The 288,358-nt window shown below is 35.6% G+C and overlaps 1 protein-coding gene, 1 long non-coding RNA gene, 2 other non-coding genes and 2 pseudogenes across 8 annotated transcripts; 3 read left to right on the plus strand and 3 right to left on the minus strand.

Annotated features, from left to right (window-relative positions):
* Window positions 1-13,933: 13,933 nt before the first annotated feature.
* LOC140497883 (U6 spliceosomal RNA) lies at window positions 13,934-14,040 on the minus strand. The gene has a single exon (XR_011964892.1). It is a non-coding gene; the product is annotated as a U6 spliceosomal RNA (small nuclear RNA).
* Window positions 14,041-15,526: 1,486 nt separating this feature from the next.
* LOC140533895 (uncharacterized) lies at window positions 15,527-164,737 on the minus strand. Its single transcript, XR_011977094.1, has 4 exons — window positions 164,535-164,737; window positions 109,487-109,684; window positions 16,357-17,189; window positions 15,527-15,822 (listed from the first exon to the last, which is right to left on the minus strand). It is a non-coding gene; the product is annotated as an uncharacterized lncRNA (long non-coding RNA).
* Window positions 109,620-242,387, plus strand: SLC38A4 (solute carrier family 38 member 4). Of its 5 annotated transcripts, none has more exons than XM_072654241.1 (17): window positions 190,834-190,854; window positions 191,744-191,801; window positions 206,046-206,236; window positions 207,817-207,907; window positions 208,502-208,617; window positions 210,709-210,782; window positions 212,060-212,152; window positions 214,771-214,852; window positions 214,945-215,027; window positions 215,141-215,199; window positions 216,177-216,443; window positions 216,583-216,662; window positions 218,207-218,307; window positions 232,236-232,360; window positions 236,807-236,951; window positions 239,008-239,105; window positions 239,878-242,387. In XM_072654241.1, the coding sequence occupies exons 3-17, from the start codon at window positions 206,187-206,189 to the stop codon at window positions 239,977-239,979; spliced, it is 1,566 nt and encodes a 521-aa protein (XP_072510342.1). In that variant the 5' UTR covers window positions 190,834-190,854; window positions 191,744-191,801; window positions 206,046-206,186; the 3' UTR covers window positions 239,980-242,387. The 5 variants fall into 5 exon arrangements, with proteins under 5 accessions (XP_072510339.1, XP_072510341.1, XP_072510340.1 ...); XM_072654237.1 differs by having other exon boundaries at window positions 190,835-190,854; window positions 206,046-206,265; XM_072654238.1 differs by lacking the exons at window positions 190,834-190,854; window positions 191,744-191,801 and adding an exon at window positions 109,620-109,708 and having other exon boundaries at window positions 206,046-206,265.
* LOC140531062 (kynurenine formamidase pseudogene) lies at window positions 110,510-158,944 on the plus strand (annotated as a pseudogene).
* LOC140497871 (U6 spliceosomal RNA) lies at window positions 118,714-118,820 on the minus strand. Its single transcript, XR_011964882.1, has one exon. It is a non-coding gene; the product is annotated as a U6 spliceosomal RNA (small nuclear RNA).
* A 9,858-nt stretch (window positions 242,388-252,245) lies between the features above and the next one.
* LOC140533894 (complex III assembly factor LYRM7 pseudogene) lies at window positions 252,246-253,176 on the plus strand (annotated as a pseudogene).
* Window positions 253,177-288,358: the final 35,182 nt, after the last annotated feature.

Raw genomic sequence — 288,358 nt, forward strand, 5'->3', positions numbered from 1 at the left:
AGTCATTAGTTTCCATCTGCTCCATTCTAATTTTTAAAGAATTATTTTCTTCAGTGAAATTTTGGACCTCTTTTTCCATCTGATCCTTTCTGTTTTTTAGGCCATTCTGCTCCTCATTGGTTTTTTTGGATCTCTTTTGTCATTTGGGTTGGTCTGTTTTTTAAGTGTTATTTTATTCAACATTTTTTTGGGTCTCCTTTAGCAAGCAGTTGACTCATTTTTCATAGTTTGCTTGCATCACTCTCGTTTCTCTTCCCAGTTTTTGCTCTGTTTCTCTTACTTGATTTTCAAAATCCTTTTTTGAGTTCTTCCATGGCCTGAGACTAATTCATATTTTTCTTGGAGGCTTTGGATGGAGGAGCTTTGACTTTATTTTCTTCTGTTTTCATGTTTTAGTCTTCCTTGTCACCAAAGTAAGATTCTATAGTCTGATTCTTTTTTTTGGGGGGAGGGGGGTTTGCTCATTTCCCCAGTCATTTACTTGACTTTTGAATGCTTTGTCAACAGAAACCTCTGCTTTCAGTGGGGGTTTGGGGGGGTGTACTGTCAGCCTCTTGATCCTCCCATAATCTGTGGGCCTAGAGCTCAAGAAACAGTCCTTGTCTCTGCCCCTGCTGCTACTGTGGCTTTTGTGGGTTCTTTTGCCCCCTTCCCCCTCTGCTGCCCTGGAGCTGGGGCCAGATCACTCCACTCACCCACACTGGTCCCACAGGCTTTTTCCACTGACCTTCCAATTTTTCCTTGGAGTTTTGGTGTCCTGATGTCTGGAAACTGCCACAGGTGTAAGAAATTCAGTTTCCCTAAGGCCTACTCATGTCCTGTCTATGCCAGCATGGGTCCATGCTGGATTGTCCCCTGTGCCGCCTGATAGATACTTCTTGGAGATCTTCCAGACTCTCTTGGGCAGGAGATTTGCTTCACCCCATTATTCTGTAGCTCCAGAATTTGTTTAGAGTCATTTTTACAGGTATTTGGCTGGACTTGGGGGCAATGCTCTCTAATTTTTATTTTTTAATAAGAAAACGATTTAGAGCATTTTTTCATATGACTATATATAACTTTCCTCTAAAAACTGCCTATTCCCATTCTTTGGCCATTTATCAAATGGGAATGGCTCATATTCTTATAAATTTGACAATGTTCTTTATATATTTGAGATATGTGGCCTTTATCCAAGAAATTCTCTATAAAAATTTCCCCTCATTTTCTGCTTTCCTTCTAATCTTGACTACATTGGTTTGTTTGTACTAAAGCTTTTCAATTTGATTTAATCAAAAATCATCAATTTATATCTCACAATGCTCTTTATCTCTTGCTTGTTCATAAATTCTTCTCCTATCCATAAATCTGATAGATATTCCATATTCTTCTTACTTACTTCTGATATCTCCCTTTATAGGTAGGCCATGTATCCATTTTATAAATTGTGTAAGATGTTGGCCTATATTTAGTTTTTGCCAAACTGCTTTCCAGTTTTGACAACAATTTTTATCAAATAGTGATTTCTTATCCAAAAAGTTTAGATCTTTACATTTATCAAACACAAGGTTACTATAATTTCTCTCTTCCACTGATCTACCTTTCTTTTCCTTACTCAGTGCCACATAATACAGTTTAAAATTTGGTACAGCTAGACCTCCTTCCTTTACCTTTTTTCCCCCATTCCTTTGATATTCCTTATTTTGTTCTTCCACATGAATTTTGTTATTATTTTTTTGGCTCAATAAAATTTTTTTTTGACAATTTAATTGGGATGGCACTGAATAAGTAGATTAATTTAGGCAGAATTGTCATTTTTATTATATTGGCTCTGCCTGCCCATGAACAATTAATATTTTTCCTATTATTTCTATCTGACTTTATTTGTATAAAAAGCATTATATAATTACATTTATATAGTTCCTGGATTTGTCTTGGCAAGTATACTTCCAGGTATTTAATGTCTTCTATGGTTATTTTAAGTGAACCAAACCTTACTATCTCTTCTTGCAGGGCTAGTTGGTAAGACATAGAAATGCTGATGATTTATGTGGGTTTACTTTATATCCTGTTACTTTGTTAAAAAATATTGTTTCAATTAACTTTTTAGTTGAGTCTCTAGGAAGATTTTCCAAGTATGTCATCATATTGTCTGCAAAAAGAGATAGTTTTATTACTGTCATCATATTGTCTGCAAAAAGAAATAGTTTTATTACTTCATTTTCCATTGTCCATTCTTCAATTTATTTTCTCCTCTTACTGCTATTGCTAGCATTTCTAGTACAATATTGAATAATATTGGTGAGAATGGATATCCTTGTTTCCTTCCTGATCCTATTGGCAAGGGTTCTGGCTTATCCTCTTTACACATTATGCTTGTTGATGATTTTAGGTACATTTCTTAACATTTAAAGGAAAAATCCCTTTATATCCTGTTTTCATATGCTTTTAATAGGAATGAGTGCTGTATTTTGTTGAAAGCCTTTTCTATATTTATTGATGTAATCATGTGATTTTTGTTTCTTTTGCTGTTGATATAATCAATTACAGTAGTAGTTTCCTTAAGCTGAATCATCCCTGTATTCCTACTATAAATTCTACTTTGTCACAATGTATAAGCTTTGCATCAATTATCATTAGTGCAATTGGTCTATAATTTCCTTTTTGCTCTTCCTGGTTTAGGTATCAACACCATATTTGTCTCAAAAAAGGTTTTTAGTAGAATACCTTTTTTGCCTATTATTCCAAACAGTTTACTTAATGTTGAAATTAGTTGATCTTTAAATGTTTGGTAGAATTCACTTATAAATCCATCTGGTCCTGATGTTTTTTCCTTAGGTAGCTCATTTATGGCCTGTTCAATTTCTTTTTCTAAAATATGTTTATTTAGATAGTCCATTCCCTCTTCTGTGTATCTGGGGAGTTTATATATTTGTAAGTATTCTTCCATTTCACTTAAATTGTTAAATTTATTTCATATAATTGGGCAAACAACTGACTAAATAAATTTCTTTACATTGATCTTCATTAGTGCTCTATTCGCCCTTTGCATTTTTGATACTAGCAATTGGTTTCCTTTTCTCTTTTAAAAAGTCATATTAACCAATGGTTTATTTATTTTATTATTTTTTCCCCAAAAAGCTAACTCCTAGTTTTGTTTATTAATTCAATGGCTTTCTTACATTTACTTTTATTTGTTTCACTTTTGATTTTTATGATTTCCAATTTTATGATTTCTTATTTTTAAAAAATTTATTTTAGACTGAAAATCCTGAACACAAATACAGAATAGAAAAAAGTACCAAGAGCTTATCATAAACTTAAATGTTGGAACTTAAATGCAAAGTTAAGAAGAAAAAAAGCATGTTATGTACATAGCAGAACATGAGAGGATTCAAACTGTGTAACAGTAAATTTTCATTTCAAGAAGACCTGTATGATAAATAATACTTGTGATGAAAATTGCCCATCTTTTCTTTGCTTTCTTGTCAGTTCTTTTGCTCTCTGCTGTGCATTTTAAAACTTTGTTCTTTTTCCCCTCCCCCCTCGAGAATGCTACAATAAAGTTTAGATGTTTCTCTATAGCTATAGATATACATACACATATACATATATAGACATATACATTCCCAAACATATTCTACTCCTGATCTTTGTTTTTTATGTTTGAGCATATCTCTTGTTTCCTCTCCCTCCTGCCTCCTTTACTAAACTTCTACCCACTACCTTGCCCTCCTATTACTTGCCTACCCTCCTCCAGGGATCCCGCTACTATACTCCCATTCCCATAAACCTAAACACCCTCTATACCCTGTTTTTACCTATTCCCTACCCCTCCCCTTTAAAGATTCCTCCCTTGTCCTCTCTCCCCTCACTATGATGCTACTGTTTTATTTCTTCTGAATTTAGAAGACTTTTATACTCTTCTAAATATATATGTATTGTTCCCTCTTAAACCCGTTCCCAATGAAAGTAGGTTAGCAGAGCTACCAGCTCTCCTCCCTCATCTAATTCCTCTGTATAGATTCTTCCTCTTGCACCTCATTTGTATAAAATAATGTCTCCTTTTAGCTCTTCCTAAATGGTTTTACTTTTAAGATTCATATCCTACTTGGGTTTTCCCCAATCTTATTTATGAAATACCCAAATATTAATAAAAATCTTAGATATATATTATACATTATATATGTGTGTGTATATATCTATATATATACATATAATAAAAAGTAAACAGTCTGTCCTTAATCCCTTATAATCAGTCTTTGATATGTATCTTATATTTCTCTTGGTTCTTGTATGTCAAATCTATTAAGTTCAGAATTTTTTTAAACTAAGTCTTGAAGGTCTGAGAATTTATCAAATGTGTATTTCTTTCTCATTCAGGATAATACTTAACTTGGTAGGATACAATAACCCCAGCTCCTTTGCTCTTTGATATATTATGTTCCAAGACCTGCAGTACTTTAATATCTCTGCTGCTAGGTCTTGTGTGAGTCTAATTTTGGCACCACCATATTTAAATTGTTTTCATCTTGATGCTTTTAATATTTTATCTTAAGTTGGGAGTTTTGGAATTTGATTATGATATTCCTATGAGTTTTCCTCACAGGATCACTTTTAAATGGTGATTGATGGATTTTTTTCTATTTCTATTTCCCCCCTTGTTCCAATGCTTCAGGACAATTTTCTTTAATTATTTCTTGATTATTGTGTCAAAATTTTTTTTATAATAACTTTCATTTAGTCTGATTATTTTTACATTTTTTCTTCTTGATCTGTCCTCCAAATCTGTTGTTTTTCTTATAAGATGTTTCACTTTCTCTTCTATTTTTTCAATTATTCGTATTTTGGTCAATTATTTCTTGATCTCTTATAATTTTATTGACTTCACTTTGCCCAATTCTAATTTTTAAGGTTTTACTTTCTTCCTTAAGATTCTGCATTTCCTTTTCTAATTGTTTGACTTTCCTTTCATAACTTTCTTTTTCTCTTGGATTATTCTTATTTTGTTCTTTAGTTTTTCCTCCATCTCTGTCATTTAGTTTTTAAACTCTTTTTAAAGATCTTCTATGAATTCTTTTTGAACCAGGGACCATTTGACATTATTCTTTGGGGGTTTCTTTACTTCAGTATCCTCCTCTGAAGATGAACCCCATTCTTCTCTATTCCCATAACAGCTTTCTATGGTTGGATTCTTTCTCCTTTGCTTGTGCATTTTTTTTTTTGTGGTAATAGCTTAATTTCTATAATTACCTCTTGCCCTGGGGTTTGGCAAATGGTGCCTCTTGCCTCAGATCTTCAGTTCTCCCCTCCTGCCTGGAACCAATGTCAAATCTCCAACTTCTTATAAATGCCCACAGCAAGGGGCTTTCTGCCTCACTGCTTCTGCATTCACCTGGTGTATGCTGATTCCTTCTGGCCTGCCCCTCTTCATAGCACAGTTGGGTCTGGCTTTCCTTATCAGCAGAGATTCTCTCAGACTTCTGGGGCTCAAACTCCTGACTCCCTTCATTACGGGGTGTGTGTGAAAGTTCCTGTGACCCAGGCACCCTCACAAACCAACTAACCCCAGGGCTTACTGCTTGTTGTTTGTTAAAATGGACCCAAGTCTGGAGGTGTAAGCTCTTCACAGGGATCAAAGCTTATGCTGGGATTTCTCTTCTGATCTTCTCAAATTGTCTCAGGAAGACCTGGTTGTGTCCCTATTCTTATTTATCTCCACCCACACTTTGTTTGCCCTACCTTGCTATTTTAAATCTTGAGAGTTTGGAATTTTTTGACCTGCTGTGCCATCTTCCCAGAATTCTCACTTCTAGGATTTCCTGTTGAGGATTTTTAATTTGTTCTTTTTCTAGTTTTTGCAGATGGAATACTCAGTTCATTGGTCTGCCCTTTCTCTATTTTAGTGATGTAAAAATTTAGGGACAGAAATTTTCTTCTGATTATTGCTTTTGCTGTCTCATTATTATTGTTTTCTTTAATAAAATTATTTAATCCTTTATAACTTATTCTTTAACCCATTCATTCCTTAAGATAAGATAATTTAGTTTTAATCTCCTTTTCCATGGTGTCTTATTAAACATAATTTGTATTGCATTGTGTTCTGAAAAGGATGCATTCAATATTTTTGCATTTAACTCTAAAGTTGTCATAGCCTAAAATATAGTCAGTTTTTGTACAGGTGCCATGTACCCATTCAATTTACTCCAGATGTGTATCACATTTAGCTTATGTAAGATTCTATTCATCTCCTTGATTCCTTTTTTATTTATTTTTTGGTTAGATTTATCCAGTTCCAAGAGAGGAAAATAGAAGTCCCCCACTATTATATTTTTGCTATTTATTTCCACCTGTAATTCATTTATCTTTTCCTTTAAAAATTTGAATACTATAGCATTTGGTGCATATATGTGTAGTATTGACATTACTTCATTATCTATGCTGCCTTTTAACATAATGTAGTTTCTCTGCTTATCATTTTTAATGAAATCTATTTTAGTTTTAACTTTGTATAAGATCATGATTGCTACCCCTACTTTTTTTTGTATCACCTGAAGCATAATAATTCTTTATTATCTCCAACCCTTTATGAGTATCTTTCATTTTCAAATGTGTTTCTTCTAAATAACACATCGTCAGGTTCTGGTTTTCTGATCCTTTCTGCTAGCTATGTCTGTTTTATGGGTGAGTTCATCCCATTCACATTCAAAGTTATAACTACTAGTTGTATATTTTCCTCCATCCTGTTTTTACTCATTGCTTCTTCTCATTCTCTCTCTCATTCTCTCTCTCTCTCTGTCTCTCTCTCCTTCCCTCCCTACCCCTTATCCCTCCTGAGAAATCTAATTTACTTCTGACCACTGCCTCCCTAATTTGCACAGCCTTCTAAAAGTCCTTCCCTTATTCTATCTGCTTGCCCTTCTGTTTCTTAATCCATATACCCTTCTAAGACTTCCTCCCTTATCCTATCCCATTGCCTTTCTATTTCTCTGTAGAAGAAAACTTCTATACCTTATAAGATGTATAGGTTATTCCCTCTTTAACTCAGTACAGATGAGAATAATTTCCTGCACTACTTGCACTATTCCACTCTCCTGTAACAGTTCTTCCATTGATGCCTTCTTTGTATGAGATTATTTCCTCCATCTTACCTTTCCCTACTCAATTATATTTATTTAGAATCATCCCATCATAATTCACTCAATCTCAAGTCTTCTATCTATGTATACTTTTTCAGCCTACCCTAGTAATGATATTTGTAAGAGTTACAAATAACATATAAAATGTAAACAGTTTAAGCTCATTAAATTCCTTATAATTAGTCTTTCATGTTTACCTTTTTATGTTTTTCCTGATTTTTATAAGTCAAGTTTTCCTTTCATTTCTGGTCTTTTCTTCAAGAATACCTGAAATTTTTTAATTAATTAAATTTCCATTTTTTTTTCCTTGCAGGATTGCACTCACTTTTGCTGGGAAATTAACTAGTTAAATGGCATTTGAGATTATGTGTATATTTTAGTTGCTCTTGTTACTATATTCCTTATTATCATGACATTTAAGAATTATCTGATTTCAGGGAATGTATCTAAAGTCCCACTGAGAAGGGGCTTGCTTTTCTTCAGCTCTGAGGGGAGCCTAGTAGGCCTAAGAATAAAGTCATGCTTTCTAGGTGATGTGGGGCAAATTATTATATTATATAGTTGTGTGTTATATACTATGTTACACATTATTGCATTCTGTAATTTGTTTTCAGGGTTCACTTAGAATGTTTGGGTTGATGGGTAAGTATGAACCCCTCAAAAAAGTAGAATGACAAAGATAAGCTGTGCTATAATCCCGAGGTCAAAATCCAAAGAGATTGTTTTGCATTAAAATCTTCAGATTTCTTGAAGGTTTTAATAATACAGGTTGCTTACCCTAGGCCTTGGTGGATGGTAATTTTAAATCTTAGATCTGGAATAGTTTCCATTTACACCCTCTTTTCACTGTTCATTTTGCCTTTCTAAACAACTGTCAACATGCTAAAAATCGGTGAGTATACTGAACTGAATAATTCTCTGAAAATATAATGCCAAATTTCTTATGAAATTTCTGCTGATGTTAAGACTCTGTCCTGGTTGTGGCTGAATTAGCTATTGTATGTCATTATGTTTCTTTCCCTTTAAACCATTTTCTGTTTTTTTTTTAAACTATGAAGTATAGGATTATCTACAAATAAAAACATTTTCATATACAAATAAAGTTGGAAAAATGACAATTGTATTTGATCAATTACATACAGCTTATTTTAAAATATGTATTAAATTTAAATGATAGTACCAACACAATCAATAAGTCAATTAACATTTACCCTACTGGTCTGTGGAGCCTTGTTTTTGTTTTTGTTATTGTTAGATTCTTTTTTTTGACAGAACCAAAACCTTTATTCAGACATCAGAAAGCCAAATTCATCATAGTAACAAAGAAATTTATACGCAATAACAATACAGAGAACTACACCATCCCCAACCCTTCACCCTGATGGGCTTCCCACAAACCAGCTCCATTAAACAAATCACAAACAAGCTCTCTCACTCATACTAGCCAGCTGCCTGCTTTTCTCTCTCTCCCTCAGTTCTAACCACTTTGACCAATTTCCTTTCAGCTCTGCTCTACCTGCCTCTTCCTGTTCCACCCCTTCCTATTCTATGTGACTTAGACTCATGTGACTCAGGCTTCCATGTGACTTAAGCAGGTCATATAGGGCTATTAATGGATGGGAAAGATCTTCCCAATAAGAAGCAAAATTACATTAACAATAAGCAAAAATGCATTATCAACACAGCTCCTTGAGGACAGGGCTTATGTTGCTTGCTTGTATTTGTATACCCAGCATTTAGAACAGTGTCTGGCCTGCAATGAATACTTAATAAATGTCTTATCTATTTATCTGTATGACTTCCTTAATAAGCTCTTTATACTTGGATTTTTTTTTTAATGAGCAAAGATCTATTTTCTCTTTCTCCTCTCCCATTGGGAAAAAAGAGAGAAAAGCAAAACTCTTATAAATATATGCATGGTCAAGCAAAATAAATTACACTGTTGGCCATGTCCAAAAAATATGTCTCAGTCTGTACCCTGAGTCCATCATCTCTCTCTCAGGAGGTAAGTACCATGCTTCATCATGAGTTCCTTGGAAAAATGATTGGTCCTTGTGTGGTTCAGAATTCTTAAATCTTTCAAAGTTGCTTCTCTTTATAATATTGTCATTACCCCAGAAGGACACCTGATTCTTTGCAATTGCAGTTGATCAATTCTCAGGGTCCTAGCTCCCTTGAGACCTGAAGTTTTACTGGTCCCTTTTGACCAAAAGTGCTCCTCTCTATCCTTGAACTGTAACACAGAAGTGGGTATAGTCAATGGAGTTGCCAAACAGTGTCTGGTTCTGCGACCAGTGCTAGCACAGAAGTCCCCTGTAATGTCTTTCTGACCAGTTACCAGGTCTCCTTACTGTCTCTTGATTGAGAGCTCCTGAAACTGCTGCTGTTTTTGTTACCAACTACTCTCACCACTGGTGCTGCAACCATGTAGGCACCAGGTTAAACTATACTTCCACGTCACAGAACTCTTCTTCCAGTCTCCTAAACTCTTTTTTTTTTTTTGTAATTTAAAAAATTATTTTAAACTTAAATGAAAACAAGAAAAGAAAAAAATCACCACACACACAGCATAACCCAAGAGAGAATTCAATATAAAACATTAACTTTCCATTTCAAGAAAACCTATATAATAAATACTACACATTGTTTTCAAAGCTGCCCAACTTTGCTTCCGTGCAAGTTTTCTTTTGTTCTCTGCTGTGCACTTTTTACTTTATTTTTTCCCTTCCCCCCAAAAGAAGGCAACAATTAAGTGCAGATATACCTATATACATAAATATCTATAAATATACACATATACACTCAGACTGACACTCATCTGTAAGAGCATACTATGCTTATTTTCATTTGTCATCTGTTTCTCTGAAGGAGGATAGCATCTTCCTTCGTAAGTCCAAGTCTTTCCATGTTTTTTTAAATCAGCCAGCGCCTCCTTTCCTACACCACAGCAACATTCCAATCCAATCGCAACCTATATGAGATTGTCTATGTAAGTTTTCCCTCTGCATTCTTTCATTTCTTGGCTGCATAGATTTTATTTATGCAAGAAAATTTTAGCTTAAAATAATCAAAATAATCAATTTTACACTTTAACAATGCTCTCACTTTATAATATGGTTTATGGTCTGATACTGATGAATCTTCTACCATTACATCTTTCCCCCCTGGTTTCTTTGAAGTTCTTGACCTTTTGTTCTTCCAAACAAATTTTGTAATTATTTTTTCTAACTCAGTAAGATAATTTTTTAATAATTTAATTGGGATGATATTGACTAGATTAGTTTTAGGTAAAATTGTCATTTTTAAATATATTGACTTTACCTACTCATGAAAAATAAACATTACTTCAATTATTTAGAACTGACTTTATTTGTATAAAAACTGTTTTATGTTTATGTTCATACAGTTCCTGTGTCAGTTTTCGCAGTTATACTTGAGAATTTTATATTGTCTAGTAATTTTAAATGGTTTAAAACAATATTGAATAATATTGCTGACACATAGTTTAGTTTCCCTATTTTTCTCTTTTGATGAAATCTTTTTTAGCTTTAACTTTGTCTGAGATCATGATCACTACCCCTGCTTTTTTTTACATAATAAATTCTACTACTGACTTTTATTTTGTCTTTGTGTGTATCTCTCATTTTATAGCATTGTCTCAAAGCAATTTGTTTTTCGATTCAAATATTTAATCAGCTGTCAGGTTCATTTTATGGGTAATTTCATCTCATTCACATTCTAAGTTATAATTACTTGTTGTCCTTCCTATTTTTCCTCATTAGCCTTCTCACCCTATTCCTATCCCTCCTTTTTCCTCTGCTTTAATTCTACTGCTACCTTGCCCTCCTATTCCTTAACCTCTCCATCCCTCCAAGAATTGCTCCCTTATCCTCTCCCCCCCACTCCTGTTGCCCTTTTTATCCTTTCTGAATTTAGAAGTCTTTTATGCCCTTTTAGATATGTATATTTTTCCTTCTTTAACCCATTCATTCCCAATGAGAGTAAAGTTTTAGCACTACCTGCACTCTCCAATACTAGCTTCTTCTGAATCAATTTTTTCCTTTTACGCTTCATTTGTATGAGATAACTGCTGCTTTTTCTCTCTCCCTATACACTTTTACTTTTTTTAGAATCACTCCATCTCACTCAGCTTAACCCAAGTCTTTTTTTCAAACTACCCAAATAACAATGACAGCCATAAAAGAACTGATAACATTTTCACATACAAGAAGTAAACAATTTGACCTTATTGGGTCTCTTATAATTGGTCCTTAATGTTTACCTTATACTTCTGCTGGATGTTATATGTTGAATTTTCCTATAAGTTCTGCTGTTTTTGTCACAAATACCTGAAAATATTTCAGTTTGTTAAATGTCCATTGTTTTTTTTTTTCACATTCCAGATTATACTTAACTTTACTGTGTAAGTTACTCTTGATAGTAAGCCCAGCTCTTTTGCTCTATGAAATATAGTATTTTAAAACCTATGGTGTTTCAGCGTAATAGCTGCTAGGTCTTGTGTGATCCTTGTCATAGTGCCACATTATTTAAATTGCTTTTTCCTTTGTGCTTCTGACATTTTCTCCTTAACCTGAGAACTTTGAAACTTGGCTTTGATATTGTTGTAAATCTTCTTCCTAGGATGTCTTTCAGTTGGTGATCAGTGGATTTTTTTCTACTTCTGTTTTGCCTTCTTGTTCTTGAACTTCAGGGTAGGTTTTCTTGAGAATTTCTTGTAATATGCTTTCAAGATTCTTTTTTGACATAATTTTCAAGTAGTCCTTCTATTCTTACATTATTTTTCCTTGATCTGTTCTCCAGATCAGTTGCTTTTCTGATGAGATGTTTCACATTCTCTCTTTTTTTATCCTTTTGATTTTGGTTTATTATTTCTTGGTGTCTTAGAATGTCATTAGATTTCCTTTGTGCAATTCTAGTTTTCAAGGAATTATTTTCTTCGTTAAGTTTTTGATTTTCAATTTCAAGTTGGTTGACTTCCTTTTCATGATTTTCTTAGATTGTTCTTATTTTATTCTTCTAATTTTTCCTCTATTTCTCTTATATGATTTTTAAAGTCCTTTTAAAGTTCTCCCAAGAACTCATTTTGTGCTTGGGACTATTTGATATTTCTCATTGAAAAAAAGAGTGGCTTTTTTTTTTAAAGCTCCATTGTCTTTCTTTGAATAGGAACCCAGATCTTCTCTCTCACCATAGTAGGAGAACTTGGCTGAGTCTTTCTTCTCTGTCATCTTGATTCATCCCTGGAAGTCTCTTCCTTTCTAATTTTAGCCACACTGGTTTTACTTGTACAAACACTTTTCAGTGTCATACAATTGGAATTGTTCTTTTTATTGTCTGTCATCTTTTCTGTCTTTTGTTTTGTCATGATCCCTTAATTTTTCTTCTAATTTATTGATTGCTTATGATTTATGATTCAGTGTCTTTGCCAAGAAACCCCAAATGAGGTCACAAAGGATCAATTATAACTGAATGAATTTATTTGGAACTTATTTAGATATATGGAGAGTCATTTAGTCAATTAGCATTTATTAAATGCCTACTATTTGCCTGGAATTGCACTAAGCAAAAAAAAAAAAAAAAAGGCAAAAACAGTCCCTGCTTTTAAGCTGCTCACAGTCTCATGGAGGAAACAACATGCAAGCGACTATAAAGAAATAAGATGAACTCAGGATAAATTGGAGATTTTCTCAGAGGGAAGACACACAGATTAAAGTGGGAAAGGCTTCTTGTAGAAGGTGTGACTTTAAATGAAGCTTGAAGAAAACAGGAAGCTAAGAGGCAGGAACAAAGAAGGAGAACATTTTAGTCATGGGGGATAGGCAGTGAAAATGATTAGTCAGGAGATGGAATATTGTGTTTTAAAAAGAGAAAGCAGATCAGTGTCACTGGATATCAGACTACCCAAAATGGAGTAAGGTATAAGAAGACTGGAAAGCTAGAAAGGGATCAGGTTATGAACTGGAAGAAGCAGGGAGCCACTGAAGCTTATTCAATGTGGTCAGACTTGTGTATTAGGAGGATCAGTTGGACAGTTGAGGGGAGAGACTTGAGGTTGGGAGACTGACTAGCAGAATACTGCAACAGTCCAAGGGAGAAGTGATGAAGGCCTGCACTAGGGTGGTTGCAATGTGAGATGAGGGAAAGGGGAATATATTAGAGATGGTATGAAATCATAAATGACAGGACTTGTGAACTAATTGGATATCGGGGAGGGGATAAGAGAATGAAGAGACAAGGATAACACCTCTATTGCAAACCTGAGAGACTGGGATGATGGTCGTACCCTTGAGAGTACAAAGGAGGTTTTGAGATAGTATTCTATCTATAGTTTCAACATTTCAGCAATTTTTGGCAAGTTAGAGTTTTTACTGCAGTAGTTGGAGTCTTTGGTTAAAAATTAGGTTATTCTGCTCATTTGCTTCTGTATATCTTGTACCTAATCTGTTTCACTGATCTACTGCTCTATTTTTAAACCAGTACTAAATTTTAAAAATGCCTACTGCTTTATAATACAGCTTGAGATCTGATACTGATAGACCCCTTTCCTCCCCCCACCTTTTCTTTTTCCATTACTTCCCTTGAGATTCTTGACCTTTTTTTCCCTCCAGATGAGTTTTGCCTTTTAAAAAATCTTTATAAAGTCATCTTTTGGCAGTATATTATTTTTGGTAGTATTGTTAATTTATTGTGATGGCTTGGTCTATCCATGAGCAATTAATATTTCTTAAATTATTTAGGTCAGTCTTTTTTATGTGTGTAAAGAGTGTTTTGTAGTATAATGTATTCCTATAATTAAAAATATGGAATGATTTACAAATTTGCAGGTCATCCTTGCTGAGGGACCATACTAATCTTCTCTATAGTGTTGCAATTTTAGGGAATATGTTGCTGAATTGAATAGTCCTTATTTTTTTTACATCTGAGCAATTATGTTTCTGATCTTTATTGGTCAATAAGAACTCTCTGCGATTTCTTCTCATCGGTTAGCAGCCTGACATTTTGTGCGTCAGGCAGTCTTTTCTCATTTTTGAAAGTTCTGAAAGAATGTTAGGCTGTGCTTCAGTATGCAGTGTGTCATGTACCCTGGGGATACTCCTAACGGTTCAGATAATATGAATCTGCTGTTACCTATTTCTATGAAATCTGCAGGTGCATCCTGTTATTGTACTGTTGACTTGTATTTCTACATTTTTCTCATTACAATCAGTTCTCACTGTTTATAATAATGGGGGTTGGGGGAATGAGTACTAACTACCATGGCAAATTGCTTTAACTAGCAAAGCAGATTGAGTGCTGGATCTGGGCTCAAAGAACTGGTTTCAAATCCTGCCTTTGATAGTGGTTTGCTACATTGGCTAGTGACTATCTTCCTAAGACTTAGTGTCTTTACCTATAAAACAGGCATAACAACATCTATTGTATCTCCCTTACAGGTATGTTTAGATGATCAAATAGTATAATGTATATAGTGTTTTGCAAACTTTATAGTACTCCATAAATATCCATTATTATAATGATAAATAAGTTGAAATAAACTATTAACCTAATCACCTTTTAAAAATTTAAACTTCTTTCCTATCACAAACATTTTGCTCATAAGTTTTAATTGGACTCGTTTAAAAATTGCTTTCTCTTTTTGTTCCTCAATACTTCAGGTAAAGAATAATGATTCAATGGTAAAATGTTTGGGGTTGAGATGGAGTAGGGTGGAGAACAACATTGAACTTGGGACACAAACCATATTTGAGAGCTGTCTTGTCATTTTAGCAATGGTTTTCCAACCTCCCCCTAAGGAACCTGAGAAATAGTCATGTAGAAATTTACAGTTGAGGTCAGGGAGCAAACTTTTGCTTATCATACTGAGTTCATACTTTTAAATGCTGTTATTTTTGATAACATTAAGGCCAGGTTAATTTTTAAGACTACAAGTTATAGAAGAGTTGATGATCTATGTTTAGTGTATGAGCTTTCTATGCTGGGTGTTATCTTCACTGAAGAAATCTTAGATCTGGATGACTCTCCCCACCAATGCCAGCCCTATGGGGTTATTGTGCTATTGACTACGTGTTGTCATGACCTTGAATTGTTATGGAATTGCTATAATTCAATTCAAATAATCAAACATTTAAAAAATTCTTACTTTGTGCAAGATACTAAACTAGTTAGAAATAATTAAAAAATAAAATTTACCTTTTCATAGTGGAAAAAAAGATGAATATAAAATGTTTGAGAAGACACGTTTTGACATATATATCTGAATGTATGAGTTGAGGTTCAGGGTGCTGCGGACCCCAAAATTCCAACCCGCTGGATCCTGCTCAAATGAATTTGACACGTCTTCTTAAAACCAAAGAAAAACAAAGTTTATTAAGGATTCACCATACTGGTTTGACTCTTAAGGAGCCTAAGCATTTGTAATGCTGGTATTAACAAGAGGGCCAGATAGAATCTCAGCTTGACAGAGTCAGAGCTGGATTGAATCTGAGAGCCTTCATGGAGGTGAGATGAAGCTTAAATACAGAAAAAGACTGAAGTGAAGAATCCAGGTGTCACCAAGTGGTCTGGAGCCCCAGGAATGGTCTTGATAGGGAAGTTCAAGCCTGGAATGTAGATCAAATCCAGGAAGGATCTTGATGGAAGTGGCCAGTAGTACAGACAATCGAGGATCAAGGGTTGGAAACAACTGGAGGCAATTAAGAGATAATGGAGGGTTTGAGTGGGAAGCAGGTGGGGCAGTCCAGAGCTATGGGACTATTGAGAACCAGACTAGGTTAAGTGTAAGGTTAAGTGTAACAGATTTGAGTATGAAAGGTCAGATTACATGTGAAGATTTAAGGGGAGTTCAAGGAGGTTCCCAGAGTTTGTACCCCATCATATGCAATAATGACATGTATTATAGCAGGTTATAATTTAAGTGATTTAGTTTTCCAAAGTGTCCAGTGGTTGAGGAGATTCTAGAGATTTTTTTGAGATCAAGTTAAATGTAATTAAATGGACAAAATAAATGAAGTGCAATGGACTACATTCCTTCTTTTTCTCTCTCTGTAATGTGTTTACTAGTCAGCCAGAGATCACAATTAGTTTAAAGCAAAGGCATTTGCACAATTAATGAAGGACGAAAAATATAAACAGAACATTTCCCCATAAATCTGAGGCATAAATGCACATTGGAGAGCATGGATTTACTTAGGACATGCATATGGAGGGACACACATACCTCTGTTGCAGCAGGGCTGTAAATATCTTTTGATGATGGCATTGCATGGTTCCCACTGGGTTTCCTTCCTGCTGCTCTCACATGGCCTCCTGAGGTTTGGAGTGCTTGAGACCCCAAAATACCAACACCCCAGGTCCTGACTGAATGAATTTAACCCATGCCTTCTTTCAGTCAAAGAAAAAAGTTTATTAAAAGATTCATCATATTGGGTTGACTCTTAAGAAGCCTCATCATTTGTCACACTTGCACTGACAAGCAGGCCAGATAGAATCTGAGCTAGACTGAATCTGAGCCAGATTGAATCTGAGCACCTTCATGGAGACAAGAAGGATCTTACACATAGAAAGACTGTGGGAGGGATCTGGGGATGGTCTAGTAGTCTGGGGTTTAGGGAGGTCTTGAGGAAGAGTCTAAGGAGGATCTTGATGGATCTGGGGTGATTAGAAGTCAGAACCAAGAGACTGGGATTTTGATGTGATCAAGGGTGGGAAACAGCTGGATGCAACTGACAATGGAGGGCTAGGGTGAAAAGCAGGTGGGGCAATCCAGAAGCAACAGACCAATGGAGGATTATAGGATCAAGGATGGGAAGCAGCCAAAGGCAAATGAATAGAGCAATAATGAAAGGCTTATGACCTCAGTCAAATGTCAGCTTAAATGGCAAAATTCATGGAGAGTTCAAGGGGGTTCCCACATACCTTTGTTGCAGCAGGGTGGTAAATATCTTTTGGTGATGGCGTTGCATGGCTCCCACTGGGTTTCCTTCCTTCTACTCTCATATGGCCTACTGTCTCTGCCCACCATACAGACTCTGCTAGGCATCTGGGTATATCCTGAAATTTTTGCTTGGCATTATACCTTGTCAGCTGGTCTTGCGTGTTTTTGTTGTAAATTTAATTTTATTTTATTTCCAGTTTCAAATTGTCTCCCTCCCCACACCTCTTCCCTACTCATTGTAAAGACAAGAAAAATAATAATCATTAAAAATATGTACAGACATGCAAAACAAATGTCTGCATTAGCCATGTTCCCAGAAACAGAAAAAGAAATAGAAGAAGATATGCATCAGTCTGAACTCTGAATTCTCTACCTTGAAATAGATACGTGTTTCATCATGGAGTCCTTTGGAATTGTGACTCATCATTGTATTGATCAGAGTTGCTAGTTCTTTAATTCTCTTTAATTGCTAGGTCTTTAATCATTATCTTTATAATTTTGCTGTTACTGTACAAATTATTTTCTTGGTTCTACTTATCTCATTTTGCATCAGTTCATTCAAATCTTCTCAGGTTTCTCCAAAACCATCTAATCATTTGAATCTAATCATCTGAAATCCTCTGTCATTTCTTACAGCACAATAGTATTTCATCACATTCATGTACCACAGCTTACTCACCCATTCCCCAATTATTTTGCATTTCCTTAGTTTCCAATTCTTTGCCTCCCCAAAAACTACTATAGATATTTTTGTACATATGGATGCTTTTCCCTTTTCTTTTATCTTGTGGTATAGATTTAGTAGTACTTTTGATGGGTCAAAAATTATGCCAAATTTCAAAACTTTTTGGGGTGTAGTTCTAGATTGCCTTCTAGAATGGTTGAACTAATTCACAGTTCCATTATCAGTGCATTAATTGTGTGAAAAATTCTTTCTAGAAAGCAAAGAGTGTTCTGACGTAGAAACTGAGTTTCTTTTCTCAAGTCCTAAAGCTAAAAGTTACAATTCAAAGATCTGACAGATAATTTCTTCCATGCTCCAACACAAGGGGTATTGTGACCTTACCTGAGGGCGTTCTACCCAAAGGAAGGTAAATTTTGAAGCCTAAAACCTACCTAGATATCTTGAGATTTACTGTCCTGGTTTCTTTCTGGAAGACCATGCCTTAAACCCAATTTATTCTGGTTCTCACGGATTGGCCTACAATAGGTCCTTACCTAGACACCACTTAATGGTTACTATTTGGGTCCTGATGGCTCATAGTGAATATAGATAATAATTGTTTCTATTTTGGCCAGAAATACTGAGGGTCTTTCCCTCTCAGTCTAATTTTTTTTTTTTTGGATTAAAAGGGCTATCCCTTGGCTCACTTATTAAATAGCCCTGATCACTGAATAGACATTGTCAAAGTGAGAATTTAGCTTTAAAAGACCTTGACTTAAAAAAGAACACTGCGTTGTGGGCCATCTCCAATTGTCCTGACCTATATCTGGCCACTGCACCCAGAAGGCTCCGGAAGAGAAAGTGAAACTGGTGCTTTGCACATCCCTCCCTCACTTAAATCCAATTCAGTTGCAAGTCATGGCATCATCTTCCTGATGTCATGGTCCTCTTTGAGAACAAAAGACAAATCAGAATGACTATGTCCCCAAACTCTTAGCCTTATTTATAAGTACTTCTATGACTTGAGAATTTTACGGAAATTCAGTCATGATAAGCTGTCCTCCCAAACCCCTCCAAATACCTCTAAAAAGCAGTAGAAGCCACAAAATGACAGACTGAAGCAAATTTCTAGCCCAAGACAATCTGGAAGTTCAACAGTAAAGGTCTATTACATTGGGGTGGTTGCAGAGTACAGTCCAGCATGGATGGTGTAGGCATAGATAGGGTTGGAGCAGGCCTGGGGGCTTTCCATACTTCTCAACCCACAAACACCAAAACCAGTTTCGAAGGTCTCTCACCTGGGTGAGATAGGAATGTGGTCTGTCCCCAGACCCAGGCCCCACACCAGGGCAGCAGCTACTTCTGGAGCTCTTGGCCTACAGATGTGGGAGAATCAAGTGGCTGATCTGGGACACAGACCTGGGTGGTGGTCCTGGGGTGGGGAGGAACACTGGTGTGGTGGAGCTTGTGGTAGCAGTGGAGAGGGAGGAATCCTCTTCACAATTTCAAGGCATAAAAGAACGCTTGTGGTCCCTCACAGACCAGAGCACAGGCCATGAGAAGAATAACAACTCTCCTTTGATCATATCACTTTGGAAGAACTGAAAATTTGCAGGTCCCTAGAAATATCTCTGAAAACAGCTACACAAAACCCCTGAAGCTTGGAGCAGTACACCATCCACTTAACAAAGATATCAAAAGTCCAGTAATTGGCCGGGAAAATGAGTGAAAGGGGGAAAAAATCAGACTATAGAATTTTACTTTCTTGGTGAAAAGGTATTGACTTGCATCCTTCATGACAAGAAGCTCAAAACATACAACCAGAAGACAACAAAATCAAAGTTCTTGCATCCAAAGCCTCCAAGAAAAATATGAATTGGTCTCAGGTCAAGGAAGAGCTCATAAAGGATTTTGAAAGTCAAGTAAGCAAAGTAGAGGAAAAATTGGAAAGAGAAATGAGGTTGATGAAAAAAGTCACAAAAATGAGTCAACAGCTTGCTAACAGAGACCCCAAAAATGCTGAAGAAAATAGTACCCTTAAAATTAAACTAACCCAAATGGCAAAAGAGGTCCAAAAAGTCAATGAAGAGAAGAATGCCTTAAAAAGCAGAACAAGCTTTCCATTCCTCCAGAATCAGGTGATTTCCATATAAGGCTATGTATTGCTTTAGGATCAATGATTGGATGTGACTCACTAACTCCTCAATATCTAATTTGCATATGTGCACGCAGTCTGCAGTCCTCTCACAGGTCCACCTAATTTGCATAAGTTCTCAATGCCCAATTTGCATGAGTCTTCAATGCTTCATTTGCATATATTTTCAGTGCCTAATTTGCATATAATGACATATATTTTCGCGGGCTTTGTGGGGGAAGTGGAAAATTTGAACCGGGTTTCAAAAGGGATTGGTTAGATTTCCCGCCTAGAATGTAAGACCTTGCTTCTCAGCCAATGAGAATAAAGGTCAGTGGTAGGAGGGGGATTTTCGTGTCAGGGTCTATATAAATTACCATTCTGCTTCTGTAAGGTACCTCCCTACTCCAGCTTTACTGGTGAAGGGACTGCCTGGTTTCTTGGGAGAACCAAATAAAGGAGATTTTCTGTTTTTACCTTGACAAAAAAAAAAAAAGAAAAAAAGCAGAACAGGCCAAATGGAAAAGGAGGTCCAAAAGCTCACTGAAGAAAATAATTCCTTGAAAATTAAAATGGAGCAAATGCAAACCAATGACTTTATGGGAAATCAAGAAATTATAAAACAAAACGAAAAGAATGAAAAAAATAGAAGGCAATGTGAAATATCTCATTGGAAAAACAACTGACCTGGAAAATAGATGCAGGAGAGATAGTTTAAAAATTACTGGACTACCCAAAAGCTGTGATTAAAAAAGGGAGCTTAAATATCATCTTTCAACAAATTTTGAAGGAAAACTGCCCTGATATTCTAGAACCAGAGGGCAAAATAAAAATGGAAAGAATCCACTGATCACCTCCTGAAAGAGATCCCAAAAGCCAAATTTCTGAGTTCTCAGGTTAAGGAGAAACTATTACATATACCCAGAAAGAAACAATTTGAGTACTGTGGAAACACAATCAGGATAACACAAGATTTAGCAGCTTCTACATTAAGGGTTTGGAGGACTTGGAATATGATATTCCAGAGGTCAAAGGAGGTAGGATTGAAATCAAGTCTTGCCTACTCAGCAAAAGTGAGTATAATACTTCAGGGAAAAAAATGGAATTTCAATGAAACAGAAGACTTCCAAGCATTCTTGTTGAAAAGACCAGAGTGGAATAGAAAATTTGACTTTCAGATACAAGAATCAAGAGAGCCATGAAAAGGTAAACAGGAAACAGAAACCATAAGACACATTTTATATATATATACACACATATATATGTATATATATACATATACATACACATATCTACACACACATATATATGTATATACAAACACTTACATGTATGTGTGTGTGTACATATATATATAGACAGAGGGCACAAAGTGAGCTGAATATGAAGGGATGATATCTAAAAAGTAAAATTAAGTGTTGAGAGGAATGTACTGAGAGAAAGAGAAAGGGAGAGGTAGAATGCAATAAATCAACTCCCCTAAAGGGGACAAGAAAGAGCTTTTACAATGAAGGGGAAGAAAACGAAGATGACAGGGAATAAGTGAGCCTTACTCATCATATTTGACTTGATGAGTGAATAACATACATACTCAAATGGGTATGGAAATCTATTTACCCTACAGAAAAGCAGGGGGACAGAGGTAAGATGGGGGAAGGATAATAGAAGGGATGGCAGATTGAGGGAGGGCGTGATCAGAAGCAAACACTTTTGTGGAGGGACAAGGGTAGAGGGGAATACAGTTAAGTCTTTCACAACATGACTATTATGAAAGTGTTTTGCATGACTACACATGTACAACCTATATCAAATTGCTTGTCTCCTCAATGAGGGTGGAAGGGGACAGGGGAAGGGAGAGAATGTGGAACTCAAAGCTTGAAAAATGAATGTTGAAATTCTTCTTTCATGCAACTGGGAAATAAGATATATAGGCTATAGCATATATTTTCCTGTCCTACAGGAAAATATAAGGGAAGGGGATAAATAGAAAGGAGGGCAGACTGGAAGAAGGGGTAATCAGAATGCATGCTGGAGGGAGAGATGGAGAGAAAATTTGAAATTCAAAATCTTGTCGAAGTGAACGTTGAAAAATAAAAATAAATAAATTTAATTACAAAAAGAATCGAATCTTGGCAGAATATTTGATACTACATGATGTAGAAGCATCTTCAACATTTTTCAGAGTTGATTGCTGTTTTGTTTTTATAATTGTCAATGCTGAAAATGCTGCTTTGCATAAATGCATAGTACAAAATGGCAGAAGTATGTTTAGAACCATTTTAGAAATTGTTGAAAATTCTGTCCTAATTCCAAGCCAAAATTCATTCATTTTTAGGAAGTTCAAGTTTTAAATCTGTGTTACTCAATAACTCAGCAAATTCTTCTGGAATTTTTAATGGCAGATGACTGGCAATTTTGGTTTCAATTGGATATGATTTTTGGATCAAAATTTTAAGGGAAATATTTCTGAAACTGTCTCCAGATGCTTCAAATGATCAATTAAAACTCTTGCAATTAAATCTTTGGGAAGTCTGTTTTCGATTATAAATTATAAAATCATTTGTAGCTGTAAACCTTTTCCACTCTATTCTTCCATATGTTAGCACTTTTGAGTAAAACTAAATTTTATCTTTTAATATAAATGTTATAATTTTTTCCTTGAAACAACATGTTCAAATCATCAAGTTTTTGAAAATATCTGACAAATGACAGTTTTGAAAGCTGTTAGTCTGAAAAAATTTTAAAAAATCAAATTTCTACTCACTAAAAAATATAACAGCTTCATTATTCAATTTCAATAATCTGTTTAAACTTTGCTCTCTTGAGAGCCACCTTACCTCTGTATGTAGTAATAAACTTTTGTAACTAGAGTCCATGTCTTTCCAAAGGTTTGGAAACACACAACTATTAAGGGCATAGCTTTTAATGAAGTTAATGATTTTGATAGTATTGTGAAGCACAACATCTAACTCTGCTGATATTTTTTTTATTTTTATTTTTTAATGTTTAACAATCACTGCCATACGATTGCGATTTTATCCCCCGCCACCTAACCCCCACTACCCCCCTCCCTCCCCACGACTGCATACAATTCTGTATAGATTCTACATATGCTTTCCTATTGAGTATATTTTCACTATAGTCATACTATGTAGTCAGACTAAGATAAATGAAAGAAATCGTATAACAAATCAGAACATGATACACAAACACATACACATACACAAACATGATCTGCTACATTATGTGAGTGACTTCCATATTTCTCTCTCTGAGTGTGGAAGGCATTTTGCCTTGAGATCCACCATTGGGATTTTTTTTTTGTGTAAGAAGTTCTTGTGTTATTACAAAAATCTAAGTCTACCAGAAAAAACTCTCACACACTGTGGTTGTTGCTGTGCATAAAGTTCTCCTGGTTCTGCTCCTTTCACTCAGCATCAGGTCATATAAGTCCTTCCAGGCCTCTCTGAAGTCTTCTTGTTCATCATTTCTTATGGCACAATAGTACTCCATTACATTCATATACCATAATTTATTCAGCCATTCCCCAATTGATGGACATCCCCTTGACTTTCAGTTTTTGGCAACTACATAGAGTGCTGCTATAAATATTTTTGTACATGTGGGACCCTTTCCCATTTTTATGATCTCTTGGGGATATAGTCCTAGTAGCGATATTGCTGGGTCAAAGGGTATGCACATTTTTGTAGCCCTTTGGGCATAGTTCCAAATTGCTCTCCAGAATGGTTGGATGCACTCGCAGCTCCACCAACAATGAATTAGTGTTCCAACTCTCCCACATCCTCTCCAGCATTTATCATTTTCTTGTTCTGTCATGTTTGCCAATCTTATAGGTGTGATGTGGTACCTCAGAGTTGTTTTGATTTGCATCTCTCTAACCAATAGTGATTTAGAGCATTTTTTCATATGATTATAGATAGCTTTAATTTCTTCCTCTGAAAATTGCCTGTTCATATCCTTTGACCATTTATCAATTGGGGAATGACTTGTATGATTATACATTTGGGTCAGTTCTCTATATATTCTAGAAATGAGGCCTTTATCCCCGAGCTTAGCTGTAAAAATTCTTTCCCAATTTACTACATCCCTCCGGATTTTGGTTGCATTGGGTTTGGTTGTGCAAAAACTTCTCAGTTTAATGTAATCAAAGTTATCCATTTTGCATTTCATAATGCTTTCTATCTCTCCTTTAGTAAAGAATTCTTCCCTTCTCCATAGATCTGATAAATACACTATTCCTTGCTTCTCCAGTTTATTCATGGTATCAATCTTTATACCTAAATCATGTACCCATTTGGACTTTATTCTTGTGTACGGTGTCAGGTATGGGTCTATGCCTAATTTCTCTGCTGATATTTTTTTTGGCTATGAGAGACTCCTGATGGATCATACAGTGAGTAAAAGTGATATGTTCATTGCCACCAGGTTTAACCTTTATTACTAATCCAACATTCTCACCCATCATTGCTCCAACTCTGTCTGTACAGACTCCAGTACATTTTTTCCACTGTGAATCTTCATTTGTGAAAAATTCATTTTTAAGATATATATATATATATCTCCCCCTCTTATGTGTCCTTCCAAAGAGCAACAAAACAATAATTCCTCATGTATGCTTCCTTCATAAACATATCTTACATAAAGTAACTACTGTGTCACGTTAAAAATATCAGTTGTTTCATCTAACTGAATTGCAAACTTTGGGTTGACTTTAAGCCTGGTAATAAATTGCTGCAATTGGTCATTACTAATTTCAGAAATTCTTTTGTAAACAGTATTATTTGGTAAAAGAATTTTATGAATTTCAACCCCATACTTTTTCCCATGAAGTATTTTTGACATTTTAATAGCAGCAGGTATCATGAAATCTCCTATCCTGTAGGGTTTTTTAGTTTTTGCAATTAAATAAAAGGTGTCATAAGATGAAAATGAATACTTTTTTGGACAGTAATAAATTTCTCAAAACTTTGCTTTTCTTAATTTGAAGATTTTAAAAGTCATTCAAAATATTCTTTTCATTTATTGCAGCATGCTGTATCCTTGGTATCAAGATGTCCTTTTAGTTTGGCTTGGTTTTGTGTTCTCTACAGTCAAAAGTCATTACAAATTGAGTAAAGGTTTTTCTACACCATCATCATTAGTAGAAATAAACTCAGATTGCAAAAATGATTCAACATATATGTTTTTTCTTGTTAATTTAGGTGTACTACAACCTGGTGGCTAAGACTGCCATATTGTCATCAGTAATTTTACCTCTTTTGTCTAAATTTAGCCAGTTATCCATAACCAAAATTTTTTTGTCCTAAAATACCAATATTGCTAATAATTTCTCAAATAAATATTAGTTTTAGTTTATGAAATTATATTTGTTTATGCTTCATTTAAAAATTGATGTTCACACATACACACAGTGGTAATAGTGGAGAAATATTAGTAAAGGCTTTTGTTTTTACTTGCTGTGATTAAACATTTGTGTTTTGGTAAAAGAAGGAGATAACAGCAATTTAAAAAATCACACATTCTAGCACAATACAATCCAAAGACATACTAATTTGATACTTACATGTTAAGGAATTGATTGTAGGAAAATACTAAAAGTCTTTATTTCCTGTAATTAAACTTATGTTTCTGTAAAAGCAGAAAATTTTGTACATACAGCAGAAACACTGCAATTCATAACACACAATAGTCTCAAATCTGAACTGAGGTGTTTCTGGCAGTGTTCATTGACATTGCATGGCATGATGGCATGCACAGTGCAAAGTGCACATATTATGTGTTTAGAACCAAGGCTGTAGTGAAAGTTATGCAATCCAACATGAGCAAGCATTGCCAGAAATGCCTTGTATTCATTATTGGATTTAATTTGGATTGGATTTGGATTTGGATTTAATTTTTGGTCGTTGTACATTCAGAAAACTTTTACTGTTGCCAAATTTTTCACAACCACCACCTTCAGTTATGTAGTCCCATATGGGGTTGCAACCCGCAGTTTAAGAAGTGCTGGACTAGAAAGTAGTTCATACTCCTGGGCAATGAAAAAGGTAGCTGGAAGATATCAGTTATGTACACATTCCAAAGGTGAGGATCATATGGGAAGGAATAAGAATCCTACCCCTCACTTTCTGTAGTTCTACAACATAAGCTTTTTTTCCTCATACAAATACACTCATAAGATGTTGGACTAGATGACCTCTGAGATCCCTTTTAACTTTAAATTTATGATTCATATCTGTGATCTAAATCTATCACCTTATGAACCTGTGGCCTAGAATGAAACAACCAAGAAAGCAGAATTATATGCTGTGAGCTTCCTAGTCTTCATAAACTAGAAAATATCCTTGAAAATTAGCAAATAAATTTTTGGAAATAGAACATCATAACTCTTGCAGGCCTGGCTCCTGTTAATCAATGATAAGCTTAAGCTTAACCACATCTGGTTCTAGTTAGAACCAGCTTCTGAAACTCTGATAAGCTTGTTGATATGCCACAATTATAATTTCACCTTCCCTATTGTGAGTTGGCCTTCCCATATTTGGAGAATTCTTTTTACAATAGGTCTGTATTCATTAACCCCATAGCCCTACCAGTGATGTGGCAGCTGACATGTAAGGTCTTTTGTATGAAAATTCTATGTAACTTCCAGAATACACATTCTGCTGATTTTCTGGCCACCATCCTACATACTGCCCTATGGAATAGTGAGAGCAAGGGAAATCACATGGGACTTTATACTTGACTGAACTGATGTCCATCTGCCTGTACCTTCTTATATCGTGCTTGACTGTCACTATCGATAAACTAGTTTGACCCTCCTAGTGTTCCTGTGTTCCAATCAACTAAACTCTACTCCCAACTTCCATGACACCAGTGAAGAGCTTGTGGGTCAGGTAAAGAAAGTGAGAGGTGTCATTAAACTAGCTGTTACAGTTTAGTTCTGTTTCTTAACTGTCTTGTGAGTAAAGAATCTGTGTTTGTTTTTGCTCCAGGAAGAGGTCTTAGCAATGAAGGAACTAAAAAAAAGAAAGAAAGAAAAAAGTACCTGTGAAATAACAAGAAAATCATTAGTACTTCTTGTTCTCTTTCTTTGAAGGTCACCATCATAGATATTTTGATAAAGACATCCTTTTACGTGTATGTGGTCTCTTTAAATGACGTGGTAGGTAGAGTTAGTACAGTTCAGCTTCCAAGGGCAGCTCCCTAACCTAGAGGGGGAGGGGAAAAGAGGCAGAAGAAGCTTTATGTTTTCCTTGAAGTTCTTTACTTCTTCCTGCCTTTTCTGCTACCCACTCTGTAACCTGAGCAACTCACTTAACCTCTCTGGGTCTCAGTTGCCTTATAGGTAAAATGAGGAGATTGGACTAGAAAATATTTCAGGTCCCTTTCAGCTCTGAATCTGTGGACCTCTTTTACTCTGTATGCTAAAAAATTACTTCAGGTATTTCAGGAAAGAGAAAAGTGTCCAGGATTTGAAATAATAACACTGAGACAAAATCATGGAGAAGGAAACTTAAAGATAATTTATTCCATCTCTCTCATTTTATAGTTGAGGAAACTGAATCTCAGAGAAGTGACATGACTTACTTAAAATCACAGATTTAGATAGTTGCAAAATTTGATAGATCATCTTGTTCATCTTGTCTTAGGAAAGACTAAAACTAAACCAGTTAGGAGCAATAACAAATCTAGAGAAGACAATTCTATGCGACTTAAAAAAAATTATAAAAGACATATCATATACATCTATGTAATTGTCTTGCCATTAATGTTATTACAATAAATTTAAATTTTCCATTCTTTTCTCTTTCTCCCTTTGTTTTTTCCATAATGAAATTTAATTTTCAAAATCACTTTTCTATTTTTATATTCTTCTGCATTTCTAAAATGAATGCCTCGTCATATTTAATTTTTTTCCTTTTGCTCATTTCCTTTTATCTAGGTTCCATAAATTTATAATCTCCTTTGTTAAGGTTGGTCTAGTGTCCAAAAATCATTACGTTGGAGGAAATTCTTCTTAGAGCTCATTTCCACGTAAGTATCATTTCCCCCCATTATTTCATTATTTAGCAGTGATATTGAAGAGGTTGGTCATGTCGCTTATGTGAAAGACCTTCCAATAGTTTCGTAAATGCTGTCCTGATAATTAATGAAGAGAATAGGGTAAAATCTTCACACTCTATCCTGGTGATCTTGTCTTCAGTACCTGGCAAAAATTTAGTATCTTATTATTAAAGGAATAGTTTGTTAGCCTGAGAAAAGGAAGCCAAGTTTACTAAAAGCCATTATGTCTTTTATCAAGAAAAGGTTATGTTCAACAGACAATATGTTATAGTGAAGAAGCCTTGGAGTCAGAAAGATCTGGTCAAAAGTCTTAAGTCTGACACAAGTCATTGTGATACCCTGGAGCAAGTACCTCAGGCAGCTTTCTAAGTAAAGATATTTTCCAGTTCCCCATACCAAAACAATTTAAAAGAACACTATGCCAGATCAACCATATTTCCATTTTGATAAGGTTACTAAATTCAGTGAAGGGAAAAGCAGATGATTTTTCTCTGTCTTCCCCAACTTTGCCATTCCTTTTATCTCATATTTTCCCCTTTTTTCTCTTCTTTCATTTCTTTTCTGGAGAGTTCTGACTCAGACTAGTCTTCTGGTAGTTTAGGTTTGATATTGGAAGTAAGTAACACACTACTAGATTGTTTAGCAGTTAAATCCAACAGTTTAGAAAGATTACTTAGCCATATCAGAAGAAGAATTTTCAACAAGGATAAATATTAAGGACACCTCAAGTTGATTCAGCTGAAAAAAGATTCCATGCTTGAATTGCCCAGTCATCAGAGAGACACTTGTAACTCTTCATAACTGCTTTGTAGTTGGGTGATCATGAGCGGATGACAACCTGAGTCTCTAATACCCTGAACCAACCAAAACTTGAGGATGGTCTCAATACTTTAGAAGGAAAAACTAGCCTAAGGTGCATGGGAAAGGGTTAGGATGTTGTTCCTACAATGATCCCCATCTCCATTGCTGTGCCTTAAGTCTAAGAATGGCACTCATGGTTTTCTTCAAATCTTTGGCCTTCTGTTTCTTTCATCTATATGTGCATTCCATTGAGCTGATCACTCACTCTCATAGTTCAGCTCTCTTTTGCCATTTGTGCAAACAAAGAAGTTACTAACACCTAGTCTTTCAAGTCATACTGCCAACCCTCTTTCGTGCTGTTTCCCCTCCCCAGGTGTTTGGGGATAGATAGGCCACCCAGAAACTTCTCTTTATGTATGTCTTTTATCTATGGTCCCACTGGAAAGGGCCTGAACAAATGTGGAACCAGAAGGGGCCAAATTTCACTATAGCACATGTGGTATTTGTAGGAGCTCAGTTGCAATTATGTTTCCCTGAACAAAAGGTGACTTTTACTCAAGTTCCTTTGTTAAACTTTTGTTGTAAGTGGGCTATTGATTGAACCTTGGAATTTCTTTGTTTTGAGTGCTGAGATATTTCCTCCCTCTGCCCTTTCTGTTCTAGTATAACTGGAAAACTAAATGTGCCAACCCTAAGATAAGTATGGCAATACCTAAGAGTGGAAATTGGGTGAAACTAATTAAGAGAAAGAGGAAGGAAGAGTGTGTGTGTGTGTGTGTGTGTGTGTGTGTGTGTGTGTGTGTGTGTGTGTGTGTGTGTGTGTGTGTGAATGAGACACACATAGAGACAGACAGAGATTTGGGGTAGAGAGACGAAGAGAGAGAGACAGAGGGGAGGGGGAGAGAGAAACAGAGAAAGAAATACAGAAAGGGGGAGAGATGCAGAGAGGAGGGGGAGAGATAGAAAGGCAGAGAATGAGATAGAAAGGGGAGAGAGAAAGGAAGAGAGAGACATAGAGAAGAGGAAGAGGGAGAGAAAGAGGAGAGGAGAGGAGAGAGGAAGACAATAAGATAGCTTGGGGAGAGAGGAGAAGAAATACAGAGAGACACAGGGGATGGGGACAGAGATGGGAAGACTGACAGCGAGATAGAGATATTGGTGCAGCTGGGAAGAAGAGAGGGATTCTGCAGTTTTGCTCACTTCATGCATAGAGGAGAAAGCATGGGGAAAAGAGTCTTGCTAGCCTGAGAAACCAGTGTCTAGCAGTGTGCTAGTGTACTTAGGGAGTACCCTAAGCAGCAGCCATGATTTGGAAAGAAAAAAACAACTCTCCTCTTCTCCTTTAACTGACAAGTAGCAATGGGGCAAGACAGGAAGATGCGGAGAAGGACTCTTCTGACAGAGGAATTCTTCCTATTTGGGACTGTTATTCTGGAGATTTATATACTTTTTCTTTGGACTAAAAGTTGCTCATTTTAGGACTTCCAACTTTTTTTTTTTTTAACACTTTTTAATAAAACTTTCTTTTCTCTTGTCTCCCCTGAATTCTTGATCAGGTTTCAGAACACTGGGAGGAACTGTCTTTATTTATCTCTGGGTTTCATTGCTAGTTTCTAATCTTTCTTTCCAACCCCTTCATTCCGTTATATTTCATTGGTGATCTTTGCCTTTCTTTGTATCCCTAGTGTTTATCCCAGTGACTGGGATAATAGGCATTTAAAGCTTGCAGCTATTGGTGGTGGCGGCTATGATCCATGAGTGTGAGGAAAATCCTCAGAAGGATCCCTGGGCCCTTTGTGTTGGGAGGAAGTCTCTAACAAAAGGATTGAGTTGGTATACTGAGATTTGCTGTCACCCTGAGATTTAAACCTATCTCAGTGTTGGTCAAAGTGAAGACAGACAATATTACATGAAGATCCTAGGAATGAAGCTGGAAATCTTTAAAAAAGATGCTTTCTGGGTAAAATTAAGAACAGAACCTCCTTTTCCTCTTTCCATATTATCACTCCAATGCATTATGAGTCTTTTGTGTGCACTGCACTGTACTTTCTATAACCATGCAAAATTTGGGTTAGATATGATCACTGCACCTATGGAACTTACTGTTTAGCAGGAGAGGCAAAAGAGAGAGTGCTGTACTTGGAGTTTGGGAGAACTGTGTTCTTGTCTCAGATGCTTAGTACCTGTATGATTCTGAGTACCCAACCTAACTTCTCTGAGTTTTATTTTCCTAATTTTAAAAACAGGTTTAGTAAGAGCATTTTCTTCACATGGTCATTGTGAGAATCAAATGAGATAACGTGCTTTGCAGACCTTTAAAGTTCTATGTTAATGCTAGCTATTATTATATGACACAACAACAAAGAACTATCTTCTCCTCCTCCTTCTGTTTTTCCTCCTCCTCCTCCTCCTCCTCCTCCTCCTCCTCCTCCTCCTCCTCCTCCTCCTCCTCCTCCTCCTCCTCCTCCTCCTCCTCCTCCTCCTCCTCCTCCTCCTCCTCCTCCTCCTCCTCCTCCTCCTCCTCCTCCTCCTCCTCCTTCTTCTTCTTCTTCTTCTTCTTCTTCTTCTTCTTCTTCTTTTCTTCCTCTTCCTCCTCTTCTTTCTCCCTGTCCTTCCACTTCTCCTCCTCCTCCTCCTCCTCTTCCTCCTCCCCCTTCTTGTCTAGACCTGTGATCTTATTCATGTGGGAAATTCCCCTTGAGGAAACTCCCTCTACTAATGCAGATCAGCAACTGTTTTGACACTTAATGCTCAGTCTGGGACTTTGAGAGGTTAACTGACTTACTCAGGGTCCTATAGCCAGTCTGTGTGAGGGGCAATTTTTGAACCCAGGTTGTTTTTTTATTTCTAGGGCAGCTATCTATCCCTTGTGCCCCACTGACTTGCCCTTATCCATGGTTAGTCCACAGTATTTATTTACTATTTACCATAATACCTATTGAATCAATTAGTCAATAAACTCTGGGGATGTAAAGAAAGACAAAAGACAATCCTTGCTCTCAAGGACACATAGTACTCAGGGGAGATTCATTAACTAAAATAAAATATAAAAGACTTAAAAGGATGGTGGAAGGATCTAGAATTAGTGGGGAGTGTTGCCAATAGGTCTCCTCTTTTCAAGACCATGGAAATACCTGTTATACTCTGTATTTCCTCTCTTTGGTACAGTATTGATGTAAGTAATGGTGGGTGTGGAATGGGGATTGGGTTTCAGTAAGAAAAATTTTGAGAACCACTGACCTATAGTTCATGAACTTTGACAGACTTCAAGTGACAGTGGAGGATAAAAGGACCTGGTGTGCTATGGTCCACAGATCATGAAAAGTTGGACGTGACTGAACAACAGTGACCTGTCATCATATATTCTCTCATCTTCCCATGTTCCCATGATGTGCCACCTCAGTAGTGCCCAAGCTCTTTTCAGTGTCCTTACTTCATAGAGATAAGGGCTGTATTTTGAAAGGCTGATGGGTTGTTTAATCCCCAAAACCCTTTGATCACAGATAAACCCATTTCCTGATTGTATGTAAGTCAATTTTCTGGATTTGATGACTAGGTCTCATATCAAAGACTATATCAATGTAGCCATTCAAAACTAAAACCAGAATCAAATTCTCATAAGACAGTTTGCTTTCTAGTCACTTACTTAGGAGTCCCATAGTATGGGAACTTATGGAAAAGATAATACCCCACCCCAAGGTTTTATTACTCACTAATACTATTAAGTTATAGATGTTGGAAACCTGTAATTCAAATTCAATTCCACAAACATTTGTCAAATGCCTACAAGTATATAAGGCACTCTGCTAAGCTCCGGGATACTGAGATAGACAAGAAACAATCTTTGAGCTGTAGGAGCTTATGGCTTTACAGGGAGAGAAAGATCCCTTAACTATGATGCTGAAGGCACAAAGAGGAGGTCCAGACAAAGCATTATGAGAAAATAGAGGAAGGAGAAATTTCACCTGTGAGATTCCTTTCCCTTCCCTTCCCTTCCCTTCCCTTCCCTTCCCTTCCCTTCCCTTCCGTTCCCTTCCCTTCCTTTCCCTTCCTAATTAAATGTTAGTGCCTCCAGTTTCTTAGCACACATACATACATTCTCTCTCTCTCTCTCTCTCACTCACTCATATCTATATACATCCATACTCATATATACCTCCTCCAATCTGTCCTTCATACCACTGACAGATTGATTGGATCATGTGGCTCAATCACTCAAAATTTTCTTGTGACGCCATTTTCTTTTCTAAAAATTAAGTTGACTAATTTTAAACATTCATATTTTTAAATTATTGAGTTCTGAATTCTCTCCCTCCCCATGCCATCCCTTGAAAAGGCAAGAAATGGGGTATTAATTATACATGTGAAATCATGCAAAACATGGTTCCATATGTCATGTTGCAAAAAGAACAGCAAGAAAAATAAAGAAAATGACAAAATTCTGCTTCAATCTGTTTTCAGATTTCATCAGTTCTTTCTCTGTATGTGGATAGCATTTTTCATCACGAGTCCTTTGGAACTATCTTGGATCATTGTACTAATCAGAGTAGCTAACTTTTTCACAGTTAATCATCATAGCAATATTGCTGTTTTTTGTACAATGCTGTTTTAGTTATGTTCACTTCACTTCTGAAACCATTCTGCTCATCATTAATAACATTCATCACAATTATATACCATGATTTCTTCAGTTATTCCCTAGTTGATGGATATGCCCTCAATTTCCAGTTCTTTGCCACCACAAAAAGAGCTGCTATAAATATATTTGTACATGTAAGTCCTTTCCCCTTTTCTCTTTTGGACACAGATCTAGTAGTGGCATTGGCGAGTCAAAGTATACAGTTTCATAGTCCTTTGGGTCAAATTGCTTCTCCCTAATGGTCAGATAAGTTTCTGCCAAACTGCTTTCCCAGTTTTCCCAGCAATTTTTGTCAAATAGTGAGTTCTTGTTTGAAAATATTGGATCTTTGTGTTTATCAAACACTAGATATCTATGGCCATTTACTACTGTGTGTTGTGCTCCTCATCTATTCCAGCTCTCTATTTTCTTTCAAATAAACTTAATTCTTTAACCTACATTCAAGGACTAACTTGCCTTTCTAGATATCTGACTACTTCCCCTCACCTGTTCTACCTTCTAGCCAAGTTGGACTCCTGAGGTTGTTTCACAAAGAGGCAAAGCCAGGCTAACTCTCCTGGAAGCTCTGTCTTCTCTTACTGGCATATACTAACTAACTAAACCTTGTGCTTTTTCTGACTCTACCTCTGATATTTCTAGTATGACTTCAGATTTCCTGAACAAGGAAGAAACATGAATGTTTCTAACTGTTCTGACCTACTTCTCTCATTTCCCTAAACTGTTTCTCTCAGTTTTGCCCTACTTTCTCTCTATCCTCTTTCCACATCTTCATGTGGTGTGTTGACTTCAGCTTCCTTTTCTGAATAATGTACCATTTTCTGGCTAATAGGAACAAGCAGTAGAACTGAATTTTCTACTGATTTGATTGTGGTAACTTTATTTTTGTACCATCTCAGTTCTGACAGTTGGCTTCTGAGTTCTAGTCTACATGTGTTCTCAACTGTCCCTCCAATGACTACTGTAGTTTTATATCATCTGGAACTCTTCTTCTAGAACTCTTAAATAGGATGTTACTCAAGCTTCTATTCTTGGTCCCCTTTTTCACTCTCTATACATTTGCCGTTGAAAATCTCATCTACTCTTATAGCTTCAATTATCATCTCACTTGACTCCCCAATTTTTGTCTCCTGTTCCAGACTCTCTTACCTTCATTCCTAGATCTTGAAATGTCTTCTCCAGGTTCCAGTCATCCTCTAAACTTAACATATCTGAAAGACAACTTATCATTCCATTCAGCTAAACTGACTCTTCTGGCTTTTTTATTTCTATCTGACACTGTGGTGTTCCCAGATAAGACCTGCTATGGATTAGACCTGAGGGTCTCCCATGTTACAGGCTAAGCCTTCTTAGTTTTCAGTTGAGTAGCTGAATTTCTAAAGTTCTAGATAATTTTCTGCTTATAGTTAAATGACCTATTTTAAGCTTAATGTTAAGCATTAATAGTCAATTACATTTGCTTTCCAATAACCATTTCCTTCTCCAGTTAAGGGACTCTTCGCAGCTTGGGACCCGCACATGCTGACTAGTTTCAGTCATGGAAGAGCTTTCCCATAAAGAGAGGAACAAAGCTTTTTTCTTTAACTTTTTGGGTCTTTATATCCCTAGCCAAAGCCCTGAGGTAAGTTTCTAACCTCTGTGAGCCTAACAGTAGTTTAGGGTTGTTTTAATGAAAAAGGGCAAAGTGAAAAAAAAGCAAAACAAAAGAACAGAACACATGCTTAAATACAACCATTTAAGAGAAAAACTGAATTATAAAGGACAAAGAATTCTGAGGAAGATTTAGGAGAGAGTGACTGAAACATAGTTATTACAATAGTTTATTTGGATTTAAATTATTGGAAAGTAAATATTGTTAAGTTATTTTTCAGTCATATTCAACTCTCCATGACCTCATTTAGGGTTTTCTTGGCAGAGATACTAGAGTGGTTTGCCATTTCCTTCTCCAGCTCATTTCGTAGATGGGGAACTGAGGCAAACAGGGTTAAGTGACTTGTGTAGGGTCACACAGCTGCTAAGTGTTTGAGGCCAGATTTGAACTCAGGAAGATGAATCTTCCTGATTCCAGGCCCAACACTATTTTACCTAGCTGCTCATGAATCATAATTCCTCTAATATCAATAATAGTCACATAGGGCTAGGAATACTCATGCCTTAAGTATTGTTAATCTGTTAAAGTTTCCTACTCCTGTAAAGGTTCCCTGTTCTTGTCAGGGATATTTGCGCAAGGTAAATTTCCATGATGATAATGGAAACTCTTGTACCCCAACCAATCAGAAAGCATAAATGTCGATGTTAATCAATATCATGTTTTTCAATTTATTATCAGTGTTACTTTTCTGATGTCCCCCATTTATGCCCATAAAAAGGCTTTGTCTAGCTCACAACAAGGTCCTTGTAGTAACTGAAGTGGTGTTGGATCCATTTCATTGGCAAATTGCTAGCTATTGCTAATAAACTGATCATGCTCAGACCTCTTTGCCTCAGTTCTCTTATTTGCAGATTTCAGTTGCGACAGAAATTATGTAAAAGGTTCTGTAATTATCTCTCTTTTTGTTTTAAAATTCCAAGTCCCTAGTTAAAAACAACACTGAAAAAATACTTCACTATTGGATGTATTTCTTTCTTCTCTGGAAATTTTAATCCCTCCATTGTCTCCTCTTAACTTCATTTCCAGTAAGTAGATCCAGGCTATCAAAGACCAGTAGTTAACTTATAAAGACAAGTTACTTATAAAGTTACTTATAAAGATAAAGCAAATATTTAAATCTAGGAAAAGCAAGCAGACTTTCCTTGTGCTCAGAGGGAAAGGTTTTAGGTTTCTATGAGAGACACAAAGGAGAGAAAAGAAATTATATGAATTTTCTTTTTCTTACTTTTTCATGGGTATGCGAAGTAGGAGGTAGAAGGGAAAAAAAACTTAAAAATTGAATTAAAAAAAGAAAGAAAACAGATTTCAGGATAGTTCCTTGAAGTCCATAGTTCAGTGAGAAACTTTTCAATAACATATCTATCCCAGTGTGCCTTGGGCCTGATAAATCCAAATTCCCTCATTTGAAGTATCCCAGTCCTTTTCTTTGTGGTGCTTACCTCTGCCCATGTTTGCACTCTCCTAGTTCCTCAAAACTTGTTGTAATTTTTCTTTCAGCTCCATGCATTTTCTAGGTTGTTTGTTAGGAGCTAAGTTCCTTTTCACGTGTAACTTCTACCTGCCCTCCCTTAAACTGAGTTTTAAAGATCAGCTGGAAGGGGTGGGATCGTCAATCATTGTCCTTCCTTTGATTTGGTTCACTTTCTAAGTCATTAAAATAGTTTTTCAAGTTGAAAGAAAGGATTGCTTGTGTTCCCATTACAAGAATATAATTTATCCAATCCCTTTAGATTTTCACCTTTGAAAAATCAACTCATTTATATAGGTATTAATTTTTCCTTGAATTTCTGGTTGAATTCTTCTATGAATTCAGGTGTTTTATCTTTAGTAGTTTCTTCTGTGATATTTAAAAACATTCGAGAGACATAATTTCTGAGTAATTTAACCAGCATTTTAATAAAAGGACGATCATTTCGCCATTTCTCTCTTAGACCATAGACAATCATAGTGGCAACCTGCTTTTTGGAGGAAGAAAACTACAGAAAGGGATATATATTGGAAATGGAAATTTTCCATGTAGTATAGTATAGTGGTCAGGAACCTGGAAGAATTAGGTTACAAGCATATTCAATGCTCAAAGAAACTTTTCCTACAAATAACTCCTTATGTTCTAGAATTTCAAGTAATGGATCACTTGCAAACAAGAAATTAACTAAGGGAGCCAAGGATGCTGTCCCTAACTTCTCATAGTAATAGAAGTTCTCATTTGTGAGGGAGAAGGAGCAGTAGTGCAGACTCATGAACAGCTAGAATCTTTCCACTAATATAATAATCACTACCTATTTACAGAATGGTCAGCTTTGAGTAGAAGTGCTCATGTATAGTGAGAGGGAGTGTGCTCACATTTGAAATAGGAACAGGCTAAACCCCAGGGCATCTTTAGAAGTGTGTATAGTTTGTATTATTGATAGAAGCACTAGAATTATCCCCATTGTGGAAGAAGAATGGATAGCTCTGGGATTTGTTTATCTGTTGACTCCCTCTTGCTTAACACAGCAGCTACCCAATGGTGGAAAACATGTCCTTTTAGACTGGTGTTTTGCTGTTACCAAAGAACCATATCCAACTGGGATCAATTTCTGACTCATTCCAGATGGGTGGAGATCCACCCTCACAGAAGCAATTTCAATTCTGAGACAAGAAGCATTCATTTTGCAGCTTTTTATTAATCTAAATGGATATCCTTTCTCCAATGACATATTTATAATATGGTACATAGTAAATGTCTTAATAGCTATAGGATTGCCTAAAAACAATTTCTCTTGTGCTTGTTTCACACCCTGAAACAACAGCCAGCAGAGAATTTTATCATGGGAAGTTTTGTCCCCTGAATGACCCAGGGAGCAGGAGAGTACAAAGACCAGACAAGAGACCAACGGGGCTAATTTTGTGAGTGGGAAGTCAGGAAATCTGAGGCAGTAACTTCTCTCAGAAGCTTCTATTTGAAAGGTCATGTGGTGGTGGCAGATAGATCATGATGTGCCCCTTGGGGAAAAGGCATACATCAAGCTCTTAACTCCATCCTGTGACAGAAATATAGAAATATATGTGTGGCCCCTTGAGGCAGTCCCTATACACTGAAAAAGATGATCCACCTGGTTAATCAGGAAACGTGAGTTAAAATGCAAGATTGGGATGAGGAGGACTCAGGGTAAAGAAAGTAAATCACCTTTAAAATATCACAGGGGAATCCAGAGCATCTCACAAGAAGGGGAGGAAGACAAAAATGATAATGATGACAAAAACAAGCATGATGAGTAGTTAGCTTACAAGGTCTGTGCTCTGCTAGAGTGAAATCTCCAATCCTGCAGCTCTGCCATCTCTGTCTCTTTCTGAGGTAGGGGAAGAAAACATATCCTAAATTTCTGCCCTTGAAATCAGTCAAATAGGAACAAAGATGGGGCATGATCCCAAGCTAACTTTTCCCCTCAGGAACCAGGGGAAGCCATATGCCCTACTGACTATTCAATGACCAAAAATGGGAATTAAGCAATTTCTGGATCTCTTATGTACTTGGACCCAAATGATTGTAGTACTAAGAGACATGTTAGGGGCAAGAGAATTCCCTTCAGTGGAATTGGCTTAGCTCCCACCTTGTGAGGGCACCCAAATGACTTCCAAGATTATAGTAGGACTGTTCCAACTCCTCAAAAGGAGTGTCAAGCTCCCCTGAAGAGTGTAACGTTGACATAGACTTGGTTGTAGAGTGACATGCTGATTGGTCATAACCCACTAATATTTCCCATCTTCTCCCATTCACTGTAGAACAAACAAAAGTTTATAACCTCACCCCATTGCCTTCTCTCAACAAGGGGGTTTATTTCATGTAATACAACATTCCAGGTAGGGGGAGGGAAAGAACACTGTCATAATGCAAGTGCTATCAGATGCTGAAGTCAGATGCTGAATCTCAGTTCAACAGCCTGGTGTGAGCAGTGAGGAAGGCCAGCAGTAAGCTCTAACCTGTTGGGGACTAAGTCAAGTTGTGGACATGGTTTCACTAAAATTATGACTAAAACTCTCTTGGCCATGACCTGTAAATGGTATGATGTAGCAGACCTGTCTAATGCTTTCCAGTCTACCCCCCACTTCCCTAAGGGAAGAAGACTAAGCCTGAATTGATTTTATTTGGCAGGAAATGTAGTATAACTTTACTGTCTTGCCCTAAAGTTATCTTATTAGCCCTGCCATTTATCACCAATGGGTGATTTGGCAGCAGCTAGGCTCCAACTTGACCCTGACCTTGACTCCAAAAAATTGATAAGATATTGCAAAAAATGGAGGTAAAAGTGGGTTACTCCCCTGGTTGCTATTGAGAACAAAATAGGTGGGACAGTTAACCCAGACAAGATACAAGGACATTCCCAATAGGTCAAATTCCTGGGATAGCAATAGACAGGAGTCCAGAGAGACATACCTGAGAGAATCTTAAGTGCCCAGCACCCAATAAAGAAGACTACACTTTGAATATATTACTGGACAATTAGTAAATCCTACATTTAGGAATCATTATGGGGTCCCACTGCACTGTTAAGTGACATGCTGTATAGCTGGAGTAGTGATGGCAGCCAGTCTAGTCATCTCTGCTACTTGCATTCCTATCCCCCACTGATACCACTATATCACCTACTCAAGGGGTATTAGACTGGACCCCATGTCAGAAGGACACAGCCAGGACCCAGAGACTTCTGAGATTCTGAAAGTGAGCATTTAAAGAAGCAATGGTCAATTAACCTCTTTTGAGAAGCAATTATTAGTCAGCTATTGGACCTTGATAGAGATAAAGTCTGACTGGGAACCTGGGATCCCCATACACAAATGGTTCTTAACCAAGACCAAATTTCATAATGCTGGGTGAGACAGGAGGCATCAATTGCCAAATAGAAACACTATGTATAAAGATTAGTGAAGCCCAGAGCTAGAGGGATGAGTAAACTTCATGAGTTAGTGGCCAAAGGAGATATATCTAAAGCTAATCTATTTCCAACATCCCTAGCTATTTGGGGCCCTCATTGATTAAACCCCTTGAAGAACATAGTGACCTGGTTTACTTACAGAAACTCTGGCATTTAAAGTGGTCAAGTCCAGAAACCATCAAGTACTTCAAGATGAGGCAATTTATAGAGGCAATGACCAATCAATGCAATGGGCAGAGCTATGATTGCTGCTCATCACTCTCAAAGTGACAACTCAAAAGGATATATTAATCCATATTGATGATAGACTGCTGGACTAACCTCTTGGTTTTATTGGTTTTCCAGTAAGCAAACTGTTTGGAAAATTAAGTCTGAACATTTTGCCTGGAATCCTGACTCCAAGGTTTCCATGGCTTGGACTCCAGGTCTAGTTGGGATCACTGGTGGCACCTGAATCTGAGAAGGACAAATTTATCAGAACAAGACAAAGACCTTAGCTATGGCATCTAAAAGAAGGTGGTGGTGGTAGTGTCTGAGCTGTTATTGACCTGTGATCTTCACCCTCTGGACATAGCCAGAAAACGTTACACAGAAAAAAGAGAGGTTATGCCAGTCTGGATAGTTCCAAAGATAGAGCATGTTCTGTCTATGAAACCAATCAAAAGAAGCTACTCCTACCCCTGTGGTAGAGAAATTTAGGAAAACATAGTGCCTCCATGTTAGGCAATGTGTGTAGATCAGGCCTACTTACAGGTGGTATGAATATTTGTAAGTCTTTTTCCTTGATCTTTTTGGAGGATAGGCCTAAGTAGTGGTATCTTTTGGTCAAATGGTATGCACAGTTTGGCAACTTTGGAGTAAAGGTTCTGAATTGCTTTTCAGACTAGCCAGAACAATTTCCAGCTCCATCATCAATTATTTAATGTATCTATTTCCCCACAATCCTTTCAATATTTGTCATTTTCATTTTTTTCAAGTGATGGTTATAAGATAATCTTCAGAGACACTTCAACTTGACTTTCCTGAATTATTAGTGTTTTGGAATACATACTTATATGTATATGCATATGTATATAAAAATACATATATAATATATACACATATGTGTGTATGTATTTGTATATACATACATGCATATATACACACATATATTATAGATAGATATAGAGATATATACATACATGCATGTATATACAAACATATACATATATGTATATGTATTTTTATATGGCTATTGTTAACTTGAATTTCTTCCTTTGAAACTTCCTGTTCCTATTCTTTGACAATTTAGGAGAGGCTCTTAGTCTTATAAATCTGAATTGGTTCCCTATATATCTTGAAAATGAGACCTCTATCAAAGAAATTGGCTGAAAAGATTTTTTTCCCCGGTTAACTTTCTCTTCAAATTTAACTACATTTGTTTTGTTTGTGTAAAACTCTCCAATTTTATACAATCAAAATCATCTATTTTATCTTCTGTGATCATTTTCATCCCTTGTTTAGTTATAGATTCAAAAAGTAATTTTTTCTTGCTTTTCTAATTTGTTTTTGATGTGGATTTTTTTAGGTATGTCATTCATACCCATTTGGAGCTTATTTTGTCTAATCATGTGGCATCCTTTAACCCTAATTTCATTAGACTTTTTTTCAGTTTTCCTAGCAGTTTTTCTGGGATAGTGAGTTTTTGACACCAGAAACTGTAATCTTTGGTTTTAACGCGTACCAGGTTAGTAAGTCCCTTTGTTTCTTTCTTGTGTACTTAATCTGTTCCACTGATTTTTTTTCTGTATTTTTTTAATGAGTACCAAACTGTTTTGATTGTACTACTTTGTAGTATACTTTGAGAAATGGTATTGTTATGCTCTCTTCCTATTTTTTTTCACAATTTTTGTTGAGATTATTGGTGATCTTTGTTATGATTTTTCTAGGTAGGGTTATAAAATAATCTTTTGGTAGTTTTATTGGTATGTCACAGACTAAATACATTAACTTATTATTCTCATTTTTATTTTGCTGGTATTTCCTACCCATCTGTAAAGAGTATTTTGTAGTTTTATTTACAGAATTCCTCATTAAGTCTTGGTAGATAGACTCAAATACACTCTGTAGTTGTTTTATTATTTTATTTTTCAAGTAACAAGACTGTGCAAATATATCCTTTATCTTATAAAGAACTGCTAATTAGAAAGAGGAGGTGGCTAAGCGGCACAGAGGATAGTGTGGGGCCTGGAATCAGGAAAACCTGAGTTCAAATCCAGCCTCAGACACTTACTAGCTGTGTGATCTTGGGCCAATCATTTAACCCTGTTTGCCTCAGTTTCCTCATCTGTAAAACAAACTGGAGAAGGAAATGACAAGCCACTCCAGTATCTTTCCCAAGAAAACCCCAGAAAGGGTCATGAAGTGTTGCACACAACTGAAAATGACTAAACAGCAAACATTTCAAATACTATGTTAAATACTGATGATAAATGTCTTTGCTTAATCCTGATCCTGTTGGAAAGATTTTGAATGTTTCTGCATTACATATAACACTTCTCTTTGGTTTTAAATATTTACTATTTATTATGTTAAGAAAAAGTTAATTTTTTTTTATGCTTTCTATTTTTTTAAGCATAAGGGAGTTTTAGATTTTATCAAAAGCCTTTTCAAGATTGTTTGATATAATTATAGTCATTAATATGGTTTTTATCATTTTGTAGTCTTCCTTATATTAAACTAGCGCTGCATTATTAGTATAAATATGATCTGAACCTATGTATATATATATATACATCTATGCATAGATGTATATATATAAAACCTATGTATACATATAATAATGTATATATTTTTAATATGCTGTCGTATTATCTAATTAAAATAACATTTTTGCATTAATGTGCATTAAGGATATTGTCTTTCCTTACTTTGTTTTTCTTTGCTTTGCCTTTCCTTGATTTATGCTTCAAAACTATACTAAAAAGATTAGATTAGAAAGATATTGAGAGGGTCCCTGCTTTTGCTATTTTGCAAGTAGTATATGTAAAGTTGCATGTTTGACAGAATAAACTTTTAAATTTGTGTGGTCCTGGATTTTTTTCCCATTTGGGAGTTCATTAATATTTTGTTCAATTTATTTTTCTGACAATGGATGATTTGTACAACCTCTTTTTCTGTCTCTGTCTCTGTCCCTCTCTTTCTATTGTATAATTGCATAATAATTCATCTATTTCTTCTAACTTATCAGTTTTGGTTGCCTAATTGTATATAATTAGACAAAAGGTCCCTGATTATTTCCTTTATTTCCCCTTCAATTCTTATGAATTCTGCCTTTCTTATTTTGATGAGAACAACTTGGTTTTCCTCCCCCTCTTTTGAAATCAAATTATTTAACTGAATACTTTGCTAGTTCCCCCCCTCAAAAATCCCCTAGCTTTATTGATTCATTGATTTTTTTTCTTACTTTAAATTTTGTTGTTAGTACTTTCTAATTGTATTTTTTTATTAGGAGTTTTTAATGTGTTTTTCTGGTTTTCTTTTAGTTCTTCAAAGTTCACTAATTTAGTCGTTGTTTTGTTTCTTTAGCGAGGTCATCTAAAGATATTGATTTCCCTCTAAGTACTGCTTTAGTGCCATTCCACAAATTTTTATATGTTATGTCTTTGTTGTCATTTTACTTGACATTTTCTATTGTTCTGAGACCAAATAATTCTTTATAAATTTAGTCTTCAATCAATTTTAATCCTTTTAAAAAGGCTCTTTATTGAATATCATTTTTATTGCAGTAATGACAGCAGCAGATATGTTAGTATTTCTGTTTCTGCATTTTTGGGGGGCAATGTATCTATGCCTCAATGCAGGGTCAATTTTCATAAAGATGTGATGTGTGAATAAAGGTATTTAAACTACTTTCTCTTCCCAATTAATAGTTATCAGAGCTGTCATCTATATTTTTTTCTGAAGTTCTAACCAAGTCTTTTATTTCATTCTTGTTTACCTTTTGGTTAAATTTGTCTAGATACGGAAGAAGTACATAGAAGTTTCTTACTATTAAAGTTTTACTGTTTCCCCCTACAATTTGATTAAATTTTCTTTTCAGTATTTCGATACTTATATGTTGAATATTGATGTTAATTCATTATCTGAGGTGTTCTTAAGTACAATATAACTATCCTACTTATTTCTTTTTCTTGTCTATATTTACTGTACCCTTATCTGAAATTATGATGGCTAGTCTTATATTTGTAGTACATCTGATTCACAAGTTCTCAGAAATCTATATTAAAATTTATTTCAACAGTGTTTCTTATAAATAATAAATTACTGGATTCATCTTTCTCATATATTCCTCTCATTCATGCCATTTGCTTTCACAGTTATAATTGTTCTTTAGGAATTTCCCTCTAGCCTGTTCTCTTGTACTTTCATACTCTGTGTCCTTCTCCCTCTTTTAAAATTAGATGGTGATAAAAGAGTAGGAGTTTGAATAACACTATTCGTTGTAAAAGAAGTGAGCTCTTTCTGTACCATTATAACAGGAGTTTCATACCAAAGGGTTCAATTGCCTTGAACCTGCAGAGACTTCCAAAAGGCTTAGTCAATGACTGATAATCAGTAGTATTATGCTGAAACTCTCAATCAAGAATAAATGATAGATCCAAACCTGGGTTAGGAACCTGTAGAACTCAGACCAGGAGGACAGCGAACAGAACTCACTCTGTGTCACATTACTGTGAGAACACTAAAAGCTTGTAGGCTCATAGTCTGAGTTGTGAAAGCAGTGGAAGAACATAAAGGCAAAAGTTCAGGCCAGACATCTCCCCCATAAGTATGTGGAAACCAGAATCGACATGAAATCCAAAGTCAAGCAGTAGGCTGGAAAGATGAGAAAATACAAGAACCCCATCATAAATAGCTGAAGATGAAGAGTAAAAGTCAAGACAAAAACAAAGGAAGGAAAGAATTAAAAACATCTACAAAACATCTACTCATAGAAAAAAAGAATGCAGCATGGTCACAAGTCCAATAGGAAATTCTTAGAAGAGTTAAATAAAGTTACAAAAGGGCTAAAAAATGATGTTAAAAACCAATTGAGAATAGAGAAAAAAATAGGAAAAGGAATGAGAACCATCTGAAAAGAGAACTATCAGCTTTGAAAAAAGTGTAAAACTCTATGGAAGAAAATAACTCCTTGCAAATTAGGATAGGTCAAATGGAAGCTAATGATTCCATTCTATACACACGTGCACACACACCCACATATGTATGTGTGTATATATACATATATGTATATATGTATATATACACACATATAAATAAAATAAAACAAAGTTAAAAGTCTAAAAAATAAACAAAAATGTAAGATATCTCATAGGAAAAACAACTCTCCTGGAAAACAGATCAAGAAGAGACAATTTAAGAATTATTAATTCTTATTTTAATTAAATTCTAATATTTTATAATTTATATATACTATCTTATAATTTAATTCTTATAATTATTAATTTAAATTAATAACTATTGTTGTTTATTTGTTTTGATCATGTCTGACTCTTTGTGACACCATTTGGTGTTTTCTTAGCAAAGATACTGAAATGGTTTGCTATTTGCTTCTCCAGTTCATTTTACAAATGAGGAACTGAGGCAAATATGGTTAAGTGACTTGCCTAGGATTACAAATTAGTAATTGTCTGACAGCTAGATTTGAACTCAGGAAGATAAGTCTTCCTGATTCTCAGCTCAGTGCTCTATCCATTATGCCACCTGCCTATCCAAAAAGAACTGTCAGGAGTAGAATTTGAACCATGCTTTCAGGGGAGACTGTCATCTGACTGAAGTGCCTTTAATCAGAGGGTAAAGAAATAGAAAGAATTCTCTAGTTACTTCCTGAAAGAAACATCAAAATGAAAACCTAAAATCCAGAGCTCCCAGATCAAGAAAAAATAATATTATAAGGTGGCCAAAAAAAAAATCAGCTATCAAGGAGTAACAGTCAGGATCATACAGGATTTAGTAACTAACATTATAAAGGAGTAGGAAGACTTGGAATATCATATTCTAGAAGGCAAAAGATCTGGAATTACAACCAAGAATAACCTACCCAGCAAGAGTAAATATAATCCTACAGAGGAAAAAAATGAACCTTTAGCAAAATAGAAGACTTCCAAATATTCTTGATAAAAAGTTCATAACTGAGTAGAAAATTTGACATGTAAATACAGGAGTGCAGAGAAACATAAAAGGTATATATGAGTAAACAGTTTTAAGGGACCAAACCAAATTAAACTGTTAACATTCTTCTATCAAGAGATGATACATATAGCCCATTAGACCTTATTATCACCAGAGATCACAGAGACAGTCAAATTAGACACACAGCCTAGGAATGCCCATTATGTTTTGAAGATTTCAAAAGAAGCAAAGAGGAGGTAAATGAAGATGGTAGAGTGGTAGGAAGCAGTGCAGTGATTCTGCTCCACAAACTTCACTAAACAGAACTAGGGAATGCACCAGAGAGAATCCTTATTGGAAAAATCCAGAAAAAGCCACAGTGAGTCACTTGTCCAGTCCAGCTCAGTATAGGGAGTTAGATAGGTGTGTAGACACCGTGAATGGGGTCAAACATGAACACAATACATGAAAAGCACTTCAGAGCTCAGTAAGAGGCTACACCTCATAGCAATAGGGCGTCCCAGAATTTTGCCAGGTCAGTACAGTGGAGACAAGTACCAACTGGGAGGTTTTGCCCACTACTTAGTTATAAGACATAGAAACAGAATGGAATCAGAAGGGAACCTGCACCAGGAAGTGGTATTCCCAGGCAGGGAGGACCTTTGCTGTGTCTGGAGAAAGGAGGAAGTTCAGAGGTTAGCAAAATCAACAGCAGGGACTGGTTTAACTCAAACACCAAGAGCAGAGCAGTCTCATTTAATTAGTCCAGCTTTCTAGGAATAACCAAATTAAGAACCCCATACTAAAGGGAAGCCTACAAAATTCTGCTCTTCTGGACAGACTATGGAGATGGCTCTTGCGCAGACCCAAACTTAGGCCAGGAAGGAACTTGCAGAGCTTTTACTAGGGAGACAGTAATTAGACATTTCACCCTTTTGGACTACTGAAAGTTTTTAGGTTCCCAGCTTGTCCCTAAGATCTAAGAATAGCACAATGCTCAATATTTCAGGAAAATAGCAATAGGACCAGCCCTTATCTTTCTTCCAGAAACGTTGCAGAGTCCTAATGGAAGGCACTGGAGTTAAGAGGGGTTAGGCAAGGTTCCTATAGAAGGAGGAATTTAAGTTAGGATTTAAAGAAAGCCAGGGAGGCCAGTAGTCAGAGCAGAATAGGGACAGCATTCCAGGCATGTGGATGGTCAGATAAAAAGCCTGAAGCTGAGAGATGGAATGTCTATTGGTGGAAAAGACAGGACACCAGTGTCACTAGATTGAAGAGTATATCCTGGAGAGTAAGATGTAAAGACTGGAAAGGTAGGAGGGGGCTAGGTTATAAAGGGCTTTGAATGCCAAATAGAGCATTTTATATTTGGTTCTGAAGGTACTAGAAACCACCACAGTTTTTTGAGTAGAGGAGGTGAGATGATCAGACTTGTATTTTAGGAAAATCACTTTAGTAGCTGAATAGGGGATGGTTTGGAATGGGGAGAGACTTGAGGCAGGCAGACTTACCATTAGGTTATTACAATAATCAAGGTGTGAGGTGATGAGGACCTTCACCAAGGTGCTGGCAATATCAGAGAAGAGAAAAGGGCACATTTGAGAGATATTGCAAAGGTAAAATCAACAGACCTTGGCAACAGCTTGGATAATAGGGGTAAAACTTAGTCAAGAATCAAGGATAATTCCTAGATTGCAGGCCTGAAGGACTGGGAGAATGATGTGGCCCTCCAGTGACCAGATATACATCAGGATGACTGGAGATGACCCAGGATGAGGCAATTGGGGTTGTGACTTGCCCAAGGTCACACAACCAGTGAGTGTCAAGTGTCTGAGGTGAGATTTGAGCTCAGATCCTCCTGACTCCTGCATTGATGCTCTATCCACTGCACCACCTAGCTGCCCCTTGTGGCCTTCTACAGGGAATATATATATATATATATATATATATATATATATATATATATATATATATATATATATATATATATATATATATATATATATAACAGAATCCAAGAAGCAATAGTACAAAAAAAAAAGACATATAGATTCAGTTTCAAAGGGTTCTTTAAAGAAATAAAGAACAACTTAAATAGCTAGAATAATAGTGCTCATGTCTGGGATATGCTAATCTAATAAAAATGACAATACTGCCAAAGTCAATTTATGTTTTTAATGCTAAACCAATTAAATTACCAAAGTATACTTTTATTGAACTTGGTAAAATAGTGGTAACATTTATTTGAAAAAAATATAGAATTTTGAGGAAAATGTTGAAAAGAGGTAGGAGCAATGGGGAAATTGCATTTCCAGATTGTTTGTGTTCTTCCTTTGTTGCTGAAGAAGACCATGCCATCAGAGAAATGATGACATGACTTGCATTTGACTTTGTTTTGAGTGAGTGAGGGCTGTGCAGGTCACCAGGTTCACTTCTCCTCCAAAGCCATCTGAATCCAGTGACTAGATATTCTTCAGGATGACTGGAGATGACCCAGGATGCACTGGGAGACCTTGGGCCCTTTAGACCAAGGTCTTTTACTTACTTAGGGTGAGGTAACCCCCATTCATTAAGTAGGACTGTTTAAGCAGTAGCCAGGGCATGGCCCCTTTAATGAGGCCAAGAAGGTAAATTTGGATGGTCAAAAGATGTGCAGTTGACTTGAGCTTTACTGGCTAGTTCCCTTCCCTTCCCTTCCCTTCCCTTCCCTTCCCTTCCCTTCCCTTCCCTTCCCTTCCCTTCCCTTCCCTTCCCTTCCCTTCCCTTCCCTTCCCTTCCCTTCCCCTCCCCTCCCCTCCCCTTCCCTTCCCTTCCCTTCCCTTCCCTTCCCTTCCCTTCCCTTCCCTTCCCTTCCCTTCCCTTCACTTCCCTTCCCTTCCCTTCCCTTCCCTTCCCTTCCCTTCCCTTCCCTTCCCCTTCCCTTCCCTTCCCTTCCCCTTCCCCTCCCCTCCCCTCCCCTCCCCTCCCCTTCCCTTCCCTTCCCTTCCCTTCCCTTCCCTTCCCTTCCCTTCCCTTCCCTTCCCTTCCCTTCTCTTTCCTTCCCTTCCCTGTCCTTTCCGAAAACCCTGAAACTGGGAGGCCAATGGATCCCTGCTTAAGGGCTCTTCTGGACCCTCCTAGCTTTAGAGTGACTATCAATAGTAACTGCTGATGTTTCCCTCCCAGCCTGATGTCTTTCTTTTCTTAGCATTTCCAGAACTGTATTATAAAAGATACAGTTTTATAGAATTGTAGAAAAAACTCTATTAAAAAACAACAATCATCAAAACCTTCTGGTACTGTTTAAATAATAGAGAGGTAGATCAGTGGAACAGACTAGTCAAAGAAGAATCAGAAGCAATGGCCATCTTTGATACCGCAGAAAATATATTATTTAGGAAAAAATTCCTTATTTGATAAAAACTTCTGGGAAAACTAATAAATAGTCTGGCAGAAATTAGACTTAGACTATCATTTATGCCATATTCCACAATACCTTCTAAACGTATATGTGACATTAATATTAAAGATCATGCTATTAAAAAATGGAAGGGAAGCAGATCATATATGTCTCATATCAATGAGTGGGAGATTTATTCTTAACTAAAGAACAGAGATAATTACAAAAGATAAAATAGATGTCTTAACCTTCTCTGTAGAGAAAATTAAATCAACTAGAAGAAATGAAGTGGTGAAATGAGAAAAAAAAAATTTGTATCAATTTTCTCTGATAAGTGCTTGCTATCCAAAATATAAACCAGTTAATAGATGCATGACCAATAGACATTCTTCAATATCAATGTGATCAAAAGATATGAACAAACAATTCTCAAAAGCATAATTGAAAAGTGTTTACAACCACATGAAAGAGTGCTCCAAATCACTAATAGTAAGAGAAATGCAAATTAAAATAACCCAGAGAAGGGTTGTGGGTAGAGATGAGAGATAGACTCTGGGAAGAAGCTTGCATGAGAGGAGCTCGCAATTTCTAGCATGTCCCTAACCACCACTTATTACACTAGAGACTTAAGGGTTTGATTTGAGACTCTCTTGTTTGAACTAAGACGTTTCATTCCTAAAGGCAGAGCTCTATATTGTCTGTTATATCAGAGGTGTTTTGATTAGCACTTCTCTAATCAATAATGATTTAGAGCATTTTTTTATGTGACTATAGAAAACTTAAATTTCTTAATTTGAAAATTGCCTGTTCATATTTTTGATCATTTTATCTATGGAAGAATGACTTGTATTCTTATAAATTGGATTCAGTTCTTTATGTATTTTAGAAATGAGACCTTTATCAGAGACACTGGCTGTAAAAATTCTTTCTCAGTTTTCTGCTTCCCTTTTAATCTTGGTTGCATTGGCTTTGACTGTGGAAAACCTTTTCAATTTAATGTAATCAAAATTAACCATTTTGCATTTGAATTCTTCTGTTCTCCATAGATCTGACAGGTAAACTATTCCTTGCTCTCCTAATTTGCTTATGGTATCACCCTTATGTCTAGATCATGTACCCAATTTTGATCTTATCTTGGTATATGGTGTAAGATGTTGGTCTATGCCTAGTTTCTGCCATGCTATTTTCCAGTTGGGAAGATCACTTTGACAGCTGAGTGTAGGATGACCTGAAGTGGGGAGAGACTTTTGGCAGGGAGATCAACTAGCAGGCTATTGCAATAAATTCAACTGTGAAGTGATGAGGGGCTATACCAGGGTGATAGCCATATGAGAGGTGAGAAAGGAGTGTGTGCGAGAGATGTTATGAAAATAAATGGAGATTTTGGCAAAAGATTGGATATTGTGAGGAGTAAGAGAGAGTGATGAGTCAAGTATGAAGTCCATACTTGGGGGAAAAATAATGAGCTGAGTTCTGAACATGAGTTTAAGATGTTCATAGAACTAACCATTTCAAGATGTCCACTACACAGCTGGAGATGTCAGATTGGAGGTAAGCAGAGAGTTTAGGGCTAGATAAATAGATTTAAGAATCATCAGTATGGGGATGAAAATTGAATCCATAGGAGCTTATGTAAGATATTATGAAACATAACTCCTGCTATGCTATTTTCCAGTTTACCTAGCAATTTTTATAAAATAGGCAGTTCTTTCCTAGACAATTTATGTTTTGGGGCTTATTGAATAATTGTTTATTGCATTCAATTATTTCTATTTTTTTCCTTGTTAGTCCATATCACTGATTTGGTTTTCTATTTTTAATGTTTTTATTATTACTATTTTATTCTATGGTTTAAGTTCTGTAAGTGTTATTTTTCTTTTTATTCCTACTTTCCTTCCTTTCCACCCCATTGCTTCCCTTGGTATTCTTGATCTCCAAATGAAATTCCTCCAAATGAATTTTTCTATTATTTTGCTGCCACTGTAAAGTATTATCTTTGAAATTTTATTGCATTTATAAATTAATGTTGGTAATATCTTCATTTTTATTACATTGTTAAGTCCTAGTCATGAGAGTTGACTACAGTTACTTAAATTGTTCTTTATTTCTTTAGAAATTTTCTTATAATTATGTATGTGCTGGTAGATTGAGATATCCTGTTTGCATTTCGTATTAATTTTGGATTTCTGTTTCATCTTTTTCACTTTTCTCATCGTTGTGTAAAAATTCTGTTGATTTTTGTGGGTTTATCTGCTAATTAGCAACTTTGTTAAAGCTATTGTTTCAGTTAATTCTTTTGTTGAATAGGATTTTCTAAGTCATCATGTCATCAGTAAAAAAAAAGATCATGTATTTTTCTTTATGCATTTAATTTCTTTCTCTTGGTTTTTTTTTTTTTTTTTGCTATCACAAATATTTCTAGAACTAAGTCAAGTAGGAAAAGAGGATATCCTTTCTGTACTCTAGAAGTTATTATGAAAGTTTCTTTTATTTCCCCATTTCATGTAATACTAGTTTTTAGTTTTAGGTAGACACTTTTTTATCTTAGGAAAGTATCCTATGTCTATGTCTTAGAGGATTTTTTAATGCAAAGATGAGTATACTGCATGTATTAACCACGTGATTTGGGATAGTATTGCTTTTAATTCTATTGATTATGTTCACCACTGTCATTGTATTGAATTATTCTTGTGTTTTTGGTATAAATCTAGATTGAGAGAGAATATTTTGGATTAAATTTATATAATGCTGAATTTGTCATGTGAATTTAATGGAATATTATTTTGCTATATGAAATGAAAGATAATTTCAGAGAAATCTTAGAGTTACATAAACGGTTGAAGAGCAAAGTGAGCAAAGCTAGTAAAACAGTATATATTATGACTAATTTTGTAAAAATGAATAATTTTGGAAGGCTTAAGAACTCTAACCCACTCAGTGATCAACTCTGATACCAGAAGACCAATAATGAAGAATGCTACCTGACAGAGAGATGATGAACTAAATATGTGAAATAAGACATTTTTATAATGGTTTCTTCTTCCTCTTCCCTCACTGATGAGGATGGGAGGAAAAAGTAGATGTTTGATTATTACAGAAAATTAAATTTAATTACAAATAGGAAAGATTCCTATAGCTTTTTTTGCTGAGATTTTATTTCAAATTTTAAAATTAATATTCATTAGTGAAATCTATAGGTCCTCAGTCTCTGCTTTATCCTGCCCTGGTACAAACATTTAGACTACATTTAGTTCATAAAAGATGTTTGGTAGAGAGTTTACCCTCACTTTTCTTTCTCAGTTTTTGAAAATGAATTGTGCAGTATAGACATTAGTTATTCTTTTAATACATGATAGTATTTTCTTAGAAATATATCTGGAGTAGTTTTTTCTTTATAGCTAGTTCAATTTTGTTTGCTAAAATTGGATCACTAAAGATCTTTTTGATGCTCTATTATTTTGGGTATTTTATAATTTTTTTTTGAAAATCTTTTTTTGAATTCTTAGTCTTATTGTTATAAAGCTAAACAGTGTATTTTCTAATTATTTGTTATTTCTTATGCTTATTAGGATTTTACATTGATTATTTTATTGTGTTAATTTGCATTTATTTTAATCAAGTAGACAAAATTTTTTAAAGCATTTTCAAAGAATCAGATTTTAGTTTTTAAAATCAGCTTGAATATTTTTATTTTTCAATTTATTTGTCTTCCAATTTTCAATATTTCCTCTGTGTACCTTTTGCAGTTGCTTGTTTTCTAATTTTTGATTGCATATTTGACACATTAATCCTCTCCTGGTTTGTTAATCTTTCCAGATATACAATTTTTCTTTTCAGGACTACTGTAGCTGTATCCTAAGAATTTTGGTATGTTGCCTTGTCATCATTGTAATTAATGATATGGATACAAACTAGGGGTTAAACAGAATATTAAGGATTACTTTTCCAGTATTTTGTGAGACTCCTCCTGAACTTGAGGGCATCCTAATGTCCTTTACCCCTTATCCTGAAATACCATAAGACTTATCCTGAAATACCAGAAGATGTCTCCTTATCTTGTAAGACCAAAAGAATTATCTTTTCTTCCTTATCCTGTGTCCCTCTGTCCTTTATATCCTGTCAACCATTTTCCTCATCCTGTGTCATAAGAGTCTTCCTTATCTTGTAAACAACCTTCATCCTGTTCATCTTTTCTTAGTCTTTAACTCCCATAAGAAACCCTAAAATGATACCATCATCCTGAACATCTACAGGCTGTATAGCTTTCTGTCTATACAATCCTGGTCCTCCCAAATATCAGCACCTTTTTACTCAGCCCCATGCCTATAGTAAAAGATCTGTGTGCTTACACATAAATAAAGCCCTTGAATGCCTAAAAGAGAAGTCTAAGTGAATTCTTTCACACCCAACTGCTCTCCCAAATCTGACTTCAACATTAACAATATTATTAATTGCATCTAGAATTTTTCTTTGACCCACATACTGTTCAATACTTTGCTAAGTATCCATCTCTGTATTTATTACCTAGTTTATTGTTGTGATATATTAAAAATGTGTTAAGTACATCTGTTTTTCAAAAATTTACTTACAATTTCTCTGTCCTCTAGCATATTGTCTTTTATTTTTTATAACTATATCATGTGGTGAAGAGAAACATGAATATTCTGTATTATTCCCATTCATAAGATTTCACAAATATTTTACTACTAAATTCTCTAATTGTTTGTTCAGTTTTATATTTTCCCTTTTATCTTTCAGGTAGTTTTGCCCCAAAAATAATAGAAGAAAGATATTCAGAACTTCTGAGTACAAAAAAAGCACTAATCAAAAGAATATACAGTTTTCCTCCAAAACCAAAAACAAGATCCTGGAATGTACTTGCAATAATCTAACTATTTTGTAGTCTTGAGCAGTTGTAATTAATTGCTGGTCCCTATGCAAATAGTAACCTATGGGAACACCCTTGGGAGAGGTATTAAAGTGAGGGATACTACCATAGCTCTACTATTCCTCTTCCTTTTACTGACTAAAATACATCCCTTGAACCAAACATCTACCTTTTCCCTGAGAACCCAGAAAAAGAGACAGAATGAAAGGACTAGGGAAAAAACAGACAGAAAACAGCCGTCAGAAGATTTAACAAAGACACTAGAGTCATTTGCATGTTCTCTGAAATGAAGTGTAAATTAGGAATTACAACTTTGCCATTATTTCTAGATAATTAACTGTCTTTTTTTGTAGTTGTTGTTGGTGTGAAAAATATAAAACTGTTATCTCATTTCCTTTTTCAAGTCAAGGAATAATGTTTATTACCCCCCTGTTCCCTTTTCTTTGACCAATTCTGATCATCTTTATGCAAAGAGAGCTTTTAATAAAGTAAGGAAACAACATGAATCTTACATATAAATAGAATATACTTGACCATATTTAACAGTAGATGTCAGTATAAACCAGTCTGTTATAGTTTACTGTTCTAGCATGCAGGAAAAATAGAATCTGAATGATATAATTTCTCTTTGTTTGAAAGCCAGATTCTTAAGAGTTACGTTTTTCAAATTTGTTCGGAAGTCTTAAAAAAAATACTGAGGATGTTGGTGGGATATCTTCTTATCTTCAATGCCATAGAATATGTTCTCCTGAATAATTCCAAATCTCTCATTTGTGAAAAGAGTTGGGAAATTTACAGAAAAACTCTCTTCTCTTCAATACTATCTCTTCTTGCCATACCAATCAAGCTATCAGATAATTATTTTCTAGAACTGGAAAAAATAATATCAAAATTCATCTGGAAGAACAAAAGTTCCAAAATGCCAAGGGAACTAATGAAAAGAAATTCTAGGGAAGGTGGTCTAGCTCTACCAGATCTCAAATAGTGTTATAAAGCAGCAATTATCAAAACTACTTGGTACTGGCTAAGAAACAGAAGGGTAAACCAGTGGAATATGCTAGGTACTCAAGACATGGTAGTCAATAAATATAGCAATCTACTGTTTGATAAACCCAAGGACCCCAACTTCTGAGATAAGAACTCACTTCAACAAAAATTGCTTGGGAAACTGGATAACAATATGGTGGTAACTAGGCATAGACCAATGCCTGACACCATACATAAAAATAAAGTCCAAATGGGTACATGACCTAGGTATAAAGATTGAGACTGTAAACAAATTAGTGTAGCAAGAAATAGTATATTTATCAGATTTATGGAGAAGGGAAGAATTTTTGACTAAACGAGATAGAGAGCATTATGAAGTGCAAAATGGATAATTTGGATTACATTAAACTGAAAAGTTTTTGCACAACCAAACCCAATAAAATCAAGATTAGGAGGGAAGCAGAAAACTGGGAAAGAATTTTTGCAACTAGTGTCTGTGATAAAAGCATCATTTCTCCCATATATAGAGAACTGAGTCAAATGTACAAGAATACAAGTCATTCCCCAATTGATAAATGGTCAAAGGATATGAACAGACAGTTCTCAGAGGAAGAAATTAAAGATATCTATGGTCATATGAAAAAATGCTCTAAATCACTATTAGTTAGAGAGATGCAAATCAAGACAACTCTGAGATACCACATCACACCTATCAGATTAGCTAACATGACAAAACAGGAAGATGATAAATGTTGGAGAAGATGTGGGAGAATTGGGACATTAATTCACTGTTGGTGGAGCTGTGAGCTGATCCAAACATTCTGGAGAGCAATTTGGAACTATGCCCAAAGGGCTACAAAAATGAGCACACCCAGCAATAGCATTTCTAAGACTGTATCCCCAAAAGGTTGTAAAAATGGGAAAGGGTCCCACATGTACAAAAATATTTGTAGCAGCACTCTTTGTGGTAGCCAAAAACTGGAGATCAAGGGGATGCCATCAATTGGGGAATGGCTGAATAAATGGTGGTATTTGAATGTAAAGGAATACTATTGTGCTATAAGAAATTATGAACAGGAAGACTTCAGAGAGGCCTGGAAAGACTTATATGATCTGATGCTGAGTGAAAGGAGTAGAAGCAGAACTTTGTACACAGCAACAGCCACAGTGTGTGAGGATTTTTTTTGGTAGACTTAGAACTTCATTGCAATGCAAGAACTTAAAAAATTCCCAATGGTCTTTTAAGGCAAAATGTCTTCCACATCCAGAGAAAGAACTATGGAATTCAGTTGAAGAATGGAGAAGATCATTTCCTTTTGTATTATGTTTTGGTTTGTTTTATGATTTCTCCCATTCATTTTAATTCTTCTATGCAACATGACTATGGTGAAAATTTTTTTAGTAGGAATGTATGTGTAGAACCTATATAAAATTGTATGCAGTCTCAGGGAGGGAGCAGGGAGGCATGGGAAAGGAGGGGGAGGGAGGGAAAAAACATCTAAATTATATGGTAGTGATTGTAGAACATTGAAAATAAAAAAAAAAGCTAGCCAAAGCTAGCAAACATGTACTTACATGGAGTCAGAATGTGAATTCTGGCTGTCTGATAAAAAAACAAATGAACAACCTTAAATATGTTTTAGAACAATCCCAACTCAGGTTCTCAATGTTACTCAAATTTATGATCTTCATATATGTTTAACCATAATAGGAGAAAGTAATTTTCTTAATTGAATTGGTAGTAAATAAAATAAGAGAGTTGACAAAGTGTCAATTGAAATTATGACCCAGGATATCTATGTTTTCTTTACCATTAACATGCCATACCATAGTATATGTCCATAGAATATTAAGGTAAGTGTTAGGTTAAAGATTTCATCTTTAATGGCCATAAACAAAGGTTTTTAAGTCAGCTTTATCTGACCTTGTTGAAATAAGATGTATTCTCTGAGTTAACTTGTAGAACAAAGGGGTATCTGTTAGGTTGAAGCTCTTCTGGTTGTGTAGTTCAGACTCTGACCCTTATTGAGGTTCAAATGATATTAAATGATTATCAATTGCAAACAGCCAAAAAGAAGGAAGGCTGTGGAGTCATCAGTCTCACTCTCTGTTCCAGAGCCATTGGTGTGAAGTGATCAGATATAGATCAAGACAGCTGGAGGTGACACAGGATAAAGTGGGGCCCTTGGCATTTTGAAGTTAATATCTTTGATATGTTTCAGTTTGATTGGCACAGGCTATTCAATGATTAAGGCTTAATAAGAAAAGAGGCAGAGAATGGCCTCTTTACCTAGTCTAATGGTAATTTAAATAGAAAGATCTTTCCCATTCATTAATAGGCCCATGTGACCTATTTAAAACCCTGTGTCACATGTGGGGTTTGCTGAATGGGTGGAACAGGAAGGGTGGAGCAGAATGGGGAGGAAGTTGGTCAGAGTAGTTTAGGAGGAGGAGAGAGAAGACACAGGCAGGAACAGCTAGTCTTGTGAGTGTTTGTAGGAAGGGGGTTGGGGTAGGGAGAAAAGTTTGGGAATGGCTTTGTCCCCTGCAGTGATAATGTGTATTGACTTCTCAGTTATTATGACAGATTTGGCTTTCTGGTGCTGTAATTTGGTTCTTTGGTGTCTTAATAAATGTTTTCCTCCTGCCTTCTAAAAAAAATAAAATAAAAAAAATACTGTCTCTTTATTTGTTTTTGATGCTACTTTGTCTTGGTCTCCTCTTACCTGCCTCCCAGTCCTTTGCTTGTTCATCATTCATATCATATCTCTTAACTGTGAATGTGCCTCAGTGTTTTGCTTTGAGATCTCTTCTATTCTCTTTATGCTTTCTAATTTGATTAATTCATTATCTCATAAGTTTAATGATGAAAGTGATAAGTCAGTGAGGACTTCTCAGGGACCTAAGTCTGAAGGAAAGCAGACATAAGGCCCGAGTTTCAATTTATCAAAATCATATGATATGGGAAAACTTGAAGTTGTGAAACCACTTGTTGCCCCTCTCCCCAGTTTCACTGACTCCCATTTCTTATTTCTGAAAACAAGACTGCTCACTCAGGCTCTTGACCAAAAGGGTAAGGGAGGTTTTGTGGTTTTCTGCTATATAATCTTGCATGTGCGTCTGTAAAATGCTTCCCCTCCTCCAATCTGCTTGGAGGAGAGTAAAGTCCGGTCCTTGCAAGAATAGAATAAAGGACTTTCTGTTTATACTTTGAGATGCCTCTGAGTGGTCAATTTGAGTAGGGGTCTTGCCACCCCACACAATGATCACTACTGCAAATATGTAAAGCTCCCAGAGCTCATGAGATCAAAAGTACCCAAGAGGCTAACAAGGAATACAGTTGTTCTTATCTTAATTTCTTCCAGTTCTCTATGGCTTGGGAGAGAGATGAATCTCCATGGAAGTGAGATAGAACAGAAAAAAGGAAACCAGTGTGGACATGCTATATCAGCCTCTACTTTACTTAAGATAAATGGTGACTATGACTCTTTCCTCCTGGGATTTTTTTTTCTGACTATTGTAAACCAAGTAACTGATAAGATGTGAGTCAGAAGGCTTTGGAAATCGTCTCCCTTTTCCTTATTGCTCCTTTGACTACTCCTTACATTTTATTCTCTAACAACACAAGAAGGATAAAGTGTGGAGGAAAGAAAAGAAAGAAAGCTTACTCCCTCAGCAGTGGTGTCACTTACTTCTACTTGCAATTGTAAACCTTATCTTTTAAATTCTTATTCTTGTCTATATGCTAATTTATACTTCAAGTAATTCATAGTTCCCTGCTATGCTTTTCATTTGATTTAATGAAAACAAAGAGTGTGGAGGTATCTTAGGAAAGAGTCAGGGAAATTGTTCAAGGCTTAGATAGTAAAATGGCATACATAATTGACCTAATACTATCAAGGGTAAAGAAAAGTAGGCTTAGTTAATTTGTAAGTATACAATTATCAAGCACAGAGCTAATATGCATATTAACAATCCTGAAGAATACTTTGTCTTCTTTGTTTTCTATCTTCTTAGAGACAACACCCTAAAAGTGGCACTTTCCTCCTTCCTAGAGTAGAGAATCAGTTAAGCTAGGTCTAAGGAGATGAGGACTCACCTCTTCTTTTTGCTCATGGGGATGCAAAAGGTCATGGCATCAATGTAGAGCCCTCTGTTACATATGAGGCAAAGAAATCTTTGTACTCTAGTTGTCCACATGGCAAGAGCTATTGGGCTATATTCCCAAATCCCCATGCAGCCTAGCCTAGGGACAGAATATTTGAAATTTAAATTTTTGAATAGAATAGAATCTTTGAAATCCTGTGTGCATCACATCACTTGCTTCCACCTTTATGTTTGGAGGCCTGGCCATGCCTGATCCTTTTCAGTCTTCAATTTGTAATTAATTTACACTGATTAAACTTTTGGATAAAATAATTGTAGTCAATGTTCATCAAATTTCTGTTGTGCATTTCACATTCTTGATATTCAATATCTTATTTAATTCAATGTTAATTTTTATTGTATATATTGCATATTTCTCATTTTTATTTATCTTTTATCTATTTATTTACAATTATTCCCTCCATATTGTGAGGGGTTAGGAACATGCCCATCCTCATTTGGAAAATCTTGATAAATTTTTTTAGCTCTCCTGTTTTTTTCTTTATCTCTTATGGGGTGTTTACAGAATCTTATTGTAAAATTTGGGTTTGCACAAAAAACTTGAAGCTTGAGATAGAGGCCTACTTTAACAAAGACTTAAAAGTCAACTAATAGCCTGGGAAAATGAGAAAAAAATGCAAAAAAGATCCTGATTATAGAAAATTACCATGGTGATGGGGAAACTCAAAACACATGCTCAGAAGAAGACATCAGAGACAAAACTCGTTATATCCAAAGCCTCAGAGAAAAATATGAATTGGTCTCAGGTCATGGAAGATCTCAAAAAACTTTTTGAAAATTAAGTAAAAGAAGTAGAGAAAAAATTGGGAAGAGAAATGAGAATGATGTAAGAAAATCCCAAAAAGAGTAAACAACTTGGTAAAGGGACACAAAAATACTGAATACATCTAAAAGCACCATAAAGAATAGTCTTGGTCAAATGGTAAAAAGATTCAAAAAGCCAATGAGGAGAGGAATGCCTTAGAAAGCAGAACTGGCCAAATAGAAAAAGATATATGAAAATTCACTGAAGAGAAAAACTCCTTAAAAAGCAGAATTGCCTGAATGGAAAAAGAGGTACAAAAAAAGCTCATGGAAGAAAATAATCTCTTAAAAATTAGAATTAGGCAAGTGGAAGCTAATGATTTTTTGAGATATCAAGAAATGATTAATGATTAAATCAAAAGAATAAAAAGAGATAAGAAAATGTGAAATATCCCACTGTAAAAAATAACTGACCTGGAAAATACATCAAAGAGAGACAATTTAAAAGTTATTGGACTACCTGAAAGCCATTATCAAAAAAGAGTGTGGACATAATCTTTCAAGAAATGATCAAAGAAAACTGCCCTGATATCCTAGAAGCAGAAGACAATATAGAAATTGAAAGAATCCATTTATCACCTCCTGAAAGAGATACTCAAATAAAAACTCATAGGAATATTATAGCCAAATTCCAGAGCTCCCAGGTCTAAGAGAAACAATTGCAGGCAGACAGAAAGAAACAATTCATGTATCATGGAGCCACAATGAGGATAACACAAGATTTAGCAACTTCTACATTAAAGGATTAGAGGGCTTGGGATATGATATTCTGGAAGGCAAAGGAGCTAGGATTACAACCAAGAATCACCTACCTAAAAAAAAAAACAACAAGAATATAATGCTTTGTGGGAAAAATTGACATTCAATTAAATAGAAGACTTTCAAGTATTCCCGATGAAAAGATGAGAGCTGAATAGACAATTTGACTTTCAAATATAAAGCACAAGAGAAGCATAAGCAGGTAAACAGGAAAGAGAAATCATAAGGGATTCAATAGGGTTAAACTGTTTACATTCCTACTTGGTAAAATAATCCTTGTAACTCCTACAGACTCTCATTTTTAGACAGTTAGAAGGAGTATACATAGACAGTATAGATGTGAATTGAATGTGATGGGCTGTTTATCTAAAAAGTAGAATTAAGGGGTGAGGAAGAGGAATGCCCTGGGAGAAGGGAAAGGGAAAGTCAGAATGGGATAAATTATCTCACATAAAAGAGTTGTAAAAGAGCTTTTACAGTGGTGGGAAAGATGGGGAAAATGGGGAGGAGCCTCTGAACCTTAGTCTCATCAGAACTGGCTCAAAGAGAGAACAATATACACACTCAGTTGGGTCTAAAAATCTATATTACCCTACAGGGAAACAAGAAGGAAAGGGGATGAAGAAAGGAAAAGGGAGGATTGGTAGAAGGGAGGGCATATTGGAGGTAAAAATCAGAAGTAAAACACTTTTCCTCCAGTTATATGTAAAAACAATACCATCATTTCAGTTCCAAATCCTCCCCATTCTTCCCTCCCCACCCCCCTCATTGAGAAGGCAAGCAATTCAATATAGGTTATACATATGTAGTTGTATAAAACATATCCATAATAGTCATATTATGAAAGAAAACACTAACCAAAAAAAAAAACCTCAAGAAAAATAAAGTAAAAAAAGTATGCTTCAACCTGTATTCAGACACTAAAAGTTCTTTCTCTTGGGATGGATAACATTTTTCATTCTAAGTCCTTTGGAATTGTCTTGAATCATTGTACTGCTGAGAATAGCTAAGTCATTCACAGCTGATCATCTTATAATATTCCTGTATTTTGTACCTAGTACATTTCACTTTGCATCAGCCCATGCAAGTCTTTCCAGGTTTATCTGAGAGAATCCTGCTCATCATTTTTTTTTTTTTTATAGTACAATAGTATTCCATTATAATCACACACTTACTTGTTAAGCTATTCCCCAATTGATGTGCATCCCCTCAATTTCTAATTCTTTGCACTTAAAAAAGAACTGCTATAAATATTTTTGTATGTATAGATCCTTTTCCTTTTTGCTTTCTTTTTAATGTCTTTTGCGATACAGACCTGGTAGTGGTATTGCTAAGTCAAAGGGTATGCATGGTTTTATAGCCCTTTAGTTAGTGTTCCACTCTACAGAATGATTGAATCAGTTTACAACTCCACCAACAGGGCATTAATGTCACATTTTTCCTACATTCCCTCCAACATTTGTCATTTACCATTTTTGTCCTTAGCAATCTAATAGGTATGAGGTAGTACCTCAGACTTGTTTTAATTTGCATTTCTCAAACCAATAGGGCTATAGATAGCTTTGATTACTTAGTCTGAAAACTGATCATAGCTTTTGATCATTTATCAATTGGGGAAGGATTATTATTTTTATAAATTTGACTCAGTTCTTTATATGTATACATAGTTCTCTCCCTTTATATATCTATACAGATATGTATATATAGTCCTCTCTATATATATCTAACTGAGAACTTTATCAGAGAAACTTGCTTCAAAATTTTTTTCACAGTTACTATTGCTAACTGTATTTCCCTCCATCCTATTCCTCACCCCCATTTATTCTATTCTCTCTCTCCTTTCACACCCAGTAATACCACTACTAGGTCTGTATCACAAAACAAAAAGGAAAAGGACCTATGTGTACAAAAATATTTATAGCTCTTTTAGTAGCAGCAAGTAAGTGGAAATTGGAGGGATGTCCCTCAATTGGGGAATGACTGAACAAGTTGTTGTACATGATTGTGACATAATACTACTGTGCTAAAACAAATAATGAGCAAAATGCTCTTAAAAAACCTGGAAACAATTACATGAACTGATACAAAGTGAGATGAGCAGAACAAGAACACTTTATACAGGAACAGCAATATTGTACAATGATCAGCTGTGAATGATTTAGCTGTTTTCATCAATACAATGATCCAAGACAGTTCTGAAGGATTTATGAAGAAAAATGCTCTCCATCTCCAGACAAAGAACTGATAGAGTCTGAATGCAGACAGATCATACTTTTCTTTACTTTCTTTATTTTTCTTGTTTTTATCCCTCCTCTTTGTTCTGTGCTTTCTTTCACAACATGACTAACACGGAAATGTTTTGCATGACTTCACATGTATAAACTATATCAAATTGTTTGTCCTATCAATGAGTGGGAAGGAGAGGGAGCAAGATAAAAAATTTGGAATTCAAAAATTTTTAAATAAATGTTAAAACTTGTTTTTACATGTAATTGGGGAAAAATAAAATATTAAGTTTAGAAAAGATATTGCTCAAAATGATGTACCTTGAAATCAGCTTAATATATAGTAGTTGGATCTAGAGTAGTGATCCAAGTCCTGTATTACTAATAATGATTGGAATCATGAGCTAACTTGACACTCATTATTCCAAACATGTGACTTGTCAAATGGAGAAAGATGGTTACCTAAGGGAACACTGGGTTAGAATTCAAACTTATCAGTAAAATCTTATGAAAAAGAATGATGAATGATTATAAATATTATCATTTCATAAAGCAGAGAGAAGCAGTATAACTTGTTTAAGGAAAGCTTGCTAAGATATCCAACAAAGTAAAGTCATCCCAAGGGCATTTAAGGAAAATATAGGAAAGATTACAAACAGCAGAAGAAATGGAAAAATATTTGAAAAAAAAAAACACACCACTTCAACAAATTGTTTCTGCATCAAGGATAGCATAGCATATGTGATGCATATGGGGACCCTAGCATTATAGTCTCTCAGGTGCTTATAGAGGATGGAGAATTGGCCCTAAACAGAACAAGAATTTTTTTAAAGTAACTAGATTGGACCAGATCTGTGAGTTGGAGGAGTCTGGTTGAAGACAATGAGTGACATATAAAACATGTCTAAAAGCGAAGATGGTAAAAGCATGAGACATATAATGGACTTTATTAATATTAGAGAAAAGTGACTGAAAGAACATCAAGAACTGCTGATGTATGTGCCTACTCTAACAAAATTTTTCTGAGAGTTATCTATTGATGAATTCAGGGTCTTCTCTATGAAGGAATAACAGGGAAAAACCAATCTTTTATGAGTGATAGTGATCCACATCTTTTACCTTTACACAATTAACTGGAAAAAAATGTAGAGACTGTAATATCCCATTGTGCTTATTGTTTATTAGAGAAAAGAATATATTCAAGAGAAAAAAATGATCAATAGTGTTGAATGCTTCAGAAGATCAGCAAGGCTTGAGGACTGAGAAAAGGTCATTAGATGTGGCAATTAAGAGATTATTTGTATATTTAGAAAGAGGAGTTTCAGTTGAACGACGAAGTTCAGTCAGTTTGCAGAGGACTGAGAAATGAGTAGATAAGGATCAGGGTTATGGGCCTATTATTCACAGGGGCAAGTTTTGGGGAAGGCACTTAAGGTATACCTATCAGGTACTGCTAGAACCAGGTAACAAATCCATGTGTTGCTGAAGTTAGCTGCTCTTGGTTAAGTCAGGTGCAGGCAGGAATTCAGTCCTGTTGATTCTCCAACCACATACTTTGGAGGAAAATACAAAACAAGAGAATCCCTATGAAAATCAGGGGCACTTTCATCTTGCCACCTGGATATGCCTACCTTCACCATATATGAATCATTACATCACTATAGGGGATGACTAGGCTTGAAAATCAAATAGAATATCATACAGGTCAACAGGGACAATGAGAATGGAGTTAGAGAGTCTATTGTTTCCCATCCAGCATTTAACGTTATTTTTAGAAATAAAGAAAAGAAAGATGAAGGCCAGAGTCTCTTCCATACCAGCCTAGGTCCCTCTTAGGTCTACTCATTTTCTTAGTGAGTGCCAGAAAATGTGAGCAATGAAAAAAGAAATGGATCAAGGTGAAAGTAAATTTGTTAATTACAGAGAACTCAGTGGAAGGGACAGGTAGTTCTCAAGAGAGACATTTGGTAAAAGTAAATTAGAGTGTCAATCAATTAATCAATAACAGCTATTTATTGTTGCCACAATGCTATTATTAGGACAACTACTATGTGCCAGACACTGTTCTAAGTGCATACAAATAGGAAAAAAAGACAGAACTCACAATCTGATGAGGAGGGAACAACACACAAAAGAAAGTTGAAAAGAGATGGGGTAGGGGAAATGCATCAAGACATGGCAGAGAAATCAGTCAGAGAAGTCAGAAAGTAGTGCAGTCAAGTGAAAAATGAGAAGATAATCTGAGCTGAGTTCGGTCTTTTAAATGGAGATTTGGAGTTCATGATCCCACAATCAGAGAGACAGAGGGTAGTGATGAGGTGGAGTACCTAGGCTGATGAGATCTTACAATATAATACAGTCACCTCAATAATGAGCTTCCTGGTTCATGGAGGAGAAGTCAGTCAGAGAAATTCCAAATTAGTACAGCCAAGCAAGAAATGGGGTGATGGGAGTAAGTGAGTGAGTTTAGGGATGAGGAATTATAACAGAAGGAAAGTAGGATCTTTGCTATTTTTCTGGATTGAGTTTTAACCAATCAGATATGTGCATGTGGGGTCTAGACAATCAGATACTGAGTAGAACTATATATAGAGAGCAGTGTTGAGAAAGAAGATGTGAAGAGAACCAGCATTTGAAGGGGTGAGCCAGTGTTGAGAAGAGGAGAGCTGAGAGCTGGGAGGAGACCTCTGAGCAGGGAGAAGACCTCTGGGCTGAGGAGACCTTTGATGGCAGAGACTTTCTGAAGGAGCCTTCAAACTTTGAAAGTGAATAGAGCTGTAAGGCAGAAACAGGTCCATGAGGTTAAGCCCCTTTTGAGAGCTATTAACACAGAGCCTCTGGACTTTGGAGGTGAATTGAGATGATTGCGCTGGTGATGTGTATCAGTATTGTTGCTGGATTGTTGCTTTGTTTTCCCAAAGGCAGAAGCTGTGGAGTGGAGCAGTCCCCTTGAGCTCAGACATGGAGCAGGAGCAGAGAGCTGCCTATGTGTGAATCTAGGCGAGAGTGAGGAGTAGTCAGCCCACAGGGAAGGGTCATGGGACTTGGAAGTCAACCTCGAGTTAAGATGAAAGAGGACTTTACTTGGACACTTGGTATTAAGGAGATTGTTCTCACTGTGACTTAGGGGCGGAAAGCGTATTATTTTGAAAGAGGACTTTACTTGTATACTTAGTATTGATTAAGGATGTTGCTGTTGTTATAATATATATATATGTATATATATATATACATATATATATATACACACACATACATATATATGTTTCACTTAAGGATGTTGGATGAATGTTGTGCTTTACTTTATTGGACAATGTTTAATTTGTTGCTGAATAAATAGAGAGTTCATTATACTACATGATTAGACCCTTGAAATCATTCACAAGCAGCAGTCCTTAGGTGTGCTGCCATGATTAGCTTTACAGGAATGGGATTTTTATATTTATAGTAAAGGATTCAGAATCACTAGCTGTGATGAGCGCAGAATCAATCAGTCAACATTTATTAAGCACTTACTACTTGGTAGGCACTCTACAGTGCCTGGGGATAAAAAGAATCATTAAAGATAGTCCCTGCCCTCAACGAGCTAACAATCTAATAGAGGAGACAAAGGACAAATGGATATGTACAAATCAAGCTATATATAGGATAGTTAAGAAATAATTAATAGAGGGAAAGTACTATTGATAGGGATTAAGAAATGTTTCTCTAGAAGTTTATTTAAAAAACCATTATTTATTTTCAGCATTCATTTAAAATTTTTTGAGTTCCACATTCTCAATCTTCCCTCCCTCCCTCCATACACTGAGAAGACAAGAAATGTAACATTAATTATACATGTGAAATTATTGAACATTTTGCAAAAAAAGAGTAAGAAAAATAAAAAAAAATTATGCTTCATTCTGCATCCAGACTTTATCACTTCTCTCTCTGGAGATGGATAGCATTTTTCACCATAAATCCTTCAAAACATTCTTGGATCATTGCATTGATCAGAATAGCCAAGTGACTCATAGCTAATTATTGTACAAAATTGCTGTTACTGTGTACAGTGTTCTCCTGATTCTGCTCACTTCACTCTGCATCAGTTCAGATAAGTCTTCCCAGGTTTTCTGAAACCATTCTGCTCACCACTCCTTATAGCACAATAGCATTCCATCACAATCATATACCACAACTCTTCAGCCATTCTCCAGCTGATGGGCATCTCCTCCATTTCCATTCCTTTGCCACCACAAAAAGAGCTGCTATAATTATTTTCACACACAGAGGTCCTTTTGCTTTGATATCTTTGGAATACAAACCTAGAAGTGATGTAGTTGGGTCAAAGGGTATGCACAGTTTTATAGTTCTTTGCGGAGTTTCAAATTGTCCTCCAGAATGATGAGATCAGTTCACAACGCCGCCAACAGTGCACTATGTCCTAATTTTTCCACATCCTCACTAACATTTATCATTTTCTTTTTCTGTCGTGTTAGCCAGTCTGACAGATACGAGGTGATACTTCAGCTTTATTTCAATTTGCATTTCCCTAATCAATAGTGCTTTAGAGCATTTTTCATTTGACTATAGATAACTTGGATTTCTTTGTCTGAAAACTTTGTATTCTCTGACCATTTATCAGTTGGGGAATGGTTCTTATTTTTTACACATTTGACTCAGTTCCCTAAATGTTTGAGAAATGAGGCAGAAAAACTTGCTATAAAATTTCTCCCATCTCTTCTCCACTTGAGTTTTCTGCTTTCATTCTAATCTTGGCTGCACTGGTTTTGTTTGTGCAAAATCTTTTTAATTTAATGTAATTAAAATTATCTATCTTACTTCCCATCTCTTATTTGGTCACAAGTTCTTCCCTTAGCCATAGAAATGCCAGGTAAAATTAGTAAATATAAAATTATAGTTTCTTATAAAAGATGGGATTTTATTTGGGACTTAAATAAGCCAGAGAAGTCAATAGGTAGAGTTGAACAGGGAGAGCATTCCAGGCACAGGAGGATAGTCAAAGTCTGGAGTCTAGAGATGGAGTGTTTTTAAAACAGCTAGGAGGCCAATATCACTGGATTGAAGGATACATGTAGGAGAGTAAGGTGTAAGAAGATTGGAAAGGTAGGAGAGGGCTAGGTTGTGAAGGGTTTAGTTATCAGGGGGTGGTTGTATGTTAATCACTAAGGAATGAGTGTATGCAGACTATTGTTGTTTGGAGGGAGAACATTTGAGATAGGTGGTAATTAGACTGTTCAGGGTTCAGAAGATTAATAATACTTTGAGTATTTACTGCATTGATTCTACAATGTAATTTATTTTGTGCTGTATTGATTTTTATAAATAAGTTGCATCTATCTACAGCTACCTTCCTATATCCTTGAGTTGAGCTTAGGAATTTAGCTCTTCCCTCTGAGTTAAAGTTATAATTAAAAGAAAAATTGTTATCTCTCATACTGGTACAAACATACATACCTATATGTGCACACACACCTCTTTGTGTCGAATAATAGCCATCTCTAGAGAAGGGTGGGGGGAGAATAGAAAAAAGAAATTTATATGATGACTTTGTTGTATATTTGAAAGGAATAACAAGTTATGTTTATTAGATGTGCAGTTTTATGTACAACCATTTTTTTTGTTGTACTGTGTTATGGAAATGTTTCTTTTATTCCATAAAGATATATTAATGTAAAAAAATAAAAGGGAAAAGTAATTATATACTTTAAAATGAAAGCTAATAGAAATTCACAGCTACACGTATAACTCTCTCTACTGAAAAACAGAGCTGTTTTCTATTTTGTGTAGTAGGTGGCCATCTAGTGCCAAGTACATTCAAGAGAATAACTGCTGATTATTTCACAGGAAGCTAATGCCCACGTAATCAGTGTTTAAAAAATGATATTACGAAGGCTGATTTATTAAGAATTGAATCAAGATGGCAAGGATTTGTTTAAAAACTTTGATGTTCATATTAGAGAATCTTGATAAACAGATAGAAAAGCATAAATGTGAAATATATCAGCTGAAGATGAAATTGGAAAGTGAGGAAGAACAAAGGTCTACATTTAAAAGAAATAAAAAAATTTCAGGTCATAGATATAAAGAAAATACCGAAGATAAACAATCCATCATCATGCTATTAAAGATGCAGCAAGGTAATTATGAAACAGAAACACAAGAATGTTAAAGCATGGCCCCGCCCAGAAGGCTCCAGGTAAATGTGTTGCTTTGAGTAAAAGCAGATGCATCTGGAAACCTGATAATTTTGCCTAGCACTAGAGAAAGATCCCAGTTCAAACAAGGGAGAGAGTTGAATTCAGAGATAGCACCTTTTTTTGCCTAGAAACTCAATGGCAGAAACTCCCTAGACTGAGACTGGTCACAGATTATAGAAATACTGATTATGCCATTAACTGCTTTGGGTGCAGATATGGCAAAATTAATAGTCACAAAAAATGAGAATCATCCAATTCACATATTGCATAAATTATGATACCGTTAGCGAATGAGCTACATACAATTCATTGTTGAATTATGTATACTGCTTTATACTTTTTAATATGCATAAAGTGTTATGTATGTATATTGTTTACGTATTTGCAATACCTTCTGAGCTATTTGTCTCAATACTTGTGGATGGGGGCCTCAAAGGATGGCCGCTACCTTGTGTTCCCGGGGAAACTGTGGGTTTATACTCCTAACAAAACAAGCAAGCCACTCAACAGTACTCTACCCATTAGTAATCAGTAGGTGGAAATAATTTGCTCTTAACTCAGGTATTTACTATGATGTCACAGTAAAACAAGTCAAAGCATTCTCCACCCTGATGTATTCTCTCTCTCTCTCTCTCTCTTTCTTTCTCTCTCTCTCTCTCTCTCTCTCTCTCACACACACACACACACACACATTCACACACACACGCACACAAATACACCTAGCATCCATGAGAACAATGGTCTCACACTTCAGATAAAATGATAGTGAGGTATGCATGTGGGATAGGCATATCAGTGGATAGTTCTGGGCCTGGAGTCAGGAATACCTGAGTTCAAATCTGTCCTCAGACACTTATCAGCAGTGTGACCCTAGTCTAGTCACTTAAGTTCTCTTTGTCTTGATCTGCTAGAGAAAGAAATGGCAAACAACTCTAATATCTTTGTCAAGAAATTCCTAGGGACAGTATTGATGTGCTATTGTCCATGGGGTCATGAAGAGTTGGGCAGGACTGAACGACAGAACATGCGTGTGGGATGCACTTAATGTCATTTCATGTTTTATAGCAGCATCTTGAAGCTCCCTGCCCTGCGTAGTATCTGCAATGGACCAGTTGCTTACTTGAACTTGTTTCAGCGATCACATTGATGGAATCAATTACTGACAGAACTTTGATAGTACAAATATCACTGCTGGGATTTAAAATATCTCATTTCCATCTCAGGGCATGTTGTTATTATATTTTTCTCCCTTGAAATCAGATAATTATGAATAATGGAGTTTTTCTGGTCTGTGGATAAATAAATTGAAATGAAAAAGACCATACATAATGGGATAAATGAGGGCTAGATACTTACCTAAGTTGACTCTTGTACTTTTCCATCTCTTTAAAAAAATTCACTTCAACTTAGCTTAATTTTTTTCCCTTAGAAACTTGACCAAACAACAAGATAGTATTAGAATAAAATGAATACAAAGATACATACAGTTGTGAACTTTTGTTACTATGGTTTGGTTTTTTAAAGTGTTTGAAAATGCAATATGGCAGTCACCAAATTGCCCTATTTGTTTGTGCCACCTTCTGACTTTTTTTTTTCCTCTTCAAAGAACTTTCATTATAAAAACTAATGAGTTTGCCCGTTACCAACAGAAAAAGATCATGATCATATTTAACAGGCTCAGATAGGGGAAAATGCATCTCTTAGGATTTGGATGGCATAAGACAACTCTCACCACTTTGTCCACTTGTGCTAAACAAGAAAGGGTCACTACCAGATCCATCAAGTTCAAGGGGTCACTTAGGAAACCTCTGAGGGGAAGCCTTTTTTCTATTTAATCATCTTCTGTGCTCTTATCAGTTTTTTCATTTGCAAACACTTTCCAGTTCTTCCACTTGATTGTCTTCTCTTGTACCTCACTTTTTCTCTTTGTTGGGCTTATGTGACTATATGGTGGGAATAAGAGCCTCAGAATGGAGTCTTGGAGACAGAGCTTAGAATCCTTCTTCCCTAACCAATAACGGAACTGCCATCAGAAATTGGCTTGAACCTATAACTGATATTACCCAGATTAACTATACTTAAAGGAGCAGTACTTCTCTGTGAAGAGAGCAGAGTGGTGTCCTCTTGCCCCCGTCCTCCCTTTTGCTTCCCCTCCTGGAAGGAATTAAAGATTCCCTTGCAGAAGGGTTGGGGAGAAGATGCTAGGAATGTCTATTCTGCCTCCATTCAAGCCACACAATGACACGTCCATGCTACATGTACAGATAGCCCATTCAGTATGTGAGACCTCATTTGTTTCCAGCTAGCCAATTTATCTCAACACTGAAGGACTTAGTCCTTTTGAGAATGACAAAGCAATCTCCTCTTTTGGTAATAACTCAAGGGAGTAACTCAGTTTCTTCTTCTTAGCTGCAGGTTGTGTAAGGACTATGTGAAACTGTCCCTGGGAGTGTTGGGGAAGAAAGCTGTCACACCTAGTTTTCTTTTTACTACATTTTTACTGTTTCCATAGTTACTTCAAGTACAGAGTCTCAACAAGGTGAGCTTGAGCATGGGTGTCTGGATTTATCTTTTGCCTTTTTTCTTTTTTTGTATGATGTTAGGTGACAGAACACTGATTTAAAGATGGCTATATCTAGGCTTAGTGGTGATCTTATGAATTTAGAAGGTCCAGAGATCCTCAGTTCTAAGTTAACACAGATACACTTTGGGAGGAATCCCCAGCAGCTACTTCGTTGTTTCTTGGAAAAGATGCCAATTGTTCAGAGTCACTCCAAACCCTCATCTGGCTTGCTAGAAGAAGACGAAGAAATTGTTTGAATGGTGCAGAAGTGAAATAAAGTATGAAAATATCTATTCAGCAGTTGGTCTAAATACTGCCACTTGTTTAGCTTGTTTTAGTTAGTCTGTTGATGAGGGCTTTTCTGAGCCTTGGTGTTAAATATTTATTTTGTGTGGAAAAAATAATCTGTCCCATAACTGGTTTACTTTGTATGTTGAGTAATGTTTTACTCCCTCCTTTTTGTGAAACCCTAGATATGAGTCTTTTTTCACTCCCTTAGGCACTGATGTGTGTGTGTGTGTGTGTGTGTGTGTTGAACCAAAGAGTATAAGAAAAGGATTCTGACCTCTTTTTATGTAATCAGGTTTCCCCAGTACTGAACTGAGTTTGGAATTCCTGTATGGGTCCAGAACATTAGGTCATAGTGCCCTAGGCTTTTGGACCTAGCAATTAATTCTAATTAGGTTTCTATTTTCTTATTCGTGTATACCTTGTTTGCCACTGGGATAATTTAAGCTCTTTGAGAGCGAAGACCATTTTAGCTTTTTTTTCCTTTGTATTCCTAGGACTTTGAAGAGAACTTTGCACATAGTAGGATGTTATTAAATACTTGTGGCATGAATGACCAGAATCAATTTATTAGTCAATCAATAAACATCCATTCATACTACTAAGTGCTAGGTACTGCCAGTTGCTGGAGATATAAAGAAAGGCAAAAGACATTATCTGCTCTCAAGAAACTCAGTCTAATGGGGGACAACATATAACTATGTACTAAGAAACTATATGCAAAATAATTTGGAAATAAGTCAACAGATGGAAGGCACTATAATTGTGGATGAGTTGAACTTTTAACAAAATATTCTTGACTAGAAATTTATATTATTATTCCACTCTATCCAAGTGCTTTTGGTCGTCCTGATGTGAGAAATCAATTTTCACCAATGGGAAAATTTTCTTGGGACATTTTATTGGGTACATGAAAACAGTTTTGGAGTTATATATAAGGATATAATAGGTTGCTTTTTGGAGAACTGTCAGGCACATAAGCAGGGGGATCACTGCTACTTGAATTATATCCAGATAGGAATATCACCTTTCAGATTATGAAAGGAACATAAAGGGGCTTGGTAAATGTACCAGAACTGGTTAAACCCTGGACTTTTTACTAACCAAGATTGTAGAAAATGCATGGGAAAAGTAGAAGAAAGAAGTAAATACCTGAGAAGGTTTAATTCCCAGTTTAGCCATTGCCTGGTTGGCACTTTACTTTCCATTTATATTTATTTGTATAGGGGGCCTTTCAAGGAAAACTACTGCATGTGTCAAAATGCTCAGTGAACAAAACCCATGGAAAAACCAAATAATTCTTTTCATTCTACACCTAGATTGACTCTAAGTGATTTTATGAAAGAAACTATAGGAAACACCATAAAGACCAAAGACTATGAAGCAGCAATTGAAGAAGACAAAGTTAATGAACATTCAAGGTATTTGGGAAGAAAGTTTGTAGACTATTCTCTGTTTAAAATGTATGACAAATCCCAAGAAATACAGCTTCCCATTTTTATTTGCTGTATGTGGAGTTATTTATATTGTAAAATGTAATTTGGAATAGCTTCCTTTTAGATTACTACCAAACAATGTTGGGAATTGAAAATGCTTAATTTCATAAATAATTATGATATAATAATACATATGTTTGTATAGGGAGTTTAAAAGAACCCTACCCCCATCTGTAGACTTTACTGACCTATGTCCTCACTGAATGCTGACAGTGATATTTAAAATCTCGGCTAGGAATAGATAGGGAATTTGAAACCAGATACTTGTTCTTTTGCTGCCAAAACTTTTATTATAGCATAATGGAAAACCAGCATGCACCCTCAACAGGCAGATGAGAAACTAGGTTGGCAGAGGAATAGATTCCAGCCTCAGCCCAAGCAAAGAAGCAGAGAACATCTATCTTAAGGCAGTGCTAGCCATCAGGGTCTGTCATTGGCAAGACTGTGAAGAGGAAGATATCTCTTTAGCTATATCCTCCTTTTTGTGCCTTTCCTTCTTTCATAATCACTGTCCAGTTTTTGGTGCTCAAAGTTTTGATGCTACTCAATATTTACAAAGAGTTTCCTACTTCTAGTATCACTCCAAATCACCCATGCTCCGGCTTCAGCAGTTCTTGGCTATGTTAGTCTCTGAGAAATGTAGGAATTAAGAACAACATAGTTTTTCTCTAGACCTGAAAAGATGGACAGGGCACATTGAGTGCATACTGTGGTTTGGAATGTGGATCACTATACTGAGGGAGAATGGAGGTTGAGGTACGGAGACAGTGCAGTGGTTGAGCGGCACCCTTGCTGGAGCTCTGTGCATTATAACACCTATATAACCTTTAGCAGCCAAGGTATAAGTCACCAAAGAAGCATGGATAACTTTCTATTTGGGAGATGATAAACACCAGATGGCTCCTACTTCACTGTCTAAGAGAGTGTATATTAAATATTATATTGTACTATTCTTTGAAGTTTGTTCATATTTTCTGTTTAATTAATATTAGTTTAGATAAAGAGTTGATTGATTGATTTGCCTTATGTGTCTCATTATTTTTGAATTTGTTGTTATTCAGTTGTTTTTCAGTTGTGTCTGACTCTGTGTGACTCCATTTGGGGTGTTCTTGGCAAAGATACTGGAGTGGTTTATTTCCCTGTCCAGCATATTTTACAGATGAGAAAAGTGAGGCTAACAAGGTTAAATGACTTGCCCAGAGTCACACAGCTAATAAGTATCCGAGGCCAGATTTGTTGATAATAAGCAGAAATATTGATCATTAGTGTGGATTTATTTTATAGCCTCAAAATATGCTGAAATAAAAAATTCTGTCAGTTAACTTTTAGTTGACTTTCAACGTTCTCTAAGTAGATTATTAGGTCATCTTCAAAAGTGATTATTTTGTTTTTATTCTTTGCCTATTCTGATTATCTCTATTTTTCTTGTTATTGCTATGACTATCATTTTTATCACTACACAAAATAGTAGTGGTGAAAATAGACATACTTGCTTTACCCCTCTTCTGGGCTAAGCCTGACAGGTAAATCCCCTGGTCCTTTAGGTTAAATTATAGAGAAAAAATGAGACATTCCAGGTCTTTCAAGAGTTAGCAAGAGAAGATTTACTTAGCTATAGTAGGAGAAGGGCATTCAATAAGGGTAGCCATGGAGGAGCTTTGAGCAAAGTTCCTCACCTGGGTTGCCAATCATTTTCTACCAAGCAAGACTTGGAGAGGGCTCCTGAAGCTCCTCATGGCTCAGGTAAGAAGGAAGTAATGTCAACATCTGGAGCTTATAGTCTTCTGAGTCACCAAGTTTTAAATATGGCTTTAATACTTCTTAAGGAAAAGTAATCTAATAACTTCTGCGGGGGTAGGCGTTATGATATTGCTTGTATCATGTCCCTTACTTAGTCCTGTTGTAAAGGCTTCTAATTTATTTATGTAATAAAGCTGGCTTTTGGTTTCATATATGTATATATGTATACATATATATGCCAACTCTGACATTAAGATCCATTTGTTACTAGATTTTTAATATTTTTTTAAAAAGAGAAATGACTGTTGAGTTTTGTCAAAGATTTTTCTGCACCTATTGATGTAATTATGCGATTTGGGGGGTATTATTATTATGAACTATTATACTTACTGTTTTTCTCATATTTCTGATATTCCTGGTATACATTATACCTAGTCATAATGTATAATCTTTTTCATATATTGCTATTGCTTCTTTCTAATATTTTACTTTAAAACTTTGTGTTGATAACCATTAAAGATATCCTTGCAATTTCCAGTTCTTTGTCATTACAAAGAGAGCTGCTATAAATATTTTAGAACACATAGGTGCTTTTCCTTTTCCCCTAATTATCCCTAATTTTCTCTAATTATTTTTGGAAATAGAAAAAGTAGTGGCATTGCTGGGTCAAATGTAGTTTAATAACTCTTTGGGCATAATTACAGATTACTCTCCCAAATGGTTGGATCAATTCACAATTCCACCAACTTTTCCACATCCGCTCTAACATTGGTCGCTTTCCCCTTCAGCCTTTTTAGCCAATCAGCTGTAAAATTATATTTCAAGGTTGTTTTAATTTGCATTTCTCTAATCAATAATGATTTAGAATATTTTATATGACTATTGTTTTGATTTCTTCATTGGAAAATTCTGTTCATATTTTTGACCAATTATCAATTTGGGAATTACTTGTATTCTTATAGATTTGACAAAGTTATTTATGTATTTTCGATATGAGACCTTTGTCTAATAAACTGTCTATAAAATTTTCCCTCAAATTTTCTGCTTTCCTTCAATCTTGGTTATATTTGTGCAAATGCTTTTTAATTTATTAAAATCACTTTCAGTCCCTTTGACTTATTAATTGCTTTCTATGATCTTTGAATATAATAGGTTTCTGATGGGACATATTTCTTCTCTCCCTATTATAATACAAATGCTTCTTCCTCATATAGTCCCTACATTTACTCAAATGCATTTATATTTTTATGTTTCTTTTGACTCCCATGTTTGCATTTCAGTTTCTACTAAAGCTCTAGTCTTTTAATCAGGAACGTTCAGAATTCCTCTATTTAACACTATTTTTCCTCTGTAGAATTATACTGAAGAAGTAGAGCTAAGGCAGTGGAGTGTCAGGAAGCAGTGCAGTAAGCTCCCATCCCTTTGAGGTAGGGAACTTCTACAAAAAGATCTAGAAAATGCACTAGGTGGAATTCTGATAGGGGAATACAGAAAAAGTCACAGTAAGTCATTGGTCCAGCTTGGGTCTGCATAGAGAGACAGAGAGGATTGAAGTCACAGGGTTAAGCTAAGAGCATGCTGTTCTTTGAGCATTTCAGGAGAGAGAGAGAGAGAGAGAGAGAGAGAGAGAGAGAGAGAGAGAGAGAGAGAGAGAGAGAGAGAGAGAGAGAGAGAGAGAGAGAAAGAGAGAGAGAGAGAGAGAGAGAGAGAGAGAGAGAGAGAGAGAGAGAGAGAGAGAGAGAGAGAGAGATTGAATTAGAATAAAAGGAGTTCCAGACCTATACCAGGGTATTGAGATGGCAATAAGTGCAAATTTGCCTATTACACAATTGTGAGTCATAGATCCCCAGTGGACTGAGAAGGGGACCAGTAAACAGGGATAGAGTTCCTGAGTAGGGAGGTCATACTTAGTGTAAAGGAGGAAGTTCAGAAGCAAGCAGTGGCAGTGTGGTTCAGACTCCAAGAGAAGAGCAGGGTTTCATTTATAGCTTCTAGTGCCACCTGAAGTCTGCAAATAACTGGGACAGGAATGCCTGACCAAAGGGGAACCTACAATTCAATCACTCTGAACCAACAGAACTTTCCAGTTGGCTGATAGTAGCTGAATCCAGAGGCATTTTATTGTTGCTCAGACCCAGACCAGGGGGGCAGCAAGCAAACTTTGCCTGGATCAGGAACCTTGGGATCAGACCACTTTGGGAGCATTGAAAGCTTGAAGGTTCTCACCCTTTTCCTGAAGTGCCGGAATAACATAACACCCAAAATTCCAGTAAGTGGAAGCAGGACCCAAACAAGCAAAAATAAAAAAAAAAAATCCGTTATGAAAAGTTATTATGGTGCCAGGGAAGCTCAGGATACAACACAGAAGGAGAGAATAACTCCAAAACATGTACAAGCAAAACCACAGAGAAAAATACAGTTTGGGTACAAGCACAACTGAAATTCCTGGAAGAAATAAAGAAAGAGTTTTACAAAGAGCTAATTAAAAAATAGCTGAAATGAGAGTGCTGGAGGAAAAAACAGGGGGAAAAAGCAGCTATGGAAGAAAGAATTAAAAATGGAATTAATAGCCTGGAACATGAGGTACAAAATCTAGTACAAGAGAAAAAAACTCTATAATATTAGTGACTAAAGAGAAAAGAATGACTCCATGATATAGTAAGAACTATTACAGCAAAGTAAAAAAAAAATGAAAAAAAATCCAGCATCTAGTAAAAAGCTTGGAAAAATAGAAAAAAAAAGTTATTTCAGAGCAAAAACATCTGATCTGGGAAAGAGAGAAGAAAAAAATCATTGGACTCTATGAACACTGTAACAACAATAAAAACAAAACCTGGGCATCATATTTCAATAAATCTTTTTTTTTTTTTGAAGTGCTCAGATCTCTTAGAACCAAAGAGCCAAGTGGAAATAAAAAAAGAATCCGCCAATCATATCCTGGAAGATACTCTTAAATGAAAACTCCCAGAAATATCATAGTCAAAGCCCAGAGCTTCCAGGTCAAATAAAAACAATACTGTAAGGATTAAACTGAATTTTTCTATTCTTGACTGTATGCTTTATCTTTTGGAATTCAGGTGTCCCAAATGTCTTTGTGAAGTTTTAAGCTATTAGAGTGAAAACCAAGACTCTTTGGAAACACAGCATTGTATTCTAGGTTCTCTTCTTCATAGTTTTAACCATCAAATCTTGTTTATTTCTATCTGTGGCTCCTCAGTACTTGAACTTTTCCTTTCTGGCTACTTACACTATGTTTTCTTTGACTTGGAAATTTGGATTTGAATTTTCTGTGAGTGAGGTTTCTTTTAGGAGGCAAATCAAGGAATCTTTTCTCCTCCATTCTTTAGTTCTAATAGAACTATGTGGTATTATTTTGTGATTCCTTGAAATACAGTATGCAGGATTTGTTTTGTCTTGTTTTTGTTATGGTTTTATGGTAGTCTAGTTATTCTCAGATTTTTCTTTCTTTGTTTTCCAGGTCAGTTGTTTTTGAGAGTGAGTCTAGTAGGTGGCACAGTGGACAATACTATGGATGGCATTAGAAAGAACTGAGTTTATATGCAATCTCAGACATTTTCTAAATATATAACTGAGTAGGTCACTATTGCCCATTAACAGTTTCCTCACCTGTAAAATGGGAATAATAATAGCACTTACCTCTCAGTGATATTGTGAGAATAAAATTAGATAGCATTTGTAAAGTGCTTTGCAAAACTAAAGTGTTATACAAATGCTAGTTATATTATCAGTCCTATTGTTGATGATGTTGCAGGAGATACCTTATATTTACATTTTTTCAATATTTTGATTTTTTTGTGTTTTGTTGTTACTATTTCTTATTTTCTCATGGAGGCATTGACTTCTCTTTGATCTATTCTAATTTCTAGGGAGTCAGTTACTTAAGTAAGGTTTTGAACTTTTGTACTATAAATTCTAAGTCTTTTCTCTAGGGTTCTCATTTCTTTTCCATTTCTCCCTCTATAGCTCTAATTTTATTTTAAATATCATTTTGAAAATTCTTGCTTAATATCTCCTAGAATTCTAGTTGATCTTGTAGCCATGTTTTGTTTTTCTTTGAGACTTGTTGCAGAAAATCTGGAGTTGTTTTCTTCCGGATTTGTGTTACGATTTTTAAAATATTTGTCTTTTTTGACTTAGTCATTCTTTAGCCTTACTTCTTTTATTGAAATGTTGCATTATGGCTAGGCTATATGAACTTCTGGAGGAAATATTGGGCCTTTCTTTGGTCTTGATCTTTAGTATTTGTGGTCCTGCTACTGTTTTCTTTTGATCTTATGTTCTTTAAGGATTTCCGAACAACCTCAGGCCAGATTGCTACAAATTTTTAATAGTCTGATCTTAGGTTTGCTCTAATGACTTCTCTCCTCTTCTGAACTTGGTAAGACCTGGATCTTAGTCAATTGTCTTAGCAAGACAACTGTAGACTTGTCCCTCAGTGGATGTTGTAAAGGCAACTGCACTGGCATACCCAAGATAACTTAGTACAGGTCCTTGGATCTGCTTTTCTTAAAGGAAAGCTACTTTTAAGTGGTCAATAATCTTCTTTAATTACTTTCACTAGTTCAGAGAAAAAGTCAGCACCCTGAACTTCAGAGAAAATATAAGCAGAGAAATAAAGACCAACAGACAGGGTTCTACTGCCTGAATCAAACCAGTATTGTCATACACTTTACATACATCCCTGAATCTAGAGAGTCTTTACAACTGAGCAGTTGGGGGTCTGAATGTATGGCCATTCAGTCTCAATCAGGAAATCATAAGGTTCTTCTCATAAGCGAACCCTCCAAAGCAAAATACCAACTCAGAGTAGAGGTACACTTCTCAGAGCCAGAAGGCATCACAACCCTCCTGACTCAGTGCCTAATTAGAAATTAGCAAAAGGTGTGAAAGCCTTCTTACAAGCAAGCCTTCCCCAAGTGAGCTTCCCTTAATGGACTCCACATGAGATCTGTTAATGGGGAAGATCATAAATCCCATCAACATTACAGATATCTAGTAGACAATTGCTGGCCCAGCTTCTGTAAGTTTGTTGGAGGTTCTCTAAGTTCCAAATGACAAATACTGCAAGCTTGTCCATAATCTCAACTCCTTTCATGTTTATTCAGCTACAGGTCCTAGCCTCAGACTGTGGGGTGAATAAAAGTTTCTGTTCTGGGGCTCAGAGGAAAAGAAGAGTAAGACTGCCCTTGGTCTGAGCTTCCTAGCCTCTTCACTGAATTGCAGGCCCCAGTCTAGGTCTGTGATCAGGATACGAGATTCAACTCTGGTGCCAGAATTACAGGGCTACCAGCTCACACTTTTTCTTCCTCCCTGTTCAATAGGGAAAAACATGAATCTTGTGCTTTGTTACAAAAAAAAAATCATCTTTGGAAGAGTGAGATAGGGGAGACATGAATAAATAATTGTCCTGAAAAAGTTTTAGACTTTTTTGGTGGAATTCAAACTTAGTATGAATTACCAGTGTGATGCAGCATTCAAAAAGTTATTGGCTACATTAAAGGGACATAGTTTTCAAGAACTGGGAAGAGATAGTCCCACTATACTCTGTCCTTTTCAGAGCTCAGTGACAGCATTATGCTCAGTCTGGGGCACCATGGTTTAGGAAGAGCACTGATAAGTGGGAGAGAAGAAGAGGGCAGATAAGAAGATAGAAGATCTTGCCATACTTCACAACTTTATTGTTCTAGTAATTAGCACAGTGACTGACACATATGTGCCTAATAAATGTTTATTGATTAATTGATTGTTAATTAGGGAACATTACTCTCACTGAATAGTAGACTCATCTTCCAAGGGTACAGAATTAGGTTTTATAATCTTTCAGTCCTACTTAGAATACATAAGCTAATTAGTAGCATTCTATGGTAACTTGGGGTAGATAAGTAAAACCTTTTACAGGAAAAGGAGGAATAAAGAAAAAGGAGCATCAACCAAGGTAGGAAAAGGTAGTATTTAGAATGCAACTAGTAGGATTTTATTAATTTTGGAATGAGAAAGCTCCGTATTCTAGAAAAGGAGACAAGGGAAGTGACCAAGAGTTTATGATTGTGAAAAAAGCCCCTTTAGACAAAATTGCAGGATATCTTACTTGAATCTGTTCCCCATCTTAGAAATGAGATATTTAGCAAAGAAACGTGCTCCAAATCCCACTTACACATTTGCCAGTTTCTTTTATAATTTTCACTGCAATAGTTTTGTTTGTGTAAATTTTTTCTTTAAATTTCATGCAATCAAAGCTGTCCATTTTGCCTTCTCTGATCCCCAACTGTTGTTCGGTCATGAAATCTTATCCTAGTCCATAGATCTGACAGTTAATTTTTCATTGCTCTTCTAATTTGTTTATGCTGACACTTTTTACATCTAAGTTATGTACTTATTTGAACCTATGTTATGAGATGTTTTTCTAGACCTAGATTCTATCAGACTGCTTTCCATTTTCCTCAACATTTTTAGCTGAATAGTGATTTCTTTCTCCAATAGTGGTGATCTTCAGGTACACAAAATACTAAGCTCCTGTGCTCATTTGCTTCTCTATATTGTTTAACAGTCTGTTCCAATGGTCAACCTCTTTTCAATAGTTATCTAATTGGTTTTTAAATTAAAAATTTTCTTTCTGATAGGTCTTCCTGCCTTAAATAGCTTCCTACTCCAATTCATTCTCCATTCAATTACTGAAGCAATTTTTCTAAAGTATAGGTCTGATCAAGTTACCCCCTCCCCCAACTCAATAAACTTCAGTGGCTTCTTATTATCTATAGGAACAAATACAAAATACTCTGTTTGGTATTCCGAGTCCTTCATAGCCAAACTCCATCCTTCCTTTCCCATCTACACCTTATTCCCCAACATTTACTCTTTGATTCGGTGACACTGGCCTCCTTTTCCATTAATAAGATATTCCATCTCTTAACTCAGGGCTATTTCCTGGCTGTTCCCCATGCTTGGGATGCTCTCTCTCTTCTGCTCCAACTACTGACATCTCTGTCTTCCTTTAAGCCCCAACTAAAACCCCACTTTCTCCAGAAAGCCTCCCTGATTCCTCTTAATTCCAATGTTTTCCCTCTATTATGATTTCCTATTTGTCCTGTACATAGTTTGCCTTGTATATATTTGTTTGCATGTTGTCTCCCCCATTATATTGTAAGCACCTTGAGGACAGGACATTGTCTTGCCTGTCTTTGTATTCCCCAGAACTTAGCATGGTGTCTGGCACATAGTAAACAGTAATAATTGTTTATCGATTGATTGATGTCAATATTGGCAACCCCGAGTTAGGAAATCTACATTCAACTGATTCAAAGCTGTATCCTTGTCAGATATGTTTTCCAGGCTATTGTAAAATAAACTACCTGTTGTTAACTATTTCATAGCTGATGAATGTTTGCTTTCATTCTCATCCTGAACCTGAACCAGCAGGCTGACTTAAATCAGACATGGCTTACAATAGGGTTTTTTTGTGGCAGGAAAACCTTGTGATCATATTAGAAAAGCCTGTGCCTTTAAAGCTGTACATTAAGAAAAGACTTTAGTTCAACCACCAAAACATAGAACTGAGTCAGTTCTTCAAAAGGCATTTACAACTGGCTATTTCATACACATCTCAAACTCAATAGGTCCAAAACATTATATTTCTTCCCCCAAACCTACGCTTTCTACAACATCCCTATCTCTGCTGAGTTCATCAACATTGTTCCAATCATCCAGGTTCACACTCTTGTAGTCATTATTATATGTGAAATCATCTTCACACCTACAATCCCAGAAGTTGCCAAGTCTTGTCAATCATACTTCTACAAACCATTTTTCATCTATTATCTAGTCTCCACTCACAGAGACACATCCCTAGTATCACTCTTGATCTAGATTGTTGTGATATTTTCCTTTTTGATTTTCCTACCTCAAGATAGGTGATTTTCCCACCCCAATGCATCCTTTACACAGTTGCCAAAATCATTTTCCTAAACATGGTGCTGACCATTTCACTCTTTTGTTTAATGAACTCCAGAAGTTCCCTTTTATAATTAGAATAAAATAAAAATTCCTACCTCACATTTAAAACTGCACAAACTGATTAACAGCATACCCTTCCAGATTTGCCAAGTGTTACTTCCCTTTATATATTCTGTTAACGTATACAAATCAGGTTGGCAAACCTGCCAACGCAACATTTGACCTCTTATTTCCATTTTTTTTTTTTTGTAAAACCTATTCCCTCTACCTGGAAGACTCGCCCTACATCTAACAATCCCTAGCTTCTTCAAAGCTCAGTTCTAGTGATATCGCCTACATTCAACCTTTTTAAAATCACTTTGCCAACTAGTGTCCTGAAATGACTTTGTATTTACTTTGCATATATTTTTGTAAACCTGGGTGCACATTATTTCTTTTAGTAGAATGTAAGCTCCTTAGAGATGGAGATAATTCCATTTTTTTTCTTTGTATGCCTACTGCTTACTGTGAAAAGGATTTTTTTTACTGAGTCAGTCTAACTTGAGAATGACAAAACAGCAGGTCAGAGATAAAGTGCTGGTAATTTGGTAGTCATTTAATTAATTAGTTTCATTATGAGGAAGAGATTTGCAAATCAAGAATTCTCCTGATCAGAATTCCACCTGGCTGATGTGAAGACAGAGATTGTATACATAAATTACAAGTGGGAAGGGAGTGGGGAGGTGGATTACAAACAATGGTTACCAGGGCCAAAGTAGTTTCTCACAGTTTCCCACAAATGGAAGACAATACAACAATTCTGGAGGTCCATCTTTGGAAGTTGTGAGTTGGTGGGACACAGGACCAGAGTTCTGTGAAGGGAACAGGTTCTACAATCTTTTATTTGCTTCACTTCAGGTGCACAGGCACAAGAGTGCCAGTGATTGTGAGCATTGTCCAAGTTTGGTTGATCATCTTAAGCTGCATTGTGAGCTCTGACTCATAAGCTGGAAAAGCCAGCTTTTGAGAATATTAAATTATTAGTATATTCATCACACATATCATATAGATTAACATAAAAATCATAATTCCATATTAATCATAGTAGTTGATTAATGCTTGTCAGTTGATTGATTGGAATGTATTTTCTTGTCACTTTGGCCTCATTAAACCCCTAAGTTCCTTCAAAGTACAGCTTAGGCAGCACTGTCTACAAAATGCCTTTCCTGAGACCTTCATCTTGAAATTATTTTGCATTGCTTTGTGTATACTTTTATTTACTTATTTGTGTACATGTTTTATCTCCCCAGAATAATGTAAATATCTTCATGTTTTTCTCCCTTTTATATCTCCCCAAACCTAATACATAGTAAGTGATTAAAAATGGTTGAATTAAACTTTCATTATTATTTTTCTGATTCATTTTTGGCAATGTATTTTTTTCATTTAATGGTGATGTAACCGTACTAAAATGACTTATTTATCCTAAATATATTATACTTACTATTCTTACTAAAAATATAAGTTGTATTTAGATTTGTAATACAAATAGAATGTTTTGATTTTTTTCTGGATTCAGTTTAGTTTTATATGAAATCAGGTAATATCATGAGTCACATTTGTTGTTGAATCTTTAGTATTGGATTTCCTAAACTAGGAAGAGATATTAGAGTAGGTGACCACCTTCTCAGTTTCATATATGATGAAATAAGTAGAGGAACAAGGTATAAGTATTTTTAAAAAATTTTCTAAATTAGAGCTAATATTTTAGAAAAGCTGACCCCAGTGCTAAGAATTCAATTGGTCCCAGTTTTTATCTGGTTTTTCTAATAGCAGAGTCTTCACTGTAAATCAAATCATTACCCCATGCCAATACTCCATAATCTCTGTCTTTCAAAGGATTTGGTGATGATTTAGTGAAATAATTATCAGAGTAAAGGAAATGAGTATAATGGTTGTTTTTTAAAAAGTCAACTAAATTGATAAAGACACTTCAGATTTTCTTTCCTTGTTGTAAAATGGAATAGAAATATTTTTCAACAATAAATTTCTATACTTGTCAAGAGAATAACAGATTTATTAACTTTTTTTAAAAAAATCTTTTTACAAATTGGAGTATTTAGAGACCTTTACCATAAATAAAAAATATTTCTGTTTTAGATTGTACTCTGGGAAATACTTTAGGTGATCCTATGTCTACACTTTAAAGTTTTACTTTGTTTTAATACTCAGTAGAGCACTGAAAAAAGTTGTTTCCATGATTGTATCTATCATAGAATCTTGTATTAATTTGACATATATAGGGGACACTTATTTTGAAGAGAATCTTGAAAGCTGCATTTAGTTCTATCATGATAAACAATGTTTTTGGAACAAAAGAATATATAATGGGAGCTTATATTTTCATCAAGAATACCTTTGATGTGTGTATAGACTATTCCTACAACATTTTCAGAAATGAGAAAGAAGACATAAAGATTAGTAATGGCCCTGTATGCAAATTTTGTTATTGTGGAGTTGTTTCCATCATGTCTGACTCTGTGACCCAATTTTGGGGTTTTCTTGAAGATACTGGAGTGATTTGTCATTCCTTTCTCCAATTCATTGTACAGATGAGCTGAGATAAACAGAGTAATGTGACTTGTCCAGAGTCACAAGTGACTGAGACTGGAATTGAGATCATGAAGATGAGTTTTCCTGATACCAAGCTTGGTACTTTATCCACTGTGCCATGTAGCTGCCCAGTATTTGCAAATAGCATTAAACTGAGACATGCCCTTTAATGCTATAAAGCATCTTGAGCAAAATCTCTAAAAATAATAAGTTTTACAATATTGTACCAAAGTAAATGAAAAACGTATATTGTCCAGAGAATGCTATGCAAACAATTATGTGTTCCATTGATACAGTTAAAATATATACATATCACATATTATCATATCAAATACATGTATACACACATATTACATATGTATATGTCTATATATATTATACACATACATATATATTTGTATGTATTTCCCCCCTTTGAGCCAGTTATGTCTCAGGGACAATTTAAATACTTTAAACAAAAGAATTAACACTCTGCACACATGGCAGGAGGGAATTAAAAACTAACATCATAAGCAGTCAGTCTCACTAAGGAGAGGAACCATACTATACCAGTGATATTAACAAAAGGTCAAAATATCTTTTGACTACTGCTAATACCAGGGAACTTCTCATCAAGATTGCAACATATGAAGGGTCATACAGCAACCCAGCTTTCCTATACAAATCCAGAAATTACCTGAAAAGAAAGGGCTATACTAAAGAAAACCAAAGAGAAATAGTTTGTAAGGAGAATGAATAGCTTAGAATGGACAATAGGATAGGGCAATCAGAACTCAATAACTACATGAAGCAACAGGAAATACTAGAATAAAGAAAAATAATTTTTTCTTAAATAGAAGAAACTGTAAGCTGACCTGAAAAATACATTGTGGAGAGATAACTAAGAAACATTGAACTTCTCAAAAATCATGACCAAATTAAAAAAAAAGTACTCATCTATTAGAACTAGAGGGAAAGAAAAAATAGAAAGAATATAATGATCATCTCCTGATAGGAACATCAAGGAAAGATAAAGCCCAAATCTAAAGCTTTCAAGTTAAATGAAAAAAATAGTCAGAAAGAAGGAATTCAGGTAATGAGAATTGTAGTTATGATCACATAAAACATTGCAGCAAGTCATTAAAAGAGAATATCATGGAATATGATATTTCAAGATGCAAAAGATGAAAGATTAAAAATAAGATAGCTTACCCTGAAAACAGTGCAACTTTATAGGAGAAAATGAAGCTTTCATAGAAGATTAAACATTCCTGATGAAAATATCTGAACTAAGCAGAAATTTTGAAATGCAAACATAAGAGTTGAGAAATTTAAGAAGACAAATATTTTTGACCAATTAGAAGGGGACAAATTAAGATGAAATGCTTATATTATAAAAGGGAGGGAAGACAAAAGTGTCTTTTTAGAATCCTACTGTTTTCAAGAAACAGGTTCTGAAAGGGGATGGGAGTGGGTTCTGGTAAAGGAAGTAAAGTAGAATGCACTAGGGATAACATGAGAAAGAAGGGAGAATAAGCTACTATTTCATGCAAATTAGGTGCATGTGAACAATATACAATATGAAGGAAGAGGTGAGAGAAATAGGTATCTCTTGAACTTCATTTTTATGTGAACCCGATAAAGGAAGGTTAAGCACAGACACACACACACACACACACACACACACACACACGCACACACACGCACATACAGAGCTTGGTTTAGAGGTACATGAAAATTAACTGGGAAAAATTAGGAAAAAGGCAAGGGGAAAGTGGGATGTAAGAGGAAAAGTAAGTTTAGGGAGGGAATTGTCACAAGAAAAATGTAATTCAACTTTTGAGAATGGATCAAAAATCGGGAATTAAAAAGAGAAAAATGCAATAAAAAGCAGAATTGGTCAAATGATAAAAGAGGTACAAGATCTCAATGAAGAATATAATTCTTTAAAAATTAAAACTGGTCAGGTGGAAGCTAATGACTTCATGAGACATAAAAAGAAAATGTTAAATATCTCATCAGAAAAACAAATGACCTGGAAAATAGAATTAAGAGTTAATTTAAGAATTATCAGACTACCTGAAAGCCATGATCAAAAAGAGCCTAGACAATATATTCCAAGAAATAATAAAGGAAAACTGCCCTGATATCTCACAACCTGAGGGCAAGATAGAAATAATCCACTGATCACCTCCTAAAAGAGATTTCAAAAGAAAACTCCCAGGAATATTACATTCAAATACCAGAGTTCACAGGTCAAGGAGAAAATACTGAAACTAGCCAAAAAGAAACTATTTGAGCACCAAGGAGCCATAGATCATACAAGGTTTAGCAATTACCATGAAAAAGGAGCAGAGATCTTGGAGTACGATATTCCAAAGGGCAAAGGAGAAAGTATTACAAACAAGAATAAACTACTCAGCAAAAATGAATATAAGCCTTCAAGGAGAAAAATGAATATTTGATGAAATAAAGGACTTTCAAGTAATCCTGACAAAAAAACTGAAGCTGAATAGAAAACGTGACATTTAAACATAAGACTTAAGAGAAGCACAAAAAGACAAACATAAAAGAGAAATCACAAGGAGAGAAGAAAGAAGTTAAGGAGATGAATAGAATTTAGAAAAGTTAGATATGATAGACTTTTGGAGAAAATTGAATGGGAATAGAGAGGAGTATATCTTGTTCTCAAGTGTATTTGGCATCTTCACAGTTAATTGACATATATTAGGGCATGAAAATCTCACAAATAAATGCAGAAAAGCAAAAGTATTAAATTCACCTTTCAAGGAACATAATGCAATAAAAATTACATTAAATAAAGGGTGTTGGAAGTACAGATGAAAAATTAATTGGAAACTAAAAATTTTAATCCAAAGAATGAGTCAAAAAGCAAACCAGAGAAACAGTCAATAATTTCATTAAAGTGAATGATAAAAATGGTACAATACACTCAAATTTGTGGTATGCAGTCAAAGTAATACTTAGAGGAAATTTTATATCTCTAAATGCGAATAAAAGAGAGAATGAGTAGTTAAAAATATTGTGCAAACAATAAAAAATAGAAAGAAAATGAGTAAAAATTTTCCAAATAGACATCAAAGTAGAAATCCTGAAAATCAAAGGAAAGATTAATAAAACTGTAAACGAAAACTCCATTGAATTAATAAATAAAATGAATAGCTAGTCTTATGAAAAAACAATAAAGTGGATGAATCATTGATTAATTTGATTTTTAAAAAAATAATGAACAAAATTAAATTACCATTATCAAAAATGAAACGGGTGAATGCACTACCAATAAAGATGAAATTAAGGCAATTATTAAGAAGTATTTTAACCAATTATATGCCAATAAAACTGACAATCTTAAGTGAAATGAGTGAATATTTATAAAAATATAAATTGCCCAGATTAACAGAAGAGAAAATAGAATACTTAAATAATCTTATCTTCAAAAAATAAATTGAATAACCCATAAATGAACCCCTGGAGGAAAAACAATCCCAAAGATTAGAGAGATGTACAAGTGAATTCTACCTAACACTTAAAAAATAATTAATTCCAAAACTATATAAGATATATGAAAAAATGGGAAAAGAAGGAATCCTACTAAATTCCTTCTATGATACAAATGTCGCTTTGATACCTAAACCAGGGAGAGCAAAAAGAGAGAAAGAAAACTATAGACCAATTTCCCTAATTAATATTGGTGCAAAAGTGTTTAAATAGAATGCTAACAAGGATACTACAATAATATATCACAAAGACCATACACTGTGATCAGTGGGCAGTTTATACCAGCAATGCAGAGTGTGCTTGCTATTAGGAAAATTACAAACATAATTGACCATATCAATACAAAAATAAAAGAAACCAGATGATTGTAGCAATAGATGAACAAAAAGCTTTTGACAAAACCCAACACCCATTCTTATTAAAAAAAAACCCACACTAGAAGGCATAGGAATAAATGAAGCTTTTTTAAAAATGGTAAGTCATATCTATCTACAACCATGAGCAAATTTTATCGGCAATGATGACAAACTAGAAGCCATTAGAGTATGCTAAAATTAATCTGTTCAATCTATTAATAAATTGTTTTCAACTAAACAAGAGATAAAAGAGGATCATGGGAAGGAAAATGGATAATTTATATTACATGATATTAAAAAGTTTTTGCACAGAGAAAGCACAATGCAATCAAAATTAGAAGGAAAACAGGAAATAGAAAAAATTTTGTAGCAAATTTCTCTGATAAAGGTTTCATTTCTCAAATACTTAGGGAACAGAGCCAAATTTATAAAAATAAAAGCCATGCCACCATTGATAAATGGTCAAAGAATATGAACATGTAGTTTTCAGAAAAACAAATCAAGGTTACCAGTAATTGCATGAAAAAATGCTTTAATCATCAAGGAGTAGAGAAATGCAAACTGAAACAACTCTGAGAACCACCACATATCTATCAGGTTAGCTAAAATGAAAGAAAAGGAAAATGACAAATTCTGGTGGAGATGTAAGAAATAGATATACTAATGCACTGTTTGTAGAGTGGTGAGTTGGTCCAATCATTCTGGAGAGCAATTTGAAACTATGCCCAAAGGAAAAGGAAATATACGTACATATATATATGAGTACATTTATTTATGCATACATATGCACACATACATACATACATACATACATATATTTGTAGCAGCTCTTTTTGTGGTAGCAAAGAATTGTAAACTGAGGGGGTATCCATTAGTGGGGAATGGCTGAACAAGTTACGATATGTGATCATGATGGAATACTATTGTGTTACAAGAAATGACAAGTAGGATGGTTTCATTTATATGAACTGATGTAAAGTGAAGTGAGTAGAACCAGGAAAACATTGTATGTAGTAACAGCAATTTTGTAATGATAATCAACTGTGCAATAATTAGCTATTGTGATCAATGCAATGAATCACAACAATTCTAAACGAACCAATGAAAAATGCTAATCTTTGAGAGAGAGACAAAGAAAGAGACAGAGAGACAGAAACAGAGAGAGACAGAGAGACAGAGAGTGAGCTCATGAAATCTGAGTGCAGAGAGAAGTATATTTTTCCCCTTATTTTTCTTGTTTTTTGGGGGCAACATGTCCATAGATGGGGTAAGGGAGAGAATTTGGAACTCAAAAGTAAAAAAAGAAAGTTTAAAATGAACAAACAATAGAGAAAATGGAGTCTAAAAATAAAAGGAAAAAGAAATAAAATAAAAATTAAATTACTAAATAACATGGAAGTTAAAAGAATTCCTAAAATAGCTATCACCCAATCTCATTAGAAAAGAGGAAAACTAAATAGCTAATATCAAAAATGAAAAAAGAGAATTCACCAAAAATTAAAAGGAAAAATGATAATTATTAGAAAATATTTTCCCAATTATGTGCACCAAATTATTAACTAACAGGAGATATTTACAAAATTATTAGTGGACCATAATGTCAAGGAATACTAAATTTAAGTTTCCTGATTTCAGAAAAATAAACTGTGTATGACATACAGGAACTCCCAGAGGTATACAAATACCTAAATTAAAATGATTTAAAAGTGAATTCTATCAGACATTAAATAGCAATTAATTCTAGTATTGAATAAATTATTTACAAAAATCAGAAAAGAAGGGATGTTACCACATTCCATTTATTATGAAAACAAAGTGTCCTTGAAACTTGAACCAGGGAGAAATGAAGCAAGGAAAGAAAACTTTAGACCAATATCTCTAGAGAATATTAATATAAAATATTGAATAATATTAGTAAAGAGTCCACAGCAATGTATTTTAAAGATCATACATGATGATGAGGTTGACTTTATATCAGAATTACAGAGTTGCTTCAACATTATGAAAACTACAAACTTTGTAGCTAACATATTAATAACAAAAGAAGTGTAAGTCACTTTAGTTGATTACATCAATAGATGCTTTTAACAAAATAAAAACTTTCCACAAAATGAGGTACTTTTTATTTCCAAAAATAAAAATCATATGAATCAATTGACTGTTCTTTAACATGATAAATGACATCCATTTACTACCAAGAGCCACCATTACGTTCAGTGAAGAAGTGGAAACAATATGATCAGGTTTAAGGGAAAGATGTCACCACTATTGTTACCAGTATTATTTGATGTAGGGTTGGGGATAGGGACTGGAACTATGATTTCATTTGTATAAAGAACTTCTAGGTGAAGAAACTCCCTCTACTAATGTAGATCCTTCTTCTCTACATCCTACATACTATAGTCTTAGAGATTTGCTTGACTGGGTAGTTATGTGATTTATCCACAATCACAGAGAAAGTAGATGTTTAAAGTAGTACTTGAACTCAGGTTTTCTTGGCTCTCTACCCACTATGTTGGGCTTCATCTCATTATTATTTGATATATCTCTAGAAACTCTGATTATGACAATCAAAAAAGAAAAAGAATATGGAAGATGAAGCATAAGCATAATAAAAAAAAAGACACAAAACTATTCCTGTTGAGGGCTAGGACGGAGTGTGGTGGCAAGTTCAGGACAGAGCTTCAGGAAAACTTGTTCTCTGAGACTGTGCTCATTATCATCTAGAATTATTCTCCAGCCCCCCTCTCCCTCCCCCAATGTTGCTGTCTCCTTGAGATAAACAAGAGAATTACAGAATACAAGGGATATGTAAAATAGATGATACCCTTTAGGCTAACATTCTTTAAGACAATAAGACTGGCCAAATTATTAGGATGGGAGACAAGTAGATTGTTACATAGACTTGCAGTTTCTGTCTTTAAATACCCTGACCCTCAGATCAGTAAATGGAGTTGCCCTATCTTCTTCCACCTGCCCATGTCTTCTTATTTCACCTCTGTCACGGAGCCACGTGGGGACACAGGCCATCTGCCACAAATGGCACCTCAAACTGGGACCTGACCCAGGAAGGGGACTTGTCTTTCAGTGATAGTGGCCCCCTTGAAAGGAGCTCCATGTTGTGACAAAGCAACTAAGATAAGGGGAAGCCTGGAGAGCCTCTGTGGGGGCATTTCACTTTATCTGAAGGTTCATGCAGGCACTGTAAAATCTCAGCAATTTACAGACTTACAGGGAGAGCTTACTGTGTTAACAGAATCAAAAAGTAGATTCTATTCATAAGTAATCAGAGCTGACGGGCAGATAGCAAAAGTAAGGTTAATATGGGACAGATACTTTTTGAGGGCAGAAACACTCAGGCATGGGTCGACGTGGAGATGGAGAAAGAGGGAGAAGAGGTGGAATCCTGGCCAGCAGAAGCCTCAGCACCCCTGGAACTCTCACCTCCCACAGAGCTGCTGCCACTCTATATGCCTCCAGAAAGGATAAGACCAGCAGGTCCTTTATCCAAGGCTCATTTTCTGCCTATATCGCCATGGTCTCCTAAAAGTCAGCTATAACTTTTAGAAAAAACTTTCCAAGAGGCTGGGGAAAGAGGAGAAGAAACACCTTTGGAAATGAAGCTAGTATTACCAGTGACAGAAACCCCAGATCCTGATAACCCAGGAGGAGTTGCAAGAGAATTTACCCCTCTGAATTTTAAGGAATTTTTAATTTAAAGGAATTAAAACAAGGGGCAATCAATTATGGACCAAGTAATCCTTACATTCGGTCTCTTCTAGATAGCATTTCTCAGATAGTCCTATGCCCCACTAATTGGTGTAATTTAGATAAAACCACTTTTGAAAGAAGAGATTACTTAATGTGGAAATTTGAACTTCATAAAGGATGTTTGGAGCAAAGTAAAAGAAATCAAGCCAAAGATCTAATCTGTGCACAAGATTTCTGACAATCTGTCCTCAGTTTTTGAATTTTTTAATTTTCTGTATATGTGTTCTGTCTCTATATATTCTGTATGTGTGCATTTGTGTGTTAGTCTCTTTCCCATATTTTCTCTTTCCTTCCCCCTCATCCCTTCTCTGTGATGACTGCAGCATCAAGGAGTAGAATGGGAGAAAGAAAGAGAGAAACTAATCTTATGTTGCTAAAAGCAGTTTCAGATAAGGTATACAAGGAAATAATGTATGTGCAATTTTAAGGAAAGCATAAAAGTTTTGGAAATTGTTGGAAATTTGTGGGTAAAATTCTCTCTCTCTTTCTACCTTCTAACCCTGGCCAGGTTGTGAAGGTGGAGAGAAAGACAAGAAGAAATCTAGAAAACTTTTCCCTTCATATCAGAGAGGCAGACTGACTAGCATTTTAATTATCTCACGCCTCACCTAAAAGAGAAAAGTTTTGTATAATGGGAAATAACCAGAAGGTAGTGAAACATTTTAAGTGAAACATGTCACTCCTAATTGGATGTTTAAGACGGGTCAGAATTTGTTATGTTGCTTGGCACTAAGGCAAATACGAAAAATGCATAGATCTGAAAAAGAGACACCTCACAGATAAAGCTTTTGAATTCTCCAGTAGAAAGGAGGGGACTTGGCACCACTGGATAATTTTCCAGAAGTCTCCCTCACTTCATCTGATGGATTCAAAAACCCTTTCTTTCAAAGAAGTTCATAAGGAGTGGACACAGAAGTAAAATTTACTTGAGTAAAGGTTAGCACCATTAAGATATTTTTTTTGCCTGCAGTCCTGACTCTGATCATCCAGCTAGGACTACAGTGAATAGTTAGGACAGCTAAAGATAAAGATAAAGATCTTAGCATCCCAGATTAGATCAAGGGAAGAGAATGATAAAGAATAGTAGGAAACTTAACTTACCCTCCCCGAGAGTAGGGGTTGGACCACAGCAGCATGAGATCACAAGCCAACGAGCTTTTACATTTAGTAAGCCCAGTCTTCTATTGATAATTTTTATATGTGATGGTTTAGAAATGTAATTAATGGCACCTAAGGGTCACTATTTGTGTTACTGTTGTGCTTCTAAATTATAGTAAAATAGTCTTGTATTATAAAAGTTGAGTAACCCCTGTAATCCAGAAATAGTGTTAAAGAAACCAATTTCTAATCTGAATTTTGTTGAAACTAAAAGATGTTGGGAAAATTGTGTAAAACAAGTTATGTTATTTTATCATTCCTGCTAACCTTGTCTCATAATGTTTTGTTTTTTGTAATTGTCATTTAGAAAACCAGGTGTTTTCACCTTTGCCTGTTAAAGAAGTTTCAGTTAAAACAATTTGGCTATCATTTATAAAAGTTGTAAGATTGTTAATTTAAATTATTTGGAGTTACTGTTTAATGCTAAACCTAAAATTGTTAATTGATTACTGCGTGTAGAAAGAAAGGAATTGAATGAAAACTTTATTTACATTAGTTCTGCCCATTCAGAACAGTCCTCCTGTATGGTTGGGAGTTGGCACGCATGGAGCCTGTACCAATCTCCTTTATTTTGTAAAATTGCTAAGGCCCCTGGGAACCATCCCTGTGGGCAGAGTCATCAACCCCCTAAGAAATAAACTTGATTGGCTTATGCAAATTATAAACAATGAACAAGACTTGTTCAGAAGTTGTAATAAATAGAAAAGATTTTTAACATTTGGCTTTTACATCAGGACAAGTTTTAAACTTGAAAAGGAAGGATCTTAAATGGAATTCCCTTATATATGTATGTCCTGGTAAAACTTTATTGCTTATTGCAATTCCATGAGAATCGAAATGACTATCTGACTCTGAGCTGATTAGCAAATTTTGCTGTTTAAGGCAAAAGACATTTGGCACCATAAATATTTTTGTTTTGAGTTTGAATTTGGGTATAGTTGTTTGCATTAAAACAGTATTTGAGAGAAATGCCACAAGCTACTCAAAGGGAATATTTCCCACCTGACTATTCCTGAGTCTGGCTATGAAAGAGATACTGCATGACTGGAGAATTTTACCCTTATCTGAATTCAAACAAAGCCAAGGATGCTTTATCCTGTCATATTTGCTATGTCACATGTCTCTGCTTTCTCTTTCTATAGCAAATTTCTATGATCAATAGCAAGTGACCAACAAAACATGTGAGCCCCTTTTGTGTAATCTTAGTGGGAAATCTAACATTATTTTTTAGAACATGTTCAGGAATTTAAGTAAACTACTCATGACTCATCTAAGATGTCTCCATTGTTTAAAAGGACTTTATAAGCAGTAGTGTTTTTCTGTAATCAGTCTCTTACTGTTATGAGATTATATTGTACCTTTTTGACTAAAGTATTTTGTGATATCTAGGAATTCTGTGATAATTAAAAATTTGGTTTGTTCTAGTACCTTGGGAATTCAAATTACTTAAGGACATTTTTATACCCACTAAGCTTTAATGGATTTTAATTTTAAAAGATTTATTTTTGTTTCAAAGTAAAAAGAGAACTATCATTTTAAAGGTTTCAAACTAATTTTCTTTATAAAAGTTTAGTGACTGTTAACATTAGGACAAATTTTAAACCATTTTAAAACAAAAGAAAATACTTGTAGAAGAAATATTTTAAAACAGTCTCTCTTGTAAAGCCTACTAAATTTTCATTTTCAAGGCAATGTATTGATAAATTAATATGCAATGATGTATAAAGCAGAAAAGTTCTTGCTGTTTTAATCTTAATTTGTAGTCATTCCATGGCCTAAGCAAAAGTTAAAATTAGTGTTTGAACTCATTAACAACTTAATTTCTAAAGTTTTTCTTCCAGAGTGTATATAATCAGAGAAGGATAAACAAGCCTGTGAAAATTGTTTAATGTACATCTATTCAGTTATAAGGTTCAAGTTTGAAATCTCTTGTTTAAGAAAATACAGTTATGCTAGTGAAGAGTAATAACTTGTGAGCTATCTTGTCTGTGGTAGAAATATAAAGGAAAGTGAAGCAGTCTAAATGATGGGGTTTACACTCTGGCAACCTCCCTGAACTCCCCTTGAATCTTGCCACTTAACCTAGCCTTTCATGATCAAATTTGCAGACAGGTTCCCCCTGAATCTTCTCACTTAATCTGGCCTTTCATGTTCAAAACTGTTGCCCATGGCCTAGCCTGGCCTTCCTTTGTCTGTTATGTCATGGAAATTGTCTTTTATTTATACTCCTTTGTGCCTGTTTGGTCTTTGTCTAACCTCCGTGCCAGGTTTGTCTTTTCCAGAGTGCAAGCCATCAGTTTCCAGATAACTGCTTGGCTATGTACCCCTTGAATAGGACCATCGAGGCAGGGACAGCTCTGTATCCAATCTCAGCAGGAAGTAATTTCAGAAGCCAAGACCTTCATCCCTTACCCTTGTCTCATCTCATATACAACTGCCAGGGCCCATTTTAGAGGGAAATAGACAAACAGACAGCTTGCTCACACTGACAGTTTGAGAAGCTCAGCATTCCCACAACCAATTTCATCAGTCAGCTTCCATGCTTCGCAGGCAATTTCACATTACTAGAGAGCTAGCAAGAAGCATTGTAAAGTCTTGTCCACATTGCATTTCATTTTTGCTAGCTCCATCAAATACATCCATCAGTCCTCGAGGATGCAATCATCTTGAAGTATGCAAATGGACATCACATATGTCCCAGTATTTGGAAGGAATAAATACCTCCATGTGACTATAGACACATATTCAGGTTATGCTATTGCCACCCCACTGACTGGGGAAGCAACAAAATTTGCTATTGATAGTCTGTTTAAGTGTTTTGCAACTCTAGGTATTCTACAAATTATAAAAACAGATAATGGTCCAGCTTATATTAGTCAAGTTTTTACTAAGTTCTGTCTGTCATACAGAATACAGCATAGCACTGGCATCCCATATAATCCTACTGGTCAGGCCATTGTAGAATGTTACATTCGTGACATAAAAGCTCTCCCCCAAAAACAAAAGAAAGGGGGAGAAGAACGCAAAAGAATAAGGAGAAGAGTTGACATGGTGTTGTATACCATAGATTTCCTGACCAGATAGAGAGAGGCTTACGTCTGCTCAAAAACAGTTTTAAAAAGGCAAAACATGCCTCACTGATTGGAAAAAAGTCTAGGTGAAATGGAATGACCCAAAGAACATCTGAACTCTTAATGTAGGGGAGAGACTATGCTTGTATTTCTACAGGAAACGGTGAAGAGACGATCTGGATACTGGAAAGAAACATCTGACCTCTGTCATACATTGGAGAAGATAAGGATGGAGGAAACGAGGAAAGAGAAGTCACTCATTCTGCTTCTAGGCACCCTTCAGCTGACCACTGCAGCAGAAGAAACTGATCAAAAGGGAGATAGATGGATTTTTGTACACACTCTGCCTTGGGGTAGGGTGGTGACATGGGGAGAGGAGATAGAGGAGGTAATTATGATACGATATAGGTCAAAGGTTTTTGGAAAGCAAATTGACATAGATAGAAAAAATTTTTTGCTTTTATGATTGAGAAATAACATGCTTTAATTGTACTATCACTGAATGCATTGGTTCTTGTATAGTGAATACTACCATTATTTTTGTAATTATGCATCCTAAGTTTGCTTTAATGCCTACCAAAAAAAATAAAGGCTGGTATATGTCTGTATCTAATCAAACTTTTAATCAGTTAATGTTGAAAGTAAGACAGAGAAGATGTATAAGTTGCATTATTTTAGACATTGTAAGCTTTGTGGCAGCATTGGCTTCCTCTGTATCGATTGGTTTATCTGTAGATACCACTTAATGGATGCTTTAAGGCAAACTATTGTAGTGGTGGGAAATGAAGTTGATGTTCTTGAAAGAAGATTGTCCATGAGATGTGATTATAGGTTCCTTTCTATTTGTGTTATTCCTGTCTATTATAATAGCTCTACATATAATTGGACTAAGATTAGAAATAATTTGAATAGGATGTGGGGAATAGCAGTCTTGCTTTGGATTTTGAAGATCTTAATCAGATTGCTGATGATATAGATCGGGCCTCCAAGGAAAATCTTGACCCTGATGAAGCTGCAAATGTAATTTGGGATTATTTTGCTAATACAAGTCCCTTTTGCATCCCTGTTCCATTGGCTCATGTCTATATTATCTCTATCCTTTTGTTTCTCTGTATTGAGCCTCCTACTTATAGGTGCCTTCTCTCTCATGGGAAAGATCTTCAAAGCCAAGTACCTTCTCTCTGGTTACAGCAAAAGAAAGGGGGAATTGTTGAGGGCTAGGATGGAGTGTGGTGGCCAGTTCAGGATAGAACAATAAGACTGGCCAAATTACTAGAATGGGAGATGAGTAGATTGTCACATAGACTTGCAGTTTCTGTCTTTAAATACCCTGACCCTTAGATCAATAAATGGAGTTGCCATAACTTCTTCTACCTACCTGTGTCTTTTTATTTCACTGCTCTCATCAAGCCACGTGGGGACGCAGGCCGTCTGCCACATATTACTTTTTGTAGGTGGTATATGCTTTATTTACAAAACCCTAGAAATTCACACAAAATTGATTGCTTTTAGGATTTAAAAATTGATAGTGATTAGTAGGTGTTATCTAATAGCCATTAATAATAGAATTATTAGTAGCCAAGGATGATTAGCAATTAATAGGTATTAAAACTTTCAGCTGAAGCAGGACATTTGGGATATCTTATACACTTAAAAAAATTAATTGTATATAGTAGTGAGTCACAATTTCATATTCATTTCTCTTATTTTGTCTTTTATATATGGAAATGTACTCAGCTGTATAACTCTTGTTTCTGCCACCATCTTAGAAGCTGGGTTCCTTCAAGGGACTGGTGCCTGACTGCTTTGTCATAATGACTATGCTTTTTGATATGTACATATAATCTCACCTCTCTGTTTTCCTCACAAGTCATCTGATATTTAATCAAGATTTGCATAAGAATGTAATACCATTTGGTAAACATCCAGAACTTTTAACTGGACTGCCATGCTTGTTATCAAGATCTTCTATATGAAATAGAAGCCTTATTCCTGTGACCACACCTTCAGTGCTGTTTGGTCTTTGGGACATGAATTCTTCATCCCTATTAGTTTTCCCTTGCTAGTAGTAAAAACTGAATTTGTGGTCACTCACCTCTGGCAAGCAGCATCCAAGTGAAGCAACATATATATCAAAGGATTGTGGTTAGTTCATACCTGCACCTTCATTTCTTATGCATAATTTTGGGACTTCTTAGTAACAACTTCCTTCAAAGTCAGTAACTCTAGCTTGTATGGAGATAATGTTTAACTGTCATTCAAGTCTCTGTCAGTAAATGCAACTAATTTCAGTGACCATTACAACTCCCAAACCCTAGAAACTAGCATCTATAGATTGTACAGAAGACTTGTTTGGATCTACATAGGCCACTCTTTTAAAAAAAACAAACCTCTTTCTTATTTATTTATTTTATTCTTTTAAAAATTCTTTCTTTTTCTTTTTTCACTTCTGATCATTGGTACTTTTGTGTGTAACATTCTTTTTTTTGCATTTTTATTTTTTAAATTAATTTATTTGTTTTCAGTTTTCTACAATCAGTTCCATGAATCTTACATTTTCTCCCTCTCCCTCTTCCCTCCTTCCCTGAGATGGTATGCAATCTTATATAGGTTCTACACATATATTCTAACTAAATACATTTTCATCTTAGTCATGTTGCATGGAGGAATTAAAATGAATGGGAGAAACCACGAGAAAAACCAAACCAAACCAAACCAAAACACAAGTTCCATAGTTCTTTTTCTGGAGGTGGGAGGCAGTTTGCCTCAAGAGTCCATTGGGAACTTTTTAGGTCCTTGCATTGCTGTGAAGGGCTAAGTCTACCAGAAAAATTTCTCACATACTTTAGTTGTTACTGTGTACAAAGTTCTCCTCATTCTGCTCTTTTTACTCAGCATCAGTTCATATAAGTCCTTCCAGGTCTCTCTGAAGTCTTTCTGTTCATCATTTCTTATGGCACAATAGTATTCCATTACTTTCATTTATCACAACTTGTTCACTCATTTCCCAATTGATGGGCATCCCCTTGATTACTAGTTCTTGGCCACCACAAAGAGAGCTGCTATAAATATTTTTGTACATGTGAGACTCTTTCCTATTTTTATGATCTCTTTGGGATAGAGTCCTAGAAGCAATATTGCTGGGTCAAAGGGTATGCATACTTTTGTTGTCCTTTGGGCATAGCATAAGCCATTCAATACAAGAATGTGGCATTTGCCCTAGTCTTTGAGAACTTATTCGCAGCTACCTGCCCAATAGTTTGTAAAGAGTTTTGCTACTTTTAAGATAACTTTATTTTTCCTGACTTTCTTCAGTCATGAATATTTGAGAGAGGTTTTTCAATGATATTAATACAATTTTAAAAACACATTTGCAAAAATAACTGCGAAGTTATAGAAAAAGTCCTTCAAACTCAAAGGCTATTTGGGCATGACCTAAAGTCAGGAGAGATATTAATTTCTTTGGATTGATGTTCAGACCTTGTTGAAATACTATGTGACCCACACACTTGATAGAGGTGTGAAACTGGCATTTGTCAACTGAACACTTTAAGTCTATTCCTGCAGCTACTCACATCACAAATGGAAGTCCTGAAGATATCTCAAATTCAATTTGTGCAAAGAACTTGTTATCTTCCACCTTCTCAAATCCTTCTGTATAGCTAATTTCCCTATTAAGGGTACCTTCCAGTGTAATTCCTCTGGAATCCAGTCATTGAATTGAATGTAGTTCTTAAGTCTTTCAAAGTTTCTCATCTTTATAATGTCCTTGTTATTCTTATAAAAGTCCTTCTAGCGACCCAGGCTTGTAACATTTTTTTTATCCTCAACTCCACTCACTCTCATTCTATATTCTCAATTTGCTAACACCTCTTGTCATTTCAACCTTCACAGTATCTCTCTTATATCTCTCCATCTCTCATATAGTCATCCCTCTGGTGTTGGCTCTTGTCATCTCATACCTGGGCCATTGCAACAGTCTTCTAGTAAGTACCTCTTTCTCAAGGCTATCCCTAACCTAATCCATCATTTACTCAGCTGCTAAAATGACTATATCACTCCTCTATTCCCTATTAGCTCTGGAATGAAATATGAAATCCTCCATTTAACATTAAAAGCAGTTTACAATTTAGCATCTTCCCACTTTTTCAATATTCTTACACACCTCATAATATATTATAGAACAGAAGTCTTCACAATCATTAGGAATGGTTAAAAAAATAGAGAAGTAGATCAATGAAACAGACTACACATGGGAGAATTAGAAAAAAATGGAACTCAAAACTAGTGTTCAATAAACCACAAAATATAAATTACTTAGGAAATCATCCCCTATTTCACCAAAACTGCTGGGAAAACTGGAAAGCAGTCTGGCAGAAATTAGACTCAGACTAATATTTTGTATCATAATCAACAACAATTTCAAAATGGATATTTAACTTAATATTAAAAATACCATTTAAAATATAATGAAAAAAGCAGATCTTATACCTTTTAAAGGACCAGACTAATATTGAATTCTGTCAAATATCTAAAGGAAAAAAATAAATTCCAACATTGCACAAACTGTTTACAAATATAGAAAAATGGATTCTACCCAAGTCGTTATAAAATCTAAATATGGTCTTGGTAAAATAAATCAGATAGATGGACCAGAAAAGAAAAACTATAGTGTAATATCACTACTGAATATTGACACAAAATTTGAATAAAGTATTAGTGAAGAGACAAAAACAAATAAAATAAGATTATACACTATGACCAGATTGGATTTATGCCAAGAATTCAAGGTAAATCCAATATTTAAAAAATTATAAACATAATCAGCTATATTAATAGCAAGAACACTGAATAATATCAATAGATACTGAAATTTTTTGATAATATTCAATACCTATTTCTATTAAAATATTAAAAAGAAAAAGAATAAATGGATCTTCCTTTAATATGGAAAATAATATCTATTGAAACCAAAGACTAATATTATATATAATGAAAGGATCCTAGGCAATTTCTAAATAAGAATGGAATAAAAATATGTCCATTACTACTACTATTACTTTATATAGTGCTAGAAATATAATAATAGAAAAATAAAAATGCAGGATTTAAAATTGTTACCTTAAAGCAAGGTGATCTGATTGTCAAATTCTTAGAGATTTAACTTTAAAATCAGTGGAAAAAATAGCTCAGCAAAGTACTGGTATATTAAATAAATTCATATAACTCATTGGCTTTTTTATATATCACCAATAAAATCCATCAGAAAAAGGCAAGAGGAGAAATTCTATTTACAATAACTAGAAAATATATAAAATATTTGCAAGTCCACTTATCTATGTACATGTAGAAATGATATGAATTAAAATATGCTTTTTATGGAAATAAAAGAGGTGAATGATTAGAGAAGCATTATTACTCATGATGGAGATATGCCAATATAACAATTATAATTTTAATAAATTAACTTTCTTATTCAATGTGGTATCAACGAAACTAGCAAAAGATGACATTACAGAGCTTCCTCATCTGGAGGAACAAAAAGTGAAGAATCTTAAGGGAAATAATGAAAACTTATGGGAAAGAAGGGATCTTAGCAATATCAAATCTCAAAATATACTATGAAGTAGTCATCAGAGTTGTTTGGTACTGGTTAAAAAATAGAAATGTCAATCAGAAGAACAACCTATATTCTCACTATACAGAGCATTCTAAAATAGTAATATTGAGGGAGCCAAGATGGCGAAGTAGAAAGACGCACATACACATAGCTCCGAACCCACAAACCACAGAACGGCTAGAGGGGACCAAGCCAGGGCGAATTCTGCACCCAGAGACCACGGAATATTGGAGCGAGGGAGATTTCTGCTCCGGAGAGACCTGCAAACCTCTTGCAGGGGGTCCTTCGCGCCGTGGACTGGGCGCTGGGACGGGGAGCAGAGGGCAGCCCTGCCACGGCCACGACACCGTCAGGAAAAGATCCGAGCGGGCTACGGGGACGGGATCTCCAGCGGCCACGCGGGTCCCTCCACCCAGAGAGGGACCTCTCACAAAAGGTCGGTCGCGCTGCAGACGCGGAGCCCAACCCGGACCTGCGGCGGCGGCGGCGGCGGTGGCCACGGCTCCGAGAGGCACAGATCTGAGAGGGCTCCGGAGGCGGGATCTTCAGCGGCGACACGGGCCCCCCCACCAACAGGTGACTGACGGGGGTGGGTGGGAGAGTCTCTTTGGCGGGTTGAGAGGGGAGTGGGGTGCCCCCATGGCTTGGGCCCCCCTGGGAGGTGGGGGCTGAGAGGCGGCTGCAGACGGGGGCTCCCCAAACGGGCGGGAGCCTGGATCCATTGTGGAAGGTCTGTGCATAAACCCCCAGAGGGAACTATGCCTGAGAGGCGGCCCTGCCCCTGACCACCTGAACTTAATTCTCACACTGAATAGCAGCCCTGCCCCCGCCAAAAATCCTAAGGCGGGAAGCAGCATTTGAATCTCAATCCCCAAACGCTGGCTGGGAGGACCAGGAGGCGAGGTGGGTGTGAGGAGAACATTCAGAGGTCAGGCCACTGGTTGGAAAAAATGCCAAGAAAAAGGAAAAGAAATAAAACTATTGAAGGGTACTTTACCAGAGAAAACACACTTCCTCCCTTCCTTTCTGATGGGGAGGAACAATGCTTGCCATCAGGCAAAGACACAGAAATCGAGGATTCTGTGTCCCAGCCCACCCAATGGGCTCGGACCATGGAAGAGCTCAAGAGGAATTTTGAAAATCAAGTTAGAGAGGTGGAGGAAAGACTGGGAAGGGAAATGAGAGGGATGAGGGAGAAGCATGAAAAGCAGATCAGCTCCCTGCTAAAAGAGAACCAAAAAAATCTTGAAGAAATTGGCACCTTGAGAACTAGCCTAACTCAGCTGGCAAGGGAGGTGCAAGGGGCCAATGAGGAGAAGAATGCTTTCAAAAGCAGAATTAACCAAATGGAAAAGGAGATTCAAAAGCTCACTGAAGAAAATAGATCTTTCAAAACTGGAATGGTACGGATGGACACTAAGGATTTTTCGAGAAAGACAGATATCTCAGAACATACCGCGCAGATTCGAAAAATGGAAGATAATGTGAAATATCTTATTGGAAAAACAACTGACCTGGAAAATAGAATCAGGAGAGGCAATGTAAAAATTCTGGGACTACCTGAAAACCATGATCAAAAGAAGAGCCTAGACATCATCCTCCACGAAATTATCAAGGAAAACTGCCCTGAGAGTCTAGAACCAGAAGGCAAAATAAATATTCAAGGAATCCGCAGAACACCGCATGAAAGAGATCCAAAAAGAGAAACTCCTAGGAGTATTGTGGCCAAATTCCAGAATTCCCAGGTGAAGGAGAAAATATTGCAAGCAGCTAGAAAGAAACAATTCAAGTATTGTGGAAATACAATCAGGATAGCACAAGATCTGGCACCCTCTACATTGAGGGATAGAAGGGAATGGAATAGGATATTCCAGAAGTCAAAGGAACTAGGACTGAAGCCAAGAATCACTTACCCAGCAAAACTGAGTATAATACTTCAGGAGAAAAAATGGTCTTTCAATGAAATAGAAGACTTTCAAATCTTCCTGATGAAAAGACCAGAGCTGGAAAGAAAATTTGACTTTCTAACACAAGAATGAAGAGAACCATGAAAAGGAGAACAGCAAAGAGAAATCATAAGGAACTTACTAAAGTTGAACTGTTTACATTCCTACATGGAAAGACAATATTTATAACTCTTGAAACATTTCAGTATCTGGGCACTGGGTGGGAGTACACACACACACACATGCACACACGCACACATACATAGAGACAGAGTGCACAGAGTGAATTGAAGAGGATGGGATCATATATTAAAAAAAAAAATGAAATCAAGCAGTGAGAGAGAAATATTGGGAGGAGAAAGGGAGAAGTTATATGGGGCAAATTATCTCTCATAAAAGAGGCAAGCAAAAGACTTATTAGTGGTGGGATAAAGAGGGGAGGCAAGAGAAAAACATGAGGTCTACTCTCATCACATTCCACTAAAAGAAAGAATATAATGCACACTCATTTTGGTAGGAAAACCTATCTCATAATACAGGAGAGTGGGGGACAGGGGCACAAGCAGGGTGGGGGGGAGGATGGAGGGGAGGGCATGGGGAGGAGAATGCAATCCGAGGTCGACACTCATGGGGAGGGAAAGGACCATAAGAAAATAGAAGTAAAGGGGGACAGGATAGGATGGAGGGAAATATAATTAGTCCTATACAACACAACTAGTATGGAAATCATTTGCAAAACTAAACAGATATGGCCTATATTGAATTGCCTGTCTTTCAAGGGGAAGGTGTGGAGAGGGAGGGAGCTAAGGAGGTTAGAACTCAAAGTGTTAGGACCAAATGTAATGTTCTTACCACTGGGTAACAAGAAATACAGGTTAAGGGGTCAAGAAAGCTATCTGGTCCTACAGGACAAAAGGGAAGACGGAGACAAGGGCAGGGAGGGAGGATAGAGGAGAGAGCAGATAGGTCACAGGGGCAATTAGAAAGCCCGGGTTTGGGGGGGGAAGGGGATAAAAGGGGAGAAAATTTGTAACCCAAAATTGTGTGAAAATAAATGTTAAAAATTAATAAAAAAAAAAAAAAGAGAGAGCAAAGGAAAAAAAAAATAAAATCCCTAATATCAGAATCCACCATTTTATGTAATATGGAAAAGACAGAATATATTACAAGAGTTGTGAATTATTTTTAAATTGTATTTCAACACCAGGGAAGATCAAAGTTGATAATTGAATAGAATTGCATTAGAGAAGATTGGGAGAATATCCTACAGGTTGCCATCATGAAAGAGGAGTGATTTCTGTGCAAATGTGCATGTTCTTGCCATTCTCAAATAAGTGATTTGAAAATGTTGTAGATCTTTGATTTTCCTGTTATCTATGAGAAAGTACAACAACAAAAAAAGCTTTATTGAAAGGGACACTCACATTTTAGAGGAAATAAGGAAGATTTTCAGAATGCAGGAAAAAAAAAGAGCAGCTCAAGGATTTCTAAGAATTAGGTATTTTTTTCTTGGACCTAGTACAAACATTTACCATGTTTCCTCAGGCAGTTATGAGGCACTATTTGCATTATTTTTGAGTCATTCTACAGCAACAATAGTAGTAGTACTACTATTAGTAGTAGTAGTAATAATGACAGTAAAAGCTAGCTTTTTGGTGCTAGTTTTAAGTACTATTAATAGCAATTAACGGTTTACAAAGTGATTTATACATGTTAGTTCATTTGATCCTTAGAAGAGACTTGTAAGATAGTTGTTTTTATTATCAAGGCCCTCACTCTGTAAACTGTACCCCTAATAGAAAGTTGAGAGATGTCATCTATTCTGTACCATCTCATTCTACATGTATGAACTCCTAAATTGTAAAATGAAAATTATATTAAAATTTTTAGTCATTTTGAAAAAAAAAATAGTAATATTGAGTTCTATAAACCCAAAGGCCACAGATCCTTGGGGGTCAATATTTGACGAAAACTGCTGAGAAAATTAGAAAGCAATCTGTTAGAAATTGGGTTTATTTTTTAATGTGAATTAGCTTTTGCTTTAAAAGTTAATAAGCATTATTTTTTCTCTCCCTCCTGCCCTCCTCCCTTTTAAGGAAAAAAAAGAAAACTTTTTTAACATATGCATAGTGAAACAAATTACTACATAGGCCATATCAAAAAACGTGAGTCTCATGTGGCATTTTTTAGAAGATGAATGGCATTCTTTGTCATTGATCTTCTGGAATTCAGTCATTGAATTCAATGTAGTTCTTAAATCTTTAAAAGTTTTTCATCTTTATAATGTTCTTGTTATTCTATAAATTGTTCTCTTGGTTCTGCTCACTTCATTCTGCCCAATGCATCTAACTGTCCCCAGGTTTCTCTAAAAGTCTCTTATGTCATTTCTTATGGCTCCATTATATTCAAAAACTATAATTTATTCAATCATTTCCCAACTGATAGGCAAAAAAACCTGCTAAAATATTTTTGTACATTTGGCACTTTTCCTCTTTCTTTGATGGTCTAGAATTTCTATCTCTGACTCAAAGCTGGCACAATTAAGTAACTTTTTGGGAATAGTTCCAAATTGCTTCATAGAACGGCCAGGCCAATTCACAGTCCCAATGGTGCATAACTGTGTCTCTTTTCTCATAGCTCCTCCTCTCATAGCTCTAACATTTTTATTTTTTAAATCAACTTTACCAATTTGATGAGAGTGAAATAGAACATAAGTTGCTCTCATTTGAATACTCACAAGCATTTTGCATTTAACATTTCTTTTCTGTGTAGGAAGTAAATAACAGTCTCTACTACACATTGAGTGCATTTCTATTTCCTCTTTGGAAAGATCCCAGTTATGGAGGTAAAGCTAGGCTTAAAGGCAATCATCACATGATACAAATAGTGTGAAAAGAAAGAAAAGGAGCCTCATTCCTCATTGGAAGCCAAGCTCTTCCAAGATTGAATTTAGCCTGGTCCTGAGTTAAGAAAGGCAAAGAGTGAGCACCAGCCTCTTGGGCCCATAAGTGGTTCTAAAAATTAGAATGTTTGTTTAAAGTTGGAAAAAAAGAACGTGCAGTAGAGTTTACATGTTTTTTTTTTTTTTTAAAGAAGGAAACTATTAGAGAGTGCTAGAATCTTGATATTCTAATGAAAGCAGTAAAATAAAAAAAGTTATAAATTTTAGATGGATGAGCTCATGGTTGATACTAGCTGAGGTATGTCACTTGCTTTGGGAGTTAACCATAGCTTAAAAAGAACCTCACCCAAATTGACCATTGAAAAATCTAGAAAATGTCTATTGGAGCTTCATGTGGTTTGCTATCATGGTGGATCTGAGATCTCCACATATTTGTTTAAAAGAAAGAAGAATGGTGGAATACCAAACTTTTTTGAAAAGAATTTATATCCACTACAGGGCAGTGTCAATAGTGGTAGTCATCCAGAGCATGGAAATAATAACCTTAATCTATAGCCAGACATTATAATGATATTTGTTAAAAACAAGATTTTATTTACATTTTTACTCAATGTAATATTTTAAATTCTCAAACCCCATAACATTTCAGAAAGACAAGCCATTACCTCCTTATGTTTTGTTGATTGGGAAATAGATATATCAAAGACATTAGTGTCTTTTCATAACTATATCTAGAGTAATTATAAGGTTCTTCCTTTTAAACTAATAAAATATTCTTTAATGTTATAAAATGCTTTTTAATTCTCTGGGGAAGTTTAAATACATAATTCAAAGTAAAGAAAAGAGCATGGTTTTGTATGGAACAGATAGATCAGATTAATAAAATCATTATTAATTTGATTTTTATTCATTTAATTTACCGGTTAAAACGGAGCTTTGACTTGCAATTCCTATGACTCCCATGTTTCCAGGTCAATTAGACAGTTTAACTGTACCTGGGAGGATGCTTTTTGTCCACATGTCAGGTTACTGGTTGATGATTGGCGATTTCTCTGGAAGGGAGGGTCCTCAGGAAATGTGACACCGAAGGATGTGGCCCCCAATCAGTTCATAGAAATTTCCACTCCAGAAACGGTGAAAGGAACAGGCTCTTAATCCATGGTTTTCTCCCGAGTACTGCTCTACATACTGATCTAAGGAAGGAGAGAAAGAAAAAGGTGAGTGATTTTGAAATTAATTTTTTTTAGAACGAATATGATTTTCAGTATGCAGACATATCTGATCCCAACGGAGATGTTCGGAAGACAGCACACGTGTGTGACTAGTTCAATTTCAGGCTTGGTATTGCTGATTTTTAACTGTTGTAGTATTCACTCTTTAGGTGATTTTAGCAGACTTTCGCTCCTATTCACTCCAAGTGCTTTATTCTGGCATTCTTCTGGGAGAAGGGATTGATTTGTGCTACTTGTGTGTTGTCACCGAAAGCCAAGTCAGTTAATAGCAAAAGAAAGTTAAGTCGAGTCCCCCTCTTTGGTTTTTCACTTCACCCCTCCGCTTCCCCCGCTCCACACTCTTCTATCCTCACCCCTTCATCCTATCCTCTACCCTATAACACCACTAGTTTCAGAAATTGTGGCAAAGCACTATCTGATGCCCATCTATTAAAATTCTTGCTCCTTCTGTTGCTATCGCGGCGACCATCCGTGGAAGGGGGGAGAAAGCAAGGCGGGGGCGGGGGGGCAGGGGAAGGAGGTGGAGGGGCGGGGGGGAGGCTGATGCCCTTTGGGAATCTTCCACTCATGTGGATCAGGCTTGGTGAGGTGTTAACCTACAGTACTGGCCCACTACCCCCTCTTCAAAGGCTCCTCTAAAGTGTGGAGGGTTTTTAAGTAAGCGGCGTTCCTAAACAGAGCAGATGTAAACAGGGTCATCACAGTACACAGTACCCAGTCAAGAGAGACTCCAGCCTTCGACCAGGGGAGTAATTCTGATTTCAGAGAGGCGGTAGGTAGGCGAGGATGCGGATGGAATATGTCCAAATTGAAAGTGAAAGACTCGGGAAGTGCCGGGGCTGGGGTTTGAGAGTGATTGTTTTGTTTATGGCTATCTTTGTCCGGAGATTCAGAAGCCGTATGGACAAGAAGTAGTAGCTAACAGAAAAATGAGGTAGCAGAGACTAAGGGTTAAGATGAAAGTGGAGAAGGAGAGAAAGAAGGGAGGGACATGCCAGAGACGGGAGGCTAAAGAAAAGGGAGATATGGACGTTCCTGGGGGAAGGAAGGAGGGAGAATTGCAGATTCCAGAGAAACTGCCTCATCTGGGCATTTAGGATGCTGTGCTCTTTAGTTGGATGAAGAAAATCCGGGCTTGGAATGAAAGAAATATAGCCTTCTTTTCTTGGGGATTGCTAAAATTTAGAACATGGGGTGTATCCTAAAACTCTAAAGAATTAATTCGAACCTTGTAGAGATGGTCATTTAGTTCAACGCTTTTATTTTACAGATGAGGAAACTGAGGTCTTGTTCAAGATTACACAAATAATAATTATCTCAATTAGGTATGGAACCTATATAATCTGAAACCCATATTTTCTCCAAAACAACACAAGAAGATTCAATCCTCATTGACCTTGGGGAAGAGTGATTTCTGGAGGGGAGGAAAATGCCCAGGCAAAGAGGAAGATAAACCAGAGCGTGGGGTGGGAGGAGGAAACGGAGGGTATGCTGCACGCTGAAGGAAAAAGTAGAAAAGAATGCAGGGGTGGTGGCGGATACGGTGGGGAGATGGGGGACAAAGAGGGTGAAGATAGGAAAGACAAGTATATTTCCCTGTAGAATCATGAAAAGGCTATAAATACCTGGAACTTGTTTTGTAGGTGGGGAAGAAAAGTAATTTCTGGCCTTAATTTTCTTAGAAAATATACCTATTGCTTCCCTCTTTGGGTTCAGGCACACTCAAAAGTTTCAAACTTTGGTTGAAAACAGCAAAGCTTGTCTCCTTGTTTTATGATGCTACACCAAGTATCCCAGTCTGGCATAGAGGACTGCCACCCTGAGGCCATAGAGATGTAATAAGTGATCAACCAATCAATAAGGATTTCTTTCTGTGTGCCAGGCGCTGCACTCAAGGAGGTTATATTCTATTGGGGGAGACATTTGCTTGTAAGTGTATACAGAATCAATACATTAACTATTATCTCTATGCTGATGAGTCTTAAATGTACTTATCTAACCCTAACCTCTCTATTTATCTCCATTCTCACATATCTAAATAGCTATTGTACATTTCCAACTGGACGGCTATCTTAATCTCAACAAATCCAATGGTCCGACACGAATGAACACATTACCTTTTCCCCAATACCCTCTCCCCTTGCAAACTTCCCTGTTAATGTCAAGTGTATCACTATTCTCCTCCAAGATGTCAACTCACATGTTATTCTTGACTCTTCACTCTTATTTTTCTTACTATATCCAATCTGTTGTCAATTTTACCTTCATGTAAAATCTTTCCTACATACCTACTTCTCTCCTCTGCCACCATCCTAGTGGAAACCCTCATCTATCTTCTAGCTTTTTTAGTATCTCCAGTGCTTTAAATGTAGATGACATTTAATAAATGTTTACCAATTGAATGAATGACCGAGAATAAGATAGTAAAACAGAGGAGTTGCTTCCAATCACACTACCCCACTACTGTATGGGGATAGAAAAGAGAGGAGTTTCAGACACAGAATTGACAAGACTTGGAAAGTTTGGATGTGTGGCAAGAGGGAGAGTGAAGAGACAAAGGTAACTTAGGTTGCAAACCTGGATGACTAGAAAGGTGGTAGTGCTTCCCCCCTTATAAATAGTATTTTATTTTTCCCAAGTACATGTAAAGAAAATTTTTGGCTTTCAGTTTCTTAAATAAAATTTTGAATTTCAAATTTTCTCCTCCCTTCTCTATCCTCCTCCCTAAGACAGTGAGCAATTTGATATATGTGCAATCATGTAGAACAAATTTTCATATTATTCATGTTGTGGAAGAAGAAACAGAACAAAAGGAAAAAAAAAACTATGAAAAAATAAAGAAAGTAAAAAGAGTATACTTTTATCTGCATTCAGACTCCATCAGTTCTTTTTTTGGATGTAGATATCATTTTCCTTCATGAGTCTTTTTGGAATTGTTTTGGATCATTGTATTGCTGAGAAGAGCTGTCAGTCATAGTTGATCATTGCACAATATTGCTGTTACTGTGTACAGTGTTCTCCTGTTCTGCTTATTTCACTTTGTATCTTTATGTAAGTCTAGGTTTTTCTGAGTTCTACTTGCTTGTCATTTCTTATAGCACAATAGTATTCCATTACATTCATATATCACAAATTGTTTAGCCATTCCCCAGTCAATGGGCATCCCCTCAATGTCCACTTCTTTGCCACCAAAAAAGAGCCGTTATAAATATTTTTGTACATGTAGGTCTTTTCCCCATTTTTATGATCTTTTTGGAATGGAGACCTAGTAGAGGTACTGCAGGATCAAAGGACATTCACAGTTTGATTGCCCACTTTGAAGAATGGTTGGATCAGCTCACAACTCCACTAACAATGCATTAATGTCCCAATTTTCTCACATCTCCAACATTTATCATTTTCTTTTTTGTCATATTAGCCAATCTGATAGGTGTGAGGTGGTTCCTTGGTTGTTTAATTTGCATTTCTCTAATCAGCAGTGATTTAGAACATTTTTTAATATGACCACAGATAGCTTTGACTTCATCTGAAAACTGCCTGTTGAATCCTTTGACCATTTATAAATTGGGGAACTGTATTCTTACAAATTTGACTCAGTTCCCTATATATCTGAGAAATGAAGCCTTTATCAAAGACACACTGTAAAAATGTTTACCCCTTTTTCTTCTAATCTTGGTTACATTGATTTTGCTTGTGTAAAACCTTTTAAATTTAATAAAAAGTATCCATTTATAACTTGTAATGCTCTCTGTCTCTTGTTTGGTCATACATAAACTCTTCCTTTCTCCATACATCTGACAGGTAAACTATTCCTTACTCTCCTAATTTTCTCATAGTAGAAGATGGTTGTGCTTTTGACAAAAACATTGCAAAATGGATATCCCAGAAATATCCCCAGAAATCTAGATTAGACCTTAAAGAGCTTATTATTAAATTTTTAATGTGAGAATTTATATCTTAAAAATCAGCAAATGCTACAAATCAGGGATTGATTTATTATTTTGTTACTTGAGTAGATTTAAGATGAAGAAAAGGTTAATAATGCAAATTAAACTTACAAGTTTCTCATGGATATATTTTTTGGGAGAGTTGATTGTTAAATGATAACCAAAACTGAATTTATTATTTTACCGTAAATCCTTCACTTTTCTGAACTTCCTTTTGACAATAACACTGTCAGAGTCACAACCCCCCAATTATTACCATAGATTTTCAATTATTTTTCTTCTCTCTTTTAAATTCCTTCAAATTTTTTTTTTGATAAAATATTGCTCTGTCTCTTCATCTCTGCCTTGTATCTTTCTTCTACTAAAATACATGAACATTTCCACTTATTTTTAGTCTGGATAGCATCCTCCTACTCAACTTCCCTTTATTACAACCTTTCCCTTTGAAAATAGAAAGGAAGAATAAGATTAATTCTATAACAATGCAAAATTTGATTTTGATAAACATCTATTAATTGGCTACTATGACAACTACCGTTCGAGCTGAATATGGAGAAATACTGGGCCTTTGAGATGATTAATCTAAACAAACCAGCATTAAAAATCTTATTTCTTTTTTCCCCTCTAAATTACTTCATTTCTTCAACTCCCATGGATATAATTGCTATCTCTATGCTGATGATTCTCAGCCTCTCTGTGGACCTCCATTCTCACATCTCCAACTGTCTTTCAAACATCTTAAACTGGCTGTTCAGTAGACATCCTAAACTAAATACTTCCAAAATAAAACTCATTTTTCTCCCTAAATTCTTCTACATTTCCTAGTATTATGCAGGACAACACTATCCTTCCAGTCCCTCAGAGTTGCAACCTAGAAATTATCCTTGCCTCCTCACTATGTCTTACCTCCCCATATCCAGGCTATTGCCACAGTCTATTTCACCTTTGCAACATCTCTCAAATACTTTTCCTTCTCTCTTCTGATACTGCCACCAACCCTCATTACCTCATGCCTAGACTATTGCAACAGCCTGCTCATGGGTCTTTCTGCCTTGAGTCGCTCTCCACTCCAGTTCATCCTCTATTCGACCACCAAAGTAGATATCTCTTTTTTGTGTCTCCAGTAAAATTACTAATGTGCAGGTCTGACCTTGTCACTTCTCTACTCAATAAACACCACTGGTTCCCTGTCACCTCCAGGATCAATTACAGAATTCTCAGTTTGGCATTCAAAGCCCTTCATAACCTAGCTCCTTTCTACTTTCCCAGGCTTTTTTCTTCTTCAACATATACTTTTCAATCCAGTGACACTAGCCTCTTGGCTTTTCCATTGAGGTGCAACTCTGGGCATTTTCTCTGGCTGTCATCTATGACTTGAATCTTCTCCTTCATCAGCTACCATCCTTGACTTCCTCTATGTCTTAACTAAAATTCTATCTACTCTAGGAAGCCTTCTTTAACCCCTCTTAATTCTAGTGCTTTCTCTCTTTTAATTATTTCCCATTTATATTATGTATGATTTGCTCTCTATATATTTGTTTGCCCTCATTAGCTTGTAAGGTCCTTGAGGGCAAGAATATCATTTGTCTCTTTTTGTATCTTAGCATAGTGCCTGGCACATAGTAGGTGTTTAATAAATGTTTATTGATTGGCTATTCTCCTAATTACAACCTTTCTTCCATTGATATATTTTTGATATTCTCTTGAAATTTGGGGCCCTGATTTGTTTACTTGATATTGTTCTTTTTAAAAGCAATAAGTCCTCCTTAGTCTACCATAACGTTACTTGCACCCTTTCCTGCTTACCTCATGTTTACCCTGTCATTTGTCTTACAACATTCATGCTCTTTACAACACATATTCCTCAAGTCAGGGACTTTGCTGTTTGATTTGGCACAATTTTAAATCACTAGGTACATATACTATACCACCAAAATGATAAAGAAGAAAATATTAAGAAAAATACATGTTTTGTGGAGAGCTTGACTCTGTAGTGTTAAGAATTCAGCTCATTCTTTTCAAGCAACTATGGGGCTATACCTCCCAAATGACACTGTCTTCTTATAAGGTAGCCTTGCACAAATAAAGGAGGAAAATAACTATTACCAGCTGTAGGTATGGGCCAGTTGGAGCAGCATGAACAGTAGTCTCAATATCACAGAAAGGATTTGGGAGGCTCTTCTCTGTATTGGGGAAAAATACTTTGTAATTTTAAGAACTTGGAGAGGTGGAGCAGAATAACTGTTATACAGATTAGGGAAGCAGAAAGAACAGCAGGTAAATGGAAATGAAAAAGTTCAAAGAATTTCAAGAATAGACATGATTGGGCATCGTGTAGCATTCCAAATATTTAGCCATTTTAAGCTTTAATTAAACTTCCTTCCCTGACCTCTCCACCTAAATATTCTCCTGCATTAAATAAAAGGGACCTCTTCCCCATCAATACTCTGATCCCTTCAGAATGGGTAAAGAGGGAGGTGGTCAAAAGCAGTGCTACAACTTCCATATCTCCAGGGGAAAAGGAAGGCAAGATTCTTAACTAACACAGGGGCCTTTTTTGTTCTAAGTTTGGTAACAATCCTTAATTCATTTTCTTACTTTTGTTGTTGATGTCATTTTTAGGGAAAGGTCTGTAAAGGACTTTAGAAGATCATTTCTTTCAATTTTTAGTTGAGCTAAATGGAGATGTTTATCAGTTTGTTTATTTGAATGTGCTTCCACAAAAAGTAGACTCAAACTTTAGAAATAGATACGAACCTTGGACTAGAAAAGTGTGGTTCAAGTTCTTCCTCTAGTTGATATTCTGTGTGCTTTGTAACTCTTTAAGATTATAAATTGTACACAACAAAGTTCTCCATCCTGATCAAATCCCAGGTATAGACCTCTCATTTACAACTAACTTACTCTCCTTCCCCCTTCAGACCTGGCACAAATATCCTCTAACCACTTCCTAGGAACTTGATGTATATATTAAAAGTCAATCCTTGCCCATTAAGTCTATTTTTTTCAGCCAGTCTTGAAATATAGGAATGATACTTGAATTCTTGGATAGTGAGGGGCAATGTAGGGGATGATACCCTTCCATTCACCTGGCATCAAGCCATGAACTCAGGGATTCTGGCCAACACTGATATCTAGCCTCTCTCTCTCTCTCTCTCTCTCTCTCTCTCTCTCTCTCTCTCTCTCTCTTTCTCTCTCATCTGTATCTGGGGATGTATAGCATTTTTCATCCTCAGTCCTTCAGAGTTGTCTTGGATCATTGTATTGCTCAGAATAGCTAAGTCATTCACAACGGATCATCTGAAAATATTCCTTTTACTTTGCACATAGTACATATCATTATGCAATACCTCATGTAAGTTTTTCCATGTTTCTCTGAGAGCATTCTGCTCATCACTTCTTACAGTACAACAGTATGCCATCACAATCACTATTATAGCACAGTTTATTAATCCATTTCCCAATTGATGGGCATCCCACCAATTTCTAATTCCTTGTCCTTAGAAAAAGAGCTGCTATAAATATTTTTGTACATATTTGTCCTTTTCCTTTTGGGGATATGGACCTAGTAGTGGTATTGCTAGATCAAAGGGTATGCATGGTTTTATAATCCTTTGGTCATAGTTCCAAATTGCTCTACGGAATGGTTGAATCACTTCACAACTCCTTCAACAATGCATTAATGTCTCATTTTTTCCACATCCCCTCCAACATTTGTCATTTCCCTTGTCTGTCCTATTAGTTGATCTAATAGGTATGAGGTAGTACCTCAGAATTGTTTTAACTTGCATTTCTCCAATCAATAGTGGGTTAGAATAGTTTTTCATATGGCTATAGACAGCTTTGATTACTTCATCTGAAAGCTGCTCATATTTTATCAATAGGGGATTAGCTCTTATTTTCACAAATTTGACTCAGTTCTCTATATGTTTGAGAAATGAGGCCTTTATCAGAGAAACTTGGTTCAAAGATTTTTCACAATAATATTGTTTACTCTATTTTCCTCCATCCTATCCCCATGCCCCATTTAATCTATTCTCTCTCTCCTTTCACCCTGTCACTTCTCAAAAGTGTTTTGTTTCTGACTCACTCCCCCAATCTATCCTCCCTTCTATAAACCCTCTTCCCCTCCTACTGTCCTGTAGGGTAAGATCTATTTCTATACCCAAATTGAGTGTGTATGTTATTTCCTCTTTGAGCCAATTTTGATGAGAGTAAGGTTCAGTCACTCCCCTCTCTTCCCTTCCACTGCAAAAACTTTTACTTAACTCTTTTATATGAGTCAATTTACCCCATTCTACCCCCCCTTTCCCTTTCTCCAAGTATATTCCTTTCTTATCTCTTAATTTTATTTTTTAGATATCATCCATTCATATTCAACTCACACCTGTGCCTTCTGTTTGTATATACTTCTAACTACCTTAATAATGAGAAAGTTCTTATGAATTAAAAGTATCACATTCCCATGTATGAATATAAACAGTTTAAAGGTATTAAGTCCCTTGTGATTTCTTTTTCCTGTTTACCTCTTTATGCTTCTCTTGAGTCTTGTATTTGAAAGTCAAATTTTCTATTTAGCTCTGGTCTTTTCATCAAGAATGCTTAAAACTCCTCTATCTCATTGAATATCCATTTCCCCCCAGAAGGATTATTTATATATTTTGTTGAATAGGTGGTTCTTGGTTGTAATTCTAGTTCCTTTGCTCTCTGGAATATAATATTCCAAGCCTTTAATGTAGAAGCTCCTAAATTGTGTGTTACTCTGATAATTCACAATAAATGAATTGGTTCATTCTGGCTGCTTGCAATATTTTCTCCTTCACTGGAGATCTCTGGAATTGGCTATAATAATCCTGGAAGTTTTCAGTTTGAGATCTCTTTTAGGAGATGATCAGTGGATTCTTTCAATTTCTATTTTACCCTCTGCTTCTAGAATATTGGGGCAGTTTTCCTTGATAATTTCTTGAAAGTTGATGTCTAAGCTTTTTTTTTTGATCACAGCTTTCAGAGAGTTCAGTAATTTTAAAATTATTTCTCCTGAACAAAAATATGGAATGCTTAACAAATTTGCATGTCATCTTTGTGTAGGGACCAGTTTAATCTTCTCTGTATTGTTCCAATTTTAGTTTATCTGCTGCTGAAGTGAGCACTAGTCTTTCTTATACCTTAAACCACCTCCCCTGACTCCCTTCCCTGCTGCCCTGTTCTTCACCCCCCCACACACCATATACTCTTTGATCCAGTGACAATGGCTCCATTATTATTCCATGAATAAAACACACCATCTCTTATCTTTGGACATGTTTTCTAGCTGTCCATTGTGCTTAAAGTGTTCTTTCTCCTCATCTCTACCTTCTGGCTTCCCTGGTTTTCTTCAAGTCCCAGATAAAATCCCACCTTCTGCAGGAACTTTCCCAATCTTTCTTAATTCTAGTGCCTTCTCTTGTTGATTATTTCCCATTTGTCCTGTATACAGCTTGTTTGCACATATTTCTTTGCTTGTCTCCTTCATCAGATTGTGACCTCTAAAGGACAGGGGCTGTCTATGGTTTTTCTTTAAATCTATAGAATTTAGGGCAGTGCCTGGTACATAGTAGGCACTAATAAATACTAACTGACTGACCTACTCATTATATATATCCTTATTGTCTTTCTCATTATAACATAAACTTTGTAATTGGTATTGGTATCTTCAGTGCCTAGCACAATGTTTGGCACATAATAGATGCTTAATAAATAGTTGCTGACCATTTTTTTCTCTAACTTAAAAATCCCAAGTTCTGATAATTATTCTTCATATGACATGGATTTGGGTTCTTCACATCCATGATCATCTTATATGTGCTCCATTTTATCCATGTCTTAAAATATTGTATCAGAACTGCACATAATATACCAGCTATAATCTGAAAAGCACAAAGTAGAGTGGTTCCTCAATATCTGTTTTTCCTCTGAACCATTTTTAGTGTGGTATATCAAAGAACAAGTTTCATACTTTGCTAAAGGAAAACCTAATTATTCATTAGCAATCTGAGTAAAAGATTTCAATGTCATTGTCTTTTAACAAATTTGATCTTTGCCCTGTTCCTGCCATGCAGCATACATTGGAGTGGGAAGAGATATGAGGCAAGGCACTCAACTAGCAGATATGGGAATAAATCCTGCAAGCAGTGATAAGAACTTATACCTAAGAGGTGGCTATGTAAGTGGAAGGAAGGGGACATATATGAGAGCTGTTGTGGAAGTGGAAATAAAAGGACTTGGCAGTAGATGGGATATATTGAATAAGTGTGAGAGAAGAGGATAATATTAGCAAGCCTGCTTGACTAATGACGCTAACCTCAATATTAATAAGGAAGTCGGGAAGGGGAAGAGTTTGGGGAAAAGATAGTGAATTCTGTTTCATACATGGTGAATTTGAGATACCTATGGGGCATCCAGTTGGAAGTGTCCAAAAGGAATGTGGCCAGAGGTCAGGGGGGAGGTTAGGACTAGATATAATAATAAGAACTGAGAAAAGGCTATGAAATCTGGTAATAAGAGATCATTGGTGACTTTGGGGAGAGCAGTTTCAATTAAATGATAATGTCAGAAGCCAGACTGCAAAAAAGTTTAGAAAAGAGAGGAGAGGAAATAGAAGCACTAAGTTTAGACAACTTTCTCTAGAAGTTTAACTGAGAAGGGAGGAAGAGATATTGGACAATAATTAGCAAGAATAATATGATCATGCAAGGTTTTTTTTTTTAAGAAACAGAAAAGAGAGGATTCTGAGAAGATGGTAGAGTAGATCAGAAAATTCCAAGCTCTCAAGATTTTATCCCCCAAAGGGATGAAACAGTGCCTCAGTGTGAATATTGATCAGTAAAAGTAAAATAAGAGTAGGGGCAGAACAACTGATCTGGAGAACAGATCAAGAAGAGGAAACATAAGAATATTCAGACTACCTAAAAGCTATGATCAAAAAAAGAATCTTGATACAATACTACAAGAAATAATTAAATAAAATTGTCCTGAAGCTTTAGAACAAGAGGGGAAAATAGAAATAGAAAAAATCCACCAATCACCTCCTGAAAGAGTTCCCAAGAGGAAAACCCATAGGAGTATTATAGTCAAATTCTGAAATCCCTAGCTCAAGGATAAAATATAATGACCAACAAGAAAAAAAATTTAAATATGACAGTGCCTCAATAAGAATCATACAAGACCTAGCACTGGTGACACTAAAAGACCACAGATTTTGGACCACTATATATTAAAGAGCAAAAGAGTTGGGGTACCAGCCAAAATTATTTAACCCAGCAAAGCTAAGCATAATCTTGAATGAAAAAAATGGACACTTAATGAACTGTCAGACTTTCAGGACTTTGTTGAAAGAAAACAATCTAAACTTAATAGAAGATTTGACATACGAGAGCGAAGAGAAATATAAGGCACATATCAGACTTCATCAGGGAAGACTGTTTAGCTTTTAAAATGTATATCTAAGATTGTTATTAGTAATTGAGTAGTTCATAAAAAATATTGGGGTAGACATGAGTATGATTTTATAAAGTAAAACTGTTTAGGAACAGCTAAAAAGAGTAATTATTTTATACAAATGAAGTGTGAGAGGAATAACCAGACACAGAAGAATTAGATGGGGGAGGAGGGCTATTAGTTCTGGAAACCTACTTTCATTAGGCATGGGTTCAAGAGGGAACAATGCATATATATCTGGAAGCACATAAAAATCTTCTAAGTTCAGAAAGAAATAAAATGCTAAGGAGATAGGGAGAGGGGAGAGGATAAGGGAAGGATCTCTAGATGGGAATATGTGGGAATAGGTTAAAGGGGGGTATAGAAGGTTGTTTCAATCAATGGGAAAGGGAGAATAAGGGATAGATTCTTGGAGGGGAGGTAGATTAAGTAATAGGAGAGCAAGATAGAGGGTAGAAGTGAAGTAGAGGAGTTAGGAGGGATAGGAAATAAGAGATACACACAAACACAAAAACAAAGATCAGAAGCGGAATTTGTTAGGGAATGTATATGTCTATATATGTATGTATGTGTAGATATGTATATCATATCTATACACCTTTATTCATATATAAATATATCCATACCTTAATACATCCTGTGGGTGGGAGGAGAAAAGGGAAAAAAGAACAAAGTAAATAGTGCACAGCAGTGTACAAAAGGCAACTAACAAGGAAGAAAAGAAAAAATGTTCAGCTCTCAACGCCCCACGTGGTATTTATTATATTGGCTTTCTGGGAATGAAATTTTATTGCTATATATTTTGAATCCTCTCATATTTTGCTGTGCACATGATATACCTTTTTTCTTATTTTATATTTAATTTTTTCTTTTCTTATTGTATATTTAAATTTCAGTAATTAAAACTAAAAAAATTTTTAAGAAGAAGAAAAAAATGTGAGATTTGGGCCCATTTTACTTGGAGACAGGAGAGAAAGAACCAAGAGTTAGGGAGAAATTGAAGATTAGAAGGTGGAAAATATAAAGTGGCCAATCTGCTGAAAAAGATTGAAAGGAGTGCATTGGAAGAAGAATGAATGTACAGGGGTTTGCCATAGCAAAGAAAAGGGCTTTCTTGTTGTCTGTGTGAATGAAGACATAGTGGAGAAAGATGTCTGAGTGATGTAAGATGAAGTTAAGAGAAGAATGGTGAGTGATCTCAATTTGTCTATAGAGAATGACATGAGATCCTCAGCAGAGAATGCGCTGAGAAGGCAATGTCATGGGAAGTTTGAGGAGGAATAGAAAAAATATGGGAAAAGCATGATGGGAAAGTGAACCTGTTAAGGATGTGAAAGGATTGCTTTGATGCAATGAAGGCACACTTGAGGTTATGTAACATTTTTTCCAAATTAATTTATTTCTTTTTAATCTTCAGCATTCATTTCCACAAGATTCAGAGTTCCAAATTTTCTCCCCATCTCTCTCCTCCCTCTCCCCAAGACACAGTGCATTCTGATTACCCCTAACCACAATCTGCCTTCTCTTCTATCACACCCCTCCCTTCCCTTATCCCCATCTTCTCCCTTTTCTTGTAGGGCAAGAATTCCCAACTGCATGCAAAAACAATTCCCAACATTCGTTCCTAAATCTCTGAGTTCCAACGTCTCTCCCTTCCTTCCTCCTTACACATCCCCACTGTGAAGGCAAGCAATTCAGTATAGGCTATACATTTGTAGTTATGCAAAAGACTTCCATAATAGTCATGGTGTGAAAGAATAACTACATTGACTTCCATCCTATCCTGTCCCCCATTTATTCCATTATTTCTTTTGTCCTTGTCCCTTCTCAAAAGAGTTTATTTTTAATTTCTGCTAATTTGCCCCATTCTATTACTTCCTTTCTCCTCCCAATATATTCCTCTCTCACCCCTTAATTTTATTGTTTTAGATATCATCCCTTCCTATTCAACTCACCCTGTGCGCTCTGTCTATTTGGATACAATCTCTTCAACTACCCAAATACTGAAAAAAAGTCTCAAGAGTTACAAATATTTTCTTTCCATATAGGAATGTAAACAGTTCAGCTTTAGTAAGTCACTTATGATTTTTCTTTCCTGTTTACCTTTTCATGCTCCTCTTGATTTTTGTGTTTGAAAGTCAAATTTTCTATTCAGCTCTTTTCATCAAGAATGCTTGAAAAAATTGAAAAAATGCTTCAAAGTCCTCCATTTCATTGAATGATGACCATTTTTTCCCTGAAGTATTATACTCAGTTTTACTGGGTAGGTGATTCTTGGTTTTAATCCTAGTTTCTTTGCCTTCTGGAATATCATATTCCAAGCCCTTTGATCCCTTAATGTAGAAGCTGATAGATCTTGTGGTATCCTGATTTTATTTCCACAGTACACGAATCATTTCTTTCTGGATGCTTACAATATTTTCTCCTTGACCTGGGAACTCTGGAATCTGGCTACAATATTCTTAGGAATTTTTCCTTTCAGATCTCTTTCAGGAGGTGATTGGTGGATTCTTTCAATATTTATTCTACTCTCTGGTTCTAGAATATAAGGGCAGTTTTCCTTGATAATTTCATGAATGATGATGTCTAGGCTCTTTTTTTCATCATGTCTTTCAGGTAGCCCCATAATTTTTAAATTGTCTTTCCTGGATCTATTTTTCAGGTCAGTTGTTTTTCCAATGTGATATTTCACATTGTCTTCAATTTTTTCATTATTCTAGTTTTGTTTTGTAATTTCTTGTTTTCTCCTAAAGTCATTAGCTTCCATCTGTTCCATTCTAATTTTTAAAGAACTATTTTCTTCAGTGAGCTTTTGAGGGCTTTTTCCACTTGGCTAATTCTGCTTTTTAAAGCATTCTTCTCCTCATTGGCTTCTTGGACCTCTTTTGCCATTTGAGTTAGTCTATTTTTAAAAGTGTTATTTTCTTTAGCATTTTTTTGGGTTTCCTTTAACAAGCTGTTGACTCACTTTTCATTATTTTCTTACATTGCTCTCATTTCTCTTCCCAATTTTTCCTCCACCTCTCTTAATCAATTTAAAAAATCTCTTTTGAGCTCTTCCATGGCCTGAGACCATTGCAAATTTATTTTGGATGTTTTGAATGAAGAAGCCTTGATTTTGATGTCTTCCTCTAATAGTATGCTTTGTTCTTCCTCATCTGAAAGGATGGAAAAAAATACTTTTTCGCCAAGAAAGTAACCTTCTATAGTCTTATTTCCTCCCCACCCCTTTTTGGGTATTTTCTCAGCCAGTTACTTGACTTTTGAGTCATTTGTCAAGTAGAGGGTATACTCTAGTCACTTGTAAGCTCTCATTTCCTCCAAGGTGGCACAATCAAGGGAGAGGAATTTGCTCCTCTCCTGGCCTGCACTCTGGTCTGGGAGCAACCACAAGTTTTTCTGCCCAAGGTCTGTGAGTAGGTTTCCCTTTCCACAATTGCCTTCAGCTTTACCACCCCTATGCTCCTCCTCACCCCAGGAACACCACTCAGGGCTGAGATTCAGATCAACGTCTTGATTCCCCCAGGGTCTTTAGGCCTAGGGCTCCAAAAGTGAATTCTGTAGCCACCTGGGGCTGGGGCTAGGGCAGGACCTTGCTCCCTTCTCACCCAGGTGAAAGAGTTTTCTAACTGACCTTTGAAGTTCTCTCTGGCATTTGTAGGTTGAGGAATCTGGGAACAGAGGCTACTACCCAGGATTCCATGTCCTGAAGCCTGCTCCAGTCCTATCCTTGCATGCCATGGCTGGTCTGTGCTCCATGAGCTGTGCTCTGCTTTGAGCCCAGTGCGATAGACCTTTCTTTCAGCCTTTCAGGTTACCTTGGGCTGGAAATCGCTTTCACTCTGTCGTTTTGTGGCTTCTGCTACTCCAGAATTTGTTTACAGTCATTTTTACAGGTATTTTATGGACTTTTCAGGGGGAGAGTTACAGTAGGGCTGTCCTTATACTCTGCCATCTTGGCTCCACTCTCCTGTACCATAATTTTTAATGAACCAACCTAACAAAGTTTCATGGATTTATTCAGCCTCATTCATCAGCATTTGAATAGAACAAATGTAGCAGATTGGCCACTAAGTGCTGGATCTGAAGTCAGTAAGACTAGTCTTCCTGAGTCCAAATCAGACCTCAGCACTTACTAGCTATGTGACCCTGGGCAAGTTAGTTAACCCCTATTTGCCTCAGTTTTCTCATCTATAAAAGGAATGGTAGAAGGAAATAGCAAACCACTCCCGTATCTTTGCCAAGAAAACCCCATATGGGTTCACAGAGAGCTGGAAATGACTAAAATAATTACTGAACAACACCCAAAAAAGCAGCAGATAGTGAAAGTAATGTAAAGTTGGTGGTTTACAAGGCATGATCAATGATAGGACAATGGAGCAAAGAATTCAAGTGTAGTAGATATTAAAGAGTTGAATTAATTGACCAATGCATCAAGAAAGGGAAAAGAAGAGGGTACAACAAAGAGTGATGGCCTGGGAAATAACTGAAATTTAGACTCACTAGAGGTCCAATGAGGATGCTGAATTGTGTACAGGGAAACTTGAATTTCAGAAGTTATGGTCAGATAAAGGAATTTCATATCTCATGAGAAAAGAAATGAAACACTTGTGGGTGACAGCAAGATCAAGGGTATGACCATCTCTGTGTATACCTGAGGTGGATTGAAGGAGTAGATTGCAGAACTAGGAAGTTAAGGTAGTTTAATATAAATATGTTTGCTGAAGTTTCCTCATGAAAATAGGAGAAAGGAAGGAGAAAAGTACTGTGAGGCAGGCATTGAATTCACTGAGGAAGTAGAATGCCCTAGGTGTTCATAAATAATGACCACTGGCCTCCAAGATTTGGATTAGATGTTAAGTGTGAATAATGTGAACCCAGAAGGTGGATAAGTTGCAGAGTAATAGTGATAGAGAGGTTGCCTGAAAGCTACAATGAGAAGCAAGGAGTACTTTGACTCTATCATGACCAGTGAGTCTGGTGTATGAGTTAATATGCAACCAGTATTGTTAAGAGGGGCCAGTAATTCTGTGTCATCAGAAGTGGGTCATGTCTCATGGCCAGAAAATAGGAGCATGAGAGTTAAAGAAGAAAGTGAGTTTGTTAATTATGGAGCTGGCATTCCAGAATCTCTGAGTCTTCCTGACCCAGTGAGTCTTCCTGATTCTAGGTCTGGCACTCTATCCACTGAGCTACCTAGCTTCCCATCTGCTGCTTTTCCTCCTATTTAAATGCTAATGAATGACTCTTGATGAATTCTTGAAACTTTGATTGCTGGGTTCATTATGGCACAGTGTTAGCTGTTTATTATGAAGCATGCCTTCTGGAGAGCACCGTGAAAAGCCTAGGTAGATATGAAGTGGGACATTTAGGATAGAGGTTTGAGGGGAACATGATCATAGGAGCAGGTAGTTGGAGTTGGGGAATGGCATACTTTAGTGGCTAAGGATTCAGAATCATTGGAATGAGAAGAGTATACAAAATTGTGAGTTTGCTAACCATTCAGGAATAAGTTCATGTAGACTATCAATTACTGGAGTGGTCTGTTCAAAGAAGTCTGACTAGATTATTCAAGACCTTTCCTTATAACAGGTTGTGATATATGTTCTGGAAGGTACAGAATAGCTGGACAGGAAAGAACAGCTGAAGGTATGGCTTAGAGGAATTCAGTCAGTAGTTAGAAACTGGCAGTTTCAAGGTAGACCAAATCTGAAGAAGACCTAAGAAAAACTGAAGAGATCTTTGGATAGAAGAGATCAGAGTTTGGTGCCCCAGACTGGAGTTGAAGCTAGAAGGCATGTGGCCAGGATACTGGGTTGACCACAGAGCTTCCTGTGAAGTCTCTTTAAGATTGTGAAGTAGTTTGAATGGCTGAAGAATCTGTATTGTGTCCTAGAGATAAGGAAGATTTCTTGAGTAAGGAAATAACACTAATTCAGAGGTCTGTCAACCTAAGTCCAATGTTCTTTCTACTAAGTTGTTTTTATCTCTTAGACAAATATGTGAGTTAGAAAATATGAGATTATGTATGTACATGTGTATGTGTCAGAGACAATTAATGTTCAGAGAATTAGGATATAGTATGGTCTTGGAGTCAGCAAGACCTGGGTTCAGATCCTTCCTCTGACATGTACCAGCTACATCATTTTGGGTAAGTCATTTAACCTATCAATACCTTAGGCAACTTTGTAAGACTGACTTGCAAAATAGTTGTTCATCAACATTATTAGAGGGGTATCCTCACTAAGAGTCTAATATATTAATGAAATCACAGGTTTTTCTCTCTCTTTCTCCATCTCCCTCTCATTTTGACAGTGCCTGGATACGCACACATACATGAATACACATACACACACACACACATATAAGATGTATATGCCTATCTGTCCAACTAATCTCCAGTTAGCTTAGGTAATCAGGATTTTAAACTTTCCATTTTCCTTTTCTATAAATCCACCTGTTTTTACTCTGTGAATCTGTGTGTTTATGTAGATTGATTCAATACTCTACATTTTCTTATTTGACCAAGGTATTAGTTATTTTTTGTAGGTATAAGGGAAAAACCAAAGCATAAACACATTACTGGGTGCCAAGTCCTTCACTCAACTAGGGAAAATTTGAACATTTTGTAGTACTTTGAACTGATTTGGAAAGACAAGAGAGAAATGGGGGCAGTGCAGAGTTGGAACACAGAAAAAATACAAGTTTGAGTTTGGTGCAGCTGGAACATTCTAGGAACAAGTAATATATTAACAAGATATGGTTATAGCAACTTGAACAAGATCAAAGGTTCCCATAGGAAATTTTTTTCTCATGATCTTTCAGGGTAGCATTATATAGCTTACTCAAAACCCTTGGCAGTAATGTCTCAGATTCTTTTACTCTGTGATATATACATCAAGTTCTGTAGAAGTTCCTAAAATGGGTATTTGTACATATTGCTGTTGAGTAATTTTTCAATCATGCCTGACTCTTTGTGACTACATTTAGGGTTTCTTGGCAGAGATATGTGTGGCTTGTCATTTATTTCTCCAGTTCATTTTACAGATGAGGTATGGAGGCAAACAGGGTTGTGATTTGCCCAGAATCACGCAGCTATCTGTCTGAGGTCAGATTTGAATTCATGAAGTTGAGTCTTCCTGACTTCAGGTTCAGCATGCTTGGCTATGCCACCTAGCTGCCCCATATATGTATGTATATGAAAAGAAACACATCTTTATGGAATTAAGATTCTAGGTTGGGGTTTTAGAGAGCTTGATATCACAGTCACAGAATTTGAGACTTAGAAGGGACCCCGGTGGTCATCTAGTCCAATCCATATTCCAAAGGAATCCCCAAAAGAACTAATATATTTGAAAAACTTGTCTAGTTTCTTCTTGACTACCTCTACTAAAGGGGAACCCACCACATTCAAGCTCATTTCCCTTTAAAATAGTCCTTATTGTTAAATATTTTTCCTGTGGATTAGAGGCAACCATCCAGATGAACTCTTCCAACATTCCCCTCCAAACAACTTTAAAACAAAGCCTCTAATCAAATTTTGGCATGGCAGAGCCAACACAAAGTCAGAACGAGAGATTTTTCTGGCCTTAGAAATCTTAGGTTCTAAGAGTAGGCAGGAGATGTCTGGTCAAATGGAAAAGAAGTACAAACCACTCTGAAGAAAGTAATTCCCTAAAAATTAGAATTGAGCAAGTGGAAGCCAATGACTCCATGAAACATAAACATACAAACAAACAAAAGACCTCCAAAGTCAAAAGAATGAAAAAATAGAAAATGTGAAATATCTCATTGGAGAAATCTGGACCTGGAAAATATATTGAGGGGAGATAATTTAAAATTATTGGACTACCTGAAAGCCAGGATCAAAGAAAGAGCATTTTTCAAGAAATTATCAATGAAAACTGACCCAATATTTTAGATATAGAGAGTAAAATAGAAGTGAGAGAATCCACCAATCTCCTGAAAGAGATTGCCAAAAGAAAACTCCCAGGAATATTATAGCCAAATTCAGAGCTCCCAGGTCAAGGAGAAAATATTGCAAGTCACCAGAAAGAAACAATTTAAATATTAGAGAGCCATAGTCAAAATCATATAAGGTTTAACAACTTCCATAAAAGAGCACAGGATTGGGAATATGATATTCTAGAAGTCAAAGGATTACAACCAAGAATCATCTATCCAGCCAAACTGAATATAATCTTTCAGGAGGAAAATGGATATTTAATGAAATAGAGGACTTCCAAGCATTCTTGATGTAAAGATGAGAACTGAATAGAAAATGTGACTTTCAAACAGAAGACTCAAGCATTAAGAGGTAAGACACAATAAAGTTAAGCTACTTAGGTTGCTATTCTTAAAATGGTCCATGTAACTCCTAAGAACTTTATCATTATTAGGGCAGTTAAAAGGAGTTTACATAGATGGCATGGTTGTGAGTTGATTATATTGGAATGATCTCAAGAAGAAATTAAGGAGTGAGAAAGAGAGACACACTGGAAAGAACGGCGAAGGGAGAGGTAGGAGAAAGTTTTCTCATATAAAAGAAGAGTGCAAGGAAGAACTTTTAGAGAGTGGGGGTGGTGGTGGAAATGAGGGTAGTGGCAGGCAATGCCTGAACCTCACTCTCATCAGAATTGATGTTCAAAGAGGGAAAATACACACACTGTATCTATGTATCTATGTATCTATGTATCTATCTATCTATGTATCTATGTATCTATGTATCTATCTATGTATCTATCTATCTATCTATCTATCTATCTATCTATCTATCTATCTATCTATCTATCTATCTATCTGTCTATCTGTCTGTCTGTCTGTCTGTCTGTCTGTCTGTCTGTCTATCTATCTTTCTGTCTGTCTGTCTGTCTATCATACTCTATAGGGAAATAGAAAGGAGGGGATGATAAAAGGAAGTAGATTAAGGGGAGGCAGTGGTTAGAAGCAAAATAGATGAGCAGTGACAGGATAAAAAGAGAGAAAGGAAGAAACAGAAGAAACTGGGATAGAGGGATAGTTACTAATCATAACTGTGAATGTGAATGGGATGAGCAAGAACTCCTACTAGCCCTTACAATTGTGTATAGTCAAGTAAAATAAATTCATGCATTGGCCATGTGAAAAAAACATGTCTCAATCTATGCTCTGAGTCTATTACCTCTCTATTAGGAAAGTCCTCTAGAATTGTGGTTGGCAAATAGGTTGATCAGAATTCTTAGTTCTTTCAAAATTGTTTATATTTATAATATTGTTATTGTATAAACTGTTTTTCTGATATTTTTCACTTCTCTCTGCATCACTTTATGCAAAATTTCCACAGCTTTTTTCTGAAACTGTCCCCTTTGTCATTTCTTATAGCATAATAGTACTCCATCACATTCCTACACTATGACTTTCCCAATTGATGAGCAGTATCACTCAGTTTTCAGTTCTTTGCCATCAGAAAAAACAGTTGCTCTAATTTCATTTTTACATATGAGTCCTTTTGTTCTTTCTTTGGTCTTTTTGGGTGGAGTATACACCTAGTAGTAGTATCAGAATACTGAGTATGTACATTTTAATAGCTTTTTGGGCATAGTTACAAATTGGTTTCCAGAAAGACTGAACTAGTTCAGATTCACTAACACCACATTAATGTGCTCTTTTCCCACAGGTCTTCCAGCATTTGTCATTGTCATTTTCCTTTTTTTGTAGCATTTGTCATTGTCATTTTCCCTTTTTTGTCAGCTTTGCAAGTCTGATGAGTGTGATGCAGATCCACAGATGTTTTATTTTTCATTTCTCTTATTACCAAATAAAAGAAATTTTCATATAAACTATCAAAAACTTATTTTACTTATGTTTCTTTATTAGAAAATTAACTATTCATCAGCTGAGGAATAGTTCTTATTTTTTTTTAAAATTTTTATATGTTTTATATATTTGGAAATATGTAATAGTATGATAAAATAAATGATTGATATTGATAATATTTCATTTATATATATTTTATAAATTTGAATCAGTTCCACATATGTTGTAGAAATGAGATCTCTAGCAGAGAAACTTGCTGCATAGATTTTTCTTGCCTATCTGCATTTTTTATGCTTTTAGTTGTATTTGTGTAAAAAATCTAAAAATATTTTATGTATTCTAAATTATTCACTCTACCTTCTGTGATCTTCTGTCTCTTGCTTGATCATCATAGACCATAAATCTGACAGGCAATTTATTCCTTGCTCTTCCAATTTGTTTATAATATCACTCCTCATGTCTAAATCATGTGCCTATTTGGAATTCGTTTTGCCATATGTTGGGAGATGTTTATCTAGACATAGTTTCTACCAGACTACTTTCCAGTTTTCCCAGAAGATTTTATTCAGTAATGAGCCTTTGCCACAATAGCTATATGTGTACTTAATCTATTCTACTCATTAACCTCTGTGCTGTAGGCTCCTTAATATTTTCTTTTTTAACATAATTTATTTATTTTGAGTTTTCAACATTCACTTCCACAAGATTTTGAATTCCAAATTCAAAATGAATGAGATATTTCAAATTGTCTTCTATTTTTTCATTCTTTGCTTTTGTTTTATAATTTCCTGACTTCTCATAAAGTCATTAACTTCCACCTGTTTCATTCTAATTTTTAAGTAATTATTTTCTTCAGTGAGCTTTTGAACCTCCTTTTCCATTTGGTCAATTCTGCTTTTTAAGGCATTCTTCTCACTGAATTTTTGGACCTCTTTTGCCATTTGGATTAGTCTATTTTTCAATGTGTTATTTTTGTCAATTTTTTTTTAAAATCTCTTTTAGCAAACTCTTGACTCATTTTTCACGATTTTCTTGCATCACTCTCTTTTATCTCTCCAATTTTTCCTCTACTCCTCTTACTTGATTTTCAAAATCCTTTTTGAGCTCTTCTTCCAAGACCTGAGACTATGTCATATTTTTCTTGAAGGCCTTGACCTTGCTGTCTTCCCCTAGTTTAATGCTTTGATCTTCCTTGTTGTAAGACTGTAACTTTTCACGAAGAAAATGGTCTTATTTTACCCCCTTTTGGTCATTTTCCCAGACAATTACTTGGTTTTTGAGCTTTTTGTTAAGTGGAAGGTATACTGTCCCAAGTTTCAGGTGTTTTGTACAAATATCTCTAGGGACCTTTAAATTCTTAGTTCCTTGAAACTGGTATGATAAAAGGAGAGGTGTTTTCTCCTCTCCTGGCCTGTGGTCTTGTCTATGAGCAACCACAAGCAGTCTTTCTTGCCCTGGAACTACACGAAGAATTCCCTCTCAACAGCTGCCATCAGCTCTGCCACACTAGCAGTCCTCCTTGCCCCAGGACTGCCACCCAGGACTGCGACTCAGATCCACTGCTTCATTCCCCCAGTCTGTAGGTTGAGAGCTCCAGAAGCAACCACCACTGCAGCAGTGGCTGCCACATCCCTGAGGTTGGGGCTAGGCCTGGATCATGTTCTTCTCTCACCCAGTGAGAGCTTTCCTACTGACCTTTGAACCTGTCTTTGGAGTTTGTGGGTTGAGAAGTCTGAGAACTGCCACAGAAGCCAGTGATTCAGTTCCCTGAGATCTGTTCCAGTACTGTCTGTGTTGGTGCAGCCCAGCATAAGCCCAGTGCAATAGACCCTTCTTGTTGGCCTTTCACATTGTGTTGGGCTGGAAATCTGTTTCACTCTGTCATTTTGTGGCTTCTGTTGTTTAAAATGTGTTTAGAGTCATTTTTTAATAGGTATTTTGAGAGGTTTCAGGGGAGAGCTCAGGCAGGTTCCTGCCATCTTGACTCTGTCTCCTGAAACAAATTCAGTAACTTTATGAACACAGTTAAAAAATATTCTCTGTACAAAGAAAGGCTAAACCAGATAGTTGGACAAATAATAATTGCTTGTAAGTATGTCAAGCCAATATAAAAATCACAATGCTACATATTTAATTTCCTTATTCAGTGCCATGCCAAGCAAACTACCCAAGAACTACTTTATAGATCTACAAAAAAATAAAATCCCTCTGGAGGAACAAAAGATCAAGATTATCAAGAGAATTTTAAAAAAGAGGCTTAACTGCATCTGATTTCAAATGATATTTACAGACTGTAATTGTAAAAATAATTTGCTACCGGTCAAGAAAAAAGGTATTTAGTGTAATAGATTAGGGGTACAATATACATTAACAAATGAGTATAGTACCTAGTGTTTCATAAATCAAAATATCTCTCTTATTGGGTCAAAAACTCACTATTTCACAAAAACTATTGGGAAAACTGGAAAACACTCTGGCAGAAAGTAAGTATAGACCAACATCTCATACCATTTGTATAAGCTCAGAATTACTACATGATTTAGACATAAAGGGTGATGTCATAAGCAAATTAGTGGGTCATGGAAGGAGTTACTTGTCAGATCTATGGACAGGGGAAGACTTCAAGACCAAATGAGATAGATACACAAGAAGTAAGAAATGGGTAATTCTGAATCCATAAAATTTAAAAGTTTATGCACATATACAATCATGTAAAAACATTTCCATATTAATCATTTTGTACAAGAAGACTCGAACAAAAAAAGGAAGACAGAAAGTGAAAAATAGCATGCTTCAGTCTGTATTCACACAGTATCAGTTCTTTCTCTGGAGGTGAAAAGTATGCTTTATCATTAGCCCTATGGGATTATCTTGGATCACTGTATTGCTAAGAATAGCAAAGTCATTCACAATTCTTCATAGGGCAACATTGCTATTACTATATATGGTTATCTTCATTCCTCTTTGCATCAGTTCATGTAAGTCTTTCCTGGGTTAGAAATGAAAATTAAAACAACTCATACCCATAAGAAAATTTGGAACTGAAAATAAAATGGTATTGAAAAAAACCTCACTTTAACTTCCTGTGATAGAAACAAGCATTTCTCTATGTATGTTACAACTTTACAGGTATAGAAATCTTCTCATTCTCTTCTTCTACCAATGAAGTCTAAAACTTCCTTTAAAAGTGCACCTTTTGAAAAGTTTAATTTATTTTTTATTTATTTTACTAAATTCTAGACTGTTCCTTTATTCCATGCCAGATATTTTAATAGCGTCAAAGTTGAGAATCTTCTACTGCACTAACTTAAATGAATAGTTTCTATTTTTGTATTCTTGCTTTTGGAAAATCAAGTTAGATTTGCATTTTAAAACCTTTTTCACATCTAAAGAAGACTTTAGGTGTTAATTGAATTTCATATCTGCAGTGTTTTTCAGAGAGTTTTCACAGCTCCATATTCACAAACAACTCCAACTTCCTCCATTTCTCTTTCCCTTTCTCTCTAACAACTATGATCAAAGCCCTATAAACCACAGAATTGAACCTTTCTGCTTCAAAATCATATCTCAAGCCATATCCACAAGTAGCTTCCTTATAATCTATTGGATTTTTCCATTGAAAATTTAGCACACTTTTCTTTTTTAAGCTTTTAGTTAGTATTTTATTTTTCCCCAGTTACATATAAAAACAATTTTAAAAATATTCATTTATTGATTTATTGATTTTTAGCATGCACTTTCATAACATTTTGAGTTCCAAATTTTTCCCCTTCCATCTCCATTCCCCACCCCAAGATGGTATGCAATCTAATACAATTTCTACATATACATTCGTATTAAGCATATTTTCACATTAGTCAGGTTGTAAAGAAGAATTAGAATTAATTGGAGAAACCATAAGAAAGAAGAAACAAAAAGAGAGAGTGCAAATAGTATGCTTCAATCTGCATTCAGACTCCATAGTTGTTTTTTTCTGGATGTGAATATCATTTGCCCTCATGAGTCTTTTGGAGTTGTCTTAGATCTTTGCATTGCTAAGAAGAGGTAATTCTATCAAAGTCAGTCATTGCACAATGTTGCTGTTACTTTGTACAATGTTCTTCTGTTTCTGATCACTTCACTCAGCATCAGCTCATGTAAGTCTTTCCAGGTTTTTCTGAAGTCTGCCTACTCATCATTTCTCATGGAACAAGAGTATTCCATTACATTCACGTACCACAGCTTTTTCAGCCATCCCTCAATTGATGGACCTCCCCTCAATTTCCAATTCTTGGCCACCATAGAAAGAGCTACTATAAATATTTTTGTACATGTGAGTCCTTTTCCCATTTTTATGATCTCTTTGAGATACAGTGGTATTGCTGGATCAAGGGGTATGCACATTTTTATATCCCTTTAGACATAGTTCCAAAATGATCTGCAGAATAGTTAAATCAGCTCACAACTCTATCAACAATTCATTAGTCTCACTTTTCCCCACATTTCCTCTAACATTTGTCATTTACCTTTTCTGTCCTATTAGCCAATCTAATAGGTATGAAGTAGTAACTCAGTTTTTAAATTTGCAATTCTCCTGTCAGTAGTGAGTTAGAATATTTTTTTCATAAGGCTATAGATAGGTTTGATTACTTCATCTGATAACTGATCATAGCTTTTTATCATGTATCAATTGGGGAGTGACTTAATTTTTACAAATTTTTGACTCAGTTCTCTATATGTTTGAGAAATGAGGCATATATCAGAGAAACTTTCCTGTAGGGTAAGTAAGAGAGATTTCTATGCCCAACTGAGTGTGTATGTTATTTATTCTTTGAGCCAATTTTGATGAGAGTAAGGTTCACTCATTTCCCCTCACATCCCCTGCCTTCATCTCCACTTTAAAAGTTTTTCTTGTCTCTTCTGTGTGTGATAATTTACCCCATTCTACTTTTCCTTTTCTCTTTCTCTAAGTATATTCCTCTCTCAACCCTTAATTTTATTTTTAGATATCATCACTTCATATTCAGCTTACACCTATGCCCTCTGTCTATATATGCTCCTTCTAACTACCATAATAATGAAAATGGCCTTATGAGTTACAAATATCTTCTCATGTAGAAATGCAAACAATTTAAAGTTTAAGTTAAAAAAAAGTTAAGTGATTTTCCTTTCCTGTTTACCTTTTTATGCTTCTTTTGAGTCTTATATTTGAAAGTCAAATTTTCTATTGAGCTCTGATCTTGTCATCAAGAATGTTCAAAAGTTCTTTATCTCATTGAATATTCATTTCCCCCTTTAAGGATTATGCTCAGTTTTGCTGGCTGATGTAGAACCTGTAAATTTTGTGTTATTCTAACTGTGACTCTACCATACTTGAATTATTTCTTTCTTGCTGCTTGCAATATTTTCTCTTTGACTTGGGAACTCTAGAATTTGGCTATAATTTCCTGTGGGTTTCCATTTGGGTGCCTCTTTCAGGAGGTGAAAGGTGAATTCTTTCAATGTCTCATTTATCCTTTGGATCTAGAATATAAAGACAGTTTTTCATTCTTTTGGTTTTGTTTAATTGTTTCTTGATTTCTCATAAAGTTATTAGCTTCCATCTGCTTCATTCTAATTTTTAAGGAATTATTTTCTTCAGTGAGCTTTTGAATCTCCTTTTCCATTTGGCCTAGTCTGTTTTTTAAGGTGTTATTTTCTTCAGGATTTTTTGTGTCTCTTTTATCAAGCTGATGACTCATTTTTTCATGATTTTCTTGCATCACTCTCATTTCTCTTCTCAAGTTTTCCTCTACCTGTTTTACTTGAATTTCAAAATAATATTTGAGCTCGAGACCAATTCATATTTTTCTTGGAGGATTTGGATGTAGAAGCTTTGACTTTGTTGTCTTCTTCTCAGTGTGCTTTTATCTTCTTTCTCACCATTGTAACTTTCAATAATCAGAAGTTTTTTCTGTTTGCTCATTTCCTTAGCTTTTGTTAAAGTAGGGCTCTGCTTTCAAGGTGGAGGGTTCACCATCCCAAGTTTAGGGCTTTTGTGTAGTTGTTTTCAGAGATATTTCTAGGGTCCTATAAATTTTCAGTTCTTCCAAGGTGGCATGATCTAAAGAGAGGTGTTTACTACTCTCCTGGCCTGTGCTGTTGTCTGTGAGTTACCACAAGCACTCTTTTCTGCCCTGGAATCATGAGGAGAGTATTCCCCCACTGTAGCTGCAAGCTCTGTTGTGATAGCTCTCCTCCTTGCCTTGGGACTGCCATCCAGGAGCTGGATCTGAGTATGGGCAAAGCAACAGATTCCTGCCGTGGTGCTAGCAAAAAGACCCTGCTGACCAGTTGTCTGGTCTATGGTCTGAGAGCTTGGAACAGCTACTGTTGCTGCTGATTCAGTCACTCCCAAGACCCACTCTGGGAGTTCTGGGTGGTCTGCACTAGCATGGCTTGTGCTAGACTGTGTTCCTCTCCCACTCGGGTGCAAGATACCTTTCCAGCTGACCTTTCAAGTTGTCTTGGGTTGGAAATTTGTTTCATTTTATCTTTTTGTGGGTTCTGCTACTCTAGAATTTGTTTAGAGTAATTTTTAAAAGTTGTTTGGAGAGTTCTGGGGGAGAGGTCGAGTGAGTCCCTGCCTTTACTCTGCAATCTTTGCCCCATTCCACACCTTTTTTCATGTATCTTAAATTCACTATAAATCTTTGCCCTTTCCTTATTAGAATAAAATTTCCAACATTACAGACATTTTCTCATATTGCCAAGAAATTTTTTTTTTCCAATTTGGTTTCTTGGAACTGAATTCTACTAAATCATTCATAGAAGACCATAGGGGTAAGGTAAAACAATCTTTTGAAATGAAATTTCAGTTATTCCCAAATTATTTGCTTTCTGATTTAAATAAACCTCCTTCTTTCCAGGGTGAACAGGAGAGCAAATAGCCTTACTAGGGAGTTTTTAAGCACCAGATCAGGTTTGACAGCTTCAAAGTGCAAAACTTCTTGCTCCTTTTCCCCTTTACTTTTAGAGTCACTGGAGTCAAACAAATTAGAGGCAAAGGCGGTCCAGTTCTGTTTAAGAACTGAGTATTTTATAGTTGCCGAAATCACTGTCTCATATACTAAAATAATAAATCATTGAATAGAGGGAGGAAGTGATAGAGAAATATCTATTCTGGGTAACTATACCTCTCCGAAAGTATGTATAAAAACATTTAAATCACATTTCCATCATAGTTTGGAAATACATGTCAAACAGATTATACTTCAGTTTTAAACTTAATCTCCAATTAGTTTTCAGTGCCATTAGTTTCTGTAAAAGGGGACAGGATCTCCTCTATATTCAGCCTTTCTCTTTTCATTTCTACATTGGTCAGAATTAGGAACACAGAAATGAAATCCTATCTTTTTAAATCTCTGAAATTTTTTTCAGAAGAGTTCTCATTCTTTTTGCCCTTTTCCTTTAACTGATTAGACCACAAAGGAAAAAAAATGTCAGCTGGATTTACCAGCTACACAAGCTGGTAAACACAAGCTACAAATAATGCTGACAGCATATATTCTACATAACATAAACACAAAGAAACACTATACATACTCTCTATTAAAGTATCAGGGCAAGATCTGGTACTATAAATCTAAACTCTCTTTTCAGAGGTCATTGCAGGTATTTAGAAAGGAAAAACTTCCAGGCAAGAGGTAATCCCAGGCTACTATGACTTTATTGGTTCTTCTATCTTATTTCCAGTCCGGGTTCAAAAATTCTAAAAGAGCCAAGATGAACTGGTTTCATATTTTTCATAAATCTATCCTTAAAAAAACAGTTTATCCAATTAACACCAGAAATTCCTCTCCCAAACCTTTATTTTTTTTTTCAGATTTTCTTGAAATACCCTAATGTCTAACCTTTCCTTAGAGCAATTTTGATCTTCTCTACATTTTTTCCTGGACAACAGCCAATTTTTCTGAATGTAGTGAAAATGTTAAATCTGGTATGCATTTCTAAAGTATTTGTCAGAACATGTATCAGACATTAATGAAATACTTAAAAATGTTCTGAGGAGAGCAGAAAGTTCACACAAAGACACAGACAAGTAGGGCAGTGTTGGTACTACTCTGTTAAGTGCATTATGTATTTCAAAAACCAAGATATGTGTAATTGAAATTCACTCTGTCACATGCAGCCTTTTTTTCCTGTTCTTTAGACATGGAAATATTCATATTGACGTTTGTCGAATTCATTTTTTACAAAAAAGAAAAAAAATTAAGTACCAGATATTTTTGTCTCTTTTAGATTCCTAATGTAAGGATGCTATTGACTTAAAAAACTTAAATCATGCCATTTCACCTAGGTTGATGAATAATAATAACAATAAGCCTAAATTTGTACTATGTTTTAAGTTTTACCATCACAGCAATTCTATTAGACATATAGTGAAGGTATTATCATTCCCATTTTATAAATGAGGAGACTAAAGCTCAGAGCAGATTAGGGTGGGAATTTCTGTCTCCATATATGGTGCTTTTTCCATTATGACCCAGTATTTTAGCCAAAAGTCTCCAGAACTCATTCTTAAAGAACAAAATATTTCTGTAATGTAATATGTCTGGTCTGTTTGAAATTATTTCAAGTATAAATTTCAAATTTGATGCACAAATAATATTTAATATAGAAGTGGAAATTTGGAATAAACAAAAGTATAATTTCTACTGCTTTCTAGATTTTATATCCTGCTTAAATTACTTTCTTTAGGCCAAAAGGGCTAACATATTTAGGAGTGAAAGGACTTAGCAAACATAGGGATGTCCCTCCCGATATCCTGGAATGTTACCAAAGGGACTCAGAAGGTGTAGAAAAGGTTAGTAGGAAAAGACTCCAGACACTTATGCCTCATCCCTCAACCCATATTTTCAATTAACGATCTACCAAGATGGAATGAATGTTGGGGTATATTTAAGTTTTCTTGCCTTGGCAGTTTTTGATTAACATACTTGTTATTTACCTTTTTGGAAAACAGAATAACTCAGAGTTATCTATAATGATAATAACATTCTTAGATATGAACCATGAAAAATTTGTTAGCCTGCAAAATAAACTAAATGCAGAGAGATCAGTCTTAGATATTTAATAAATGCTTATTGAATTAACATTTAAAAGTTCTCAAAGAACATGTTTCTCTAGTTTTAGGCCGTACTAATTTCCCCTTAAGCCCTCTGTCTTTTTACTGAATACTTTCTTATAGATGAAACACATTTACGCCAAGTCAAGCAATCCTCCAACTATATCCAAATGTTTACCATACTTCATATTCATAGTCTTCACCTCTACTGAGGAATGGAAGTTGTGCTTCTGTACTAGTTTTCCAGGAAAAATATTTTATTTCAGTTAATCACTTTGATTGCTTACGATGGTCATTGTTGAAATTATTCTCTGGGTTGTATTTACTCTGCATCATTCTATAAAAATATTCTCATATTTGTATGAGATAAGTAAGAAAGTTGTTTGACTTACAGAAAGAGTGATATTTTTATGGCAAAGGTAAGGTAACGTTGACTATATACACACATTTATGTATGTATGATTTTCAAAAAGTATCCTTAAAATTCTCATTTGACAAATTAAGTTCAGATGGACTCTATTCTCTTTCTTCTCCAATTCATAACTATGTTGAGTATGCCATTGTAACAAAAAAACTGTAAGAGTCTGTTGAATAAAGGTTAAATTTCTGAACCTGATGACATTCAAAGTACTCTACATTGTGGCAGTTGGTAGAGTACAAAAGCAATAGATTTGAAATCAGAGATCATGGGTTCTAATTTTTTATCTTTTATTCACTATCTGTGTGACACTGGACAATTTGTATTACCTTGGGACCTCTATTTCCTCACCCATAAAAAGAAGGAGGTTGAATTAGACGACCCATAAGCCCCTCTACTGCTACAAAATAATCCTTCTTTGATCTGACCCTAATCTACTTTTACAATCTTAATGTCATCTCATTGTCCTTCATCTACTCTATGTTCTAATCAAATTGAAATATTCTCTACCACTGTCCTTTTCTGTACCTTTGTCATATACTCATTCAACCAGAACAATAACCAACAAGGATTTACTAAAAGGATGCTTTTTTGACCAAAATAAAAAAGGAAGTAGTCCTTTCCCTCAGAAAACTTACATTCTATAAGATCTGAGAATATGAATGATTATAGATATCTATCTATCTATCTGTTTTTTTAGAGATCATGTGAATTCTATGTGCAATCTAGGTGGAGTAATAATTATTAGTATTTGAGTTCTGGTTAGCCTCTTTCCTTAATAATTCTCTACTTGAGTAAAGTAAGTAAAATATTTTTTAAAAATTGTAATTCCAACCAGTCTTTTAAAAATTGATTTGTTTTGTTTATTTTTTACATTCATTTAAATTTTTTTTGATTTCCAAATTATCTCTCTCCCTCCCATTCATTCTTTCCACCACCCACTGAAAAGGCAAGTGATATGATAATCATTACACATATGAAGTCATGTAAAGCATATTTCCATATTAACCATATTGCTGAAAATGCAAGAAAAACAAAGGGAAAAATAATATTTTTCAGCATGCACTTAGAATTTATCAGTTCTTTTTCTGACGTGGGATATAATTTTTATTGTGACTCTTTTGAAATTGGTTTGGACGATTGTATTGAGACAATACATAGCTAAGTCTACAATATTGTTAATGTATACAGTGTTTAACTGGTTTTGTTCACTTCACTTTGCATCACTTCATTTAAGTCTTCCCAGGTTTTTCTGAAACTATCTCCCTTGTCATTTTTTATAGTACAATACTATTCTATCATAATCATATACCACTACTTGTGCAGGCATTCCCTAGTTGATGGTCAGTCCATCAACTTCCAATTCTTTCCTTCCACAAACGGAGCTGATGTAAATATTTATGTAGAAATAAGTTCTTTGATCTCCTTGGGATACGAACTTAGTACTGGTATTGCTAATTCAAAGGGTATGTACAGTCTTATAGCCCTTTGAGCATAGTTCCACATTGCTGTCCAGAATGGTTGGACAAATTCACAACTTCCACAACAGTGCATTAGAGTACCTGTTTTTCCACATCTCCACCAGCATTTGTCATTTTACTTTTCTGTCATGTTAACTAATCTGATGTGTATAAGGTTGTTTTAATTTACATTTCTAGTGATTTAGAGCATTTTTCATATGGTTATAGATAACTTTGATTTTTTCTTCTGAAAATTGCCTATTTATATCTGTTAACCATTTATTAATTGGGGAATGGCTCATATACATATATTACATATGATATAGACATAATATACCATATTATACATATGTGTGGGCTCCTATATATTTATGCATCTATATAGATATATTTACATGTCCATATAAATATATAGATTTGAGAGAAACTTGCAGTAAAATTTCCCCAAGTTCCTGCTTTTTTCCTATTTTGACTGCATTGATTATTTTTGCAAAAACTTTTGAATGTCATGTAATCTAAATTTATCCATTTTGCCTCCCATGATTATCTTTATTTCTTTTTTGGTCATAAATTCTCCCCTTATTAATATATATATCAAGTAAATTTTTGCATGCTCCTCTAATTTGATTATGGGATCATCCTTTGTGTCTATATTATGTACCTATTTTTTACCTTTTCTTGGTGTATTGTATGAGATATTGTTCTATGCCTAATTTCTGCCAGACTGCTTTCTAGTCTTCCCAGCAGTTTTTGTCAAATAATAAATTCTTATTAAAAAAACAACAACATTGATCTTTGGGTTTATCAAAGGATTGCGTTTGCCATAGATTACTATAATCATTTACTATTGTGTGTTTTGTATTTTATTTATTCCACTGACCCACCACTCTATTTTTTAGCCAGTACTAGATTTTTTTGATGATTATAACTTTGTAATACAGTTTTACTAAGTCACCGTCCTTCATTTTTTTCATTGATTCCCTTGATATTCTTGACTTTTTTTGTTCTTCCAGATGAATTTTGTTATTATTTTTTCTAGTGGTATAAAATAATTCTTTGATAGTTTGATTGGTGGCACTGAATATGTATATTAATTTGGGTAGAATTGTAATTTTTATTATATTGACTTGGCCTACCCACGAGCAACTAATATTTCTTCAGTTGTTGAGATCTGTCTGTATTTGTGTTTAAAGTGTTTTATAATTATGTTCACATAGTTCTTGTGTGTGTCTTGGGATGTGGACTCCTAAGTATTTTATATTGTCTACAGCTATTTTAAATGAAATTTCTCTATTTCCTGCACGATTTTGTTGACAATACATAAAGATGCTGATGATTTATGTGAGTTTATTTTATATCTTGCAACTTTGCTAAAGTTGCCAATTGTTTCAATTATGTTTTTAGTTGGTTCTCTAGGGTCCTCTCAGCATTGTTGTTCAGTAGTTTCAGTCCTGTCTGACTCTTCATGGCCCCATTTGGGATTCTCTTGGCAAAGATATTAGAATGGTTTCCTTCTCCATCTAATTTTATAGGTAAGAATACTTAGGGAAGCAGTGTTAAGTGCCTTTCCCAGGATCACAAAAGTAAGTGTCTGAGGCCAGCTTTGAGCTCAGATCTTGACTCCAGGCTTGGTGTACTATCCACAGTACCAGCTAGCTTCCTGTAAGCATATCAGGACATAATCTGTAAAGAGTGACAGTTTTTTTTCCTCATTTCCTATTCTTATTCCTTCAATTTCTTTTCTCTTATCTTATTGTTACAATAGAGTTTCTAGTACAATACTGAATAATAGCAGTGATAAGGGACATCTTTGCTTTACCCTTGATGTTCTTGGGAAAGCTTTTAGTTTATCTCCATTGAAGATAGAGTTTACTCTTCATTATAGATGGATGCTATGTATCATATAAAAAACTCATTTTTTTCCTATGCTGTCTAGTGTTTTTTCCCCATAGGAATGGATATTGCATTTTGTCAGAAGCTTTTTCTTCGTTCATTGATATACTCATATGGTATTTATTATTTTTGTTTTGATATGGCTAGCTATTTTTGTAGTTTTCCTAATAGAGAACAAGTTGTACATTCCTATTATAAATCCCACCTGGTTATAGTATATGGTCTTTGTGATATATTATTGTTGCATCCTTGCTAGTACTGCATTTAAATTTTTTTGTATCAGTATTAATTAGGGAAGTCACTATCTCAAGTATCAGGCTTTTTTGCCACACTGTTTACACAAAGTTCTGGGAGTCTTTAAATTTTTGATACTTTCAAGATGGTGTAATCTAAGGGAGAGTTATAATCACTGCAGTCTGGTTTTTAATCAGGAATGCTCCTTGCTCTCTTGAATCAGCTAGTGCTAACACTTCTCTCTGCCCTAGAACTACAACACAGAACTGAATAAAGGGCAGTTGGGAACACTGCAATCACTCCTCACTGCTCTCGAATTGAAATCCTGGAGCTGAATGGTCAATGGAATTGCCAAACAGTGCCCAGTTCTGTGTCCAGTGCTAGCACAGGGATCCTCTGTAATCTCTTTCTGACCAGGTGTCTATATCTCTTATCAGGTTGTGGTTGTGTTTGTCCTTTGTTTTAGAAGAAAGCCATGACATCAGAGAAATGATGACATGACTTGCACTTGAATTTGTTTTGAGTGAGTGAGGGCTCACTTTCTCCTCCTGAGCCATCTGGATCCAGTGACTAGATATACAACAGAATGACTGCAGATGGCCCAGGATGCAATGGGAGACCTTGGCCTTTTCACATACTTACTTAGAGGGAAGTAATGCCCATTTAGTAAATAGGCCTGTTTAAGAAGTAGTCGGGGAATGGCCCTTTTAATGAGAAAAAGAACCCCCCAAGATCCCCCAAAACCTAAATTAAACTGGGAGGGAAAGAAAAACTGTTACTACTGATAATCACTCTAAGCCAATCAGTAAGTGGAGTTTGGGCAGGGACATATTGTTGTCCAACCACTGGGTTTAAGGTGGAAGAAATCTCGTATTATCTTTGGACTGATAGCTCCTGAAACTGTTGCCACTACTATTGTCACTACCACTTCCAAGTCCCACAACCAATGTTGCTGCCACATGGGCTCCAGGCCAGCACCCATCCTAGTGCCACAGATCTTTCCTTCCAACCTCCTAAGTTATCTTGGGCTGGAAAAATGTCTCACTCCAACTTTTTCCGGACTCTCCTTCTCCAGAATTCAGTTTCAGTCATTGTTTTAAAGATGTATAGAGAGGAATGTTAGAGATTTTCAGCTGGAATGCAGGTATTACCTCATAAATGAATAGACATGAACAGTTCACCCCCTGATAATCATTCTTTGAGTCTCCACAACAGATTGTAGATAAAGTACAGGAACATTTCCCCCCATATGATTTATTTTTCTCTATTCAAAGTAATTTTTAAATTCTCTTTCCTGTCATCTCCCCCCAATCTTAAAGATTTTCCCTTGTCTCTCTGAATATAAACTTTGTTTCAGGTTTAGATAAGCATCAATATCTCTAGCTATGAAATTTACCAAGAATGTAACAATGCAAAAATCTATTTAAATATTTCAGCAACGTATAACCTGAATTACACATAACTATTAACCGTAAATAAATGCTGGCTCCTCAAGTCAACAAAGTTTAGTTCTCTCAGTATACACTCATAATTTATGAAGAATTCTCTTTAGGGTATCTTCATAGGGTGAGAATTAGCTCACTCAGTCTCCTTTTTTTAGTCCCCTTTGTCTCAGGTGCAATATCCTAGTTTAGGCCTTCATCACTTTTCACTCAGTTAACCTCCTCGTTGATGTCCATGATGCAAATTTCTCAGCACTTTAATCTATCCTCCACACTGATGTTAAAATGATATTCCTTAACATCGGAGATGACCTTGTAATTTTCCAAGTCATTACTAACTCCACTGACTTTCTTTTGCTTCTAAAATTAAGTATAAATTGCTCTGTTTAGCTTTATAAATGTTTCACAGTTTTGCCCTATTCAGCCTTTCCAGACATATATTATTGCCCATCATACACTCCTCAATCTGACCATTCTAGCCTTCTCTCTCTTCTTTTCAAGCAACTCTCCATCTCCCATTTCTATGTCTTTGCATTGGCTGTTACTGAAGACCTATAATGCACTCCTTCCTCAAATTTGCCTGATAGAATCTCTCTATTCAAGATGTAACTTAAATATCATCTTCTATATTAAATCTTTCCTAATCCCCATGAACTGCTAGTACTCTCCCTCACAAACTACCTTGCAACTACTTTATAAACATTTATATATCCTCTTGTCTCCCCCATTCCAATATAAGTTCTTTGTAAGTAAGGATTTTTTCCTTTATTGTTATTTGTATTCTTTGCACCTAGTACATAATTAATACTCTTGTTTTGATTTATTGATGAAGCTGTATTGAGATATAGTTCCCAGAATAAGGGGATAATAGTTCCACTGCATCCTTATCAGAACTTATCCTGTGTATTTTGTTTAGTTTAGTTCTGGGTGCCACAGTTTAATGATATTAACAAGCTAGAAAATGCCCAAAGGAGTTCAAACAGGATAGCGATGTGCCTTGAGTCTATGTCATATAAAGATTGGTTGAAAGAATTGTAGATTTTTATTTAACCTGGAGAAGATAAGATTCAGGGGGACATGACAGCTGGGTTTAGGACAAGTGTTTGGAGGATTATTATTTAGAAGTATTACCTTTATCCTGTTTGGCCTTAGAGGGCAGAACCAGCAACCACAGATGGAATCTGAAGAGTCAAATTTAGGCTTAAGGTTAAGAAAAACATCCTAACAATTAGAGTTTTTCAAAAGTATGGTGGTCTGACCCGAGATCTAGAGGGTTTCCCCTTCAAAGAGTTCTTCAAAAAGAAGCTGAATTAATACTTGTCATGTAGTGGGGATTCCTGACATTGTTTGAGGTGAGAGTTGGAATATTCCTTTCTCCCCATTGCTATTTCCAGACTTCATTCAACTTCCATCATTCAGTTACCTCTCCTTTTTTGAGGTCCACTTAATCCATATTTACCACTTTATCAATATTCTGGTATCTATTAACTTCACAGTTCCAGGGCACTTTCCTCCCTTCCCTCCTGATTGAATTGAATGCATGCCTCAGTTTCTCCTCCCTAACTCTTCCCCTCATAAAAAGAGATTTCAGCATAAATATTGATACTGCCTTAAATGTCCAACCTACCATTTCCTAAACTTTTCCATTTTATGTGACAGATTCTTTCATCTTATCTCAACTATAGACTGAGATGGTCATGCCCTTTATCTTACCACTGTCTGCAAGTTTTCTATTTCCATATTTATGAACTCTGAAGTTCTCTTATCTGATCACAGTCTATTGCCATTCTGCTTCTTTCTCTATTTTGCAACTCCAAACACTGTTATTTTTTCTCACCATGACCTCCAATCTTGTTTGAGAGATGTTCAATCTCTTTCCCAGGCTATCATCCTTGCACTTGTTACACTTTTCCTTCCTCATCTTTACCCCTTGGTAAATCATTTCAACTATACATTCCTCTTCCCTTGAGTCTCTTCTGTCTTTATCTTTATTTGGAACCTGCCTTGCCAAGCCTCTGTCTTGGAATACTTCTTTGCTCCTACTTATATGTTGCTGAATAATGACAGAGACAAACATAAAACTCTGCCATAATGGACTGAGTTCACTGCAAGTTTTTGTTATATAATCTCAACTGGGACCTCAGTGTGACAAAGGCAATCTTTTCATACCTTTGTAATCAACTTACTGCTGCACTCACCAGAGGAGTTTTCCTAAAGCTTTTCATCTCTCCTTAATTTCTTTCCAACTCTTCCTCCTCCATCCTCTCAGCTGAGAACCTTGATTCATATTTCCCTGGGGGAAAAATAGGTAATTCACCGAGAGCTTTTTCTTACTCCCTCTTTATGTCATATTATTCATGTGTCTTCTATTCCCGTTTCACATCAAGAGGTAACCCTTTTCCTTGCCAGGGCTAACCTTTCTACATGTGCAAGTGATCTCATTTCATTCTATCTTTTACAGCAGATATCCGCCTCTATTTACTGGTTACTTTTCTGTTACCCATATCTCCCATATTCTCAAAAGCCCTCATTTGGTCCCTACATTCCTTTTAGTTATCATCTTGATCCTCTCTCTCATTTTTGGTTAAACTTCTTGAAAAGGTCATCTATAATCTATACTCAATGTTTCCACTTCTTTTAGTCTGACTTCCAAACTCATCATTCCACCAAAACTGCTCTCTCCAGTTCCAGCAATCTCTTACTTGCAAAATCTAATGACCTATTTTTTTTTACAAGGAAAACCTATATGTTTTATTTTTTTCATAAATTAATTTATTTTTAGTTTTCAACATTTACTTCCATAAGTTTTAAATTTTCTTCATCTCTTTCCCTTTCTCTCTCCCCAAGACTGCATGCAATCTGATATAGGCTGTACATATACATTCTTATTAAACATATTTTTACATTAGTCATGCTATGTAGAAGAATTAGATAAAATGGGAGGAACCATGAGAAAGAAAAAATAAAACAAAAGAGAGAGCAAATATTATGGTTCGGTCTGCATTCAGATTCCACAGTTCTTTCTCGGGATGTGGATGGCATTTTCTATCATGAGTCTTTTGGAATTGTTTTTAGGTCCTTGCATTACTGTGATGTCTAATGCGCTTTTATCAGTCTTTATCTTTCTTGACTTCTCTCTAGTCTTAGACACTGTCAAACACCCGCTACTTGATTTTCTCTTCTCTCTAGGTTTCTGTTATACTACTGTCCTCTTGCTGGTCTAATGATACCTTCTCAGTCTCCTTTACTGAATCCTCTTCAAAATCATAACCATTAACCTTGGCTGAACCCAAAGCCCTGTTCTGGACCCTCTTCTCTTCTTCCTGTATACAATTTTGCTTGATAATCTCATTAGCTCCTATGGATTCAATGATCATTTACATGATTCCCAAATCTACTTATCCCATCCTAATCTCTCTCCTAATATTAATTCTTGAGTCTAATAGTATGCATTAGGCATCTTGAACTGGATTCCCTGTAGAGATTTTTGAATACTTGTCCAAAAGGGGATTTATTATCTTCCTCAAAGCCCTCGCTACTTCCTTACTTTCTTATTTCAGTACCACACTCCTTCTAATCACCAGGGCTAATAACCTAGGCAACATCCCCAACTATTTTCTCTCACCCCCAAATATCCAAACTTTTCCCAAGTTTTTTCTATTCCACTTTCACAACATTGCTTATATCCTTTTTCTTTTCCTACTCTGCCACTACCATATGGAATGGAGAGGAAAAAAACATGAGAAAGATAGACCTTTAAGAAGAATATTGAAATTGGATGGGCTAGATGGGTGTTAAATGCCTGAACTAATGTGGTTGTTGTGTAAGTGGAGAAATGAGTTCATATCTGTTTGATATTGTGTAGATAGAATTGATAAGACTTTCAACTTATTGGATATATGGGGTAAGAAAATGTATTTCCTACCTTCTCTTCTGTCCCCTATCCATTTTTGTTTATAATTTATAAATAATATTTATAGTTCTTTTAAAATTTGATAAAATAGATGAAGAGCTATTAATACTTTCCTTTTAAGACTCAACTCAAGTACTTGTATCCTTGATGAAGCCTTCCCTTATCTCTTTTCCTCTAGTTTGAGGATTCTCTCCCTTTCAAACTTCTCATAGTACTTTGCCTTTGCATTTATCACATTTTTTCTCTTCTTTTCCTCTCTACACTATTCCTCTTCTTTGCACTTATCACACTTTTCATGTATCATAGTTATTTGCACATAGATTTTTTTCTACTTTGCAATTAGATTATAAGCTTCTTGAGAAAAATGTTTGTCATATCTAATTTTATATCCCTAGCACCTAGGACAGTAGCTGAGTATAACAAGATTTTAATAAATATTTGTTGAATTGATTTAATTGGTATTTAATAGTTATAGCTTGGCTCCTTTAACTGTAGTATTCACCACTGAAAATTATGTATTTATGGATCTGTGATTTTTTGATTCCAATAAAAATATACACTAGAGACATACCATGCGAAGATATACGTAAAGCTGGAAATTTCCTAAGTTTAAATAATAATCATAAAGTAATAGATATTTTATGAGGTATTGTGAAAAAGCTACTGTGTAAGGCAACTTACATTTTACAAATGCAAAATTCTTATATATCTAGCTAACAAATCTTTTTGTGTAATTTTTTAAAAAAGTTGTCATGTCATAGAAGTAGCTTGTCTTGCTTTGTGATGAAGAGGTTGCTATGGTAAATTCACATATTTTATTCAGTCTTGTACAGTAAATAGACATTGCAGCTGACCCAGATAGTGCACTAAGACATTAAGACTATGTCAGCATTTCTATTATAAATATTTGTTTTCAAGTGTTTTTAACTTGGAAAATTTTAACTGTATATTAAGAACATAACTAGTTTTATAATTTTAGGTGAATAACTTCACTTGTTTGTAGTAGCCTCTTTTTCCTCATCTGCAAAAGACTGATATAATTTCTGAGGTACCTCACAGATCTTACTTCTATGATAATACTAGGTCATATTTACATATTTTAGGAGTCATTTATTATCCCCATTTAACAAATAAAAAAGCTGAGGTTCAGATAAGTTAGTTTTATCATAGTCAAACAATAAATCAGGGTTTGAACCAAAGTTGAGACTTTCAATGCATTTCCCCTATTACAACACAAACCTGCTCTTTCATGTGATTGTTTAAGAGTTTTAGCACAAACACAGCTGTTGCCTGAACAGCACCTGCACAGTAACATAGGACACACCAAAGGAAGGTAGCCCTGAGTAGGAAACCTGTTTACTTTTAAAATGACAAAAGTCAGGCAACTATTTTCTGATGTTTTTGCCCGGGGAGGGAAGTGAGTTTAAACTTACAAGAACTAGGATTCAGCTAGGAATGCTCGATGAAATCTTAGAGTTGGGCATTAGTTATTTGAAAAGTGATAAATAGTTTGAGTTACTAGGAAAGACATTCAATCATTTAAAAGCTATTTCTAGAACATTATTTATACAGAATAATTGTGTTGATGCAGGCTTTCGCTAATGACTGTATCATTAAGATAATGGTGTTCAGTGTTCATGCACTCAAGATACCAAATGGTTTTAATTGTGAAAATAAATAGTTGTAGAAACCTTATGCAATAGGATCAAAATGTTTGTAGTCTTTTCATCAGAAGCACTTGTATTTTATTTTGTGGTCCTTGGGCCACATAGGCATAGACTTATTTAAAAATTGTAGAAAATTATTCTGGAACATTTCCAGTGCTTGTGATATGAAAGAGTAACTTCAGATAATACCTAGCTTTGGAAGAAAATATATAATTTTTTCATTCTTTTACATAGAGCCTGCATGCTATTGAAGTATATAGCACCCTCCATTTTTGTTTTCTGCAATCTTATGTGCTACGATCATATCTGTACACTTTTCAAATATTCATGCACATTCCTCAGTAAGCATACAGAATTGAGGATGGTTAGCCTGGAAAACACAAAACTTGGAGAGGGGAGGGAGAGCTAAGGGGTTATCATGTGGAAGAAGGATTGGATTTCTTTTGCTTGGTTCTAGAAGGCAGAACTAGGAAGAGAGAGTATAAATGTCAGTTTCATGTAAGGAAATACTTCTAAAAATTAAGAGTTTTTCAAAAGTGTCATAGATTGCCCCAGGAGGTAGTGGGTTCCTCTTCAATGTGATAGCTGACCATTTGCAGGGGGCTGGGTGTTTTTGTTTAGGTACTGATTAGATTAGATTTTATCTGAGGACCCTTTCACATATGAGACTATGGATTATTGTTGCATATACATGAAGAATTAAAAAGTTTATTTCTATAAATAAAATAAAATAAAAGTTATAGCAGTTACAGGCAACCCACCTAGTTAATCTCATTTAGTTAGAAAATGTATTTTTGTTGTGAGATGAGAATGTTCATTTTGTCTTAGAGTAATAGATTTCTAAGTCTTCAATGAGTCTAAGTACAAACAAGAAGTCCTGGAGGACATACAGTTAGGGACATGCTTGAGACAAGACAGCAAACGTGAAATAAAAAAGGTCAATAAAGGTCCATCTGTACTCTCAGGCACTCCCCTCAGTCTTCCTTTCTGTCATATTCCACACTTTACATACTGCTCTAATTATTTTATTCCAAAGATTAGGGATTCATTATGGGAAGTGTTTGTTTCATTAGAGTATGTTCTACCTGATACCAGCAAAAGTGATAGAAAAGTGAAAAAACGGTTAGACAGTTACACATCATTATGCAATTCTCTTGGCTGGATTTTTACAAAATTGAACTGACTTTTGATATAGTTTGTTTGTTGTTACGAGGAGTCAAATAGTCATATAGAACTTGAGAACTCAAAAGGACCTTAGAGGTAATCTTAATCCAATTTTGTCCCTCCCCTTTGTGCCTTTCATTTTACAAGTGATGAGGTAAACCTCATAAGACATCCACCAAAGTGATTTCCCTAAAGTGCAGGTCTGACCATGTCACCTCCCTACTCAATAAACTTTGATGGCTCTCTATTGATTTTAGGATCAAATAAAAATGTTCTATTTGGCATTCAAAGCCCTTCATAGTCTATCTCTCTTTGGCCTTTCCAGTCTTCTTGCACCTTACTCCCTGACATGTACACTACAATTCAGTGTCATTGGCCTTCTGACTGTTTCATGAAGAGGACATACTGTCTCTTGGCTTTGGGTTTTTTCTGGCTATTCCTTACACCTGGAATGCTCTTCCTTCTCCACTCCAACTACTAACCTTCCTGACTTCCTTTAAGTCCCAACTAAAACCTCATTTTTTACAGAAAGCCTTCCCCAACCCCCTTAATTTTTGTGCCTTGTCTCTGTTAATTATTTCTTATTTATCCTGTGTATAACTTATTTTGTATATATTTGTTTACATGTGGTTTCTACCATTAGATTATAAACTCCCTGAGGGCAGAAATTATCTTTCGTCTCTTTTTGTATCCTCAGTGCTTAGCTCAGTGACTGGCACATAGTAGGTCATAAATGTATATTGATTGTTTGATACCTTTACTTTTACACATTTTTTCCTTTCCCATCTTTTGTCATCCAACCAAACTGGCCTGCATGTAGTATATTCTGTAGGTTTGTATTGCTTGGAACACAGTCCCTCCTCACCTTTGCCCCAGAGAGTTTCTCTATTTCTTCAAGATGCAGCTCAAGCACTTCTACATGAAGTTTTCTTCATCTCTTCCCTTCCCCTACCCCAACAATTAGAACATTCCCTCCAGAGCGACCATGTATTTAACTACTTTGTATTGATTCTCTTTATATTCATTATATAATTATTTGTGTGTATCTATATATGCTTCTCTCCCCCATTGGAATGTAAATTCAGTGCAAGTAAGGATTTTATGCAAATATATTCCTCGCATTTATATTCCCAGCACCTAGCACCTGATAGACACAAAAAAAGACACTCAATAAATGTTTGTTGATTAATTTACTGATTTGTATATGTACTCACTTATTTAAGTGAACCAAGTAGCAGTGCAGGAATTATACTACATGAAAGCTATTTAAAGAAATTTAAGGTTTAATCCCCAGACATTCGGTTTCTCTGTATTGTCTATATAATACATGGTGTCACAACAGACATGTTCCAAGGAGGAGGCTCCAGTTTTCTGGGCCCCCATTGCATCTATATCTATATCAATAACTCTATGATTGACATCTATATCCAGAACATCTATGTCATTTGTATATTACTGTCCTTCCCCAATATATCTTTCTCCCTTCTAGAGAACCCCCTGAAAAAGAGGGGAAAAAGTAATTTAACAAAGCTAAATACAACATTAACTTCTTCTGAGAAAACATATACTGTATTGATTATTTTGTATGAACAACTTCCTTCTTTTTAAAGGAGGGAGAAAGGTGCATTTTCATTTCTTGAAGACCAAGGTTACTCAAAGTGTTCAATTCTGATTTTTTTCTTTGTTCTTTCCATTTACATTGTTGGCTCTGTATGTTTTCTTTGCTTGGACTTTCTTTGTAATAGTTCACAGGTCTTCCTATGCTTTTCCATATCAGCCATTTCTTATTGCATTGTAATATTTTTTTACATTTATAGTAGATAGCTTAGCCAACTCCCAATTGATTGACATTTATTTTGTTTTCATTTGAAAGAGCAGGAGTAATTGGACCAGACCTGTGATTTCATTGGCATAGTAAACTCCTGGTGAGAAAAATCTCAAACGATGCAGGTTTACCCACTCTTCGTATTATTTTCTCCAAGAGTTGTTTGGGAAACTAAGTTAAGTGAGTTGTCTATGATCACATAACCAAGTGTGGACTTCTCCAGTCTCAGAGTCTGATTCCCTCTGTGCTGTATCACACTGCTCCTTTTCTGGTTCTTTTGCTGTAAGTGTTTCTCTGTATATTGGACTTTTCATCTTTTACCTCCTTGGGTTTTATGCTTATCAGTGGGATTACTGCCTCAAAGGATAGGAACAATCAAGTCACTTCTTTAGAGCAATTCCTTGTTGTTTTCCAGGATGCTTGGATCAATTTACTGCTCCACTGGCAATGTATTAGTGTTCCTGTCTTTTCATAACCCTTCTGACATGGATAAATTTCCGTTTGACAATTTGCTGAGTGTGAAACCTCAAAATGGTTTGGAAGTGCGTTTTCCATCATTATTTGTGATTTGGAGGAATCTTTTATATTGCTGTGAATTGTTTGGTAGTTCTTTTTGGAACTGTTTGTTATACCTTTGAACACTTGTTCACTGGGGAATGGAATCTGGTTTTGAATATTTGTGTTAATTTCCCATAAACCTTGGTTAACACACATTTATTAGAGATATTTAGTGCAAATATTTTCTTTTCTCAATCCACCATTTCTCTTCTTATGCTAGTTGCATTGATTTTCTTCATGAAAAGGCTTTTGAGTTTCATCTTCAATCCTCTTGGGCTTCAACTAGAATTATAACATTGTTTATAAGGATAAATGTCTAATTCCTTGGAGGGAGTGTGAAAATACTCTTGAAAATACATCCAAGGGATATCTAGCAAAAATATGTGTGTTGACTTTGGGCTCACATTTAATTGCAAAGCTATTTCAAAGGTTGAATTCTCATCCTTGTATAGCCAGCCTAGATTTATTCTATACTTGTCAAACCGAAAGGAGAACTTGAGATATTAAAACACTGGAGCTGCAGGCGGATTTCAGTCTGACAGACAGCAAAGCCATGGCTCTTCTGCAGCCAACCTCTGGGACTCACCCTGGAAGCTACTCCCTGTCCAAGGAGTAGCTACCAAGCCCAGGCAAACAAACAGAGTCTACTTGGTACTGTTTATGGACAAGGTGATGGTGAGAAACTGGACATTTATTTCCCTGCCAAGACCTCTGCAGAGTTATCTTTTTTCCTGTTTATTCACGGGGGATATTGGCAAGAAGAAAGTAAGGATTATTCAGCCTTTATGGTGCCCCCATTGACGGCAGCAGGAGTAACAGTGGCTGTAGTGGCTTATGATCTTGCTCCTAAAGGTAATATTGATCTGATGCTGAGCCAAATGAAGCAGAGTGTCCTTTTCATCCAGAATCAGTACTCATTCAACAGGGGAATTTACCTATGTGGACCTTCAGCTCGAGCTCACTTGACTTCCATGGTGCTCTTGACAGCCTGGGTTGAACATAAAGTCATTCCTAACATTAAAGACTTTTTCTTGATCAGTAGGGTGCATATTTATATCAACGTCATACTTCAAATGACTTTGGAAGATGCCCAGAGGAATAGCTTCATGTGTTGCCAAAAGGAGGCCCCGAGTCAAGTGATTTCAAATTGTGAATTAATAATAGCTACAGATCAGCATGATTCTCCTGAGTTCCTTAGATTATTTTCAGGCTCTGTGCTTACATTGGTGGAGAGCTTCATTTACAGAAATCTCCAATGTGGATCACTTTGACATCATTAAAAAATGATTCAGAATGAATATATACTGACTCAGGTTATTTTGAAGACAATTTTCCAGTAATGAGAGAACTCAGAGCCTCACCATGTTTACCATAGATTGGAGAAGAGCAAAGAGCACTTCTCCAAAGCTTCAGTGAGAAACCAGAAAGCTGCTCTCTTTCTTTTTCCATTCTGGGAAGGTTAGGGGTTTAGACCATTCACAAAAGCTGCATAAATAGCTTTGGTTTTTTATCTTCCCTCATGGAAAAAATATTTCTCTGTGCTTGCTAAACTGACCACTAATAAAACCTTTTAACTTGAAAACCCCCCACCCTCAAAGGAGAGAGAAATAGTATAACACAGCCCAATCGGGAGTCTGTTCCCTCAAGTTCCATTTAAATACTTCAAATGTTATAGCATGTAACCTGAATGGAGTTTGAACAAATTCAATTTCATCCTTTGGATATAAGTTCCATATTTAGTGCAAATGAAAACAAGAAGTTACAGAGGACCTATGTTAAAGGGCATATTTCAAATAAGAAAACTTGGACATCGACTTAGCTCTGAGAAAGTTTCCTGAAAAATTCAATATAGCTTCATTTTGTAGTAGCATATGTAGTTTATGTTAAAAAGTTTGGCATTGGAAAATGTCTCATATTTTGGTTTTGTTTTATCATTTTTACTGATAATACCAACCTGCCCTCCCCCCCAAAGGAAACACACACTCACACACACATACACATGCACACTCACACATACACACATACTAGCCCCATTAAGTTCATTAACATGTTTAAATAGTGGCTTTAGGAAAGCAGTGGGGAGCAAATATGTACCATGGCACCCTGTAGCTTTAACTGTCTGGTTAATATTAAACATCCATTGCAAAGGATGTCTTGTTATAAGACTGTTTTCTCAGATTTCATGGGTCATGGCCATAGCTTGTCATTCACATTCTCCAACCCCCTATTTTTACAATGTGGAAATCAACTATTTGACAAATCAGTTTTTTGAATGAAAAGCAACAATATATTACCTAACAAAATGTGCTGAAATTCACTTTTAATTTCATTTTTAATAAATGGAATAGCTGAAGTAAAAATTTTAATTTATTTTTTATCATAGTCACTTGATAAAAATGGATAAAAGTGAGCAAATTGTTCAACACCTATACAGTAGAATATTTATGAAATGAGAATAACGGGCTGATCTTGAATGGCCTAGAAATCAAGAGATCTGAATTCTAGTTTCAATTATCCATATGTGTGTGACATCAGGAAAATCACACATGCTTTACATTTTACCAAGATGCTTACCTCATGTTAATTCTATTAAGTAGATACTGTAAGTATCTATTCAATAGATATTTATTTGACACTCTTATTGGGAAGAGCACTATTATTCTGTATTTGTAAAATCAAAAGAAGAGAGAAATAGTATAATGCATCCCAATTAGGAGTCTGTTCCCTAAAGTTCCATTTAAATACTTCAAATGTTATAGCATGTAACCTGAAGGGAGTTTGAACAAATGCAATTTCATCCTTTGTGTATAAGTTACATATTTAATGCAAATGAAAATAAGTTCTAGAGGACCTGTGTTAAAGGGTATATTTCAGACAAACAAGCAAACTCGGAAATCAGCTTGGCTCAGTTAAAGCTCCCCGATGCAAAGGAGATGCAAAATTTAGATAACCCATTCTTTGACCTCATTAAGTTTGCACTTTAATCAGATATTTGATACAACTGGACACAATTATAATAAAAAAGACACATCTTACATGAATTAAAAAAATTGGAAAATGAAATTCTATGTGAAACTCAAGGGGTAGGGTTTATAATGAATTTGACAAGATTTCATGGAGTAGATGGCATTTGAGTTGACCAGGTAAATAAAAGAAGTCACAAATAGAGAAAAATGTGAGTAAAAGAGTAAAAACAGAAAATCACAGGGAATTTTCAAGGTATACAGTTTAGATACATTTTTGTCTGGCATCTAGAGCATGTGAGGAGCGTGCCACATGTGGAGAGCATGTCACATGTGTAGAGATCTAAGTGCCAAGCAAAAGAGTTGTGATCTTTTCATAAAGAAGTGCTGTGATAAGATTATTTCATAAGATAGATTATTCTGTCAGTGGTTTGAAGGATTGATTGAAGTGGAGAGGGAGAAGAGGTAGGAACACTCATTAGGAAACTATTGAAATAGTCCTAGAAAGCAATAATTAGGGTCTGTACTAGAATGGCGGTTGAAGAGATACATGAGAGGGGATGGGCATAAGAGATATTACAGAAATAAAATTAACATAACTGGGTGAACAACTGGAAATAAGATTTAAGGGAGAGAAGATTCAAAGATAATGAAAATTTGGTGGTATTTCTCCCAAAAAATTAAAGTAGAAGGTTTAAGGGAAAAAAACTTTAGGAATATTGAGTCTAAAATGTTAGTTGTACATGCACTTGAAGATATCCTTCAGGCAATTATTGGATAAGTGGGTTTAGAGCTTGGAAGACATTTGAAACTGAACATAAATATTTTTGTGTTATCTGTATAAAGGTGGTAGTTCATTCCATGGGATTAAATGGGATTGACTAGGGAGAGAATATATAGGGAAAGTTTCTGTGCAAAAGGGACAAAGTACCCACCAGAATGAAAACAATCAGAGAAGGAATAGTTAGAAAGAAAGAGAACCAGCTAAGTATGACAGGGAAGGAGAGACTATCCAAAGGGATGGTAAAAATGGGTGAGGTATCAGTATGAAAAATGAAAAATATCAATTCACATCCAAGGAAGAAGAAATAAAGAAAATAATTAGAAAATATTTTGCCAAATTATATGAAAACAAAACTGACAAATTAAAAGAAATGAACAACTATTTATAACTTTATTAAATTCTCAGGTTAACAAAATGAGAAATAGAAAATTCAAATTAAGAAAAATAAATTGGATAAACTTTTAAATAAGTTTCTGAAGGGAAAAAACATCACAGGACCAGATGTATTTACAAATTCTATTAAGCATTCAATTGGTAATCTTGATATTATGCAAAGTGTTTGAAAATGCAGAAAAGTGATACTTTACAAGATTCTATTTATTATATAAATATTCAGTATCACTAATGAAGAAAATTGTAAAGTTTACTCAATATTAGGAAAACTATTAACAAAATAAATCATATTAATAATTAGAATAGTAAAAATCATATCCTTACATCAAAAGATGTAGAAAAAGTTTTTGACAAGATGCAATACTGATTTCCATAAAAAAATTAGATATGGTTCTAGAAATACTAACCCTATCAAGCACAAGAAAAAAAAGCTGAGGGATAAACATAATAAAAACCCCACAATTATTGCTTTTGCAAGATGATAGGATAGTTTACTTCAAGAATTCCAGAAAGTAAAATTAATAGTTAATTGAAACAATAAGTTCAGTAAAGTGGCAAAATATAAAACAAATCCATATAAATCAGCTGTATTTGCATATTAACAAAACCCAGAAGGAAGAGAGAAAAAGAGAAATTTCATGAAAAAGGATCACAAAATGTTTGATATACTGAGGAGTTTATCTACTATGATGTAACATAGAAGAAAAACAGAAAAGGAATGTAGGAATATAATTACTGCTCCTCATACCCAGAATTCATTCTCTACCCCACCCTTCCTCATAGAATTCCTCTTTCCCTTGAGACAAAGTTCACATCTCAACATCTTCCAACCTGCTAGAGTCCTCCCTCCATAACTACCAATATTCAATCATTTGCATTTATTTTATATGGATTTATTCTGCATATTTTTATATATTATGTATTATTTTACTCAATATAATATAGATTTCTTGAGAATAGGAATTGCTTCATTTTGTTTTTTTGAAATATTGTACATCTTATGCCTTTTGTAGTGCATGGAACATAGGTGCTGAACAAATTCTTGTTGATTAATTGATACACATGTCTTAAAATTTCAATTGAAGTACAAGTCTGTTAACTGAGGAAACAAGCATTTTTGGTAACATCCCTCCTCTAGGACCTTATCCTTGAAGTCATCTCCTGTCTCTCATAAATCCATAGTCCCTGTCTGCTACCCATCTGCCTACAAATATGTGGAAGTATCCCTAAAAATAAAAAAAAAAAAACCAAACCAAACCAAAATACCCAAAAAACCAAAACCTTTCCCTTGGCCTTTTCTCTTCATATGCTTCACATTTCATCTCCATCCTAAACTTTACCACTAAATTTTTCCAAAAAGTCTATCCCAGATTACTCTACTTATCACCCAACTCAACTCCTTACCACATTACAGTCTGGCTTATATCACCACCATCTTACTGAAATTTCTCTTTCTAAGGTCATCAATGATTTACTAATTTCCAGATCCCATTAATCTTTGCTCATTCATTTTCCATTTTTGTATTTTTCTTTAAATTTTTTAAATTAACAAAACTTATTTTGTCTCCCTTTCCCTGCCTGATATATATGTATATATATGTACATATATTTACACATACATATATAGACATGCATATATATATGTATATTTTTAAGCACATGCACACACACAGAAACACACACACATATATATACACACACATATATATGTTTGTCGATATAGATATCTACTTGACTAAACAAAATATGCGTGGAGAAGGAAAACAAATTTCAGCTTTAGCCAGGTAAGTGTGTGTGTGTGTGTGTGTGTGTGTGTGTGTGTGTGTGTGAATGCATATTTCCTTCTGTGTGTTGGAATCACCACCTCCCTGTCAAGTGCAGAGTAATTTTTCAGATTAATTATCAGTCTTCTGGAATTATGGTTGGTCATTACCTTGGTCAGAATTCTTTAGTATTTGCAAATGGTTTGATCTCATAATGTTGTTGCATAAATTATTCTCTGAGTTCTCTTCACTTGACTCCACATTTGTTAACACAAATCTTCCCAGGTTTCTCTGAAACCATTCTATTCCCCATTTCTTAGAGCACAATAATATTCTAGTACATTCATATGTCATAATTTGTTTAACTTTTCTCCGATCGATGGCCACTGTCTTAGTTTGCAGTTCTTTGCCGTCAAAGAGAGTTTTTTTGTAATTTTTGTATTTTTTTTGTAATGCATTTTTGTAATTTGATCCTTTTCCTTTTTCTTGGATCTCTTTGGGGCATAGACATAGAAATAGTGTCACTAGGTCAAAAGGGATACCCAACTTAGTAACATTTTATTGTAGTTCTAAGTTGCTTTTGAGACTACCTGCAACAATTTATGCTTCCACCAACAGTGTATTAATGTACCTCTTTTCTTATAGTCCCATTTGCTATATGCAGTAATCTGGTAGGTATAAGATGAAACCTTGGAGTTTCTTTAATATGAATTTTTCTTATTAGTGATTTATAGCATTTTTCATATACTTGTTGATAGCTTTATTTTTTAACTTTGAAAACTGTTTTTGACTATCAACTGGGGAATGGTTATTGCTCTTATTAATTGGAATTAATTCCATATATGTTTTTGAAATGAGAAATTTACTGCAAAGAGTTTTCCCTCCTTATAATTTTGGCTGCACTGGGCTTGGTTGTTCAAAAACTTTTAAATTTTGTGTAATCAGAACTATTTGTTGTATCTCCTGTCATATTGTCTCTTCTTTGGTCGTGAATACCTCCCTTATCTACTGATAGAAAAGACAATTTCTTTCTTGGTTTATTTAATTTGTTTAGTATGTCACTTTTTATGTCTAATTCATTAATATGTTTAGAGCTTATGCTGGTATATTATGTGGGGTGTTTGTCCAAGTCTAAATATCTGTGAGACTGCTTTCCAGTTTCCCCATCAGTTTTTGCCAAATACTGTGTTCAGAACTCCATGAAGTCTTTGGATATATCAAACTCTAGGTTATTGGTTAATTTGCTTCTCTGTTATGTAACTAATCTATACCACTAATTGATATCTATATTTCTTAACCAATACCAAATAATAATTTTAATTATTACCACTTTGTAAAATAGTTTGAAATATACTACTTCTGTATCTCCCATCTTCCCATTTTTTTCATTATTTCCCTTGAAATTCTTGACCTTCAGATGAATTTTATTACTATTTGATTTGATCTTATAAAGTAGTCCTTTCATAATTACTAATAAGTAAAATAGTTTATATAATTGTTATATTTATTATATTAATAGCCCACTCATAAGTAAATAATATTTCTCCAATTATTTATATTTGTCTTCATGTTTATTGAAAGTGTTTTGTGATTGCATTCATATAGTTCCTGTGGTATGTCTTTAATACATTTTATTGCCATTTTAAATGGAATTTCTCTTTAGATTTGTTTCTGCTGTATTTTGTTGGTAATATATAGAAAAGCAATGATTTATGTGCGTTTAATTTATATGCTGAAATTCTGTTGAATTTGTTGCCATTTCAATTGCTTTTTAGTAGACTTTCTAGGATTCTGTAAGTAAATACATTGATGAATACATTGATCTTTACTTTCTTTCACTGATGAAAGTGTTTAAAGAAACATTGCTTTTGCAGGATCCTCAAAATGTCTTTCTGTTGATTCTCTGTTGCCATTGATGAACATAAGTTCATCCTCAATACGTAGCTGTGATTTCTTTGATTTGTTCTCAGACCCCCCAATTCTTTAGGATTAAATTATTTAGTCTCTAATTAATTTGGAATACTTTATTCAATGGCCTTTTATTAAACATAATTTTTACTGGGATTTGGTTAGTAAAGAATATGTTTAAAATATCTGTCTTTCTCAGTTGGTTTATGAGGTTTTAATGCTTTAATACATGGGTGGTTTTTCTAAAGGTGCGATACAGTACTGTGAAATATGTATACTCCTTTTGATTCCAATTCAGTAATTGCCAGAGATCTAGCATATCTTTTCTAAAATTCTATTTATGTATTTTAATACCTCCCCTTTCTCTCTTTCTTTCTCTCTCTCTATTTCTTTTTGTTATTAGATTTGTCTAAGTCTAAAAGCAGTATGTGAGGTGCTCAGCTATTATAGTTTTGCTATTTATATCTCTCTGTAGCTTGTTTAGCTTTTCTTTAAGTATTTAGATGTTAAACCATTCTATGTGTAAGTTAAGTATTGACATTAATTCATTGTCTATGGTAACTTTCAGCAAAATGTAGTTTCATTGCTAATCTCTTTTAAAGGAGACTTCAATTGCTGTGTATTATCTCGAATTTGCATTTTTTTAGTTCAGTGTAATTGTAACAATTTTTTTCTCTAGATCCTTATGTTTAACTCTTTTTGAAGCTGAAACACATTGTTAAACAACATATTGTTGGAATCTTCTTTCTGGTCAATTCTATTGTCATCTTTCATTCATTTTATGGGTGTATCCATTCCTTTCACTTTCAAACTATGAATATTAATTACATTTCTTCTCATCATATTCTATTGTACTTTTATCTCTTTGTTCCTTATCCATCTTTCTCTTTATAAAAAGGTAGTACTGAGAGAAAGGAGCAGTGCTCTAGGCTTGATGCAATCAGGTTCTGCTCTCCTGTCCCTTTTTTCTTTTCCTTATCCAGAGAACCTTATCCAGAGAAAAATAATTTCTTTATTTTTAATTTTTTAGTTCATCCGAAACATAAATGATTTTTCTTCAACCCTTTGCAAACTTTGTGTGAATCTTTGGATGTTTCTTTTAAACAACGCATTACTAGATAGTTTTTTTTTATCCATTCTGATAACCTTTTCCATTAATTCACATCCACATACGGTCATTAATTGTGCATTTCTCTCCATCCTTCTTTTAGAGATTTTGGAGTTATTCTTTTCTGCTGAGTTTGTTTTGGATACTCCTGTCTCCATAATGGCTCTTTATCCTGGTTAACTTCATTTGTTTACTAATACTAACAATAATACTTTCTATACTGAGACATAGCTGTTAGGGTCAGGTTTTGTGCACTTCTGGGAGAAATTTTGAGACTTTATGTGGTCCTGATTCTTTGTGGTCCTACTGATGCTTTCTCTGGATATTGAGATCTCAAGGACTGTTCACTCTAGAGACCTGCAACTTTCAGCATATCTATAACTGTCTTATCCAGGGTGAGGTCTGATGGCTGGCCTTCTTATTCATGTATTGTGAGCTGCTGACCCGTTTTGGTTTGGATGACACAACTGTAAGGTTGCCCTTGGTTAGAGCTTTAGTATACTGATAGTGCCCCCAGTGCCTTTCCACTTGCTGCAAGGCTGTGCAGGTTCATAATAACTGAGCTGCATACTATTCCTTATCCTGACCTTCCTTTCCCAGTTATTCAGCTACAGACCTTAGAATGGGGAAGGGACTAAATTCTAGAGAGTATTTCAGGGTCAGAGCTACATAGCTGATGATTGCTTCTGTTTCTGCTTCTTACCCTGGTACACAACCACAGGTTAGTACCACCTGGATATAGACCTCTAGTTCCCACTGGATCTGTGAGCCAGATAAGGGGTCATACTATTACATCTACTGGTTAGCTTTTATTTCCACTCCTTACACAGTGTCAGGCCCTGGGAATTTAGCAAAGTCTAGTTTCACAAGCACTCTTTGCCCTAAGGTACAGCAGAAGGTTTCAGTTCATTTCCCAGTCTGGAAGGCTCTGAACAGCATCTTCCTATTCCCATTCCTCCATCCCCAGTGCCTGTTTGTTTCCCTATTTTGACTTGAGCTGTAAGAAAAGACTCACTGTGTTTTTTCCCTTGGATTTTCCAATCATTAATCAGTCTACTCCTCTTCTTAGACCTTTGATGGTGGAGTTATGGTGAAGACCTGTGCTGTACTGCTTCCTCCCATGTGTCATCTTTGTTGACCTCCAAATGTTATGTTCTTCATGGATTTCAGGGATATTTGAGGTTAAAGAGCTGTAAACTTGCCCATGTAAATGAGTGATCAGAAAAAAAGGTGCCAAAAGCATTCTATAACCAGGAGACAAGGCCTCTGTCCAGTGAATTACTGGACTTTCCACATGCAAATATTGCCACTTACGGTCTGAAAAGGACAAAGTCTGAATAGGGCTTTGCCTCAAACACAAACATTTCAACAGTGTATGAGAAATGAAAGCTATCCACCAGGGTCACCTATAGCCATCAACTGTAACTGCTGACTTCTCTTCAGGTCTGGGAACATCATCCCATAATTCACTTCTCTCAGATGACAACATCTCTCAAATATATTTTTCCATATGCCTTTTCCAAACCATATCTTCTCCACATTATAAGCATTAAAACTCAGTCTCTCAGGGCAAAAAGGTTGTCTTAGTAATTTCTCTCTATTCTTAGTCTCTCTCCAGAAAGCACAATTAGTTTTTCCAGTGGCAATTGCGTTTCTCTGCTAGGATTCTATTACTGCTTAGAGATAAAGTAACAATATCACTAGTCTTTGTGGTTGATGTGGAGGAGAGGAAAGCTACACTTTAAAATGTTTTGTTAAAAGAGATGGCTTGCTGGGTAGGGGAAGGTAGAAGGATATATTTAGAAATGAAGATGCTTTAAAACAAATACAACTATATATCAAGAATAATAATAAGCACACTTAACTTCATTTTATACCAGTCATAGAGCTAGAGAAGATCTGTAAAGATCATTTGGTCCATGACCCTGCCCCCAGGAAGGCAAGGTAGGAACTAGAATAGCTTTATAAGTGTGAACCTGTGACAGTTTCCTCAGCTCTACAGCTGAGGTCAGAAAGTCCTTTACTCTGTGCCTTAGCTTTCCCATATTTAAAGTAATAATAATATTTTTAATGCCACATTGAACTTTCAAGGGAATTATGTGGCTTAGTTATAACTACTAATATAATCACAAAATGCTATAGATGGAAAGGAACTAAAGGATAAGATAGTCTAGTGCCCTCAAATATTTTATGGATAATGAAAGTAAGTGATTTGTACTGTTACAGATATTGAACAGCTAGGTAACATCTAGAACTAAGATACTGTGATTCCTAGTGTGATCTGGCTGTCTCCCAGAGCCAGGCAAGCTTGATCACCCCCTCAGAGTTCCAGAGGTATATCCTGAGAGATTGAGGTGTCTTCTCCTCTGCTCTCAGCTCAAAATCCTTATTGTTAGGTTTTTGACTAGCAACTCTGTTTAACCACTTAGCACCAGATAATTTTTTAAAAGTATATTTGCTTCGAAGATATTGCAAGAAAAAATGTGCAAAGATTTTCTCCTGGGAATACTTTATCTTTACCACTTTGCTTTCTGGGGGAATAGGCTAAAAACTTAGCTTAGTTCCTACATGGTATTGGTTCAACCAAGTTCTTGTCTAGAAGAGTCATGACTGAAAGTTAAGTTCTTGTTTCAGCTTTCACTACCACGAATACAGGAGGTCAAGACCTCGGATTGCTCCTTGTTCCTCAGGTCATAATTATTGTGTCAGCTATAACACCAAGTCTGGAACTCCAGAACTCCAAGGCATCCTCCAGACCTCTCAAACTCACAAGTTCCTGAAGACTTTACAAACTCCACCTATACAATGGAAACAGGAAAAAAAAAGATTGACAACTTAGGGTTCATTTCGCTGGGACCATATGTGACTTCAAAGGTAAAGAAGACCCTAAGATTGCATCATCTAACCACATAGTCTTTGAATGGATGCTCTAAACTCTCCCAGCAAAAGGAGGATGAAGAGAAGAAGAAGCTGAGCTGACAGGCTTTTTTGAAGAGTCTGAAGTGAAAAGCTCCACTTCATATAGCTAGCTGACAGAAATTAGTTATAGAATGTATGTTTCTTAGTCTTAGACACTTCTGTTACAGGTCATCACAATTCTCTCAGAAGTAAGCTTCCCATGTTGTCTACTCAGGCAGTAGGGTGTACGTGCCAGGCTCCCATCACATAAATCTAATGCCCAAAGTACTTTAAACATCAATCAAGTCAAGTAAACAATCAATTATTAAGCACCCATTGTGTTTCAGACATTTTGCTACACACTGAGGATAAAAAAAGAAAGGTCAGAAAAAATAATCCCTACTCTCAAGGACTCACAGTCTAATGGGAGAGATAATAGGCAAAGAAATATATACAAGCAACATAGATACAGGAAAAATGGGGAGGGGATAATCACAGAGAAATGGCACTAAGTTTCAGGAGTTCTGGGAAAAGCTTCTTCAAGAAGTTAGGACTGAGACTTGAAAGAAGCCAGGGAAGCCAAGAAGTAGAGCTAAAGAGAAAGGGAGTTCTAGGCATTGTGGGTAGCCAGTGAAAATGCTTAGGAGTTAGATGGAGTGTTTTGTGCAAGAAATTTCAAGATGCTAGTGTCACTATATAATGGAGTATGTAGAAAAGACTTTAAAAGCCAAACAGGAGATTTTATATTTGATATAAGTGATAGAGAGCACTTCAGTTGATTGAATGGGTAAGGAAGTTAACATAGTCATACTTGTGGTAAAGGAGGATCAATTTGATACATGAATGGAAGATGTACTGAAGTAGGTACAAAGTTATTGTAGTAGTACAGGCATGAAATGAGGACCATCTACACCAGGGTGGTAACAGTATCTGAGGAGAGAAGGGGGAGTTTGCAAGAGATATTATGAAGGTAGAATAGATGCAACTTGACAGCAGATTGGATATGGAAAATGAGAGAGAGTTGACTATAACACCTAAATTGTGAGTCTGAGTGACTGGGAGGTTAGTGGTACCTTCAACAGCAATAAGGAATTTAAAAAGGGAGGGGTGTTTTGGGAAAAAGAGAATGAGTTTAATATTTTGGACATACTGAGTTTTAAACGTTTAGGAGAAATCACATTTGAGGTGCCTAGTAGTAGTTGGAAATGTGAGTGGACCAGGAGGGAGGTTAGTTCTCAACAAATAGTTATAAGAATTATCTGCACAGAGATGATATTATGAAGAAAAATAGAGTAGAGGAAGAAGAGACCTGAAGGTGTAGCAGAGGAGACTGAGAAGGAATACTCATGTAGGTAGGAGGAGAACTATGAGAGAGCAGTGTAATGAAAACCTAGAAAGAAGAGAATATCAAGGAGAAGAGGATGACCTAAAGTGAGGTCAAGAAAGATAAGGATTGATAAAAAGGACATGTTTTGTTTAGTCCTTTTCAGTTGTGTCCAACTCTTTGTGACCCCATTCGGGGTTTTCTTGGTAAAGATACTTGAGTGGTTTGTCATTTCCATCTCTAGCTCATTTTACAGATAAAGAAATGAAGGCAAACAGGATTAAGTGAATTGCTCAGGGTCATAGAGCTAATAAGAGTCTGAAGCCAGATTTGCACTCAGGAAGATGAGTCTTCTGACTCTTGGCTTAGCACTCTATCCATTGCATCACCTAGATTTCCCTAAAAGGCCATTAGATTAGGCAATTATGAGATCACTGATAACTTTGGAGAGAACAATTTCAGTTGAGTAATGAGTTCAGGAGCCAGTCTGTAAAGAGGAAAGAAGAGAGGAAAGTTGAGGCACTGATTATATATGGTTTTCTCAAGGAGTTTAGCTGCAAAACTGAGAGAGCTATGGTATGATATCTGGTGGGGATGGATAGATTAAGTGAGGATTTTTTGTTCTGTTTTGTTGTTATGATAGGTGTGTGTGAGTGTCCTGAGAAGACTAGTACTTCCAGTGCAAGGGCTGCTGAGCCCTTTTCAGGGATGCTTTCTGCCTTTGGTGTCTACCTGCCACCCAACTGCACCTGCTGCTCAAAGAAGCATGAGCAGTAGACACAATCTGGTAAACTGTTTTGGCAGATTGGCTAAACGAGGTTGAGAGTAACCAAGGGGCCTCAAACCTGTTGGTGAGTTAGCACGTGAAGACTTCCCTGGTAGAATAGGTGGATGTGAACGATCTGTTCCAACAGGACATGATGGAGCTTAGTTAGGCATCAAAGACACTACAGTCACCCACTATATCTGAGCCATCTCCAATCATCTTCACTTTTGTCTTGGCACTGGACTGTGATCACTCTGAAAATTAGAGTAAGGTTGATACTTTGTTGCAGCTCTGTGTCACTTAAATCCAATTTATACACTTGTCGAAAACCATCACATTTTTATCTACTTCAAAGTTTTGTAGTAACAGGCAAGTGATAAAACAGCAGGTGCAGAGAGGGAGCTGTAGTTACAACCTTGCATACAAGTGACCTAGGGGCATAGAGTCATCTTCTCACTGGATTGAAGTAGCAGTTGAATGTGGCAGCCTCTTAGGTATCTAAGTAGCCTTTTTAAAGGGCTGTACTGCTCACCTCCTGGCATGAGAAAGGGGCTAGAAAACATGCCCCCAAAATTGTCTGCTCCAGAAAATTGGGAAAGAGTTTTTATAACTAGTGTCTGTAATAAAGGCTTCATTTCTAAAATATATGGAAAATGGAGTCAAATTTATAAGAATACAATCCATTCTCCAATCGATAAATGGTCAAAGGATATGAACAGGCAGTTTTCAGAGGAAGAAATTAAAGCTATTATATGAAAAAATCATTATATGAAAAAATGTTCTAAAATCACTATTGATTAGAGAGATGCAAATCAAAATAACTTTGAGGTACCACATCACACATACCAGACTGGCTAACATGACAAAAGAGGAAGATGATAAATGTTGGAGAAGATGTGGGAGAGCTGGAACACTTATTCATTGTTGGTGGAGCTGTGAGCTGATCCAAACATTTTGGAGAGCAATGTGGAACTATGCCCAAAGGACTATAAAAATGTCCATACCCTTTAACCCAGCATTATCGTTTCTAGGTCTGTATCCCCAAGAGATCATAAAAATGGGAAAAGGATCCATGAGGATAAAAATATTTATAGTAGGTCTTTTTGTGGTGGCTAAGAACTGGAAATCAAGAGAATGCCCATCAACTGGGGAGTGGTTGAACAAGTTGTGGTATATAAATGTAATGGAATACTCTTGTACTATAAGAAATGATGAAAGAGGGACTTCAGAAAAACCTGGATTTATATGAACTGATGCTGCGTGAAATAAGCAGAACCAGTAGAACATTACACACAGTAATAGCCACAGTGTGTGAGGACTGTTTATAATAGATTTAGCCCTTCACAGCAATGCAAGAACCTAAAACATTTCCAAAGGACTCTTGATGCAAAATGCCATCCATATCCAGAGAAAGAACTATAGAGTCAGAACTCAGAATGAAGCAGGCTATTTTCTATTTTGTCATGTTTTCTTTTGGTTTTTCTCATAGTTTCTTCCATTTGTTTTAGTTCTTTTATGCAACATGACTAATGTGAAAATGTGTTTAATAAGAATGTTTGTGTAGAACCCATATAACATTGCAGACCATTGTGGGAAGGCAGGGGGAGAAAATTTAGAAACTTGTGGAAGTTATTGTTGAAAACCGAACACAAATAAATTAATTATTAACAAAAAATAAAAAGACCTTTGCATAATAATAATAAAAAAATTGTCTGCTTCCCTGAACCCTGACCTACTTACCATTAAAGGTGGGAATCCCACTCTGTAGTCAAAACAAAAAAAAACATGAAAGACGACTGCAGAATATGAAAAGAAAATAAGTAGACAGCTTTCAAGATTTGGTGTATAGCACTGCATTTACCCTTTTGGGCCAGAATACTTAAAAACATCAAGATTGGTTTGACAAAAATGATGGGGAAGTTCAGAAACTGGTAAATGAAAAACGAGAAATTCACAGAGTTTACCATTAGGATAGTTCATCTATCTCTAAGAAGGCAGTGTTTAAGTAAAGTGCAAGAGAAGGTTAGAGAGATTCAGGATTCTTACCTCAGTAAAAAGCCTGATGAAGTTCAGTTTTATGCTGATAGTAACAATTCAAAATGCTTTTGTGATGCCCTGAAGGGTATTTATGAGCCAAAGACTCATGGTGCTTCTAAGCTACTTAGTGCTAATGGAGCCATATTGATTAGTGATAATGACATGATCCTGGAGAGATGGGCTTATCACTTCCTTAGTGTTTTCAACAGAACATCATCAACTACTGCTGAAGTCACTGATAATACCTTAGGTTGATGGTTTGCTGCTTGACAATTCCAGGAGAAATGCCAGGCACAGGAAAGAGATCTGAAAACAATATTCATAGATGTGACCAAGGCCTTTGATGCCATCAGTCATGAAGCCTTGTGGAAGACCATGGCAAAATTTGCATATCTGGAAAAATTAATTAGTGATGTATACCAGTTTCATGATGGCTTGTTTGTATAGGTTCTGGATAATGTGCAATGCTCTTGTGCTTCCCTAGTCACTAAAGGAGTGAAGTAGAACTGTGCGTTTGTGCCATTGCTTTTTAGGATGATATTTTATGTCAAACACCTTCAGTGAGAATAGAAATAACATCAAGGCCAGTTACTGAACTAATGGTAATTATTTGATTTGAAAAGGCTATAAATATAAACCAAGACTTAAGTGGGGAGATATGTAAGTTTTTGTTTGCTGATGATTGTGCACTCAATACAGAATCTGAGGTTGAGATGCAACAGGGTATGGATTGATTCGCTGCCACTTGTGCTAATTTTGGCTTGATAATTAACAAGAAGAAAACAGAAGTTCTCCACCAGCTAGTACCACATCATCCAAATATGGAACCATCACTCTTAGTAAATGGAGCAATTTTAAATACTGTTGATAACTTTACTTATCTTGGCAGTATACTTTCAAGGTATATACACCCAGATGATGAATTTGATGCACATCTTGCTAGCTTGGTGTTTGTAAGATGCCAAAGGAAAGTGTGGGAGAGAAGAGGTAATAGGTTTCCTACCAAAATAAAGTTCTACAGAGCCATTGAGCTGACCTCATTGTTGTGTGCCTGTGAAACTTGGACAAGTATACAATTACAATTCCAGGAAACTGAATTGCTTCTGCTTCCATTTGAACTGTCTTAGGAAGATTCTGAAAATGACTTGGCAAGATAAGATACTGGACACTGAGGTTGAACAGTTACACAATGAAGCAATCAGACTCTACTGCAGAGAACACAATTCCAAAGGACTGGCTGTGTTGTTCAAATGCCAAATGTATATTTGTCTAAAAAACTATTTTACAGAGAAGTCACACAAAGCAAGGTCCACATTAAACTCAAAAGGATAAATACAAAGATACTCTCAAGATCTCCCTGAAGAACTTAGGAATCAGTTGTGGGACATAGGAGACACTGGCACAGGACCACTCAGCATAGTGTGCAGGCATCGGGGAAGTCACTGTGCTCTCTGAGCAAAGCAGAATTACAATAGCTCTCAAAAAGTGAGATGTGCAAATCTGGAGACATCTCCACTCCAAATGTCCTTATGGACTATTTCTGCCTGACCTGTGGTAGAGCCTCCTGAACTTGTATTGGTCTGATGAGTCACAATTGGATACACTGTACCTTGACTAAAACATAGCGATATCATATTGGTCCTCTTCGACTTGAAAGACAGCAACCAACCAACACTGGGAGTAGTGATAGTATTTATAAAGAGGTGTACCTTACACAAGTGTGCATTTTGCAGTTGTGCCTCATTACATGCAGTATACCTAGAGGATGACTCTATCAGACAGTTATGTCCTTATGAGTCTCTAGATATCCTTTACAGTGAGTGAAAAAATGCTTACTAAGTACAAAACGCTGTGGTAAACACTGGGGATACAAATAGAATACAAGGCAGGTCCTGCTCTTGAGTAGCTCACACTATAATGGGGAGCATATAGGTGAAAAGAGTACATACACATTCAGCTACAAGTTCCATGATCCTAAACGTGAAGTGGCAAAGTAGATGATAATGTGTCTTCTTTAATGTTATTTTAACTAATAAAACAACTTTAATTTCTGATAATGAATTAATTAACAGTGCCAAGGACTTTGGTGTCAAGAACTTTATTTTCTGAATCTTCAATAGTTGTGGTTAAGTGAGGAGGCAGGGGCAATAGGATGTAGTTGTTTACAAGGTGACTAGAAGCAGTTGTCAGGTTGCGTTTGTACACGTGTTGATTTCCTTTATGAAGATGGCAGTGGAATAGGGGTGGGTTAGAAGCAGGGATAGTGGCTTGAGGAGAGGGGATGTCATCATTCAAGGGCCCAGGGCCCTTGACTGTCTCCAGTGTGACCTTAGGAGAGATCATGGCTGTGGTTTGACTTACTAGCATATGCTTTCTCCTTCCTTTTCCTCAGAATGCATTGCTGTTTCAACCAGACTGGCTTATCTACCCTGTGGGTGGCAGTTATTTGGCCAGTTGGAGGATGCCTGGACCCTTCTCCACAGGGGTACTTTGCCTAGATGATGGCTGTGGGGGCTGAACTGGAAGCAGAACATTGTTTTACCTACAGTCTTGCTTTTACGGAACCAGTTAAGGATATTAGGAGAGTCATCTGCAAGTCTAAATTTAGACAAAGGATAGGAAGAACTTCATGTTCATTTTGATGTGTAGACCTGACTCATATTAATTAAACAGAAACTTACTCAATGATGCCAGTAGAGAAGTACTGCCTTGATTTTAAATTTTCCTTGCTTAATTCAATAGCACTTAGCTGAAAAAAAAACTCCAAACTGGGAGAGGATGAATGCCTTTAAGTAACTGTCATCTTTAGCTCATACTCACTTTGAAAAACAGCTTTCAGAGACCACTCATTCTTGGTTCCAACACTCTGAAAGCAAAGAAGAAAACAACTTGTGTCTCGTATACATAGTACAAGAGTTGTAGTTCTTTTCCCTAAATCTGGGAAGCTATAGTAAGTACTGCACAGGCTAGGAAATCAAATCTGTAATGGAATTACAATACCAAAATTAATAGTAATGCTCTTAAAGGGAATTTGCTTTTGAAATGGGTAAGATGAAAGCAGAGCACCGGGGGATGTCTGTCTATTATGCTTTCACTGTTATTTGCTATAAGGCCTAACGTTAATTAATTAGAAAAGTAGTTAGATTTGGTATTAATATTGCATTCTGCCCAAAGAACTGTTTTAGGAACTGTGATTATAATAATCTTAATTATGACCACTCTCTTTATAAGTGTTATTTCTTCAAATAGACTTTTAAAAATTTTGGATTGGTTCTTGTTAAAACAATCTTGTCCAAGCTCTCATTTAAAGCATGTCTTATTTGAACCCAATGGTCCAGGGCTAAATTGGAGTCAAAAATCACACAAAATCTAGTACACATATTTATGTCTGTCAGACACTTTCGGAAGATGGTATGTGTTGTTTTATTATTTGTATAACAAAATAAAAACAAATAAAAACTGCCAAGTCCTCAAACTTTTCCCAGTTGTGTTAACAGGAAGGTAGGGCAAAAAATATGACCTGTCACATGTTCTGTTTTCTGACCAGTTTAGGTTGAAACTAAAGGGTATTTTCTAACCAGGTTTATGGTAAGCAAATAACTACCTGATCACTTCTTGGTCAACTTGGACAAAGCTTGTTTGCTAATTTTGCAACATAGTCACTGACTGACTAAGTAAACATTCCCAAAACGCAGAGAGTAGTTTGGAGGTAGGATGATCCTCATCATTTATGGCTGCTTCAAAACTCATAGGTCTCTGAATTTTATTTGTGGTCCCTGTGAATCATTTGACTGGTGATTCTTTTGGGCAGCAAATCGATTTTAGTATGAGTTTCTTATTCTTCACATTGAGGGTAATCCCCAAATGATCCAGCATTGTTGTGATGAGGATATATAATCTTGCTTTGGTTGAAAGAGCTGCAATTTCATCAGTACAGATACTATCTACGCCAATTTAAGATCGTTGTTCCTTAGAAATTCCCATGGCAGAAAAATTCATGATATGTGGGTCAGCTTTCTGCTCATGAAATCTTTCTGTATTTAACCAGGCAAGTCTTCCAGTGACAAATACACCATTCATTATTTGGACTATGTGTTCAAACTTTCTGGTTCAGTAAGACCTTACAGAATTTATATTCCTCCGGCATAGCTTTGGATAACCCAGGGCAGCATCACTTCCACACCATGATGAAGCAAGAAAGCATTACTGTCATGTCGAGATAACTAATGAAAATTCTCCCTCCAACAGCCTTTACAAGTTAAAATACTATATTTCTCTGCATTGTGAGAGCCCACATGATAGTGAAAAAATTAATTTAGAATCAGAAGACCTAGATCCTTATCCTAGCTCTGTTGCTTTGTAGCTGTGGGCCTCTTTTTCTCACCTGTAAAATGAAGATAGTAATAGTAAAAATGAATAGCAAAAATAATGCTTTCTAAAAAAATAAACACTTTATTTATTTAAGCTACCATTATAATAATCTTCCACAAATATATTTCTCCAAGGCCTCATCATGATTCGGTTTTCTTACAGACTACGAAGAGAAATCATAAACTCAATCTCATCGTATCTAACTAACTGTAAAGTCCTCTTGGGCTTAAAAAAATCACTTTCAAAATATAGGATGCAGAAGGTACAGCTAGACTATAGGACTCTGAAAAAAATATGAAAATTCAGCAGGGTCATTACATTTCAAGTGCAATAAGAGTTAATAATGTGATGTGGAAGCACAAAAAAAAAAAGGAATGTAATCTGATTATATTGAGATGGAAGTTAAGCCCCCACATCCCAATTAGACTACGTCAGTCACATCATGTTCATTTTTGGATGCCAAATTTGGGGAATGATATTAGGAAGGCGGGCTATAGGATCCTGTCATCCCTCACTAGAGATTTTCTAGCAAAGACTAGATAATAAATTATTGGCAGTATTGTAGAAAGAATTCACAGCTTGGTTTAGGTTGAACCAGATCACCTCTAGGGTCTATTCAACTTTGAAATCCTGTGAAAAGCCTTGGTATTTACCTGCTAATAACCTATATATATGTTGTCAGAGGATCATCTAACTAAGTATGAATTCAACAAGTCAACAATTAAGTATCTACTGTGAAAAGCTTCATCATCAAAAGATTGGCTTCTTTGGCAATGATTTTTTAATAGCAGAAATTCACAAAAAAGTCTACTCAGGTGAGCCCTGGGTTTGTATCTGATTCAATGAATAGAGTTCCTATTGAAATGAAATCACCAAACTTTGAAATATTGAACTGTCATCATCATCATCATCATCATCATCATCATCATCATCATCATCATTGTTGACATTGTTATCATTGTCATAATTATCTCTTCTTGTCTCTGTAAGTGATTTAAAGAAAATAGCACCACCCAAATAGAACATGGAAATGTTTGGCTTCCTTAAGAGAGCAGAAGAAAAAGAAAGGGATTTATATGTACAAAAGCATTTATAGTAACTCTTTGTGTAGTGACAAAGAATTGGAAACAGAGGGAATGTCCATAATTGGGGATAGCTGAACAAGTTGTGATATATGATTGTGATGAAATACTATTGTGTTATAATAAATGACAAGAAAGATATTTTCAGAAAAAACCTGGGAAAACTTATATGAACTGACACAAATTGAAGTGAGTAGAACCAAGAGAACATTGTACACAGTAACAGCAATATTGTAACGGTCAACTGTGAAAGACTTAGCTATTCTGATCAAGACAATGATCCAACACAATTCCTCATGATGAGGAATGCTAACCATATCCAGAGAAAACCAATGAATTTTGAGTGCACATTGAAGCATATGTTTTTAGCAACATGACTAATATGGAAATATGTTTAATGACTTCAAATGTGTAATTGATATATTGTGTGCCTTCTCACTAAGTTGGGGAAAAAACAGGAGTGAGAGAGAATTTGGAACTCAAAATTTTAAAAAATGAATGGTAAAAGAAAGTATATTGAGTAAATAAAAGAAAAACAAAATGTTTAGCTAACTGTGCAAGATAACAGCATAGGATTCTACTTAAAAACTTAGAAAGCTGATGATTTCTGTAACGTTTCCTTCTTGGGTAGAGTTTTGTTTCGTTTTCTTGTGCACTTGGACCAAGAGCAAAGAACAAACAAAAAGTGAACATGCAACATTGTACTGAAAAGATGAAAATATCACTACAACACTTTTTAAACCCTTCCTAAAGAAACACTATAGTTTAAACTGCACTTGATAACCAAGCAGAAAAGAAGTGCCTTGATGAAGTATTTATCAAGTACATAGGTGAATATAGTTGGATAGAGGCAAAGAAACTCCAACCTTCTTTGGAAGCCTGCAATATTGGTTCATGGACAAACCTAAATCTACTAAAACAGTAGTTTGAACTAGTGTATATATATATATAAATTTGAGTTGATAATAACTGAAAAAAAGAAAATAATTTCTACAGAGAAGAGCAATATGATATAACTTATGACCAGAGGAGATAATAAAAGAGAATAGAAATTAGAAATGCATAATCTTGGAAACATTGTAATCTACCCTCCAAATAAAGTAAGTTTCTTTACCCCACCTGACTCTCATTTGGCTATAAGCAAATCAGATTTCTGAGTATTAGATATTTGATCAAAAGACTCAAATCAGGCTTTGGGTAAGTCATGATGAGGACAAGATGTTATCACTGATAGCTATTGCGAAACAATCTTGATAATATAGCTAAGGTTATGTGTGTGTGTGTGTGTGTGTGTGAGAGAGAGAGAGAGACGGAGAGAGAGAGAGAGAGTGTGTGTGTGTGTGTGTGTGTGTGTGTGTGTGTGTGTGTGTGTGTGTATTGAGGAGGTGGGACAGAGTGGAGTTGGTTAACTAATTTAAATTTCATCCTGCTTGTATATTTTGTTTTAGGAGGTTACTAAAGGTAGGAGTTTAGGACAAGATCACCAAGGTGAAAAGTTAGCAAATAATCTTATCATTCATTCTGGTTTTAGGTGCCAATGTTAAGCAAGTTACATAAGACTGAACATCAAATTACTTGATCCTGAGGTATCTATCTGCAGTTTGTGTACTACTCTCTCAGTGGTTGTGGTGTTGGATGTAGTGCCTGCATTGGGGCAATAGTTATACTGTTAGATACCATGGGTAGAGGAGGGAGGAAGTAGGGTGAGAGAACGGATCATCTCACCTAAGGCTTGGCTGTTTTCCATACCCCACCCTTTTGATTTATTCACAATAGGTACTCACACTTCATTAAAGCATCATCTGGTGTTATAATACTCCTCTTTGTTTGTAATCAACAAGTTGGGTAAAGGCCAAGTCCTCAGATATATTTTGGATTATAAACTTCATAAGTTCAAGGGTTGTGCCTTATTCTTTTATCTCTCATAGTGCCTTTCATACGACTTTACACATGGTAGGTTGTCAGAAAATGTCCATTGGTTTCCCTTTACCTAGAGACTGGTATTCAAGATTTTATCACATAGATATGTTTCTCTATGCTTGCCTTTCATTTTTTCTTTTTCATTCATGCACGCTTTCAAAAGTTCATGCTTATTTAGTATCAAATCATCTTTATACTCTCAAACTTAAAGAAAAACAGGGTCATACAGAACTCCGGATTTTCTGAATTTGTTTTACTTGGTAATCAAGTAGCACAGTTCTGCTAACCATCTGTATATGAAATTTGCATTAATAAAATTATTATAAAATGAATTTAAGACTCTTGACTACTATCCCAAGGTCTGTATTTTTATTATCAAAGAAAACTAATTAAACTTTTAAATATGTAGCCTAGAATACAGGTTTCTTAATGAACTATCTATGCCTGATCATGCATACCAATATGAAAAATATGAAAAGGAATTAAGTAAAATAACTGGCTAAGTAGGGAGACTTAATGGCTAACTATTTTCCAAACATGTTTGCATATGTTCAGCTTTTGAATAAGTCCTAGATAGTTCCTTTGTAAAATACATTTTTTGTACAAGAAAGTCCAAAAGTGCCATACCAAGCTACTCAAATTATTTTATACAGTTGGAAAAAATAATAAGAAAATTCCTCTGGAAGAACAAAAGGTCCAGAATGTCAAGGGAATTAATGAAAAGAAATTCTAGGGAAGGTGGCCTAGCCATATCAGATCTAAAATTGTATTATAAAGCAGCAATCATCAAAACTACTTGGTATTGGCTAAGAAATAAAGTGGTAGATCAGTGGAACAGGTTAGGTATACAAGACACAATAGCCAATGACTCTAGTGATCTACTGTTTGGTAAACTCCAGCTTCTGGGATGAGAACTCACTATTTGACAAAACCTGCTGGGAAAACTGGAAAACAGTAGAGCAAAAACTAGGCATAGACCCTAACATCTTACACCCTGTACCAAGATACAGTCGAAATGGATACACAGTTTAGACATAAAAGGTGATACTATAAGCAAATTAAGAAAGTAAGGAATAATATTCCTGTCAGATCTATGGAGAATGGGAGAATTTATGACCAAACAAGAGATAGATAACATCATTGAATGCAAAATAGAAATTTTGATTACATTAAATTAAAAAGTTTTTGCACATATGAAACCCAATGTAACCAAGATTAGAAGGGAAGCAGAAAGACGGGAAACAATTTTTTTATAGCCAGTATATCTGATAAAAGCTTCATTTCTAAAATATAAAAAGAAATGAGTCAAATTTATAAGAATTCAAGTCATTCCCCAGTTGATAAGTGGTCAAAGGATATAAACAGGCAGTTTTCAGATGAAGAAATTAAAGCTATCTGTAGTCATATGAAAAAATACAAAAATGCAAATCAAAACAACTCTGAGGTACTATATCACACCTATTAGATTGGCTATCATGATAAAACAGGAAAATGATAAATGTTGGAGATGTGGGAAAATTGGAACAAGCATTGTTGGTGGAGTTGTGAACTGATCCAACCATTCTGTAGAACATTGAAACTATGTCCAAAGGGCTATAAAATTGTGCATACCCTTTGACCCTACAATACCACTTCTAAACCTGTGTCCCAAAGAGATTCTAAAAATGGGAAAAGGACCAACATTTCCAAAACTGTAGCAACTCTTTTTGTGGTGACCAAGAATTGGAAATTGAGGGGATGCCCATCATTTTGGGAATGGCTGATCAAGCTGTGGTATATGAATGTAATGGAATACTATTGTTCCATAAGAAATAATGAGCAGGCAGATTTCAGAAAAACCTGAAAAGACATACATGAACTGATACTGAGTGAAGTGAGAAGAACCAGGAGAACATTGTATACAGTAATATTTGTTAGTCATTGTGCAATGACTAACTTTGATAGATGTGAATCTTCTCAGCAATGCAGTGATCTAAGACAACTCCAAAAGACTCATGTTGGAAAATGCTATCCACATCCAGAGAAAGAATTATGGAGTGTGAATGCAGATTGAAGCATACTGTTTTCTCTTTTACTGTTTTTTCTTTCTCATGATTTTCCCCTTTGGTTCTGATTCTTCTTTACAACATGACTAAGGTGGAAATATGTTTAACATGATTGTACATGTACAGCCTATACCAGATTGCATGTCATGTTAGGGAGGGGAGTGGGGAAAAATTAGAACTCAAAATCTTATCAAATGAATGTTAAAAACAAAAAAACAAACAAATGAGTGAAAAAAATCCAAAAGAAAAGTCAGGTACCTTTCAATGTAACTCCTACCAGATCCTTCTTACAAGGAGGACTCTAGGGAAGCTATCTTACCATTTCCCTCCTGGCCACCCTTCTGATTTCATTCTCATCCACTCTGATATCTCATCATCCTGCAAGAACAAATCAACTCTGAAACTCACATTTCCTTCATATGTTGTGCCCTTGGGCCCCTTCTGATTGGAGAGGATGGAGGGTGGACAGTGGAGGGCTCCTCTCAAATCCTTCAGTTAAGGAGTGTACCCAGGGCAGCCATATCATCATACTGTGCTGTACTACTTTGCAGTTCATCATACCCACTTGGTTTCCCTCTTTTTTTTCACCTTTTTATATTTTGTCTTTTATGTATTTGTCTTAGGGGTAGCTAGGTGGCCTTACAGTGCTGGGCCTCAAGTAAAGAAGATCTGCATTCAAATTTGTCCTCATTAATTTACACTTACTAATTGTGTGATCCTGGGCAGATCACTTAACCTACATTTCCCTCAGTTTCCTCCTTATATGGCCTTGCAGAGAAAGCACTTGGAAAGTACTTGGCATGTAGTATGCACTATATAAATGTTTATTCCCTTCCCCCTTTCCCATTATATAGTGATTTCCTTGAAGGCAGGACTGTCTCTTGCATTTCTTTGTATCTCCACTGATCAGCCCAGTGCTTGGTACATAGGAAGTGTTTAATGGATATTTATTGACTGACTGACATGTAGCATCTCTTCTCTCACTTATAAAAGCTTCCCTAGGTAGACTTCTTTTCCCTTTTTTACCCAAAATTCTTGAAAAAAATGTCTACTCTATGCTAGGCACATTACAGATAGTGTCTCATTTGATCCTCACAACAGCCCTGCAAAGCAGGTACTATTATTATCATCCTCATTTTACAGTTGAGGAAACTGAGGCACACAGGTTAAATACTTTCCCCACAACTAGTAATTGTCTGAGGCCAGATTTAAATTTAGATGTTCCTGACTCCAGGCCCAGTGCTCTTTCCAACATATCATCTAGCTATGTAATTATATATATACATACATATGTATATATATATATACACATATATATACACACATATAAATATATTCTATTATATATATATATATATTCAATATATATAATTCAAATTCTACTTTGCTACCTGTCTTCTGACCTTATAATTCACCTGAAGCTACTCTCTCTGAAATTAACTATGCTTTTATCTCTGTCTGCTTTTACTCTCTCTGTATGTCAGTCTCTGTCTCTTCCTCTTTCTCCTATCTAATGTGTTTATTTTATCTTTGCAGATGCACTCCCATCCCTTACAATAGTCTTGGGAAAAAGTAATATATGTTATTTAATTATTTGTATACAGTCCATATATTCTTTGCAGATACTTATCTCAATTCCCATTTTCACAGAGAAGTCAGATTCCCAGAGTTAGGCTGACTACATCTCCTCCCTTTGAAATCATCTACAGAAGAAAGGATTTTGACTCTGATACATTTAATCAAAATATCAAAGAAATGAATTTTTTGTTGCATAATCCAAAAGATGGATTAAATCATACATACCTTCTCTAAATTTTAAACATACTCATCTATGAAATCTCTCCATACACATGGAACTACAAATATGAAATAATACAGTCAACTTTAATGTTACTTTAAAAATATTGGGTTTAAAAATTTACTGCTTTGAATTTGAAGTACAAATAAACGTGAATTTTTAATTTTTTAAAAACTGTCAATCATTTCTGATTTTGTTTATATATAACATACAAACAGAAACTAAATTTGAAACAGTAAACACAATTTAGACGATAAAAATTTTTTTTCTTTTCCTTTTATCCAGTGAATAGAAAACATTTTTAAAAAGAACCTATAATATCGAGTGATCCACAGATTATATAATTAATGTGATTGTTTAAATATGTAATAGTATATAAGTACACATTATTTATATACACACATTGGAAAGGTAAGAAGAGGCCAGGTTATGAAGGATTTTAAAAGTCAACTAGAGGATTTTGTGTTTGATCTTGGTATTGATAGGGAACCACTGGAATTGATTTGAATAGACAGGGTATCTTGGTCAGACCTGAAACTACCCAGATTCATTTCCTAACTATTTGCATTCAATTTGGATTTCTTTGATTTCTCTACCATGCCCTTATTATGTTCATTGGGAAATCTCATCATCTTTCCATACTTCATCAAAACCCTTTGTACCTCTACTTGTTGGATGGAGCCATAAATTTCTCCATTTAAGGAGAGGAGTCAGGACAGATATGTCCTTAGATATCTCTTCATTTTTCATCCATCTGCACTCATTTTGTACTTCTTTGACCTCTATATCATGACTCTGTGTCAGGTAAGTGTCCCTCTCCCACATTTGCAGATTTCTTTTGTGTGTTGTTTTCCCTGTTAGATTGTATGTTCCTTCAGGGTGGGGACCATATTTCTTTTTTGTATTTGTCTCCCTAACACTTAGTGTCTGGCACATAGTAGGTGCTTAATAAATGTTTACTTACTACTGACCTGTACTCTAAGGAAGATTAATTTTATTGCTTAGGATTTGAGTGAGGAGATTTGAGGCAGGAAGACTAACTAAACTATTGCAACAGTTCAGATGTGGGGTGATGAGAGCTGGTGAGGTGATGATGGTAGTTTCAGAGGAGAGAAGGGAGTATAGATGAGAAATGTTACAAAGATAGAAATGGGATTTGTCAAATGATTTGATATGGGGAATCAGACAGTGAAGAGTTGAGGTGACATCTAGATTAAAAACTTGGGTGACTGGGAGGGTGGTGGTATAACTGACAATAATAGGATAGAAGAGAGAAGGATTTTGTGGTGAAAAGAATATGTTCAATTTTCTGGACGTGTTGAGTTTAAGATGTCTATGAGACATCCAGTTTGAGATATCTACTAATAAACTAATGAAAGGTTGAAGATTTGAGACTTGGGATCTGGAGACAGGTTAAGACTCGACAAGTAGATCTGCTTAGAGATGATAACTCAATTCAGGGCAGTTGATAAGATAACCAAATGAAACAGGATAAAAGAGAAGAGGACTCAGGAAGACTAGGGTTGTGTTGGAAGCCAACTTGAAGTGCCTTACTGATTATTTAATTTTCAGTGTGATCCTTGGAAATCTGGATACAAATTCAGGTTTGATTTGTTGTTTATTGATATGATAAACTTAAGAAAGTGATGGGAAAGGATTCTGGGAAGATGGCAGTTTAGATTCCAAGCTCTCAAGTTTTTCCCCCACAAAAGAGAGAAAATAGCACCTTAGGGTGAACAAAACATGGGTAAAAATAAAAAAGAATAGGGGCACAACAGGGGTCTTCCTGGGACAATTGAGATCAGAAGAAAAATCCCAGGATCATACTTGGTCCCTGTGAAGAGTAAACATCTCCAGGATAGTGTCAGGGATAACAACAAAAGGCAAGCTACTTAATAAGCAAGAAACCTTGGGGTTATTTGGTTTGAAAGGCTGCCTCTGCCCCAGCCACAGGAACTTTTAGCCCCAGGAAAATGAGAGGAAGTGGGCATCTGAGCCAGGGAAGACCAAAGGAACCTCTACTGACAAGAAACTCCAGACCCAGCTGTGCTGGATAGAGTGGTGGGGGCTAGAAGGAAAAAGAACATGTTCAGTGAGTGCAGAAGCAATGGGACAGAAAGCCCCTGGCTGTGTCACTTTGGTTCCAGGATAGAGGGGAGAACTGAAGATCTGGGGCAAGAGGCACTATCTGTCATACCCCAAGGCTAAAGGTGATTACAAAAAAAAGCTATTGTCACTAAAAATGCACAGGCAAAGGAGAAAGAATCCAACCATACAAAGCTATTATGGGAATAGAGAAGACTGGGGTTCATCTTCAGAGGAAGTTATTGAAGTAAAGAAACCCCCTTCTGCCCCAAAGAAGAACATCAAATGGTCACCTACCCAAAAAGAATTCCTAGAAGATCTTTAAAAACACTTTAAAATCAAATGACAGAGATGGAGGAAAAACTTAAAAAAATAATCCAAGGAAAACAAGGAGATTATAAAAGTCAACCAATCAGAAAAGAAGATCAGAATCTTAAGGAAGAAAATGACACATTGAAAATTGGAATAGGGCAAGACAAAATCAGTGAAATTAGAAGAGATCAAGAAATGATTAAACAAAATATGAAGAATGAAAAAATAGAAGAGAAAGTGAAACATCTTATAAGAAAAACACTTGATCTAGAGAACAGATCAAGAAGAGAACATGTAAGAATAATTAGACTACCTGAAAACTATGATAAAAAAATTTTTGATGTAATAATACAAGAAATAATTCAAGAAAACTGTCCTGAAGCATTAAAACAAGGGGGGAAAGTAGAAATAGAAAAACTTCCATCAATCACTATTTAAGAGAGATCCTATGATAAAAATCCATAGGAATATTATAGTCAAATGTCAAAACCCTGTAATGGTAATTACAAGCATTAAAGATCTTCCTCATCCATTAATGGAAGCTTGATTAGGGGAGGCCCATAAGTTTTGTTAATTTTCTAAGGAGGCACTGGTTCTCAAGGGCTATGATGCCTTCTGGCTCTGAAAAGTATACATATATATATATATACTCTGAGGTGAACTTTCGGTTTGGGGCTTAGTTTTTTGAAGAAGGTTTGTGTGCCAGATGAGACACTCAGAAGTCACAAAGGACCTAGCTTTGAAAACCCAGATGTTGATGTTTCTCTCTCTGGTAACTATGTATGTATAGTCAGAAAGCTGAATCTCTCTGTTGATCCGTGATGTATGTGTTGCTTACAGTCAGACAGTTGGAAGCTCTGTTGGTTGATCTTTGCTTCTCTGTTTGTATTTTGTCTGAACTTCAGGTTGCTGACATTTTCCTCTGAACTAAGTGAATGATATATGTGCTAGATTAAAGTGATTGCTGACCCCTCAATAATTGCTTTCCTTTTAGAAAAACAGATCTAAGAATCTGTACAGCAAGCCCTCCTGTGTATGTCGGGTTCCTTGCTGATATAAACCCTCAGCTGAAGGGTAAAATATTAAAAGCAACAAGAATAATTTAAATATGATGGTACCACAATCAGAACTGCATAAGACCCAGCAGCAGAGACATTAAGGGACAGCAGGTTTTGGAACACTATTTATTGAAGAGCAAAAGAACTGGAGCTCTGACTGAAAATATCATATCCAGCAAAGTTAAGTATAATCCTGAATGAAAAAAATGACTATTTGATCAGTTGTCAGATTTTCAAGACTTTGTTTAAAAAAAAACACCTGAACTTAATAGAAGATTTGCCATACAAGAACCGAGAGAAATATAAGGTACATACCAAAGACTATTACAAGAGATTCAATAAAGACAGTTTACTATATATATATATATATATATATATATATATATATATATATATATATATATATATATATATATATATATATATGTATAATGCAAAAGGTATATCTAAGATTCTTACTAATAATAGCTGGGTGGCTCACCAGAAAAACTAGAGGAAACCTCAGTATAATATGAATTTAAAAAGCAAAACCATTTAGGAACAGCTAAAAAATTATTTTATACAATTGAGGTGCAAGAGGAAGAACCGATACAGAGGAATTAGATGAAGGAGGACGACTAGTATTTCAGGTAACTGGAAGTTCTGAGGAATAGGTTTAAGAGGGAACAATGCATATTTATTTAGAAGAGTATAAAAGTCTTCTAAATTCAGAAGAAATAAAACAGTAAGGAGATAAGGAGGGGAGATGAAAAGGAGGGATGTTTAGAGGGGAGGATGAGGAAATAGGTAAAATCTGGGTATAGCATCGTGCTTAGATAACGGGAATAGGAGGATAGGGGAGGGATTTTTGGAGGGGAGTAGGCAAGCAATAGGAGGGCAAGGTAGTGGGTAGAAGTAAAGTACAGAAGGCAGAAGGGATAGGAAACAAGAGATATGCACAAACAAAAACAAAGAAAAGGAGTAGAATTTTTTTTAGAAAGTATATATCTATATATGTATACATGTCTATGTATGCATATATGTATATGCGTATGTGTATATCTATAGCTATAGAGAAATATGTCTACATTTAATTGTATCCTTCTGGGGCAGGGAAGGGGAGAAAAAAGTGCAAGCAGAGAACAAGAGAAAACTTACAAGGACACAAAAGATGGACAGCTTTCAACACAACATGTAGTTTTTATCATACAGGTTTTTTTGAAATGAAAATTTATTGTTATATATTTTGAATCCTCCCTTATGGGAATAAAATTTTTTTCCCCTACTTACTTCATATTTAAGTTCCAATATTTAATCCTATGATATGTTTTTGACTCTTTTCTATATTCTGTATTGGTGTTCTGGTGCTTGAGTCTAAAATAAAATTAAAAAGAAATAAAAAATAAAATAAAAAAGAAAGACATGGAGAAAATGGCAATGATGCATATTAAATTTAAAAGTATGTCCTTTGTACATTGCCCATCCTCACCTCCAAGAGTCAGTTGTTAAACATTTAATAACATACCCCTGGAAGAAATCCACCATTGTCAGATAAATATCTAGTAAAAGATGACTTAAGTAGATGTAATCAGATATGTGAGAGGAGAATTAAAACAGTGGATTGCCACAAAAACCTAGAGAGAAGAAAGTATAAAAGAAAAGAAAGTGATCCATGGTGTCCATGACTACAGAGAATTCAAGAGAGGATGAATGCTGAGAGATTTGACCAGGCAATTGTTCTTACTCCCTTTTCCCTGGGGCTAAGGGAAGGAAGAGATTGTTTCCAGACTACATCTTTATTCTCTTACTATGAGGTTAAAGAGCATGACATTCTGGCACTCTACCCTGCCTCACATTTGGAGATGGGAAATATGCCTAAGAAGTCTTTGGTCTAAAGCACTTTTCTAGTTACAACAGTGAATGACCTGATTTTAGCCTTAGAATGAATTGATGAAAAAAAATAAAGCTGTAACTAGAAGAATTCTTTCAGAGCTGACAGTCTCCAAGGCAGTATAAAATCCTTACTGTTTTATTCAGAGATGCAGACTTTCATCCTATTTAAATCTTGTGAATATCAAACTACTCACTGATCCATTTGAACTCTCCCTTGCATGAAAAAAAATATATATATTTGTATATGCATCACAAATATACTATAATTTATTACACATAAATGAATGAATAAAAATAATTTGTTAAGCATTTATTATGTGCTAAGCACTGTACTAAGCCCTGGAGATGCAAATACAAAAGCAAACACAGGTACTCTGCACTTAAGACACTTAGATTTTAACAGAGTAAGATATGTAGGAGAATGATGGCTTTGGAAGGATATTTTGGTTTGAAAAATTAAAGGAATGGTAATTATAGTCATGTGGGCATAAATTGACGTATCCTTTCCAGGAGCAATGACAAAGTTGATTTGATTGTAGCTTCAGAACCGGAAAGGATGAGTGTGGTTAACAAGGACATGCATGCAGAAGGATGGTGACTTATAAGGAGCTCAAGGAGGAAAGTGAAAGTTTATCTGAAACCTAGGTCTAGATGACAGAATCAACTATTAATCAAGACATTGGGGTCATAAGGCAGGAGTCTTCCAGGCAAAGAAGAATCAAGAATTTTTAACATGAAACAAAAATCAGGAAAGATAAATAATTTAATGAAAACAGAAAATTATGTATTTAAGTATATTTATTAAACGTGTATATACATATATACTAAAGCTTTAAACTGCACTAAGCCTTTTGGGACTGTGTGTGTGTGTGTGTGTGTGTGTGTGTGTGTGTGTGTGTGTGTGTGTGTGTGTGTGAGAGAGACAGAGAGAGAGACAGAGAGAGAGACAGAGAGAGACAGAGAGAGACAGAGAGAGAGAGAGACAGAGAGAGAGACAGAGAGAGAGAGAGAGAGAGAGAGGGTGTGTGCGTGTGTGTGTGTCCAAAGTCTACTAATGGTACTGGTGAAATTATGTTTGACTCCTCCCTCCTCCCTCTTTGCCCCACTTAATGCTCTTCTGGAAGAGAGATCTACCAGTCTCATATTTTAATCTACTTCTTGTTTTCACCTATCCTAAGAGAGGAGGTGTGTCTAGCGGGGGGAGGAGAGGAAGAAGGAAGCCCTTCTTGGCTGAAAACTTAGTGGTTGACATTAGAACTATTCAAGCAATATTTTGGGTTTCTCTAGTTATGTATTTAAAATTGTATTAATACCAGAAAGCTATTGAAAGCAATTCTGTTTACTTGAATGCTTGCAGGAAAATTAGAAAAGAAGTTGAGGGCAAATCTGAGAGAGAAGAGATCAAAATTTTTGAATTTTTATAAAGCCAATTTGGATTTTCCTAGTACAAATTGGCTGGGGATTTTAGTCACACATTTAACAGAGGTAAGATTTTTTTTTTTTAATTTGAGGCCCCTAAAAGCCACTCCTTTTAAAAATGAACTGAAAAGAACAGAGATGGGTAACAGAGGGGAAATAAACAGCCATTTTTTTCTTAATCCCTAGAAGACAATAAATGAGGTGTGTGAAAGAAAAGCTACACCACAACAGAGAATTGAGTTCCTAAGGAAGCTATGTTTATATGAAGGGAGTAGGGACCAAGTTCCCCAGGCATGTACAATTAGAAGCCTAGGCTCTAGGGTGACTGAACATTTTGGTTTACTGTTTGCCAGTATCACTTGATGGCTTATGTAATGATTTTCACAATCATCTTACATGGAGTTTGTATCCAAAATGCTTAATTACTGTGATTTTTTCTTAAAGCTAGAGTGTTAGGACATTTGAATATGCTAGCATTAAGTATGATTAATCAAATTGTCAGAAGCTTTAAATTGAAAAATAAAATTAGAACATTCAAATGGGAACATATAAATGGTCTGATCGTTTTTTATTCCTGCTGTGCATTCATTCATGCCTACTCCATTAAAGACCTTTTCTAATGCCTTGTCATGCTGGGGAGGAAACCACAAATTATTTCATTTTTGCAAACATTTATTAGCTCTCTCTTCCACTGCTCCCTCCAACTGAATAACAACAAAACCCTCTCATCATAAATACATAGAGTTAAGCAAAATAATTCTCATATCAATAATGTACAAAAATGTATGTTCAAGTCCATCACCTTTCTGGCAGGTGGTGATTGATGTGTTTTATCTCCAATCCTGTAACCTCATGGCTTAGCATTTCAGTGATCAAATTTCTATAGTATTTCAAAATTATTTTCACATAAATTGTTCTCCTAGTTCTGCTCATTTCATTTGGTATTGCTTGATAGAGATTTTCCCAGTTTCCTTTGCAACTGTCAATTTCATCATTTCTTAAGGCAAAATAATATTCCATCACATTCATGTGCTACAGTTCATTTGGCCATTCTCTAGAAAATAGACATTCCTTTAGTTTCCAGTTTGGAGTTACCATGAAAACAGAAATATTTGCATACATATAGGTTCTGTTCCACTTTCTTTCCTCTCTTTGAAATGTAGACAGCTCAAAGCTGCGTCACAGTTTAGAAGCTTTTTTGACCACAAATGCTTAAAATTACAAAAAGTTAGAATTCAAGCTCTGACAAATACTCCCAAACTAGAAGGTTTATAGTATAAGTCCAGTGATGGAATATATTTCTTCCATCAAAGGAGAAAATTAACTAATAATGAAATAAGAAGTCATTGTGGTTTTGAAGTAGACTTCAGTACTTAGAAATATGAAAAGGCTGGAGAAGTTGACCTGAGGTTAGATTATGCAGCTATATTCCTTTCTCATATAAGCTGTGCTGAGCTTTATGTAAACAAAGGCATTCATTTGGTTCAAATAATAATGATAGCTGACATTTACAGAGTGTTTTAAAGTTTGTAACATCTTTTACAGATTCTATTTCATTTGTTCTTCAGATCCTCTGGTGGTGATTTTGTTGCCCTTAACTTTCAAAATAAGGGGAAAAGGTCTTTCATTGTGCTCTTATAATGAAAATTATAATGAAATTATTAATAATGAAAATAATGAAAATTATTAATGAAAATTATCCTTTAAAAATAAATATGACTTTTGCTTCTTTGAAGCTACAGTTTATCAGAAGCAATAAGACTTTCCCAGTTCTCTTTTCCTTATAATGGTTATTTTCACTCGATCAAAAAAAAATCAAAGGAATGAGAAAAATAAAGAACATGTTAATGAAAGGATAAGCAAAACGTATGCAATGCATGAAAGTGCAAAATGAATTCTAAACTAGCTCCAAAAGGCTCACTTTAAAAAGGAAAAAAATGATTATTCTACACCATTAAATGCTACTCTTTCATGAGAAAAACATTTCTTACTCTTAGGATAATGTTTTATTGTTTTTCTGTACAATCATCAATAGAGAATTGACAAGAAAGTGTTGCTGCTCACTGGACACCTAAGCACGTATTACTATTATTATTTAGAAGGCAAAGAAAACAATTGTGAATTTAGTTTTCAATCTACCTTTCTTGTGTTTCTTTTGGAATACCAATTTATAAGGAAGTATACATTAAACATACTAAACCAACTCTTCCTCTTCCCATAATCTCAGGTGTACATTTTTCAACTTGCTTGAGAACTGTGTATTTTGAAGTAATGGAGAATCTGGAATCAGGACACCTGAATTGGAGTGCTCTCTCAACATTTATTATTTGTGAACTCACCATGAGCAAGTAATTTCCACTTGATGAACCTCAGTTACCTCATCTATAAAGTGGGAACGATAATATATATGGGATTGTTGTGAGGAAAGTGATTTGTAAAACTTAAAGTAATATACAAATATGAATTTTTAACATTTGTAAGAAGCAAATAAGAAAACTCTAAAGTAGCTGAAATTGTTTACTTTTTCCTTAAATAGAAGTAATTTTAAAAATTACTATGACATTCTTGCTGCTTTGGGGCACTTACTTCATTATGCCACTTGAATGGTGGCAGCAGATAAAGATGGTACTGAATTTTTAAATCTTGCAACTTTTTATTGTTGAACACATCCCATGAAGTGGAATTTTGTACTATTTTCAGTATTATTCTGCTTTGTTTTGTTTGTCAGTACTAATAAAAAAACTTTCTAGGCAAATTAAAATATTTACTCTCTACTTTGATTAAAGGAATGAATGTAGGAAGCAATCTGCTTCTATAATTTTTATGGTGGTTCTTTTTACCTGACTTCTAAAACATAATCTGTTCTGTTTACTCCTGTGTGAAAGCTCTTTTAAAGTGACCCTTCTGAGATTCTATTTGGGAGCTAGTCTATATTATCTTGATATGGAATGACAGTAAGCTATGGAAAAGTTCCAGCTACAGTGTACTTGTATTAATGCCAAATTCAGAAAGCAAATAGAAGCTGGTGTAACTCATGTTTAAACTAAACGTACACCAGCAAACCAATTGGTAATTTTTTTATGTTTTATTTTCTTTTTTAGAAGAGCTGACGCAAGCTTGACAAAGGGAGGTGTTGGGGTGTAGTAGTGTTGGTGATTGGCTCATTTGGTTTACTCCCACTTCTTTAAATTATTGCCTAGCTGAACAAAGGTTCACATAAAGTAAACTCTTTTACAGGTGTATGTCATTATGAACAGCTAAGAAAAGAGGGGAAGATTGGATGGTTGGCTTGGAGGTAAAGACACATTTTAAAAAATATGAGTGTTCTTATAAAATTTGTACTTATTTTCTTAATGTTATTATCTTTCTCAATTCTAAAATTAACCACTTAAAGAAAAGAAGCATTTTCCTCCTTTTGAAAACTTTCTTTTATGCTTATTATATTTAATATTGTTTAATATTTATTGACCCAAATTTCTATTGCTCTGTGCTTTTCAAGATAGTAATTTGGTGGTTTGGACATAAAATGAATATACTAGGGAGCAGGAAAGATTAAAGCTTTGGAAGTAATAAAGTAATAAGAAGTGTAGCTATATGTAGTTTCTGGCTAATGATTATGAATGGTAGAATTAAAATGATGTCTTAGGAGAAATATTTTTTAAAGAAGGATACATTTTGCACTTTGAGATTTTCTATTAATTGGAAAATGCATTTTAGTTAAAGAAAACAGAGAAACCATCCAGAATAACATGGGTTCAATAAGTCCTAAAATGTTAATCCCTCTCAAGCTAGTGATTACATCATGTACCAAAAGGTCAGACTCCTCAGTGATCAGTTTGAAGGAAAAGCTGAATACCTTCATTTTGCCTTCTGAGTTAGACTGTTCTCAATGAATCTGTTCTTCTGTAATAGAAATGGAATGGATAAAACCTAAATGTGATATTGGACTTTGATGGAAGGGAATTAATTATATATAAAGATGCATGATTTTTATGGGATAAATTCAGCAAAATAAAAAGCTTCTCTGTGGACCTTATCACCACAATTTTCTGTGTCAACTTACAAAACAATTGGTATTGGTTTCAGTAAAAAAATACAGGCAACAGCAAAGCCATTCACATTTTGGTCATTTGGTTTAATACAAGTAACTGATGGCATTTATCTATTTTTTAGGCCTAAATAGAAAAGGCTTTTGTGAAAATTCTTTTGAGATTATTATTTATGATGAGTCTTGTGGTTTTTTCCTAGTGCTTACAATTAAACTTCAAATATAGTATCAGGTGTTTTCTTAATAACCTTTCTTTTTAGTCCCTAGTATTAGACAGAATATGAACAACATTTAAGTTTTGACAGATGATGTAAACCCTTAACAAATGATGTAAAACACCCAATTTCTTCAGATTTTCACATCAAGTAAGTGCAATGCTTGGATTGGTATTAAAAATAGTGATTTATAAAAAAAAAATCCCTGATACTTTCAATAAAAAGAAGTTAATTAATATTCATAGTAAATTAAGTAGTTTTAATTTTTAAGCCTTTGGGGACTAATATATATATAGTATAATTAATTATGGACATCAACACATCAACAATCTATGAAATAATACTTAGTAAATATATTTTGTTAATAAATGATGAAGTAAGACTTGGAGCAGGCAGTAGTAATGACATGTAGAAGGAGCAATAGATTTCAAGTCAGAGAATTTGGGTTTGAATGTTGACAAATTACTTCTCTGGGTTTATTCTCCCTTTAAAACAAAGGTTTTAGACTAGATAATTTCTAAGTACTCTCTAAGAACTATGATTCTATTCTGTATATCAGATAAAAAATTGAGCAATGTTATACCATGATACTAGTGTACATTTCTGAAGTATTTCTGAAGCACTTTAACAAGTTTGAAAAAAATGCTGGAAGAATAATGGGAAAATGGCAAACTGAGAGGCATCCAAATCTCATCTTGCTCTCTCTTTCCACCTCTCAGCACACAAAGTGATACAAGAGTTGAAAATGTAGAAAACTCAGCAATGTCAGAAAGAGGAAAAATTAAAAAGCACTAAAAAGTTCAATATATATGCATACATATATTATATGCTGTAAAATATAGATAATAGCTTATAGATGGCCTGGACAAATACGATCTGAGGTTTGGCCCACTTGTGTGGAAAGTAGGAGGAGAGCCCTGTCAGCAATCTAGCTGTGAAGGGAATCCAAGACTGCCAAGATTGGGAGATTTTTTCTATGCTCAAGAGGGGTAATGGGCTAGATTTATAGTCTGTTACCTCTCAAATATATCTGGCCTAGGGGTATATTTTTAGGAGCTGAAGAGAGTCATTTCATTTCCTGCTCATAAGAAAGGGAGAGTAACCCCTAGCCAACTTAGTCCATTCCCACGAAACTGTTTAGGCAAAAGACCACCACCAATAGTGAATGACAGGTAAACCATTTTATCCAAATAAAGCAGAGAACAGAAATTTGATTTCTAAGATTTGTTGTTGTTCAGTCATGTTTGACTCTGTGACCCCATTTGGGTTTTTCTTGGCAAAGATATTGGAGTCATTTTCTTCTTCCTGTTCACTTGCACGATTTGTTGTTTGATATTAAAATTGTCAGATTTAAACTACCATGAGTCTTAGAATGCACAGCATAGGGTTTTTTTTTTTTTGAGGCAATTCATAGATTCTTTTGATTGGCACTTTGTTTTCCATGTTTGAAAATTCTAACCATTTTCTTATATTATTTCTTGTACTATGGTGTTTAAGTTTCTTGGTTTGTTATGTTCTTTTGGATACCTTTGGTTCTTAAATTGTTTCCATGCATCTTACTTTCATGGTCAATATGCTTTGTTTGTATAAAGTGGTATGGTTTTTTGCTCTTTTCTTCTGAGTTATCCTTTGCCTCTTTATAGATGCATTCCCAATCAGTGATTCTTTTGTTTCTTTGGTGAAGTTTAATACCATGGTTTTAAGTTTTTCCACTCTGACAATTATTTCTGCTATGAAAGTCATAAACATAACTTTCATAATTATTATTTCTCCCTTAATTCATTTAGGAACATCCTGCTGTGGTTTCGTACTAGCTTAATATTCCACCAAGTCCTCTGGCTTGTCAAGTGTTGATCATTTTCCTTATCTTGCAATATATAATCATAGATATCTTGCTGTTTAGCTGATTTGGAGGTCATATTCCCTTCTCATGTTATTATTTTCCCTATCTGCTTGTGTTCAAGATATTTAACTGACTTTTCTTCCTTTTAAAATCTTTGGTACATTCAGTATCTTTTATTTTTATTCCCCTATTTCTCACTTCTTAAAAATTAAATGAGTTACAGGAAAAATAGACTCTAAAATTATACTCAAATTATCACTCTCAGAACTAGATATATCTAAATATCAAATAAAAAAGAAAGAAGGTTCGGAGATGAATAGAAGTTTGGAAAAGTTAGGTATGATAGATTTCTGGAGAACATTTCATAGGAATAGAAAGGAATATAGCTATTCTAAGTGGTATATGGCACCATCACAAAAATTGAACATTAGGGCTTAAAAAACTCACAAGCAAATGCAGAAAAGAAGAAACAGTAAATTCATCTTTTTCTAATCATAACACAAGAAACAATAAAGGATCTTTGAAGTGTAAATTAAATATCAGTTGGAAACTAATCTAAGCATAAAAAAATGAGTAGATAACAACATAATAACCTGTCAAAACAGTACTTCAAGGAAAATTTATATTTCTTAACCCTTTCATCACTAAAAGAAAGAGCAGATTAATGAATTGATCATGCACCTATAAATAGAAAAAAACAAATTCAAAATCCTTGATTAAACAAAAAAGCCTTGAAAATCAAAGGAAAGTTTGACAAACTGAAGGTAAAAGTTATTGAACTAACAAAAATAGGAGCTTTTAAAAATACTATAAAATAGTTAAAATACTGGCTCATTTTATTTAAAAGAGGAAGAAAACCAAGATACCAGTAACAAAAAATGAAAAGGTGAATTAACAACTAAGGAAGAAAAAATAAAAACAATTATTAAGAGCTATTTTGACCAACTATAACCAATAAAACAGATAACCTAAATGCAATAGATATTTACAAAAATATAAATTGTTCTGATGAGCAGAGCAGGAAATAGAATACTTAAATTAAATACTATATTGGAAAAATGAATTGAATAAGTCATGAATAAAATTTCCAAGAAAAATATCCCATGATCAGATAGATTTACAAGCAAATTCTAACAGACATTTCAGGAACAATTAATTTCAATACTACATAAACTATTTGAAAAAATTTGTATATAAAGGAATCCTACCACATTCTTTCTATGGCAGAATATGGTCTTTATCCCTAAACCTAGGAGAGTCAAAAAAGAGAATGAAAACTACAGACCAATTTCCCTAATGATTATCGATGCATAAGTTTTAAGTGTTTGCAAAGAGATTATATATGCGAAAGGTGATATATATCACTGTGTCTACAGTGAATTTAAATCAGAAATCCAGAAATACAGCTCAATATTAGGAAAAAAATCTATAGGTATAATTGACTTTATCAATAACAAAAACAACAAAAATCATATTTCAATAGATGCAAAAAAAGGTTTTTGACAAACTACAACACTTATTCCTGTTAAAAACAACAGAAAGCACAAGAACTTTTCCTTAAAAATGAAAAGTAATATCTATTTAGTAACAAGATCAAACATTATCTTCAATGGGGATAAGCTAGAAACCTTTCTAATAAGATCAAAGATGAAACAATGTTCAGTATTATCCTTATTTTTCAACATTGTACCAAAAGTGCTAGTTATAGCAATAAGACAAGCAAGAGAAAATGAAGGAATAGGTAAGGAAAGAAGAAACAAAATTAAATTTTTTTGTAGATGTGATCATTAACCTAGAGAACCATGGAGAACCAACTTAAAACTGATCAAAATAATTAATAATTTCAGTAAAGTTGCAGGATAAACTCAACATAAACCATCAGCATTTCAGAATATCACCAATAAAATTCATCAGAAAGAAATATAGAATAAGATATTCAAGTTAAAATAACTACAGATAGTACAAAATATCTGCCAAGACACACAGGAACTCTTTGAACATAATTACAAAGCACAAGTACAAATAAAAAGAGATCTAAACAGAGAAATATTAATTATTCTTGGGTAGGCCAGGCAACTATAATAAAATGACTATACTATCAAAATTATTAATTAGGTATTCAGTGCCACATCAATCAAACCAATAAAGAATTACCTTATTGAACTAAAAAAAAATTGATATATTCCTTTGGAGCAACAAAAGGTCAAGAATATCAAGGAAATTAATGAAAAAAAATCCAAAGAAAAACAAAAAGAAGGAGACCTGGCAGTCAGTACCAGAACCAAACCATATTACAAAACTGTAATTGTCAAAACAACTTGATACTGGATAAGAAAAGGAGAGACTGATCAGTGGAAAAGATTGGGTCAAAAAATACAAAGGCAAATGTACATAGCAACCTTGTGCTTGATAAACTTAAAGATCCCACCTACTGGGGCAAGAACTCATTATTTGACAAAAATTGTTGGGAAAACTGGAAAGAAGTCTGACAAAAATGAAACAGAGATCAACATCTTGTGCTATGTATCTAGATAAGCTCAAAATAGGTGCATGATTTAGACATAAAAGGTGATGTAAGCAAATTAGTGTGGCAGGGAAGAAACACTTCTTAGATTTATGGATAAGGAAAGTATACATGACCAAACAAAAGAAAGAGAGGTTCATGGGAATTTAAATGGATAATTTTGATTATAAAAATAATTATATAAATACATATTAAATAAATTAAAATTACATTAAAATTTAAGTTAAAAATTAAAATTAAAGTAATTAAAATTTAATTTAATTAAAAATTAAATAAATGGATTATGTAACATCAAAAAGTTTTTGCACTAATGTTTAATGCTGCTAAAATTGGAAGAAAAATCAGTGACTGGGGTGTGGAGCCAAGATGATGGAGTAAGAAGCAGGGACCTGCTCTCTCCCAAACCCCTCAAAAAACCTGACTCTAAACAAATTGTAGAGCAGAAGTCAAAAAATGACAGACAGAAGCAAATTTCCAGTCCAAAACAGTGTGGAAGGTTGACAGGAAGGGTCTATCGCACCAGGTTGGGAGTAGAGCACAGTTCAGCATGTGGTGGACAGAGCAGGAGCAGGCCTTAGGGAACTGAATGGTGGGTGGGTGACTGCTGTAGAGTCCAGACTTCTCAACCCACAAATACTAAAGACAGCGTCAAAGATCAATGGGAAGGGTCTCTCACCTGGCTGAGAGGGAAGTATTGTTTGGCCCCAGCCCCCAGGGTCGTGGCAGTCACTGCTGAAACTGCAGCTGCTTCTAGAGACCTCCACTTAACAAAGCTCTAAAGTCAAGTAATTGGCTGGGAAAATGAAACAACATTATTCTTACTTTCTTGGTGAAGAGATACTTTCTTACATCATTGGTGATGAGGAAGATCAAAACATACAGCCAGAAGAAGACAACAAAGCCAAAGCTCCTGCATCCAAAGCCTCTAAGAAATATATGAATTGGTCTCAAGCCATGGAAGAGTTCCAGAAGGATTTTGAAAATCAATAAGAGAAGTAGAGCAAAAATTGGGAAGAGAAATGAGAGTGATGGAAGAAAATCATGAAAAACGAGTCAACAGCTTGCTAAAGGAAATCCACAAAAATGCTGAAGAAAAGACAGTGACTGGGGAAAAAATCTTTGCAACAAGTGTCTTTGATAAAGATACATATCTAAAATATATAATGAACTAAACCTAATTTACAAAAACAAGAGCCATTCCCCAACTGAAAAATTATCAGAGGATGTAAGTAGGAAGTTTTCAGTTGAAAAAAATTAAAGATATCAACAAATATATAAAAATGCTCTAAATCACTAATAGTTGGAGAAATACAAATTAAAACAACTCTAAGGTACCACCTCAAATCCATCAGGTTGGCTAAAATGACAAAAAAATGGAAATAGCAAATACTGGAGGGGATATGCGAAAATACGCACACTATTGCACAGTTGATGAACTAGTCCAAAGCACTCTGCAAAGCAATTTGGAACTGGACTTTTAAACTGTAAATGTTCTGTGAACCAGCAATACCACTAATGCATTTCCTTAAGGAAATCCCTCAAAAGAGGAAAAGGACCCATATATAAAAAAAATTGTAGTAGCTCTTTTTGTGATCCAAAGACTGGACATTGATGTTTCCAATGGAATGTTCATCAATTTGGGAATGGTGGAATAAATTACGGTATATGAATATGATGGAATACTATTGTGTTGCAAAGAATGAAAAAGGGGATGGTTTCTGAAAAACCTGGAAAGACCTAAATTATACAAAATGAAGTGAATAGAACTAGTAGAATAATCTACACAGTAACTCGTTATTGTAATCAATTAATAAACATCTATTAAGAGCTTAGTACATGCCAGGCACTGTGCTAAGCACTGGGGATACAAAATGAGTCAAAAGAAAGTCCCTACTCTCAGGGAGCTTGCAATCTAATGGCAAAGGAAACATGCAAATAAATATTTACAAAGAAATCTGTTTACAAAATAAATAGAAAACAATGAACAGAGGGAAAGCAGTAAGATTAAGAAGCCTTGGGGAAAAACTTCCTGCAGAAGATGGAATTTTAGTTAGGACCTGAAAGAAGTCAAGGATATTAGTAGTTGAAGCAGAGGAAGGAGAGCATTCCTGGCATGAGGTAAGCCAGAGAGAATGCCCAGAGCTGAGATAAAGCGTCATTCCTGGAACAGCCAGAAAGTTAGTGTCACTGGATTAAAGAGTAAGTATTGGGGAATAAGGTATAAGAAGACTGGCAAGGTAGAATGAGGTCATATTATAATGGACTTTGAGTCATCTACCACAATTCCAGCAGACTAAGGATGAAATGTGCTATCCGCCTCCAGACAGACAATTGATGAACTCATCCAAGCATAATTTTTTCTCTTTATTTTTCTTGAATTTTGGGGTGGCAGAGGAAGGGAAGAGTATGGCTAATGTGGGAATTTGTTTTGCAGGATTACATACATGTCAGAAATTTCATTTTTCTTGGCTTCTCATTGGATAGGAGCAGGAGCTGAATAGTCATTACTTTAAAGATATCTGTAAGGAAATAGCACCTCCACTTCTATATCTTGAACTGATCTTCAGTGAAATAAGCTTGTATGAGAAAACCCTTTTTGCTAAGGGGAGAATTTAAGCCAAACTCCCACCCTCCATGTCACCCCATACCTTCTACCCACATGTCCTTGATGTAGCCTATGACCAAGCAGATCTCAAATCTAATCACTCATCCATGTCATAATCCTGTAAATAGTTGAAAACCTTGTTCATATTCCCCTGAATCTTCTCAAAAATAAGTTCCTACTTCCTGTAATTGATTATTAAATGATGTAATTGCAAACAATATAACCTTTCCAGTTGCCCTCTTTTGTGCATGCTCCATTTCATCAAAGTTCTTCCTAAAGTAACGCTCAGAAGTTGAATGTGATGCTCAGTGTGATACTGACCATTATAAATTACAGTAGTATCGTCATTTCATTTTAATACTTTTTTTAATGAAGTCTGATTCTACCAGCTGTTGACTTACTTTGAGTTTAAAGTTGAGTAAAATCTCCCTTTTTTCACATAGACTGCCACCTAGATACACTTCCCACATCTTATACTTTTGCAGTTTAATTGTTGAATCCAAATAAAAACATCGATCAAATTTCATTTTAAAACAATATTGCTGTTACTGTATACAGCGTTCTCTTAATTCTGCTCATTTTACTCTTCATTATTTTGTGCAAGTCTTTCCACGTTTTTTAAAATCCTTGAGCTCATCATTTCTTATAGTACAGTAGTATTCCATCACTATCATGTACCACAACTTGTTCAACCATTTCCAATTGATGAGCATCCCTGCAATTTCTTATTCTTTGCCACCACAAAGTGAGCTGCTATAAATTTTTTAGAATATTTTAGTTCTTTTCCTTTTTTCTTAATCATCTTTGAAAATAGACCAAGTAGTGGTATTGCTGAGTCATAGGGTATTGGTTATTTAATAACTTTTTGGGCATAGTTCCAGATTGCTCTCCAAAAAAAGGTTGCATCAGTTCATGATTCTACCAATACTGAATTAGTGTTCCAAGTTTGATCAAATAAATTATTTTGTCTATTATAAATACTCAAATTAATTATAAAGGACCTATGAGGACACTGTTTACATCCAGGGAAAGAACTGACAAATAGAAGAATGTATAGCATAATTTTGCATATATATATATATAAACACATATATGTATACACATGCATATGTATGCACATTAATACATATATATGTATATATACACACATACATATATGTATACACACATACATACTTGTGTCCAATAGTAGCCATCTCTAGGGTAAAGGGGAGGGAAGAAAAAGGCAAAAAAAGAAATCTATATGATAATTTTATTGTACATTTGAAAGGAATAGCAAGGTATGCATAGTAGATTTGCAGTGTCATGTGCAATTTTTTAAAAAAAAATTTGATTCAAATACCAGAACTCAAATACAAAATAGAGAAAAGAAAAAGAAACATATAAACTTAAATATTGAAACTTAAATGCAAAGAAAAGGGGAAAAAGCATGTCATGTGCACAACAGAACATAAGAGAGGATTCAAAATATATAGTAATAAATTCACATTTCCAGAAAGCCTGTATGAGAAATACTACACACTGTATTGAGAGCTGTCCATCTTTTCTCTGCTTCCTTGTAAGTTTTCTTTTGTTCTCTGCTGTGCCCTTTTTACTTGGTTCTTTTTTCCTTCTTCCTCATACCACATTTCCAGGCTACAATTAAGTGCAGATATATCTAGATCTAGACATATAGATACATAGTACATATATCGACATCACCTTCTTTAACAAATTCTACTCCTGATCTTTGTTCTTATGTTTGCGTGTATCTCTTATTTCCTATCCCTCCTGACTCCTCTACTTTACTTCTTCCTCCTACCTTGCCTTTCTATTACTTAGCCTACCCTCCTTCCAAGGATTTCTCCTCTATCCTCCCATTCTCATAAATCTAAACACCCTTCTATAACTCCTTTTAACCTATTCCCTTACCCTCCCCTCCAAAGAGTCCTCCCTTATCTTCCCTAGGACCCTTCCCTTATCCTCCCATTCCCATTGATTGAAACACCTATACGCCCCTTTAACTTATTCCCTCACCCTCCCATCTAGAGATCCTTCCCTTATCTTCTCCCCACTCCCTATTCCCTTTTCATTTTATTTTTTTTAATTTGGAAGACTTTTATACTCATATATATATATATATATATATATATATATATATATATATATATATATATATATATATATATATATATATACACACACACATATACATATATACATACACATACACATATATCTACCTACCTTTATCTCTTTTTTTAATCTCTATATCTGTCTACATCTACATCTATATTGTCCCCTCTTATACCCATTCCTGATGAAAGTAGGCTTCCAGAACTAACAGTCCTCCTACCCCATCTAATTCTTCTGGCCATCTCATTTGTATAAAATAGATGCTGTTTTTAACTGTTCCTAAATGGTTTTAGTTTTTAAAGTCATATCATACTCAGATCTACCCCAGTTTTTCTTACAAACTAACCAGTTACTAATGACAATCTTAGACATAGGTTTTACATTTTATATACATAACAGGTAAGTGATCTAACCTTATTGAATCTCTTGTAATAAATCTTGGTATGTACCTTATGTTTCTCTTCACTCTTGAATGCTAAATATTTTAAATTACGATTTTTTAAAACTAAGTCCTGAGAGTCTGACCATTTTTTTCCATTCAGGATCACGCTTAATTTTGCTGGGGATGATATTTTTGGCTACAATTCTTTTGCTCTTTGATATATGTAGTGTCTCAAGAACTGAGCTTCTTTAGTGCTGGGTTTTGTGTGATTCTAATTGTGATACTGTCATATTTAATTTTTCTCTTGTTCTTTTTAAATTTGTTTTTCCCAATTTATTTATTTATTTTGGTTTTCAACATTCATTTCCACAAAATTTTGACTTCCAAATTTTCTCCTCATCTTTCCCCTACGCCCACCCCAAAACACTGTGCATTCTGATTACCTCTTCCCCCAATCTGCCCTCCCTTCTATCACACCCCTCCTTTCCCTTATCCTCATCTTTTCTCTTCTCTTGTAGGGCAAGATAGATTTTTATTCCCCATTACCTGTATTTCTTATTTCCCAGTTACATGCAAAAACAAACCTCAACATTTGTGCCTAAAATTTTGAGTTCCAACTTCTCTCCTTTCCTCCCTCTCCACCCATCCTGACTGAGAAGGTAAGCAATTCAATATAGGCTATATATGTGTAGTTTTGCTAGACTTCCATAATTAATAGTAACGTTGTGAAAGACTACCTATATTTCCCTCTATCCTATCCTGCCCCACATTTATTCTATTCTCTCTTCTGACCTTATCCTCCCTAAAAGTGTTTACTTCCAATTACCCTCCTCCTCTCATTTGCCCTCCCTTCTATCATCCCCCCATATTTCACTTATCCCTTTCTCCCCTACTTTCCTGTAGTGTAAGATAGATTTTCATACCAATGGGCATGTTATTCTCTCCTTAAGTCAAATGTGATGAAAGTAAGCTTCCCTTTTTCCCTCTCACCTTCACCTTTTCCCTTCCATTGAAAAAGCTTTTTCTTGCCTTTTTCATGAGTGATAATTTGCCCTATTTCATTTCTCCCTTTCTCCTCCCAATATATTACTCTCTCATCCCTTTATATGTATGTATGTATGTATGTATGTATGTGTGTGTGTATGTATGCTCCAACTACCCAAATGGTGAGAAAAGTTTCAAGAGTTACAAATATTATCTTTCCATGTAGGAATGTAAACAGTTCTACTTTAGTAAGTCCCTTAGTATTTCCCTTTCCTGTTTACCTTTTCATACTTTTCTTGATTCTTGTGTTTGAAAGTAAAGTTTTCTATTCAACACTGGTCTTTTCATTAGGAATGCTTGAAAGTCTTCTACTTCATTGAAGGATCATTTTTTTTCCCTTGAAGTATTATGCTCAGTTTTGCTTGGTAGGTGATTCTTGGTTTTAGTCCTAGTTCCTTTGACTTCTGGAATATCATATTCAAAGCCCTTGAATCCCTCAATGTAGAAGCTGCCAGATACCATGTCATCCTAGTTGTATTTCCACAATACTCAAATTGTTTCTTTCTGGCTGCTTGCAATATTTTCCCCTTGATCTAGGAACTCTGGAATTTGGCTACAGTACTCCTGGGAGATCCAGATCAGTTGCTCAATTGCCCCAGGGGCTTTAGGCCAGGGCTCCAACGATGGAAATTGCTGCTGCCTGGGGCTGGGGCTAGACTGCTGCATTCCCTTCTCACCCAAGAGAAAGGGCTTTCTCACTGACCTTTGAAGATGTCTTTGGCATTTATGAATTGAGGAATCTGGCACCCACAGCTGCTGCCAGTGGCATGGAGACTGGAAGCCTGCTCCAATCCTGTCCTTGCTGTGGCATGGCCTATACTGGGCTGCACTCTGCTTTACACCTCTCTTGTTCTTAATATTTTATCCTTGAGCTGGGAGTTTTGATATTTGACTATAATATTCCTATGAATTTTCCTCATACAATCTCTTTCAAGTGGTAATCGATGGATTTTTTTCCATTTGTAATTTCTCCCTTTGTTCTAATGCTTCAGGACACTTTTTTTTTTTGATTATCGTGTCAAGATTCTTTTTTTGATCATAGCTTTCAGATAGTCCAGTTATTCTTATGTCTTCTGTTCATCTGTTCTCTTGATCACTTGTTTTTCTTATAAGATGTTTTACTTTCTTTTCTATTTTTTCATTCTTTATATTTTAGTTTATTATTTCTTGATCTCTTACACCTTTGCTGGCTTTCCCTTACCCAATTCTAATTTTCAAGGAGTCATTTTCTTCCTTAATATGCTAGATCTCCTTTTCTAATTGTTTGCCTTTCTTTTCATAATCTTATTTTTCTTGGATTGTTCTTAGTTTTTCTTTTTCTTTTCTTTTTTTAGTTTTTTCCCTCAATTTCTCTCATTTGATTTTTAATGTCTTTTTAAAGTTTTTCTATAAATTCTTTTTGGGCAGGTGACAATTTGACATTACTCTTTGAGATAGAAAGGGATTTCTTTGCTTCAGTATCCCCTCTGAGGATGAACCCTGGTCATCTCTATTCCCATGATAACTTTCTGTTGTTGGATTCTTTCTCCTTTGCATGTGCTTTTGTTTTGTTTTTTTGTTTTTTTGTAGTAATAGCTTAATTTTTGTAATCACCTCTAACCTTGGAGTATAGGGGATGGGGTCCCTGGCTTCAGATCTTCAGTTTTCTAGCCTGGAACTAAAGCCAAACTTCCAACCTCCTGTAAATGCCCACAGTCAGGAGCATCCCACCTCACTACCTCTGCACTCACCAGGCATGTACTGGTCTCTTCTTGCCCCCACTGCTCTAGGTAACACAACTGGATCTAGCTGTTTCTTGTCAGCAGAGGTTCCCTCAATCTTTCCTGGCTGAGATGCCTCACTGTCCTGAGATAAAAGTTCCTTTGCATGAGGCAGAGGCAGCCTTCCAACCCAGCTTACCCAAGGGCTTTATGTAGCTGCAGGGATTCATTTCTATTTGACTTTGACATCATTGTTCTAGATGGATTTGAGCTCTCTTCAAGATTTAGATCTCTGATCCAAAGATCCTGTTGTTTTGTGATTCCAGAATGCATAAATATTAAACATTTTAGGAGGCTCCTTGAGCTCTTTCAGCAAAAAGGAATACCATTTAGTGAGCTGAGAGAGTGGTTTTCTTTAGTGAACTGAGAGAGTGGTTTTCTTAAGTTATCCTCAGCGTAGGTGATGAGAAAAAAATCTAATAAAATAGCAAATCATAAAACTTTTATAAAAAACTATTTTTTCCTTACTTTTCTTTAAAGTATAGAGTCAAAATAGTGTAGTGATAAAGTGCTAGGTTTATCCTCAAGAATTTCTTTTCTAATACCATCTCTTAACACATACCTAGCTACTGGTCTATTAAATCAGGTATGAGTTGTAATCTTTAGGTTGCCTCAGTGTGTGTGTGTGTGTGTTTGTGTGTGTGTGTGTGTGTGTGTGTGTGTGTGTGTGTGTAGAATACCATATATACAAGTGGAATCACAAATGTACTTGAACCTTCTCAATATGCAGAAGCTTCTTTTCTTTTATACATATCTTTTTTTTTTGGAGGGGGGAATGCAAGGCAATTGGGATTAAGTGAGTTGTTCAAGGTCATACAGCTAGTAAGTGTCAAGTGTCTGAAGCTGGATTTGAACTCAGGGTCTCCTGACTCCAGGGCTAGTGCTCTATTTACTGCACCACCTAGCTGCCCTTCTTTTATATATCATTGTGATAAACTGAGCAGTTTCATATTAATTTTCTGAATCTAAGGAAACTTGGAGTTGTTTTGTATTCTTTTTGCAGAACAGTTTTCAGAAAGTCAATCTATGCTGGGAGACTCCAGGTACAGCCATTGTTTGCACTAAAGAAGCATCTACAGAGACTAGGAAATGCTGACAGTTCAAATGGATCCTGTGGAACCGCAGAAAATCAACATCCAACTTGATGACAAAAGCAGTAGTGGAGAAAGTGTCCCAGACAGCTATATTGAGATGGTAAATTCTGTAAAGTCCCCTATTAAGAGGTATGTCATTGATAATAATTAGGGGCTGCATGGAAACTAGAGAGCAGTGTTTATGGAGACTGGAAACCAGGGATTCATTTGGAAAATTCACCTCCATTATCTTCCTGGGCTACAGGAACATAGATTTTGGTGTTCTTACTCCTGCTAGACCTTTATGAGTGCTAGAGGGACTACACCTTCAGATTTTAAAAATCTGTACACACATGGGTGTGTTTTCTCCAATGATACAGATCAAAACAATTCCAGACCTTATTCAATAGTTGATGAGCTATTGCAGTCAGAATCAGTCATCACAAATAGTTGATGAGCTACCGTAGTCAGAATCAGTCATGACAAATGGCCATGTGTGTCTGTAGGCAGACTAGTCCTTAGACTATGTTGCCAGCATCAGTTCTGCTGCCTTTATGCTCTGATGGGACCTGCCAGAGATGGCACTGTAATAGAATAGCCTTCAAAAGACTACATATCACAATGAGGTGTTAAAAGAAGACAGTGATGAAAAATTTTTTACTTGGCTAATCAAAGTATTTTATTGAACCACATATTTAAAATACTTGATAAAAAGTTTTTAAATTACTTAGGGAAAAGAAAATTGTTAACTCTATAGCACAAAATCAGAATAAAGTTCTAGATTCAGAGTCAGTACATCAGGACTCAAATAGCCTCAGTTTCTTTGGGACTTATAACACTTGTCCTACCTAATTCAAAGGATTGCTATGAGAAAGAAATAAAAAGAGGGAAGTTAAGTCACTTGCCAATGATCACACAGTCAGCATCGGAGCTGAGATTTGAACCTACATCTGTTTTCTATCTTTCCTGCAATCTTTCTGTTATCGTAGAAAATATATATTAACTAAAACTTAACCATTAACATTTGGCTCAAGAAGGGAGAGGAAACGGGAAGAAGGTGGTATCCCAAAGAAGTATTTGTCTCTGTGAGGAAAGGTGATAGATAAACTAAGTTGATGAAATGCATAATCCAGAGCTGAAACTAAGAATCCTGTCATCAGGAATGAAAACAGTTTAGAGGGATTAGTAGAGGCAGTGAAGAGGGCTGATTAAATAGAGACAATACAATCATGGATGTAGTTGCACCAGGAAAAGTATTGCCTTTTCTCCCAGAAGGTACTATTTTTGCCCCCATGGGGATGGGGGTGATAGGTTTAGGAAAAAACTCACCCTGGATATAAAGAAGAGTCTGGATATGAGAGTCTGTCATACATTATGATGTGAAATTGCTGTTTCTCTATGCTGAAAGTTAAGTGAAGAGACTTTATTTAGCAGTGTGCTAAGGGTCAAGTATATATTAATAAGGTGTATGATACCAAAAATATCACTTACTCAGCCTGGGGCTAACAATAATGAAATAATAAAGGTTCTGAACTTTTATTCTGAACTTTCCAAATGACTTGGCATTCCTTTAATATCAACCGTTCTTTTCATTACTTCTGCCCCATTTTATTATTTAGATTGTCTGTAAAATAAATATGATTCCCAAGCATTTGTTGACATGTTTTGTTATTTTCTTCTTTATTTCTTGTTTGGGTTTAGTCAATTTGCTAATGATGATGATGAAAGCCAGAAGTTTCTGACAAATGGACTTCTAAGCAAAAAGAAGTTGGTAGACTATGATGAAGAACACGTAAGTTAATTCATGCTTTTAAGCACATAAAAACAGGAATCAAGGATGTCAGGGCTCTCTGAATTTCTGTGGGAAAAACAATATGACTGAAATTTTCCAAGGCTTTCATCAGCATATTCTTTGTTTATTCAGGTTTTTATTAGGATAAAGGCTTGTTTTTTTTCTGTTCACCATATGTCTGTATAATTCATTTGTGATGTTAGTTGTTTTGTAAAGAAAAAAAATGAATGTTAACTCCAATATAAGCTGAAATCATACTTAAGGCTCTAGTTTTTCTCCTTCATGATATCTTCTAAAATTTTTCTTTATTCAGATCCTATTGAAATTATGCGTAAGATTCTATATTTCCCTTCATTAGAGCAAAAGACATTTACACAAATATGCATGTACATATAAATTTATTTAGCGCTTGCTGAAATAAAATACAGTATTTCATGAAAAATCACATGGTTTTATTCCTAGAAATTCTATCTGGTCAGTCCTCAGGTTTTCCACCAGCAAATATACTATGGGAAAAATGATGAGAATGCCGGTAATCAAAATGGGGCTCTCTTCTGCAAGTGTTTGATTAGAATGCTCACTTCTTTTTTCAAGCATCCTGGAACCACATCTTTTGGAATGTCATCATTTAATCTCAGTAACGCCATTATGGGGAGTGGAATCTTAGGGCTGTCATATGCCATGGCCAACACTGGGATAATACTTTTTATGTAAGTGTCCAATATATATATTATCTTTTTCAATTATTCGATTAAAATAATCTTTGGATTAAAGGTAAACACTTGCAAAGTGTCAAGAAACGATATCATTTTTACCAACTCTTCAATAATTGAAGAAGTCTAATGATGCAAAAGTAAAACCAGCAAAATGTATGGGCTGGGACCTCATCTTCAAATCTTTATAATCCAACATAATACCTTTATAATAGCAGATTTGTTATAATTAATGTTGAAACTTGTTTGGAAATAAAAGATGAGAAAATATACTTCCTTCTTTTCAGAGTTAATGATTGTAGGACTTTGCAGCTGATTCATTAATTTTACTGAAATACTTTTTCTGTGTTTCTATTCCTACTATAAGAATGGCTCTCTGGGTAAGGAATAAGAGGGATATATTTAGAAATAAAGGCCATGTAAAAACAAAATATAAATAATTTTAAAGTTTTTGTTGAATCAACAAATGAAAAGCATTTATCAGGCATAGGGGATCACTGGGCATGTAAATACAAAAGGAAGACAAGACCTATCTAAGAGTTTATGTGCAGGGCCAGTAGGAAAATTCCAAAGTCTTCAATATGTCTCTATAGAGTAGAAGACAAGATCCAAAGGTCCTTAGGATGCATTAGCAGGTTAGACGGCATTGACCAGAGGTCTGGAGGCAGAGCTTCAGAATTAACAGTAAGGCACTGAGGAACTTGAGTGACAGAAAATGTGATGATTTTCTACCTTGCCTGGAAGATTGTAGCTGATGATTTGCAGGCCATCTACGTGATATGAGTCATCATCCCATTCTTCCAGACCACCACATGAGGGGTGAGAGGAAAGAATGGAAGAATGCCCACAAGGTCCAGGCAGCTGAGGAGATGAGAAGGGGATCAATGGAGGGGATCCATTTTAGCCTACATAGGCTGCCTTGGTAATATTAAAGTTGCTCTGAATTATCTCATCAGAGAGGCAGTGAAAAGACCTCTGGATTTGAAATCAGAAAACCTAGGTTCAAATCCTAGCTTTGATATTTATTGCCTATCTGTCCTAGACAAATCACTTAACCTCTTTGGCCCTTGGTTTCTTCATGTGCCAAAATGGCAGGGTTGCAATACATGACCTCTGAGGTCCCTCGTCTCTAAATCTGAGCCTATGAGCAGAAAGCAGGCCTGTAGAGTCTCCACTTAAAGGCCTTGCTATTTTATTAAGAGTAGTTTTGCTAAGCAGTTAATTATCCCATAGTTATTTATAAAAAGAGAGAAAATACCTGGACTATCCATGAAAACTTACACCTAAAATTTCCATTTCCTTATCTGTGAAATGGGTATGATAATACTTGCAATTATCGACTTCACAAGGTTTCTGTAAGTTATTGAGATATCACAGTTGCTTTTGTAAGTCTTTCTAAGCCTTAAAGATATGTTACATTAATTTTACTGTGATTCACGTGAAGTTCTTACCAAAAAATAATCATACCTACACATACAATAGCAACCTTTTTTATTAATTCTTTGAGTGCCTAAGACTTTCAAAAGTGAAAGAGAAATAGTTAATAATATAGTTTAATCTTAAAGTGTGTTGCACATACAGTCTTCTGCCCCCAGGATTCCCTGTTGTTAAAGATTCATAATACACTCCTATTCTTACTTTAGGCATTGCCCCAATTTTGGTGTCCATGATCTTTTAGGCTGTGCATCTGCATTCGCATGACCATTTTCTGAATGGCAGAAAGTGCTGAATTCACAATTAGAAAGCTTTTGCTAGGAATTGAAAGAAAAAGAAAAAGAAAAAGAAAAGGTAGTCAAATGAGCTTCACACATTATTGCCAATACTACTACTATATTTCCAACTTTGAGACTGAACTTGGTCAAGCTATTGAATAGGGACAGCCATTTTACTCAGATAAGCAATATGCCAATACAAAGTTTTACTCTTTAGTTAATTTTCTTTATTATAAAATTCAGTATAGCAGTAGTGAGCTTGATTCTTATACTTTAATTTCCCAGTGTATACTATGGGGTTTGGGTTTATGATATAAAGTTTCAACTGATAATACCTCGCTTATTGCTCTTTTCCTATCCTTTATTATCTTCTTAGAATCTTGCTGCTTGCTGTGGCAATATTATCACTTTATTCAGTTCACCTTTTACTGAAGACAGCCAAAGAGGGAGGTATGTCATTCTTAATATCAAATTTGTATTCCACATAGTACGTGGCTTTATGCTTTGACTTTCTTTTGAAAGAATTTTTGATCCCCAATATTTACTAATTTCCTTTGGTTTCTTGTGCTGTTTTCTTCTCAATGACAATTATCAACTTTCATTCAATGACAATTACCAAGTTTTTTGGCCAAATCAATGGATTTATGTATGATCCAAATGAAGTGAAGGGGGTTACTGGTAGATGACATGTAAAGATTTTGAATTTTAAAATCTGATATGCATAAAGATTTTAATTTAAAATTTTTTCCATGCTCTCTTGTTAAGATTGATTTTGAACTGCTACCCCTGTCTGGAGGTTATTAATTATTGTTGTTGTTTTTATTGGAATTTCTTATTTTATTTTTCTGTCTGATGTAGAGAGGAACTATAGTACAGTGAAAAGAGGACTGAATTTGGAGTCAGAAGACTCAGATTTAACTCTCTCTACTATTATGCTAGGTGGCACGGTAGAGTGCTGAATTTGGAGTCAGAAGACCTGAGTTCAAATTTAACTCTTACATATTTTGGCTGTCTGACCCTGTGCAAGTCACTTTATACCACCTTACTTAGCCAGTTTACTCATCTGTAAAAACTGGGATAATAATAGCACCTCCTTCCCAGGGTAATTGCATGGACAAAATGAAATAATATTTGTAAAGTGCTTTATAAACCTTAAAGCACAATATAAAAGCTAGCTGCTACTGCTGCTGCTGCTGCCAGATTACTTTATTACCTGTATGACATTTATTTTCTGTGGTCTTCTGTTTTTTTATTCATAAAATTGACTAGATAACTGACATTCCTTTAAGATCTGTGATAATGTGGTATTACAATATAAAAGTGCTTGAGTTTTCTTTAAAGTCTTTGGATATGATTTAAATGAAGTTGTACTATGGAAATATTTTGGGGATGAGGCTAGAACTAAGCTTTTGTTGGTATACTCTTAATTATCAATCTCCTCTACCAAAGCAGAACAGCACTTTCTCTGCAAGATACAATCTTAGAAATTTGCCTAAGGCACTGAGAGGTTACTAAGTGATTTACACGATATTTGTAAGAAGTGGGAAGAGGGCCTTGGTCTTCCTGACACTGAAGTCAGCTCTCTATCTACTGTGTCATAATGACTCTTTATAGAAATGTTTTAAATAATTAAAATACTTCAATGAGTCTTCCTCCCTCCCTCCCTTAATCCTTTACATCTTTTCTTTTTTCTTTTCTTCCTTCCCTTCTCTTTTTTTCAAATACAGGTTCATTAATTTATGAGAAATTAGGGGAAAAAGCATTTGGATGGCCTGGGAAAATTGGAGCTTTTGTTTCTATTATAATGCAAAATATTGGAGGTAAGGCAAATGACAAAATGTATGATACATGAGAAAGTTTACATTCAGTTGGCTGGCACAGCAGGATTATTTTATAAATGGAAAGATAACTGTTCCTCTCTTTCAGTAGCTTTATGTTTCATAAGTAAATTTGTTTCCTCCCTGACTCTTGCTTTCACTCTTTACTCTCCCCCTTTCTCTCCTCCCTACCTCTCTCTCTCCCTTCCTCCCCCTTCCCTGTCTTGTTTTCCTCCTCTTTCTTCTTTCTCTTCCCTCTGTCTCTGCATCTGTCTCTGTGTCCTTCTGTCTCTCTCACTCTTTGTCTATCTCTCTTCTCCTATAATTAGCAATATGTACAGATAAAATACCATGAAAAACAATAATAGAATTTCAAATAAGATTTAAATAGTAATTGGTTTCAAATCCTAGCTTTGGATTGACTTCTATTTAAAAAATAAAACATAAATGTACAGTATCATTTTTCACTTATTGCAAATTTAATACATTAATCTATATCTGAAGAAAGTTAGCCCTAAACATACTTCATAACTAAAAATTGTAGACATAGTTGAGGATTAGGTGTTCTTTTCTGGACCTAGACCTCTGAGGTCAAGTTATAGCACTAAGAGGAAGTCTTTGAAAAATGAACTTATATGAGATGTAGCTGGAAATATTTTGCTTTAAGGTACTGTGCTTCTGGGTACCTGAGCAAAAGGTCCAAACAGTTTCAATCTCTAAAGCTTCCCTGACCCATCTAGAACATGTACTCTGAAGCTTTTTGTCTCCAACTTCTCAAGTTGTGACTCTCAGCAGTGGCAAACTCCCTGGGGAACATTGGGGCTTTAATTAGGACGTTATTATCCATTAAGATGGCCCAATATATCTTAGGAAAGGAGAAGGAAAACAGGTTTGGGTTTTGTTTGTTTATTTCGAGGTCCTCAACTCTCCCTGCTTCTCTTATTCAGTAATTTTTAGAAATTACCTAGTAATTCTAGTATTTTTAAAAAATGAAATACTGGGTAAATAAGAAAGTTTATTTTCTTTCCTACATATGTTATACTGATACTACAGTATTGGATTAGAATAATTTTTTGGAATCAAGAAAACAAATATTTCATTCATCTTGCTGGTATTTGCACCAAATTTATATGATTCAATTAAAGTAATTTAAATTTGGTTCTTTTGTAAGTTTTAAAAATGGCTAATTACTAAGAGTTTAATTGCATAGTATCATAGTATCATACTCAGTTTTTTTGTTATAATAGCTAAAATAATTTGGCGTATGATTCTAGCAATTGCATCCAATGAACTGTGTGGCAAACCCAACTATTGCTTACTGTCCGGTAATTATTAATGTTGAAAAATGGAATTGGTCTATTTGCTGTCATATTCACACAACTATATGAAGTATGACCAATAAGCTGAGATTTTTTTTGCCACTTTAAAATCAGAGATTCAGAGTTGGAAGAGAATTCAGATGCCAAGCTCATACCCAAACATAACTTACCAAATGGGGTCTGAGCAGGACTAAGTGCAACAGAACTATTACTAACCTTTTTCTGGATGTTATGTATCAGCTATATAAATTCATAGATGCTAAGTGTTTTCTAGCTATGTATTAATTTAAATATGCATATTTCTATCTGTCTATATGTTTGTGTCTATGAAGGTTCCACAACAATGTGATGTGTGGTTTACTAGCATAAGAAAAGAGAATGACTTAGGGAGAACCAAATGTATAATGTATTTAGAAACAGTGGTTTAAAACATTTGTTTTTTCCTGCCTTTGGAGTGGTGTGTTAATCATTAATACTACAATTTTTGTACTGAACTAACCTACCTCATATTCAAATCTGTATCTGAAGCAAAATTACTTTGGGAATGTCTAGGTTTGGGAAGAGAGTCACAGTGGCTCAATAGTAAGGGGATGACTAAATGGTTCTAGAAGGGGGCACTTTGCCATTTTCACAGTGCAGGTGCACCCTGTGTTTTTAGAGAAGATATTATCTATATTATATGGCATTTTAAAATTTATCTTGTTGAATATTTCCCAATTATGTTTTATCTGGTTTGGGCCACATGTTTGATACTTCTGCTCTAGAGAATCATGAAGAAAGATGTGAAATAGGGAAGAAATATGGAAACATGTATCTCCCCTATATCAGCAGCCTAGGACAGAGCCTCTTCCATAAAAATATCTCTGATTTCATGATGATGAGCACACCCTCTAGAAATATAAATTACAACTCCTCCATGCCTTAGTAGATGACTCCTCATGAGTTACCATGACCTAAATTGTCACTACTAGATGGTGGCCAGTTTTTTAGTGGTAAAACTTTCCAGACTTACCAAAGCTGGTCATCACATGACTGAAACAGAATATTACTGTCCCTGACCTTGAAGCTTTTCCAACTTGGTAAGACATATTAGAACTTACATTCTCTTATGATAACCTTAACAAACCCAGGGTCATATCATATGTCATGATAAAGCATTGTAGCAGGACTTTGTGTCATATAAGAAGAAAATATGTGCTTGATACCATTACCTGTTCTGAGTTAGTCTATGCTTTTAATGTTATCCACTGTTCTTCACTGAATCCTAATGACCCTAAGTTGTTCATTTTCCCCTCATTTCAGCAATGTCAAGCTACCTCTTTATTATTAAATATGAACTGCCTGAAGTAATCAGGACATTCATGGGACTTGAAGAGAATACTGGGTATGTTCTTATATTCTTTCTATGACTTCGACTAAATCAGTCTATTTGACCTTTTCAATTGCTACTATACCTTTCTTCTTTTTCTCTTTTAGAGAATGGTACCTCAATGGCAACTACCTCGTTATATTTGTGTCTATTGGGATTATTCTTCCACTTTCTCTTCTTAAAAATTTAGGTAAATTTATTTCCCAACTGAAACTTTTATTCATATTGCTTCTCCTGGTTTGATTATATAGACTGTACCTTGGTAATGATTATTGACCAAATAATTTTTCTCCTTTTTTGTAGGTTACCTTGGTTATACCAGTGGATTTTCTCTTAGCTGCATGGTATTTTTTGTCAGTGTAGTAAGTGATTTTTCTCTATGGCTCAATACAGTATGAATTTCAGATATTTTGATTATGTATCATGAAATAGATCTCATAGATAACAGTTTTTTTCATGACCATTTTGAATGATGAGGAAAAAATCTCATGATTTGAAAATAGATGAAGTAGAATACCAATACAATTACTGAATGACATGATACTTTGGTAAGACAGGAGAAATATTTCCATCAGAGTCAGTCAGGGACCCTTCCCTCCTTCCGAAGGTGGGGGAAAGTCATTAGCAAGCTCAAAGGAAAAGTAGGTATGCACAATATCAGCCCCCATAATCCTAACATTTTGATGATGATGGAATAGAATAAAATCAAATGAAATAGTGCATATGAAATGCTTCAAAAACTTTAAAGTTCTCCCTTTTCTTTTCTTCCTCCTTTTGCTCTCCTTTGCTGCTTCCCTTTCCCTTTCTTCCGTCTCCCTTTCCTATTCTGCCTTTCCATATTTCCCCTCCATTTCTCCTCTTCTCCTTTCCTTCTGTCCTCACATATCTCCAAGAAAAGAAGATGCAAAGGGGCCGTTAGATTGAGATCAAACTTTCACTTCTATTTCATTCATTTTCAACTCATTAGACGTTTTTCCTTCACATTAATTTTTTAAAATGATAGTGACAATACCTTTAGTGCTGAGCGTTGTACCATACAAAACTATAGAATGTAATTGAGAGCAGGGTCAGACAGACTAGAGGTGGCTTTAGTGAACAAAAATGTCTTATACACTGACTGTGGCTGTCAGTAGTACACCCAAAATGCTGCAATTATTTCCATTAGGATAGAGAATACAAGGTATTAATAATGATAATGGGTACCTGAAAATTATATATTTATCCTTAAACTAGCAATCACAGCAGTAGATTTTTTAAATAATACATGCCACTGTCATCTTTCACAATTTTTGTCTCAACTTTTATTATATTTTCCCCCACCCCTTACATTCCAAATTAGGTGATCTATAAAAAATTCCAAATTCCTTGTCCTCTACCTGTCCTGGATCACAATGTTGGAAATATGACGTACAACAACACACTTCTGATGCACCTCAAGATGTTACCCAATAAGTCTCAGGCTACTGAAGTAAATTTCATGATGGATTATACTAAAGGAAATGCTGCAGATCTAGATGAGAAGCAAATCAAAGATTCCTTTGATGTGGAATATGAAGCACACAGTATGGACAAATGTCAACCAAAATACTTTGCATTTAACTCACGGGTAAGCTAGATTCCCTAGACTAAATCTCTGACCATCATATTGACATGACACATTAAGTTTCTGTGATGTAAGACTAGATGGCATAGTAGTATTATTCATAGTAAAAGGCTAACCAAAGTTTGTTATTTTTGTTTTTCAGACAGCCTATGCAATCCCCATTCTTGCGTTTGCTTTTGTATGCCACCCTGAGGTACTTCCAATCTACAGTGAGCTTAAAGAGTAAGGTTGCCATTGCTTTAGCTTTATAATTTGATTTTAAAATGTGTGCATCTTGTTCACATACACCCTCTGTGGAAACATAATTTTATAATTTTCCATGGACTATGTCTTATGTCACATGGGAACATGCTTTAGTAGTGAAATGCCTGGATAGATTCACTGCTCAGAGCATTCATTGCAGAAATGATAGACAATAGCTTTACTGATGACTAGTACTAAATTTTTTTAATTCAACATTTCCTGTTTGGAAATGGTTAACCATTTTGTTCTCTTTTGGACTTCATTTTCCTCATCTATAAGATGTAGTCACTGAATGGGATTCTTCATATCTACAAATTGGTTCATGAGCTCTTTCCCCATTGAAGATTAGAACCCTTCTTATATACTGGACTTATATACTGGTGGATGTGCTAGAGAGTGTAAGTGTCACAAAGTCTGTAATTAGTAGGAAACAAATGATCCTTTGTCCCAGGGTGTCAGCATCCAGGAGACACACATTTCCTCCCTGTATGTGTTGATGTCCTCTACTGAGGATTCTCTGGAGAAGAGACCACAACTTCTCCTGGCTTGACTTCACCTGTAGTGTGACTGTCCTTTTCATAAGCACTACATCCCTTTATCTCCACTGTTTTTCCTCCAAATTAAAAAAAAAGACTAATTACTAGTTCTTTTGTGTTCAGTCATTTTTTAAGTCATATCCAACTCTTTATGACCCCATTTGGGATTTTCTTGGCAAAGGTAGTTTGCCATTTCCTTCTCCAGTCATTTTTATAGATGAACAAACTTATTTGACCAGTGTGACACAACTAGTGTCTAAAAGTCAGACTTGGACTCAGGAAGAAGAGTCTTCCTGACTCCAAGCTGATCAATGTATTTCCTGTGCCACCTAGTTGCCCATTACTAGGTCTAGGTATCACCTAAAAGAATCAGATGGTGATAAGAGTTGCTTTATTTTTTAAAACTGGAGTGGTCATTTCCATGTGGGTATAGTATTTGGAACCTCAGTATGTTAAAACAAGCACTGTAATGCTCATTCTCAGAAGTTATATTTCTTCATAATTCTGGAACTTCTCATAAAAAGTATCAGTGACAATTTCTCCATTTTCACAATGATGACTTAGTTTGATAATAACATATTGGACAGTGTCCATGGATATGTATGAACTGTTTCTAAGGAGTTAGGTGTCTAAATGGGCAAATTGTCTAGTTTTGATTGCAAAATTTCTTCAATATAGCGAATAAGTTTATTTCAAAATAAAATTAATAAATTTTCTTAGGTTTGAAACTAATTTGATCTCTATGTTGGTTATTCAGTAGTCAGGTTTTTTCACACCTTCAATAAAATATTATTTAATATGAGCAAGTAGGCCAGAAATAGTATTTGAAAAAAGTTTTTCATAGTTCTCATAGAAGTCAAATTTAAATTAATATTATAAATCAACTATACACTAAGTAACTAGAGAAGAAGTTGAACAGCAACTGCCTTCACAAACTCCTCAATAGTTTGTAAAACTAGAAGTTCAGTTTGTTCTCTCCTTTTTCAGTCGGTCTCGAAAGAAAATGCAGACTGTGTCTAATATCTCCATCACAGGAATGCTCATTATGTATCTGCTTGCTGGTCTGTTTGGTTACCTTAGTTTCTATGGTAAGTCAAAGCTACATTCTTTAAAAAAAACCCTTGTCAAATCGCTTTGTAGCCTGAGTATATAGAATTGTTTTAATGATTCTAGGTAAGAAGCATGTCCTATTGGTGACCATCAGTTGGCATTTCTTCATTTACTCTTGACACTAAAAGAGTCTAGTTTATAGGTTCAAAGAATGTACCAATCCACAAACATTTTGTAAAATCCTCAGTTCCAAAGTAAATAATTTCCTTCTACGAAAGATAATCTGCATTTTTCCCTCATGGCTACTTATTTACTTCAATCCAAACTTTTTTGATATTGAATACAATAGAATATAATTATTATGCTTGTTTTCCAAATAAATATCAGAAAGTATAATAAGAACAAACTTTCTAATAACCTTGTGTACAAACCAAAATGGAGCATCTTTAACCTAATAACTTACTCTTTACTAATAAGTAATAGTAACACATATTTATATTAGTTTTTTGTGCCAAAGGGTGGAATTCATGTGGATTTCACTTCTAATGATTGTAGATAGCTAATAGTTTTCTCATTTCAGGAGATCCAAGGAGCATCCTAAGATATCAATGATTCTCTTGCAATTAGAATTACAGACTCATACAGCCAATACAAATTAGACTATAGCCATCCATTCAGTTTCCATGGGGTACTTTTAAAAAATATAAGCTAGAGGACTATGATTTATGGTTCATTAGATGCAGTACAAACATATAGACGTTCTGTGAGATCAAAGTGCACTAGAACTATCTCATTAACGCCATACATGGATAATGTTTATCAAGGAAGTAGTGATCCATGGGAAAATGATACAGCTGGCTAATGTTAAATGTAAACAGAAAGATATATTTAAGGCATGCATAGTTCAATTCCAATGTAGTGTCTATAGACTATTTGAATGACAACTGTGTGTACTAGTCAACTACCCTAAATCCTCATCTCTTAGTCTACTTCATATTTTTGTTTTATTTTTAAAAATTTATTTATTTTTAGTTTTCAACATACATTTCCACAAGAATTTGAGTTCCAAATTTTCTGCCCATCTTTCTCCTCCCCTCAAGACACCAGGCATTCTGATTAACCTTTCCTTCAATCTGCCCTCCCTTCTATCACACCCCTCCCTTTCCTTATCTCCATTGACTCTATTTTCTTATAAGACCAAGACAGATTTCTATACCCCAACACTTATATTTAAAATTTTACAGTTGCATGTAAAAACAATTTTTAACATTTGTTTTTAAAACTTTGAGTTCCAACTTCTCTCCCTACCTCCCTCCTCACCTATCCCCACTGAGAAGACAAACAATTCAATATAGGATATACATGTGTAGTTATGCAAAAGACTTCCATAAAAGCCATGTCGTGAAAGACTAATTATATTTCCTTCCAACCTATCCTGCCCTCCATTGCTTCTATTCTCTCTTTTGATCCTGTCCCTCCCCAAGAGTGTTGATTTCAGAATACTCCCTCCTCCCATTGCTCTCCCTTCCACCATCCCCCCCACCCTGCTTATCCCCTTCTCCCCCACTTTCCTGTATTGTAAGATAGGTTTTCATACCAAAATGAGTGTGCATTTTATTACTTCCTTTAGTGGAATGTGATGAGAGTAAGTTTCATGTTTTTTCTTTCACCTCCCCTCTTTTTCCCTCCACTGAAAAGTCTTTTATTTGCCTCTTTTATGAGACCCCATTCCATTTTTCCCTTTCTCCTCCTAATATAATTCTCTCTCACCACTTAATTTCATTTTTTTAAGATATGGTACCATCCTATTCAATTCACCCTGTGCCCTCTGTCTCTGTCTCTATCTCTGTCTCTGTCTCTCTCTCTGTGTGTGTGGTGTAATCCCACCAACTACCCAGATATTGAAAAAAGTTTCAAGAGTTACAAATATTGTCTTTCCATGTAGGAATGTAAACAGTTCAACTTTAGTAAGTCCCTTATGACTTCTCTTTGCTGTTTACCTTTTCATGCTTCTCTTCATTCTTGTGTTTGAAAGTCAGATTTTCTTTTCAGTTCTGGTCTTTTCATCAAGAATGCTTGAAAGTCCTCTAATTTCATTGAAAGACCAATTTTTCCCCTGAAGTATTATATTCAGTTTTGCTCGGTAGGTGATTCTTGGTTTTAGTCCTGGTTCCTTTGACTTCTGGAATATCATATTCCACACCCTTTGATCCCTTAATGTAGAAGCTGCTAGATCTTGTGTTATCCTGATTGTATTTCCACAGTATTTGAATTGTTTCTTTCTAGCTGCTTGCAATATTTTCTCCTTGACCTGGGAACTCTGGAATTTGGCCACAATGTTCCTAGGAGTTTCTCTTTTTGGATCTCTTTCAGGCGGTGTTCTGTGGATTCCTTGAATATTTATTTTGCCCTCTGGTTCTAGAATCTCAGGGCAGTTTTCCTTGATAATTTCATGAAAGATGGTGCCTAGGCTCTTTTTTTTGATCATGGCTTTCAGGTAGTCCCATAATTTTTAAATTGTCTCTCCTGGATCTGTTTTCCAGGTCAGTTGTTTTTCCAATGAGATATTTCACATTCTCTTCCATTTTTTCATTCTTCTGGTTTTGTTTTGTGATTTCTTGGTTTCTCATAAAGTCATTAGCCTCCATCTGTTCCATTTTAATTTTTAAAGAACTAGTTTCTTCAGTGAGCTTTTGAACCTCCTTTTCCCTTTGGAAAATTCTGCTTTTTAAAGCATTCTTCTCCTCATTGGATTTTTGAACCTCTTTTGCCAGTTGAGTTAGCCTATTTTTCAAGGTGTTATTTTCTTCAGCATTTTTTTGGATCTCTTTTAGCAAGGTGTTGACCTGCTTTTCATGCTTTTCTTGCATCTCTCATTTCTCTTCCTAGTTTTTCCTCCACCTCTCTAACTTGATTTTCAAAATCCTTTTTGAGCTCTTCCATGGCCTGAGCCCATGGAATATTTATTTTGGATGTTTGGGGTACAGAAGCCTTGACTTTTATGTCTTTTCCTGATGGTAAGCATTGTTCTTCCTCATCAGAAAGGATGGGAGGAGATATCTGTTCACCAAGAAAGTAACCTTCTATAGTCTTATTTTTTTCCCTTTTCTGGGCATTTTCCCAGCCAGTTACTTGACCTCTGAGTTTCCTCTCCATCCCCACCTGGCTTCCAGATCTGCCCAGCCAGTGCTTGGTGTCTGAGATTCAAATGCTGCTTCCCAGCCTCAGGGCTTTTGGCAGAGGTGGTGCTGCTATTCAGTGTGAGATTAAGTTCATGTGGTCAGGTGGGGGCAGGGCTGCCATACAGGGGCTTAGTGCCCTCAGGGGGTTTATGCAGAGACCTTCAACAATGGATTCGAGCTCCTGATTGCTTTGGGAGCCCTTGTCTGCCGCCACCTCCACTGCTGCCTCCCGAGGGGGCCTGAGTTATAGGGACACCCCGCTCCCCTCTCAGCGAGACAAAAAGACCCTCTCACTGACCTTTGGCACCTGTGGGTGGAGGGACCTCTGTGGCCACTGCAGATTCTGTCCCTGAAGCCTGCTCAGATCTGCTCCTCTTGGTGCTGTGTGGCCAAGGCAGGGCTGGGCTCTGCTCTGGGTCAGGTGCGCGATGGACCTTTCGTGTCAGTTTTTCAGGTCTCTCTGGAACAGAAATCTCCTCTGCTCTGTTGTTCTGTGGCTTCTGCTGCTCCAGATTTTGTTGGGAGTTCTTCTTTACAGGTATTTTATAGGCTGTGGGTTGGGAGCTAGCGTATGTGTATCTTTCTACTCCGCCATCTTGGCTCCTCTCTTTTGTAAGGAACTTTTTTAATGTACTGTACTGCTCACCTCCTGGCATGAGGAAGGAGTTAGAAAAGGTACTCTAAAAACTGTCTGCCTCATGCAAACCTGCCCTGCTTTCTGCAGCAGGTGAAAGATGATGCTCACAGGGAATATGTGGAAATTTATGGACAACATGAAATCTAGTAAACACAAAAGATGAAGAACTTTTGTTAGAAGAGAACTCAGCAAGTGTTAAATCCAAATAGCATCCCTGATTGAAACAAGGCAGGCAAATAAAGGCTAGCTTACTGAAGTTGGATCTGGATACATATTTTTCTGGAATAACTGCTCTGGAATAACTGAAGGGAGTATCATGAAGCTGGTGTAGGTTTTACAATAAAAACTAATCTAGCCAATAAGCTTGTGTGTCTTCCAAAAGTCCCATGACAATGGGATGGTCACTTGCAGGATATAATATAATCCTACCATGATGAACCCTGATGAGGTCAAAGAAAAATTTTATGAAGACCTGGAGACCCTCATAATCAATGTGCTGAAAGAAGACAAACTTGTAGTTCTGGGTAACTTTAAGACCAGAGGAGGTACAGACTATCTGACATGGCAGAGAGTCCTTGATAGGAAGGGAGTCAAAACCAGCAACAGCAATGGTCACTATTAGGGACTTGTGTGTTTCCTGACACTTTAATCACCAAAACTATCTTCTGTTTATTGAAATGAAATAATGCTTCATGGATGCACCCTCACAGCAAACCCTAGAATTTAACAGACTATATCATTGTAAGAAGAGACAAAGAATGAGAATAATGAAGGCAATGTATGGCATCAAGTGCTAGAGTAATCACAGACTTATCCTCTCCAAGCTAAACATTTATATTCAACACAAGTGGAAACCCTAAGGCGAGACAATTACCAGAAAGCATAATGTCAACAGGGCTTTTCTGTGGATGAACAGTTTGTTGCTAACTTGGAAAGCTGAGCCATCAGATGTTTGGCAACTGTGGAGCAGAAAATGAGTGGGCAGCTTTCAGATTTGATATATAGCACTGCATTTATTCATTTGGGCCAGAACACTCACAAACATCAAGTCTGGTTGGATGAAAACGATGGAAAAATTCAGAAGTTGTTAAGCAAAAAATAAGAACTCCACAGGATTTACTAGTAAGATAGCTCATCTATCTCTAAGAAGGCAGCATTTAACTTCATCAAAAGTAAAGTGCAAGAGAATCTTAGATTCAGGATTCTTGGCTCAGTAAGAAGGCAGATGAAATTGTTTTATGCTGGCAGTTAACAATACAAAGTGCTTTTGTGATGCCCCGAAAGCTATTTTTGAGCCAAAGACTTAGGTTGTAGCTCAACTCAGTGCTGGTGGGAGCACACTGGTTAGTGATAAAGATGTGATCTTGGAGAGATGAGCTAAACACTCCCAAAGCATTCTCAGCAGACCATCATTAATCAATGTTGACACCAGTGACCATAATACCTCAGGTTGAAGTCAATCTCTCTTTGGCCAAATTTCCCACTGAAGAAGAGGTTTTGAATGTCATTGTATTCCTCTCATGTGACCATGATCCTGGTGCTGATACTATTCCTGATGAGATTTATAACTCAGGGGGTCCACTGCTTGTACAAAACCTGACTGAAACCTTCCAGGTTGTATGGCAAGAAGAGGATATCCCCAAGGAGTTTAAGGATGCCTCCACTGTCCATTTAGGTAAAAGAAAAGGAAATAGCTTGTTTTATGATTATCAGAGGGATATGGTGAGGATGTCTTAGTCATTGTCAGCAAGATTCTGGCCAGAGTCCTCCTTAATAAGATCATCCTTCACCTAGAAGATGGTCATCTACCTGAGAGCTAGTGTAGCTTCAGAAAGGGCCAAGGAATAATCAATATGGCGTTTGCTGCTTGACAACTCCAGGAGAAATGCCAGGAGCAAAAAAGAGATCTGTATATAGTATTCATAGATCTGCTCAGGACCTTTGATACTGTCAGTTGTGAGGGCTTGGGGAAGATCATGGTAAAATTTGGTCACCTGGAGAAGTTCATCTGTATTGTACTCCAGTTTCATGATGGCATGTTTGCATGAATTCTGGATAATGGACAATATGCTCAAGCTTTCCCAGTCACCAGTGGAGTGAGGCAAGACTGTGTTCTTGCTTCTGTGCTTTGTAGCATGATTACCCTCCCCCCCCAAAATGAGGGCTGTTAGGTGATACAGTAGATAGAGCACCAGTACATGAGTCAGGAGGACCTGAGTTCAAATTTCACCTCAGACACTTGACAATCACTAGCTGTGTGACCTTGGGCAAGTCACTTAACCTCAAGTGTCTCATCCTGGGTCATCTCCAGTCATCCTAATGAATATCTGGTCACTGGATTCAGAGGGCTCTGGAGGAGAAGTGAGGCTGGTGACTTGCACAGCCCTCCCTCACTCAAAACAAAGTCAAGTGCAAGTCATGCCATTATTTTTCTGATGACATGGTCTTCTTCAGCAATGAAAGATGAACACACACACACACACACACGCAAAATTTACTAAATTATTTGTTTTCAATTTTCAACAATCACTTCCATAAATTCAAAATTTTCTCTATCCCCCTTCTCCCTCCTTAAGATGGCATGCAATCTTCTATGAATTCTACACATACATTCCTATTGAACATATTTTCACAGTAGTCACATTGCATAGAAGAATTAAAACATGAGTAAAATCATGAGAAAAACAAAACACAACAAAGGAGAAAATAGTCTCCTTCATTCTGCACTCCAGCTTTATAGTTCTTTGCCTAGATGTGGATGGCATTTTGTGTCATGAGTCCTTTGGAAATACTTTAGGTCCTTGCATTGCTGTGAAGGGCTAAGTCTATCAAAAACAGTCCTCACACACTGTGGCTGTTACTGTGTGTAGTGTTCTCCTGGCTCTGCTCACCTCACTCAGCATCAGTTCATATAAGCCTTTCCATATTTCTTTGAAGTCTGATTGTTCATCATTTCTGATAGTACAATAATATTCCATTCCATTCTTATACCACAACTTGTTCAGCCATTCCCCAGTTGATAGGCATCTCCTTAATTTCCACTTCTTGGCCACCACAAAAAGAGATGATATAAATATTTTTGTACATGTGGGTCCTTTTCCCAGTTTTATGATCTCTTTAGGTTACAGCCCTAGAAGCAGTATTGCTGGGTCAAAGGGTATGCATAGTTACAAATTGCCCTCCAGAATGGTTTGATGAGTTCACAGCTCCACTAACAATGAATTAGTGTTCCAACTCTTCCACATCTTCTCCAACATTTATCATCTTATACTTTTGTCATGTTGACCAATCAGATAGCAGTGATGTAGTACTTCAGAGTTGTTTTGATTTGCATCTCTCTAATCAATAATGATTTAGAGCATTTTTTTATATTATTATAGATAGTTTTAATTTCTTCCTTTGAAAACTGCCTGTTCATATCCTTTGACCAATTATCAATTGGGGAATAGCTTGTATTCTTGTAAATTTGACTCAGTTCTCTATATATTTTAGAAATGAGGCCTTTATCACAGACTCTAGTTGCAAAAATTCTCTCCCGTTTTCTGCTTCCCTCCTAATCCTGGTTGCATTGACTTTGTTTGTACAAAAACTTCAATTTAATGTAATGAAAGTTATCCATTTTGCATTTCAAAATGTTAATTCCTCAACTCTCCATAAATCTGACAAATTAGCTATTCTGTGCTCACCTATTTTGTTTATAGTATCATATTTCATACCAAGATTGTGTTCCCATTTGGACTTTACTGTGGTATAGGGTGTCAAGTGTTGGTCTATGCCCAGTTTCCACCACACTATTTTCCAGTTTTCCCAGCAGTTTTTGCCAAACAGTGAGTTCTTATCCCAGAAGCTGGGATCCTTGGGTTTATCAAAAAGTAGATTGCTATAATCATTGACTACTGTGTCTTGTGTACCTAACCCATTCCACTGATCTACCCCTCTATTTCTTAGCCAGTACCAAGTGGTTTTAATGAGTGCTGCTTTGTAATAATTTAAGATCTGGTATGGCTAGGCCACTTTCCCTAGCATTTATTTACCTTAATTCCCTTGATATTCAGTATCTTTTGCTCTCCCAGATGAATTTTGACATTATGTTTTCTAGCTCCATAAAATAATTTTTTGGAAGTTTGATTGGTATGGCACTGAATGAGTAAATTAATTTAGGTGGAATTGCCATTTTTATTACTTTAGCTCAGCCTACCCACGAAGAACTGCTGTTTTTCCACTTTTTTAGATATGACTTTATTTGTGTGAAAAATTATTTGTAATTGTATTCACATAGTCCCCAGGCTTATTCTTTTTGTCATGTAGACTCCCAAATATTTCACAGTGTCTACAGCAACTTTAAATAGGATTTCTCTTTCTATCTTTTGTTGTTGGGTTTTGTTAGTAATATATAGAAATGCAGATAATTTATGTGGGTTTATTCTGTATCTTCCAACTTTGCTAAAGTTGTTTATTATTTCAAGTATTTTTTATTCAGTTCACTAGCATTCTATAAGTATATCATCATATTGTCTGCAAAGAGTGATAACTTCATTTCTTCTTTGCATATTCTAATTCTTCAATTTCTTTTTCTTCTCTTGTTACTAAAGCTAAAATTTCTAGTGCCATATTGAATAACAGTAGTGATAATGGATACCCTTATTTCACCCCTGATCATATTAGAAATGCATCTAGCTTATCCCCATTGCATGTAATAGTTGCTGATGGTTTTAGGTAGATGCCACTTATTATTTTACAAAATGCTCCATTTATTCCTATGCACTCCAGTGTTTGCAATAAGAGTGGGTGTTGTATTTGTCAAAAGTTTTTTCTGCATCTATTGAGATAATCATATGGTTTCTATTAATTTTGTTGTTATGATCATTTATGCTAATAGTTTTCCTAATATTGAACCAGCTCTGCATTCCTGGCATGAATCTTACCTGATCAAAGTGTGTTATTATTATGATAAGTTGCTGTAATTTTTTTGCTAATAGCTTATTTAAAAATTTTGTATCTATATTCATTAGGGAAATTGCTCTATAACTTTCTTTCTCTGTGTTGACTCTTCCTGGTTTAAATATCAGTGCCATATCTGTATCATAAAAACAATTTGGTAGGACTCTGACAATTTTCCCAAATAATCTATAAAGTATTGGAATTAACTGTTCTTTAAATGTTTGATAGAATTTGCTTGTAAATTCATCTGGCCCTGGAATTTTTTTCTAGGGAGTTCATTGATGGCATGCTCAGTTTCTTTTTCTGAGTATTTTACTTCCTCTTCTGTTAATCTGGGCAATTTATATTTTTGCAAATATTCATCCATTTCACTAAGATTGCCAAATTTATAGCCATACAGTTGGGCAAAATAATCTTTAATTATTGTTTTAATTTCCTCTTCATTGGTGGTGAAATCACCCTTCTCATTTTTGATACTTTAAAAAAAAATCAAATTAGTCAAAGGCTTATCAATTTTATTGGTTTCTTCATAGAGCCAGCTCTTAGTTTTATTGATTAGTTCAATAGTTTTCTTAATTTCAATTTTATTAATCTCTCTTTTGATTTTCAGTATTACTAATTTGATATTTAATTGGGGATTTTCAGCTTGTTCTTTTTCTAGTTTTTTTCAGTTGCATGTCCATTTCACTGATCTCCTCTTTCTCTATTTTATTCATGTAAACATTCAGAGATATAAAACTGCTTTCACTGCATCCCATAAGTTTTGGTATCTTGTCTCATTATTGTCATTGTCTTGAAAGAAGTTGTTGATTGTTTTGATGATTTTTTGTTTGACCCACTCATTCTTTAGGATTAGATTATTTGGATTCATCTTAATTTTTGGTCTATTCTTCCATGGCCCTTTATTAAATATAATTTTTATTGCATCATGATCTGAAAAGGATGTGTTTACTATTTCTGCCTTTCTGTATTGGTCTGTAATGTTTTTATGCCTTAGTACATGGTAAATTTAGTACATGGACAACTTATAATGTACCATTTGCTGCTGAGAAAAAGTATCTTCCTTTCTATATCCATTCTCTTTTCCCCAGAGGACTATCATGTCTACCTTTTACAGAATTCTATTCACCTCCATAACTTCTTTCTTGTTTAGTTTGAGGTTAGATTTATCAAGTTCAGAGAGGCTGAGGCCCCCCTAGTATAGTTTTGTTATCTACTTCTTCCTGTAACTCCTTTAACTTCTCCTTTAAGAATTTGTATGTTATACCCCTTGGTGCACATAGGTTTAGAAATGATATTATTTTATTGTCTGTGGTGCCTTTTAGCAGGATACAGTTTCCTTCTTTACCTGTTTTGATTAGATCTATTTTTTGCTTTTGCTTTGTCTGAGATTAGACTGATGATCCTATTTATTTTACTTCAGCTGAAACATAATATATTCTACTCCAGCCTTTTATCCTGTGTGTATTCCCCCGCTTCAAGTGCATTTCTTGTAAACAACATATTGTAGCATTATGGTTTGCAATCCATTCTGCTGTCTGCCTCTGTTTTATAGGAGAGTTCATACCATTCCTATTCACAGTTATAATTAGTATCTGTGGCTTTTTCTCCATCCTATTGTCCCCCTGCCCCCATTGATGGTTTTATTTCTCCCTTCTCTCTTCCCCTCCTCAGAAGAATTTTACTTTTGACCACTGTCTCCCTCAGTCTTCCCTCCCTTCTGTCAGTCTTCCCACTCTTTTCTTTCCCTTTACTCTCACTACTTCTTCTCTCCCTTCTAACTACCCTCTCACTTTTATTTTCCCTTTCCCCACCTACTGCTTGTAGGGCAAATTAGATTTCTATAATTAATTAAGGATGGCATTCTGTCCTTGAAGCAAATTGGATGTGACTAAAACTCAGATAATGCTTGTCTCCCTTCCTTCTTTTCCTCTACTATAATATGCTTTTGTGCCTCCTCATGTGATGTAATTTGATCTTTTCTGCCTCCTCCTTTCTTCTTCTCCTTCTGCACCCCTTAATTATGTTTTTATCATCACATCAGTTAATTTATACCCATCCCCTCTATCTATGTATATCCTCTTCAAATGTCCTAATAAAGATACAGTTCTCAAGATTAACAAGTACCATCCTCAGGGCAGAGCCAAGATGGTGGAGTAGAAAGACGAGTCTGTAGAAGCTCTGTGCCCCATAGCTCATAAAATACCTGTGAAATGACTCTAAACAAATTCTAGAGCAGCAAAAGCCAAACAACTACAGAGTGAAAGAGATTTACAGCCCAAGACAGCCTGGAAGGCTGACAGGAAAGGTCTATTGCATCGGTTCCAGAGGGGAGCACATCCCGGCAGGGGCAGGCCTGGAAGAGGCTTCAGGGCACCACTGGCAGCAGCAGTTCCCAGACTGCTCAACCTACAAACTCCAAAGACAGCTTCAAATGTCAGTGAAAAAGCTGTTTTACCTGAGTGAGAAGGGAACACCATCTGGATCCACCAGCAGTAGCCACTGCAGTGGCAGCAACCATTTTTGGAACTCTCTGCTTAAAGACCCTGGGGGAATTGAGCAGCTAATCTGAATCTCAGTCCTGAGTGGCTCTCCTGGGCTACAGAAGAGTTGGGGGTGGCTCTGGAGAGGAAACCCTGCTGGAAGATCCTGGGCAGAACAGAGTGCCTTTTGCTCCCAAACCAGAGTGCAGGCTGAGAGAGGAGTAAACTCCTGTCCCTTGAGTGTGACTCCTTGGAGGAACTGAGAACTTACAGGTCCCCAGATTATACCCTCTTCTTGACAAAGGACTCAAAAGTCAAGTAGCTGACTGGGAAAATGCTCAAAAAAGGGAAAAAATAAGACTATAGAAGGCTACTTTCTTGGTGAACAGGTATTTTCTTCCATCCTTTCAGATGAGGGAGAACTATGTATACCATCAGAGGAAGAACTAAAAGTCACAGCTTCTGCATGCAAAACCTATAAAATAAATATGCAATGATCTCAGGCTGTGGAAGAGCTCAAAAAGGATTTTGAAAATCAAGTAAGAGAGGTGGGGAAAAATAGGGAAGAGAAATGAGAGCGATGCAAGAAAATCATGAAAAATGGGTCAACAGCTTACTAAAGGAGACCCAAGAAATGTTGAGGAAAATGACACCTTTAAAAATAGGCTAACTCAATTGGCAAAAGAGGTTCAAAAAGCCAATCAGGAGAAGAATGCTTTAAAAAGCAGAATTTCCCAAAGGGAAAAGGAGGTTCAAAAGCTCACCAAAAAAAATAGTTCTTTAAAAATTAGAATGGAGTAAATGGAAGTTGATGACTTTATGAGAAACCAAGAAATCAGAAAAGAAAACCGGAAGAAAAAACAAATAGAAGACAATGTGAAATTACTCATTGGAAAAACAACTGACCTGGAAAATAGATCCAGGAGAGACAATTTAAAAATTATGGGACTACCTGAAAGCCATGATCAAAAAAGAGCCCAGATATCATCTTTCATGAAATTATCAAGGAAAACTGCCCTGATGTTCTGGAACCAGAGGGCAAAATAAATACTGAAAGAATCCACCTAATAGGAGTGGAGCCAAGATGGCAGAGTAGAAAGACACACAAATGCAGGCTCTCCCCACACAAATACCTGTAGAGAGGGACTATCAACAAATTTTTGAGGAGCAGAAGTAGAGATTTCCACTTAGTCATCAAAGTTTTCTGATAATTTTCTTGCGAAGTCCTTTTCTTTGGCTTTCATTATCATTTTTCCTTCTAATGAATGTTTAGAGTTTACTGAGATATTTGTAGAAGACCAGAAGTTTTTAGGTCTTAATAAACCATCCTCTTAGTCAGAAGTCTCCTTGTTTGTCTTTTATCTTATGAATGAGCATTCTTATGATAAAATAGCCTTACTCAAGACATGTTGCTTGTATAAGTCCTGCTTCAATGGCAGTTAAACTTCCAGTCTTCTCATAGCCTCTTTTTAAGTTAAAGTTACATTTGAATTCCACAAGATTCCATTCCTAAAAAATTATACCTATAATCATAGTCTTTATGGAAGGACTGTTGAATCTGGTGTTACATATCATTTACATTGATTTGGTAAACTGAACTGTTCAGGTCATATTTAGCCTTGGAGTGAAGGGATACCAAGGGAGAGTTTTCCCTATATTTTTGATTTACAGTGTTAAATATGAACTAATTGTTTATGTGAAGAGTACAGAAAGTACTTTTAATATTAGTTGCTATAGCTTCCTCCTCCTTTGTCTCATTTTCTTTAATTTTTTTTATGGTGGGCGAGGTATGCAATTCTATCACACATTAAATATCTGCATGTTTCAAAAATAACCTCATGGAGTCACTGTCATCTTTTGCTCAAATGTAGAATAAACAGATCTGATTTTACCTTTAAAATGTTTTATTATCTTTTGTTTTTATATCACTTTAATTTCCAAATATACCCTTTTTCCTCCCTGACCCAGAGAGCTATCCCTTGTGTCAAAGAATGTTAAAAAGAGACAAAAGAAAAACAATTCAGAAAAACTAATCAACATATCAACCGAGTCTTATAGTGAATGCAGTGTTTTATACCTAGTCTTTCTTATCTCCATAAAGAAGAGGAGAAGGTGCATTATTTTCTTTCTTTTTCAGGGCTAAAATTAATCATTAATAATTGCATAGAAGTCAATTTATGGATTTTGTTACTCTTGTTCCTTCCATATTGTAGTTGTACATATTATTTTCTTTGTTCTGCATACTTTACTTTGTTTATATCAGTTTCCTATGCTTCTCTATATTCTTCATTTCTAAAGGTATAACAATATTTCATTATATTCACATATTATAATTTCCTTAGTTATTCCCCAATTGACAGATTTTATTTTTTTACCTGTTCCTTTGTTCTAACTTTGAGGAACTGTTGCTGGGTCACCAAAGTTCTCATTCCATTTCCTACCCAAGCACTCTTCTGCTCTGGATCCAGGCATATGATTAGAATAGGTTTAGTCATGGTGTAATCACCCTCTAATGAGAGGGACTAGAGGGTAGACTCCCTTTGCTCTCATTTAGTCCCCAACCTTCCTCCCCAACCCTCCACCCCACTGTAGTACTGGTTTTACTTATAGCTGATGTCTAAGATCTCCCATTATATATAATATAATTTCTTTCAGTGCACAAGATGTTATCCTATTTAACTTAACTAATTTTACTATACTGAATTCCTTTATTCCTTATGTAGGAGAAGTTGAAGATGAATTACTCCACGCTTATACCAAGGTGTATACATTTGATACCCTACTTCTCCTCGTTCGTCTAGCAGTCCTTGTGGCAGTCACACTTACAGTGCCTATTGTCTTATTCCCAGTAAGTAAAAGAGCTTTGGAAGAAGAAATATAATTGAAAACTTATTGAATTTGATATGTATTTAGTAATGGTGTGAATTTAGGAAATCCATAAGCAAGGATGATTTTACTTTTGAACCTAGTGTTTTTCATAATTCCTATAAAAATCATATTTGCCACTAATTAAATGTAATGAGTATGTTTCATGTGGAGAAATAATCATAATAGATTTTTTCCTTGACTTCAGAAAATGTATTCTGAACATGTATCTACTAAATTAATAAAATGACAACCAGGGATTCAAATAATGGTAGAAAAAAATAAAGTTGTGAACACATATCTTCTTGTAAAAATGGTTTCATTGTTATTCTGAAAGTGTTTCACTTTGCCTTTAGGGAGTATTAGCAATTGCATCCAAAAAGCTGTTTTCAGGGCTACTCCTCAGGTATTGAAAAGAAATCAGTTTCCTATGAAGCCAATTAGATATAAGAATCAAATTTCAGGAGCATATTTATAGTATATCATTATTTGTTTCTTTAAACATGTTACCATTTAGTTAACAGTCCTTAACAAATATCCCCTCCCAAATGAACCCTATCTACACTTTGGAATTGACAGACTTGTTTTCCTTAACAAATACTATTTTATCCAAACTTGGAGGGACTAGAGTTGGTAGTGGTTCTCACATAGCTAATGGTGAGTGGTGGGGACACAGATAGAATGAATGAAGGGCACATAAAATTCTTGTAAAAATTAATGCTTTTCAAAAAAATCTGGATTTCCTTATTTATCTCAGAATCGAGGGAAACCAAGAAATTCAACAATTAAAGTCATCCTGCACAGAACATTCTGTATATTTCTGAATATATGACTAGTACTCTGACCTTATGACAATGGACATTTTCATTTGATTATTACAACAATCTTATAAGGTAGATAGTATAACTGTTGGGTCTTTTTATTTTCCAGAAATGAAAGCTCAGAGAAGTTAATTGACTTTCCCAACGTCAAACAGCAAATTAGAAGTCAGGTCTCCTGAATTCTTGTCCAATCAAACTTTCTCCAGATCTATCCATCTGACTCATCAGTAGTTTAGGAAGGCCAGTAAATTTTCTTTGATTCCTTCTTCCCTTCCTCCTCCTCTTCTTTCCATAGACTAATTGTTCTATTCAACAGTGGGCCCAGAATTAATTCTGGCTTAGTCATCTCATCAGGTTCCACAGATTCACTATCGTCTCTCGGTAGATAATTCTCAGATCTACAGATTTCAGATCTATATGTAGCCTTAACTTCTTTCCTGTCCAAACTTCACATTTTCAACTGCCTTTTGGACCTCTCAAGTCACATGTCTCATAGACATCTGTAACCCAAGATGTCTAAAACTGAATTCATTATTGCTCCCTCCTCCTCCCACCTCTTCTGATTAGCTTTGCTATTATTGTCCAGGGTATACCTATCTTCCTAGAATGGAACCCTAGGTCTTTCTATCAACCCTTTACTATCTCTCTGTGTGCCCCACCCCCACCATCACTGATTGGATTACCAAGGCCATTGCAATATCTCTTGTGTATTCTTTACTCTGATACTGCCAGCATCCTGGTGCAATTCCCTATCATGCAATTCCAGGACTATTGCAATAGCCTACTGATAATGTTCTCCTTGCTTTCAATCTCTCTCCATAAAAGGCCATCTTCATATGACAAACATCTTCCTAAAGCTTCTTCCCTATTACCACGGGGAACAAACATAAAGTCCTGTTTGCTTTTTAAAGCCCTTTATAACCTGGTTCCTTCCTATATTTTCAGTCTTCTTTTATCTTACTGCCCTCCAGTACTCTATGGTGTAGTGACACTGGCATCTTTACTATTTCTCCCTTATGATAGTGCCTTTTCTCTGTTATCCTCTTCAATTTATCCTGTATATATCTTATTTGTACATAACTGTTTGAGTGCTATGAGATCTCCCTCATTATACTGATCTCCTTGAGAGAAAGAACCCTTTTTTTGTCTTTATTTGTTTGCCTAGCACTTAGCATAGTGCCTGGCACATAGTAGCTTCTTAATAAATATGCGTTGATTTGAAAAGAAATTTGCATGTGCATGCCAAAGACTTTTGACCAGAGTCCTAGATCTTGGAGAAGTTATCATATCATAAGCTTTAGAACTATAAGTGATCTTTAAACATATGAAGCCAGGTCCTCTGACTTCAGATTTGGTGTTCTTTCATGACACTACAATTTCTAAGTCTTCTCTTTTCTAACTTATTTGCACTATTTTTCTTCAGTTGAGTGTCTAGAGTCAATAACAGAGTGAAAACTAGACTGACTTTTTCAGTCAGTTTCTATGTTAGGTCTTATATTGTCCTTTATGGAAAAAGGGCACATCATTACCTTAACCAGCCATGCCATTCACAGTTTTTACCATCCTCCATTAGGTCTAGTTGATATTTCTTCAAAAGAAATAGAGAAATAACAGTATTTTCTTTAAAATAAATATTACTACTTTAATAAATGCTATCAAGCTTTTTGAAGGTAATAATTGTGTACCTTAGAGAGTATGAACTTTACTTTGTTACTCTGACCATGAATTTCCCTTACATTGATCTAAATTCTTTGTTTTCTAAGGTGTGTAAATGTAGACTTACATGCAAAGGTATAGTAAACTGGAACTTAGTAATGATTTTCAGTTGCTTCCAACAATTTCGCTCCCAAACAGTCTTTCAGAGATAAACTTAGACACTCTTAATAAATTTTAACAAGGAGAATGTAGTGAGGAAAAGAGAATCTTGGGGATTGTTTTGTTTAGCTTTTTTTTGAAATGTTTAAGAAAGGTTATTTGCCTACATTTTCCTGGCCTACACAATGATTGTTCTGCATCAACAAATGCTAGCAATTTTGACAACTGTTGTTTAAGGAGTCTACCGCAAAGTAAATAAAATGTGGATGTTGGAGTCAGAAAATCTGCCTCTAATGTATGTTGATTGAATAACTCTGAAGAAGTACTTTAACTTCTCAGTGCTCCAGGAAACTTTCTAAAATAGCTATCTATCTTATATTGGTACAAGCAGGAAGTGATTGGAGGATTCTTTCAATTTCTCCTTGCTCTCTGATTTGAAGATATCAGGGCAGTTTTCTTTAATAATGTCTTGAAATATACCATGGTTTTCAAGTAGTCTTATCCTCAGATTTTTCTCTCCTCGATTTATTTCCCAAGTCAGTTGTTTTTCTGATGAGATATTTCACATTTTCTTCTATTTTTTCACTTTGGGTTTTTTTTATTATTTCTTAATATCTCATGGAATCTTAATATCTCATGTCAAATGGAGCTTCCATTTGACAAATTCTGATTTTTATGGAGTTGTTTTCTTTAGTATGCTTTTGCTTCTTTTAATAAGCTGTTAATTTTCTTTTCATAATTTTCTGGCATTTCTTTTATATCTTTCCCCAACTTTTCTCTATTTCCCTTATATGGTTTTGAAAATGTCTTATTTTTGCTTTTAAAATAACTTTCTTTAGCATCTTTCTCAGGAAATCTCCTGCGTTTGTATCCAGTCTACATCTTTCTTTGAAGCTTTGTAGATGTTTTAACATCATTGTCTTGTTTGTGTTTGTGTTTTGAGCTTCCCTGTTGCCACAGTATCTTTCTGTTGTCAAGTTCTTTCTTTTGTTGCTTGCTCATCTTTCCAGCCTATTTCTTAACTTTGGATTTTATGTTAGAGTTGGACTCTATTTACGTCTGGATGGGGATTAAGATAAATGTCTGACACTTCAAATTTTTTATTCTTCTATTTTCATATCTAGTTCTGGAGACCTGTAAGTTTTCAGTGATTCTATTTATTTTATAGACTCTCTTTATCTAGTTATTAAGATATAATACTATCTGCTGTGGCAAGTGAAACAGTTTTTGACCTTTTTTAAAAAAAAAAACTTAGTTCAAAACTTCATGAGTGAAGAAACAATGATGAACTCTCTTGTGGATCTTTCTCAAATATATATTATGGCCATACAAATAGGAAGTAAGAAAATTTCCTAATATCAGTTTGATTTTCATGAAATTCTGCAGTAATATCCAATGAAAATCTAACATTGCTATTCATCCTCCTTTGCATTGAACCCTGACTGGTGGCTCATCTCCTAAGAGTAAGCAGCAGCTTTCTTAACCTCTGAAGGTTTTTAGCCCTCTTAGTATTATATGTATTTTCTCTCTCCATCTTCCTTTAAGAGTTTTAAAAATCAAATTAAACTGGTAATTGAATTCTGAAAACTCATTGAATAAAATTGGGCTATATTCCAGTAGAAAAAAATCAATGAGGCATCTTTAGACATCAAAATAGCATTTAGATCATTTCAGAAAGCAAGATGGAAAGATTTCAAAGTTTTTCAAAATTAATGTGTTTTAAAATGTTTAAAAATAAACAATTGTACAAAGCTAAAAATCCAAACTCTTTCTTTTTCATGTTTCCTTTACAGATCCGTACATCAGTGATCACACTGTTATTCCCCAAAAGGCCCTTCAGTTGGATAAGACACTTCCTGATTGCAGCAATTCTCCTTGCACTTGATAATGTCCTTGTAATTCTTGTGCCAACTATAAAATACATTTTTGGGTTCATAGGTAGGTTTCAGAAACATTTTAATTACTGAATTCTTAACTTCATTCTTCTCTAGCTAGAATGATCAAACAAACCAATATTTGAGATCATAGGATCACAGATTTAGAAATGCAGAGAGGCTTGAAGTGATCTAGTCAAATACCCTTAATTTCCAGTTGCTATTCAGAGACAGAATCAACAATCTACAGTATAACACAGGATGTTCCAAATATACATATGTAGCAGGATTTAGCATCAATATGGCCTATTTGTGGCATTTCTCTTACTATTAGTTTTGGGCTACACCCTGCAAATTGGTAAAAAAAAAAAAATGCTGCCTCCTCCTAGAAACAGCTATTTTTAGAGTGGTTGTGAAAAGATGGGCATACTAATACATTTTTGGTAGAACTGCAAAATGGTAAAACACCAGTTTTAGCTAGGTGGCCCAGTGAATAAAATACGAGGTGTAGATTCAAGAAAGATGAGTTCAAATTTGGCCTCAGACACAATAGCTGTGTGATCTTGTGTAAGTTACTTAACCTCTATTTGCCTTAGTTTCCTCAATTGTAAAAAGGGTGTAATAGCAACTATCTCATAGAACTATTTTGAGGATCAAGTGATATAATACTTGTAAAGCACTTAGCACATAGTATATTGTATAACACTATATAAATGCTTATTCCTGTCTCCCCTTTTCACCAAGCTGAAATTTTTGGAATAATGGGAACATACATTTGCAATTTGTTGGCACATCTGTATTGCAGTTTTCTTTTGAGAGCTGTTTCTTCATATCTTTTGACCATTTACCTAATGGCTATTAGTCTTATATGTTTTATTAATTATGCCAAACTTTTTTCAGAGAAGTTTATAAAAATTTTTCCCCATTTGACTGCTTCCTTTCTTATCTTCGGTGCATTAATTTTATTTATGCAGAATGTTTTCAGTTTGAAGTAACCAAAGTGAAATTTTATTTTCTGTAATTGCCTCTTTGTCTTGTTTGGTTAAGAATACATCTCATACTCAGTGCTTTAAGAGGTATATATCATCTGCTTCTCTTATAAATTTTTAATAGTATGATCTTTAATATTAAGGTCATATATTCTTTCTCTCCATTCTACTAGCTTATTTATTCCCTCTCTTATGCTCCGCTCAGTTCCTCAGAATCCATGACTCTTCAGAATGTCAGCTAAACCCAGTCTCCTCTGACTCTTCAGTTAAATTGTAACTGTTCAAGATTCTATTGGCACTTAAATATACAGGCAGGGAATGGATAATCTGTGTCCATTGAAGTTGTTCATATACATACACAATGGTATACTCCTGAGAATTTGCAAATATACTTGTATATACTCAAATAAACTCAGGGATTAGAAGCCACTTTGCCAACTGGTGACTCTGGGCAAGTCACTTGATTTCTATTTGCCTTGGTTTCCTCAACTGTCAAGTGGGGATGATAATAATAGGATTTACTTTTCAGCTTGTTATAACTAGCGAATGAAATAATACTTGCAAATCACTTAGCAAAGTGCCTGGTGCATTGTGGGTGCTTGATAAATGTTTATTCCCTTTCCTTCCACATGACAGGTTTAGGGATTCAGGGTGCCTAAAGATCAGGGAGTCACACAGCCCCACCCAATTTCAAGTGTCTAGGCAAGATGAAAGACCTCCACCTCTTTCCCAGAAGTATCTCTCAGAAGTTCTATAGCAACAAACTGTTGAATTCTGGGACAGAATCTGCTTGATTACTTCAAAATTACTTCCATATTTCTGTGACAGTGTTCACAAAGCAGGATCTACAAAGACTTGCCAGTGGTTACGTAGGTATCAAGTGGTCAAATTGTGGATCTTTCTATTGCATTATATTTCAAGAACCATAGCATTGCAATGTAGAATATGATTGCAATAATTACTAGCCCAAACCCTTCACCTTACAGATAAGGAAACTGAGAAACTGAGGAAAATCCAAAGACATAAAGTGTTAGTTGAGTGATTTTTTATTTAGCTTTCATATGTTATAGAATAGCATACTTATCATCTGTATCATTAACAATTTCACTAAATACCTTGATTTTTCTCCAGGTGCATCTTCTGCTACAATGCTGATTTTCATTCTCCCAGCTGCTTTTTACCTTAAACTAGTTAAAAAAGAACCTTTAAGATCACCTCAGAAGATTGGGGTAAGTCAACCAGAGGGGGATCTTGTGATTTCCCTTAATATATTATGTAGGACTAGTTGGATTAATTCAAATATTTAGGAAAATTCTGTAGTCAGGAGATTCACATTGGAGTTTTAGACAAAGCCAGAAGTCAATGTAAGCAATCTCTAATAAACTTATTTAAATACCTCAAGGATGAGTAATTTTTTCCACATCACAACCCCTCAATAATTTTGTATACGTTATTCAAAGATAGCTATGGCCCCCAAAGTAATCAGTCTATAGGCAGCCCTTCAATACTCAGACGATGAGATATTGTTCAGTAGGATTTTATTTGAAAGCTTTACAACATTTGAGCCCTGCAAGAGGTATCATTTCTCTAGCATAGGATTTGAGTAGCCAAGGTGACCATCATGCCACAAAGCACCAGGGCAGGACTTTAGAAGAAGTACTAAATATTAAATATGCTGTTGTCATGTTAAGTGTAATTACCTGTTAATCCTAAGGCCTGGGTAATCAGTAAGAAAAGGATTTTATTGGATCTTGTATACTTGCTAACATTCTGTGTAACTGACTCAATAGTAAGGTTTTTTTTGTTTATTTTTAAACAAAACTTCTATAAGCTCTGAGCAGATGAGGTAAAGACTGGCTTACTGAAATAAAGACCAATATACCTTTCAATGTACCCCTCTTTATCAAGTCATAAAACCCAAACTATGCTTAACGGGTAAGTCTCAAATTCCTTAGATTCTTTCTGTATTTTCTAATTATATTTCATTTTTTTCAACTCTAGGCTGTCATTTTCCTTGTTGTTGGCATCATCTTTATGATTGGAAGTATGGCACTCATTATAATTGACTGGATTTACAACCCTCCAAATTCCAAGCATCATTAATCCAAGCAAAAACTACTTTTCCTTCTGGAAATGACTGTGTTCTGCCTTAACAAACATTTTGACATCTATATTAGACTGTTTTCTAGTGGAAATTACAAGAAGAATCCAAATAATTTCTCCATTAGTATCACTATATTTGGAATATTATCATATTTTTAAACTACCAAGTTATTTATGTATTTAAAATCTAGGGAGAAGAGCTCTACTCTGTTTTTAATCAAGAGATTTAAGATGGCAAAAACATTTTTACTGCTGTAAGTGCAGAGTAAGCTTTCATCAAGAAATATTTTTCTCTTCCAGATTTTGATAGCAGCACTTCTTAGAATACCCCAAAGTACCCTTGTATCCCTCCTCTTCTCCAACCTGCTGGCTCTTCACTCCCATAAAATCTAATGGAACTTTTTTTTTATAACATGGCTATATTGGCACAATTCATAAACTACCCTGTTACACAAGAAGGATCAGTCACTAGAGTCTAAAACTTGGAGCTCCATCAATATTTGTAAAATGAATGAGTCATCATGACATTTTATCCAGCCTGTCGGTGGCATTGAATCACATTTATCAAACAGAAAACTAATCTTCAGGTAATGGATTTGTCACAATTCTTAGGAGACCTGATTGAATTCTGAGAGGGTCTTTAAAAACGACAGATCTACAGGAACAGTCGTTTTATCACAAAAACGGTACAGTCTGGAAGCATCTACTTTATTATTGTTCTTTGTGATAGGCCTCTTGTAATATGTCACTAAACAAGTGCTATCCTTCTTGTCTTCCACTCTAATTCATTAGATTTTGGATGGTCATAGATATGTGGGAGTACATGGGAGCCAGTATTGCATAATGCATTTTTATTTGAAAAATCTTCAGTGCAGGAAACTGTCATTTGCTTTCTGTTCATGTATATAATCCTTTTCTGTACTTACTTTAATGTTAATATATGGCACTTTATTTTTTATTTTTTACACAGCTTTTACTTTTTTCATACTCTGGGGGAAAAATGGATCAGTAAGATAAGCAAAGTTACTTTTTATGTTTCTGTTTATTAGGAGAGCTTTACATTTTAAGACCCAAGTTACAGTTTAGCAAAATGTTTTCAAATGTTTACAATAATCAGCTATGTGGAAAGTTCCTTTTCTCAAAATAATTGTCAATTTTAAATATTTGCCTTCCACTTTGGATATCTTAAATCAGACTGAATAAATTATAGTTTGGATAGATGTTTACAAATTCATTAATCTTACAAAATTGAATGCTTTGCTGTCAAAATAATGATGTCTTCACAATTAAATATGAAACTATGGATACGCATAGATAGCTCTGAAAGAGACCTTTGAGATCATCTAGTCCAGCCACTTTATTTTTACCGATGAGGAAATTGTGGTCCAGAGGGGTTGACTTAGTTACTCAGGTCTCCTGACTACAACTCTGGTGCTATTTCTAACATATGACACTACCTACTCTATTCTTTCCAATTCTTCAGTGGGACAAAAATAAACCTATAATGATCTTTGCATGAAAAATTCACTACCCATATTTTGAAGTTTCACTGTTTTTTAATTTTTCAAATCGAAAACAAGCACACATTTTATATTTTGTAATATATTTTAATAAAGTAAAAAGAGCTAAAATACAGTCCTCCACCTGAAAAGTTAATGGAATCTTACTAACTCTATTTTTTTAAACTAAAAAGTTGCTTTGAAAATAGTTATTCTGAGCTATATAATTTCAAATGCTATTTTTAGTAGAGTAATATTGTGAATGAATGCACGTTGCTGTGAAAATGAAATGTTTCTATTAGCTACCATAATTTTAGGGTTCTTGCTTGTAGAAATTGATTCAGTGAATGTCATCTTCAAAGTATATTCCCTACTACATGCATTTTTATTTTTATCCAATAGCTTGGAAAACAGAAAGAATTATCATCCTACTGTTCAATCTGTGTTCAATTGGAGTTTTTATAGAGCTTTAAACAAAAATTAAACTAGATTAAAATAGAAATTTGATCAAGAAAGTTTTTTTTTAAATTTGGGTAAAAGTGTATTCTGTGAGTTTTCTAACCACAAGGCAATATTCTGGTTTACATCTGAAGTGATTAACTTGAAAAAGTCATACTGACTTTTATATATACTGAAATTATATACTGAAACAATTTTCTGATTCATTTACAGTGATGACCTAATAAGCTACAAGATTTCTCTTCCAGGACTTCTTCAGAGTGTTCACACATTGCAAGGAAGGCATGCTTTTACTATGACAAACTAGCTAATTTAACACTATTTGTAGAGCAGATGAAATTATATTTTCTTATTTTATTCATAAGGTGAGTCAATGTACTGAAAATTTTTTTGCCATTATTATTTCAGAAAGTATATATTAGCATATAATAAATGAACTTTACAAATTAATATGGTTTTATTTAATGTGTTAGAGGAATGAAGATGATTTTCGCATGAGATGGTTGAAATACAAATATTTTTTTTTCTGTATGTGTTCTTAGTTTGAGTGTTGTCCATGTGTCACACTATGCAGCCTAAGATCCTAAGTTTTAAGCCTACATCAAGGGGGAGGAGATTCTTTGGGGCCCCCTGATTTACAGTGATCACTGGAGATTAATATTGCCGTTATGAGGTGTTCAGCAACTTTGCCTAAAAAATCTCTGAGTTATGATCCTTAGTAGGAGACGTTAAATCCAAAGGACAGAGAGAATGTAGTTCTATAAGTAATGTTAGGAAAAGAAATAAAGTCAGTGGAGTCTAGAGCCATGGGTCCAAGTCAGAAACCAAATGGGAAACTTGAGTAAAGGGGGAGGAGCTTCAGTATTCAAACAGCTAAGGTTTATTCCACTGCTGTCATGTGTGCCCACCCTTTGAAGAATTTTGAAAGAGTTGATATTCAGATCAGAATAATAAATAGTCACACATGTTGACAGGCAAAAAAAAAGAAGTAAGCTGGACATTAATGAATGCTGATGTTACTTATTTTGTTTTCTTACGAGGGACATAGTATAAGAAGAATGAGTTGAGGTAGAGAGAATAAACAACTTTGATATGGTGGATGAACTAGTTAGAATAATTTTAGGGATTTCCCAAATTTTCAGATCCGAACATTTCACTAAATAATTGCCAGGGCCTCCTCTTTACACCCAGGATCAAATAGAAATCCTTCTGCTGAGGATTTAAAGTTCTTCACAACTCTTCTTACCTTTACAGTTTTCTTATACATTATTCTATCCATGCTTGGTCACTCCTTTACATGACAGAAACATCAAGTAAACAATTATAGTCATATATTGTTTCAACATCTGAAATTGCATGTGTCTCTGTCAGTTCATTCCTCTTTTTTTAAAATTGTATTTATTTATTTATTTTTAGATTTCGACATTCATTTCCACAAAATTTTGAGTTCCAATTTTTTCCTCATCTCTCCTCTCCCCCGCCCCATAATATCTTGCATTCTGTTTACCCTTTCCTTCAACATACCCTCCCTTCTATTATACCCTACCCTTTCCTTATCCTCATCTTCTCTCTTTTCTTGTAGGGCAAGATAAGTTTCTATACCCCATTACCTGTGTTTCTTATTTCCCAGTTATATGCAATAGTAATTCTCAACATTTGTTTTAATACTTCAAATTCCAACTTCTCTCTCTCCCTTCTTCCCTATCCATCCCCACTGAGAAGGAAAGCAATTCAATACAGGCTATATATGTGTCCTGTTGCAAAAGACTTCCATAATAATCATGTTGTGCAAGACTAACTATATTACCCTCTATCCCCCCCTTTTTTATTCTCTCATTTGATTTTGTTCCTTCCCAAAAGTGGTTGCTTCTAGTTACTCCCTTCTCCCATTTGCCCTTCCTTCTATCATCACCCTCACCCCATTTGTCCCCTTCTCCCCTACTTTCTTGTAGTGTAAGATAGATTTTCATACCAAATATAATGAACGTGTTATTCCCTCTTTAAGCCATATGTGAAGAGAGTAAGCTTCACCTTTCCCCTCTCCCCTTTTCTCCTCCATTGAACAAGATTTTTCTTCTCTCTTTTATGAGTTATAGCCTGCCTTATTCTATTTCTCCCTTTCTCCTCCCAGTATTTTCCTCCCTTACCCCTTAGTTTTTTTTTATTTTATTTTTTTATGGATGTCATCTCTTTTGATTCAACTCAACCTGTACTCTGTGTGTGTGTGACCTATCCAAATACTGAGAAAAGTCTCAAGAGTTACAAACATTGTCTTTCCATGTAGGAATGTAAACAGTTCAGCTTTAGAAAATCTTCTATGACTACTCTTTCCTGTCTACCTTTTCATGCTTCTCTTGATTCTTGTGTTTGGAAGTCAAATTTTCTATGCGATTCTGGTCTTTTCATCATGAATGCTTGAAAGTCCTCTATATCATTGAATGACTATTTATTTCCTTGAAGTATTATACTCTATTTTGCTGGGTAGGTGATTGTTGGTTTTAATTCAAGTTCCTTTGACTTCTGGAATATCCTATTCCAAGCTCTTCAATCTCTTAATGTAGAAGCTGTCAGATCCTGTGTTATCCTGCTTGTATTTCCACAATTCTGCAATTATTTCTTTCTAGCTGTTTGCAATATTTTCTCCTTGACTTGGTAACTCTGAAATTTGGCCACAATATTCCTAGGAGTTTCTCTTTTCAGGTCTCTTTCAGGAGGTGATTGGTGGATTCTTTCAGTATTTATTTTGCCCTCTAGTTCCAGAATATCAGGGCAATTTTCCTTGATAATTTCATGGAAGATAATGTCTAGGCTCTTTTTTTGATCATGGATTTCAGGTAGTCCCATAATTTTTAAATGGTCTCTCCTGGATTTATTTTCCTGGTCAGTTATTTTTCTAATGAGATGTTTCACATTATCTTCTATTTTTTTCAAACTTTTGGTTTTGTTTTCTAATTTCTTGGCTTATCTCATAGTCATTAGCTTCCTTGAACTTGATTCTCTCTTTTAAAGAACTATTTTGTTCAGTGAGTTTTTGAACCTTCTTTTCCATTTGGCTAATTCTGCTTTTTAAAGCCTCCTTCTCCTCTTTGGTTTTTTGGACCTCTTTTTCCAATGAGTTAGCCTCTTTTTAAAGGTGTTACTTTCCTCAAAGTTTGGGAGAGAAGAGATATTAGATTGACTACCAAATTGAAGATCTACAGAGCTGTTGTGCTAACCTCATTGTTGCATGCCTATGAAACATGGACAGTCTACAACCGATATGCCAGTAAACTGAATACATTCCATTTGAAGTGTCTTAGGAAGATTTTGAGAATCACCTGGTGGGATAAAGTACCAGACACTGAAGTCCTTGCTTGAGCTGAACTGCCAAGTGTTCAAACTATGCTTCAGAGAATGCGACTCTGATGGGCTGTCCACATTGTTGGAATGCCAAATGTACACTTGCCAAAAAGACTATTTTATGGAGAACTTGCATGGGGCAGGTGATCACATGATGGCCAGAAGAAACGATACAAGGACACTCTCAAGGTATCTCTCAAGAACTTTGGATTTGACTGTGGAACATGGGAGACACTGGCATAGGACCACTCAGCATGGTGTGCCCACATAAGAAAAGGTTCTGTGCTCTTTGAGCAAAGCAGAATTGAGACAGTACAAAGTAAATGCAGGATGCACAAATTTGAGATTTTCATCCCAAATATTCACACGGAGTATCTGTGCCCAACCTGTGGTAGAGCATTCCAAGATCATATTGGTCTGATCAGCCACAGTCAGACACATTGAGATTTCACTTTAGAATCGTGATTTCATTTTGTTCCTCCTCGAAGATGAAGGACAGGAACCATTTTCCTCAGCATTTTTTTGGTTCTCCTTTATCAGGCTGCTGACACACTTTTCAAGCTCTTCTATGACCTGAGCCCATTTCATATTCATTTTGGAGGTACTGGAGGCAGAGACCTTGACTTTCTCTGACAGTATGCCTTGTTGTTCCTCATCTGAAAAGATAGAAGGAGACATTTGTTCACCAAGAAAGTAACTTTCTTTGGTCTTATTTTTTTCCCCTTTTTGGGCATTTTCTCAGCCAGTTACTTGACTTCTGAATCCCTTGTCAAGAGGAACATCCTAGTGCTCCTCCTCTCCCCAGTACCATGCTCAAGGCTGAGATTCAGATCAGCTACTCAACTCCCTCAGGGGCTTTGGGTGGGAATGGGGCAGTCAATGAGGGCTGAGGTTCAGATCAGGTGCTCAATACCCCCAGAGGTTTTAAGCTGAGCTGCACGGACAATGGACCCAGGCTGCTTCTATGTAGTTGCCTGCTACCCTCTGGTGCCGCTGCTTGGGTCCAGTGCTGGGGGAACCCCATTGCTCTCTTTCCCAACTGGGAAAGGCCTCTCACACTGACCTTTGGAGTTTTCTTTGTTGCTTGTGGGTTGAGGGATCTGGGACCTTCCCTGCTGGGAATCCTGCCCTGGAGGTCTGTTCAAGTCTTGTTCTTCCCATTGCCACCTGGCCTGGGCTGGGCTCTGCTCCCCTCAGTGTCCCATGAGATAGACCTGTGGGCCTTCCAGATTACCTTTGGCTGGAAACCTTTTTCATTCTGTTGTTCTGTGGCTTCTGCTGCTCTAGAATTTGTTGAGAGTCATTTTTACAGGTATTTTATGGGCTATGGGGGAAGCACTAGAGTATATGCATCTTTCTACTCCTCCCTTGTCTTCTTTTTCTCATGTCTATTTTTAATAGTTTTGCCTGTGATCACAATATCTTTCTCTGCTTTTCTGAGTTCACCTGAAGCATAATAGATTCTACTTCAGACTATCATTTTAACTTTATGTGAATCTTTATATTTTAAGTGTTTTTTCTTTTAAACAATATACTGTTATATTCTGCTTTCTGATCCCTTTTTCTATCCTCTTCAGTTTTATGGTTCATCCCAATCAGGTTCATGTTAAGGCTTAATAATATATTTGCCTCCATCTTTTTCCCTTGTACCTCCTCCTCTCTTCCCACTTGTTTTTCTCTTTGCAAAGAAGAAAGTGAAAGAAAAAACTCACCTAATACTTGTGAGGAGATCTGTTTCTGTTCCATTGCTTCTCTTCTTTTCCAATTGACCACCCTCCCCCACTATAGATTTTTAATTCTTTTGTTTTTTCCTTTTTCAATCCCTTCTTCCTCACCTATCAGACATGTACTATCTCTAAAAAATGTTCTCCCTTTTCTCTGTTTCTGTCTAGTTCCTTGTTGCAATTAATGTCTTCCTGTGTATCTATTTGTGTATTTGTGTCCAACATTACTTTATGTGGTTCACAAGAAAGTGAAGTTCACGGCATACCCTTTCCTCACACAAACCATTTCTTCATGCAGAACAATTACATAAGATAGTGAGATCTCTCCTTTTCATCTGCCTTTCCTCCTCAGCATATTGCCGTGTCCCTTTATTATCCTTCTTCTCTTAAGATCATCTAAACAGAACAAAACCAACACTAGGCTTTTTTGTGATCCTTGACGACATTAGGAATAGATTATATAAAACTGAACAAAGAAAATCAATACAGCAAAAAAACTTAAGTGGCAATCCCAAATAGTGTGCTATGCAAGCCTTTTGCTAATCATCAATAAAAATATAGATAGTCAAAGAAAGAGAAGCATTTAAGGTATTCCTACAAGAAACTTTTAAAAGTAGACATGAGAACATGTGACTTACAAGCACAGCAAACAAAAAAATAAGAAAAGCTATTAAATTGCTAAATAAACAATGAAAATACTTCTTGTTTAGAGGATTTAAAATAATTATGCTTTATTTTAACATTTATTTTTAAAAATTTTGAGTTTTCAATTTTCTCCCTCCATTGTACCTCTTCTCTACCTCCTGAGGTGAGCAATATTATAGCAATTATACATAGGAAGTCATGCAAAACACATTTCAATATTAGACATTATAAAAAAGCAAGAAGAATAAAGGGAAAAAGTGTGCATTCAGAGTTCATCAGTTCTCTCTAGATAGAGACAGCATTTTTCTTCACAAGTCCTTTGGAATTGCCTTGGATCATTGTATTGATCAGAGTAGCCAACTAAATCTTTCACAATTGGTCATTGTTACAATATTGCTGTTACTTTGTACAGTGTTCTCCTGGAAATCTTCCCAGGTTTTTCTGAAACCATCCTGCTTTTCACTTCTTATAGCACAATAGTATTCCATTACAATCTTGTATCACAATTTATTCAGCCATCCCTCAATTGATAGGCATTCCCTCAATTCCCAATTCTTTTATACCAGAAAAAGCTGCTATAAATATTTTTGCATATATGGGTGCTTTTCCTTTTTTTCTCTTTTTTATCTTAGAGGTTGCTTTTTTAAAGAAATGGGGCAAAAATATAAATACAAGCATCATTAGAACACATGAGGGGAACTTCCCAGTCATTTGAGCGACAAGCAACTGAACATTTTCTTTGATTGTGACCACTTATGTGCCAAAGATAAAGAAACTCCAGCTGTCTCCATGATATAGTACACCCAGAATCCCTAATGTGATAAAAAAAATCCATGGTCAAACCATGAACTGATGCTCACTGACCTGGAGCTCAGTTAATACTGTCCCTCACATCTTTTGCTACAAGCAGCAAGGCTGCACTAGTAGACTTAATGATACAGCACAGGTTTACAACAAAATTCACTCTTTCCCTCTTTCTATTGCCATGGACTGACTCCTCATGTAGAAATTTGCCTAAGATACAATAGATAGATAGACACCATGGCCATATCCCTTCCGGAGCAAAAGCTAGCTGGGACCCAGCAGCTGTACCACTGTAAAACTCTGAACTGTCAGTGATAGACAGATATGCAAAGCTCCAAGCTGCCAATGATAGGCCAAAGAGAGGATGGTGAAAATAGGATAGGAAGTAGGACAAGAACAATGACTCTCTCTCTCTCTCTCCCTCTCTTTCTCTTTCCCTCTCTCTCACTCTGTGCCTCTCTTTCTGCCCCTACATTGGGGCTGTGTAGCACATCACCAGACCTGAGGAGAAGAAGACAACATACAGTTGGGGCCAGTTCTGATTTTCTCAAAATCAGTTGGGGCAGAGATCTAGTTATGTGAACCATGAATTGCTTAATGCGGAAGAGGCTAAGAGCTTTGAGACCCAGTCCCTGACAAAACACAGAAGGAAGGAAGTCACAAAGTGAATGATAAGGAAAATGAGGAGGAAAAACACTAAAATTGTCAAAGATTTCAGGCACAAAAAAAACCTCAAAGGTTTTGAACATAAATAGATAAATTGACAGGGGAAAATCCCAGTAATAACAGAAGGAAATATAGCTTCCAGCTTTAATAAATGAATTCAGACATTTTTGAATGAATACAATAAAAACAAAGGAAAAAATGATTCAATACATGATAAGATAGGAACCTCTGGATTTTGAGAAGGATATGGAACCATAATACTACTGTTCCTGAGTGGTTTGAAAAAAAAAGTGAGCATTTTCAGAACAAGATTTGTGGCCTGAACAGAAAAAATAATGGGTAGAATAGAAAAACCATAATCTCTAACCGCAAGCCTCAACCAAGGAACAATGAGAGAACAATAGATTTGGAATGCAAATACACAAAAGTGAAGGATAATCTAGAACAAGAGAAGCAAAAGAAACCCAACAACCAACAAATCAGTAACATTAAAATAAAATATGCTTATTATGTAAACCAAACATATTGATCTCAAAGACAGGATGTATAGAGACAACCAAACAATTATTGTTCTACCAGAAAGACCAAAAAAAGATGACAAAAATAATGAAAGACATGTCCTGATAACAAAAATCCATCTGAAACTAAAAGTCTAACATTATGTACAAAGAGGAAATTTTACAAGGTTGACAAAGAGCAAGAATGTCCTTCCCCAAACTATTGAGAAGGCAAGCAATAAGATTTTTATTAAACATGTGAAGTAAAGCACAACATATTTCCATAGTAATCATGTTAGAAAAAAAGGAAGAAAAATTAAAAAGGAAAAAAATGATTCAATTTGCATTCAGATTTCATCAGTTCTCTATCTGGAAGAGGATAGCATTTTTCATCATGAATCCTTTGGAACTGCCCTGGATCAGTATCTTGATAAGAGTAGTTGAATCTTTTACAGATGATCATCATTACAATGTGCCATTACTGTGTCCAGTGTTCTCCTGGTTCTGTTCATTTCCTTTGGCATCAGTTCATATAAGTCTTCTGAAAATTTTCTGAAATTATCCTCTTTGTCATTTCATACAGAACAATAATATTCCATCACCACCATACACCACAACTTGCTCAGCCATTCCCAGTTGGTGGACATTCCCTCAATTTCCAATTCTTTACCATGATAAAAAGAACTACTATAAATATTTTTGTGCATGTATGTCCTTTTCTTTTCTCTTTGATATCTTTGGAGCATAGACATAGTAGTGATATTGCTGTATCAAAAGGTATGTACAGTTTCATACCCTTTGAATATATTTCCAAATTTTTCTGTAGAGTGGCTGGACCAGTTCATAATTCTACTATCAGTGCATCAGTGTCACTTTTTTCCACATACTCACCAGGATTTGTCATTTTCCTTTTCTGTCATGTTAGCCAATCTGATTGGTAAGAGGTGGTACCTCAGAGTTGTTTCAGTTTGCATTTCACTGATTTGAAATTTAGAATTAAAAAAAATTATTATGGATAGCTTTAATTTCTTCTTCTGAAAATTGCCTGTTTGTACTCTTTGACCATTTGTCAATTGGAAAATGGTCCTTATTTCTCTAAATTTAGCTCAGTTCACCATATATTTTAGAAATGAAGACATTATCATTGAAACTTGCTGTAAATCCCCCACCTCCAATCCCAGTTTCCTGCTTTCCTTCTAATTTTGGCTGCATTGGTATTGTTTGTGCAAAAACATTTTAATTTCATGTATTAATTTTGTATGCCATAATAACCTTTGTCTCTTGTTTGGTCATAAACTCTTCTCTTGTCCATAGCTTTTGCAAGTAATTTTTCCCATGTTTCCTTAATTTGCTCATGATATCACCCTTCAGCTCTAAATCATGCATCCATTCTGATCTTATCTTGGTGTGTGATGTGAGATATTGATCTATGCCTAGTTTCTGCCAGACTACTTGTTCTTTCAGATGAATTTTATCATTTTTTCTAGCTCTATAAAATACTTTTTGGTAGTTTTATTGATATGGCATTGAATAAATAAATTAATTTCGGTAGAATTGTAACTTTTATTATTTTTGTTTAGCCTATTCATGAGCAAAAACAGTTTCTCCAATTATTTAGATCTGTCTTTATTTGTGTGAAATTATGTTCATGAAATTAATAATGTATCTTGAAAAGTAGATTGCCAAGTATTTTATATGGTTTGCAGTTACATTAAATGGAATTTCTCTATTCTTTATGGGGTCTTATTTATAATATATAGAGATACTGTTGATTTATGTGTGTTTATTTTATATTCTGCAACTTTGTTAATGTTGCTAATAGTTTCAATTCATTTTTAGTTGATTATCTAGAGTTCTCTAAGTACACCATCATATCATGTGTGATATGATGTTTCATGTGATGCCATGTTTCTAGTTGCTCATTCTTATTCCTCAATGTCTTTTTCTTGTTTTATTGCTATAGCTAGTATTTCTTTTATCAAGTTAAAATTTTGTTTCCCCCTCAACTATATTTTAAAAAAAGCACTTTTGACATTCTTTCTCTCTTTTCTTCTTGATTTCTTTTTAACAAATTTTGAGTTCCAAATTCTCTTCCTCTGTCCCTATTCCCATTGAGAAGACAAGAAATTTGATATAGGTTACATATGCATAGTCATACGAAGCAGATGTGAATAATTTGTTCCAACTGGTCATGAAGGTGGCAGAGGCAGGATCTATGGAGTGCTTAGAGCATGGTTAGACATCAAAGATGCCCTCATCAGTTTCCTTGACTTTTGTCTTGTCACTGGACTCTGGTGACTCTGAAACAGAGAGTGAGGCCAGGACTTCAGCAACTCTCCTTACTTAAATTCAACTGATGCACAAGTCAATGGGCATCACCCATACCCTTTTACCGCTTTTACTTCCCTCAAAGTCCTGTGGCAAGTCAAGTACTGAAGGAGCAGGCTTCATTGGGCATTGTAGTCACAGGGCAAAGAGTTGTTTTCTCAATGAACTGAAGCAGCAGTGAGATTTAAGAAGCCCATGAGTGTCTGAGCAGACTTTTTAAAGGACCATACTTCTCACCTCCTGGCATGAGAAAGTAGTTAGAAAAGGTGCCCTAAAAACTGTCTGCTTCGCCGGCGGCTCGCGGAGGAGGAGGAGGAGGACGTGTGGCCTCCCGGTGTCTCCTCTGCCTAGTCAGGCCAAGCTCGCCGGCCCCTCCTGCTGCCCGACGCGGGAATGGTTGAAGCCAGAGTGGGGAGCGGAAGGGAGCTGCGGGGGGGAATGTGACCGGGCAGAGAAAGGCTGGGGTGAGGAGGTGGCCAGCCCTGGGAGCCCGACGGAACCCCAGAACACCAGACTGCCGACATGGTGGACTCCGCCAAGGCCTTACGGCTGTTTAAAATCTTGCACAGGACTAGACAGCAAGTCTTCAAAAACGACACCAAAGCCCTGGAAGCAGCAAGAAAAAAGATCAACGAAGAATTCAAAAAGAATAAAAGTGAGACTTCACCGGAGGAAATAGAAAAGCTGATCAAGATAGGTTCTGATGTTGAATTAATTCTCAGGAAATCTGTTATTCAGGGCATTCACGCAGATCACAACACTTTGAAGTTAATTCCTAGGAAAGACCTTCTTACAGAAAATACTCCTTACCGTGATGCACCTGCCCAGAAGCCATGAGTCTTCTTGGACAAACAATTTATAGCATGTTAATTTTTAAATTATTTTAAGTGACTGAAAAAAATAATGATGCTCTTTGTAACTGCAACCAAAAAAACAAGTAGAATGTGTATCTTGATTACATTGTACGGGGAAGGGCATCATTGGGAATAGCTAATTGTACAACGGAATATGTCACTATGCATTTTATATTGGAAGCACATCATTTGGAAAAGCTCATTGTGACGTTGAATGTTTCTGGAGAATATTTGATAAGATGGTTCTTTTTCATAGGAAATCGGTCCATGTTTTGTCTTTAAGTTATGCTCTGGTATATTGTGAATTTCAATTTTTGTGATTTTACTGTGTATTAATTGAGAAAATGAAGTGTGTTAACACACTGACTTATTTTCTTTTAAATTCTGGCTTGAATTGCATGCTCCTTAAAGTGTTAAATATAATCAGAAATTTTAGTGTTCCAGGAAAAAAAAAAAAACTGTCTGCTTCATCTAACCTAACCCTGGCCTGCTTACCCCAAAAACAATGTACAAAAACTTTTGTAAAGATGATTTCACTAACCATTGTCACCTGGAATGTGCACATGCTTATGAAGAATGTGAAATCCAACAGAACTGAAAGAATAGCTGCAGTTGTGAGAGAACTCAGCAGGATCCCATTCAAATAACAACCCTGACTGAAATAAGGCTGGCAAATGAAGGTCATCTTACCAGAGAGGGAGCTTGCTACACATTTTTCTGGAGTGGTTACCATGATTAATACTTTGAAACTTGTGTGGGTTTCACAATAAAAAGTAATCTAGTGAACAGACCTCTCAGCAGGAGTAAACTACAGCTCTATGAAAATGGAATTGCCACTTGCAGGAAAGTACCATGCCCCCATCAGTCCTTATGCTCCTACTATGATGAACCTTGATGAGGTAAAAAAAAAAAAAAATTTGTGAAGACCTGGAAACACTCATTATCAATGTACTGAAAGAGGACAATTCTGTAATCTTGATTGACTTTAGTAAAGGCACAGATTATCAGACATGACATGGAGCAGTTGGGTAAAATGGAATTGTAAACAGTAACAGCAATGGTCACTTACAACTGAATACTTTTGTGTCTCATGACCTTTTCATCACCAACTTCTGTTTACCCCTATTTGACTGATCTGTTGTCCTTGCATCTCTCCTCATGGCTTGCAAACCCAAAACTTGTTCTTTACCCTCACTATGACCTCTAATTCCTTACCTCCTCAGTTTTTTCCTATCCCATCCTTTGAACAGGTTACACTCTCCTCCCTTCCCCATACAGTTCCCTTCACAAACTAGTTAAACTCTGCATTGTCTTCTTCTCTAAAGTTACTTGCCCTCTTATTCTATCACTTCTTTTACGCTATCTAACCTCTGTCTTGGATTATAGGGCTGGGGAGAAGGAGGTAGAGAAGAGATAGAGTTTAGGGGAAATTATTTCCTAATCAAGGTGAGCAAGTAGACACACACATTTGTTTGGTTATAGCAATAAATTTAACTCAGTAGGGAAATGGAAGGGAAAAGTAGAAGGGGAAATAAGAGAATGGGTAGATTAAGGGAGAGATTAGTCCAACATAAAACAAATTCTCAGAATGTACAAAAATATTTATATCTTCTTTTGAGGTGATGAACAATGGGAATCTGAGAGGTGTCCATAAATTGGAGAATGTACAAGTTCTACTATGTAAATGTGAGGAAATACTATTGTGTGGCAAAAAATAAAATGATGAAGGCTGCAGTTTCAGAGAAACCTGGGAAGACTTATAGGAACTGATGCAGAGACAAATGAACAGAACTAGAACAATTTATATATTAACAATAATATAGTACTCTGAAAGAATTAGAAACTCTGATCATAATGACCAACCACAATTTCAGAGAATTAATGATGAAACATGCTGCCCACCTCCTGATAGGGAGGAGATTCAAAGTATATAACAAGAAAAAAATGAACATGGCCAATGCAGAAATTTGCTTTGCTTGATTTACATGTTTGTAACAGGGATTTCATTTTTCTTTTGATATCAAATAGAGGGGTTAGGCTTGGAGAGAGAAAAGGCTAATTTTTGATGATTGAAAAGCATAAAATATAACTTAAAGAAATTATTCTCCTGGTTTTACTCATTTCCTCCTGTATCAGTTCATATTATCAAGAATCCTCTAAACTCATCTCTTTCATAATTTATTGTATAACAATATTCCATTAAATCAATACACTGCAATAGTTCAGCCATTTCCCAATTGTCTAAGAGGAGATGTCACCGTCTCCTTTGTATTTCAGTTCTTTTCTCTCTCTCTCTACTTTTAATCATCCCTTCAGGATCAAGAAGTTTACATGTGACTATTTTCACTATCCTCAACTACTTCCCCTTCCTTATTCTTGCTTATTTTCCTGTTGAGTTAGATGTATTGAAAATTTGCATGTACTTCAACTGTCTTTTCATTTCTAAGAATGGAGTTCATTTGAATGAACTAAGGATGCACTCCTAAAAATGGACTTCATACTCTCTCCTCTCACTCCTTCCTCCATGTTTAGTTTTCTTCTCATAAACCTTAATTATAAAACATAACAAGTTCTTCTGCCAAATGCTCTCATCCTTTTTTGTCTTTTTGTACATACTGATTATGTGAGATAATTTCCTCTAACCATCTTTTCCCATCTCCTTGCAGATTATTCCTCTTTCCAATAGTTTCCATTTCTCTTAAGATCCTCAAGACATAACAAAACCACTCCCAGACTTTGTCTAATTAGGCTGCATGATCCCTGATGATGACAGAGTTCTGATGGAAAACACATCAACGTCTAGCTAAGAATAGAAATTTTATCTTTGTTTAGAACATTATATTCACTCACTCATGTTTTTCTTGACTCTTGTGTTTGAACAATTCCAAAAGACTTATGATGAAAAATACTATCCACATCCACAGAAAGAACTATGGAATCTGAATCCACATTGAAGCAAAGTATTTTCTCCTTTTTTTTTGTTTTTTTCTATTTATTTCTAATAGTTTTCTCTTTCATCTTGATTCTTCCTTTACAACATGATTAATGTGAAAATATGTTTAATATCATTGTACATGTACATTGTACATCATTGTGGCTTATATCAGATAAGACGCCATCTTAGAGAGAGAGGAGAAGATGGAGAAAGAAAAAACTTTGGAACTCAAAATCTTTAAAAAGTGAGTGTTGAAAATTGTACTTGCATGTAATCAGAAAATAGTTTACTACTAACTGGAAAAATTAAAATTTCACATTTAAAAATAGTTCTTATTATTTCATAGATTCATTGACCTTATTTGGTTTGTTTGAATGTTTTGGGAGTGGCTTGGACAAGGTTTTGTACCTTTTGTACCAAGCTGTCATTCCCTCACCAATTCTTTGTTCCACATATCTTTTTCTTCCTCCATTTACTTTTCTTCTAGCATTCTTATTTATAAAAATATTTTGTACTCTTTCTCTACCTCTTTATTCCCTTCTTCCAGGAATTTTAGTTGAATTTGTATGCAAGTTGTGTTTTTGATTGAAGTTTTGCTTGTAGATTTTTGGAGACATTTCCTTCTTTTGGATTTGTGCCTTGAGCATCCCTGTCACTACAATAGCTTTTTTATGATGAAATCCTTCCCCCGCTCATGACTCCAATCTCCTTCTTAGCTTTAAACTTAATGTTAGGACTGGGCTCTGCCCACTTTTTGAGTAAAGGTCTGAGTTGATCCTGTTGCTGTTTTCTTAAAGTATTGTATACTGTGTTATTCCAGGATCTCAGGGACAACTTTTGACTGCAAGCTACCAGTTCTTCCAAAGTGGTATAAACCAGGAAAAAGTGATTGCTGCCTTTCTGGTCTAAGATCTTCAAGTTCCTGACCTGACTTTGAGTCTAATCAATAGTAAACTGCTGATGAACTGAATCACTATTATCCACCTTGGAAATTCTGCTAGTTCAGACTGACATAATTGCACGTTTTGAAAATTTTAACCAAGTTATTCCTTCAGCATGCTCCAGACTGGCCTAGAAACTGGAACTGATTCCCTGGGTGCCAAGCCACACCATTTGCTTTTGAATGCGTTCCTCTCTTGGTATACCATGTACAGCCCAGTCCCCCACTATTAAGCCTGGCATGTCACCCTTATATACAGGTGTCATCTATATCTGTGACTAAAACCAGGCAGGCAGTAAGAAAGCTGCCAATTGACAAATGTCCAGGAAAACAATATTGTAAAGAAAAACAACACGAATGACTTAAGAACTTCTTCAGAGTCAATGTTACTGACCTCATGATAGAAAAGTAATAGATTCGGAGTAGAGAATGGGATATATGTTTTTAATATGGCCAAGGGAAAAATTTGCTTTGCTTTATACATAATTTCACAGGGTTTTTTCTACCAGTGCTGTTATTATGTGTGAGAGAGAAAAATTAATACTCGTTCACTAAAAAAATAAATTTTAATGAAAGAAAAATGCATAAAAGAGAACTGAAATAAGAGAAAGTATAAACAAGCACGACAAGTTTCAAAGTATATACTTGTTTAAAAAAGGAAATTAAAATGGAAATTAATGGTTTCATATAGAATATTTTTGTTTTATTTTGTTCTGTTTTAAATTTTTGTAACTTTTATTTAGTATTTCATTTCCCCTGGTTACATTTAAAAACAATTTTTAACATTCATTTTTAAGACTTTGAATTCAAAATTCTCTTCCTTCCTCCCTATCTCCCCTAACCACAGGTTCAGAAGGCAAATACTTTGATATAGGTTATACATATATAGTCATGCAAAATATTTCCGTAATAGCTAAGTTGTGAAAGAAAACACAGACCTCCCCCCCCCCAAAAAAAAACAGACAAAAAAAAAAAACTCAAGAAAAATAAACAAAGAAAGGATGCTTTAATCTGCAGTCAGATTCCATCACTTTTTTTCTCTGGAGAAGGACAACACTTTTCACTATAAGTCCTCTAGAGTTGTCTTGGATTATAGCATTGCTAAGAATAGCTAAGTCATTCACAGTTGATCACCTTGCAGTAATACTGTTACTTTGTACCTGGTACATTTCACTTTGCATCAGTTCATGCAAGTCTCTCCAGACTTTTCCATTAGCATGCCACTTGTGTTTTCCTATAGCACAATAGTATTTCATCACCATTACGTACCACAACTTGTTCAACTGTTCTCCAATTGAGGAGTATCCCCCTAATTTCCAATTCTTTGCCACCAGAAAAGAGCTGCTATGGATATATTTGTACATATAAATTTTTTTTCTTTTCCATTTTAAAAATCTCTTTTGAGATACAGATTGAGTAGTGGTGTTGCTAGGTCAAAGGGTGTGCATGGTTTTATAGCACTTGGGGCATAGTTCCAATATAGAATGGTTGAATCAGTTCACAACCCCACCAATAGTGTATTAATGCCCTATTTTACCCACACCCCTCTACCATTTGTCATTTTCCTTTTTTTGTCTTATTAACCAATCTGAAAGGTATGGAATTGTACCTCAGAACTGTTTTAATTTCAATTTCTGCAATCTATAGTGAATTAGAGCATTTTTTCCATATGGCTATGGATAACTTTGGTTACTTTATCTAAAAACTTCATATATTTTGATCATATATCAATCAGAGAATGGCTCTTCTATAAATTTGACTATTACTAACTGCATTTCCCTCCCTCCTACTTCCCCATTCCCTGTGTATTATATTTTCCCTTTTTTCACCCTGTTCCTCTTCAAAACTGTTTAACTTCTGAGTACTCCCTCTCCCAATATGTCCTTCCTTATGCCTTTTCTTATCCCCTTTCCCTCCTACTTTCCTGTAGGATAAGGCAGATTTCTATAGCTAGCTGAGTGTGTATGTTATTCCCTCTTTGAGACAATTCTGATGAGAGTAAGGTTCACAGGCTCCTGAAAACTGTCTCATCCCATCATAATCAACTCACATGTGACCTCTGTCTATACATACTCCTATCTGCCATAATAATGAGAAAGTTCTTATGAATGACAAGTATCATATTCCCATGTAGGAATGTAAATTGTTTAAACTTATTAAGTACCTTATGATTTTCCTTTCCTGTTTACCTTTTTTGTGCTTTTTGTGAGTCTTATATTTGAAAGTCAGATTTTCTATTCAACTCTGGTCTTTTCATCAGGAATGCTTGGAAATCCTCTATTTCATTGAATGCCCATTTTTTCCTGAGCAAGATTATACTCAGTTTTGTTTGGGAAGTGATTATTGCCTCTACTTCAAGCTCCTTTTCCTTCAAAATATCATATTTCAAGCCCTCAGATCCTTTAGTGTAGAAGCTGCTAAATCTTATCTATGGTTCCATGCTACTTGAATTGTTTCTTTCTGGCTGCTTGTGACAATTTCTTCTTAACTTGGGATCCCTGGAAGTTGGCTGCAGTATTCCTGTGAATTTCTATTTGAGTATCTCTTTCAGGAGGTGATTAGTGGATTCTTTCAATGTCTAGTTCACTCTCTGGTTCTAGAATATCAGCACAGTTTCTTTGATAATTTTTTAAAATTTATTTAAAGTTTTCCACATTCATTTCCACAAAATTTTGAGTTTCAAATTTTCTCCCCATCTCTCCCCTCCCCCCCCAAAACACTGTGCATTCTGATTACCCTTTCCACCAATGTGCCCTCCCTTCTAACACCTTTCCCTTCCCTTATCCCCATCTTCTCTCTTGTTCTGTAGGATAAGATACACTTCTATTCCCCATTACATGTATTTCTTATTTCTCAGTTGTATGCAAAAACAATTCTCAACATTTGTTCCTAAAACTTTGAGTTCTAACTTCTCTTCCTTTCTCCCTCCCCACCTATTGCCACTGAGAAGGCGAGCAATTCAATATAGGCCATATATGTGTAGTTTTGCAAAAAGACTTCTATAATAGTAATGTTGTATAAGACTAACTATATTTTCCTCCATCCTATCCTGCCCTCCATTTATACTATTCTCTTTTTTGACCTTGTCCCTCCCCAAAAGTTTACTTCTAATTGCTCCCTCCTCCCATTTGCCCTCCCTTCCATCATCCCTTTGCCCCACTTATCCCCTTCTAACCTACTTTCCTGTAGTGTAAGATAGCTTTTCATACCGAATTGAGTGTGCATGTTATTCCCTCCTTGAGTTAAATGTGATGAGAGTAAGCTTCACTTTTACCCTCTCACTTCCCCCCTTTCTCTTCCACTGGAAAACTTTTTCTTGCCTCTTCTATGACAGATAATTTGCCCCATTCCATTTCTCCCTTTCTCCTCCCAATACATTCCTCTCTCACCCTTTAATTTTATTTTTTTAGATATGATCCCTTCCTATTCAACTCACCTTGTGCTGTGTGTGTGTGTGTGTGTGTGTGTGTGTGTGTGTAACTCCTCCAGCTACCCAGATACTGAGAAAAGTTTCAAGAGTTACAAATATTGTCTTTCCATGTAGGAATGTAAACAGTTCAACTTTAGTAAGTCCCTTGTGATTTCTCTTTTCTGTTTACCTTTTCATGCTTCTCTTCATTCTTGTGTTTGAAAGTCAGATTTTCTTTTCTGCTCTGGTATTTTCATCAAGAATGCTTGAAAGTCCTCTATTTCATTGAATGACCTATTTTTTCCCCCTGAAGTATTATACTCAGTTTTGCTGGGTAGGTGATTCTTGGTTTTAATACTAGTTGCTTTGACTTCTGGAATATCATATTCCAAGCCCTTCTATCCCTTAATGTAGAAGCTGCTAGATCTTGTGTTATCCTGATTGTATTTCCACAATACTTGAATTGTTTCTTTCTCACTGCTTGCAATATTTTCGTCTTCACCTGGTAACTCTGGAATTTGGCCACAATATTCCTAGGGCTTTCTCTTTTTGGATCTCTTTCAGGAGATGATTGGTAGATTCTTTCAATATTTATTTTGTCTTCTGGTTCTAGAATATCAAGGCAGTTTTTCTTGATAATTTCATGAAAGGTGATGTAAGCTTTTTTTTGATCATGGCTTTCAGGTAATCCAATAAATTTTAAATTATCTCTCTGGGATCCATTTTCCATGTCTGTTGTTTTTTCCACTGAGATATTTCACATTGTCTTCTATTTTTTCATTCATTTGTTTTTGTTTTATTGTTTCTTGATTTCTGACATAGTCATTAGTTTCCATTTACTCCATCCTAATTTTTAAGAAATTATTTTCTTCTGTGAATCTTTGGACCTCTTTTTCCATTTGGCCAATTCTACTTTTCAAGAAGTGTTTTCTTCAGTAAATTTTTGTGCCTTTTTGCCATTTGGCCAATTTTGCTTTTTAAGACGTTTTACCCCTCATTGACTTTTTGTAACTCTTTTACCATTTGGCTTCATCTGTTTTTTAAGGTGTTATTTTCTTCAGTATTTTTTTTTTTGAGTCTCCTTTAGCAATCTGTTGACTCTTTTTTCATGATTTTCTTGCATCATTCTCATTTCTCTTCCAAATTTTTCTTCTACCTCTGTTATTTTCAAAATCCTTTTGAGCCCTTCCATAGGCTGAGACCAATTTATATTTTTCTTTGGGGATTTAGATGCAGGAGCTTTGACTTTATTGTATTCTTTTGAGTATGTGTTTTGATCTTCCTTGTCACCATAGTGACTTTCTATGATCAAAATTCTTTTTTCTGTGGTTTGCTCATATTCTTGACTTTTAACTCTTTGATAAAGTAGGGCTCTGCTTCTAATGGGCTCACTGCCCCAAGTTTCAGGGGTTTTATGAAGCATTTAGAGATGCTTCTAGGGACCTGTAAGTTTTCAGTTCTTCCAAGATGATATTATCTAAAAAGAGGGGTTCTCTCTTGGCCTCTGCTCTTGTCTGTGAGTGACCACATATGCTCTTTTTTTGCTCTGCAACTGTTAAAAGGGTCTTCACTCCACTGTGGCCACAAGCTCTGGTGTGTTAGTGCTCCTGCTCACCCTTGAACAGTTGACCAGTACTGTGACCCAGATTTGAGTAATGGCAAAGCAACAGAGTCCTGCCTTAGCGTTAGAAAAGAGACCCCTGTAATCTTCTTCTGACCACTTGTTAGACCTCTTATGGTCTGAGAGTTCAAGAAACAGGTGTTGCAGCTGCTGATTCAGTCACTCCCAAGATCTGCTCCTGGTTTCTGGGGCTGGAGCTGTGTTAGTGTGGCCTGCACTGGACAGTACTTCACTCTCATTGCCATGCAATTGACCTTTCCTGCTGATGTTCTGAGTTGTCTTTGGCCTCTATGGGCTGAGAAATCTGGAAACTGCCAATGCTGCCCCTAATTAGGTTGCCCTGAGGCTTACTCTTGACTTGCTAGGCCCTGGTCTGCACTGGACTGTGCTCCTCTCTCACCTGGTGTAATGGACTTTTCCTGCCAAACTTCTAAGTTATCTTGGGCTGCAAAAATGTTTCACTCTGTCTTTTTGTGGTTTCTGCTGTCCTAGAACCATTATTAAATGGTATTTGGAGGGATTTGAGGGAGAGCTCAGGTGAGTCCCTGCCTTTACTTTGCTATCTTGGTTCCATCTCTCATCTTTTTGTTTTGTGTTGTGTATATGGAAATAGTCTTTTTTTTAGTGTTAAAGTTCGGAATTAAAGTACTTAATTATATTAATCAATTAAAACCCTTTTAGGGTTTTCTTGGCAAAGACATTGGAGTGGTTTGCCCTTTGTTTCTCCAGCTCAGAAAACTGAGACAACTGAAGCAAATAAGATTAAGTCACTTTCCCACCTACCTATACAGGTAGTAAGTGTCCAAGGACAAATTGAACTCATTAAGATGAGTCTTCCTGACTCTAGGTCTGGCTTATCCACTGTGCCATCAGGCTGCCCACTTTTTACACATTATCTCATTTGATTTTCAGAATGTAGGTATTATTATCTTTATTTTATAAATTAGGAAACTGTGGCTTAGAAATGCTAAATCACTCTTCCATGGTCAAAGTGAATGTCAGAGGAAGGATTGAAAACCAGGGCCAATGGTTTCATTGATTTGACTGATTTTTGTCTCTTATTCCTTTAGAAAAACACAAACAACTTTGTTATAAGATGACTGTCTGAGAGAGATAGAGGAAAGAGCATAGAAGACAATGTGGATGATACAAAACCAAATATGCCAGTAAAAATCTATTTTTTTAAAAGGTGTGCTTAGAAGTAGCCCTAATTGTACTATCACTTGCATTCTATAGCCACCAGATTACTTCCCCTCCAAATCTCATCTCCCATTATAGTATGCTCACTATAAAGTATAAAATGTGATTTATACAAGTGTGATTCTAGGTACTATGAGAAATGTATGTGCTATAGGCTTAAGTATGTAGCATAGCATTCTACCTTAAAAAACTACCAATATAAGAGAAATATAAAATTTATTCAAATTCTGTACAAAAACAAATAATTTAATCTTTAATATACCATGTGTCATATTCTTTTCTTCAGAAATGAAGAATCTTTTCCTGTCTTCTGTAACGTACATTTAACAGTTAAGAAGTACTATGACTAGGGTCTGATCCTATTCAGTAGTAAGGACCAAGTACTGTTAGTTGACACCTCCTAATAAAAAAAAAAACAACATTGGTGTATCTCTTTAGTTTTCCTTCACTCTCAGAGAGTGGCTTTCACTTTTTCCAAAGTTCCAGTACTCCTCTGGGTGTTATCACTCTTCTTATTGGTATGAGGTTTGGAGGTAAAATTACCCAATTAGTTTTCAATCCCCATTCTAGAGTAGAAGAAGAAGTTCTTTTTCTCCCTTTTGTTATTGCAGGTATGGTGCATAAAAGTAAAATGAATAACAAGAAAGAGCAAGTGTGGAGCATCACTCCCTCTTATTCAGTTCTCCTCAGACCAAGTAGCTACGCCTACAGCAGTTTTATGGAGAGTAGGCAAGGAATTCACACAAGAACTTTCCAACTCATCTCAAAACTTCTTGGTGAGTTACTGCTTAGTCTTTTGATGTAACCTAGGAACTCTGAGCAATTTTGCTGGTCTTTCTTCAGATTGAATAGATTTTGGTTCTTCCATATCCACTGTAACAGTTACATTTCCCTTTTTTGCCATCTATTTCACTATGAAAAATTTCTGAGTTTTAATTTGAATTTCTCTTATTATTAGTGATTTGAAGCATTTTTAAAATTTGGTTGTTGATAAATAGCCTTTCTTATTTTGAGAACTGTTTATTCATATCATTCATAAAAATTTATCTATTTGGGAATGAGTCTTGTTCTTTTGAATTCATATCAACATTCTATGTATCTTGTATATTAGATCTTATCAGTCTGATTTGCTGCAAAGATTTTCCCCAGTTAACTCTCTGATAATTCTTTGATTATTAATTATATTCTAATCTGATTAACTGATTTTGTTTGTGCAAACATTTTTCAATGTAATGTAATTAAAATTGTCCATTTGATCTCTTGTTATCTTACAATTCTTTTTTTATCAAGAACTCTTCTTCTATACAATTTTGTAGAAAGCATATAGGTATGTTGTAATGTTACCTTTAGTAGTTTTGATATTATACCTGTGTTTCTGTAAATTAAATTAGGATACCAGTATAAATTTGATTAAACTTATAAGACCTAGCTATAAATAATTGATATTTCTCTAATTATTTATGTCTGTCTTCATCAATATGAGTGTTTTTATTATAGTATCCACTTAATTCCTGTGTGCCTTGGTAGGTAGGCTTCCAGATTGTTTTACATTCCATAGTAACTCTGAGTGGAATTTCTCTTTCAATAGCTTTCTGCTGGGATTTGTTGTTAATTTTATAGAAAAGGTGATGATTTTTGTGAGTTTATTTTTTATCAAGCTATTCTCTGAAGCAATTGTTTCAATTAACTTTTGTTGAAAAAGATTAATTTGCAAAAATGATCATTTAGTTCCTTCTTTTCTTGGCATTATTTTCTATTTCTCAAACTATATTTTAAGAATAGAGGTGACAATAAGTATCCTTGTTTTATTCTAATTTTATGGGTAAAACTTGCATTATTTCCCCATTAAGGAAAATGCTATCTATTTTTGTTTCAGATAGATATAATTTACCTCATTAAGGAATGGTCTTTTATTCCTTTTCTTTTAAAATATTTAACATAAATTTGTTGTATTTTGTCAAGAGTATTTTCTGCATCTACTAATATAATCATATACTTTCATTGTCTTTGTTATTAATACAATCTATTTGTTTTAGCTTATAATTTTCCTAATATTGAGCCAAGTCTGTATTTTAGGTAAAAATTCAATCTTCAATTATATGAACTTTTAAAAAATGTTATACCCTCTTTGCTAAAATTTTCTTAGATACTTTTTCTTTTGTAATTAATAGAGATACTGATGTATACATTTCATTCTCTGCTTTATTCCTCACTGAGTTTGGTATCAGGATCATATTTGGTTCAAAGGAGTTTGACAGGATTTCTTTTTATCTTTATCATTATAAATAATTTATTTAATACCTAAATTAATTTTTTATGGAATAGAATTAATTTGTAAATCCATTTGGTCCTGGGAAAGTTTTTTTTTCCTTTTTTCAATTTTATTTTTCAATATCTTTTTTCCTGGAAAAGAGCTATTTAAATTCTACAATCCTTGTCTTGTTAATCTGGATATCTTATGTTTTTTGCAAATACCTATTTGAATAAAATATCAGTTTTGTTGCTATATAATGGGGCAAAATATTTTCTAATAATTTTCTTTATTTTCTTTTTATTTGTTGTAAGCTATTTTATAATTTTTATGTCAAAAATTTAAAAAAAATTATATAATTATTTAATGGTTTGTCTGTTCTCTTAGCTGATAAAGACAGTTCCTAGTTTAATTTGTCAGTTCTATGCAGGATAATTTTATCTTCTTAAATAATTTGTCCAGATACAAAAAGTATATGTCGAGGACCCAGTTGTTATAGTTCTGTTGTTTATTTCTTCTTGCATTTTGATTAATTTTTTCAAGCACTTAGATATTATACCATTTGTTATATATATATGTTGTCATTAATAGTATTATTGCATTATTTATGTGACCTTTGCACACAAAACATGGTGTTTCAAAAATTTTAGTACAGTTTTAAGCTATTAAAGCATGAAAATTATGACCCCCCCCCTCACTAAAATATCAGGTGTGAGAAGAAAACATCTATAAAGCCTGGACTATGGAAACAAAGAGCAGAGCAATGGGTGCAGCAGACAAAGTTGCCATATCAGCTGTTTCCACAACTTAATTAAATTTCTAAATTCCCCATATTATGTGTGAATGTAACTGTAAGGCATGTCCCTTCCCCCATGCTTAGTAAAAGAACTCCTTTTTAATACAAGGAAGCATATAAGTTTAGCATAGTTATAATTATACCCACTGGTTACATTTCAAAACCTAAGTTTAATATAAATAAGCTTAGCTGGTCCCCAAGGCATCCACATAGGCATAAACTTTATATAGATAAGCTTAGGTGACCCTAAGGTATCACCTGAGTTCACTCTGTGTGTGTACCCAGATAATCCTTCAACCCCATCCATTACAAATAGCTAGCTACACATTTCTAAAAAAATTGTATAAAAAACCCAGGGTTTTGTCCACCTTTTATCCAGCCTATGCCATAGCAGACCAGGCAGTTTGGTCACTGTGGCTGACTTGCTAGTGGGACCGTAAAGTCCACTTGATTCTGCCTAAGGGGAGCCATGAGTCTGCCTTGCCAGTATCCTTAACAGGGGTAATCCCAAACACTTGAAGTACAATCTATGGCTTTCTATCCACAGGAGTAAATTTTTACTCAAAGTGGTGGGAAGTGGTGACACAACTTTGCCAGTAGCCTGATGCCCAGACCCCTGTAAATGCAGACAGCTCTATGTTGCTATGTTGCTAAATGTTGCTATGAATATATTGGCAGAACTTGAACCTTGATTATAAATCTAGTACTCTCTCCACTAAATCATGTTATTTCTAAATGATGAATATATACTTCCTTTCTTTCTTGAGTATTTTCTCTTTATATTTTAAAATTAGAACATTATTTTTATCATATAATTTTAGATTGTCACAGTTTCAGAATTTTTACACTTTGTCTGTTCTGAAAACCCAGCAAATTCTACGTAATGACGAAACCTCAAGCTATAGAATTCACTGAGTACCAAAATGGTTGCAACATAAAAGAAGAGCTGTGGAACATTCCAGCCCTATAAACATTCCAGAATTTTATTAACTAAAGTCTGCTTACTTTGATTTAGACTGTAGTTTTAATTGGATTCAATATCTGAGTCAAAGTTATATTCTTGTAGACAAAGATTTACATTTAAGGAAATTACTTATATGATGTTATCTTAATACCCAAGGAGAGCTCTTACATTAAAATAAAAAAACAGAAATCTCCTCCACCAATATCATGGCATATGAGTGCTTTTTCATGAGTTTTACTTTACAGCTGGTGAAAATATAAGCCTTTGGGCCTTTGGAAAGGTGCTTACAAAAGAGATGAGAAACAAGATGGAAGAAAAGTGGTGAAAAAGAAGATTATATATGGGGCCTGATATTTGATTGCACTATACCTTTAAGAAATGAAACATCTGTATTGTGGTACAGTATAAGTAACCCCAACTCATCATGCAAATGTAAGTGATTTGGTTATATCATCACTTAGCACAGTGCTCTGAACTTAATATTTATTACATTTGTTGGATTAATTTTCTCCCTGATTGTTTTGTTATTTGTTGACTACTTTGATCCTTTTTGACTCACTTCAACATTTCCTCTATTCTACTGCTTCTTTTGGCTTTCGTTCATGCATGTGTATTTCTACTAACTCAATATCTGTCTTTTTAATTGTGTTTTAATTTTATTTTTTGTAGTGTTGGTTTGGAGAAATTGTTTTTATCTCCCTTCTCTTACCCTCCTTGAGTTGAGATGACTGTTGCCTGTTTCTGAGTTCATTCATTTACTATTCTGTAAGATGCATCTTTTACTGATGTCATCTTGTTTTTCATAAACATCTATGGTTAACCCAGACAGGTACATTTCCTACCCTTTTTTCATAACCTTTGTGATATGGGTATTCAAAAGGATCATCCTGGTAGTTTTAGTCACATAGAAGAATATTATTAGGCAGCAATTTTTCTTTCTGGCTCTGGACAGGGAACCCTAAACCTTGGTTCATTGTTAGAGAATCTAAGTGATTTATCCTATATTTGCACTAGTTATAAATTCTTAAAAGCAAAACTAAAAAAATCAATTCCAAACCTTTCATTTTATAAGGCCAATAAGCCTGTCTTTTATTGAGAATTTACTGGCAAATCTCTGAGGCAGTTTTTGAAGGGAAAGTAGAAGAACAAAGATAACTCCAGTTTCACTTTCATCCTTACCTCATAAACCCCTAGTTTTACATAAGGCAGGAGTTTCAGAGACTCCTGAGAGCTGGAGGACTTCTTGGATTCCTCTATAGTGCATTGTAGACTTCTTTAGTTTGGAAGGACAGTAAGAATAAAAGATTTGTACAAGTTGTTAACCATTGATATGAAGGAAAAAGCTTTCCATGGACAAAAAAGATAAAAAATAGAGAGAGAATATTCACTGGTGAAATCCACTTTTTCATAAAGATTTTATGAATATCATTTGGAGAAAAAGTCCAGGGACAGCTTGTAAGGTGTGGACATGTCCAACAGGCTATGGAATATCTATTCCAAGAATGTTCGGGGAATTTTTTAATTCAATAGGCCTGCAAGCCTTGTCCTATTGAGGGAATGGTTAACTATAATAAATATATTGGTATACTGAGAAACAAAGTTCTATAGAATTACAAAATTCCTAAATGGAGAAGCAGTATTACAATATCACTTTGCACCATGCCATACCTCAAGAAATTTATAAAAATATAGAGATATACAAGTTTAAGTGGCCTAGGATTAAACTCTCTTAAAAACCAATGAGCTATAAAAAATGATATAGAAAAATTAACTGCTAATAAAAATTATGATTAATATCCAATATTATAGAAGTCTGGTTTCATGATTAAAATTTAGAATTTATGTTAAAATCTTGTTTTTCTTTATGTTAAAAAAATTTTTAACACAAAAATCTTTATGTTAAAATCTTGTCAACTCAAAGCCAAATTATATAGACAAGTAATTGCAGTAAAAGGAGGTTATTTTGCATTTTAAAGGTTGCTTTTTTTTTTAACAATGTAAGACATTATAAGGTTAATCTCGTTAATGCATTTAATTATTTTACTTTATCACAAGTAATTCACTAATCCTTGTAGAGTCAGTACTTCAAAATAGGTTCTTGGACTTGAGGTTTGCAATTCTCTGCACTGTGCCTTGCTCCATGAGGGGAAGGCTTTAGAAAGAAATAATTCAGGGCAGAGCCAAGATGGTGGAGTAAAAGCAGGGACCTGCTTGAGCTCTCCCTCAACCCCTAAAAATATGACTCTAAATCAATTTTAGAGCAGCAGACCCCACAAATCAGAGAATGAAACCAATTTGCAGCCCAAGAAAATCTGGAAGATTGACAGGAAAGGGCTGTTGCACCAGTCTGAGAGAATAGCACAGTTCAGCATGGTTCATGCTGGCACAGACAGAATAGAGCAGAGCTCAGGACACTGAATCACTGGCATCTGGTTCTGTTTCCAGAATTCTCAAATCCAAAATGCCAAAGACAACTTAGAAGGTCAGTTGAATCTGGAGGAGAGAGGACAGTGGTCCAGCCCTAGCCCCAGTCCTAGCCCCAGCTATAGGATTGTGGTGGCAGTAGCAACAGCTGCTGCTTCCAGAGCTCTCAGCCCACAGACAGTGTGGGGATTGGGTGGATGATCAGAGGGGGATTGCAGGGATATCTTTGCTGGCACCAAGGCAGGATTCTCTTGCTTAACCCGTGCTTGGATCTGGGTCACATTCCTGGGTGGCAGTCCTGTGGAAAGGAAAAGAGTTAGTGTGGTGCAGCTTGTGGCAACAGTGGAGATGGAATGCTCCTCAGTTCCAAAGCAGAAAGAGTGCTTGTGGTTGCTCACAGACCAGAGCACAGGCCAGGGAAAGAATAAACACCTCTTCTTTGATCATATCACCTTGGACATGCTGAAAATTTGCAGGTGCCTAGAGGTATCTCTCAAAACAATTGCATAAAACCCCTGAAGCTTGTGACAGTTCAAATCCCCACCCCCCCACAAACATACACAAGAAACATCTTATCTAGACGAAGAGCTAAAAAGTCAAGTAATTGACTGGGAAAATGAGCAAACAATATGGAAAAAATCAGAATATAGAGTCTTACTTTGATGACAGGGAAGATCAAAACATACAAGCAGAAGAAGACAATAAAGCCAAAGTTGCTACATCCAAAGCCTCCAGGAAAAATATGATCTGCCTGCAGGCCCTGGAAGAGCTCAAAACGATTTTGAAAATCAAGTAAGAGAAGTAGAAGAAAAATTGCAAAGAGAAATGACAGTAATGCAAGATAATCATGAAAAATGGGATTTCTGGTTCTGGGAACCAAGACGGTGGAGTGATCGGTAATTCCTATCTCCCTTCCCTTGTTGACCTCAGTGATCCCAGACAATATTTCCCTGGGAAAGAACCTGGAACAGTGGGAACAGCAGCAGAGGTAAACCATCTCTTATCCTGTGAGGTTAGGAAGATCGCTAAGGAGGGTCACTCTTGCTGTGGCTGAAAGGGACCAGTGCAAGATCAGAGCTGTCCCAGACAACCCCATCTCAGCAAATTGGGAGAAGATCCTGAGCCCCAGCTGGGTGAAGCCAGCAACTGCCAACACCAGGACCCCAGGGGAATTGGGAAGACACTAGTGCAGATGGGATCACCAACCACTGAGCTTGCTTATGCTCTAGCTCAGTAGAGGAGACCTCCTGTGGCCAGACCACCCCTCCCCCACACTTAACGAGCCAACATAGATATCCTTGCAATCCCCCTCTGATTATCCACCCAATTCCCCCATTGTCTGTGGGTTGAGAGCTCTGGAAGCAGCAGTTGTTGCTATTGCAAATCAGACAAATATGAGCTCAGAATGCTCTACCGCAGGTTGGGCACAGACAGTCTGCATGAATTTTTGGGGTGCATACTCCAAATTTGTTCATCCTATGTTTATTTTGTGCTGTCTCAATTCTGCTTTCCTCAAAAAGCATAGCACTCTTTCTGATGTGGGCATGCCATGCTGAGTGGTCCTGTGCCAGTGTCTCCCATGTTGCACAGTCAAATCCAAAGTTCTTGAGAGAGACCTTGAGAGTGCCCTTGTATCTCTTCTTGACCACCATGCCCCATGAGAGTTCTCCATAAAAGTCTTTTTGGCAAGCATAATTTTGCATTCTAACAATGTGGTCTCACAATTGGAGTTGTGCTCTCTGAAGCATAGTTTGAATGCTTGGCAGTTCAGCTTGACCAAGGATTTCAGGGTCTGGTACCTTATCCTGCCAAGTGATTCTCAGAATCTTCCTAAAACAGTTCAAATGGAAGTGATTTAGTTTCCTGTCATGGCATGTCTCATAGGCATACAACAATGAGGTCAACACTTTCTCCCAAACTTCTCCATTTGTTGTAAACAATGGTACATCATCGCAACACCCCTTCGCATCCTTAAATCACATTTGTTATCACTACATCATTTAATTTATACCCACTCCCTCTATCGATGTATATCCCTTTTATACATCATAATAAATATACAATTCTCAAGATTAAAAATTGTCATCTTCCCTTATAGGGATGTAAACAGTTTGCCAGGGATATACATGGATAGAGGGAGTGGGAGTGGAGAAGTTCTGAATGCTGTGGATAAGTTTACTTACCTTGGTAGTGTTACTTTCCAGGGATGTACACATTGACAATGAGTTTGATGCACACATTTGCCAGAGCTAGCTCAGTGTTTGGGAGGCTCCAAAGAAGAGGTATTAGACTGACTACCAAAGTAAAGGTCTACAGAACCGTTGTGTTGAGCACTTCAGAGAGCACAACTCCAATTGGGAGAACACGTTGTTAGAATGCAAAATGTATGCTTGCCAAAAAGACTATTTTATGGAGAACTCTCATGGGGCATGTGATCACACGGTGGTCAGAAGAAGAGATACAAGGGCACTCTCAAGGTCTGTCTCAAGAACTTTGGATTTGACTGTGCAACATGGGAGACACTGGCACAGGACCACTCAGCATGGCATGCCCACATCAGAAAAGGTGCTGTGCTCTATGAGCAAAGCAGAATTGAGACAGCACAAAGTAACTGTAGGATGAGCAAATTTGGAGTAAACACCCCAAAAATTCATATGGAGTATCTGTACTCAACCTGTGGTAGAGCATTACGAGCTCGTATTTGTCTGATCTGCCACAGCTGGACACACTGACACTTCACTTTATCATGGTGATATCATTTTGGTCCTTTTTGAAAACGAAGGACAACAACCAACCAACCAACTCAGTGTTATCCCAAATGTCGTTCCTCAAAGTAAATATAGATACATAGGCAGACAGACAGACAGATAACATGAAAAATGAGATTCAGAACTTCCTTCAGTCTCTTCCAAAATTCAGTTTTTCTTCAGAAGGACATTACTGATAATGAGATTGGATTGACTCTCCTTAACCTGGTCAAATCCCACCCAAGCTTGCTTAATCTAGGATAGAGAAGTTTTGGCTGAGACAAATTCTTTTGTCCAGATAGCCTAATCTGGGCCTAATCTGAAAAGAGGTATTTCCTCCCTCTGGAGATAAAATGATGATGAAATGATATCAGCTCCTGTTGGAAAGGTTTTAAAACTGTGCACCCTAACCCCACAATGAGCCCAGTTTCTGACTGGCTCCAATGCATGTGTGTTGCCAGTTTGGAGAGAAATAAAATAATGAATACAACCTCATCATGTCAACATTTCTTAGATCAAACTCTGAGACAGACCATAGATAGATATATAGGTTTATCCAGAATACTACAAATGTTAGAGGTCTATGTGTTCTGATTTCATTCAGCCCTTATATACAAAGAAAAAATCATGTCTATATATGCACAAAACATTTATGTTTATTATGTCAAATTGAAGAAATAATAGGTACTATGACCTTGACAAGCCAGGAATCCCCATGAAAAAAACTTCCTTTTTACTTTGACTAATTTCTTCAATATTATAACAAGTTGCCACTAGAGGACACTAAAACTATGCAGATTTCCATCCATTTTTCTCATAGCCTCACTCTCAAGGCTGGGAGTTTGATAGAAATACATTATTCTTTCTGAGAAATGCTGAAAAAATTCTTCACCCTAGAAGACAATATAAGTCATGGTTAGAGTAGTCAGCAGTTATGTCTACATATGAGCATCTTCATTGTTGTAGTGCGCTTAAAGGGTGAATTAACTCTCTCTATTGAACTTTCTTTTTTTAAAAAAAATATTTTATTTTTAACTTATGGAATAAAACAAGTATTTCCATAACATAGTAATAATATAAATATAGCATATTATAATACAATAATATAACATCCATAATGTAAAATGAAATATAAAATAGTTAAAAAAGATGCTTGCTCATGAAACTGCAAATCAACTAGATAGAATTGCTATTCCTTTTAAAATATACAATAAAGTTATCATATGGACTTTTTTCTCTCCGCCATAGGGATTGCCACAATTCGACACAAATATGTGTGTTTGTATCTGTGTGTATGTATGTGTACATATGTATTTATGTAAAATTATTCTTTACATACTTCTATTTATCAATTCTTTTTCTGGATGCAGATAGCATCTTTCTTCACATGGTCCTTCATAATTAACTTGAATATTAATAATGGTCAAAATAGCTCATTTGCTGAAAGTCATTCTTAAAACAATATTGCTGTTACTGGATGCAGTATTCTTTTCATTCTTCTCATTTTGCTCTTCATTATTTCATGGAAGTCTTTCCATGTTTTTCTAAGATCATTGAGCTCATCATTTCTTATAGCACAATAGTATTCCATCACAATCATATACCACAACTTGTTCAGCCATTCCCCAGTTGATAGGCATCCCTGAAATTTCCAGTTCTTTCTCACCACAAAGAGAGCTGCTGTAAACATTGTAGAACATATAGGTTCTTTTCATTTTTCCCTAATCATCTGTAGTATTACTGGCTCAAAGGTTATAGGTTTGCTCCTTGAATATAATTCCATATTACTTTTCAAAATGGTTGGATCAGTTCACAACTCCACCAACAATGAGTTAGTGTCCCAATTTTTCCACATCCACTCCAACATTTTTTCTTTTCTCCTTCAACCATTTTAGCCAATCTTGTAGGTGTAAAATGTTATCTCAATGTTGTTTAATTTGAACTTTCTAGTGATAGCAGAACCAAATCCATAGGGTTTATTCTAGTGCTAAGACTTTTTACTGTTCATGTTAATAAAATTCCAGAGGGAACTGGTGGCAGCAATATAGAGGAAAAGTTAAAAGTAAATTGTATTTGTACACTAATGTGTCATGTAATATTAATAGAGTACCCAGTTTCTCATTAGCTAAAAACAGGACTTCAGTATTTAAGAAGGTATTATTATATATCTTTTTAAAAGCTTATACCTGTTCCTTCTATTTTATTCCATTAAGGAGTTGCTGTTTTGCTGTCTACTCGAATAAATGAATTTTTTTTTGCTATTTACTAAGTGTAAAACTGACATTTGGTGGGAAAGAAGTCAAGCCTTGGATATAAAATTTGTGCTCTCCTTACCCCATTGAGAAATGCTGATCAGGATATATAAATACTCAAATTATAACTTGTACACTAATAATATTTAAAGGAGTAGATGGATATAATTATATCTCAGTGCCTCCTCTCTTTGAGGAGAACAGAGTGACCAGTCTCTGACCTCAGGCTCCTGCTTCCTTTTTGGCAGGAATCAATGTCTCCCTGGAGGAGGAGGAGAGAAGATAATTGTGGGGCACAAGACACAACATGCTATATGTGAGAGTTAGGGTGTTTCAGGAAGTATGTTAAAATCCCTTTGTATGAGGAAAGGCAATTTGAAGGAAAGACTCTGAGACAAACACTGAATTCTTTGAGGAAAGAAGGCAGGGTTGTCAGTAGATAGCAGCTACCAGTATTTTGATTGGGTGGTAGATATGGATTGAGTGATCCTCAGAGGAGGAGGGGTTGCTGAGTGATTATGGTAAAGGGAGAACCTGGAAGTGACAATGAGGAGCAAGGAGCATTACAACTCCCTTAACTCAAACAGTGAGTTGGGCATGAGTCAAAGTGCAGCCAGTGGGACTTTTTCATTCAGTCATTCATTCAGTATTGCTGAATTCTGAAAAGGGACAACACCCTTAAAAAAACAGCTCTGCTAACTCTTTTGCTTGCCTACCTAAAGAGTATTTGTGAACCAGATACTCATTTAACTGCAACTTCCTTTGTCTGTACTTTCATTTATAATGTAAATATCAGAGTTGGTACACGAACAGGGAAAAAAAAAGCCCTACAATTTTTCCTCTGTCTCATAATCTATAAAATATGTTGTGGGAGAGTAAGCAGATTTTGACTGATGTTTTAGGCTAGTCATTCCAATCAACAAATCTTCGGTCACATGCATAGAAAGTGGGGATTGACGGGCAGGAATTGCTCAATTAGCTTAAATACACCATGAACAGTTTCCAACCAGCATTCCAGACAACGTCAGGCAGTCTGCAATGCATTCCAAAAATGAACTAAAAGAAAATCCATTCTATCCAGGAGTATTTTAAGAAATGAATTATTAGCTTATTTCATCAGTAGATCCCAAATAACAAAAGCTCATGTGAATACTTGCTAAGTATTTTTAAAAATATTTAATTATGTTGATGAGTACATTGAATTATTCTAAATTATTAGTATACATAAAAGTTTCTTCATACTGTTCTACAAATGGACACACAGCAGCGAAATGTTCACTTAGCTAAACTATTCATAATTTCCCTGGGGAATCTGAATACAAGAACTTCTGTTTGCAAGTTCAGCTCTGAAAAATTTTCCCAGAACATTCAGTCCACTTAACCCCAAGTTGTACACTATTTGTTAATTTTGTCTCATGAAAACATCTTTCATATCCCTCTTCTCTTCTGGTAAAACTAGAAAGCTAAAAAAATTTATATGTATTTTTCTCAGAAAAAAAAGTTTTACCAAGTATACATTTTACATAGATATTTTTGTGTATTAGAAGAGCTCACTAAAGGAATTTTGAAGTAATCCTTTCACAAAGAGAAAGTGAATACTGTTAATGTACCCTCTCTGATTTGTAAGTTTATATGTTTATAAAACGAGTTTCCTTAAAATATCTATAAAATAAGTGGCATAGTGGTACAAAACATTCTTCACCTAAAGCTAGCTAAAATGAAAACAAAACAAAACAATCCGCTTATTGCTGGACCTGTTCATGCCAAAAAGGTGGGATTAGAGGGAAACTGTTGTTCATGGGTGTTTTATTTTTTTTAGTTTAAAGGTATCAGTTAAGACAATAAAATGTCTTTTAGTGAACTAGATAATATTCTCATAACTAAAATAACAGCAAGTTGTGTTTATATAGAACTCTTCAGTTTCCCAAGTGTTTTCTTCACAAGAATCCTGTTAGGTATACATATACATATGTGCATATATATATATGTATGTAAATGTATATGTATAGGTATGAATAAGGGGCAGCTAGGTGGCACAGTGGATAGAATGGCAGGTATGAAGTGAGGAAGACTCCTCTTCAAGAGTTTAAATCTATCTGTGTGACCCTGGGCAAGTCACTTAACCTTGTTTGCCTGTTTCCTCATCTATAAAATGAGCTGGAGAAGGAAATGGCAAACCATTCTAGTATCTTTACCAAGGAAACTTCAAGTGGGGTCATGAAGAGTTGGACATGACTGAAATGACTGAACAACAAAACATATGTGTATGTGTACATATACACACACATACCTACATATACATATAAAACATATGTAAAACTATAGATAATTATATAAAACTACGTATGTGTGTATATATATATATGTGTGTGTATTTATGCACACACACATACACAAATATGTATGGATTAAGTTAAGGTTAAGTTTAGGAACAGGAATAGGATTTAAGCCTTCTGACTCAAAAAAACTGCTTTTTAAAAAAAAATTCACCCTCATGTACCGAACTACACACAAAGAATGAGAAAATAATGCCCCATTTTTTTATTCATTAGAATAGTCTAATATTTTAAATTCTTCTAATTTTTAAAATCACATATCATGCAAATAAGCAAAAGTTAAGAGCTATTGAAACTTCAGTATATATGGTTGGTTCAGGCCAAATTTAAAATATTTTGTCTGTGTGGGTGTATACATATTTGTATAGTTACTAGAGATTAGGTAACATTTTTAGGCCTGTTTCCTCATCAGTAAAATTCAGGGTTTAGATTAAATGATTTCTTGTCTATGATACCTCTGGTACCTGATCCAAATGACTGTATCTATAAAATCTACTTTGTATTTATATTCAGGTTTTTCAAATTAAGTTTCCAGAATTTTAAAATTAATATGGGTTTGTGTTTAATAAAGCATAACACTGAAGGCTCCACATTATCAGATAATGGGATTTAAATTTAATTAAATGTTTTTTCATGAAATACTCTACTACAATAATATTTTATTTGGGTAAAGAATATTTAGCTGTAGACAAAGAGATTATTTTAAACTTGGCCAGTTGTTATAAATGAAAACTGATATGTTCATCATCATTGGCGTATGTTCTCTTTTGTGGTGCTTATGGTGATATAAGCCAATAGTTACATTGTCCTGCAACTTACAAAGAATTACAACTCTGGAACAGATTTTTAAAATATTCTTAAATCTCTCTTTCTTTAATGAAATAATAGCTGCTACAAAATTTTTTTAAATCTTATTTTAAGTAGCTTTATTTTAGAAGGAAAAAAGTTTTCAAAATAGTTTGCTGTAAAAGAGCACAATGTTGAGACAAAATTGTTAAATAATTTTATATATATAATATTATTATACAATAATTAGCTTATTATAAGCCTGGCTGAAATACAATGGCCACTAAAGGTGCACTTGACTCTCTTCTCCTTAGCTTTGGGGAGTTTATTTTAGATGAAAAGAGCTGAGTTCAGTCAGAATCAGTAGGTTCTTAATAAGTGTTTACTGATTGATTGACAACGCCTCTGAGTTCCCATTTAGGAAAAATTCCCAAGACCTAGGAATTAGTAATTATTGCCTAATCTTATGTTTTTCTCTTATCATTGTTGTGCTGGCAAATATTTAACAATCAGCTTTCCTCCCTACTCCCCTCCCAGCTTTTAAATCTAGATAATCAACAAAACAACAACTCAACCCCAATTTCCAAGGCACTAGTGATGACCCTGAAATTTTAACAATGCCTTCTCTAGAACTGGATCAAGCTGACTCCAGCACAACCCTTTGTCTAATTAAATCCCTGGTCTCATTGTGTGAGCAGAAGTCGGTTTTCTGGAAACATTTGGTTAATGAAAAAAACAGATTATATTAGAATATACACAGAAGGGGAAGTTGAGAGGAAATTAGAGAAAGAACCAACCTTTCTTGTGACTTTCCTTAGCCTAGATACTCCTAAGATGACCAAAGAACCAGTGACTCTCTTTGGCAGGTCATTTCCCTGCAACAACTTGGTCTTCCATTTGCTCCATGTAATCTCTTAAATTCAGATAATCAGAATTGTCTCTTTTAGTGATTCTGAGATAGCTTCTTTTCCCCCTTGATTCTGAGAAATTTCCTTTTTATATAAATTGCAAAAGACAGTGATCTAGTCTCTAACAGAATGATTCAAGGACCAGAGCCCTGTTTATACTTAGTTATGATTGATTCAATCAAAAAGTATTTTCACTTGGGGTGGTTTATAGATATAGACATAGATATAAATACAGAGATAGAGATAGATGTCTAGATAGATATAGTACAACTTGAGCCCAAAAGCCTTTTTGTATGTGACTCTCATCACTGGTAGAAACTGATTACTCAATGCTCTACACCTGTGTGATGAATACCTTTGGTGAAAGGTTAAGACAGGAACGATCCTAATATTCTGGCTTTCAGATTTGAGAGAGAAGAGACTTGGTTCCAGACCCTTTTCACATCTCTCAGGGGAGAAAGATTCTGGATAGAACCTGACACGTGAAAGAGCCAGCACTTCAGTCATGTCCCTATTCCCAGCTTACTGTACTGGAGACTTTGTGGTATTTTCCTTTAAGTAAGAACTAAGACACTTTCAGTTGAGCTGTTATCTTGCTCACACTGGGAGAGCTCATTCACTCTGTGTAGTGTTTGGTGTATATCATCACATACCTACTTTCTCTGCTTTCTGTTTCTGTTATCAAAATGGATAAATAGGCTTATTCATTATTCGCTGTGTACATTGTGTAAATAGCATTTGTTGGGAAATCCAATCCTATAGTCCCATAGACTGAAAATATTTTGGAGGCAGATAAATGTAATACTAATTAACACTCTTACAGTGGAGTGGCTGACTTTTGGTCCCAACCTCCTGCTGCCTTTTCTTTAAAAAAAAATAGTACAATTGCGAAAGATTCATGATGGAAAATACTATCCACATCCAGAGAAAGAGCAACGGAGTTTGAAGGCAGATCAAAGCAGACTATTTTCTCTTTTCTTTCTTGTGGTTTTCCTCTTTTATTCTGATTCTTCTTTCACAAGATGACTAATGTGAAAATAAGTTTAATATGATTGTACACGTATAACCTATATCAGATTGCATGTCGTTTTGGGGAGGGAAGGGGAAAAATTTGGAACTCAAAATCTTATAAAAGTGAATGTTGAAAACTAAAAATAAATAGTAAGTAAACATATACTGAGACCTACAAGGTTCCAGCCACTGTGCTACTGCTTTGGGAATACAAAGAAAGGTATTAAATAGTCTCTGTCCTCAAAGAGTTCCCAATATGATGGGGGAAGACAATACTGAAGCTGAAAGGGGTGGGGAAAGTTCTTCAGCTAGCATAAAGAAGTCCTACTGCTAAGGTAGGAACACAGTTAAGGAGTCATGAGTTTCAGGATTGGTTTCATCCTGCAGAATGATAAATTTCCAGAGATCATAAAATCCAGCTCAGCAGGTTGGGAAATGAGGAGATGAATTCCCTGAGCAGTATGCTGAACTCAGCACTCCTTAAATGGTAGAGGATTAGGAAAGAGCTCTCCAATGTCCAACCTCCAAACTCTCCAAACAGAGGGAGGAACCCCAGGAGTATAGGGGGCTGAGGAGATAGGAGTTTCCAAGTTTTGGATTTGATTTCATCTTGCAGAGATCACAAAATCCAGGAACTTAGCAGGGTGGGAAATGAAATGATTCTTGGCAGGAATCAAAGTGTTCCTTGGAGAAGGGTGGGGAAGAGACATCTATTCTTGCTTCCCTACAAGCCACATCTAGAGGCCCATGTAGACACACATAACACAAATAGCACAACTCCTCCCCCTACCCCTTACATGTGTGTGTGTACATATATATATATATATATACATATATACATATATATATATATATATATATATATATATATATATATATATATATATAATGGTCTTTAGTAAGCATCATAACCATAACACTGTTTTCTGACAGGTCATACTTCTGCATTCAGAACTCTTCTCTAAATCTCTAAATCTTTCCTTTAATGCTCTCATTTGAAATGAAAAAGTTTTAACTCCTTTTGCTCCCCAATTCTTGCTCTGTCTCTTCCAGAAATTCTAATTGAAATTCTTCCATAGCTGTGGTTTTTTTTGAGGTTTTACTTGTGGATGTTTTGGAGTCATTCTCTTCTGTTTGTGTCTTGAGTACAAAATAATATGTACTTTTTACACAATAACTCTTTATGGTGGAATATTTAGTTTTTTGTTTATTCTTCTAGATGACTTCTTGTCTTCAGACTTTAAATTTAGGACTGAATTTTGAGCTTGTGTCATATTGGATTCCTCTACTTCTTTCATGTATTGTATTATTCTATGGTATAAGGAACCTTGCAGTCTAGGAACCTTCAAGATTTCAGTGTTCCCAAAGTAGTCTAATCCTGGACAAATTATGATTGATGTCCTCCTTGTCTAAACTTTACAGGTTCCTGACCTGGATATAGGTATGAGCAAAACCTTTCTAGAGTTGCTTCTGGTTGGAGTGTAAATAGATTGCTGTAGGACTCAGTAGGTTAAGAATAACAGAATTACAGGGTTCTCTTTGTTCTGAATCTCCCAATCTGGTTATTCTGCTGTAGGCTTCAGGCTAGTCTGATGGTTAGCAAAGAGACCTTGCTCAACTCCTAGAAAGCAGCCACTCAGCTGCTACTTTCTTCTCAACTTTCTCCTCATTGAATACACAACTTAAGACCTGTGATTGGTGTTCACCCTGGATCACCATCCTTGGTTCAGATCTCTTCTTTAGTTGCCCATGGATCTGTGTTCATAACTGGGTAATGAGATACAAGAGATATCATTTGGCAGTTGTTCCTGGACAAAGATGGGCACCTCTGGGTAGGTGTGTGATTTCTTTTTAGCCTGATATGCAATCCCTGAGCTGTTATGCTCCATGCATTCTCCAATTCTCGGTTAGAGGAGGAATGTCATTCCTCTGCACCAGTGTCCCCCTTTTGTAGTGAGGGGAGAGGGTGCCACTCCACTGTGCCTCATCTCCTCCAGCTTTCCAAAGAAAAGGAGGAAAGTTATTCCATTGAAAACCAATCTTCTGTCTTTCGGATAAGAGGAGAGGATGCCATTCTATCAGTCCAGGTCCTGCCTTCTACTGGAAGAAGAGAAACACCATTTCGTCATTAATCAGACAACATACTCCCTTCCATAGAATAGGGGAAAGAACATCCTATCAAGTCTCCAGCCTTAGGGGAAGGGGAATGAACACCATTCCTTTAGCTCCATCCAATTGGCTAACACTTTAAAAGTACTAACCCTAACCATAACACTAACCCTGCAGCCACACTTCCATAGACAAAGAAAACCTATCTTAACTCTGTCTTCAGTATTTCACAAACTGTGCACACTCCCCATGCTCCCTCCCATCACCACTCTGTCCTCCCCATTCTAGTAACTTTGAAATCTTGTAGATCATCATTCAACAATCCCATTCCCTGGGAAAAGGGTATGACCTGAATACCTTATGCCACAGGGGGTGGAAAACTTGTAACCTCAAAGCCACAGGTGGCCCTCTAGGTCCTCAAGTGTGGTCCTTTGATTCCAAATTTCACAGAACAAATCCCCTTAATAAAAGTATTTGTTCTGTAAAACTTGGACTCAGTCAAAAAGCCATACCTGAGGACCTAGAAGGTCATATGTGGCCTCGAGGCTGCAAGTTCCCCACCCTTGCCCTATGTTCATCCTGTCTCAGAGATATAGCTCCAACAATGGCTTCAGACTTTAGCTCTGGATGACCCCCATCACACAACCACACAGGTGTAGGTTGATCAGTATGCTGATGAAATTTGAGCAGCAGGTTAGAACAGTTGTGACTTAGGCATATACTCTTCAACTTTTAAGATTTTGGACAATCCACATTCTCCATTTAGACATTCTGATGCCCCCATTTCCCAAGTCACGTCTAAGTCTGCCCTTTTCAAGTAGGACCCAGAGCAGGGTATAATCCTGGAGGAGAGAAGGCAGGCTTTTCCCTTGGACCATTCTGATGCTGGAAGGTACATGTTTCCAGAAATATCTGTTTATAAAAACCAGAATGAGTAGACTTTGGCAAACACCAAGAGGTGACCAGAAAAAAACTATAGTTAAGCATCTAGAGTTCCAGGTTCCCCAAAGCAGATGGCCCTGTACTGTTCACTGTACTGCTTTTCTTTTAATAGGCCCTAGTTAGTAATGGGTAGATGACACAGGGCCATATAATTACTCACAATTGCTCTTTTTCAAAAGTTACCTATTATGGGTTGGGTGATACAAGTTGGTCCCTCTAACAATATGGGTAGAGTACAGACAACTTCTACTGCTAAACAGAAATGTCACATTAAAAATCATGTGTGCCTGGATCCCTCTTGTTAGTATCTTTCACAACAGATGGTGATTATGCCAAAAACTAACACCTCCAGTTCAGACCCTGGAACCCTGCCTCCTTCACTGTCCCGGGAAGCCCCTACCTATAAGGACCTGGCTCCTGAGGAGTATAACTTTGTTTGATTAAGCAATGACCCCATTCATTATAAGAAAGACGTATGCAACTGGATTTTAGCAGCCACTACCACTATGGTTACAGGAGGTACCCTAGGGAGAAGGGGCCCTGGTCAGTTAAATTTCAAGTTTCATTCTTGAAATATGAAAGAGCATTGAGGGATGGGGCTGAAAAGGTTTTTACCTATACTAGGTCCCAAGTAGTGATCATGTGTCTATCCACGTGAATTGCAGTCTGGAGATCACATCAAAGATATCATATCCTAAATGACCAGATTAGAACTTTACAAGAATAGGAAATATTGGGAAGTAGATTCAGTCTCAATTTGAACCTTTGGGTGGTGATAACATTGAGAAAATCAAATACTGATTCAGTATTTTATATTTGATTCTGTTCTGAAATTAATTCTATCCTGTAACTGCCTGAGTCATGCTTCTTTGTCTCTGAATTAAGTTCAGAAGTTCATGAGTCCAGAAGTTAAGGTTTCCCTCTCTGACTTAGTTTAAAATTCAGTTGTTCTTTAAATCATATTAACCCAAAGAAAGACATTATCTGTATACAGTCTTGCATACCCATGTACAAACAAGAGAAATGTGTTATCTTACTAACAAGCCACATAGAATGAAGGTGGGCACCAAGAAGTGTGTTATTTCTGTTCAACTGATGGACTTTATTAATCAGCCCTTCCTGGCAGCAGGATGGAAGGAGGGGGTTGTTGTTCATCCAGTTACATTGTTTTCACCACCTATGATGCTTCATACTGTGTGACCAATTGTATTGTTTTCTGTGATACTTCCTGTTCTTTGTTCTCTTGTACTTCCCAAAACTATATAAAGGCTAAAAGCCATTGTTGACTACTAATCTCACCATTAAAATGAACATGCTTTGAACTTTATTGCCTCAGTTTACCTTAATTTCAATCATGATACCCTGGGCACAGGAACATAAAACCTTGCTCATTAAGGACAAGGTAGTTATTCGTAACCTAAGCGGCCCTCAACCTATCCTCAAGTGGCAAAACAGCATTCTCTCATCTCAGGGTGGGAGAATTGTTCCTGCTGATCAATGGCTGAGTCATTATGTGTCATCTGTCTGCTCAGATCAAGTGTTCAATTTCCTAGAAACCATGTCTGAAATATGAAGTCTAGGCTCTTTTTTAATCCTGGCCTTCACGTAGTCCAATAATTCTTAAATTATCTCTCCTGGATTTTCCAGGTCAGTTGTTTTTCAAGTGGAATATTTCACATTTTCTTCTATTTTTTTTATCCTTTTGACATTCTTTTATTGTTTCTTGAAGTCTCATGGAATTATTAGTGTGTACTTGCCTAATCCTAATTTTTAAGGAATTATTTTCTTCAGTGAGAATTCTACCTCTTTTTTTCATTTGTTTAATTTTGCTTTTTAAGGAGTTCTTTTCCTCAGTAAATTTTGTACCTCCCTTTTCATATGGCCTGTTTAAAGAAGTTCCCCCATCCCCAGGGGACTTTTGTGCCTCTTTTACCATTAGGTCAGTTCTGCTTTTTAAGATATTTTCTTCAGTATATTTTGGTGCCTCTTTTATCAATCTTTTTTCTTAATTTCCTTGCATTACTCTAACTTCCTGCCTCCCACCCCCCACATTTTCCTTTACCACTCATCTCTTTCCTTAATTCTTCTAGGAATTCTTGCTGGCCTTTGGTGCAATTAGCAATTTTCTTTGAGACTTTGCTATTTTTCATACTGACATCTTCTTCTAAGATTGTCTTGGTTCTCTCTGCTACCATAATAGCTTTTAATGGCCAAATTCTTTTTTGTTGTTTGCTCATCTTCCCAGCCTATTTTTTCACTTTGAACTTTATGTTCACCCAGGGGTGGGGAAATAGTGTGACAAACTTAAGACTTTTTTGTGCTACTTGTTTTCAGAGCTTGTTATGGAGGTCTGCAAGTATTTGGTCCCTGCAAGGTGATGTTATCCTGAGAGAGGGGTAGTCACTGTTCTCCTGGTCTGCTTTTTGGTCTTTATTCAGGAAGGATTTCTTCTCTCTTGTAACTATAAGTAGAAGTGTTCTTCTAGGCTCTGGAACAGTAACCAGGGCCCCTTCTCCCTTGTGACCAGTCACAAGTTCTCCTCTTCATCCTGAACTGTGACCAGAATTGCATATGTGCAATAGAGTTGCCAATCAACTCCAGCTGTACCAAGTGCCAGTAAAGGGCACTCCTGTAATCTCTTTCTCAACACTTGTCCCACCGTACTACCATCTCTGGGCTGCGAGCTCCCAAAGTTGCTGGTGTTCCTGCTGAGATCTGAGCCTGAGAAATATTATGCATTTCTCCTGCAGAACTCCGAAATTGTCTTAGGCTGGAAAAATGTCTCTCTCTGATCTTTTGTTGGCTCTGCCAATCCAAAATTTGATATGAAATGTTATTTTGAAGTAGTTTGGAAGGGAATATTGGGAGTGTTCAGCTGGGTCACAGCCAGATCTCCTCCATCTTGGCCCCACCTATATTGTGATTTCAGGACTACTTTGTCACCTAACCCCACAGATAAATAGCCAAAAGAAAACAGAAGTCTGTGCAATTGAACAGCAGCAAGGTTTTTAAGTCTCTATTTAATCTGCAGAGTACAAACAAAAGCGGCCCCTTGAAGGTATGTAGCTTCTTTGGCTACAAATAATAGTCAAGCAGTCCAGACAAAAGTAAAGCCAAATTTACAGAGAAAAGACCTGACTTTTTTTAACTGTTAAATTGTATTTTTCGGTACAGTAGTTCTCTCTCACTTTACTGCAACGTGTTTATTTCTGTAAGTATTTCTAAAATTATCATAATTTGGAGGGGGAGATTATTTCTCTATCTGAAATGGAAATATTGTCAGTTTTTCTAGGCAATCATGACATCAAAAAATAAAGTTTGCGCTTTTCTTTTAATAGTAATGATGTGAGTGGTACAACTAGAAAGGGACAGGATTTTATATTTCCCAATGATTTTAGAGACTATCTCTCTATGACTTCCCTGTTACTTTTCAGAAGATTTTGTTTGCTTAAACTCAGCCTGGAGTAACACAAAAGATAATATTAATCTCATCATGCTCAATTTAATCTGACCTACTATGATCTTATAAGAGATACTAGTTACTATAGAAGTTGTAAATTTTTAGTCTATAGTGTATCCATAAACTATACAATGCAGTGTATCCTCCTGATCCTCTTGTTAGTGCTCTCCCTTCTCACCTACCTTGTTTTTATTTTATTTTTGTTCTTTACATATTTATTTTACATATAATTAGATGTGTGAATGATCTACCCTCTAGTAAAACATTAGCGTGTAGTCTCCTTGAAAGTAGAGATTGTTTTGTTATTCTGTATTTGTATCCCTCGTACCTGGCACATAGTAGACGTTCCATAAATTCTTGCTGATTGATTCTTTGTAAAAAAGCTTTGCTTTAGTCCAAGGGTTCTTAGCATTTTCTGTGTCTTTCACCCCTTTATAAATCTGGTTAAGCCTTTGCATTCCTTTTCAGAATGTTTTTAAATGTACAAATTAAAATATATAGAATTACAAAGAAAACAACTATACTGAAGTATACTTACCAAAATCTATTTAGAAGTTCACAGAACTCAGGTTAGAAACTTCTGAAAGACTTCTTGGTTTTCTTTTATGTTAAGTTAAACTTGCTATTCTTCCTATTTTGATACTGGATATAGTAGCATGAGTTCAAGACCAGGCTCATCATAGGATGAGTTGACCACCATGGAAAATGTTTTTAGCTCTTGTAAATGAATCATAGGATTTAGGATGGGAAAAGACCTTAGAAAACATCTGATCTAATGCTTTCATGTTACAGATGAAGGTGGGTGGAGTCAAGATGGCAGAGTAGAAGGATGAACCTGTAGAAGTTCTCCCCTCACAGCCCGTAAAATACCTGTCAAAAATGACTCTAAAGAAATTCAATTTGACTTTCAAACACAAGAATGAAGAGAAGCATGAAAAGGTAAACAGCAAAGAGAAGTCAACTGTTTACATTCCTACATGGAAAGACAATATTAGTAACTCTTGAAACTATTCAGTATCTGGGTACTGGGTGGGATTACACACACACACACATGCACATGCACACACACATAGAGACAGAGTGCACAGAGTGAATTGAAGAGGATGGGATCATTATCTTTAAAAAATGAAATCAAGCAGTGAGAGAGAAATATATGGGAGGAGAAAGGGAGAAATGGAATGGGGCAAATTATCTGTCATAAAAGAGGCAAGCAAAAGACTTTTTTAGTTTGGGGAAAAAGAGGGGAGGTGAGAGAAAAACATGAAGTTTACTCTCATCACATTCCACTAAAGGAAGGAATAAAATGCACACTCATTTTGGTATGAAAACCTATCTTACAATACAGGAAAGTGGGGGATAAGGGGATAAACAGGGTGGGGGAGATGATGGAAGGGAGGGCATGGGGAGGAGGGTGCAATTGGATGTCGACACTCATGGGGAGGGACAGGATCAAAAGAGAGAATAGAAGTAATTGGAGGCAGGATAGGATGGAGGGAAATATAGTTAGTCTTATACAACACGACTATTATGGAAGTCATTTGCAAAACTACACAGATTTGGCCTATATTGAATTACTTGCCTTCCAAAGGGAGGGGGTGGGGAGGGAGGGAGGAAAAGAAGTTGGAACTCAAAGTTTTAGGAACAACTGTCAAGTATTGTTCTTGCCGCTAGGAAATAAGAAATACAGGTAAAGAGGTATAGAAAGTTATTTGGCCCTACAGGACAGAGGAGAGGATGGAGACAAGGGCAGAGAGGAATGATGGAGGAGAGAGCAGATTGGTGATGGGGGCAATTGGAATGCTTGGTGTTTTGGGGTGGGGGAGGGGACAAGGGGGAGAAAATTTGGAGCCCAAAATTCTGTGAAAATGAATGTTAAAAGTTAAATAAATAAATAAATTAAAAAAAAAAAGAATTTGTTAATTACACATATTTGTTAGCTACTCATAAAAATCATTAGCTTGAGGGCTAGAAAACTAGGTTGGAAACTGTATTTGGTGGGTATAGATTGCCTATTATGTGCCCTTATGTCACCCAGTCCCTTTGGTAGATGACTTGCTTACACTCTAAGCTCTGTGGAATTTCCCTACTTCAAATGTTAATATGGTACCATATTTAATCAGGTAAGTGATATAGTGGATATAGTGCTGGCTTTGGTGTCAAGAAGACCTCAATTTGAATTCTGCCTAGCTGTGGAATCCTCAGTAATTCACTTAATCAACCCCTCATCCTCAGTTTCTCCACCAAATGAGATAATACAGGTAACTTATTTTACAAACTTTCAAGAACTATATAAGTGTTAGTTATATAAATGTTAGCTGTTATTTTTATTCTGCTTTGTGCCTCCTGTACCTAGCCCAGAATCTTATACAAAAAGGGCACCTAATAAAAATTTGTTGAATGATCTCAAAAAAAAAAAAAAGAAATTGAAGAGCAGCAGAAGCCACAAAATGAAGGAGTGAAACAGATTTGTAGC

The sequence above is a fragment of the Notamacropus eugenii genome, chromosome 3 (genome assembly GCF_028372415.1).
Source record: "Notamacropus eugenii isolate mMacEug1 chromosome 3, mMacEug1.pri_v2, whole genome shotgun sequence".
Lineage (NCBI taxonomy): Eukaryota > Metazoa > Chordata > Mammalia > Diprotodontia > Macropodidae > Notamacropus > Notamacropus eugenii.

What these genes read in the sequence shown, in the direction of transcription:
- SLC38A4 (XM_072654238.1), top strand. Translation starts at nt 206,132, where the DNA reads ATGCTGACAGTTCAAATGGATCCTGTGGAACCGCAGAAAATCAACATC. An exon ending in TAGACTATGATGAAGAACAC is followed by an intron (nt 207,908 to 208,501) that starts GTAAGTTAATTC and finishes TCTTTTTTCAAG; the next exon opens with CATCCTGGAACCACATCTTT. An exon ending in TGGTATTTTTTGTCAGTGTA is followed by an intron (nt 215,200 to 216,176) that starts GTAAGTGATTTT and finishes ATTCCAAATTAG; the next exon opens with GTGATCTATAAAAAATTCCA.